This window comes from Vicugna pacos, chromosome 12 (assembly GCF_048564905.1).
Source record: "Vicugna pacos chromosome 12, VicPac4, whole genome shotgun sequence".
Classification (NCBI taxonomy): domain Eukaryota; kingdom Metazoa; phylum Chordata; class Mammalia; order Artiodactyla; family Camelidae; genus Vicugna; species Vicugna pacos.
Window position 1 is genome coordinate 17,026,237 of NC_132998.1, and position 288,358 is coordinate 17,314,594.

General features: G+C 37.5%; 1 protein-coding gene and 1 long non-coding RNA gene across 3 annotated transcripts in view; one reads left to right on the forward strand and one right to left on the reverse strand.

Moving 5' to 3' along the window:
- Positions 1-45,695: 45,695 nt before the first annotated feature.
- On the forward strand, positions 45,696-179,642 carry ADAMTS20 (ADAM metallopeptidase with thrombospondin type 1 motif 20). The gene is made up of 39 exons (XM_072972965.1): positions 45,696-46,089; positions 46,651-47,012; positions 64,595-64,757; positions 78,555-78,814; positions 87,159-87,242; positions 87,851-87,975; positions 89,295-89,335; positions 93,452-93,557; positions 95,405-95,551; positions 97,485-97,626; positions 99,253-99,357; positions 105,156-105,301; positions 106,505-106,686; positions 106,785-106,921; positions 108,997-109,114; positions 111,432-111,527; positions 113,470-113,636; positions 113,790-113,919; positions 119,460-119,586; positions 121,294-121,504; positions 121,640-121,804; positions 122,296-122,460; positions 123,232-123,351; positions 123,917-124,024; positions 124,820-124,984; positions 125,097-125,387; positions 126,161-126,322; positions 127,542-127,718; positions 148,732-148,899; positions 157,864-158,037; positions 158,116-158,286; positions 162,234-162,434; positions 163,145-163,274; positions 163,494-163,588; positions 163,676-163,770; positions 164,295-164,428; positions 166,864-166,955; positions 176,330-176,434; positions 179,125-179,642. The coding sequence occupies exons 1-39, from the start codon at positions 45,999-46,001 to the stop codon at positions 179,212-179,214; spliced, it is 5,748 nt and encodes a 1,915-aa protein (XP_072829066.1). The 5' UTR covers positions 45,696-45,998; the 3' UTR covers positions 179,215-179,642.
- Positions 179,643-191,635: 11,993 nt separating this feature from the next.
- Positions 191,636-288,358, reverse strand: part of LOC140700429 (uncharacterized) — a 98,290-nt gene continuing 1,567 nt past the window's right edge. Inside the window, exons 2-3 of one of the 2 annotated variants that reach the window (XR_012078819.1) lie at positions 280,974-281,058; positions 191,636-191,703 (exon numbers count right to left, since the gene is read on the reverse strand). This is a non-coding gene — a long non-coding RNA (uncharacterized lncRNA). Of the gene's footprint in view, positions 191,704-214,997; positions 215,408-280,973; positions 281,059-288,358 lie in introns of those variants that run through there. The other variant, XR_012078818.1, reaches the window with a different exon arrangement.

Below are 288,358 nucleotides of genomic sequence, written 5' to 3' on the forward strand. Positions count from 1 at the left end.
CATCGGACCTCTGTGTGTGCAGGGGCTCCAGTGGGGAAAGGGGAAAACATGCACTTAAAGGGAACAAAGCTAGTTTGAGCCTGATGCTCAGGGCTTCTGCTCCAGCAACGTGAGATCAGAACCCTCCCTGACAGGGCAGTGATGGCCACTAAACAGAGAGGAAGTCCTGCCTCACACCCAGCATCGGCACTGGCCCCTCCAACTCAAGACTGCAGTAAGTAACTGTTTCAACTAAATTCATACAGACAGAGAAAGAGGCAGAGCAGCTTCGCAGGGGAATTCCACCAAATTTATAAAGAAGAACTAATACCTATCTTTCTCAAACTATTCAAAAAAATTGAAGAGGATGAAACACTCCCAAATTCATTCTATGAAGCTTTCATTACCCTGATACCAAAACTAGACAAAGACACTACAAACAAAGAAAATTACAGGCCAATATCTTTGATGAATATAGATGCAAAATCTTTAGCAAAATATTAACAAACTGAATCCAACAGTATATTAATAAGATCATACGCCATGATCAAGTTGGATTTATTCCAGGGACACAAGGATGGTTCAACATTTGCAAATCAATCAATGTGATACACCAAAATAACAAAAGGAAGGATAAAAATTACAAAATCATCTCACTAGATGCAGAAGAAGCATTTGACAAATACAACATGATTATAAAGTCTCATCAACGTGGATTAGAGGGAACATATCTCAACATAATAAAGGCCATTTATGGCAAACCCACCACTAGCATCATACTTAATGGTGAGAAGCTGAAAGACTTTTATATAAGTTCAGAAATAAGACAAGGATGCTTACTCTTGCCAATTTTATTTAACATAGTGTTGGAAGTCCTAGCCACAGCAGTCAGACAAGACAAAGAAATGAAAGGCATCCAGATGGGATGGGAAGTAAACCTGTCACCATCGGAGATGACAAGATACTTCATATAGAAAATCCTGAAGTCTCCACCTGAAAATTATTAGAACTAATAAATAAACTCAGAAAAGTTGCAGGACACAACATTAATATACAGGGAAAATGTTGTTTATCTATTCACTAATAATGAACTATCAGAAAGAGAAATTTTTTAAAAAATTCCTTTAAAAATCACATCAAAAAGAATAAAATGCCTAGGAATAAGCTTAACCAAAGAGGTGAAAGATCTATGCTCTGAAAACTATAAAACACTGATAAAGGAAGTTGAAGATGATAGAAAGAAATGGAAAGATATCCCTTGCTTTTGAATTCGAAGAACTACTATTGTTAAAATGGCCATACTACCCAAAGCAATCTAAAGGTTTAATGCAATCTCTATCAAAATACCCATGACAATTTTCACAGAACTAGAATAATCCTAAAATTTGTATGGAACTACAAAAGACCCAGAATTTCCAAAGCAATCTTGAGAAAAAAGAACAAAGCTGGAAGTTTTATGCTCCCTGACTCTAGACTTACTACAAAACTATGTAATCAAAACAGCCTGATATTAGCACAAAAACAGACATATAGATCAGTGAAAGAGAACAGAGAGTACACAATTAAACTCATGCATCTAAGATCAGTTAATCTATGACAAAGAAGGCAAAAACATACAATGGAGAAAAGACAGCTTCTTCAACAAGTGGTGCTGGGAAAACTGGACCGCTACAAGTAAAAGAATGAGATTAGAACATTTCCCCATATCATATTCAAAAATAAACTAAAAATGAATTAAAGTCCTAAATTTAAGACCTGAAACCATAAAACTCCTAGAAGAGAACGTAGGCAGAACACTCTGACATAAATTGTAGTAATACATATTTTTGATCTGCAAAAGAAATTAAAGCAAAAAATAAACAAATGGGACCATATTAAATTTAAAATCCTTTGCACAACAAAGGAAACCATTGACAAAATGAAAGGACAACCTACAGAATGGGAGAAAATATTTGCAAATGACATTACAGAAAAGAGGTTAATATCCAAAACATACAAATAGCTCATACAACTCAATATCAAAAACAAACAAACCACCCAATCAAAAATTGGGCAGAAGACTTAAATAGACATTTTTCTAAAGAAGACATACAGATGGCTAACAAGCATATGAAAAGATGCTCAACATCACTAGTTATCAGAGAAATACAAATCAAAACAAAGAGATACCACCTCACACCTGTCAGAATGGCTATCGTCAAAAAGTCTACAAATAACAACCCTTGGAGAGTGTGGAGAAAAGGGATCCCTTGTACACTGTTGGTTGGTGTGAATGTAAATTGGTGCAGCCACTATGGTCAACAGTATGGAGGTTCTTCATAAAACTAAAAATAGAACTATTATATGATCCAGCAGTTCTACACCTGGGTATATATATGAAAAAAGTGAAAATACTAATTTAAAAAGATCATGCACCCCAGTGTTCATAGCAGCACTGTTCCCAATACCCAAGATGTGAAAGCAATCCAAGTGCTCACCAACAGATGAATAGATAAAGAGAATATGTTATATACACACAATGAATATTACTCAGCCATAAAAAATAAAACTCTACCATTTGCAGCAGTGTGGATGGAACTAGAGAATATTATTTTTAGCGAAATAGGTTAGAGAAAGGCAATACTGAATGATATCACTTATATGTGGAATCTAAAAAATAATACAAACAAATGTATGTGCAAGACAAAAACAGACTCGTGGTTACCAGTGGGGAAAGGGTAGGGGGAAGGGGCAAATTAGGGGTATGGGATTAAGAAATACAAACTACTATGTATAAAATAGATAAACAACAAGGATATATTGTGTAGCAGAGGGAATAATAGCCATTATCTTGTAGTAACTTTCAATGGAGTATAATCTGAAGAAATACTGAATCACTCTGCTGTGCATCTGAAATTAATATAATGTTGTAATTAACTATACTTCAAAAAAACAAGAAAATATACAAAGAGCTCTTAAAACCCAACAGTGAGAAAACAAGCAACCCTATTAAAAAATGACCAAAAGACCTAAATAGACATTTATCAATGAAAAGATACAGATGGCAAATAAGCATATGAAAGGATCTTCAAAATCATATATAATTTGGGAATTACAGATCAAAACAAGAATGAGATACTACTATATACCTATTAGAATGGCCAAAATCCAAAACAGTGACACCATCAAATGCTGACAAGGATATGGAGCAGCAGAAACTGTGATTAATTGCTGGTGAGAATGCAAAATGGTACAGCTACTTTGCAAGACAGTTTGGCAGCTTCTCACAAAAGTAAACATATCTTACCATAATAATCCAGCAATCATGTTCTTTGGTATTTACCCAAAGGAGTTGAAACTCATATCCACATAAAATCTGCACACAGATGTTTGTAGCAGCTTTAGTCATAATTGCTTAAACTTGGAAGCTGCTGAGATTTCCCTCAGTAGGTGAATGGATAAATTGTGGTGCATTCAGACTGTGGAATATTGTTTAATACTAAAAATAAGTGATCTATCAAGCCATGAAAGACATAGAGGCAACTTAAATTCATATTACTAAGTGAAAGAAACCCATTTGAAAATGTTGCATATTACATGATTCCAACTATATGACACTCTGGAAAAGGGAAAAATATGAAGACAATAAGTTTTACTGTGAATAAACACACAAAAGTCCTTAACAAGATGTTAGTTAAGTCCGATGAAATATAAAACAGACATTATGATCAAATAGACCTTGTCCCATGAATAAAAGGCTAGTTAACATTAAAACAATCAATAAAACTCACCATATTAATAAAATAAAGGAGAAAAACCATATGAGCCTTCCCATTAGTGCAGAAGGAGACTTTGACAGTATTCAACATACATTCATGATAGTCTCAGAAAACTAGGAACGGTAAGGAACTTTATCAGATGAATAAAGAGTAACAACAAAAAACCTACAGTTTAACATGGTCAATAACTGAGCTGTTTCCCCCTGGAACTGGGAGCGAACCAGTATTGATTGCTTTTACCACTTCTATTCAACATTGCACTAAGGTGCAAAAAGGCAGAATAAAGAAATAAAAGACTTAAAAAGCCAAAAGAAACAAGTAAGTTTGTCCCTATTTGCAGGTGCTATGATTATTTGTATAGAAAATTCAAGGAGATGTACAAAATGTTTACTAGAATTTACAAACGAATTTAGCAATGTCATAGGGTACAAAGTTCCTATGCAAAACACAGAGCACTATATTTGCTAGCTTGTAATAACCTATCATGAAAAAGAATATGAAAAAACATCAGTTGAATTCTTGTATATTGCAACAAGCAATTGGAAAAAAAATTTTAAGAATGCTTTCTGAGTAGCACCCTCCAAAAACCCAAATCAAGACATAAAAATATCTAGAAATAAATCTAACATAAAACGTTCAAGACATTTACACTGAAAACTACAGACATTTCTGAGAAAAATTAAAGAAATGCTACATAAATGGAGATATAATACAGACTCATTATTCTTCAAATGGCCAGTATTTTTAAGATCCCCAAATTAGTTCATAAAATCAATGCCATCTCAATCAAAATTCTAGTATTCTTTTAGTAGAAGTTGACAATATTTTCCTAAAACTTTCATGGAAATGCTGAAGATTTAGAATTTAAAAAGCAATAAAAAAGAAGCAAGTTGGAGGATTTACCGGAGTAAATTTCATGACTTACTGTCAAATTATAGTTTGCTATTGATGGGAAAATAGATATCTAGATTAGCAGAACAAAATAGAGAGTTTGGGGAAAAATAATCAACCTTACTATGTATCATACATAAATGTTAGTTTAAAAACATCAAAATGTAAAATCTAAAGTGATAAAATTTCTATAAGAAAATATAGGAGAAACTATCTTGAGTTAGGCAAAGATTTCTTAATTAGAACATAAAAACTTGAGCCATAAAATTTTAAAAAATGATAAATGGTATTTCATCAAAATTTAAAACTTTGCTCTCCAAAACATACAATTAAGAAAATTAAAAGGCAAATCGCAAACTGGTAGAAATTATTTGCAACACATGAGATGAAGGACTTGTATCCAGGATATATAAAGAATTCTTACAAATAAATAGTAAGACCAACAGCCTAACGGAAGATGATATGCTCAAAGTTATTAGTCATTGGAGAAATGCAAATTAAAGCCACAGTGAGATAGTGGAAAACGGTATGGAGATTCCTCAAAAGACTAGGAACAGACTTACCATATGGTCCAGGAATCCCACTCCTGGCCATATATCCAGAAGGAACCCTACTTCAAAAAGACACCTGCACCCCAGTGTTCATAGCAGCACTATTTACAATAGCCAAGACATGGAAACAGCCTAAATGTCCATCAACAGATGACTGGATAAAGAAGATGTGGTATATTTATACAATGGAATACTACTCAGCCACAAAAACCGACAACATAACGCCATTTGCAGTGACATGAATGTTCCTGGAGAATGTCATTCTAAGTGAAGTAAGCCAGAAAGAGAAAGAAAAATACCATATGAGATCGCTCATATGTGGAATTAAAAAAAAAAGAACATAAATACTAAACAGAAATAGACTCATAGACATAGAATACAAACTTGTGGTTGCCAAGGGGGCGGGGGGTGGGAAGAGACAGATTGGAATTTCAAAATTTGTAGATACTGACAGGCATATATAGAATAGACAAGCAAGATTACACTGTATAGCACAGGGAAATATATACAAGATCTTGTGGTAGCTCACAGTGAAAAAAAATGTGATAATGAATATATGTATGTTCATGTATAACTGAAAAATTGTGCTCTACACTGGAATTTGACACAACATTGTAAAATGACTGTAACTCAATAAAAAAAAAACACAGTGAAATACCATAACGCACACATCAGAATGTCTAAGATTTTTAAAAGCGGCCATACTAAGTGTTGGTGAGGATGTGAATCAACTGATACTCTCATATACTGCTGCAGGCAATGTAAAATGGTACAACCACTCAGAAACAATTTGGCACATTTCTTAACTGATCATACACATACAATATGGCCTGATCTTTTAATTCCTAAGAATATACACAATAAAAATGAAGTGTATGTCTATAAAAAGACTTTTACATGACTATTCATAGCAACTTAATTTGTAGAAGCCTCAAACTGGAACTAACCCAAATATCCATCAAAAGAATGAACCTACAAGTTGTTGTATAGTCAGACCGTGGAAAGTATCATTAATGCACACAGCCATACTGGTGAGTCACAGAATCGTTAAGCGGAGTGAAAAGACCTGGACCAAATGGCGTACATGGTCTATGACTCCATTTACATAGAATCCTAGAAAACGCAAACTAATTTATAGGGATAGATCAATGATTGCCTGGCGATGGGGTGGAGGGAGGGCTGGATTACAAAGGGGAACATGGAAACTTTGGTGGGGTGATGGCAGTGTTGTTGTTCTTGACTGTGGTGAGGGCTCACAGGTGTGTACTTTGGTTGAAACTGATCAAGTTATAAACTGTAAATGTACGAAGTTTTATCTCACTTGTACCTTAATACAGTTATAAAATAAAACACTATGGATGATCATTCCAAATAGTTCTATGGCAAGCAAAAGCAAACCTTGTTTCTCCCTTAAAAAAGACAAAAAAACCCCAAAATAGAACTTGATGTTAAAATGTTTTTTTGTGTTGCTAATGGAGGTACCTGGGATTGAACCTAGGATCTCATGTGTGCTAAGCATGTGCTCCACCACTGAGCTATACCCTCCCCCGTGCTAAAATTTTAATTTGACTTTACTCCTCTAAAACATACGTGTTTACTGCTTCCTAATATCAATATACATATTTAATGTTTATTTTGTACATTAAATGGTAAGCCTTATGGGAGGTAAGAACCATAACATTTGCATCTCAATCTTCCATTGGCCTCGTCCAGTGACAGTAATGGGTTCCTAATGCCTTTTTATGAAAACATCTTTTATTAGACTAAAAAAATTTCAGGGCAGACTCTCCCACCTTTTCTGTTTAAGCTCTACTGATGACTGTTTAAAAGACTCAAAGTACATAAAAGACACAGTAAGATGAAGAAAGAATGGAGAATTACTCAAAAGCATATTAATAAAACAAAAATATCTCTGCTAGGAAGACCATCAGTATACTTTCAGGACATGAATTTATAAAAGCCTTTCCGCTGAAACACACATACGCAAACACACACACACACACACACACTCACACCACTTTTATCTTTGCAATAAACGAAAAGGAGAATCATAAATTGGAGACCCCTCACACTGTATTTAAAAGCAACCTACAATTAGCTTTAAAATGCGTTACTTTATCCAGACTAACTGAAGGGTAAAGGCTTTGAAAAAACTCAGCTGTTCCAGTCAGTGCTTTCATGCATTTAAGTAATGGGACGTGCTTAGAGATGCTCTACTTCCTGCCCTACACCAGCAAAACCGGGGTTACGCTGCTGTTTGAAACCCTACCTCCGGCACATTTGTTAACTTTGAATTCCATGTTGAAGATGTCTTAGTCACTTGAAATTTTCCCCTAAATTTTTGGTTGTTATCCTTTGATGGATGGTCACCAAATACAAATTCTTGAAGAAGCCCTATAGCAGAATAATTTCTTCCTAATGCTGACGCTGGAGAAATTTTCCCTGTTGTTTGATGATTTTTTAACTCCTCTGGGTGGCAGTGGAGAGGCTGAACCTACTAGATTTGTCTCCAAACAGAGGGTATTTGTATATAGTTTTATGTTACACAGCACATCACACACTTCAAATTCCAAAGTGTTGTTATAATTTATAAATAATACATTACTGAAATTTAGTCTTAGTGTAGAACATTCCAGTCCTCCACAAACATTTATGAGCTCAATTTTTTTCCCGCTTATTAAACAGCAATCTTCCTGGCACATACATAGTACTGTGCATCCTAGCCAAACAAACCACTGTCAGACGAAATTAGTTAAATTTAATGCATATTTCATGCAAGGTTGCAAACAAATTTTAAAATTAATATGCACCATCTATAAATAAGATCATTTGATGTTAGCCTGGGCGACTCTGTTCATCTTGAATTTTTCAGTCTCAGTACTACAATTAAACGCAGATTTGTTAAGGTATGGTGCATTTTGAGTGCCATTAGATCTAGTGATATGATCCACAGAGGCTATTCTGCAGCTGTGGAGAGGATTACCAGTAGTTTTGCCCTGCCAACAGTTACCACTCTGAAAGAGCGTGAAACACTGCAGTTCATTGCTCTATGTGAACACAATCGTTATACTGAGCTGCCTTGGAAAGAACTGTGATCTTTGAACTCTGGGAGTTGCTTGGGCTTTGCAGAAATGAAAGAGCCGTTAAGTGGGAAAGTTTGAAAATCAGCATGGCAAAATAATTCTCCTAAAATGATTACACAGAAAGAAAGAAGAAAGGGAGGAGGAATGCTCATCTCATTCACTTCTCATTCTTCTGAGACTCAAAGAATGGGATTATAAAATTGAAAACTCAATTTTTCTGTCAAACTGTAAGCATCCAGTTTGGAGTTAGTAACAGAGCTCTCGCTGGTACTTTGTATTTTCTTGGCTCCCCCCATTCATGTAGAAAGTACGCGAAAAAGTGAGTTACATGCTCAGTGCTTGTGGATCTGCTGCCAAGCAGCTTCTGTGAAACAGCACAGAGAACATTTGCCTCTCTGGTGAGTCCTTCTAGGAGTCCACATCATTTCCCAAAACATACCCTTTGTTTTTGGTGGCGTCCCAAGCTCACTGCTGAAATTCAGACTAGTTACCAGAAGAGGTTCTGATCTGCCAGTGGGAAAATACCGCCTTCCTTAGAACACTCATAGACCACAAGCATGGCAAGAATTTGTCAGTTAAATTGAAGTCATTTGTTCATTAAAAAAAAAAAGGTGATATTTATTCAATCAAGTAGTTTGAAACAACTTCATTTCACTCTTCACCCCACCCGCCTTCATAGTCCTCATTTTTCTTTTCATTTATTTCATTTAAACCCCACTATTATTTTTTGCTTTGAAGTCACTTTCTTGATGTGCTATGAAACAAAGGATGTTAGAGGGAAAGAGCCTTCAAAGATCATTTAATCCAATATTCCCATTTCCCAGTTGAAGAAGTGTGGGTTCAAGGCACGAAGCTACTCATCTAGTATTGCTAGATGGGTGCGGAACCCAGGACTAGCTCTCCAATTCCCCAAATTGTAGTTAATCATCTTTCTGTCATATCGGAGTTGCTCTCAAGACACATGATCTCTCCTTTTTTGGGGGTGGGTAATTTGAGCTATTTTTTAAAATTAGCAGTCTTGCGTGGTACAGTTGAAAGGCATCAGTAATTCTGCGTGAAGCCACATTTCTTCACTGCTGGCCAGCACTCAGGGAATTTCCACCATTAGATCACAAAAAAAGGGGTCTTCTGTTACTTATGAATGGACACTGGGTCCAACACAAAGTTTTGCCCTATCCAAAACTCCTACAGTGATTTTGGCAAATAGATATTCTATCCCTTGGTCCTCACCCTTTGACATTCATTAATCCCAACTCCTCTCATCAGATACAAGGAAAATTGCAGTCATCCTTGCTTAGAACAATACTGGTCGCCACCCCTGAAAAATGTAAAAGGGAATTTCTGTTACTATACTTCCTAAGTGTGTAGATTGCACAAGTGTTCCAAACAAAGAGATACTGTATGAATGGTTTAGAGAGGTAATTGGGAGGAAGGAAGAGACTGAAGGAAAGAAGGAAGGAAGGAAGGAACGAGGAAAAGAAGGAAGGAAGGAAAGAAAGAAAGATAAGAAAGACAAAAAAAAAGGATGGGAAAAAAGGAAGAGAGAGTGAGAAGCCAAGCCCCTGAAAGTCTAAATACCATTCATTGTTATAGGCTAACCTGGATATGGCCAAGATGACAAGGCCTGTGGGTTGCTAGAACTATGTAAGATTTGTCCAAACTCATAAAGAAGCTCAGAACAGAAACAAATTTTCACTAGGTTATTAAATGACACTCTTTTGAGTCCATAAAGATAAAGGAATTGGAATAAGGTCTTTCTAAATGAATAATAACCACGGAGAGTGAATAGAAAACACAAGAGCTCTAACCACTGAGAGGAGTTGCCCTTACCTGGTCCATGAGCGTGTTCGGGTTGTAAATGGGTTTAGGTTTCCTCATTCCTTCACTGCTTTAGCATAGGTGGGATGGCAGGCAAAGATTCCTGTTACTTATTTATTTATAACTTTAACAAATCAAGTTCTTCCAATTTAGTGTCTTTGAAACTTCACACTTGCATGTGTATAGGTAAAATGTTGTCACTCATGGTGAAGAGAGTAATAGATTCTGGAATCACAGTATAATAATAGAACAATAAATTATGCTGATTTTGTTTTTTCTTTAAGTTTTTTATATACCTATATATTTTATTGAGATTTAACTGACGTAACAGCACCATGTAAGTTTAAGGTGTACAACATCGTGATATGACTTACATGTATCATGAAAGGATTACCACAGTAGGTTTAGTGAACATCCACCATTTCATAGATACAACATTAAAGAAATAGACATTGTAAACTGACTATACTTTAATTAAAAAAGGTTTAAAAAAAAGAAGTAGAAAAAAAATACCAGGATAGATGGTGCTGGGTGGTAATAAAGGTAGAGGAGGAAGTTAGGGTCTCCAGTTTTGCCCTTGATACCTGGGTGGATGGCGATGACATGACCTGGACACAGTCCACTGCAGGAAAAAAGCACACAGGGGAAAGACTCATTCAGATTTGGCGATGAAAATTAGGACAGATGTGGGAGACTTGGCAGGTAGGTACATATATGGGTCTGGAGCGCAACAGAGAGGACCGGGTGGAAGAGAAGATTTGGAGATCATGAGTAAGTAATGAAACTGATGTCGTGAGAACAGAAGCCCCTCCCTATGGAGAGTGTGAGGTTGAGAACCAGTGAGGACTGAAGGCTGAAATCTGGAGAATACCTCCCTTAATGGGGTTCTTAGAGAAATGCACACTTGATTTTTATCGTGAAAATTTTTTACCTGTTGAATAGTAACTATATGGTGTATTCACAGTTTGCTCTCCCATACTTTGAGTCTTTAGAAATTAATATATAATTAAATTAGCACCACGTGAGTTTGTTCCTGTAAGTGTATGCAGCAACGTCATCACAAACAACAAAATCAAGGTCCTAAGGGCTAGACAGGGTGGGTCTGAGTTGTCTGCCACCCCAGACTGGTGACATACGTGCGTGGGCTGTGACCTCGTTAGCCTTCACAACGTCCCTGCAGGAGGTGTCAAGGCAGCAGTGAGGCAAGCTGACTGTGGACCTCCACTCCCCTGACATTCTTTGTCCAAGCACATGGGTTTACTCTTATTTCTTTTATTTTTTGTTGCTGTATCTGTGTCTTCAGAAACTTAACAAAAGATTTCAAGATTGTGTGCCGTTTATAAGATGCTGATTGACCAATGCAGCAAACAAAGCAGAAAGTAATGAGAATTCCAATGCATTAAAAGCAATCATGCTGTTTTAAGGAAGTGTTATTGACTGATATAAATTGAGCTGCTCTTAGATCCAAGGGGGTAGTTTGTTTAGAATAATTTAAAAGAAGATAACGGAGAAGGGGGAAAAGACAGTGGAAATAAATTAAAAGAGATAGGAGTGAATAAATGTGCCCTATGTCAACCATCAAGTGTTACTTGGTTATACCCTGAGAGTTAAAACACATTTGATCTTTCTCATATTTTAGGAATATTTTAAGCATTCTGTTTGTTGTATAGATTCAATGCAGTGTCAGAGGGCAGGTCTCTGCTATTGTCATGCAAGCATGCTAGTGAAACAGGATATTATTTTAAGATTAGAAAGCCATTTTATTTATTTATTTTACTTCCATAACTGGAGAAGAACACACCTTAGCCTCTTACTTCTACACATTGAATGTCATTGCCGTGCACAGAAGTATAGCCATTCACAGCAATTTGGAGCATCTTAGGACAACTAAAGCAGAGGAGATTGGAAGCAAAAGTGAGAGTGTCCACTGAATAAATCCAGGATCCGTATTTAATCTAAAAAACAAAGCACGAGTTGATTCTGCCTCCAAGGGGGAAAGGATCGTAGTCAGGTCACAAAACGTCTGTGACGAGATAGCTCTTCTCAATCTCTGGTCGTAACATAGCCAGTTTGAAGTTAATCCAGGCCATTTCCGCTGTCCACAACTCTCGTCTGTGCTGTGACATCTGTGCTTGTGTACCTGGAGCCAAAGCACAGGACTGAAAGAAAAGAACGCGAAACAGTTGCTCACACGTATCCTGTTTGAAAGCTCGGGGGGTCATGACACAATTGCACCTAACCTGTCGTGGGGCCACGTGGACAGTGGCACACGGAACAATGCTCTGTGTTTTTAATGACGTAGCCAGTGTGACACTTCTGACTATCACATATATGTATATTGTAAGTTGGAATGAGTTTCTCTTTTCTATCTCAGTATACCTGGTATAACTAGAAGCTTTTCTCTTAAAAGAAATTTTCTTGTGTTTTCAGAGCATTTATAGCTACCAAATAATTGTTTTGAAGATTGTTTAGTAGTTTCTTCAGTGTGAAGTGGGTCCTTATTTGCTATTTCAAACAGATTGAAAAATGTATATAATTGTGAAATGAAAATTTTCTGCATAAATCAATCCTATCTAAAATGGTTTAAATGTGTATACGTTATTTCCATACTGTGATAGAGAAGTTTTAGATCTAAATGAGTGGCGGTAGCATCTCTGACCCTGAGGTGCTTTCCCAGAGTATGCTGTCACTTTGGGAAATAGGGTGGGTTTTTTTCTGGCAGTTGCACTGGTACAGGCTCTTTGGCTTATCCCACCCCTCTTACTACGCTGCCCAGAGCATCTCGATGAGGCAGCAGCTGTTTTGCTTAGATGCTGGTGTAATTCGTAATCTGGGGCCATCCCATCCTTGTTTTAGGGGACTTACAATTTGGCCTTTTTTAAAAAAAGTTGGTACATTTGATGTGATGTCTGTGTAAAGGGAAGATCTCATCCACTCCTCTCTGGAATTCTGAGAGGATGGGGAATATTCAGCATTCTTTCCAAATCTCCTATGTGAACAAATGTATCGATGAAATAGACATCTTTCATCACCCACAGTGTGAGCTACTTGTCCGTTATTTTGCAGTTCTGTTCCATTTTGCATAATATTGTTTGAAGTCGTTTGTGGATGAGACGTTTGGAAGATAAAGAACTTGTTCACCAAATCAGCTAAGAGGAAAACAACTTTATGGGTTTCTCTATGATCTAAAACTTAGACGAGGTTTTTATTTTAAAACATGATGATCGCCCTATTGTGACATTATGCCTGCTTTCAAAACTCATCCTAACAAAGCTCTACTTGACTGTTACACACAGATTGTTTTAGGGATGAATGGAGCTTCTGTAAATTAAAAATGCACATGGCAGCAAATAGCACCTCAAACTTAGGAAAAGTATAAATTTGTCTTTATGTCTTCTATATGAAATAGGAAGGAGCAGATAGGTTTTCCATTTAATAAAAGAAAAAATTGAAACATAGATGCGTGGGATCCATGTGAAATCATATAAGGAAACCTGGTATTCGTAGTCTTCTTGATTCTACCTTTCTGCTTTTCACTTTAATGTCTTTTTACTTCCGTGTTCATATTCTGTCTATATGCTCCAGATTATAACTATATTTTAAAAGAGATTTTGCCTAAATTAGGCAGAACAATATGTATGATGTCTGTAAGTATCTTATTTTTGCTATTTGCATCAGTGGGTGCAAACGTTTAACAGAAAGAAACACTACTCAAATATGAAGCACAATGGGGCAGAGTATATTCTGCACTAAACATCAATTTGTTCACATGTACCAAAACCAAGTCCTTGCTCCTCATAAGAAATTCTTAATCAGATAACCAGCATTTATAACTATCTGAAATTATTGCATTTACTTGTTGATTTATTATTTGCCTACCATCGTGAACATGTAAATTCCAGGAGGGTAGGGGTTTCTGATGGTTTTTTGCATCGCTGTGTCCCCAGGGGCTGTATTTCCAGCACCTGACACAGACAAGACACCCTGTAAATATCAGTTGAATGGATAAATAAGTAAGTAGTAATGAAAGAATGAATGCTACACAGCAGGATTTGCATCTGGGGCCTGAAAGATACCTAGATCTTCCTTCTAGCCATTTTGTTTTATAGTTGGGAACATGGAGTTTGAAAAATTAAAATAGTTTACAGCAAGCTACTTGGGATATTTATAGTACAGCTAGGACTAAAATATAGTCTTTTAATTCCTGGTCTAGTGTACTTTCAAATGCAATTCAACTTGATTATGAACGACAGTGATTTTTTTATTTTGGAGATGGTAGAAATTCCTTCTCCAGCTGTTGACACAAGTAGAGATCCTAATTAGAATACATTACAGCAATAAGAAATGACTGTGTATGAGTATATTATATATGAAGAAATGGTGACTAAAAATACAACTTTGAGTGTACTGCCTAATAACAACTATGTACAACATACTTATGTCAATTAATAGGAGCCACTGGAAGTAAATGATTAAGTTGAAATAGGTTTGATTTTTTTCTATAAAATTGAAATTAATAAAAGATAATTCTTATTTTAACTGTTAGAAATTCTGACAATTATAATCTAGAAAAACATTGAATCACTATATTGTACACCTGAAATTAATATAATACTATAAATCAACTATACTTCAATCAAAAATAAAATTACAGGCAAAAAATGGGAAAAAAGAAATTCTGACATTGAAATTCTAAAAATTAATGATTTCATCTACCTTCTCATCCTTCTTAATCTGATAACATTCTGAAAATCAGTCTATTTCAGATCTGTGTTCCTTCTATCAATGTTCTTGCTTCTTTTTAGAGAGTGTTAAGCTTCTGGGGTTATTTTAAATATTTCTTGGAATTATTTATTATTTATTTAAAGACTCTGTATCACAATATAAATGTCCACATACAAATCTGCTTCTGTTGCTCTCTGATGAATCAGTCCTTGACTTCTTTGAGATCCTGAGTCTCATTTCTTCTTTCTTTCCTATGCAGACACCCACCTCCCAGGAAATATATTGCTCTTCTGCATTTTAAAATATTAATTTACATTTTTTACAGGAATGGATCATTACAAACATAGTTTTATAGATAGCTTACAATCACTGGTGAAAAGTAAGCTGGAAGGAAAAGACTTCCTGAATCTTCCAGGTCGAAATCTTTCCACAGTGTAATAACAGAAAGAGGAAGTGGTACCCTAGTCTGAGCTTGCTCCCAGACTCACATCAATGAAAATTTCTTGACCTTGAACCTTTGTCATATAGTTCATTAGCAGATGTTTTTAATATGTTCCAAACCAGTTGGAAATCTAGTATAATATTGTGGTGTCCAGGTTAAAATTCAACAAGAAACATCAAGGAAAAATATATCATTTTATTTGATTTTTCACTTTTTTTCCTGCAAACAAAGGTCCAAGGCCAGATGGCTTCACTGTGAAATTCTATCAAACATACAAAGAAGAGCTCATACTGATCCTTCTCAAACTCTTCCAAAAGATTGGAAAGAAGGGAATATCCCCGAACTCATTCTATGCAGCCACCATCACCCTGACACCAAAGCCAGACAAAGACACTACCAAAAAAGAGGACTATAGGCCAGTATTGTTGATGAACATAGATGCAAAAATCCTCAACAAAATATTAGCAAACTGAATCCAACAACACATAAAACAATTATACACCATGAGTTTTCACTTTTTTACTATTGGCGCTAAGTCAATATTTTGAAAATGAATCCTTGAAAGGTCCTGTGCTGATAGGACAAATTGCAAATTCTTCCAAATTTACCTGCTGGGTTGGATTCCCCCTGCTCCTCATTCTCTCCCCTAAGGCCTCATTGGCCTCAACCTAGCAGGTCTGATCTTTCCACTCTCCCGACACAGCTCGCGTGGTTTTCTCTGCTTCAAATTTTCTTCTACTATTTCTGTCTGAGCCACTCTTTTAATACCCAGTTAAAATACCACCCCTGTCATACCGTTATTTTCTAACTTCCCTCAGTTCCCACAGACTGTTTGTTACTCCCTCTCCTACCACACAGTATTTTGTGTTTACCTCTGATCACACTGTGCAGTAATTGAAATAGTTTGTCTACCCCAGGAACTGATTCAGTAGGTCTGCTAATATCAGAAGCTGAGATTTGTTTCTGTTTCTCTAGGATCTAGAACAATACTTGGCACCCAGTAGAATCTCAGTAATTATTCAGTGAGTCATGGGCACTGGAAGGAATTCATTAGCAACATAAATCAAATGATTTATTATTTGTATGAATTTGCTAAATGTGAAAAACGTGGTAAATACAGAGGTGCCCCCCACCCCAAATGACTGACATAGCCTTATTTAGGAAAACAATAAAAATATTGGAAGCATATGAAATGCTAGGAAAAAGTTCACATCATTTCAGCTTTGTACATTTAAGCATAATAAACACATGCAATGATTTAGCAGCTTAAAATAAGGTGAAAAAATCAGACAGCACACGACCATCTGTTCTTATGGGAAACTTTGGGAAATTGTTAGAACTCACTGTCCTTAAGTTTTAGTAATTTTTTACAGTAAGAATAAAAGTCAAGGGTGGTTGATTTCAGCTTGCTTGAAATAATATAGACTACTCAAGATATCTGTTGGTAGATCTGAAATTGGAATATAAATGAGATTTTGCTACTTTTAATTTATAGAGCATCTGTTTTATTTCATTGAAATTTTCCTCACTCAGTACCTCTCTGTCTTTCCCACTCCATTTCCCACTCCTTGTATAGAAGAATTTCTTTGCTTTTCACATATGTGCTCAATATGGAAACAGTAATTATTTTTCCTGATATACATGACAGATGATATATAAACATATGTATTTGTATACACACATATATGTTTGTACACATACAAGTCTGTGAATTGAATGTTATGAGTAACATGTAACAGTAATAGCGTTTACTTATTGAGTACTTACTATATGCAAAGCTTGGTCAAGAGAACACTATACTAAATCTCATTTATTTCACATAACTCCCTGTCAAGAAATGTATTATCCCCATTTCACAAACCGAGGTCCAGAGATGCTAATCCCCTGTGGGGAGGTGCATTGCTCAGACAATGGAACGTCTGGTTGACCTTTTACTTTTTTTTTTTTTTTTTGACTAGAGAAGAATCCTTTAGTTGCTCACATGTTTCCCTATCTAGGGGTGGAGCTGTCAATTCAGCAGTGGAGGAGACTTTGATATGGTGGTGGCGGTTATGGGCATCACCAGAAGCGGAGGTTAAGTTACAGATATCACCTAATCTTCCTGGAAGAAACCATGAAGCAACCATGAACTTGAAAGCAAATGTTTCAGGATGAGATGTTAGAGCTTCAATTTAGTACTTAACATTTGATAATCTTATTACCACGTGGAAGAGAGAATCTTTCTTCCCTCCCACCAAGTCTGGTTTTAAGTTGCCAAATGCCTAAAAACACTGATTATTCTTGAGTGGGGTGGGTGGGTGGGTGTGTGTGTGTGTGTGTGTGTGAGAGAGAGAGAGAAAGAGAGAGGCTGGAACAGAAAACCGCAGACCAGATTTCTTCATCTTACTATAGGAAAAGCTAACAAAATAACCAGGCTACACGTCACACAACACTAACTCGACTTCACTTTGGTATCCCCCACAGCGTGTTATTTAAGACTACTTTACTCGGCTTTGGAACTGTGCTGGGTTGACCACTGTTATTTCCTTCTCTGGGCCATGGGAGCCAAACACACTTAGCAAGTGCAGGAGAGGTTTTTCCTCCCTGAAGAAGTGTGTGTTCCCACTGTCCTGTTCCCGTGGGGGTTTTGAGGAAGAGGGAGGCAGATTCTGAAGCAGAAACTGGGCGTGGAGCTCTGTGGACCTACGAATTTGAACTCTTCCTCCTTGGTCTGGTACTGTGGGAGGTTACTCTAGGAACTGAAGGTGACGTTGACTTCTAGAGTTTCCCATTGGTGGATGAAAGTAAAAGGAGGTGTGTTGGCCTCGGCTGCTTCTAGTGCTGGGTCATACTTCCACTACTCCAGGTTATCAACAATTTCAGCAGCGACTTGGCTGTGCCCACCTTTGAGGGGGAACAGGATGATGTGAGTACTTTGCCAACGACATGGTAAAGTGCTGGGGGAGGCAAAGCGAGGTGACCTGCAAAGCTCTGAAGCAGGGGAGGTCCTGCGTGAGGGGCAAACACAAATTTGCAGAGCGTGGAGCATTACCTAGTGTGGTGATTTTATGTTGTGATAACTCAGCTGGTGTAAAATAACATTTCCCAGAATGCCCTTTTCTGCCTGTTTTGAGGTTAGAATCGACCAAGGGGGAAATTCCTGTGAGATGTGGAAGGCACAGATGAAGGGCCAGCCACTATGCTCTGGAGGTCAGTGGGGGCCGCCAGGCACTGGTGAAGCTTGTGTCGCTGTTGCTGATCTGCTGGCCCAGCCACAGCTGGCCTGCGTCTCCTCCAGCTCTCCCATGTCTTCTTTCCACTTCTTAGAGTCCTGGGCCGGGCAGGTGTGCAGCCCCGTGGAGAAGGGGATGACCCCCTTCTTCAAGGAGATCATCTGCATCGCAAGTTGGGGGACAGTGGGAGACAGATGTGGGGTCTCGTTTGTACTGATGGCTCCCAGTTTGGTGTTTCAGGTACCACATTGCCCTCACATGTTTCTGTTACTGAGTCCAGACTCATTCTGCTAACCACATGATAGGCCAATAAATCAGGAGATGAGGTGTTGGGGCAAGGAATAACAACTTTATTCTGAAAGTCGGCAAACCGAGAAGATGGGGGACTAATGTCCTGGAGAATCATCTTACTCGAGTCAGAATTCAGGCTCCTTTTATACTAAAAAGGGGAAGGGGTGTGGTTGGTTGTTGCAAGCTTCTTGGTGCCAGAAGCCTTTGTTCTTGCAGCTGTCCACCTAGGTCGGGTCATGATGTTCCTGTAAACCTCCAACATGACAAATGTTATCCTCTGTTCTGCAACTTCTTTTCTTTACATGAATGGGAAAGTGTTCTACCCTTAAAGGTCAGAGCCTTGAGAATGGGCTCTCCTGTATTTTTCAGGCTAAAGGCAACATTCTTTTACAAAAGGTTGAGAACTAGCACGACTAAGCCCAGGAAACAGGGCCCAGAGTTAGGGCTAAAGGAACAGATCTCATATGGAGTCAGATTTGTTCTTCCCTACTACATTTCCACTTCACATCCAGACTGTTGACTTATAGTGAATCCAGACCCACCACCAGAGGCACAATGGCCTTCTCAAAACTTCTTCATCAGCTCCCACAATTTCCTAAGGCAAATCCCGCCCCCGATCCCTTATTCTATATCAGCTATAGCATTTGTACTTCCATGATCAAATGCTAACTGATGCTCTTGGGGAAACCCGAAGACTAGCGGCATCTGGGTTGCATGTGTACTCAGTAAAAATGTTTGGGAATACTGTGAATGTCTCCAATTAGAAGGAATGATTAATACAGCTATAAATCATGATTCTGCTATTGCTCCCTTTGAAGGATAATCATTTACCATCTTAAATAGGACTATATATTATATGTGTCAATAATGTCCAAGGATTAGCCAGGGACATACTGCAAATTTTCGCATACTTTTCAAGTTCAAATTAAAATATGCTCTAATTTAAATAGCCACTAATTACTCCAACTAAAGATTTTCATTCAAACTTACAGATGATTAGTGTTTCCTTCCACTCAGTGTTTTTTAAAAACACGTGCTCCATGCCAGGCACTGTGTCAGATGTTAGGGACATAATTATGGGTAAAACAGACACAGCCCCTGCCCCCATGATGTCCACTACCTGGAGATATTGACCTCTCGCAACCCTTTACACTAGCCAGTCTGGCCATTCATCACCGTGACTGACAGCTAAAGACTCAGAAAGCGACATCTGTTGAGATCATTTTTCCAGTCCTCTGCTCTGGCTCTTGACTCCCAGGATTTCAAATCCCTGGCTCCACACACTTGGATTCCAAGCCTGCTTCTGCTCCTTCCATCTGTTTGGAGACCGCTGATTTTCAGCTTACTGGATTTCACTTTCTCATTGTACCTTGCTTCTTCCTCACCTCTGACATCTTCCAAAGACTTTCCCAGTTCTGTCCCAAGGAACCCAAGGGGTACGTCGGCTCCAACCTCTCTCCTCGTGGAGGGAGAAGGATTCAGTTAAGTGAGGAGACAGAGGTGAAACACAGCTCTGTAGTATAATGAAACAAGTACTATACTGTTCACGGATGAAGCGCTACACATTCATCCATGGTGATGTAATCAGCATTGTAAAGGGTGACCCCCGTCAACTTCCTGCCCCGATAGCTATGTATCTTTATTTGCACCCTGTTAATCTTCCGTTCATCCTACAAAAATTTATTATGCAACCACCATGGCCACCCACACACGTTGCTTTCCTCCGTCTTACAGATGTCTCTTCTGCTGTTTCAGGCTGCCACCCAGGCTTTGGAGATGCAGTATCGAAAAGTGGTTAAGTGAGTGGAGTGAATCTGCCTGGGTTCAAGTCTTGACCCACTACTATCTGCCTTAGTTTCTTCATCCATAAGATGAGGATGATCACAATTCTTACTCCCTAAGAGTATTATAAAGGTTAAAGCAAACAGCTAATGGAAGCCTTACCCAGTGCCTGGAATGGTCCCATCTTTCCTTCTGCTGTAAGACTAGTCTTTCATTTTGCCATAGTGTCAATCTTTTTCACTTGTTCCATCCACCCCACATAGTCCACAAATATATACTCCGGTCTCATATATCATCACATGTCCTCAATTCTATAGCTCTCGCTAGCTTCAACTCTGATCATTCTCCTTTCCTTTATAATCAGAATGTTTGAAATACTGACAATCTATTTTTTTTTTTACTTCCTTACATTCAATACCAGCCCTTCCAATCAGGCTGCTGTCCTTGACTTAAAAAAAAAAACCCTGTTAATTTCCAAGTCCATGGATCATGTTGGTCCTCTTTTATTTGACTTACTACACCTTTCCTGATACTTTTTCTTTCCTTGGCTTTGGCATTCTGCTCTTTCTGGTTCTTCTTGTGCATTTTGAACCATTTCTTCTCAGGCACTTTGGCAGTCTCCTCCCATCTGTGTACAACTGGTTAGAGAATTCTGCTATTTCTACATTCTGAACGTATCTTGTATCTTTCCCTTCCACTGTTTTTACACCATGGTTGCCATGGCCCAGATCTTTATTATATCTTACCTGAATCGTTGTGATAATCTTCAAGTTGGTCATAGTGCTTGGTTTCTTGAGCCTGCTCCTTATTTCTTCTAAAGCAGTGCTCTTTCTAAAATACAAATGTAGTACATTTGCCAGGACAAAGCAGAGTGAAAATAAAAAAAAAATGCACACACAACATCAACATCAACATCAAAATAGTATTTCTCCTCTGCCAAAACTCATAACCCAGTCTAATCATGAGAAAAAACATCAGAAAAATCCCAGTAGAGGAGAGTCCGACAAAATACGTGGCTAGTCCTCCTCAAAACTAAGGCCATTGAAAATAAGAAAAGTTTGAGAAGATGTCACAGCTAAGAGGAACCTAAGGAGACATGACAACTAAATATAATCCTGGATGGTATCCTAGATGGAATCAGAGAGCAAAGAAAGGGCATTAGATAAATACTGGGGAGATCTGAATAAACTATGGGCTTCAGTTAATAATCATATGTCAATATTGGTTAATTAATTGTAACAAATATACCAGACTGACATAAGATGTTCATGAATTGGGGAAACTGCAGGGGACGGGCCTGTGGGAACTCTGTTCTATCTCCTCAGTTTTTCTGTAAATCTAAACTTTTCTGAAGAATAGTTTATTAATACAAAAACTAGTATTCCTTTTTTTTTGTTTTTGACTGACACCCGCCCCCTCCTCCCCCCCACCCCGTCCGAGGAACCTCTAGATCCTTCAGATTCTTCTCCAAATATGGGAGCCTGGGGGGCCGGTGACGTTTCACATGTCCTCTGAAGTAGCCTTTTTGTCATCTGTTATTTTTCTTCTCTCTTGTTCTGGCTCCTAAATTAAAAAGAGAGTAATGTTTTCTGCTGAAAGATCTGGAGTCCTCGCCAGGGCACTGATGCCAGTGCTGGTGTCCAGTGTGGAAGGCGCCAATGTCCTTGCAAAGCAGCCAGTACCTTTCTTCCTGCCAAATCTACCGACTCCACTGTTGTTGCTTTGGAGATATTGTCTTGGGACCTGAGGTTCTCATGGGCATCTTGTGAAAGAGTCCTTTTAGATCCCTTGCTTGTTACTGCAGTTCTTTCTTCGTGGGGCTCAGGCATCAATCCATAGGGACTGGAACTGAGGATAATCAGAGAGCAGACACCACATTGCTAAGCTTAGAGCCAGTGCTCTCCTGTCACCGACTGCAAGAGTCTCAGGAACTCCTGCTTCTTACAGATTGACTTATTCTGCAGGATGTTTCTTGACCACTCATACAAACAGACTACTGAGGGCCTGTAGTCCTCAAAACCTGTGTGGACACGTCTGAATCTGAGGGAGAAAAGAGCACAGGCCCAAGTTACATAAACACGACCGTGTTGTTGTGCTGTTTAGAATTCTTCAATGACCGCTTTCTGCCAGTTCACGTGGCCTTACAAGGCACCCTCGTATCCTGGTCTAGTACACCTCTCCAGGCTCAGCTGGAGACAAACCCTCCTCGGACACCCTAGTGCAGCTACACTGAATTAGTCTGAGCTCCTGCATTTCATCAATTTGCCAAGCTTCTCACGTCTCCATGTTTCACGCATGATGTTCAGAGTGGGTGAGCCACCCACCCCCTTCACCACCCCCTAAAGGATCATGCTATCTTTACGAACTTTCACCCCTGCAGTACCTGTTCGTATCAGTTACCCATTGATGTTTAACAAGTTACCCCAAAACCTAGCAGCTTAAGACAGTAAATATTTGTTATATCATGCTTTCTGTGGGTCAGGGATTCGGGCATGGCTTAACTGGGCTCCTTATGGGTCCTTTAACAAGATTTCTTACAGGGTTTCAGTCACGGTGTTGGTCAGAGCAGTGGTCTCATATGAAGGCTCAGCTGGGGAAAGTCCACTTTGAGACTCACTGCCTTTGCTGTTGGCTAGTTCAGTTCCACACAGGCTGACGGACTAGTGGCTGTGGACCACTGGCCTCCCTCAGGCCCCTGTTATGTGGACCTCGTAGGTACCTCGCAACAGGGTAGCTGGTTTCCATCAGAGCAAGGAAAACAGCAACAGAGAATGAGAAGGGGGAAACCAGAATCTTACTGCAATCTAATCACAGAGCATTACTTTACTTAGAAGTGATAAGATAGGTCACTTTTGCTGCCTTCTGTTTGTTAGGAGCAAGTCACTAGGCTCGGCCCACATTCAAATGGAAGGGATTATTTATACAAGGCCTGGGACCTCAGAGGCTGGGATCATTGAGAATGGTCTGTGATCGCCCGTGGGGGACAATAAACCTCAGTCCTAACTGGCTCACATGCCCAGACCGATGACATCACACATGCACCAAGATGGTACAAAAATATTTACTATTCACATAATAGGTCTTTCTGAAGAAAGCAGGGCAGGCAGGAACGCCAGTCTGGAATCTCTGGAGAAGCCAGTGGCTTTAGTCTTTATTGTGGTGAGAAGGTGGGGCCTCGGTGAAGGTTCCCACAGGAATGGGGTTTGGCTGGTCTGGACTCTCCCACCAGCACCCGTGGATGGTGCCCCAAAGCTTTCTCATGCTCTTGTCCTGATATGGGTAGCAGGGAAAGGGGGAGGTTAGGGCATGAGAGCTGTCAGGGGTCAAACATCAAAATGAAGTCGGAGTCAGGCTATTTTAGAGGCTGTCTCCTACAGCCGTTAGCATCTAATCACTTATTTACTTGTTTGCCTTTTACAAGATAAAGAACATATGTTGTTTATCTTTGTATTCTCAGTCCCCAGTGCAGTGCCCGGCATATCGTGGTCACTCAGTAAATGTTGGCTGAGTGAATAACTGAATGACCAAATAAACAGACTTGATCATTGTTCATCCCCTGGTGTACACCTATTGAGCTTTCAAGATTCAGCTCAAGAACTGTCTCCTCTGTGATGACTCTTCTGACCCATTTCCCCTCCTCTTGTAGAAGTGATCTCCTTCTTCTTGGTGTTCAGCTGCACTGAGTTCAGATTTCTGTCCCAGAACTGACATAACTAAGTGGCATTTCTTTCTTTACAGGACTGTATCCTTTACTAGTCTGAAAGCTCACTGATGGCAAGAATTTGTCTAGTTACGGACATTTGTACCCTCAGTGTCTAGAATGATGTCACTTACAGATGTTCAGCTAATGCTGCATGGAAGGTTCAGTCAATTCTACTGTGGAGAAAGGAGTAAGAGAAAGCTAAAAAGTGGGTGGATATTTAATCTGGATCTTGAAGAATAAATCAAAGCTTCACAGTAGGGGACCCAGGGTTGGGGATGCTTTAGACAGAGAATAATCTAGACACAATAAGTAACAGAAGCTAAGACAATGAGTTACCAAAAAAAATCATGGTGCATTCATGTAAGAGTAAGATTTAGCTGATTGGAGATGTGGCTGAAAAGGAGGTTGGCATCCAGCTTGTGAAACTTTGTAGGCTATGTTAAGTAGGGTGGACTATCTCTCTAAGATAACGGAGAGTAATTTAAGATTTTTAAAAACTGGAGTGCAGTTGTTAGTGTAAGCAAGTCTATTTTAGAAAAGCAATTTTGATGGCAGAGTAGAGTGGATTTGATCAGGGAGTGACCTGGAATCAATCAGGGGTAGGAATGGGTGGTTTCACCGGGACAGAATGAACTTTATCCAGAAGAAATCACACTGCAGATAGGAAGTAAGCATCAGCATTCCACATGATGCTGTGAGGAATCCAGAGCTCTGGGACTTGGGAGGTGTGGGAGGCTGAGAAAATTCCATTGAGAGGATGGCGGGGATAGGCAGACAACGGAGAAAAAAAGCAATGGACGCATCAACCAAAGAAAGAAAGAATAACTCTAATTATCTTGACAATTGATCAATTGGTGTCACCAGTAAGGACCTGAGCCCTCTGTCAGCTTTGGTCATACGTATTACAAGACTAATAAAAGAAAACAAAAAGAGAGAACATATCATGCCCAAGACATTACAATGGGTACAGAAAATAGTTTTACCTGTCTCTCTGGGACTAACTTCATAGAAGTATGTTATCTCTCTAATACTTTTTTGTTTTTAATTCTATAAGAATGATTTCAAATTTCTCATGTTAAGTGTGAAAACTATTTTCTAACACGGAATTTCATAGCCTAAGCTTTGTGTTTGAAGAGGAATGTTGCAGTTGTCACCGCCTAGATCATCTTCCTGGGTACTCCTGAAAAGGAGAAATGGGCATATCTCAAGGTCTTTGGTGCTCCTAGCTTAAGCTGGAGTCTGAAGGCATTGTGGTTAGAATCCGCAGTCCCGCACACAGGAACGGTCACCTTTGACGAGTGAGGTAGAAAACAGGCCACAGGACAAATAAGTGCCCATTAGCTCTATTTTTACACTTCGAAAGCCCTTCGAAGGAGTGGCCTAAGAATTTCCTGTGGAATTTGTTTTCTAGGGATTTTTAGAATTTTATTTATTTTTTTTTATTTTTTTGGATTTTTAGAATTTTAAAGCTGGCATAATATCAGATTTCACCAAACATTTTAATAAGACCTCTCATATAATTTCAGTTGTAATTTTACTATTTTGTGATTAATAAAAATACAAAGTAACAAAATGCTTTTCTAAATTCAATAAGCCATTTAAATAAATTTATATTTTACTAAGAGCAATAGTATTTGCATACATGTGAAGACATTCGTATTACATGTGTTAATTTGTTAGCGTTTATTCAGTTGTGTATTTGATTTAGCTGAACCTTTCAGTAACTCCACTGCCCTGAATAGGTTTTTGACCCACAGGTTAGAAACTGATTTGGTCCACCTTCCTTACCTCACGGACGAGGGAACAAATGCTTTGAAACAGGTCATTTCCATGAAGTGCTCAAAGTTACACAGGGTTCTCAGGGAAGGGTAGGACCTAGGACTCCTGACCTTTAAACCAGTTAATACATTTCCAAAAGAGCCAAAAGCATTTGACTATTAACAGAACGGCAAAATTCAATTCTAAGGTGTATTTTAAATGGTGTGATGTATCAATTCTATTCTTCAGAAGGCGCTCTCAGACTTTGAGTTTCTTGGTATATTTGATGCACAGTATTGGGTCCTACATTGCTGTTAAAAGTTAGAAATTATCTTCCTGATTTTCATTATTTGAAACAAACAGCACACAGAGTTTAGAATCTAGATGTGAGAGATTTTTCTCTATCTGCTCATCCATCATACGCCCAAGCACTCGGGACCATGGTTCGATTTCTCTGGCATTCATTTTTCCTCTTGGAGAGTAGGAAAGATGGAATGAAGAAAATCAAAGCCAGAATGGCCTGGCATCTGGGAAGAGGCGCTGAAAAGGGTCAGAAGGGTGGACGTTTGAGATATTCAACCTGTGTGCGGATGGCTCCATTCCACGGATCCCGCTGAAGGAGTGTGTTTGAAGTGGCATAGTAATTAGGCTCAAAAATTTACCCTCGGTGTGCCCTTCAAAGAAAAAGCTTGGGTTGAACCTTGGGGTAATTCATTTCAATGATTTTTAGACCCCTGTAGAATACAGCTGCAGATGAGAAATCTCAAAAGAGAACTGGCTTTCCTCCCTCTGAGAGCTAATACTGCATGTTTTCTGATTGATCAGTGTGTCAGTGAAAGCAACTTCCCTTTAAATTTCACATCATTTATTTATTCTTTGTGATTAAACCATTACTCTCAAAACCACAGAAGAAAATTATAATGAGGCCTCATTTTTCTGAACTTACACATTTCTTAAAAACATTATTATTATAAGAGCTAGTGTCTGCAGACAGAAATTTAAAGTTATCATACACAGATTCTAAACTCTGTATATTATTTGTTTCTAATAATGAAAACCAGGATGGTGATAATCACATTGCAGAATTAAAATGCAGATAGATAATCATTTCTTTGGTTAAATATATCAAAAGTTTTTCTTTCCTTGATTTGTGGATCGGTTTTGCAGTAAATATAAATTGGATTCAGATGAAATAAAGGTTTGGATGTTACCCCTTTCGAGCAAAGTTAACATACAACCTTATGTATAACAGACACTCAGTACTGTCAATCAAAAAGATCTCAAATATTTTTAAGGGAGATGGATTTAAACAAACAGCCACCTGCTGACACTTAAGCGCTTTAGAAGTGTGTGCGAGAGTGTAATGTTATGTTCTGGCCCGGAGCCAGAATGTTTTATTTTCTTACCACCATTTTATTTCCCTGAACTCTAAAAGAAGTGACAGGTTATTTTGTCTGTAATGGTGGTTATTTTCAACTTCAAAACCTTTTCTGTGATCTTAAAACCTTATAATTTGTTCACAGTTACAAGTTAATACAGGCACCGGGCAGCATCTGTATGTAATTTTCGCTGAGAGATATAGTGGGAACTTTCAGTCCTTCCAAACTGATTTCATTAGACAGGCGTTGTCTAGGACAAGTCTGCTGCAGGCGTGGTACTGAGTGAGCTTAAGTCCGATCTGCTGTTGGAAGTGTGGACATTTATGTGTCTTTGGGGGCCTCAGTGGTGTCCCCCATCAGTCTTGTTCTCTGTTGTGTGGAAAACCAGAAAGGAGGGCAGAAAGGAAGGACACGTTTGTCCAAGACCTCCTTCTGCCAGGCTCGGAGTAGAGGACTTTGTCCTACGCTACATCACTGAAGTCTGCAGAAAAACTCACCTCTCCTTCGCTACATCTTTACAGATGTTCCTTTGCCGGGTGTTGCTAGGACACTCCCTTTTTGTGTCTGCCCTTCCTAGATGGTGACTGGCCCACTTCAGCTTTCTCTCTTTTCAGACATTTCCTTGTGGCTTTGTAGAGATTCAGGACTTGATAGAAAGGAGTCTGGGAAGAGAAGAAAAAAAAGTATTGTGAGCAAGTCTCTTTGTGATCTGCCTTCATCTAAGAAATAAATCCCATGGATAGTCCTGGGGAAAGGAGGGATAAAATATTTCAGAAATTTAACAAAAAAAGGGCTTATCTGAAAAGGAGGAAAGGAAGAAAAAGAATTACTGCAGTTGTTTTGTGAAAGTCTCAATTATAAAAAAAATGTATGGAATTAGGAGGCAGCAAATCTCATAATAAAATTCAAGTTCAAGACAGTCTGTAGGTTACGTGATTTAGGAGAAACGTGGGTAATGTTAATTTAAACATTACAAGTTGGAGATAAATGATGGCAGTTGTATCCATTTTTCAAAGCGATCTGCCTTATTATATCCAGTCTTTGTATTTGCCATTGTGCTCAAATCTTCTTTTTTTAAAGATTAAAGCAAGAATTACCTGACACATTACTCCACGAATTGATTAGGTAGAACTTGAGATGGCGTAGCCTTCTCTGTAGAAGGCTAAAGATGGGTCTTTACCACTTAAATACAAAACCAGGGACTCTGCTTGTTATTTGCCGACTGGCAGCGAGGACAGGGACTGGGGTGCTTGGTGGTGGCAGCGGAAAGGCTGGCAGTGAGAAGTAGATAACAATGCGTCTGTTATCTGTTTCCAATTCTTGCCGCATAGAGCTGGAATCCAGAAAATGTGCCGCCTTGAATAATTCAGCTTTCCAATCTGTTGGTGGTTCATGACAATTTTGACTTACTTTTCCGTAACATTTTATCCTTTGCTTAATTTTCATCCCTAGTTTTTTTTTTTTCTTTAATGCCTCTGCCTGAAGTTCTTTGATTTGAAGAATCAGTGTGGTGATCTCCTTTAGAAATATTAAGCAAGACTAACTAGTCAGAAACAGGATGTACAAAGGAAGATATGAGAAAAATCAAGAACAACTTCTAAAATAAGAAGTCAGCCTGACTTTTAGAAAGCTTTATGATTTTATAATGACTCCCTTACCCCCACTCTAATGTTCTAGGGGAACTTTAGAGCTCACTTCTTACCCGGAATCTCCTTTGTAGATAACAAAGTTTGACGTGCCTTAAATATTTATGGTGGGACTCCAGAGTGTTACAGAAAACAGTGCAGCTTCAAGCATATGGACTCTGAAGCCGGAATCTTCATTAGTGTCACACATGGTGATCGAGTGGAGATAAACAGTCTAAAATGAGTCTGGCGAGGCTGGATCAGCTGAAGGACGATAAACAGTCACATTGTGCCCTTGCAACATGTATATGTTTGTGTTTTCTTCTGATTTAAAAAAAATAACTTTTGTTTCAACAGCATGACAGTGTTAATCAAGAAAATGTCGACTGAAAAATATAATGGCCACCTTCCTAATAAAACTTGTATTTTCTTTCTCTACTTCTCTCTCCCTCTTTCTCCCTCTGTCTCTCTCTCTCTCTCTCTCTCTCACACACACACACACGCACACGCACACACACACACACACACACACATCCCTAAGCCTGTCTTGGCTGGCCTTCATTCTCTCCCCCTCCACACTGGCATGCCCACACACCAGGGAACATGGCTGGGAACAGCAGCTCCGATGTTGTAAACATGGTACCTTTTTCACTATGAGGACAGGCTGGGTGAGCCTCTCCCTGCTTCTGTATAAAACACTTCTTCGGAATGATGCTGATTAACCAAGTCTGAGTCTTGTGCCAATTCTTCCCACCAATCCCTGTTGCTGAAACAATAGGGCCATTTGAACGGCAAGCCTGGTTCATGTGTCCGTGACTGGAAGCCTCACTAGGGTCAAAAAATTAGAGCAGGGGAGGACCAGGTCCCCCAAAGAAGAAGTTGTGTTTACTAGCAGAAGGAGAAAGAGACATGCTCAGCAGACAAAGACATAGGTGTCTACTATATGAAAAATTAAGGATACGGTGAGAATTGCCAGGCACTCTGTTTTGTGAGAACTGATAATGAGATCTTCTCCAGAAGATGAGAATGTCTGTATGATTTATTCAGTAGACATTTATTAAGTGTCTGTAACTGTAACCCTTGACATGCAGTTTCTGCTGTCCTGGGATATAGGAGTGAGAAGTAGGTAAAAATCAAATCCAAACCCCTTTCGCTGGTGGAGTGGTTTACACACGCTTCTTGTGACTTTAGAGCGTCCCCCTGCAGCCACAAGAGGTTGCTTCTGTGACTGCAAGTTAATGCTGTAATTCATCAGAGGCCACTGCCGCTGACACCACGACATCACAGTCGCGGCTGCCCTGTTGATTCCGCGTCCTCTGAGCTTGCGCATACACTGACCCCACACGTGTTGCCGCTCGTCTGCTCACCGCACCCACGTGGATGGACCAAATGACGACTTGAGGTTTGTCACCTTCCCTATGATATCATGCCCATAATCTCATGGTTCTCTTCATTTTCTTTCTTATCACTTTCATCTTTATCTGAGATAAGAAATAGCTTTCTTCCCTCCAATGAAATAATTCTGAACTGGCTTCCAAATAGCACCCTTTACAGTGTCCTAGAGAGAAAAACCCTTTATTAGGCTCAGGTTCTTAAAATTATTCACCTGAGGCTTCTAACCCCAGTTGCTGGGAACTGGTGCTGCTAACTGTTTTTGTTATTTGTGGGGAGGGAGGCAATTAGGTTTGTTTGTTCATCTATCTGTATATCTACCTAGCTATCTAAATGGAGGTACTGGGGATAGAACCCAGGACCTCGTGCATGCTAAGCATGCGCTCTACCACTGAGCTCTACCCTCCCCGCCACCCCGGTACTGCTTAGTATTGATCCTTCAAGTTCTGTCCCTGGCCCACTTCTGCTAGTGCCTCAGGACTGAGCCCTACGACCTCCACACTGCTCAGGTCTGTCTGAAGATCACACTCCTCATAGGTCAGGAGGTTTGCCTGACCCAGGTCTTTATGAGGATCTCAGTCACTGCTCTTTAAGCAGGCTCTTTGAGCTTGCACGTGACTAGAATCTTCCAAGTCCTTTCTTCTATTTCTCGAGATGTTGAAATTGTACAGTGGAGGTACATTTTGGGCTTTTGTCTTGCACCCTTGCTGACGTGGCTAACCATAATATGAAACAGAATGAAACAAGATCAAAACCAAAAGAATACAGAAAAGGTCAGGAGAATACAGACAAAGGACTAACTGATTCCAACTGGGGGAATCAGGTAACAATTTGAGAAGAGGTGATACTTGAGCTGAGCTTTGAAGGGTGGGTTGGATTTTGATTAGGGTTATGGAAGCATTTCAGATTGAGAGAGAGTTGTGACATCCACAGTACATTTGGGCGAAATAAAAGTACACATCCACTGAACTTCTGGGGACCAAAATGTATTCTCAGAGATCTATTAAACTTTTGTCCCTTGATAGTGGATCCAAACACTTATGTGTTGGAAAATGAAGACAGAAAAAGGGTCACTGAATCCCAACCACGAATACTGAAGAGCTCAGTCTTTACTGGGAGGGAGCGAGTCTTAGGAAAGGGCCCCAGCAAGGAAGTAATATTTTTTTTGGAAAAATATTATTGAAAGCAATGTAGATGTTGGATAAATTGCTGCTAGACTGAAGATAAGGTGACCGGCTAAGAAAGTACTGTAGACGGAGAGTGAGCAGTTTATTAACCAGCCCGAATTCAGAGGGAGTAAATCAGGAAGTAACTTAGGTCAGGTGGAGGGGAGGGGATGCTCTTCTGTGACTGACGCAGCCCTTGTTACCTTGGCAACTGGTGCTTCCCGTAGGGCAGATGCCCAAATGCGTCTCTTCCTTCCTCTACTGGAGGCTCCCTTGTGGCTCCTCTAGGGCCCACCCCCAAAGGTCTGAGAACGTTCATATTGTACCATTTTCTGCCGTGGGTGATACTTTCTCAAGCTTTCCTTTCAGGACAACCATCAGCTTTTCAAGCTTCTGTCCTGAAAGGAGACCCTACGTAGTCTTCATCTGCTGGGTCCCCTTCCCCGCTGGATGACTTTCTTGGGCTAGAATCTGCCTTACTTCAGTGAAACTTGTTTGATCCACCAGAATTGAGTTTTGCATCCAGGTTCTGCCAAACTCTGGAAGCACAGCTGGCCTTTCCCACGACTCTTCCCTCTTCTCTCTACTCACCTAGCAGCCAAAGGCAGCTGCAGCCGCTGCTCCAGGTGACTCTCGTACCTAGACTCTCTGCCCTTTGAACTGTAAGGATTCACTAGATTCCCTCAAGGACTCCTCTTCTTCACTCCTGTATTATCCCAGGATAAGCCAAGGAGTTATCCGCTTAGGAAGAAGCATTCGGTTGGAGAATGAGATGCTAGTTGACTTTCCCTCTGAGTATGCCACCCCCCATCAATCTATCCAAAGATTCCTCTTTGCCCTCTGTCACTGGGAATTCATCCTACTAGTTTCCTTAGACGGAACTTCTCTCTAATGAATCTCTATCCTTACCTTCCATAGGTTATCAGAAGTGATGGCTTCCGGACCAGTGCATAAGTCCTGCGATGATGTGTCCTTTAGATCATAGGTGCGGTTCTTTTTATACACTGACCTCAGATCTGGGACCTCAGCTGAAGACTCAAGAAAACTGTAGAAGTCTCATTTAACTTTCTTTTGTATTCACAAATGTGAATATAAATGAAAATTTCTCAGTTGGGGTGTGGGCTGTAGCGCCAGCGAGCCAAGATCCAAATTCAGAGTCTGTCATTTCCTAGATAAATGACAGGAATACCCTGCACCTTGCTTTGCTCAACTGGGAAAATGGGATGCTAATTGTACCCTCTTCTGTGATACAATCCTGTGAGAACCAAGTGAATAACAAATGTAAAGAGCTTAGGCTATTGCTTGACCATAGTAATATTTAGTTACTATTACTTTTTCTATTTTTAGTATTCTCCTAAATTCTTCTTCTAGTGGTCTTTGCTTCTTTGCTGCTCTTGTATTACAATAATGGACTAATACTGAAAATTATTATGACAGAATTTCTTTCAAAGATCTGAGTTAAAATATATATTCGCTACAGAGGTGATGAATTACGATAGGTCCACTTCAGTTTGGTTAAAAGCGTTCAGATAAAAAATGGATCCAGTCACTTAACTAAGGGTGAATTTTGTTCACTGAGTCAATGAATTGGAGTTGGTTAAAAATTCAAATACTAGGAATCAATGTATCAGGGCTCGTGGCTTTCAAGAATGAGGAAGAAATTCCTCGACTAGGGATGAAGAAACCTGAGCTCTATTCATGGATCGACAACGAGCAGAGTGTGTGAGCACAAATAAGTCACTTTATTCCCTGGGCCTTGGTTTCCCCATTTGACGAATGAAGGGGTGCCCTGGATGGGAAGACAGCACAGTGAAGAGAGTGGACTCGGCTGACAGAGGGAACTAAACCCACATGAGCTCTGCCACTTACCAGATCTGTAATCACGAGTGAATTGTCTCACCTGCGTATTGTTCCTTTCCGTACAAAAAGAGGATGTAAACAGTGCCCATCTCCCAGGGTTGTTTTGAAGATTAGAGAATTCATCTAAATGCTAAGCACAGTATATGGCACATAATAAGCGTCCCAGTATGTTACTTTATTTTTTGTTGTTATTTTAAAATTTTTTTCATGAATTTTTTTTTACATGGAATATATTTTTGGTCTCAGTTTGCATGGGTGGGTATATGAGGTAAAGGAGACCCTGCATGCCTATTGAATCTGTTTCCATTTTTATCATCCTAATGGTTAAGGAATTCTTCCTACCTTTGTGTGCAGCGTAAAAGGATGGAACTAAAGAAATCAGTGTGCATAAATTTTATTTCCTGAGAACATCTCAAAAAAGGCCGTGCAATGCATGATTTTCCCATTAACCTCTCTGTGAAGCTTGGTTAACTACATGTAATTCATTTGAACTGCACAGATCTCCTTTGGATGCCAAAGTACTGATTTCGGCTTTTGGTTCCCATCCTATTTTATTTCATAAAGGAACACAGAATGCCTTCAAGTTCCTGTATTATTTCCCAAAGTACAGCATCCATTTTTGCAACGCTCCTCTTAAAATGAAGTTCCAATATCCATACTGACCTTCTTCAGCCCACAAATCCTTCCATTCCCTGGTAAGCGTGTGTTTTTAGACTATTTCAAATCATAAAATTACAGAGAAAGAAAATGTTGGCCTTATAAATGGTCACAGAGATTATCCAGTCCAGTCATCATAATTCATTGGTAAGAAAACACATCGAGATCTCAAATGACCAAGAGATTTGACATATTTGCTCTTTTGTGTGACCATGTCCTTGCACATCTGTCGAACTAGTCCCCATTTTTATAAACTAAATGGTTATCATTTTTGAAAAACGTGGTGATGTAGACTGAAATGAAAAGGCCTGGAAGAGTTTTTGCTGGGTGTCATATTCTCCTGAGTGCAGGCATTTACTTGGCTCTTTGCAAACGCATCGGTGGAACTTTATATTTAAACCACTCAGTCATCATGTTAGCCTGATGCATTTCCAGTACCTCTCCAGCTAGAACGAAGCTGTATTATTAGCGCCTCCCCTTGCTTCCAGAGTTTTGTAACCCACGCTGGACTGGGAAAGAGCACTCCGTTCTTCTGCCTTTGGAATGACGCCATCCTTTCCTTCGCTGGTTTGCTGAGGCTCCTTTCCTTGTTTTCACCCCATCCTGGTGGCATTCTACCTTATTTGGCATTCGATCATGTCACTGGGGTAAATTTCAAGACTGGCTCCTGCGTTTTCTGATCTCCTGCCATTTTTTTTCTCCTGGCAAAATACAAATCTCTTCTGGTTTTATGCCACAGTGCCCATTTCCAATTTAACACCTCCTTAGGAGAAAGTTATTTTTGCTTTTTCTAACTGTAGGGTCTCTTTGCCTTAGTGTAGAAGCTTTAATAAGTCTTAGTGACAATAATTTCCTTGACCTTTTCTACCCCTACTATATTGCTAGAATTTTGTTTCATTAGCAAAATGAAATGAACAATAGATTACTTAATACTCTGTCTAGAAAGAAGCATTTTATTTATATAGATCTTAGACCATAAACTATCAAGAGCTTGTTTTCAAGAATGTTTGACTGAAAGACCAACTTTCAGGAGTAAGACACATCAGTTCATTATACTTTGCAGAATTCCACAATATAAAGACTATTTAAACAGAAGCAATTGTGTGAATGTTTAGAAAAACTTGCGTTCTTTCAAAGCAGTTGACACTTCCAATTATATTTCACTTTTTGTGGACTATTATCATTACTCTGTAAAAAAGTCAATTGATGTATTCAGTGTAAAGCCATTGTGTCAAAAATACTTCTATCAAATAATCCTATTTATTTGTACAACCAATGGGTTATGGACCTTAATATGCAGTATAGTATAAAAGACCAAGAAGTAACAAATAAGATGTAGAATGATGATTAAACCCATCAGAATTCTACATTCTCTTGGGTAAACTTAGTACATCATAGTTTAAAAGAAAGCCAATGAATTATTCACAAGTGTCTCAAAATCAGAGGAGACATTAGATTTCCTTCCCCCCTTCCTCCCTTCCCCCCTCCTCCCTCCTTCCCCCTCCTTCCCTCCCCTTCCCCCCTCCTTCCCCTCCTTCTCTCTCTCTATCTTTCTCTCCCTTCCTTCCTTTTCTAATTAATTCATTTTTTAGGGGGTGGGGGAGGTAATCAGATCTATTTATTTGTTTTTTAATGGCAGTACTGGGGCTTAAACCCAGGACCTTGTGTGTGCTAAGCATGTGCTCTACCCCTGAGCTATACAACCCCCACCTTCCCTTCCTTTTCTAACTCCTCAATTAAGTACCATGCAGTTAGCAACGTATTTTAATGAAATAGAAATATGTTCTTTGGAGGGATTATATACTCCACTTTCTTTCCTTTTTTTATTGCGGTATTGAACCTTTCTTTCCTTTTTTTATTCGTAAAAGAAAAATTGAATACGTAGTTAAGTGACTGATAATAGCCATAGAAGATATTTTTTGTCAGAATTGTCCTGACATTTTTGACTTGTAAGATTCTAGTTATTGGATTAAATTGTCCTGGAAATAAATATTTACTCCAAAAGATTATTTTAATATTTAATTACATGATGTTCTTTTTAAACTTTTTTTCCATATAGTAAACAAACAGTGGAGTTTTTATCATAGTAACATATTTTACTTTAAAATATAATATGATATAGCTTATATGTGGAATCTTAAAAAAAGGACACAGATGAACTTGTCTACAAAACAGAAATAGACTCACAGACATAGAGAACAAACTTATGGCTACCAGGAGTAAATGGGGTGGGAAGGGAATTGCGCCTCTTGGGGAGTGATGGAAATGTTAGCTATCTTAATTGCGCTGGTGGTTTTATTGCTGTATACATCTATCAAAAGTCATCAAATTTTACATCTGAAATATGTGTAGTTTACTGTACAGGAATCATACCACAATAAAGATTAAAAAAAAATATGTCTCCATCACTCCAAAAGTTGCCTCTTCCCATGTTTATCCAAACTTCTCTCCACCCCCATTCTCAAACATTAATCCTCTCTTTATCATTCCTTATAGATTAGTTTGAATTGTATAGAATTAAATATAAATGGAGTCATACAGTACCTTTTTTTGGCTACATTTTAAAATTCAGCACAATGATCTTGAGATTCATCCATACTGTTGTGTCAACAGAATACTTGCTTTTATTGCATTCCATTGTATGGACATACCATTTGTTTATCCATTCACCTGTTTTTTTTTAACATATTTTTTATCAAGTTATAGTCATTTTACAATGTTGTGTCAAATTCCAGTGTAGAGCACAATTTTTCAGTTATACATGAACATATATACATTCATTGTCACATTCTCTTTAGCTGTGAGCTACCATAAGATCTATATATTTCCCTGTGCTACACAGTACAATCTTTATGTATTCTACATTTTGAAATCCCAGTCTGTCCCTTCCCAACCTCCTGCCCCTTTGGCAACCTAAAGTTTGTACTCTATGTCTATGAATCTATTTCTGTTTAGTATTTATGTTTTGGGTTTTTTTAGATTCCACATATGAGCGATCTCATATGGTATTTTTCTTTCTCTTCCTGGCTTACTTCACTTAGTATGACATTCTCCAGTAACATCCATGTTGCTGCAAATGGTGTTATGTTGTCTTTTTATGGCTGAATAGTATTCCACTGTATAAATATACCACATCTTCTTTATCCATTCATCTGTTGATGGACATTTAGGCTGTTTCCATGTCTTGGCTATTGTAAATAGTGCTGCTATGAACATTGGGGTACAGGTGTCATTTTGAAGTAGGGTTCCTTCTGGATATATGCCCAGGAGCGGGATTCCTGGGTCATATGGTAAGTCTGTTCCTAGTCCTTTGAGGAATCCATTCACCTGTTGATAGATGTTTAAGTGGTTTCCCACTATAGCTATTACAAATAAAGCTGTTGTAAACACTTAAAAATGTTTATTGTCGTATTAACAATACAAAATCATACAAAAATGATACGTATCATTATCATGAAAATACACATGTGCAGATGTATGAACTTTCACAAACCACCTACACAACCAGAACCAGATCAAGAAACAGAATGGTACCAGCATCTTTGAAGCCCACTCATCTTTACTCCAATCTCTATTCTCCCCACCCCAAGAATAAGAGACTTCTAATAAAATTGAGTAGTTTTGTTTGCTTTTGGACATTGTATATAGATTAAGTCATTGAGTATGCACTATTTTTTTCTTGGGGATGTTCTGAGTCTTTTTCTAAATTGTATTTTTCGTGAGATTCATTTATGTTGTTGAATGTAGTTGTAGATTATACTTCCTCATTCTGTCTAGCATTTCACTGTGAACATATATCACAATCTGTTGATCTGTTTTACTGTTGATTGGTTTGGGGAATATTTTCTCAATTTTGGCTATTACAAAAATACTGCTGTTGTGAACATTCTTGTACACGTCGCTTCTTGAATTTATGAATGCCTTTCTTATGAGGATGTACTTGAAAGTTATACATTATGCATATGTTCAGCACTTTCCAAAGTGATTGTAGCTGTTTGCACCCCCAGCAGTGTCTGAGTGTGCCACGTCTTTGTCACCATTTGGTGTTTTCCATCTTTTACATTTGCCCATTGTGTGGGTACATGATAGAATGTGTAATTTTTTTTTTTGGCAGAATCAGATGTTTTTTATTCTACAAAGTCATGTACAGGCATATCTGAACAGGAATCAGAATGTGTAATTTTTAAATTGTGGGGTTTTCTTAATTTGCATTTCCTTGATGACTAATGATGTTGAGTACATTTTCTTACATTTATTAGCTATTTTGATGTTCTCTTTTACCAAATGTGTATTTAAGTCTTTTGACTATTTTTATATTTGGTGTCTGTTTTTTTTTTTAATTTGAAGTTTTTTTCTGATATATTCTGGATACAAATTTTTGTCAGATAAACGTATTACAAATAATTTCTCCCATGCTTTTCATTCCCTTAATGGTGTCTCCAGCAGCAGTTCTCAATTTTACTATAATTCCAAGTATAATTTCCACTTGTATATATTTAGAAACAAATCCTTTGTCACATATATGAATTGCAAATATTTTCTTCTACATTCTTTACTCTTCCAATGGTATCTTTCCATTGGCAAACGTTCTTAATTTTACTACAGTCCAGTTTTATCATTTTTAGTTAGCGCTCTTGTATCCTTTTAAAGGAAGCTTTGCCTACTCCAAGGTCACAAGTATGTTATCTATGTTTTCTTTAAAAGCTCTGTTGCTTTATCTTTCACATACATCTGGAATTGATTTTGGGGTATGTTGTGATATAGGGAACCAACTTTTATTATTACTTAAGAAATACATGCTCATTGTAGGTAAAAGTGAAGACTATGCATTACTTATGATCTACCGTCCAAGAACACCATCCTCGGCACCGTGGTGTGCATCTTTCCACACGCTGCTTTTGCTATTTATTATTTCTTAGTTTTATTACTTATTAGTAATAAAATTTGTAAAAGTTGTTATTACTTTTTATTCCTCTCAGTTATGAACCAAAAATAAGATGTCTAATTCTATTTCTTGGAACCTCACCCTCATCACCCATGACAAAAACCAAAACAAATTTAAAAAAGGTTGTCACTAGGATAATGTTACTTTTTATTTTAAGCTCTGAATATTTACAGACTAACTTCTCAAGTAGACTTTTGAGTTTTCCTTCTGTGACATTTTTTTCCCCACCAGTCAGTTAAACACATTATCTTTAGTATAATTTGAGGGTCTGTAAGTTTTTTTTCTAACTCTTTCATTCTGCTTGCATCTTTACTAATTCCTTTATTCTGTTTTCCTTTTTTTTTAACCAGTATTTGAATTATTTGCTAAATTAATTTTTCATTTTTTTTAAAGTGATCTAAAATTTTAAGGTTATACATTTTCTCCTGAGTCCTCTTGTATCTCTACCCCTATGTTCAGATGTATAGCTTCTTTATTATTGCTGATTTTCTAAAATAATTTTTCAGTATATAATTGTGTTTTCTACTTGACGTGAGAATTATTTGAAAAATTCCTCTGTAAGAATCTGCTTCTGTTTTTGTTATTTTCATATTTGTATTTTATTTTTCATTTTATTCTGTAAAATTTTCATTCTGCTCTGTTACTCAATATTTATTTCAGTCTTAGCTCTAGGTTAAAATTACTCAAAGCTCACCATCACTCATTTTGCCATCATTTACCCATTTCTTGGTTGTCTGCACCCTGGCCTCCAGGAAAATATTCTCTGAGTTCTCGCATATTCAAAATGGTTTATCTGTTGTCTGTACTTGAAGGCAGCTTGGCTGGGCACCATCCTTGGCTTACATTTTCTTTCCTTAAATATATATATATATATTAAGGATGTCATTTCATTGTCTCGTGATGTTGACTGTTACTGTGGTGAAATATGAATATAACCTACTTGTTTTATCCTCATAAATGATATTTATTTTGTCTGACTGGGAAAAAAATCTTTATTTTTAAATCTCAATAACTTTACTAGAAAATGCCTTGATGTTGACCATTCTTGGGCAATTCCTTTGTACCCAGTGTGTCTTTCCAATATGTAGATTCAGGTCTTTTATATCAACAAAAGCACTCTCGAATTATAACTTAAACAATTTTTTTCTGTTCATTTGTTCGATTCTTTTTTCTTCAGGGACTACTCCAAATGCATGTATGTGGGTCTCTAATACACATCTTTTCTATTTTTTTCCCCTAATCTGTCCTTCTTTTCTTTATTTTAATGTGGTCACTTTTCCCACTTTTCTATATTCTTTTTTTTCATATTTTCTTCTCTGTCTCATGCTCTTTTCAATTTTGTTTTTATTTGGTTGTGATGCTTCCCTGCTCTACTTCTTTCTTGAATTTTTCTAGATCATATTTCCCTTCTTTCTTTTGTTTTTCTCTTTCCTGAATTCCTATATTTCTTTTTTCTAATTTAAAACTTTTGTTCTTCAATATATACTGTTAAAATAAAAACACAAGTCACAGATTGTAAAAAAATGTTTGCAAAACAGATATCTGACAAAGGACTTTTCCCAAGAGTATACAAAGAATTCTCAAAATTTAATAATAATAATAATAATAATAATAATAATAATAATAATAATAATAGTAGTAGTAGTAGTAGTAGTAGTAGTAGTAGTAGTAGTAAAAGGGAAACCACCTGCAGAAAATATGATCCAAATATGAACAGGTGTTTAATATAAGAAGATATACAAATGGCCAATAAGCACGTGAAATAATCCTTTACAAAACTAGTCAGCAGGGAAACACAAATAAAATCATAGTGTGCTACTACTGTACACCACTAGAATGGCCAAAATTAAAGACTATGATGATTCCCCATATCGGTAAGGATGCAGAGAAAGTGAACTCATCTCTTACTGATGAGAACATTAAATGGTACAACCATTATAGGTAACAGGTTAGCAGCTTCTTATAAAGCTAAACATACGCTTTTCATACAACCCTGTAATTCCACTCCTAGATATTTATCTGATAAATATATATTTTTATGAGAAGACTTATACTTGAATATTCATATCAGCTTTATACATAGTGGCCTTAACCTAGGAATAACCCAATTTCCATAAACAGATGAATAGATAAACAAATTGTGGTATATCCAGACAATGGAACACTACAATCTGTTTTTGAGGTTCATCCATGTTGTTTCATGTTTATTATTTTTTATTATTGGGTAGTGTTCCTATATTTCTGATTTGAGGTCTGATTTCAAAAGTAATCTCTTCATTTTTTTATAATTCATGGCAAAATGGTCACAACTTTTATCTGCTCCATAGTAAGATTTTTCTGGTGTGTTTTTTTTTTTCAGCTGTAGGTAATTTTTGGTACTCTTCCCCAGTTTGTTTCTTATAGTACATTTGCATTTATTGTGTGCAATCTTTAAAAAAAAAGTTATCCTTGAATTAACTGGAATTTCTGTCACAGGAGAGAAAGCTTCCTATAGCTCTGGCTTCTCTCTGGCATTATTTGCATAGCCTACGTCCTCTGCTTCTATGGACAAAACGTGGTCCAGGAGAACGCCTGCTAACAGACCTGCTCACATACTCAGTCTCTGATGTTCCACACAAGGACTACAGCTTTCACAAAACAGAGGGAGCATTTACCTTCAGTTTTTTTTTTTTTTTCCTTCTGATGTTACTTGGGTCCCTACTGTGTCTTCTTGGTCCTTTCTGAATATTTTATTTATTTCATTCTCCTGATTTCTACTTCACTTGTTTATGTTAACTGTTATATGATGCTGGGGTTCTTCTTCTTCTTTTTTTAAAATAATTTCCAGGAAAATAAGGTTAACTATTTTGATGCATGGCAGCAATATTCATCTTTTAAGTTGATTTTCTCACCATACTTGGACAATATGAAGTATTCCAGGCTTTAAAAATAGTGCATATACATGTGAAGAAATTCCACAAGAAAAGGGAAAGAATCACCTGAAAGGATTAGAAGTAACAGTGCCCTTGGCTCTTACGGGTTTAGAAATAGTGTCTGTTCCCACTAACCAGACTGGAAGACCTCTCCATTCATGAGCGTTGGGTCATGAGAACAGACAGGACTTCCCTCTGTAGTGGAAAATAATTATTCCTGTATTGAGCGCTGCTTCACTCTTGCTGAATACACTTTACAAGCAGGATCAGAAAGGATCTATTTCCAAGAAACCTAACTGCATCCAAGCAGAAAGCTCAAGAAGATTTATAAGAATACAAATATATTTATTGCCCCAAAAGGTAATTTTTCACAATGTGTGACATCCAATAAAAAATTATCAAGCATTCAAAAAAGCATAAAAATATGACAAATACTGACGGTAGACAATTGGATCATAACTTAACAAATGCTTGAGCAAAGGAGTCTGAGTCTTCTCCGTGTTCCTGTAAATGCATACTGCATACTGCAAACAACAATGCTTAAAACATTTTCAATACAATGACCACAGCTTGTACCATTTTAATTACAATGACGAATAATTTTCCGCATCTGCAACAATATATAAAGTGTTTCTACTAAACAATTGGCCATTTGTAATTAAAAACGAAACATCAACTGTAAACATCCCATTTCTGTGCATTTACCATTTTCCAACTCTCTACCTGTAGGTCACTGGTTCTCAACTGGGGCCAACTGGCTCCCAGGGGACATTTGACAATGTCTGGAAATATTTTGGGTTGTCACGAAAGGGGTGGGCTACTACCAGCATGGAATGAGTAGAGGCCAAGGAAGCTGCTAAACAACCTACAACGCACAGGGCAGCCCCCTAGAACAAAGATTCACCAGCCACACAAGTCAATGATGCCTTAGCTGAGAACCCTGAACTTGAGCAACCACTCATCCCAGTTCACCCAGGACATCCCAAGCGTTAGCGCTGGAAATTTTGCATCTCAGGAAACTCCCCAGCCTCAGGTAAACAGTGAAGAATGATCAACCTCCTACCTTTCGGTGTAAATATTCGGTCCCCCACTGTAAAGAAATAAAAATCAGAATCAGCATGAATATGTATTGAACACATATTTTGTCCAATATTACACCAAGTGTGTTATCTGTATTATCTCATGTAATCATCTTAGCAATTGCCTGAGATTACTATTATTGCTTCTATTCTACAATTGATAAAGAGTAGGCTTACAGAGTTTGGGTAAATTGTTGAAATGTATACAACTGGTTACGGTAGAATTAAGATTATAAAACAAAGACTGTCTTGAGTATAGTGTGCATATTCCTGCTTTGCAAGGTTGGAATTATTTTCTCTACACTGTGCCAGCCTCATAGTATAGCTTGTGTTTATAATAATAATTGTTGAAATTAAAATTAAAAATTACATTTGATATAATTATGGCTTTCATTTTCTGAGTTGTTGCTGGTTACAACTGTGCTGCATGAGATTTGAGCTGATATGAAGAATACAATCTTCTTTTAAAAAGTATGGAATTTGAAACTAATGAGATTTGAGACTAGCTTGATAGGTGATCTGGAATGAATTACTTAATTTCTGAGTCTCATGGGGGAATGCATAAATTAAATGAGGTAACCTTTCTGAAGTCCCTTGTATGGTGCTCAGTATGTCAAAAAAATTCCATACGTGGTAGTTGTAATTGTCAATGTGAAGAAATTGCCAGATTTAAATGGCATAGATTGCCTTATTCATGACATTTTTATTAGTAGGGAAGGAGAAAGGAAGAGAGACAATGTGGCTATCATAACATTTCTAGTCTAATATAATGAAAAGACTTTGGTGTCAGAAAGGATTTGTGGAAATCCAGCTTAGCTACTTATATACTATATGAGAGTATAACATTTACCTTCTACAAAATGAAGGAAATAATGCTCTTTCCTGAACACTGTAAAGATTATAAAGACATAAAATACACATCATATACATCTTCCCATTTCTTTAAAACAAGAAAAAACTGCCCTATTCTTAGAGCAGTGTTTCCAAAAAGTTGGAGAAGGATGCAAATCAAATACGCCACTGCAAATGCTACTTTGAGTTACAGACATTCTGTGACGGAAATGAAACATCCATTTTGTCTGCAGTCAGTAGTCCAGATAGCCAGTTAAACAGGTGCAATCTGATTTTCTGTTATTTGTATGAAGGAAGGCATGGCTTCTAATGGAAGGATGCATTCAGAGATGCAGCGTAGTTGAACTGACTCTAAATGACAGTGCACTGAAGGTAATCACTAAATAGACAGGTGTGGGTAAAGTCCATTTTTGTTTTGCTTGGAGTAACAGTAGGCTTAACTTAGAGAAGCACCACAAGAAGTCTGTAATTCTGTGACGAATAAAGTGACACTTGTGAGCAAGGGGTGCCAAAGAGGGGATCGACCGTGGGAGGATTTCCATCACCAAGCTGGGTCATTACCTTGGCAAAAGTAAGATTAAACTCTCCTTCCACAGATAAGCTTGTTCCACGTTTGTGGTGAGCAGCAGGTGGACCAAGTGCACGGTACAAAAGCCTGTCGGGAGAGGTCAGCTCAAAGTGAACAGAATTTTCCTTGTTGAGAGCTCAGAGGAGAAAGGGCAGCCAAGGACTAAATTGAGAGTGTATTCCTTTGTGTTTGTGAAGAGTTACCCATATAATTTACTTTTTATACTTATATTCTTTCTCTCCCTTGGCTGGATCTCAGAAATCTCTGATCACTTTCTTTCTCTTTTTCGCCCCATACCTGTTATAGAGAGACGCAATTATGGAAACTGCAAATCAAACAGGTGCATTTGGACAATGAGAAAGGAGTTCTGAAATGATGGTTGCTTTTTGCTGACACTGAAGTTTATCCAATTTAACGGATACAGGATAACACAACTGGATTCAGAGCTACCATAATTGTTGAGGAAGATAACTGTGGACACATGGAGTCATTTGGATATTATAAACAAGGTGCATATGAATACTGTAAAACTACCAGCAGAAAGTCTCATAAAAACAATGGCCCACAGGCAGGGGCAGATGCAAGTTTTGTGGGACTTGATATTTACATAATTTTGGGGGTGGGGGGCTTGATACAAAAATAAGTACAAGATGAATATTAAAAAATCACAATAAGTTACCGAAACCTTGGCGATTGAGATCCTTTTTTTTCTCGAATTTCTTTAGTCAACTGACAGAAATTCTCACCCAGAAGTGTTTGCTGATTGCAACCTCGGTTTTGCTTTTTGCTCCTCCAACACCCCCAACAACATCTCGGGTACACAGGGTGCCTTGCAAATGAGTCGTGGCCAATAGGCGTCATTGGTAGCATCCTCTGCCTACAAGAATTTCCCGCTCAAGCTCACTGTGCCTTGTTTGAGAAGCCTAAAAGGACCATAAGACACATGTAACTGAAACTTTCCATCTAATGTTTGGCATTTCATTGTAAGAACTAAACCCTCACACACCCATCACCTACCTGGACCTCGGCCGCGCAACTTGTATCACTTCTGGGTTTTACGGCTACCGGGATGGTGTCCAGCTGGGCCTCGGGCTGCTCACCAAGCTGCACGCCCACAGCGGGAGCCCGCGGGGACCGCACTCGGCTTGCGGCTGGGGACGGGGGGCGGCCCGCGCCTCCCGCTGATTGGCGGGCCCGGCCCCTGAGGGCGGGCTCTCCCCCGCGCTGGCCCGGCCCGGGGTGGCTATATTGGCACGGTTCCTGCTGGGTCGAGTCCTCGCGCCGAGCCGGACTGAGGAGAGGGCTTCTGAGGGCGGTGCGGGCGCAGGAAGCGGAGCGAGGCTGGCGAGAGCGAGCCGGGGGCTGCGGGGCTGCGGGGCGATGAAGCAGCGGCTCAGGGAGCGGAGGCTGGCGGTGTGGCGCGACGGGCCGGCCCCGGGCCGGGGCTGCTGCTCCGCAGGCTGCTGAGGCGCCGAGCGAGAGGGAGGAGAGGCAGCGGAGCGCGGGGAAGCCGGCTGGGTGGCGGGCGGCTCGGGTTGGCCTCCCGGGTCGGGATCCCCCCGGCGGAACCATGCGGGTGGCCAAGTGGCTGACGGGGCTGCTCTACCAGCTCTCGCTCTTCATCACCAGGTCTTGGGAAGTTCACTTCCACCCCAGGCAGGGTAAGGTCACCGCGGGGCGCCTTCAGCAGCTGGGTGGGGCGCGGGCCCGAGGGGGACCTGCGGACGGAGGCGGGGGAGCGGCTCAGCCCGCTGGGGAACCCCGGCCTTGCCGGGGCTCTCGGGACTCCGGGACCAGTCAGCCCCAGACATCCCCGGAGGTTGCGGCTGCGCCGGGTGTCGAGGAATCGCGCGCAGGAGACACGTCTCCCTCGGGGACCACGCGGTGGGGGTGCGTGGGGCAGGGTGGCGAGGGCGCCCGCGGGGCACGAGTTGGCGGCGGACGGGAGGCGAAGAGGGGCGCGGGAAGGAGGTGGCTGCTGGGGGCCCCGAGTGGCGGGGTCCCTGCCTGGGGAGCGTGGAGCGAGTCGGGGGTGTGGGAAAGCAGAGCGCACGTGTGTGCGCGCGCGCACTCCCCAGCGTGTGTCTGTTTGTCGCGCCCCCCTCCCCGGGTCTGGGGACCCGGGGCCTCGGTCCTTCGGCGGGGACGTTTGGTTGCAGAAGTTTGGGGCTGGGAAGCTGGAAAGGGGTGGGGGCTCAACGGCCGTCTCGCTGTGGTTGCAGAAGCCCTGGTGAGGACACTGGCCTCCTACGAAGTGGTGACCCCCGCGCGGGTCAATGAGTTCGGCGAAGTGTTCCCGCAGAGCCACCACTTCAGCCGCAGGAAGCGCAGCTCGGAGGCGCCGGAGCCCACGCCGCTCAGGACCCACTACCGAATCCGCGCCTACGGGCAGCTCTTCCAGCTGAACCTGAGCGCCGACGCGGCCTTCCTGGCTGCCGGCTACACCGAGGTGCACTTGGGAGCCCCAGAGCGCAGGGCCGAGGAGCGCAGCGCGGCGCCCCCAGACCTCCGCCACTGCTTCTACCGCGGCCAGGTCAACGCTCGCGAGGATCACACAGCCGTCTTCAGCCTCTGTGGAGGCCTGGTAAGCGCCCTCGGGTCCCTTGGCATTTTCTTGGGATCCGGTCTTGCTCCTGCAGGAAGCTGCGTTTGGCCTTTCCCGAGTGGCCGGACGGTGACCCAAGAGATCAGAGTGGGCTACCCGAGAGATTAACACCTAGATGAACCCAGGCCAGAGGCTACGCCTTCCTGCAGTGGGGAGAGCGGAAGATCAGGACGTCATTCCCTGCTGGGCAAGGTTGGCCCTTCTCTGTGCAAAGCTGAGAGACTCTTGCTCGAAAGTGACAGATGCCGAGCAAGTCAGGGAGTCCGGGAGTGGCCCTGCGGAGGTGTGGTTGTGGTTTCCAGCCGGAGGGCAGGCTATTTCCCACAGACACACCCATTTTGGACCATCTATTGAGGCAGACTCCCTTGAATTTGCTTAACCTAGCTGTTTGAATTTAGAATGATAGGAGGAAAAGAGAAAGAATATACATACAATGAAAAGGTTTGAAAAGGAAGTTTTTTGTTTGTTTGTTTTTTGATAGTATGGGGATGGCCATTTATCTGTGAAGTACAAGTTAGGGAAGAGGTTGAATCTGCCTGTTTAAAAATGTAGAGCATCTCTGAGCCAGCAAGTGAGAAATGATCATTAAAGTGACAAGGGTAAACGATGAGGATTTTGTAAAATCCTCATTGCAGACAGAGGAAATGAAATAGAATATTGGGTTCTATGTGGTTTGTTTCTCTCCCTCTCTCCGAAACAGAGAGGTTCTATTTTTTTTTTTTTTTTTTTGCTGTGAACTTTTTCAGCATCCTGGGGGAGTCCCAGGACCTCTTCTCAGCATAACTGAAGTAAAGTAACATACATATTATTTAATTGGCTTCCTTTAAAATATTAACAGTAATCAAAGTGTTACAAGTATTGGAATTTGTGGTGTCATAATACATCCTTCTTTATTAATGCTTTACATAATCTCTTGGGGCGGGGCTTACTTACTTACATACTTTTGTAGTGGTAGTGAGTGTGAACAATCCAGATACTTTTGAATCACATTTGAGTTAAAGTAACCATTATTTTATTACTAACAAAGTCACAGTGCCTGTGGTTTTACCTAGTCGTAACTGAAGGAAATGTTCATTACCAGAAGTTAAGGAAAATAAAGATGTTAACACTTTCCCTTTGAGTCCGTGGAACCCCTGGCTGAGAATGCTTATGTCAAACAGATATGAACTCACTTCATCATTAACTCTTAATAAACACACATTCAAAAATAAACAACTAAGAATTTGGCTAAGGGATTCTAGCGTCCTTCCCAAGTAATCTAACTTTTGTTGGGCAAATTTTAAAAGAGTTTCAGAACATCAACACTGTTTATTTTTTGATTAAGTAGAACATTGGTAACAGTTCTCTCTAGGCCAAATGTACTACTTCCTCTCAGGTTAATTGATGTAAGATGTCTTCCTGGGTGTGAGTATTGGTCATTACTAAGTAAATTTGAAAAATCTCTTTGCTTTTTTCCGTGCTTATGTCTTGAGCTTGTCAAGACATATGCACATGGAATCCCTGGGACAATCTTCTTTTCTGGTGTGGATAACTGTAGAATGCTTACATCTTCAGAATGGCAGCAGCACACTCGTATTTACACAGCCATCTACACACCGAAGGAAAGAAAAATATTCTCTTTTCTAGAACCTTTCAAAATGTGTAGTTTGCCTGGAAACTTCTAGATTTACTACCACAGATTTGTCATGGTCAATTCATTTTCCTGATTTAATATTTAAGGCATGGAAAACATTCCAGATGGGAAGCATTATTAGGAGTGATATGTCTCATGTTGATTTATAACATTGGCGTAGTTCAGATTATTATTCAATATCCCCTTTTTGAAATCAGGAAACCGTTGAAGCTGTTTGAAGTCTTCACAGGAGCTCCTCCGTTCCTGTCACTGTGTCAGTTTGGATATCGTTGTCTAGTTACTATGCATCATTAGTTTGATTTCCATGTGCATTTTGCTTTTGATAGACTTATTGATATGATCAGCTTAACTTGATTCAACAATTAAAAACACATTTTCATGCCTATGTAACCCAGTTATATCTTAATTTATTTGTATTTGCAAGGCTGCGTTAAGGACATCACTCATGGCAGAGAGAGAAATTTTCCAGTAAAGCAAATAATAGAGGTACCAGGATCTAAACATTTTTTTAGAAGTGCGATCATGACCAATTATGAATCTAATTCCCTAATAAGATGAATGACGTTTCTTTGATTTTTCTCATTTTTGATATTAGCCCTATAGCAGATATTAGCTATATATTTATGATGGTGTGTTTATCTCTACCTCGACTCTGTCATTAACACTCTTTAGAATAACAGCTTCTTCAAATAGCAGAACTTCTGGTAGGTATTAGAGTCCAGTTGTTATTGCATCAGATTCCTCTTTCTAGCCTCAGATTAGTCTTTAGATCCGGGTAAAGTTGTATTACCCACAGCTTGGACCAGCTTAGTTCTTGCAGATCAGCCTCGATACAATGCTAACCTCCAGCCCTGGTCATGTTCGCTTCCCAGCTTACCTTTGTGACCGCCTTTGTGGCTGTAACGACCCAGCTTTGATCTCTGTCAGTCCATTGAACACTCAAGTTGAGATTTACCGAAGGGTTTTTAGAGACAGTCTTACTAACTTAGAGAAGTTCTCTTTTTCTAGTTGCTCTTTGCTTTAAGTTTTGCTTTGAATCATAAATGGATGTTGTACTTAATCAAATGCTTTTCCTGAATATATTGAATGAGCACATGATTTCCTCATTTTTTCCCACTAACATGTATTGTCTTACACGTGGCTGGAGTCAAGCAAATGCTGACCATTGATGAAAACTGACCCCAGACAGGGCCGTAAAGTGTTCTGAGGCCTTTGCATTGTTTGGGAGGAAGGAGGGAAATACACTGTCCTCCAGGTCCTGTAGTCTCCGATGTCCTTTGTGGCTTAGTCTCTGTGCATTTTCCTGGCCCCAACAGCTGAACTCTGGGCCTGAGAACTCATGGCTTTTCTTTGTTCAGTTGGGCCTCACAGACTCATTGCCCCCCGGGCTGGCTCTGGTGAGGCATACCCCTCTGAGCTCAGCTGCAGCATCTATTTGATTTCTTGTGTGGCCAATGCCTTGGGCAGCCCTCAACACAGGGTCACTTAGCTCCTGCTGCACACCATTTCCACGTAAGGTGGTTTGGTGACACCATTGGTAATCTCTCCTTTAAGGGTCTGAAACCCTCCACGGCATATGAAAGTCCTCCCTTTGCCAGACTCTGCAGCATGTCTCATTTTGGTGTGTATGTGTGTGGGGTCTGTCAGAGGTCCCTTCCCTGGATACCACATAGCATGCTGCAGCTGGCAGTCCCCCTCCATCACCTAATGTGCCTTCTGTCTCTGGGACCTTAACCGCCCCCCTGCCCTGGAGGAAAGGTCCTCGCACACGCATCTTTCCAACTGTTTCCTTTGCCTCCATCACTCTTTTCTTCCCAGAATCCACTCAGTTCCCCTTTCCCATCTCTTACAGTTGACCCATAACCTGTCCATCGTCCCACTTGAGGTAGCGTCTACCTCTCCTTTCTCTGGCGGCTGCTGAGGAGTGTGACTTTTAGAGGATGGGAATAAAAAACATTAATATTTTTCAAATATCTCCGTGCATACAACCATTTAAAAAAAATCGACACCACAACACACGTGTTGGTTCCATCAAATTGCTAGTATTGCATTAACCTCAAACATATGAACTAATGTTTTCTTTTAATTCCTATACAGTGAATTTTTTTCTACTTCTAGAAGTCTTAGTATTCATGTGTTTTTCTCTTTCATGAACTCACTGAACCATGCCTTGTGTTGTTTAGTTTTCTTAAGTGCTTTGGGTCCAAGAACCAAAAGGAGTGGAGAGTCTGCCAGAAATTTTCTGTTTCATGTGTGTATAACTTTTGCTCCTCTGATCTTTCCTTCTCTGTAATTTTTCTTTCTTGTAAGTCTCAGTATTTATTGCATGATTCAAACATATTTATTTTTACATTTCTAAAATCTACAGTAGATGAGAAAATAGAGCCAAATCATAAAATTACCTGTAAGTAATGTAATGGCCAGACTGTTTTTAGTCCATTGAGAAACTGTCACAGAATATACACTTACCAGGTCTTTATATCCCTACCTCAGCTCTAAACTTTGTTTTCGTGGGTCATGGTGTCTATCTTCTCACAATGCTGATACGCTGTTATCTGAGTAGAGGTCGGTATTTCATAAGCTGTAGTATTTCTGGCATACATGTGTCAGGGTGGGATGTATCAAGTGTACCGGGGCTGTTCCCAGCGACCCCTGTGTCTCCTCACTCTCCCCCATTACCTGGTGGGTTCCCTTCTTCCGAAGGCCCTCAGGGACTGACCTGGCCGCCTAGACAATTAACTTCACTGTTTCTTGGTGGGATTTGAAGTGATGCTGTCTTTTTGGTGGAAAGAAAGAGTTTCCAGATGTCCTAAAACCAGACACCGCATCTGGCTTATGCAGCGTTCTCACAGAGCAGCCCGCAGGGGTTGTGTGCGCTGTTTTGAAGCTTCTCCTGTGAACCATCCTGCAGCCTGTCAGCGCGAATGCCCTCGGATGGCTGATGATCAAGATGCTCTAGAAACTTCTTGTTCGGACAGGAGTTAACTGTACGGAAACTATCGATAATGTCCTTTCTGGTTTTCATCTTCTTGGAACGATTTAGTTTTACTTTCTAAACTTCCTATATGCCCAGAAGTAATAGAGCGTCAGATCATTACACCTGCCGTTCCGTATTCATCCAAATTCCGAAGGACCCTTTTTGGCAATTCCCATGCTCAGTTAAGTACTCAGACAGCACTAGGGAGAATTTCTTACGCCTCTACTTTTAACATTCGAGTGTTAGCCTAGGTCCTCCGAGAAGCAGATGGCAAGATGGGAGTAAACGTGCCTATGTTGGAGACACAGAGACAGCAGTGAAGGCTGAAACAGCTGAAGAAAGGATAAAGATGGTGGGTCCTTGGCTACTGGGCCTTCTAAGTAAGGTTCAGCGAAGCCCACCTCAAGCCAGATTTGCCTGGGGGAAGAGTCCCTTGCCTCGTAAGAATGAGTTTCCTCTCAGTAACCTTGCCACACTTAGTTCCTGCCTGGAGCGGTGCGTGGGAGACTCAGCTGGGGCACGAACGCTGACGGAGTTCAAAGCTCAGTGGTTGGGGCCCTTGGCCAGTTATGCTCAGCATTCTCAGGGCCACCAGGTAGTAACAACAGGCACACATACACGCTCAATGAAAATAGTCTGTTAAAAAGCTGTTAACGGAGGAGTCCAAGGGGTGCTGGGTGAACTTCAAGGAAGGGGTGATTAAGGGAGTTGACCTGGGCTGGAGGCAGCTTCTCAACTGAACTCCGGGGGATGAATAAATGTATGGAGACATGAAGATTCAAGGGCTTCTTGTGGGTCTCTGCAGCTGAAAAGTAGGTGGCTTGGGGGGCGCGGGGGAAGGAGGTTGAAGTCAGGTTAAGGCCGGAAACGCACTGTGAAGGAGTGAGGGCTTGAACTGTAAACGTGGGTTAGTTGGCTGTGTTAGGAGGGGCCTCCCCTTGTGCACCATTGCGCGGGGTGCAGGGGAGGCAGCGAGCGGCTGGGAAGACCACTCTTGTAGTCTACCGTGGGCAAGAAGGATGGGCCGCTTGGAATATGGGGCTTCAGTGGCAAAGAAGAGCTGGGTGCCTATGGAAGGTGCACTCTGTAGACCAGAGAGTCCCAACTGGGGGCAGTTTTTTTCCCTCAGGGGACACTTGGCAGTGTTTGAGGATGGACACTTTTGGCTGTCACAGTGGTGCAGGGGGCAGGGGAATCTACTGGCATCTGGAGGACAGAAGCCAGGGATGCTGCTAAACATCCCACAAGGCACAGAACGACCTCCTACAATGGAAGGATTATCACCATGTCAACAATGCTGATGTTAAGCAACCTTGTAGGAGACCCACTAGAATTTTGGACCAGAAGAGAAGATGAACAAAATGGTCCTAATGACTCTGACTTAAATGACTGAGTGATCCTCTAGCCATTAACCAAGAAAGGTAATCACAGAAGGAGGTGAGGAGAAAGAGATACTTATTCTAGAAACATTTGTTTTATTCTATCATAGGTTGGCTTTAATCTTCCATAATTGTTTGAATTTATAGTTACTCTTTGCCTAAAATGTCCTTTCCCTTAAACTCCTACTCATCTTTTCGAATCCATCCTGAGCTTTCCTGTCTGTGCCCTGATCTTCTCTGGAAAGAGCTGAGCAGTCCTACCTTCATTCTACCACTAGACTTTTTATACATCGTGTATCGAATGTGGTTATTTGTCTGTATGTCTATCATTTAGAGATTGTAAGTAAGGGAATGATAGCTGTATTTATTTCAGCACTCAGTACAGCACGTAGAAATGCTCAATGCATGTATGAATGAGCTAAAGCAAGTTTTATGAATATGTCCGTGTAATTAGGTTAGCTCTTCTCTAGAATTCAGTGCAGCCAAATTATTTTTATCCATTTTAGTTGAAGTAGCTGGACATATTTAAAAACTTTTGTACAGATTTAATCTTTTTCAGATATCTGAGTTAACTGTGTTCCATTTATTGCTTCATTTAAAAGCGGTTTACACTGCACCCTGGTTACTTATGGCTTTATTTCTGTTTAGCTTATAACTGCTACTTTCCACAAAATTAATCTTAATTAAGCTGTCTGAGTCATACTAATATTCAGAGGAAGAAACAGATCATTCTTTCTCAACAAATGCTTATCAGTCATTTGTTTTTTTACCAGCCCCTGTTAGATATCGGTGGTGCAGTAATGTCCATATTACAACAGCGTTAAATCTATTAATCAACGAAGTTCATGAGCTCCATCAATGCTTTATTACTGCAGTAATTAGCATGGAGAAGGCACACCAGCTCTTGACTGCCTCCATCCCAAGGTGACACACACCACTTCTATGTATATTTTATTGGTGAAAACCAATTGCCTGGTTCTACTTAGGTTCAGAGGGCTCGAAAATGAGGGGCAGTGCTCTGCCCCTGGGAAGAGAGGAGAATAGATACTGGTGGTCACCAACAGTGTTTCCTGTAGGCTGTCCTCTGCTCACCACCTGTCCCTTTGCTCCTCTCTTCCTGCACATCAGACATACTCATCTTGTCTCCAAGGAGACAGACAGCCCTGCAGGGGCACTGTTTCTGCTCAAAGGCCAGGATCTCTGGCTAATGCATCGTCTCATCCATAAAGTCCAGTTGTGTCGCTTCGTGGTTCAGCAACTAATGAATTAAAAGGCAAATTATCAGGGTGGGAAGGGATAAATTGTGAATTCGAAAATTGCAACTCTTGGGGAGTGATGGAGATGATAACTACCTTGATTGTAGTGGTGGTTTCATGGGTGTAGACATCTATCAAAATTCAGCAAAGTATACATCTGAAATGTGTGCAGTTCACTGTACAGAACCATAGTCACAATAAAGGTGTTTTTTTTAAAAAAAGGCAAATTATCTGCACCTCCCCCAAACCAATATAAGCATGATTGTAATCTCGATCTTAATTTCCTACCGAGCATGGGGGACACCTTCTAGTCAGTGATTCATAGCAGTTTTGGAACTTCATCTGGGGAGGGACTGTGGAGAACCACTACCCCTCCAGGAGGAGACTTCCTTGATTATCTTCCTGTATTCATCTTTCTGGGAAAAGTCCGTTCACCAAGGCCCCTGATTCTGCTCTCTGGGAGGGTCTTGCCCAGCCTCCTCCATGGCCACATCTAAAACAGATTCTGGGAAGTACACTCTTTGCAGGGCGGGAAGGGCACTTCAGGAATGCTGGGGTAACTGAGGATCTGTGGGTTACTCTACAACAAAAGCAGTCAAGGCTTCTTTGTCCAGGCTCATGTTTCTCTGACAGTATCATTTCTCAGGAACTTGGTTACTTCTGATGGCAGATCGAGTTTTGATAATTGCTTCAAATTAGTTTCCTGTGACAGTTGCCAAACCTAAATGGCAGTTATGTTAAATCTGGGAATGCCAAGAATCTTCTATGAGTAAACGCGGAATGTTGGATCCTCGTTTTACTGGTAAACCGAATTCAAACCAATTCCAGCTGTATTAAAGGAGAGCAAAATTACAATAGATTATAACCTTTAGGGAAAAGTACAAAGGGAGACACGACAAGTGAAAAAGTTGATATTTGCCTAAATACTCACTGGGGAGTGCCATATGTCAAAATAACTGTAAACAAATTAAAAGAGAAACTAGGAAAATACGTGCTATAAAGATAACAGATGGTCTGGCAGGTGTATGGTGCATGTTCCTGTAGATATTATATGTATCTTTGTTAAGTGATGTTGTTTTATAACATTTTGACAATGTATCACGAACATATTTCCGTTATATACCTACAGAACAGTTCTTACTGATTTCTTATTGTTTTAAATTTCTGACTGTTCTAATGGCTTCAGGCTTTATGTCTTTGCAGATATTTTAGTAAGAGGATGGCAGAGGCTGTCCTGGGAACCACTACCCAGACCCCATGAGAACGTGGTCATTGCTCTGACAGTTCTCTCCCCTCTTAGTGCGTACATATGACTTCAGAAATACCTCAGTATCTACACGAAAGCGAGATGTTACAGAATTTACTCCTTGCTATTGGTGTGGCCAGGACAACTCTCCAAGAAGCTGAGTCATTTGGCCACATAGATCTTGGGTAGATAAGTGCAGAAGTCTGCCTTATTTTCTTGTTCCTCATGGGCAAAGACGTGGTAAGAGAGCAGTGTCTTTTTAGTTGAGCATCAGTAGTGTTTCCTCTCACATTCACACTGGAGATCTGGAGTTCTCCTGTGGGATGGGGAGTACAGAATGCTGCCAGAGGAGAGAAAACTCATCTTTTCAGAAATCTTACAATGAATCTTCTGCTTGAGGCTTCTGGGGCCAATTACATTGTCTTCATATCACTGATTCATTCATTCATTCAGTGTATGCTTCTGTGTAACACTATTTCCAAGGCATGATCAGCGGTGTTAGAATGAGGAGCTGTCAGGGGGAAAAAAACCCTTTTTTTAAAAAATTTTATTTTATTGAGTTATAGTCAGTTTACGATGTTGTGTGTTTCCAGTGTAGAGCACAATTTTTCAGTTATACATGAATATACATATATTCATTTTCATATTTTTTCACCGTGAGCTACCACAAGATCTTGTATATATTTCCCTGTGCTATACAGTATAATCTTGACTATCTATTCTAAATATATCTGTCAGTATCTACAAATTTCGAAATCCCAGTCTGTCCCTTAAAAAACCTTTTGTATTGAACTGAGTACCCCCCAATAAAAAGGAACCTCACAGTTAATATTCATAATCTTTTATTATATAACACTTAGAGTCCGCTTCAGGTATAAAGTGGGGCTGGCTATAACATCCATGTTTTCAGTGGAGAATTCTTCACCCTGTGTCAACATAGACTCAATTTCAAAATAGTGATTAACATCATTTTAACATACATTGCCTTTCTCGGGAAACTAGGTGGATAGAGTTACTTCTGTTTTGTTATACGAGTCACAGAACTGAGGTTTGAGATATGAAGTGGCTGGCCTGAGATTCCATGAGTCCAACCCAGGCTTTCTTATTACAAATAGCATCAAACTGATTCTCATATGACGTACGACTAAAGATTGAACAATGGAACATTTTTGTCTTCGTGGAGTCATTACCAGTGATCCAGTCCTTAAATGAAAATCCAATTTTATTAATAATTGGGAGCAATTTGTTACTAAAATAAATTCTCAATCTTGGCTCTAATTGCCTTGTTCAGTGGTACCTTATTTTGAACTAGTTTTCTGGTTGCCAATGCCAAGGCGATAACTGCAAATGGTTTGGAAAAAGAGTCCGAATGTTTTAAATTTTGTGCTTGTTGTTTTTACCCTTTAATAAAAATCTGAGAGTACATTATTGTTTGTGGCTCCAGTACATGTGTTTGCCATGTACTTAGAAAAAAAATTTGAATGAATGTCACAATAATGAAATAAGAACACTTTGGTAATACAATTGTATAAAAATCCTCTGGACATAAAAGTTTTGGCCTAGAAGAGGAAATTGAAACCAGTCACATAATCACTTACTACCTTTCAAAATGGCTTGGGAAATAGAAGATTGTTGCTCCCAGGGATTGGGGACCCCTTTGCCCAAGTGGAAACTAGCTACATTACTTTTCTTAGTCACCCAAAGAAAGAGCTTGGAATTTGATCGGTATTTCTCATGAATCAAATTGCACTGCCCCTCTGCAGATAGGCAAGTTGCTAAAAATACAGCATGATCTAAATATAATTCTATGAACCACCTGTTTTGTTAAGTGCTCCAATTCCTTACCAGATTTCTTTCCAAGTTGAAAAAAAAATTGTTTCCTTAGGAGCCTTTGGGCAAAACTCTATTTTTATTATTTGAACAGAAAGTCTTCTACAGTGGGGTGGCTTATAGAAAAATTGATGGAAGCAAAATACTTTTAAGTCCTTCTTTGGTAAATATGGGTAAATCCCTTTGAGGACAAATTATTTTTTCTTGAACTTAGTATTTTAAAACATAAGGTTTTGTTCAAGAAAAGACCTTTGAGTTATAAAGGCAATATTATTAGCAGGCTACAGTGTCCTAGCACTGCTCAAAAGTAGATGATGTCAGAGTCTGGCTATAACTGTATTTACCTCTCACATGAGAGGGCAGGCTGGGCCTACGTGTGGTTTTATTGGAACATGATAACAGAAGTATCCTACAGTCAGATTTTGATCCAAAAGGAATATAAAAAATTTCCCAAGATTTAGAAATTTCCAGTATTGCTTGGGAAAACGTGTCATTATTTAAAATAGTTTTGTGATGAGTAACAAGCCACTTGGTGTCTGTTTGTATCTTTTACCAGGATGCTATCACATTTCCCCTCCTCAGCATGCTTTTTAGAAAAGCCAGAAAGTAATTTTGTCCATGGGTCCTTTACTTAGGCTTCAAAACCCGTCTTTGTTACTTCTATGTGTAGTTAATTTCTGGGATAGGCAAGAAAGCTGGAATTTTGATATGTATTGAAAATAAGTGACTTAGAGTTGCTTTTGGAAAATGAGCCCTGGTAGAATTAATGAAATATGTTAGAGAATAGTAGGCTAGAAAAGTACCCAAGAAATGGATCAATTCTTCACACACACACACACGTATATGTATATGTATATGTATATGTATATGTATATGTATGTGTATGTGTATGTGTATGTGTATGTGTATATATCTTTTCTATTTTATATACGAGAATTTCAGTATATCTGTTGGAATTTCCTGAGCTTTGAAGCTTTTTAAAAATGTGTAATCCTAATACATTAGTACATCATGTCACCAAGAGTGCCTAAATATTTTACTTTTCAGCATTGAAAGAAAACGCAATCACGTAACTGTATCTCAGAAAAGTCCCTAAACTAACATAACTTCAGACTATTAAGGAAAAAGTAAAAGATTACCAAAGGGTATGTGGAGGAAAAATCAGATATTTTACCATGCTACAAAATGTTTACTTCTACAGATTGGGTGCCTGCTATGTCTCAAGCCGCATTTTAGGGTTTGGAACTGTAAACAGTGAAGGAGATGTTGATGTGGTCATAACTATGAATGTAAAGAGAAATTTATGGCTATAGTTGCCATAGTCATTTAAATGGCTTTAGTGATCATTCAGTTAAAATCATGATTTACATACGGCATTTGCAATGACATATTTAAAGCAGCAACTTCAAAGTTATTGTCTCTAATAACTTTAGAGTTAGATAACTTTCATAACTCTAATAACTGTATTTAAAGATAATTATAATTAAGAAATGGAAATGAAGCCTCATTCACTAAAACTGTGCCGATCATAGCAGACATAATTCAGCAATTCATTTCTGAATTGGTTCTGCACAGAAATAGGCTTTTCTCTGCGGAAAACTGCCCCGTTTTACTTGTAGAGAAACATATACCTGTGTGTTTGGAGGCGAGATGAGTGCTTTTCAGTGTCAGGGCTACTGAGTGCAGCCAGCCCTTGCCTGTGTCCTCTGTGGGCCCAGCTTCAGCCCCACTGTTCACGTGAACCTGCCAAGCTTTCTCCCATCACTGGGCCTTTCAGTCGCTGCTCCTTCTGTTTGCAAGGTTCTCCCAGAGTGTTCCATGGCTACCACCTGATGATTCTAGTCTCAGCCCAGAGTGCCTCCTCACCCCATCCTCTGGGATTCTCCATCTCCCTGCCTTGTTCTATTTTCTTTATTGCACTTGATTACCACCAGGCATATTGTATCTTTCTCATCTGTCTTTTCGCACATAAGTATGAATCCTTTGAAGGCAGGGATTTTGTCACATTCCCCTCTGTATCGCCAGCCCCTAGAGCTGTGCCTGGCACACAGTATATGTGCTCATTAAACATTTGTCCACTGTTTCGTCAGATTTTTCAAAATTGGTATGTGATCGCTGGCACAATGCACCAGGTTACGGCACGAATCGTGGAGTCAGGATAGCTGGGTTCCCATCTTGGTCCTGTCACTTGCTGGACGTAAGACTTGGACAAGGTGCTTTACCTCTCTGTGCCTCATTTGTCTCACCTGTAAAGTGCGGATAATAATTACTTACCTCAGAGTTATTAGGTCAAAGTGAATTATAAATGTGTATGAACGATGTCTGCTGTATCTCTTGGCGTTAGCTATTACTATTATGACAAATGCCTACCCTGGTTGACGTAGCCTCATCAGACTAGAGAAAGAGATCTATCTATGAAAACTGACCATTTGAAGGATTCTTCTCACTCTCTTGACAGCCAGCGGGTGCAAGTTCTTTTTGTTTCGTCCCTTGCTGGCTAAAGCATCGCTGGCTGTCTCAGCACCTGTACAAAGGTATTATTTAATCTTCTGAAGTTAGTGCTTTGACTCCTCTTCCTCCTTCCACTTCTCTTCATACCTGTTAATAATTCACCAACAAACCCTGCTCAGAATGTTTTCAAGTGCCTAAGATAAAATACCAAATAAACTAATTATCTTGAAATAGTTATCAAGATATTAAAAATAGCTGTGTAACTTCTTACCTATTAACACATTAAATAAGATTTCATGGCAGATCTAAGAACGGTCTTAATACTGTTGGGCACAGACAATATTTTGAGATCTCAAACATCCTCATGTGATGAAAGTATCTGCTCTCTACTGGTAACGTCACGGGGATTTGCTGCCTACATTTGCAGTTGAAGAGAACTCTATACATTTCAGTTACAAGTTAATGGTAATAAAGGTGCAGTTTTTTCCTTGCCGGCAGATTACAACATCCCTGCATCCCAGAGTCCCTGTGTTCTAGCTCCAGTCTGTGTGTCCAGATGTGTCCTGTCTCTGCTCAACATAAGCTGAGTTTACAAAGGGTGGGAAACAATTGCTTTCTCTGTTTAACAGATATTTCCTGTGTACCATGCCTGCTGTGTGACAGGTACTGTGCTAGGCAATGCAGATTCAGGGCTAGGTCTCTGCCTATTTATATAGGTCTCTGTCTGTATAAACACAACATATAACAAATGCTCTGGAGACATCAAACAGTAAAATACTCTCAAGAAGTAATATATTTTCAGATTAGGGGTAGGGATGTGGTTAACTAGCTAGCTGGTCAAGGAAAGCTTTCTGGGTGGTTGCTATTTTAAGCTGAGATTTGGATGAGATGGAACCAGAGGAGCAGAGAGGGATGAGGCAGGAGAACGAGGTGAAGGTGGGAACTGGGGATGTTTCAGGCAAGGGAAACAGCGTGTATGAAGGACCTGGGGTGAGCAGGGTGTGGTGCCTGGTCCATCCTGAAGCCACTTACTTTCTCCACCTCCGCTTATATTTTCCATTGAACGGTTTCTGATGAATCTTTCTAGAGTTTCTTTAGTAGCAACTAGGCCAATAGAAATATTTGGTTTTTTCCTTCCTTTCCACAAATGGTAGAACCCGAGGCATCCTGCTTTACAGTTTTATATCTTGGTCTCATAATTGTATTGGAGGTCTTTCCATATCATTACGTAGACTGTTTATTCTTTTTTGTCTGTAACCACAAGGTATTCCATTGGATGGCTGTACCATAGTTTACATAAATATTCTCTATCAATGGACTGTTGAATTGGTTCCAATACTTTGCTATTCAAAATAGTGCTATAGTTAATAACTGTAATACTAATAATTATTATGTTATCTCACCTGTGTGGAAATGTATGGTGTCTATAGGGGAGATTTTCAGAATGGGAATTGCTGTCTCAAAGGGCAGACACATTTGTAACTGCAGTAAATATCCCGAACTTCCTTTGTGTTGTGGGTGCAGCAGTTCGTATTTTCAACAGCGGTGGAGGAGAATGCCTGTTCTCCCACAGACACACATTTGAAGTATGTTATAGAACTTTTCGATCTTTGCCAATCTCATGAGTGAAAACGGTTTCTCAATTTAGTATTAACTGCTCTTCTTCCTGAGTGACGTTTAGCATTGTTTAAAATGGGCTTCTGAGTCGTGGTTAGAATGACCTTCCCTATTCCAAAGTTGTGAAAGAATCCTCTCATATCATCTTCTAGTGCTGTTGTGGTTTTACTTCAAAAGTCTGCATCATTGATCCTTGGGAATTTATCCTGGGTGAGGTGCAGCAAAATTATCTTGTCCAGGTGTCTGCCCCCATGTGCAATACTATTAAATAAATATTTTCTTTCCTCACGGGTTCGAGATGCAATCTATGTACTAATGATACTAAGTCCTCTGATTTAGGGTTTCTTGCTCACCTTTCTGCTTGGGTCACTGGTCCATTGACCGCTTCATTGTGCTGGAGCTGGAGTACCTCACTAATGTGGCTGTGTAACATTTTAATATCTTGTAGCCCTAATCCCACCTCATTGTTTCCTTATTATTGTCTGGGCTATTTTTATTTTTCCACATGTAGTTTAGAAACAACTTAACATGTTAAAAAAATCTGTTGGTGTTTTTAAAAATTGGAATCTTGTTATATTCAGGAGCATGGCCAGTGGTTTCACTTGTTTAATTCTCTTTCAAGGTTCCCTAGGAGGGCTTTGCCATTTTACAGGAGTCTTACAGATCGGTTTTCATCCTTAGCATTTAACCTTTTTATTTGTAAAGCAGATCATTTCTTCCATAGCTTCGAATTTTTTTTCATACATGTGCAAACAGTTAAAGCCTGTGTCTTTGCTCACGGAGCTCGCTTAGTTTTTAGTGTTTTCTCAGTTCTTATTTGTTAAGGTATATGCTGATAGCACCTGTGAAGATGACAGTTTTAACTCCTCCTTTCCAATTTTTTGTCTCTAACCTTTTACCTGACTCTTTTGTCTAGGACAGGTGATACCGGGCATCCTTGCGCCTCGCATGTATCTTTGTTATGCGTGGTGGTTTCTCTGGGCTGTGATGGAGTGTATCTTGTTGAGGGAGCATCCATCTATTTATATTTTATTGATTTTTAAGAGCAAGAATGTTTGTTGAAAAAACCATGTGATTTTTCCCCCCATTTGTTTAAGTGAGTGTGGTGAATTAGGGTTCCCGATATTGAGCCATACTTAACAATCTTCTGATAAACTCCACCTCATCGTGTGTTTTCACACTTTGCTGAATTTTGTTTGCTAATACAATTTAGGGCTTTCAGCTTGATATTCATACGTGAGCTTGTCCTATATTTGATTTTTTTTATTGTTGTTTTGCTTTAGTGCGCTCTTTCCCAGGTTTTGCTGTATGTATATACCAGCTTCATAAAAATAACTTGGATTTAAAAAAATATTTTAGAACAGTTCAGATAACAGTGGAATTATCTGCTCTTTCACGGTTTGCTGGAATTCCTCTGTGAAATCATCAAGGCCGGGAGTTTTCGTGATGGAACGCTGACATCTTTTTCTGTTTGGTAGAAAACGGCTCTGTTTGGATTTTTAACATTTCTGGAGTCAATTTAGTAAATCGTATTTCCCTAGGAGATGATCTCTATTGTAAATTCTCCCTCTCACTGTCTACTTCTTCTGCCCTTCTCAGGCATTGACATCTCGTAATCTTTCTCTTCCAACTACTGTACCATCACTCTCACCGTAATTCATGTTTTGTTACCTCTCTTCTGGGCTATAGCCTCTGTTTTCTACAAGCAGATCTGCTCGTGTTTTAACACACAGTGTCACTAGATTAAATTCCATATCTTACAATCTTATTCACTCATTTAATATATGCTATCCAATGTCTGGTATGTGGCAGAGGAGAGTGCAGGGAAAGCTCTGCTCTCATGGACTTATATTTTAGTGGATAGTATCAGACAAGTAACGAATATAAATAAAAATCTATCAGGTAGTGATAAGTGTTATGGAGAAAAATGAAACTGCATAGTGGTGATAGAGATGGGAGGCTGGGTAACATTTATTATACAGGGTCGTGAATGAGCAGAGACCTGAAACAAGTGACAGAGGGAGGTAGCAAGGACAAGTGCTTGAGGCAGTTTCAGTAAGTGCAAAGGTCCTGAGGCGGGAGAATACTTGTCATGTTTGAAGAATAGCGACAATGTCAGGAAGGGAGCTCTCTAGAACGAGCCAAGGTGGAATGGGGGAAGATGAAGTCAGAACTGTCAGGCGTCTGCGTGCTGGGAGGGACAGGGTGGTGGGAAGTGGAGGCAGATCACGCAGGGCATTGCATACCATTGCCAGGAGTTTAGAACTTATTGAGTGGTGTGAAAAGTCACAGTACCATATTGTTTTTGTTTTTGTTTGTTTTTTGTTTTGAGAGCAACAAGTGCTAGACTTAAGAAAAATTACCGTGACTCCTCTGTAGAGACTAGACTATAGAGGACTATTGATTTAGTTTAGGAAGGAGAGAGAGTTAGGTTCCATCATGGGCGCAGTGGTACAACTCAGGAGAAGGGGTTGGATTTCAGTTATACCTTGAAGGTTGAGCCTTCAGGATTTGCAGATCAATTGAATGTGGCATTTGAGAGAGCCACCTTTGATTTCTCTCCAAGGATTTTTGACCTAAGCAATCTGAATAATAGTGTTGCCATTTACTGAAAGGGGGAGCACTGAAGACATAGCAGGTCTGCACTGAAAGTCAAGTTTGTCATTGGACATGTTGAGGTTGAGGATGCTACTATTGCTCTAAGTGGAGATGCCAAAAAGCAAGTTGGACATTGGATTCTGGAATACAGGAGAGAGGCCTTTGTGAAAATTCTTCGATGGCTCACCATTGCTTACAAATTTTAAATTGCTAACAACACATTCAAGATCTTTTATCTGACCCCAGCCTTCCTTTGAAGTCTTGTCTCACACTATTACCTTAAACAGACTAAGGCAACAGGCTTTCTTAGTTCCAGAATGTGCTAGGCTTTTGGCCATTTTGATGCCGTTGCCAATGCCATTCTTTATACCCAGAACACCTGTCATTTCAGCTCTGTTGACTGGAATCCTAGCCAGTCTCCGTGACTTTCTACACAAGGGGGTGTAGTGAGCCAAGAAGGGAAAGGTTATGTTCTTTTGATGACCTTTAGTGAACGAACCCCTGGCTGAGTGCTCAGCCTGCTTACTCCACTTAGTGATGGAAGAAATTGAATTTTTATTTTCTTTATTTCCAGATGGGAACATTTAAAGCACATGATGGTGAATATTTCTTAGAACCTATAATGAAGGCAGATGGGAGTGAACTCGAAGATGATCATAACAAGCCACATCTTATATACAGACAGGAATTCAAGAGGAACTTTTTTCTGCAGTCTCACAAACCTTGTGAAGTTTCAGGTAAACTCTTTATGGTAAAATTAGGATACCTCTAAAATCTTTTTTTAGGTTAAAATTTTTGTTTTCCTTAAATGTTGACGTGTATGATATTTTAAACAAATTTTCTTGACCTGGAAGGATCCATTAGAAATTATCTGTAGGAAATTTTGTTGTAGACTAAATCTAAATCCAAAAAAGTGTTCAGTAGGATTGACTCTTGAACAGCGTGGGAGCTGGAGGTACTGACCACCTCGCAACACAGTGGAAAATCCACATTTAACTTTACCACTGATCCCCCTTATATACAGTTCCACATCCATGGATTCAACCAACCACAGATCCTGTAGTAGTGTAGTACGAATTTAGTGAAAAAATTCACGTATAAGTAGATCCGTGCAATTCTAACCTGTGTTATTCCAGTGTCCACTGTATATGAGATTTGTAGCAAAGAATCAGAAAAGTTTTACTCCAACCTGTTAGGTCAAGGTAGTATGATTTTTCTAAGCAGAATTTTATTTTTTAAACTTTTTTATTTCTTTTTTTTCCTGATGGAATCTTAAATAGTGGGTTTGAAAAGAATCAGGATATTTGCATAGTCTTAAAGCATCTCCCCGAAAACATTTATTTATTTGCTTTTAAAATTTTAATTTAATTTTTATTTATTATTTATAATTTTTAATTGAAGTATAGTTGATTTATAATGCTGTGTCAGTTTTCAAGTGTACAACAAAGTGTTCACTTATACAACAAAGTGTTCAATTATATGTATATATATTTATTCTTTTTCAAATTCTTTTCCATTATAGGTTGTTATAAGATATTGAATATAATTCCCTGTGCTATACAGTAGGACCTTGTTGTTTATCTATTTTGTGTATAGAGTAATTTGCATTTGCTAATCCCAAACTCCTAATTCATCCCTCCCCTCCCCTTCCTCTTTGGTAATCATGGTTTGTTTTCTATGTCTGTGAGTCTATTTCTGGTTTGTAAATAAGTTCATTTGTATTATTATTTTTTTAGATTCTACATATAAGTAGTATCATATGATACTTGTCTTTCTCTGTCTGACATTTCGTTTAATATGATAATCTCTAGGTGCATCCATGTTGCTGCAAATGGCATTATTTCATTCCTTTTTATGACTGAGTAATATTGCACTGTGTATCTATCTCTATCTCTGTCTGTCTGTCTGTCTATCTATCTATCTACACACACATGTCTTCTCTATCCATTCACTTGTCAATAAGCATTTAGGTTCTGAGCAGAATTTTAGACAATTAAAAAATTGAACCCGAGTAACAATATCATGATGCTTAATTTTGCATAATTTTAAATTTATATAAAGGAAACATACTGCAGATAGTTCTCTGGGACTTTTTTGCCCAGCATTACTTCTGAGGTTTGTCTATGCTGGTACATATGGAAGCAGTTCATTTTCATTGCTGAGAATGTCACCACTCACATAGCCACGTTCCTGTTCATGAGCTTTTGGATTATTTGCAGTTTTTCACTATTATAAGCAGCAAGGCTGTGAAAATTCTTGTCCGCATCTCCTGTGTTTGAGATTCTCCAGAGTATACACACAGATACTAGAGAATTCCACATTGTTTTGCAAAGTGGTTTTTATTAATGTGTACTTCCAGCAATATGTGAGAGAGGTATGTTTCCTCATTTTTGCCTATGAAATGCAGACTCCTGGAGATTTATCATAGATTAGAATCCAGGAATTACCAATTTCTATGAAGTGTAAGTCTGTTGCTGGTAAAATAGTTTTATGTGGGGCATGGAAGTCATATTAAGAGTTGTGTCCACATCTGTGCATGAATCTTCACCATATCACTTCATGTCACTCGATGCAGAATGAAGAAAAGCACCTGCAGTTATCATCAAAGTACAAAACCTAGACAAAAGAGCGGGACTAGAAAGGATTGATTTGCGATCGTAGGTGTCCATGAACTCTCGTTCCGACCGTGGCCATGCCGTCTGTTTTGGGAGATAATGATGTGAGGCCTTTGAAGGCTTTCCCTGGGAACGCACTTCTTAACCTTTGCTATTATAAGAGTGCCATTTTGGAATGGTTCTCGCTGTGTCTAAGGCCGTGTTTTAAATCTATTGACATAATAGATGCCTTTCTTATGCTTTTAATATGAGCATAAGGGTTTCATTTTTATGGCTTCAAAGAAAACACAAATGGGTGCAGCTCCACAATGGACCTCTACAGAAGGCAGCCGAGGCCTGTTCTGATCTCCCACTCAGGAGCAGCTCGTTTAATGAGTTGTTTAGCTTCTTAAGAAGAAAGCCACCAAGTAGACACTCTGAATGCATAAATGTTTCAGATAATGATATGCAGGGTTTGGCATTCACAGTCAGTGTTCATTATCAGAAAGAGAATGGTTCGAGAAACACCAGGCCCTTCTGTTTAAAAAAGGAGAAAAACAAAACCCAAAATACTTATACTAAATTATTTGTATTATTAAAACTACAAATAAAAAGCAAATGGAAAACTAGAGGACTTAGTTTTCTTTGAATTGCGATCTATTTTTTCACAAAGTTTATCTACGAAAATGTTAAAAGTAATATCACTCTTTTCAATTCTTAAATTACCTACATTTCCAGGTACAATTAACATACATATTTTTAATCACTAAAAAAGGCAATCAATTAATGGCCTAAATAATTAGCTGCTAATCCTCATCTTGTTAGTAAAAATGGAGAGTTGTAAATGTAATTAGTAAAATGTTATCAAAGGTTTTTTTTTTTCCTCCTTCTCCAGTTCACACATTGCTGTTTAGAAATACTTGCAGGATCTTATCTGTTCTGAAGGTGAACCTTCAATCAGGAGAATTCTTCAAATAGGTAGGCCTAAAGATTTAGCACATGAACCAAAAGGATCCACTGGGAAAGGAAAAGTCATTTTCCCCCATATTTCTATTGATTTTAATTCATTGTGACCCTAAACCATTGCAATTCATAGTGACTTCAGCCTTGATGAATTAGATTAAGTTGTTTGTAAGGCCAGATTTCACCATGTGCCTTGAGGTCCTACAAACCCAGCCACTGTGGATGCCAGGTTCCTAGGTAAACGTTGGACATATTCTAAGTAAAGTCCAGTGGAAATAGCAAAACATGCTCATAAAACCCATGAAGTGAACAAAAGGCCACACATATTGCCACCTCATGCTCCCAAAATTAAAACCCAAGAGGACAATAAACCTTGAAAAGATGGGCAGGAATGAAGATACCTCTGGATTCCGTTACGTGTGGCTCTGCCATTGCTTATCATCCAAGGCGGATCAGACCAGGTCTACATCCTGTGGGGGCCTGGTGAGCCTCCCTCCCATTCTCCCATTGCCCCTCTGTCCCTCCCTTCTCACTGTCATGGGGTGGGAGCTTGGAGCATCTGTGGAGCAGTGAAACAGAGAGTTTGATGTGAGCAAAAGTGAAATGTTCTTCAGCAGATTTTAGATGATACTGGCCAGCTTTTAAATTTCTGTGCTTTTCCTATTATTTCCTAAACTTGTTCATTCCTATAGTCTTTCAGCTCCTAATATGTATAAAGGTAGAACTGGGCAAGACTTGAGTCTCTCATTAGTTAAGTTCTCAAAGCCCAGTGGGTGGAAAAGAACAACAACAAAAGATCAGAAAAATTTTAAAACTGAACCAAGGCTGCCCACCCTGTGTTAGGAGCAATATGGCATGCAGTTTGTGGGGCTCAGCAACAAAAACTGGCCTGGTTCCACTGAGAAGGTGACATTCAAACCATTTAATCTACATTGTGTGAAGAAGGATTTGTAGATATTTTCTAAGGAAAAAAAAGGAGGATGGGCTTATATTAAAACACCCATGGATTGATCTGTTTATATAAGTATGGTCAAGTGAGAGACTTGGAGACCACCTCACTTTTGAAAGAAGAATTTGTTACTTACAGTCCCCAAGAGAAGGGAGAATGGAGAAGTGCCCAGGTTGGGCAAAGGCTTTATTTCTACAGCAGTGAGAAGTTGTTACATGGGGGTGTCCCCAGTTGGGCAGGAAGTGAAACAGATCTTGGGGTGTGTGGTTGGAAGGTTTGCAGTGTGATTTCAGTGTGCTCCTTGAAGGCTGGACTGTAGAAGGGATGGGTAAACAGCTTTGGCAGTTAGTTGGGTCCTGTGATTAATACCAAATCATCGATTACAGAATCTGTAACAGTGGGTTGGAACCCGCCTATAGATAAGAGAGAGATGACTATTTGTACCTTCAGTGTCCCGATGGGTGTGGAGAAGACTGTGGGAGGTGGGGGCAGATGAAGCTGTGAAGACACACAGGCAGACAGGAAAGGGCTCTGAGGATTTTGTCGGCTATCCTCTAGGCACTGGGCAAATGCAGAAAGGTTAAAGCAGAGACATCCTATGTTGTGTTACTCAGCTATCAGTGTTATTTTTAAAGATGATTTTGAATTTGATTGAGAAAAGAGCCTGAAGGCAGAAAGACTGAGTCCAAGAAAGCAGCTGTCTTGTCAACAAAGGACTTCCAAGTGTCAAACAAGTAAAGTGTACATAGGGCATCAATTAAGGATGATTTCCTTAAAGTTCCCTCAATTTTGATGATATGATAAAGCTTTTTTTGGTGTGTGAATCATCAATTTGGATATTTCTGTGAAAAACATGAGAACCGTTTTCTTAATAAAATTATTATTTTTATACACAGATTATTCCCTTTAAGATAATTAATCAGCCTGTGTTTGGGGAACCCAGATGTCTTCAGTGTCAACAGAGGCCATAGTTCACCTAGTAAGCTGGGCGTCAGGGAGCAGAGTTCTACTTCTGGCTCTCTTACTGACTTTGAGAACTTAACCTCCTTGGATCTAGAGTAGATGGTGAATGGCTAATGAATTTGATCTGTTTCCCATATAAGTCAAGTTTAGGGGTTTCTATCTTAGCTACTTCACAGATACAGAGGCTCAATCTACCAATTTCAAACTTTGATTTGTTACTTTTTCAAAATCCAGAAGTAGTGGGCTCAATAAAACTTTCAAAAGCAGTGTCAATAAGTTTATTTTGTGTAAAAGTTAATTGAGATATTTCATAGGAATTTAAAAATATTTAGCATAACATTTATTCTGAAAAGGATATATGTGGATCTGTTTTGGATATTATTTGTTCTTCCATTGGTCTGTTTATCCATCATTATGCCAACACCAAAAAATATAGTTAAAAATTGTCTTTAAAATGTTACAGCTCTATTACAAGTCTTGAGATGTGGTAAAATAAGCCCTTGATTTTATTCAAAATTGTTTTGGCTATGCTTGACCCTTTGCATTTATGTACATATATTTTAGATAATTTCCACAAAAAGAAAAGGGATTTTGATTGGATTTAATTGGAGCAATAGATGTTTGGAGCTGTGACATCTTTCTAATATTGTCTTCCAGTCCATCAGTATGGCACATCCATATATTCTTGCTTAATTTCACATTTAATATTTTAGAAATTTCTTTGTAGAGATCTTGTGCATTTGTTAACCAGTTTTGACACTATTATAAATGGTATAATTTTAAAAATTTCATCTAATTATTGTACATAAAAATGCAGGCAATTTTTTTTATATTAACCTTATACTTAGCAAGTGTATTCATATATTCTAATAGTTTATCTGTTCACTTTTTGATATTGTCTATGGACAGTCATATAAAATGATTTTATTTCTTCCTTTCTAATCTTTCAATTTTTTTTTCTTTTCTTGCCTTATTACATTGGCTAGGATTTCTAGAACAATGTTGAATGGAAATGGCAGTAATAAAAATCCTTGCCTCATCACCAATTTTAGAAGAAAAGTTTTCAACCTTTTCTGATACGTACAATGTCTGTTGTGGGTTTTTCTTAGGAAGAAAAATTGATTTTTATATGATTAAGAAAGTTCCCCTAAATTCCTACTTTATTAAGGCCTTTTTATTATGAATGTATATTGAATTTTATCAAAACATTTTTTATGCATGTACCAAGGTGATTATATTTTCCTCCTTTGTTCATTTATTTGATTCTTAAATGGCAAGTCTACTTGGCTTCTTACCAGACAAGGTTTGGTAATATATATATAGTTTAGTTTCTACATCTAAGTTCATGAATGAATTTGGTTTGTAATTTTTCCCTTATTTCACAGAAAAGAGCAAGGAGGATAAGGGCCTATTGAAAAGAATGATTAAAATGATGGTCCATGGAATACGAGCTATATAATCATTTTGCTTTATATACTTGATATTCTTTTGGATTTACTCAGCAAGTTAAGGGGAGAAGTAAATAACTCAATAGATTTGTGGAGAGCAATAAATGTAAAGTTTTCCGTCTACATCCCTATGGTATTACATCACTAATTATCCAGATAGCTCATTTTACAGTTTTCTTCTGGTCTGCCAAACCTATAACTTAACTGCAGATCCTTAGTGAAGTAAATTTGAATATTTGGCTCTCTATTGTTTAGTCACTTGGTGCTTTCCTCATGAAGAGGATGCAGGATTCTACTGATTTGCAATTAAAATCTGATTCAAAATTGCAACATTCAAAAGCAGTCCTGCTTAAAGACATTGAGACATGAGACTGGGCTGCTCTCACAGTGAGTACAAGTGTAGGGGAAACATACACAAGGACGGGTCATGTTCTTGGCTGGTCCCAGCCTGCGTCCCACTCTTTGTGAAGATTGTTACAGCCAGAGTGAGAGCTGGGCCCATCTCCAGGTCAGCAACAGACGTACTGTTTCATGTGGAGAACATGCAGACCTCTGGACCTACCCAAAAAAGGCTTCTTCCTCGGGCATTTCTTCCTGGAAGAGAACCAGGAAAGTGAAGAGAAGAAACTCCCCTCCCCACTCTGATCTGTCAGTCTGTAGTCCGTGACTTCTTTTGCACGTGCACAGATATACCTGGGCGTTAGAGTTACCTCCTGGCGTAAGACTGACAAAAACATTCTTTTAGAAAGTGGTGATTTGTTAAATTCTGAGATGTAGCATAAAATAAACTAACAAAATACCTTCTTGATAATAAGAGTTCAATCTATCGATGATTTCAAAATTTGATTTTTTTTCTCACTTTTGTCAAAAACTAAAAACAGTGGACTTGATAAAAGCTGACAAATCAGTGTGAATGAAAACTGATTCCATAATAAAAATATTAAATATTCCGTACTATTAAGATATCACACAGAATGTTTAATTATTAACATTTTAAATTCATTTAATGACTTTCTTCTAATTAGACCTCTAAGTTTTTGAGTGTTATATTTACTTTGGAAAACACCTTTATTAAAAAAATCTTTTAACCTGATATTAAAGGTTAGAAAACTATTTCATATAAGAATTCTATTTTTTCAGTCAAAAGCTGTTTCAGGAATTTTAGAGTCAGGAAGAATAGATATATAATTTAAGAAATAAATTATAATGACCAGAATAGTATTGGAATAAGGAAATGAGTTACAGTTTAACCTTAGATTACATTTTAGATTTTTATGTTATAACTTTATTTTCCAAATAATCAAGATAAAAATGATAGTTAATCATATCATAGGAACTGCTCAGCTAAGATTTTAACAAATCACTTAGTAATAGTGTGGAAAAATAGAATTATACCAATACTTGAGTTGGTAGAGCAAATAGGACATAGTGATTTTAAATGCCTGCCTTGAACTAACTTTGCACTTTGGGATGCATTTTAGAATGCTGAGTACTTAAAATTCCCTCAAGACGGTTCTGGAAGGATTCCACAAGAAGCAGATTGTCAGATGATATGGAGAATCTAGCTCTAGGAGCAACACATGCAAAGTTTGAAAAACAAAGGGAGTTATCTACTATTAAATAATAGTAAGTGGATATGGTTTAGAGAGTGGATCGCCTTGAAGGCTCATCTGAAAATAGGAAGAGATTGTGGTGGAATTCTGTACTGTCATCCGTTTTAATAGTCTTATGCTGTGTTCTAATTTCAGTAGCCACACAGCCTTGCAAAATACACTCACTAATTACCAATGTGATACACAGAGTGTCCAGCATGAACTGTGAATAACTGATTTTTTTTTTGAAGAATGGAATGTTACATTTCATTTACATGTTCAGTTGCTAGGGTATAAATTTAACTCATTGATAAGATTTTCAAACATCTTTTCAAGCAGTAATGGAGCAGGAGTTTGGAATATCACACTGTTACATGTATAATTGTCCATCTACATTCTTCTGACATTTGTGTCGGTGGGTTAGTTTGTTTTAGTCTCATTTTGCTGAGAATTTCTGATACGGGATAGGATTTGAAGATGTGGAAAGGCATTTCCTAAAATGCCAAGGCAACACCTGTTGCTCTTTTATACCCATCAAATGTAGAGGTTGGGATGCCAAAATTACAAAGGCACAACTGGTGCATATTCCTTTCCACTAAAAAAAAAATCTTAAAGGTTTTGAGTTGATGGATGAATGTGTGCTTGTTTTCAACTCCATCTATGCAAGATTTCTAGATTCCACTTGCTAGGGAAATTGTCTTCTACATCTTTAAGAGCAAGCCCCATGGCTTGACTTCTTGAGAATGTAGAAGAAGAAAGAGTATTTGCTTTGTAATACTTGACCAGTTGCCCTTTTCCTTGTCAGCACACAAAGCAGAAGGAACTTGAATTTCTTGCCGGCTACAGGATTAATGAGCATAATTTGGGGATTTCCAGTACCCTCTTAGTTTTTTTCTCTCAGGGCCACTAGAGTAAAAGGACGGTACCGGATGGGTCTCAAGTCTGCAAGGTAGGGCTTGGCTCAACTCTGTGATTCTGTCATGCAAGGAAGACTAGATGCAATATTTTCATGAATATGACTTGCTGGTTCCTCTTTTAATTTTGTAGGAGGCAGCATTTTCCATTATGACCTTGGTTACTAAATTCTTAACATTCTGCATGTATTACCCACATCTGACATTTAGAAGAGTCATGTGATGTGGAATTCAGATGTAATAATTGATTTTGAGGAAATATGAATTCATCTCTTTGTTATGCTCCTTATTTAGCTGGTGGCTGTTGAAATTTTATGTAACCTGTGTCACATGTCTCTGTTTTAAAAAGTGCACTGTTAGTAATAGTAGCTGATTCAGGGATGCAGTGAGGACTAATGATGTAATGACTCTCTTATGTTTCAACTTTTAGCTGGCTACAGGCAAGTCCATAATCTTCTGCACATTTATTACTAGTAGGTAGAGTTCTAATTATTAACTTGTGACCCTCTTTGAAATAAAGTGCTGTAAAATATTTTATAAGCTATATGCTATAATTCTATAATAGTGGCTGAGATTTCAAATATTGTCAAATAAGAGAACTATATAGATTTTATAAGTTTTTATGCTATGGAATACTACTGTTAAAAAAATATGTTCCAAAGTTATATTTATAAGCCTTGTTACCATGGGCAGTTTACTTGACGTTCTTGTTCCTCACTTTTTTTCATATATAAAGTGAAGATAATCATAACACTTAACCTTATAAAGTTGTTAGTAATGAGGTAACTTATGTGAAATGTATAAGAACCTGGTACATAGTAAGCACCATCAAGTATTATGTTTGCCATTAGCGTTGTTAGTAGTATTAAGAAAACACAGTAGGGTGACAACGTAGGACATATAATTGATCCAGAAAATAGTTTAAATCATGAGAAAAATATAATTTAGGTTCCACAATATACCTGATGTGATCACCCTTTATCTCAAGGCACACTCAGTTCTTGGAGCTGGAAGTCCTATTGGGTATTTAACAAATAGTTTGAAATGTTGATGGTCTAGAATAAGCTTCATTTGATTTCATGCCATCATTTTTTAAATTGGAGAAGTATAACATTTGTTTGCTCATCTGGTCAGATACAGAACATGAGTATCAATTTCAACCTCAGCACAGGCTGGAGTGAACATGGTACTGGATACTAGGAAAGTCAAAGGCAATCTCTGTCTGTGAATGGCTGCTACTGTACATCACAATTAGTATCACTCCTACTCTGAAGTTCTGGTCTGATCAATCTTTTGTCTTGTTCCTCAATATGTTCCTTTCATCCATCTCCCTCCCCCTGTCTTCCTTTTTTCCCATCTCACTCCAAACTTTCTATCATCCTTACTTTCTTCCTCCTGATCCTCTCCTCTTCTTTCCACGAACATTTATTGAGCACATACAAAGGGCAGAACACATTGCCCAGTAGTGCTCCCAGTCTTCAGGGAGTGTATCACTTGATGGTGGTCGTGATGACTGTGCTTAGTGGTGGGCTGAAGGGGAGGGGCTTGGACTTCATCTTACGGGCAGTGAGGATCTATGGTAATTTCTTGACTAAGGGTGAGATAAAAGGGATGGTCCTAAAAATGAATCTTTTTGGATACAAATGAAGGATGAATTGCAGGGAGAAGAGGTTGAAGATGGTGGCGCCATTCAGGAGACTCTTTGTGTCTTATTTTGTATTCATGATTCCAGTAATGTTGCTCTAAGGTGAGAAAGACCCTAGTGAGTTTAGAGATATCAATATTGTTGATAATACGAGCAATACAAGGAACATTTTGAAGAAGATGAGGCAAAACTTGGTGACCAGATACAAATAGGGAAGGGAGGATAGGACAAGCCCAGTGGTGGTGTACAGTTTAGTGTCAGTATGGTATTCAGAAGTTATTGCTCACATTAGCAGAAATAGGGAAACTGGGAAGAGGAAAAGAAAATTAACTCATTTTTGTGTATTTTGATATGAGGTGCCAGTATGGCATTCAAACTTTTGAATGGCTAATTATGAATATCTAATTTTATTATTGTTTGACAAATGTATTAGGAGTTTATGTTCTTATAGATTATTAACTCAATTTCCTTGAGTTCTAGAATACACTATGCTGTTATAAGGGTTATATTTGCTGATATAATTTTAAGTATTTTATGTTCTAGTAAGCAGATTATCATTGTTGCATGATGTTTGTGATGTGGTGGTTTAGTCTAAATTAGTTTTGGGTTATAATACACTTGTTATTAATAAGAGACAAAACATTGTTTTAATATTTGAATCGATAGAACATAGACTAACATCGTATACAAATGATGTGATTGAATTGGCAAATGATATTTGAATAATGCCCATTTATTTAGGGTATTTAGAAAGGTCACTTTATCATCATTTGTTATACTGCTTAAGTATAAATATCAGAAAAAGGTAATGAGATAAAATGTTTAGCCTATGAAATAATTATAGATACTGGTTTTAAAAACAATACTGTAATTAAAAAAAACAACAATAAAGCCAATTCATTGTAATTCTTTAAAGGGCACTGAGATGTTAAAGAGAGAATTTAAGAGTTTTTCAGTCACACCTATCCATAGAGCCAGCTAAAGGTTGAGGCATGTGCTTCTACGTCTTTTTGGCTTATTACATAAATTTTTATGAATATATATCTGTATATTTTTTAAAGTTACTTTTTATAAAAATGAGATCATACTATATGTATTATTCTGCCACTTATACTTTTTATTTGAAAACATATCATAAACATCCTTCCTGATCAAAACAAATAGACTTAATTCTTTTTTTCACAGCTGCATAACATTCCATTGTTGAATTATTCCTGTTAAGGATTGTTGGTTTTAAAAGTTTTATATTGAATATCTTAGATTTTTTTAGTTGCCAAAGCCATTCATCTTGCAAAATCAAATCAAAACAATAGTGAAAAAACTTTCCCCCTAATATTCATACTGTATATTTCATTTTCTGGTCTTACAACTTTAGCATTACCAAAACAATACTGTATGATACGGTTGAGAGCTGTCATACTGTTTCAACAGCAGTTAGTTTTGTAAATTACTATTTGCTAATAACTTGTGAATAATATAATACAAGTTATGGATATATGAACCAATATGAAATATAGGACTTGGACCACAACCTATATATGGCCACACAATTCTACTCTCACCCACCCTTCTATTTCATCCACCTGCCTCCCCTCACCTAAGGCATCATTCTATATATCATGTTTGTCATCTTCTTGCTTTTTATGTAGTATTATTGTATCTGTATACATCTATATGTATTTCTTAAAGTATATATTTTTATATAGTTTTTAAGCTACATAAAAGTATGGTGTATTTAATTTTTTTCACGTTTGTCACTTATGACAAGATTCACTCATACTGTTGTGTGTTGAAGTATGAAGTTAGATTTCCTTTAAGTTATTCAATGATTTTGACAGAGTCCTGTAGAATATTCTTATCAGTATTTCCTTTGTTATAGACATTAAACTCTTGAGATCTGTACTGATTACATTGTATTTGTTGTTCAGTTTTCTCTTTCTTTCCTTTAACCTTCATTGTTGAGCAGTATGTTTTAATGGTTAAAACCACTAACCCTGCAGCCAGACCCCCGGGATTTGACCCTTAGATTATTAGTTATTAGTTATTAGTTAACATATGGCTGGATTTTATTAACCCAATCTATAAAGCTTTTGTGTTTTGGTAGGCAAATTTAAACTACCTTTATTATGATAGGAACTATTTCGTTGCTTTTATTCATTTTCATTTTCAGCTCCATCAGTTATTAATTGCATGAAACACAGACATGCCCTGGTAACCAACCATTTAACATAGTTTCTGTGATTTTTGACTATTTTCAGTACCTCATAAGTGGAATCATACAGGAGTTATATTTTTGTGGCTGGCTCATTTCAGTTAGCATAATATCCCCAAGGTTCATCCATGTCAGAGCATATACCAATTTCCTTTTTTTTTTTTAAGGCTGAATAATCCATTTTATACACAGACCATATTTCATTTATCCATTTGTCTATTATGGATACTTGGGTTGCTTCCACCTTTTGGCTGTTGTGACTAATGCTGCGGTGAACACCGATGAGCAAATGTTTCAAGATGCTGCTTTTAATTCTTTTGGATATACACTGAGAAGTAGAATTGTGGATCATATGGTAGTTCTATATGTAATTTTTTGAGATACCTTGCTACTGTTTTTCCATAGTGGTTATACCATTTTATAATCCTACCAATAGTTCACAAAAGATCTAGTTCCTCCACATCCTTGCCAACACTTACTATTTTCTGTTTTTTTTTAATGGTAGCCATCCTAATGTGTGTGAAATGATATCTCACTGTAGTTTTGATTTGCATTTTTCTAATGATAAGTGATGTTGAACATTTTTTATATGCTTGTAGTCCGTTTTTATATTTCTTTGGTAAAATGTCTATTCAAGTCCTTTGCCCCTTAAAAAAATCAGGTTATTTTTGTTGAGTTGTAAGAGTTTATATATAAATATATATATATTTTTTTTCTGGGTATTGCTTCCTTAACTCCTTACCAGACACAGTTTGCAAATATTTTCTCTCATTCAATAGATTGCATTTTCACTCTGTTGATTGTGTTCTTTAATACACATACATTTTGAAGTGTGTAGTCACATTTGTCTATTTCTTGCCTTCATTGCCTGTGCTTTGGTGTCACATCCAGATCATCATTGCTAAATCCACTGTCGTGAAGCTTTTCCTCTATTTTCCTTTAGGAGTCTCACAGTTTTAGGTCTCTCTTTTAGACTTGAATCCATTTTGACTTAATTTTTATGTATGATGTAAGATAATGGTCCAGTTTCATTCTTTTGCATGGAGATACCTAGATGAAAATGTGAACGTTCTATTACTATGAATAGATAATGCTGTATAATACTTTTAAATAATTTCGTTTTGTCCTTTTATTTCCCATTGGAAGCAGATGTGTAAGTATTACATATTTTCGGCTATTCTATTCTTGTGCAGTATTTTCAGTCGCATCCAATGTAATGACTCCGCATTATTATCTTCTCTCCCTCCCCCTCAGAAAGTCAAATAAAGAAAACCACTTTACCCTTTCATAACTACAGCAACATGAATGAAGATCTTTCCATAAAGGAAGAAGTAGTTTTAGGATACTCTTCAAAAAATACATCATTGGAAGATGAAAGAAGTCAGTTACATTCCAGGAGGAAACGTTTTTTATCATATCCAAGATACGTGGAAGTTATGGTCACAGCTGACACTAAAATGGTCCATCACCATGGGCAGAATTTGCAGCACTACGTACTAACTCTAATGTCGATCGTAAGTAAGCTTAACGGGTCCTTTATATTTCCTAAAGTGTTTAATGTAGTATTCTGTCACATGTAATTAAAATGTTTTCCCAAACTTTAGATGCAAGTGAATTGTTTATATTTCAGCCAAAAAAGATTTCATTGAAGTTTAGTTTAAATAGATGTATATAGCAAGTATCCCATTCTGTTACTTGGACAACTTTCTGAAAACTCTGAAATCTTTGAAACAAACCACCGAAAATATGTAATACTTACACATCTGCTTCCAATGGAGAACATGCTTGAATCTTTGCTTCATCACATGAAGGGCTTCTGCCCCCTAGTGATGGGGAAGATCCTAGTAGAACTGATCTTTTGCCCTTTGAATCTGAATTTGAAAAGTTTACCTTATTTCTGCACAGCAGTGGGCGGGATACTAACTTCACTTCTACTGCGTTCACCAGATCAAATTGGGACACATGATATTTTAAGTTATAAAGGTGTTTATGGAGATAAAAGGGTAGCCTGTTACTAATAGAGCTACTTCAGCGAGTTTGGGAGACTATGATCACAGTAGCTCTAAGAGATTTTGATGTGATGCTAGTATCTCTGCTGAGCAGTGGTGGTGCCTGTATCCTTAGGACAGAATTCTAGTGCGGGTGAAGATGCCCAACTCCGTGCTAGTGGGAGCACTCTATGTCCTGTACGTACATGTATATACGCACGCATAGCTACGTACACCTTCTGTCTGGAGCATTCCCGAATTTAGGCCTGCTTTTTTGAAGTAATTACTATAAGTGTCCCCTTTCAAGGTACTTTTAAGAGTCCCTTGGCTCAGAAGTATCTTGGTTTAGCTGGTGAATTATGTGATCCCCTGTTTATACACACTTAGGGTATTGGAACATGTATCTCATGGCTCAACGTATCTCTGTTCACAGGTAAGGAATTCAGGCCTTCTTGGTTGAAAAGGCTTGACCAGGACACATCTATAAGCTATTATAAATTTCCCTCAACAAGAACTCTCCAGTTCAGTTCACTATGACTTAACAGATTCTAAGACCTCGTTATTTTCCTTACATGTAACATTTTATCTTAGATTCTTATGATTATAAATGCTAAGAGTGCATGGTCCCAGTTGCCTAAACTTAGTATCTGGTACTAGTTAGTGAAAGAATGAGTAAATAAGTGACTAAAGTAAAGCTTTTTTTTCCCAGGACGAATGACATTGTAACAGACAAAAAAACCCCAGATGATCCAATATGATTTTCTGAAATTGGTATAATATAGGCATGTTTCGTTTACTTGAATTGGATTTTTAAAATGACAACAGAGCTATATGTGCAGATTTATCCTGATGGCTTTTTAACTTCTGAATCTGAAGTAATTATCTAGATGTATAATTATCTAGATGTGAGTGTGGCATGCTCTTTATAAAGGGACTCTAATGAGAACATTGACATGGAAGATGTCAATTTATGTAGGAAATTATGTCAATTATGTGGAGCAGTGTGGGATAAACTTGGCAATTTTAAATGGTTAAAAGAGATATTCATTAAGAAACTTGGGGAAGGGATAGAGATACTGAAGGAAACCATTAGATTTTGTAAATGCAACAGATTTTGAAGCATGTTAAGAGACAACTCTGCTATCAGTGCTTTGGGAAAGCTAGGAGAAATAAAGGAACACAAGAGTAGCTTTCCAAGAGTCATTTTGGAATACCAACACACTGTTTTGGTGATGAGACCACCGTCAGGAAAATTCTGTTATCTGCATTTTACGTAAAAGTCGATATAACCACTGTGAAGAAGATATTGTGATGTCCTGAATATATAGATAACTGCAGTTGTCCATGGGAGTTTCAAAGCCAGAGTTTCATCAAGGACAAAGCAGATCTTTTGACTTAAGGGAAAGTAAATCTGCTTCTGAGATTGCTTGAAACTGAAGACCAGTGCATGGAGATATCATCTGCTGGAGTTTTAGTCCCTCTAGGAGAGCCGACTTCAGTTAAGAGGAGAGGTTTGGAGATGCAGTCAGCTGGTTTGTGTTCAGCTTTCATTCACAGGGAGATACTGCAGCAGGTTGAGGAATGGGGTGCATTCCAAATATTGATGAGGGGAGAGGACAATTTTCGGAGGGTAAGTCCCTCTTTTGAGGTAGTTTGGGTTTTATGCATGCTTTCTTTCCTCTTCCGAGATGGAATTCCAAATGACTTCTAAACGACCTGGGATTTTTGCTCTCTCCTTTCTCTTTCACTGAATGTTTAAATGAGGATACAGGAAAGTCAGCAGACTTTACGGTTCTGTACATGTATAGTGATTTTATTAGTGAAAAACAGTGGTCATAGCTATATTTGTAGATATGAATAGTGTTAAAGGTGAAAGGAAACTTGGAGAAAGAGCCGATAGACCCTTGCCTGGGACTTTCTTAGTTTTAGTATTTAAAGTCTTATGTCCCTGGAAACTGTGCAGTCCTGAGCAAAATGGGGCAGTTGGTCACCCTGCATAGAGACTGTCAAATCTAGTCCAACTTGTTTTATATCCACTTGTGAAGTCCATTTCCAAAACTGCTCTAAACTAAGAGGAATGCTGTCTTCCCATAAATGTCCCCAGATGTTTCCAGTTGAAGAAGCCGCCATTCAAGTTGTGCATATTTTGTCTTAATTTTTAAAAAGGCATTAACTGCATTTATTCAAACACACACTTGGGATATTGGTAATGTATTTTTGTCATAGTAATTTGGGAAAAGGACAAGAAAATATGATTTGGACTTGCAATATGATGGAGAGCCATTTAAAGAAAAGTTCAAAGTGATGAAAGAGTTTTTGTGTTGAGCTTCAGATATAATGAGTGAAGTTGCTAAAAGCTTTCAGCAGTGAGCAGATGGATTATATACATAGTTTAGAGAGAGGATTATCTACCCTTACTCATCCTGTACAATGTAAACAATTATGCTATCTTCTCAAACTTTTTCTTGGCTTTCAACAATTTGACAATGTCTAAGTGCAGTGATATAGAAATAATGTGTGTGATTTAATTCTCTTTTTAGAGTGCTTTACTCATATTGTAAAAATAGCTTAGTGATCTCTATTCAAAGTGTTTCTAGAAATAACATTAAAATTAGCTGGGAAGAACACATTTGTGGTGTATAGTACGTTTAATGAAAAAAGTGTGTGTTAAATGAGCAGAGATGTTCAATTATTTGCCATTCAATTCAAAGCTTTTATCCTTAGAGAATTTGAGTGGCGTTATCAGGTTAAAATGTCATTTTACATGCATTATGAAACTACTAAAGTATATATAAATGGGGGAAATTACTTTCTTTGACAGATTTATTTTGATATTCAATGACTTACTTTTTAATAAACCTTGAAAATACTTTGTCAGAAACCTCCATACTCTATTGTGTTTACAGAGGTCTGACCTGATTGTATTCACCTTGTTATAGAATTAATAATGTAAATTTAATGAGTGTCACTTAATTCTCAGGAATTAGACCTCTTTATTAAAACAGGTTGTTATTAGAGGCATTTATCAACTGGAAACCCTCACATGCATTATATTGACTTAATATCATTGCTTTCAATTCTTTGGGTTGCTTTTACTGATTTTAGTTAGGATAGGGAAATTTTTCGACTAGAATAAAAACTAATGATTTACTTTCATTTTAACCATTTATGTTACCTTTTCCTTCAACTCAGTGCTCTGCTTGTTCTTAATTCTTTGCACATATTTACTTTGTATATATGTGGAATGTCATTTTCTAACTTGAAAACAGAAAAAAAAATCTTTTTGAGAAGAGTAGTGATCTTTGTAGACAAAAATCTGTTCACTTTATTAAAATCAGTTTTTTATAGATGACTTTGAAAGTGAAGGTTGTCAGAAGGTGCAAACATCCAGTTGTAAGATAAATTACTCCTGGGAATGTCATGTGCAGCATGGTAACTGGTTAAAATACTATATTATATATTTGAAAGTTGCTGAGAGTAGATATGAAAAGTTCTCATCATAAGAAAAAGACTTGCAACTATGTATGGTAATGGATGTTAACTAAACTTATTGGAGTGATCATTTTGCAATATATGCAAATATCAAGTTGTTGTACACCTAAAATGAATACAATATTATATGTCAATTATAATTTTTAAAAAATAGATAAAATAATAAAATAGAAGGTGGTCTCTAAACATGCCATGTGAGAACATTTGCTGAAGCTCTAGTTAGAAATTATTTCCAAATGGTTGATCAGTTTAATGGTGTTAGAAATTTGTTTCATGCTTTGCATGAACTATATTTAGCCTGGGATTTTTCTTAAAATATTTAAACAATTCATACAATTTCTTCACCTTTTGCCAAGTAATGTTTACTATTCTATGAGACCTGTAGAGAAATGTGAATTCTATATGGCAGGGAAGCAAACACTTAAATAATTAAAGATTGAACACACTTTAATGATATTAATAAAAGTTGTAATACATAGAGCTCTAAAATGGACTGGTTACAGTTAATATATACAATATTACATGGCTCGATAGAACAGAAAACTACCTTAGAAATACGGTTTAGCATTTCCTAAGTGTAGTCTGTGGGGTGGGAACCTAGTCATGCGGTATGTTCCATGGAGGGGAAAGAGGACTTGGACAAGTAGCTGTGTGAAATGGTGCCTACAATGACGTGGAGATCTCTTGGAGGTTTAATAAATGTGTGTATTTGCTAGCCTAGTCAAGACTCCATCAAGATACCTGTTTAATTTTTGTTTTTTACTCAACTTTTCTCAAGCTGTGGAATGATTTTGTTCTTTAAAACAAATGTTCTCACACCCCTTTCCCAACAGCTTCTGGTAAGGAGTCATCTGATGACCCCAGGGCACTGTGACCAACGGTGCTCAGTGCCTCAGTGTGGTTGTGGCTACTGAGACAAAAAGCAGATAAATCCATTTCCAGAGCTGCACAACTAACTTATAACTAGCAAGGGCTAGAACTAAAACCCAGGTCTCCCAACTGCATAGGACTTCTGAAGCCGTGATCGAGAGACCAGAGCAGGACAGCGTCAGGAGCTAGGGCATGAACCACATCCGGGTTCTGAAGTATCTTTTGTACCAAGAGCTAATTAGGAGGGACTTAAGAGTAGAATGCTGAACTTCCTTGAGATCAGATAAAGGAGTCAGAGCTGAAGCTTGACTGCCTCGGATGGAAGTCTTTCTGTTGTTTGACCAGCAGCCTAACATTCAGCGTGTTACTTCCCTTCTCTGTGCCTTAGTTTTCTTATCTGGAAAGGGGCACAGTAGTTTCTAGCGCATAGGATTTGTTGTGAGAATTATTAAATGAATTAACCCATTTAAACTTCGATCACACCTGGCACACAATAAACATTCAGTAACTGTTATTTCTATTTTTGTAGTTTTGGGGAAGTAGCAAGCGTGACACCCTACAGTTATGGTGCTCTAATACAGGGTGGTCGTTTTAGGGAAGAGAGAAGCATGCTGTATGTGGTAGTTAGAAAAACCTCTGAAGTAGCAAGTGAGCTTTCTGGTCATTCATCTGCCTGATTCATAATTCAGCCTAATTGAATAGCCATTCAATGAAAGCGCCTCTAAATATCCAAATACAGCAGAAGGAATATATGTCTGGAGTGTCAGCACATCAAGGTTAATACATAAAACAAGAGGAGGGGCATACAATTAAATGAACAAGACGACTTTCTTAAAGAAACATGCCATTTTAGTGTAAAAGCAGAATACCAATCTGAGGGGGTTTTGCGGGGGGGGGGCGTATGTGAATAATGATTTAAACTGAACCACCTGTTTTTGTGTCCTTTACCCTGGAAAACTGACTTTTTTAAGGGCAGAGATCATGCTCTATTCATCTGTGTACTTAGTAAGCAACACGGTGTTTGACAGGCAGTAGAGAGTCAATAAATACTGAAAGAAGTAATGAAACTGTGATGTTCTTGGATCTTTTGCTTTGAATGGGCCATCCTGTGACAACTAATTTGAAACATATGAACTAGAGCCAGCGTCATTGGTAACGTATGTCTTTTCTTCAGAAAACCTTTTATAAGTAGTAATAACAGCTATTTTTGATCGCTCTGAGCCAGGCTGTGATCTAAATTCTTGTTTGTGCACCATCTCATGTAATCATTAGAGCAGCCAGGTAAGTAGGTGTCATCAAGAGGCAGTTAGAATCTGAACCTGGACCTGTTTAATTTAAAAGACTATGCTTCTCAGACTTGCCATCTTACGTCATTATTTGAATTCTCTTTTCCCTAATGTTACTGTAGCAATATATTTAGAAACACACTGTCAGAACACTGGGGATATGCTTTAAATTCCAGCTGGTAGGTTGGTCACTTTTCAATAAAAAGGTGCCACATCTGTTTCCTTCTGAGACTGAAAATCTTCTTGTGGTTATATATTTTATCCCTAATATTGTCACATCTAGATTGTCATTTGTAGTCAACGTTATTTTGGGCAACGAGTAGAGAAATTAACCATTTAGATACTTCGCGGTGCCTGAGCTCTTTTCTCTGGAGTACTGGGAATGCATGATGGCCTGTGACAGAAGTCTTCACAGCTAGTTTTCATTTTTCAAGGAAAAGAGACTTTGGGCTGACCTCTGAGGTGCGCTGTAGGCTTGTAATTTGACTTAGGGATGCATCTACTCACTACTAACCTCACACGATCAGAGGATAACGCCGAAGTCACAAATATGGGTATACTTTGTTTTCTACAGTAGATATTTGTTTTCCATGCAACTTTTAAGATATGTTTTCATCAGTTCAGCTGCAGATTTCCACAACTCCCGTTTTCAAGTGAGCTGTACTGCAGTGCTAACAGACCAGCTTGAAATTGCCGGTCACCTGCCTGCCCCTGCCTTAACTGCACTTACTCTTAACTCCTCTGGGGCGACTGCCACTCTTGCCAAAAAATGCTAGAGCCACAGGCATCGCTGTGGGTAAAGATGGCAAACCTGTATTTGTGGCTGCGCAGCTAAAACAAGAGGAGAGATGCTGGAATGTGTATTTAAGTTCAGGCTGACCCTACAGGATCCGCGTTTCCAGAGATGTTTTCGGCTCTGGTTCTGGTAGTACTCCATGTGGCATTAGCCATGTTATTCGTTGTGTTGAAACAACCCTGGCTGATAGAGGGAGGGCACCAGTACTGGTACTTCTAGGAAACTGTAAGTCCCACAAGGTCAAGGACCACGTCCTCTTCCCTAGCTCCAGGTCTCTACAAAGCAAGGAGTTGTTGCTGAACATTTATTAAATAAATGAGAAAAGTAGCCCCTTCTGAAGGTATTGCTGCCTTGGTTTGGGCAGTGGTCCAAGAGATGGTGATCCCAGTTTCAGAAGCAATTTTCATTGCACAGGTGGCCCAGGTCCAGAGGGTTATGCCTCTAAAGGAGAGCAAGGCAGAGGCAGTGGCCACGGAAGACAGTTCTGCTGCGTGGCAGCCTCTGTGGTGCCACAAGACAAGGATATACCCCAGCGAATTCGATAGCACCTTAACTACGGGTCTCGAACCGAGCCCATGCAGGGTGCCTGGTAGAGCTGAGCTCTGCAGTTTTGGAGACTGAAAGACCAGATTATGACGTATGACTTCTATGGCTCTTTATGTGATTCGGAATGATTTTGTCTGCATGGATTTTAGTAGTGCTAAATATTAAAAGTCCTTATGCATATTCAGAATTGAAAATATGCATGGCAGAAACTGAGACTGAAAATCATAGCAGAAAAGGTTAGGTAACACTACCAGAAAAGAATAGGTAAAAACTCGTGTATTTATTTTTATGATATATTGTGAACACATAAAAGGTGGATTGTGATACAGAAATGTAATGAATTTCTTTTTTCTTCTTTTTTGTTTCTATTTTTTTATTTTTAATTTAAATTTTTTCCCTATTTTTCTTTTCTCTTATTTTATAGTGAATTTCTTGCTGAATCATCTGTAACGGTCATTTCCAAGCTCTAACATGGACACATGTGTCCACCTCACTTGAGGATCTTGTTAAAATGCAGACTCTGACTCACTGGTCCAGGGTGGGGCCTGGGGTTCTGCATTTCTAACTGGCTCTAGGTGATCAGTGGATGGGTCTTAGTGGCAAGATTTAGGATACTGTTTCTCAAACTTGGCTTCATATTGGAATCATTTAAAAAATGCCAGGAAAATTTAACAAGATACTGATGCCTGAGTCTCAACCCTAGAGATTCTGCTTTAATTGATGAAGGATGTGGCCTGAACTTTGGGACCTGTGAAAAGCTCCCAAGGAGATTCTAATGTGCAGCTACATTTGAGAATTGATGCTCTCAGACTGGTTTCGATTTACTTTTGAGGGAAAAATATTCATTTTAAGCATCTAATCTTACATTTTTTCCTTGCAGGTTGCAGCAATCTACAAGGACTCAAGTATTGGAAATCTTATAAACATAGTAATTGTAAAATTAGTGATAATTCATGATGAACAGGTAAGAGACAGTTCTAAAAGTAGTAAACCTAGCTGTTGTAGGCTCCTAGGAGGAATATATAGAGAGATTATGAAACTCTTATTAGAAATGAGATATTTTTAAAATGTGTGTCAAAAAACTTGATTTGAGAAGGAGGGAGGTTAACTTTTTCTGTCATGATGGAAATGACAACCGAGGAGCTAACAAATTAATAGACAACTAAAAATTTAAAGGTTTAAAACATTCAGGTGTTCACTTTTACCTTCTTACTGTTGAAGAATTTAAAATTAATAGACAATTTAAAGATTTAAGGTTTAAAACATTCAGGTATTCACTTTTACCTTCTTACTGCTGAAGGAGTTAAAGTATGGTAAGTTTTAAGAGTTAGTTTTTTGACCCTAAATATTGGATAGTTACACTGAGAAGGTCTAATTCGATTCTGTTTTGATTGCAATGTTTTAAGCCTTATTCCTAAAATATGATTGCAATATGAGGGAGAGAGGATGCCATTTCTTCACACGCCTGTGAAAATGCCGTTTGATCAATTGCATTAACACTGACAAGCTTGGAAGGGAAAGAGGCCATGGATATTTCGATGTGATGTTCAATCGCTCATTTCTTGTGTGTAGGAAGGACCAGTCATCAGTTTTAACGCAGCCACCACGTTACGCAACTTCTGTTTGTGGCAGCAAACTCAGAATGTTCTTGACGATGCTCACCCGTCCCACCATGACACTGCCGTTCTTATCACCAGGTATGGCTTTAGAAACGACCCTTCCTCTCCTGCGTGGTCACCAACACTTCTTGTTATCTTAATTCTTTATCAGTACTACACAGAAGCATTCTGTGAATATTGTATTACAAAAGATACTATCGAATGAAAGTATTCTGTTTTCTCAGACCAGAACACTGGGTTGATTCCTTAGGAAATTAGCAGCATTAGGTTGCTAAGTAACAGTTTGACCTGAACAAAAGTAATTACCTTATTATATTAGTGACAGAAAAATTACTTGGAAATTAACATAGTTATGGTACTTAGAATACGTTTTGTTCCATCCCTACTTTAAATTTGGTTTGGACTCCCTATACTTAAAAAAAAACCAAAAAACTACCTGCCCCTTGTTTTGGTGCTCAGTGCCTGTCTTAATTACTGGGCTGCATTTGCTAGGGCTATTCTCAAATCTATTTACTTATATGGAAAACAGCTCTGCTACTATAAAATGATTATCCATTTTACAAGTACCGCTACGCGTTGTTAATTCACACCTTTGTTTTAGCAACACAGATGCTACTCAAATATTTAGATCCTGGGTCTGTTGTTTGTTTTGGCTGGTTGGTTGGCCAAAGGGGAAAATCTTTTGCTTGAGGGTGAGACTCAGAAATCTTGGGTCTCTAGAACCCTGAAATGCAAACCTTTAGTCCATGTAAGACAGCTGGCATGTAGTCCACGTGCTTTATCTCTTTTCCAGATGAAAGTGGAATTGACTGAAATTTATATGCAGTAGTCTATTGTCAATCTGTGGATCTGCCCTGGGTTATAGGTAGAGGCCAAGCCGGAGATAACAAGTTAAAGATGGGAAGGAAGAAAAGGGCTGTAAGAGCAGACCATGGGGAAAGAGACTAGAGAACTGTCATATTGAATGGTTAGGGACTAAGTAATGCAGAAGCAAAAAATTTAAGCAACTTGGTAACATTTGAGAACATCATTATTTTGCAGCAGATAATTATAGCTGAAGTTCATAAAGACATTAAAACATTAAGAAAAGAGTATTTTATGTGTGCTACTGCGTAAGTAAAGGCAGAGAGGTGAAAAATGCACTTACGAAAGCTTTTCATTGAACTTGGTTAAGCTTCAACTGTTTATAGTGATCACTTTTGTTCAGCACCCGTTGCCTATTAATAGGCAAAACTGGTGCAATACTCTAGGTTTAAACTTAATTGAGAGCTTGAAAGAACTGGAGTTTAGAAGTCAGTCTGGGGCAATAGTCCTAACGTAATTAAAGCTTCTTTATCTTTGTTTTGACTTGTTGCAAAAATATTTTCTGAAAATGCTTCAAAATCTTTTGTTTTAAGGGAAGACATATGTGGAGCTAGAGAGAAATGTGACACATTAGGTAAGTTATTTGGTAAATTAAATACAGCGTATGGAGTCATTTATTGAGTTATTGAAAACGTTTAGATTATTTTCCTTCTAGTTTACACATTAATCGTTTTGATTAGTGTCTTGATTAATGATTACAGCATCACTATTATTTGATTCTGCTTCTATAAGTTTTAAAGAAAAAATAAGAGCTTAAACTTATATACCAATTAATTACTAAATATCCAGTGCTGTGCAGCGCTTGACATGTTTAAAGTGTTTTATTGTGTAATATTTGATCCATACAAAATAATACATATTAACTTACATGCAAATTTGAAGCAAAATAATGAAATAAATAGCCATGAATCCACCATCAGATTTCAGAATTAGAAATTTATCAGTACTGTCGTATGTATGGCTGTATGTATGTCTGTTGTGTTTTCCCAAGAGGTAGCCAATAGCATAAATTTTGTATGTGCCAGTTCCTTTCATCTTTTGAAAAATAGTTTTATTGCATATGTATGTATTCCTAAAAGAAATTGTTTGCTTTTGCCTCTTTTTGAGCTTTAGCACATGCATTTTCACTGTGGTACAATAATTCATACACACTTTACATATCTATAACTTGTCGCTGAATATTTGGGCTGATTCCAACTGCTTTCTGTTATGAACTTTATCATAAGAGCCAGGTATATCTCTGTGATTAGAACTGCACGTCATTAAGTGTGCTAATGTTCAACTTTACAAGATACACAAAATTATTTTCTAAAGTGGTACCATTTTGCATCTTTATCAGTAGTGTATGAGCATTCCTTTTGATTGTATCCTGATCCAGAAAAGAATCTTCAGACTTCTCATTGTAGTTATATGTTTCAAATATGTCTGGCAAGTCTCTAGCTAGCCCAGCTTTCTCTGGTTTAGTATTTGCTGGATTTATCTTTTCTTCTAATTTTCCGATGTTTTTATACTTTAGGTGTTTTTCTTGGAAACAACGTATAATTGGATTTTAAAATAATATCCATAATAACTCAGTTTAGCTGCCAAAGTTGGGCTGTTTACATTTATTGTAATTATTGTTATATGTTCGTTTATATATGCCATTTTGTTTTTTATTTCTGTTTATTCCATTTTGTACTCTGTCCATCCCCTCCCCCCTTTTGGCCTTTCTCTGGGTTAAGTTTTTAAATTAGTTTCTTATTTTAATTTTCCTATTTCAAGTTGAAAATTATATGTACTATTCTATTGTTTTTGAAGTTAATCTGGCTTTTTGCTAGCATACTTAAGTTAACTTTGTCTAAAACTCTCTCCTAAGCAAATTCTATCTTAGATTTCTTAAACTTTGTTATATATATGTATGAGGTGGGGCAGGGAGAGAATATGTATTAGATTTTGGAGGTTTGGGGACTTGATAGTTCTCATACATCATGAGCTCAGGATTCATTAAAAAGGTATTTTTTATTACTTGTCTCGTTTCTTTGTGGTGGGAGGACTGTCTAAAAACTCAAATCTTTCACAAATGTGGAAGTAGACTCCTGCTGCTCTAATCTTTACAATAGACCCCATCATCTTCTTACAGACCGTTCTCTGACTTTGTTGGATATATTTTTGAGTCAATCATCTAAGAAGAACCCATTGAATATGTTATGTTTCTTACATTATTTATGCCTTATTGTCACATCTTTATACTGAAAGTTAAGTATGAATATGTCTGCCATGTCTTACTGTTTTTTAATGATTTAATGCTAGACATTCTGGGCTATTTATGTAAAAGTGGATGGTTTCCTAGTCCCCATTCATTTTTTGCAGTTTTCAGCCACACCTGTGCACATAACTCTAGTCTACGGATCATAGTGACATCTAGAAACCTAGACTACAGAAATCAAAGTAATCTTATTATCTTTTCAGTCAAGATTAATGATGATGAGAATGATAGCTGATATATTTGAGTGTTTACTATACATCATATGTTATATTAAGATTTCACATGATTTAACTCATTTAATCTTCGCAACAAACGTATGAAGAAAGACCTATTATTCCAATTTTATAAATGAGGATAAATAATCTGCACAAGTCTACACAGCTTGTGTTAGCACAAGTTTCAGTATTTTATTTTTCCACCTAAAATGTGTGGGAAAAAATAACAAGCCAAGAATAGTTCTTAATGACAAATTCAAGATGCTGGTAAAAATTACTAGACTTCTTGCATGTCGCTCCTTTTGCAAATATCGTTGTCTTAGTCTCTGTGTTTTACAAAGTGTGCTGAAAAATGGGTTTTATTCTTCAAGGTGGTAGATTGGTGACTCTGTGCAGCTTCGTGCCCATCCAGACACAGGGAATCTGTGTCCAGTTTGGGCTCCTGCTACTTTGTTCTATCTCTGCCCCGTTTTAGGGAACCCCGAGCAGCATGAGTGAAGCCATCAGCCAGCTGCTTGTAACCATAGCGCTGTACATTCACTTCAATTTCTGTTGGTCTTGCTTATCTAATAGAGATATTTGAGCTTGGTCTCTCATCAATGCATATTTTTATAGACCTGTGATTAAAATGTTCAGTTTAGAATATATCCATCCTTAAGCATAAAACACAAAGTTTGCATGGTAATGGACTCAATATTGTGTTCCAAATATATACACAGCCCTGAAAATGAACACACTGGAATTGAGCCACTAGGCAAATTGAAAATACTAATGAAGGCAAGGGAACACTAGCACAGTCATGAAAAAAAATGTGTTCCATTTTAACTAATTCTGACAAAGGAGGAAAATAAAATTGACCAAAAATTTGCACATACAAGTATGAATTTATAATCTTAGGGAAAACAGTAATTCCCTCATACTTTCTACAGAGGACTGTTAAAGAAAGAGTATCTTTCAGTTTTTTTCTTCCTTGCTTTTGGTCTCTATTCTAACTAAGAAAAAGTCCTTTTTAGGGGGACGTTGCCCAAGCAAGGCCTTTGGCAGTGGGGTCAGAAAGAGGGCAGATCTTTTCTCTTTGTTAAAAATGTGCTGCTGAGTGAACTAACTAGTCTGACTTTTCCCAGCGATTTTCGATTCCTGAGTTTAACTTCCATTTCTTTGAGGGCACAGTGAAAACGTTCTAATTGTTAGGAAACCTACCTTAATCACTAGGAAAATGTCTGTGTTTTCAACTTTTATGACTAAAAGAATACATAGGAGGAGAGAGCTAAAACACAGTAGCTAATATAGGTATTTATTCTATATTAAGAAATTTCTAGTGTGAAAATGTTACAGTAAGAATCCGGTTACTTTATATATGGAAATCTTTTTTTATGAAAGGAATCATCGTAGGAGAGCAGATAAATTTGCGAGCGAATACTGAAGGATAGCAATAGCAAAAACCATGACATTGTATCAGAAAGTAAAATGAAATGCTGACTTGGTTGATGATGGATATGGATTATTGTAATGAACATTTGTTTTGAATTTCCTATACTAGATTAAAGGACTGTATCTGCTAACTTCATCTTTCAGCAGCAATTCGAGTTGCACGTTATTATTTAAATGAGTGACTAGACCTTGACATGTGATACATTTTCCATTGCTGAAATAGTTACAGAATTGAGTGCTTGCAGTAATTGTGTCTTTATCAAATTTTATTTAATGTATATTAAATCCAGGCATTATTCTAAGCATTTAACATATTTTTATCCATTTAATTATCATGTGGCAATTGAATAATTGTATGCTGCTTCAGTTCTTTAAAAAGTTAAAGAAAACTTACGGAATTGTATTGTTCTGTGCTATTTTCTTTATTAGTGCTATGACCAATTTAAACATTCATTACCTCTCCTACAACCCACGCTAATGTGGCTTACAGTTTATTCTTCTTGTAATGAATATTCTTGTCCTTTTCCTGTCTTAAAAAAATTGTTTCTCATCCCTTATTCTGGATTATTTTCTTCAATAAGAGATTCCAAGAATTTGCTAAAAAGTTTTCAACTACAGACAAATCATTCTGTTCTTATTTTTCTTCTCTTGATAAAATGTTCGTGCAATGTTAGCAGTCCGCACAGCATTCATTTCTAAGTAGTAACGCCAATGATAAATGCCAAATGATAAACACAGTGCTTTCTGTATGACTTTGGTATTTTCCGTTCTGATGAAATACAAACGTGAAATTTTTCAGGTTTAGCAGAATTAGGTACCCTGTGTGATCCTTTACGGAGCTGCTCTATCAGTGAAGAAAATGGACTTAGTGCCGCCTTTACCATTGCCCACGAGCTTGGGCACGTGTAAGTACCGCCTGCCACCTCAGTACTGTGCCTTCTGTATACCTCTGCACAAATGCCTAAGATTCCCGTCTTCAGCTGAGTAATTAGCACCTTTATTTCTTTATAAAATGTGAGTAGTGTAATTTTCACCCCTGAAATGCTAACTCTGGCTCTTTTGTGATCTATGTTAGGTCAGACAGGCTGCACAGATCAACAGACTAAGCAAAGAACTAGAACTTGGGAATTCTTTTATTTCATTTACTGTATTGGATTACATGACAAGCACTCTGGCCTCTGTCCCTTGTTGCCCTATACATGACCAGGTACTGTGCTCTACCATCTCATGGGAGGGCCTGCAGGGGCCCCTGGTTCTGGGGACGCCCCTAGATATTTGTAATACCAACTCACTTTCTGCTCTTCTAGCTCACAGCCTCAGCAGAGGATGTGGCCTGTGGGAATTTCTCAATCACTAAATTTATTTTTTTTTAAATTTTCTCCCAGCTCCATATTTTTTGTTTTTGTTCTTGTTTATTGGTGAAATTTGAGATTCTCCTCTCTGTTCTTGCGTTATTAGAAATTCTACTGGGGTTTTATGCTCTAAAAATGTAGAGGCCATGATTTCCCATGATACCCTTGGAGCCCCTGTAGAAAAAATCAGAAACCCCTAGAAATTCATCCTCTGAAAAATGGTTCGAAGTGTGCCCCCAGGACTCCTCTGATTCCTTGGTTATCTACTAATGAGGAATTGAGGGTAGAGCTGCCTCTCTGAATGGACTACATTTTCTTTTCCTGGTCATGACATCATTAGAGTATTTCTCTGGAATAATTTCAAGTCGAGATCCTTTTTATTAAACTAGTGCCTCTTCAGTTCCCTTTACCATGGTAATAGCTCATGATCATCAACAAGAGGCAAACTCAGATCTTTACGTCATTTGTTGAGGTCGAGGACAGGGTCAGGAGTTTACATGATGCACACTGCATTGCAGCAACATCTGAGAAGCAGTATTTGCTGGTTTCCAAGGGTGCAAATTAGTAGAAGAGAGTCCCATCTTAGACATTTATTTTCTTCCTGAGAAACTCTTTAGGTGTGTTTAGAATATTGGTAAGTAGCTTATTTAAAGCACCGAGTTAAGTACAAATTTTGGGAGGCAAGGACATGAATTAGGTGGTTTCAATGTTCCTTCTAAATGCAAGGTTTCACTTAGATCCTCAAAAGAATGTGTAGGATCTGTTGCTGACCAGCTAACTATTTAATATCAATGCTCTTGTTGTGAAGATTAGGTTGCCCTTTAGGAATATTTTTATTATTCCAATTCTGTCAATCACCATGTATTCATCATAGACCAGAAAGAGCACGTGGGCTGTTTCATAGGAAATAGATGGAAACTGTAGTATGATACAGAATTAGGGCTTAAAGAAGTTTTTTTGTTTGGGTTTTTTTTTTTTTTTTGATACTGTAGTAGTTGTCAACAGTCTAGAATTTAGTGCGGTAGAACCTTTACCTAATCTTTCTACACACGTCTCCTAGGCGATGTGTGTGCAAACTGCTGCTGTTTTTAAGGGAACGCTATGTCCATATTGTGGTGAGGTGAGCCAGAACCCAAATATTTTGATTGTTTCAATTCAGATACCAAATCAGCGGACTGTGCTACTGATCAAAGTTTTGATCTAGTGTTTCTTGGACAGCAAATGCTCTAAACATGAAGGTACCCCAGCATTATAATACTTCATGGCAAGATCAAGAGTACAAATCCTGATGTAATCAGATTTATCTGCATTTTAGATTATACTATAAATATAAGAGATTTGTTTCTAATGTTGTGTACATAGTTCAGTATTCTTTTTAAAGTGTTTATTTTTATTTTTAGATTTAACGTTCCACATGATGATAGTTTTAAATGTAAGGAAACTGGAATTAAACATCAGTACCATGTAATGGCTCCAACTTTAAATTACCACACCAGTCCTTGGACCTGGTCAAAATGCAGTCAGAAATACATCACCGAATTCCTAGAGTAAGTGATTTTGTGTTATGTTGTTAAATAATTGTGCATTTATTAGATTATAAAATTTGAAACTTGTGTATTCTTGTGCGATGCAATTTCTGTTGAGTTTTTTATTGTTTAAATTTAAGCTTCCTTTCACTATACAAATGGATGTTTAAAAACAAGGAAGGAATTATATTATTTCATTCATGAAAAATTATTTTTTGAGGGGGTCAGTTCAGGTCTAGTTATTATTATTATTATTATTATTATTATTATTTTAATTTGGGCTCATCATTGTGGTAGAAACTCCTTTTAAGGAGAGACTTTAGGGGAATCAAAGCTTCCCTATGTGGGAATCCTTTCAGAGGTGTAATATGTTGAGCGGAGTTGAGCGGCTCCAGTTTGAGATGCCCCTGCAGGCAGAGAATGGCTAAAGTCAAACTAGGAATATTCTAAATAGCTCTCCAAAGCCGCAGGGTTATGGAGACTCCAGGTCTACTTGTTCTTTTGGAGGCTTTTCCTAGCTCTGAGAGAGGAGGGAGACCCAGGGACTTCTTGCCTTGTCTCTTTAACTCCCACCAGGTTTCTTCACTTCCCAACTTCTTATCCAAATGTTATTTCTGTCCTAATTATTGAAACTTGTCCAAAAGTCAAGGCCAAGTCATCTTTTTGTATAAACACAATACTGTTTCATTTCTTTTACTACATATTCTAATCGCCAGTTTATACAGTTTTAGTTACTTCTCTTTCCAAGAACGATGGGAGTAAGTGAAACCATGTTTTGGAATGTATGTCTATAAATACGTTCCTTAATTATAATCAGCGGTGGTTACTTACTGTTGTATGGGAACTTGACTTAAAAGCGCAGCACACAGTTACTGCTCCATACATGATTGCATATAGTTCTGTTCATCGCTAATAGAGGCACTGACTAAAAATACCAGTGGGTGTGCTGATTTTTGGATTGGGGTAATATGATTCTCTCCAGTGGGAATTTTACAATTCACATGTTTATGTTTTGGGCAAAATTAAACATGCCGTTCGTTTAGCCAGTAAAAAATTCCCCACCAAATATCTCCTCTAATTACTGCAATTCAATAAATTGTTGTTTTTAACCCAGTTGAAATGGCTGCACATTTTCATAAAGTTTTCTGTAGACTATTATGTGACCAACTAGGAGTAACAAATATACATCTTCACTGCTATCTACCACTTTTCTAACTCCTTTAAAGGTATTATGTCATATACTTTAATAGCAACTTGCAAGGTAGACATTATCAGTCTCAATATACAGATGAGGAGACTTAGTTAGCTTCAGGGAGACTAAACAACTTGTCCACACCGTGTGTTCTGGGAAGTGGTGAGACCCAACTGCAAACTCCCAGCTGGCATTCTTTTTTTTTTTTTTTTAAGTTTTAAATTTTTTTTATTTCCAGCTGGCATTCTTGACTGAATTACATTCCTTTCCTAGAAAACCTCTTTGAGATGGAGACAGAATAACACTTTTTGAAATTCCTTTGTTTTGTTGTCATTTAGAACTATAAATGCATTTTTTCAGATGATTTTTAAACTTTAATTTGTACATTTTAACCCATCTGGATATTTAGATATAGGGCCTTGCAATTGGATAGCAAAACAGATCAAAAGTGTGATGTGATCAAAATAGGAATTCAGGTTTCAAACATTATTTTCTGATGAATTTATGTTTATTATCTGTCACTGTTCTTTTAAAAAATTTTCCCTTTAGGGCAGTTGTGGGTATCAAATGAGAACAAACACATAAATCCTTTGTAAACTGTGAGGTTTTCTTACTGGCTTTGATGCAAGTTGGTTTTTCAATTATGAAAAAAAATATTGATAGTCTCTGAAAGTGCAGAACTACAGAAAATATGATGAAGAATCTTCTACTGAGATGAGTCTGTGTGCATTCACAATATTTTGGCTTCTGTCACTGTTCCAGCACTGGTCATGGGGAATGCCTCCTTGACAAGCCAAATGGAAGAATATATGACCTGTCTTCACAGCTTCCTGGATTAATGTATGATGTGAACAAGCAATGTGAACTTATGTTTGGTCCTGGATCACAAGTGTGTCCCTATTTGGTAAGAAAAAGTCTGTCCTTCTGCTCGAAAGCTACCATAAAGTTGTAGTTAGAATGTATCTCAGAATGTACACTTATTTTCTTGGACAGAAAGTGTACTGAATATATCTTTAAAACATCTTAAGTATTAGAAAAATTTGGTCTTTGTCAGGAAGGGGTTAAAAATGGTGAAACTAAAATTTGAGTACTTATTATATGCCAGGTACTATGTTAGAGACTTAAAAATTACCTTTAACTCTCACAAAATCTCATGAAATATCCCCAGTCAGAAAACAGAGCCACAGAGAGGCTATTGAAAATTATAAGCATTCAAATAACTGTTTTCAAATGGTATTGTTTTGCGGGTGAGGGAAGCAAATGTAAGTATTTTGTTAATGAATCCTATTAAAGGTTCCAGGAATCTAATAGACTTTATTTTAATTTACACAGACTTGAATCCAAAGGAATGAAATTTGGGGCCTATTGTTTAGTTAGACAATTATTTTATAATTTATTTTGAGGATTTTTCATGGATTAGATACTTTAAATTTCCCCTGAAATAGCTGACTTAACACTTCAACTGAATCTCTCATCAAGATTTTGTTTTATTTAGGGGGATAAATTTTGGATTTAGGTTGAATAAAGGTCACTACTTTGGAAATCCATGCCTTACTCTTCCAAGCAGAATACTCATTCCGTTTTCTTCATTCCTGTAAAAAGCTTTGCCAAGTTGCTTACTAGACTACGAGATTATGAGGATCCCTGGACCAGGAATCCAGCCTTATTCACTCATTTAAATAAAGATATATCCCCAGTATTCAGTTCAGGATCTGCCACATAATAGGTGCCACAAAATAAATGCTTACCAAGTGTTGAATGAAAGAATGAATGAATGAAAGTAAGTTACTCAACAGTGAGCACAGAGACACACAAAGCATATTCTATACAGTGAATATTATTCCTGAAATCTTAAATTTATGGTCACAGATTTTATAAGCCTTTAAACATCCACTCTAGAGGGGGGAAGATTTGCCTAAATTTTTTGTTATAAAAGCTACATTTCTTTCCTACCTGACTTAGATACTGAAGGAACTTCGAATTTAAATTCAGAAAAAGAGAAGCGTTCTCTGGGGTCTAGCTCCTGTGAGCCTCTGTGGGTTTTCGTACTTGTGAAAACCTCAGAACCCTTTGTTCAAAAGTTGAAAGTATGCATTATATTCACCAAATAGGAAACCAGTGTACATTACACAGTATTTCTATGCACATTATTCATACATTCCACCGTTGGATCAAAGGGGCTTTTGGAGACTCGTTGTGAATAACATTTAACAACAAAAAGTCCTTTAGAAAAATGTCTCACATGATTTTGAATATTTCAGCTCCAGTTCGTCTCTTCCAGGGTTCAGTGTTTGATAAAAATCCAAAAGTTCTTAAAAGCTAAAGGTTGCCATTTCCTATGTTTAGAGGAAAATCGATGACTGGGACTGACTCGGTAAAGATTTCTTACTGACTGCTCCCAGCTCTGACTGCAGAACCAGGAAGTCTACAAGTGTACAGGATGCGCTTAGAAACCAGTGTATGATGCTGAGCTGATCCGGTGGTCATAGTGCTATTTTACTCTCGCTTTCTTGCCTCTTGTCCTGTGCAGAAACAATGCAGGCGTCTCTGGTGCACGAGCGCAGAGGGAGTTCACAAGGGCTGTCGCACTCAACACATGCCACTGGCAGATGGAACAAACTGTGGTCCTGGGATGGTAGGTTTTCTTGAAGGGTGAGTCTTGTATCAAGAGATCTTCCAAGGAGGTGATCGCTCTGCATTTCAATGCTCTTCATTATTTGCTGTCAACTCTTGTTCTGCTAGTGGAATTAATGTTTTTGCCCTATTTGTTTGATATAACATATTGTCAAGTGAATTAAAATTTTCATTTCACCCCTTTTTTCGAGATCCAGCAGATGAATATTCTAGTTATGCAATTAACATGGATATTTAGTGATCTCAGTGTATTATAGTCTTGTAATTAAAAATGAGTATAGACATAAATATTTCAGCAATTCCCTGAAATTCATGGATGTTGCCATTGTATACATTTTCTCCTACAAAATTCAGGTAAGTATAACTGAAGGTTTTAAGTGGCTTCTTCAGATCTTTATTGGTTTTGAATGTTTTAAAATAACATTATACCGCTTAAAAAAAAAATCCCCTGCCTACCATACTACTTCATTGCCGTTCTAGCAACAGGCATCAGTTTATCTAAATCTGCCAATAGGATGTCAGGTGGTAGGGTTACTGTGGTGATGAAACGTGTTGTATGGGAGGATGAAGTCAGATTGTGCCTGGTGCTCCGGGACAAACGAAGGCAAGCCCATCAGGTCTTGGTGGCCAATGTTGTTTCCACTGAGTAAGTTTTAGTCTGAGAGCCACCTCTGAGCTACCTGAGCACGAAAGATACACTGCCTTGGCAATGGGTTGGCTAGTGCTGCCTCTCTTGTTAACGTCACATTAGGCAAAAATAAGAACGCCTTAAAATAAGGTCACTGGCTGGAGCTGTGCCTTTATACCATCTGTTGCTTCACTGCAGTGTTCGTACCAGCGACCGCCCTTCTTTTGAATCACTTGTCCATCAAAAGGTATTATTTCCACGCGTATCACTCATATCGCAAATGAACTGATTTTTAAAGCAACTGAAGTGCTCGTTGAAACCCTTTAGCTTTCAAATTACTTTGTGATTTGAGGATAAAAAAAAAATCCAGTGGACTCCTTCAGTTCATCGATTTAAACTAGAACTGAATTTTACAGTTTGAACTTTATCTAAGATTTTTATTTGGAGCAGAAGAATTGTTAAAAAAAAGACTTTATGTTTCTCACTTCCTGTGATAATGGTACCAGTCATTGGTTTTTTAGGGGAGAGGAGGGGAGGAGAGGCGTTTGTGAGAGTTACAAATTATCTGAGGCTGAGCTGAGAAAAAAACCTTTTTGGAGTTTGAACATGAGGCTGCTGATATTAGCCCAATGAATGGAAGACTTGCTCCAAGATGCTCACCTGATTCAAATCTAGGATTTGGCTTCAGTGCCTTAGCGAATTTTTAAGTTATTATATGCCATGTGAGCTGGTCCACCCACCAGAAGGCCAGCACCACCCCAAGATACCCTTGACTTTGGCCCTATCCACCAACACACTGACATGGCTCTTGGACACCCTGGGCCCTTCAGCCAGCTGCCCCGGGGTCCAGTCCCACCCACCAGTGAGCCAGGACCAGGACTGAGACTCTCCTGACCATACAGTGAGCCATGCCAGGACCCAGCCACACCCACAAGTGGCCGGGCAGCCTCTGCACAAGGCAGGACCTGGAAGCCAACAAGACCAAGGGCCAGCCACACCTATAGTCAGCTCACAACAACAGAAGGACCCACACAACCCACACAGAGGGCACCCCTAGAGCATACGGCTCTCATGACTAGAGGGGAGAGCCCTACTGGACCCTATAGGACATCTCCTGCATGAGGTCACTTCACTGTCTTGATGAAGAGTGAGTGGGTCAAGCTTCTTTGTGTTCAACATAATGTTTTTGAGGTTCATCCGTATTATCGTGTACATCAATATGTCATTCCTTCACGTTGCAGTGTAATTCAACTGCACAGTAATTTGTTTACCTTTCTCTTGTTGATGGGTATTTGGACTATTTCCAGTTTTTGGTTTTTGTGAATAAAGCTGTTACGAGCATTCTTGTACAAGTCTTCTTGTGGACATATGTTTGTATTTCTCTTGAGTAAATACCTAAGGTGGAATTGCTGGGTCATAGGGTAGATGTGTGTTTAACTTCATAAGAAAGTGCCAGGCAATTTTCCAAAATATGTAAACCATTTTAGACTCACCAAGCAGCGCATGAAAGTTCGAGTTGCTCTGGATTCCTTATGAATTCTTGATATTGTTAGCCTTAACAAAAATGTAGCCACTCTAGTGGGTGTGAAATAGAATTTCGTCATGATTTTAACTTGCATTATCCTGATGATTCTCAATTTGGGGCATCTTGTCCTTTGCTTATTAGCCACTGAAGTATTTCCCCAATGAGATGGTATGGAGGGCATGGGTTTGTTGGAATTCAGGATAAATATGATGAGATACTGAGACCTACTTTAAAACCCATGTAGATTAAAAGCAGAAGTGGCATTTGGGGTAACATGTGGATCATGATAGGTATAAATTCCCTTTTTAAAAAAAATTAATTAAAAACAGTGAGCCCTTATGCATTAATCATATTCATTATTAAAAGGACCTTTTATTCATGGTCAACCCATCGGACAATGAGTTAATTTTACTACATGGCGAGCACTGTAACATTCTTTTTCATGCTCTGATCTCTCAGAAATAAATAAACAAAAAGAATATGCAAGGATTATTTAAATGTTTCTGGAAGAGGCCCACAAAATTTACATGCACATTGTTTATTCTATTCCGAGGTTTTGCTTTTGTTCACTTCTAACGTGGGTTTTCTCATGTTGAATGATGTGTTCTAACGGAGCGCACAAGGCATTTTTCCTGCTACTAATCTTGGTTGTAGGATTAATTTATTCAACACGAATGTGTCAAGGGCCCACTATGTGTCAGGTACTACTCCAGGTGCTCAGGATACATCAATGAACAGAAGAGGACAGATCCCTACCCCACCTGGAGCTTGGATTCTAGTGGGAGACTGCAGTGTTACAGACAAGAGAATAGGACTGTGAACAAGAGAAATAGAGCAGAAAAAGGATTGGAAGGTTTGTGGTAGGGAGGGCAGATGGCAATTTAAAATACGGTGGTCAAGGTAGATCTTATGGGAAGTTGCCTAATGAGCTGTTTTAAAGGAAGTGAGGGAGTTAGCAATGAGGTCATCATGGGGGAGTGAGTTCCAGGTAAAGGGGACAGCTGAGCTCCTAAACCTGGAGTATTTCTGGCGTGTTTATGGAAGAGTGAGGAAGACATTTTGGCTGGAGCAGAGTGATGAGAGAGAAAGATGTGTGGGAAGCCAATGGAAGAATATTCTGTAGGGCCTTGCAGGCCATTGCGAGAATTTTACGTTACTCAAAGTGAGATAATTGAAGGATTAGAGCAGAGGAGTCACCTAATTTGACTGAAATTTAAAACTGCATTTAGAAAGGATCATGATCATTCTGACAATCTGTAGGGGTCAGGAGTACAAACAGGGGAGATGTTCTCACAGAGCCGCTGCAGTCACAGAGATGCGAGGTGCTGGTGGCTCAAACCCGGGTGATGCTTCAAGGTCAACTTTGTATATGTTTTTGAAGGAAATAGAACATTTTTGCTAATGTATCAGATATGAAAGTTGCAGGAAGAAGAGATAGGGTGACTAAGTTATTTTGGCTAATCAACTGAGATCAACTGAACAGATTTTTGAGGGTGCAGGACGAGAGTTCAACTTTGGGTATACTATGTTTGAGATGGTTATGAGACATTCAAATGAAATTGAGGAAACAGCTGTCCATAGAGTCTGGAGTTCAGGAGCAAGATCTGGACTGGGAGTGACTGTTGATCAAGAAGAATAAAAGACCAAGGTCTGAGTCCAAGGACGTTAAGAGGTCAGAAAGAAGACGAAACAGCGAAAGAAACTGAAAAAGTGAAATCATTAAAGAAAAGGGAAAATGAAGATTATGTGGAGCCCTGGAAACTAAGAGAAGAAAAAGATGTATCAAAGAGGAAGAGTGATGAGCTGTGTCACATGCTGCTAAGTCAAGGAGGGCGGAGACTGAGAACTGGCTGTTGGTCATGCTGTCCTGGAGACCACTGGTGGTGTACACAGGAGTGGATCATGGAGGGTGGGGTAGACATGCCTCTGGTCGTGGTGCGTAATGAGAGAGAATCGGCCAAGAGAGTTAGACGCTGAGTACAGACAATTCTTTCAAGGGAAAACAGGACAATAACTGGTGAAGGAAATGAGATCTAAGAGAAGTTTGTTGTTGTTTTTAAAGTGGGAGGAACAAGAGTGTGTTCGTATGTTAAAGGCAATGAGTGGAGCACTACTCAAACTATCTCTTGCAAAGGACTAGTCTTCTTTTTAAAACACTTCTGATCATTTATAAACATACTGTTGTGCGAAATGATGAAAATGAAAATGCAGTGAAAAAAGACATTCAAAGTGTAAGCCAGTTTTTAAAATGGAAAACAAAATGGTGATTCCTCAAAAACATTAGAAATAGACTTGCAGGACCCAGCACAAACACCTGGTTATATATCCAAAAGAATTGAAAACAGGGTCTTGAAGAGATAATTTGCAAACCCATGTTCATAGTTGCATACGATGGCCAAGAGATGGAAGCAACCCAAGTGTCCATCAGTGGATGAATGGATAAAGAAGATGTGTTATATACATACAATGGAGTATTATTCAGTCTTAAAAGGAAGGAAATTCTGACACATACTACCACATTGATTAACCTTGAGGATATTATGCTAAGTGAAATAAGCCAGTCAAAAAAAGACAAATACTGTATGATTTCAGTTATATAAGATACATGGTGCAGTCAAGTTCGCACAGTAGAATGGTGATTGGCAGGGGTTGGGAGGAGGGGAAAAGGGGAGTCATTGTTTAATGGGTACAGAGTTTCAGTTTGGGAAGATAAAGAGTTCTGTGGATAATGATTACACTACAATGTGAATTGTTCTTATTGCCACTGAACTGTGCACTTCAAAATGGGTAGGATGGTAAATTTTACCACAATTAAAAATAAAACAAGTATAAGCTAATTTTTAAAATTATTAACCTCAATAAATAAAATTACTCTGTCAAAATCTTTTAAAACAAAGTTTCTAAATGCTTACTCTCAATTTCTGTACTCATCTTCTCACAGACTGACAGTGACAGTTCACAAAGACCGGTGTCTGTGCCTGGACCACACTGGGATTAGCTTTCATGCAGTGGAGACTGGAACAGGGATGATGTTGGCATGGAGTGAAGTTTTAAGTAGTGAGAAGAGATGAGACTAGGTGCACAGTGGACGGGTTGACTTTGGATTTTTCATGTACACTGATTGGCAGGAAGGCTAAGTATTGGGCACAATTCCTGTTCGTGGGTAGAAGGGGTGAGGGGGATTGTGGACAGAATCTTCTGTAAATTTCCATTTTGTTCATAAAAGCAGAGAACAAAGTGATCTTTGAGACTTTGAATGAGATGGAGTAGAAAGTTAGCTAAAAGGGTGGGAGAGTGTTAGATATCTTTGCATAAAAAAATAGAAGCATAGACATATACTTTATTAATCAAATGTTTCTTTGCTTCTTATCAAAAATATTTTTTCTTACACTAAGTTTTTCCCCATATATAATCTCATAGGCAAGGTAAATTTCCTATTCTTTTTTGCATGGTTGATCTTTTTACAATTATTCAGCAGATACACAGGAAATAGTCATAAAGTGGTGTCGAACACAGTCTCGTTTCTGAATTGATAGCATTTTGCTCTAAGTTGTGTGCATTTTTTATTGATCTCTGTGCTGTTGTCATTGCTGTGATGTTCTCATTAGATATGCACGCATCATTTCTTTCTGTGTTATTTCTGTAGCATTGCCGCCACGGGCTCTGTGTAAACAAAGACATGGAAACACGTCCTGTAGATGGCGAATGGGGACCCTGGGGACCTTACAGTTCTTGTTCAAGAACATGTGGAGGTGGAGTCAAAAGCACAACCAGGCTCTGTAATCGCCCCGAGTATGTCTTTTTTATGTCACTGTAAATTAAGATTATCTCAAGGCACCAGAAAGTAAACACCAGGTTCATTCACTTCTAAAACTGGAGGTCAGTCTGTAAGTTTCTGAGATTCAGAAAACTTCCGGGATACTTTAAGCCATTTATTACTTTATATATTGGTAGAGTCAGACTTTAACAAAAAAAGACTACATTAAAATAATCTTTAGAATTTGAATTAAGACAGAACCATTTTTTCTTTCTTTATTTTCTGGTTTAGTGTAAACTTGAAAAATAGTTGTAAATAATGACAGTGATATAGTGGCATTTTTACTTCTACTGTGTTTCTCTTGAAAGATCCTGGCCCCTTTCAACTGTTTTGGCTTTCTTGGATAAAATATGTAGTTCTGTTACCAGTTTTTTATTGTTTGGTATCATTTGTCATGTCATATTTTCTTTCTCTTCTTTTCACGTTATAGATGCTTCAGTGTCTTTAGCTCGACTAAGTACTGAAGCATAGGCTGTGTTCATCAAACTATGGAAAAGAATTTAGGGAATTCCATAAAAAATGTTAAATAATGTTTCTGTTGTTATACAATATATAAATTGGTAATAAGAATTTTTAATGCAGAAATTTGATATACTCTGAATAAAATCTGACTTCGCTTACTTGAATTTTAGAATAGCTACATTAGGCTAAAGGTCTTCATATTAAAAAAAAAAACACGCTGACAAAAGAATTTTTTTTCCAGCATAAATTGAAATAGAGATCGATACCATAAAACTCTTTGATCTGAGTGATAAGTAGGATTTACATGACCAAGAGGCATATGTATATTCCTTTTTTTAATTTAATATGGTATTACCTTGCTTTGTTATCATCTTTGGCTTACTATATGTGTTTCCCCCCCCATCCCCAGAAAGTGAACAAGCCCTTTTTTGAAGTTTTAAAGTTCATTCTCACCACTGGTTAGTTCCTTGTTAGTTAATCTAGTCACGAATAAGATACCTGCCCTTTAAGCCACAGTGTCCACTTCAAAATGGATTTTCTGTAGCTTATTAACCGTAGCATTGCTTGACAACCAGGTTACACGCTTCTGTTAAAAAACAAAAGTGTTAGTGGGACGGCAGTGGCTTTCCAGGTCCTGGAAGAGAATGGAACAGTGTTAGTAAACGGCAGGAGTAATGTTGTACTGATGTGCTTTAAAATGTAATGAATTTGACTAGGCCAAGAAACGGAGGAAAGTTCTGTGTGGGCCGCAGGATGAAATTTCGCTCATGTAACACTGATTCCTGTCCAAAAGGCAAGCAAGACTTTCGTGAGAAGCAGTGCTCTGATTTTGACGGTAAACATTTCAACATCAATGGTCTTTCCCCTAATGTGAGGTGGCTTCCAAAGTACAGTGGGAGTAAGTAATGAGAATATTTTCTTGATGCAGACAATTTTGGAGACAGAGGAACACACAGCCGTATTACTCTACACCCCAAACTCGACTTTTTCTTACAGTTGCCGTAAAAGATCGTTGTAAACTCTATTGTCGGGTTGCGGGAACCACTCACTTCTACCAGCTGAAGGACAGGGTTGCTGATGGCACGCCTTGTGGGACTGAAACGAATGACATCTGTGTTCAAGGCCTGTGTCGGGTAAGTAAACGTGTTATATTTTAAATGACTTTCAGAACACTCTTTTCCTCCCACTCCTCCAACCAGATATTACTTCTGTGACTTCAGAATTCCTTCTTGTGCATTTCGATGCAGCATCCTCTCTCTTTACCTTGCTGTCTATGGGAGCACGGCTAGGAGACTGTTGCCAGGCCATCCTCTGTCATCAGGAGTGACTCACGAAGCAGCAAGATGAGTTCGCTGCTTTTGTCTTTCCTGTGGTACTCAAAATCAAGATGAGGGATGAGGTCGGCTTCCTAAAAAAAATGGGACGTATCAGAACACAAGAGTTGTGAAGTCCTTTCGCTACTTCACGTGGGACCTTCTGGCGTGAAGGCCCCTCTGTGTTGGAAGCAGTGATCTCTGCCCTCCCTTTCTCCCTTCCCTTGCTTCGTATGTACATTCAGTGGATGCTGACTGAGCAGCTACTAGGTGCCCCGTCCTGTTCTAGTCACCAAGATGAGAGGATGGAACAGAGTACCTACCTCCAACGTGGGCACAGGTGTGTGGGGGACACATGCGTACATATAGTCAGAGTGCAGCGCCCTGGGGCCATCTGCAAGAGGGCATCACATTATAGGAGTGACTTATTCTCCGGGGAGATGGGTAACAGATTCAAAGATGCTCACAGAGGGTGTGAGTCTTGAGCTAATTCTTAAGGAAGAGTAGGTTTTAGAAAGGTGTGGAAAGTAAGGGGCCAGGGTTAGAAGTAGCTACCAGCCGATTGTGGTTATATGTACTTTTTTACCTGCAGTCCTTGGAGACCCCTGGAAGGATTTGGAGTTAAGTGAGAGTTGTGATTTTATTTGGATGCTAGAATCTTCAGAACATAGTGGGTTATTTGGAAATTGGAGATGGGTAGGCTGTGTAAGCAGGATTCTAGGTGAGAGCAGATGAGCCCCTGAATTAAAGCTCACAAATTGCAGGTGGTGAGCTTAAAACGAGATGATGAGTCTGAGAACTAGGGTAGTGAATGCCGTCTAAAGAATACAGATGTAACCTTGGGAGCCCATTCCTTTGGTTAAGTGGAACCTAATTTTTTCTCCCTATAACCAAATATCTGTTACCAGTTTTTCTCCCTACAACCAAATATCTATTACCAGTTACCTAGGTGATAAAGGCCTTGCACCTCAAAGGGCTAATGAGATGTTCAAAATAACTTAAATATTAGAAAAAGGGTACTTGGTGGCTAGAGAAAACTTGTTTTATCTAAATTAATGGCAGAAAGTCAGATACAGTGGAAGTATATCTGAACATAAAGATGCATATTACTTTCAGAAAATATCTGGACGAAAATTTTATTTTGGAAACATTTGCCTTATGAATAGAAGTTCATGAGGCCTATGAATTTTTCTGACTTTCCCGATCACGAAGCCTAGAGGAGCACTGCAGAGAGCTAAACACGGCTGCAGCGTCTGCAGGAGAACCTGTGCATGGAGAGGAGCTGTTCTCGTCCTGACCCAGAATAAACCGTGTATTTTCACCTTGACTTATGTACTCATTCTTTTCGTAAACACTGATCATTATGCCAAGTAGTCATTTTAAAGGAGTAAACGGTTTCTTCCATATGTGTTCAGTTTATTCTCAGATTTTTAAGGTTATGAGTTTAAAAAGTGAATCACAAAAGACATCTTTTTGAAGTTACTGTGATGTGTTACTTTTTAGTCCCTTTCGAATGATTTGTCTTTATAAAGCGTGATTTTCAGGTGATGGACCTAGGAATCACTGTCAGTGTTTGTTACAACGTGGATTCCTAGGTTTCACCTCCAAGGATTTTATTTCAGAAAATCTGGGACTCTTCCTCTTTAAATCCCACTCCACGTGATTTTGATACAGGAAGTATGTAGATGACCCTTTAGAAAATACTGCTTTTTCAACCACGTGAAGAGATGTGTGAAGATACTGACGTACAGCAAGATTGGTGGATGTTCTGAAAAAATCCTGTTGCATCTAATCTCCTATCAGTTGAAAGGATGCTTTTGAAAAGAACTTTGTAAAGCACCATGCTTTTCAGCGGTCATTTTTATACTACTGATTGTTACTATTGTGTTTTGAAGCAAGCGGGCTGTGATCACGTGTTAAACTCCAAGGCCAGGAGAGACAAATGTGGAGTGTGTGGTGGGGACAACTCCTCCTGCAGGACAATGGCAGGTGTCTTCAACAGTGCTCATTATGGTAAGCTGTATATTTGTCTCTAGTTTTCTCTTTTATTTGATATAATAATGGAGTATATGATAGAGGAATAATAATAATGGCTCATTATTGTTTCATCTAGTCTCTACTCTTAGTTCAAAATTATTGTTAATCAAATCTTATACCAGATGATCACTGAATTAATGAATTTACCTGCTCAAGACTAATCTGATTCTTAAAAATTTATTAGGGTCATTTGTTAGAGTATATCTAGTACATTTTGACAATGATGTGTGAATAGTCCGCCCAGTTAATGAAGTGTTTTTACTGCTATTCTTGTAATCCGTGTTGTATATATTTATAATTTTTCCAGGAAATTTGCTTTCAATTATTTTTAATCATTTGAACCACATTTTTTTGGTGTGACCTGGTCTATCTGGTTGTGTTTCTTATTGATAACATACTGAAACCGATTGAAGGTGAAGGATAAAACCATTATCAATGTTGATTTGGAATGAGCGTTACATTTGATCTTCCAAGAAGTATCTGAATTAAAGATATAATTGCTATTTGGCCATATTTTCATTTCCTTTCAAAATTATTATGAGAATATATTATGTCAGCTATTTTCTATTAAATTTTCTGGGAAAACATTTTTTCTTTTTATGGCAATAAAAGCAGCCCTTTAAAACTTTCTTTGCAAAATAAAACTGTATGTTTTACAATTTTATTGTTCAGCATTAAACCGTATTCATATGTTTCTGAACATAGTTGTTAGCAAGAGTTGTTTCAATTAAAGCAGTAGAATTGAAAACACAATTTATATTTTTATCTATATAAAAGTATAGTACCTCTCATGCTCTGGTCATGCTTATGAATCTTGATTACTAGATAATTTAACATTATTTTCCTGGTTGTTATGATTCATTGTTTCATGAGAGCCATCTAGATTTAACCCTCTTTTCTAACCAATGGCACACATTTGTCAAAGTCTGGTCTGTATTCACACAAAAAATTTTATCTGTGTATAAAACCGCATGCACCAAATTAGGATCATATATTTAACTTTTCCAAACTGTACTATAAATTAACCAGTTTGCAAATGGAAAAAAATGGCATTTGTCACACTATTGCCCCCTGGTGGTAGCTTTCATCCTGTCATCTTTGCAAAGTCTAGGAATGCTTTCTTAAAAAATAGCAAAGACATAATAAATAGGGGAGGTAGTAGGAATATTTTAGAGTAAAAAAAATCATGAATCAAAATTATTGTTGTAGACTTATAACCTACAGCCAATATGCATAGAGGGTATACAGAATCATCAGACCATTTATCCCCTTATATTGAATATGATGTCGTAAAGAGATATAAATAAATAAGGCTGCTCTGAAAACATGCAAGGTAATCTCATATCAGGGTTGCAAACTTAAGCTCTTTTAAAACTTCCTCTTCTCAAGTTCACTCCATATTTATTAAAATTAGTTTATGAGAAAATTTCAGCCCCTTTTGTTTATGTATTGAATAAAGAGGAAAACCCTAATAAGGAACAGGAAAAACTTAGAATAACATCACTAGAGCAAAATTAATTGTTGACTTAAAACCTGAGAGTATTTGGAGAATTATGTAACGTGAGTGGTTTTAGTGCCAAAAACAATGTTCTTTCTTATTTAATATGTATTTGATACAGTATTTCCTCATCTTTTCAGCATTGCCAGTGTTGTTGAATTTGGTCTCATAAAACAGAAATATTTTCATTTCTCTCATAAACTTTTTACTTTTCTCGTGGCATTTGTTAGTAGACCTTAAAAAATAATGTAAAAATTTTGGGGCGCCAATAGGAATTCCTGCTTACACTAGAACCTAAAAGCTTAAGAAGAATGTTTCTCTTTACCTTGCATTATTTTACTATTCACTGAGTCTGTGTACACATATAGCAGTGACTGACTATTTTTATATCTCCTGGATTTGTGAATAGCATTTGGAATCCTGTATTTTTTCCCATTTAAAAACTATAAAGTGTAAAAGTATTGGTCAAATTTAAAAATGAGTATGTGTATTAAGTATTTCATCAGCTAAAATACTAACTTTCTTATTCTATATTCAAAATTTTAGAAGTAAGAAAAATTAGGAAATGCACTTTAAGAATCCCAAACTCTATATATTTCTAGACAACAAGCCCTTTTCCTTAATCCCTGGTAATTTGTATAAGGTATGGATTCAAAAAGAATAAGCACTGTGTTGTCTTTCAAAGAGAAGATGCAATTAAGTCTGACTATGCTATTCACATTTTTCATTCAGCACCACTAGCCTCTGGGCCATCTGCTTTTTGTGACAGTTAACATGTATAAAATTATATTGCAGGTTATAATGTCGTTGTAAAGATTCCCCCAGGAGCAACAAACATTGATATTCTTCAGCACAGCTATTCTGGAAAACCAGAAGATGACAATTACCTTGGTAAACATTTTCAGTTAAACAGCAGCCAGCCTGTGGTTTGCGTACAAGCTCATGGCGGTCTGTGGTGGTTGTAAATTCTTGGAAAGCAGGCAAGGAGAGCCCTGAAACAAACATGCAATTTCAGTTCATAAGGAGCTTAAGTCATCTGACTCCCCTATATGTCTTTCCTTCTTGGATATCTATTATAACCTATTTGAAAAATGTTGAACTAAATTCTGAAAAGTAAATTTAACATTTTTCCCCCATGAGGGTGTTCTAGATAACCAAAGCTTATATTCAGTTAAAGTCGTATGTGTATTTAGAATAAAATGCTCTTTTATCTTTATCTAAAATGAATTCTAGATCTTTGGGGTTAAGTGTCTTAAAGAATTTTCTTAGATGTTTTTACCATGTAGTAAAAGTCTTTAAATGCAATTTTTTTAAGCTGTAGCGTTATATGGCAAGGCAGAAGGAGAACTATGGTTTCATATTTTTAGATGCGAATGAATATAGTCATAGTATATTGTCCTTTCGCTGTTTCTAGAGTATACATTTCAGTTGTTATTTACTTGGCAAAATTAGCTTTTAGGCTTAAAGAATTTCATTTAGACCCAAAAATGAAAAGATGGCTTTACAAACCTTTCCCTTCTGTCTGATCAATACCTTAATGTTGACGTCTCTGTAATTCACCAAACTGGAGTAGGTGGTGATGTAGAGCTGAAAATGAGAAAGTGCCTGCTTCGCATTAATGAAATGTGAAATATTGGCTCAAATAATCAATGCCTGTAACTGGGAATCTGAGTCCATAATGAACAAATCTATCAGTAGTTGATTTTGAAATTATAGAGTCAATTTGCAATGAGAACAGCTGTGTAATGGATACAGATTTTCCTTTTGGTGATAAAAACGTCTTAGAACGAGGTAGAGGTGGTGGTTGCGCAATGTTCGTGAATGCCCTAAATGCCATTGAGGTGTTCGCTCTGAAGTGGCTAATTTTATATTATGCCAATTTCATCTCTGTGAAAAAATGCAAAACGTTTCCTAGAGAAAGTCAGATGTAAATGTTTTGATTAACCTTTTACATTTAGTGGCAATTCTTTTTTCTTTTGCTAAAGTATTACCTCAATGCATATACACAGATATATGCCACTGTACTGGAGATAATTTAGTCTGTCTCCCTTAGGCTCCTCCTAGGGAGATGTTCGCATTCTCCTAGGGACAACAAGTTCTGCCCAAGTTTAAAAGTTGTGAATACACACTCTAGTACATACTCTATTATATACATATGTAAACATAGATAAATATCTACACTGTAAATATGTAGTATATAGATAAATATCCACACATATGCCTGTTTGACAGGATTCTATTAACACCTGTCAATGGGAAAGAGAAAGAACTAGAAGATGCAAGAACACAGAGGCAGAGGGAGCATGCTGGAAAGCAGTCACTCCGTAGGCATGAAGGGTGATAGACTGCCTCGTCTTGAGAAAGATCTAGGCATTTGCAGAGAGAAGACAGGAGATGCATGGCCTTTTAGAACACTGACCCTCAGCTGTTGGAGCTTCGTACATCTTTTAATGCTGCAGCAGTCTGACTGCCCTTTCCTTCCTCCCCACTGTTGACCAGGATTGATTTATCTGATCTGTCTGCTGGCCCATGACCTCTTTCTGTTTCCCCACTTCCCGTATGTCCCTCCTGGAGGCTGCATGCCTGGTGGAAGATGACCATCTCAGAAAGAACAAATTATAGCGTGAATTCATTTTCGTGGCTTTGGCCAGTGTGCTGAAGTTTCCCTGCTTCTGGATTAGATAGCCCTCGACAGTAAAATAAAGTTTATTTTCTCAGTATGAATTTATATTTCCATTCTCTAATTTCAGAAAAGGTGTTTGATGGTAAAAGTTAAAAATATTTCTGTCCTGTTGACTGGTTTTGCTATTTCATGAGCTCTGTCCTTTTACAGCCTTGTCAGACACTCAAGGGAATTTCCTTTTGAATGGCAATTTTGTTGTAAGTATGTCCAAAAAAGAAATCAACGTGCAAGGAGCTATTTTTGAATACAGTGGTTCAAACAACTCAATTGAAAGAATTAATAGTACTGATCGGCTGGAAGAAGAACTTGTTTTGCAGGTAAATTCTCAGTAGTTGTTAATGAGACAGTCTCAATCAGATAAGTTAACTGGGATGCTTAAGTGCTTTGCATTTATTACTAAACAGAAAAATGATCTTTCAAGAATATATCTTTTACGATTTAATCATTTGCTCCTTTGTGTTTTTATTGAGGTTTTGTGTGTGGGTAATCTGTACAACCCCGATGTGCGTTATTCCTTCAACATCCCCATGGAAGAGAAGAGCGATCTGTTCACATGGGACCCATATGGACCATGGCAAGACTGTACAAAAATGTGTCAAGGTACCCTGGTATTAAATAAAAGACAGAAGTTTAGCTGCGCATGCGGGTATAATCTGGGGCACTGCTGAGTCTGCCTGCCTGTGGAATCCACGCACATACACCTCACAGACATACAAAGGTTTCCTATCTTTTTTCTCTTCCTGCTTTTTCATTCTTTGCTTCTTAGACTTAGCGGCCTCCTTTATCTCTGTCCTTCTCAGCATTCTCCATCCCTTCTCCATCCCTTTTCATTCTCATCCTCTTTCTCAGAGTCACAGAAGTTAGACGTCCCCCTAACTGGGATTCTGTTACCCAGTGCAATACCCACCCACTTGTCCATTCCCCTCCAGCCACCCGTCTCCCTGTTTTTGAGTTGGGGCACCAGCATCCTTTCCTTCTTCTATTTCCCTTCCCTGACCACAAGGACATGTGTTTGTCCTGATGGATGAATAACAGAAAGCAGCACAGGGGGAAATGGAAAAGCAGTGAAGTTTACAGCAGAGAAAGCAAATGAAGGGCTGGTGCCTTTGGGCGGTCTGTAATTACGGATACCTAATTGTGTGATCCTCCTGCATTTGTTCAAATCAGTAAATGTTCATTGAAGGACTCTTTTGTTTTGGGTTATTAGGACCCTGATTTTGCGTTCAGTTTTTAAATCCCGGTGGAGGAAACAGAGTCACAAGTAGATTATCTTAATTTTAAATGGTAAATGCAGTGCTGCAGGTAGGCAAGGAGAAGACCCCGGGAAAGATGGAGGGAGCAGTTCGCAGAGGTTAAGTGTGAAGATGTAGAGAAGTTTGAGGAGAACAGAAAAGTAGTTCCCCTGGGGACTAGAGCCAAGGTTTGGGAATGAGGGGAGCAGTGCGTCAGAGGACGGCCTGGAAATGAGCCTGAGAGAAGATGGAAGACCAAGGGCAGTGACCACAGGTGATGGGGACATTGTAACCAACTGACCTCAAGGTGCCAAAGGAACCGTGGTACCCCATTCAGAAAAAGGCACAGGCTTGGTCCTGTGGTGTCGGGACAGTGGCGCCTGGATGATGGCGTGGAAACAGGCATTCCTGTTGAGCAATGTGTCAGGGGAGGGAGACTGAAGTAGATGATGCCAGGCTGACAGGGGACAAGACCCTGGATAGGCTTCCCGGAAGAAAGCTGAGGCTTTGGGAACTGGGACCAGGGTTCCAGCATAGCTTGGTGACCTGGTCTGTGGCAGAGGATGTGGGGAAGCGAGGAACAAATTCCAAGTCACAGGTGAATGAAGGAACTTTGTAGAATGTGGGGAACACACCAAGTAAAGAGTAAGATCCTAAATGAAAGGTTGGACACCTTTTAGGCGCGTGGAGATTGTCTGGGAGTCCGAACCAGGACAAGTCTCTTAAACAACTATGTACAGTGGGGAGAGGAGCTATTAATTCAGTTGCCACAAAGTATGCTGCGATTACAGTCCCTTTTTGGTGTAACTTTTTGGTTTCTCTAAAGTGAAGCTTCCTGGGTTTTATTTACTCGTTTTGCTGTGCCCTGGAAATGATCAGTCCCCAGACTCTTTGTGAGCACTCTGACTTTCGTCTTACTCTTTTGAAGCACATTATCCCGTCTGTCGGTTTCAGTTTCCCTTCACGTCTTCTCATCTCTTGCTACTGTGGCCCTCTTCTCTCTTGCTTGAATTTGGCTGTGTTGCTTTTCAGGCCTGTGGCACGGCTGTCATGACGCACTCACTCTCCTTTCCCCTCCTATGAATTCTCTCCAGCTTTCTTCTGAGTTGGATTCCCTGCGTACTGAATCCCATGAGTTCCTCTTTTTATTTCCTCCATGGGGCTAGGGGTGGAGGGGAACATATCTGTACTTTCTTGAGCAAGAGAGGCAGTTTTTTGAGACCTTTCCAATCTGAAAGTGGCATTAATTCTAGTCTCACATTTGACCGATAGCTTGGCTCGTGTAAGATTCTGAGCTAGATTGTTTTCCTTTAGAATGCTGAAAATCTGTTTTTCTGGCATGTTTTCCGATTTCCTGTGCTTGATTGTGACACTTTCTTGTGTGGACGTGTCGTAGGTCCTCTCTCAGTTCTGATGATGCGGAAAAAATGCAGGACAGCGAACATCGGCGTGGTTCTGTCTTTTGTCTATTTTCCTAGATAGTTAGGATGCCATCCCAATTTGGAAACATAGACTCCTTGACTTAAGGAGTCTTATGTGTGATTTCTTGGATAATTTCTTGACACTAAATTTTCTCTTCTATCTTGGTAAAATTTGTGTTGTCTGGATGCCCAACCTCCTGAACTCATCACTTACTTTCTGATTTCTTCTCCCAATGTATGTTGTTTTCTTAATGTTTCTTCTCATACCAGCTTGCTTTCGTTTCGTGGATGCAATACCTATGTCCTTGAGAGTACTGCCTGTCGCTTGTAAGTTTCTGCTTCTCCCTGACATGTCTGTTTCATCTTAGCGCCATTTTGCCTCTGCTTATTTCGGTCTCTTTTGTGTTGGTGGCTTTCCTAAGATGCCTGCTGATCCTTTGGTCTGTCTTCATACTTCAGGCTGCAATGATAATTGAAGGTCCTGTGTGGATGAGACAAGTCAAGCTTCATTATAGAGTAGTTGCATCACTAAGTCACCCTTTCCTGTGTCACTGGGGGAGAAGCCCATATGTCATTGTCGTGGGATCTTTTTTCTTGGGCTGAAGAGCTTTCCAAGAAGGGAATCCTCCCATCTTCTTCTGGTCAGCAAGACATGTGGGGATCCATAAAAGCTGGCTTGGGGCCAGAGGGAAATGGAGGGAGAGCCTAGCGGGCCTGGATCTCGGCTTTCAGTATGGAGTTTTTTACTTAATCCCCCTTTTTCAGTACTGCGCTCCCCAAGTTCCCTCAGCCATGTCTGTGCCCTCAAGTTCACCTTCTCTAGAACTGTGCCGTCCAGTATGGTAGCCACTAGCCACATGTGGCTAGCCCATTGAAATGTGGTGTTAAGCGTGAAATGCAGAATGAATTCTGAAGACGTGGTATGAAAAAGGAAGGTAAACTATATCACCAGTGATGTTTATACTGGTATCATGTGGAGGTGATCCTATTTGGATATTTTGGGCATGTGTATCTTTTTACTTCTTAATGTTACTACTAGACAATGTAAACCTACATGTGTGGCTCATGTTCTGTTTTTATTGGACGGTGCTCCTCTTGACCAGAAGGTAGCAGGCTAACCGTTCTTCGTAAATACTTCTCGATCGGCTCTCCATCCTGCCAGGCCTAGCCCTCACTCGTTCACCCCTTCAGAGGAGCCTGGTGATTTTGATCCCTGGGCTCTGCTTGGATTCTGAGGCATGAATGGTTAGCTTCTTACTCGCTTTCTTCCTCCGTGGGCTTAAGTTTCAGCTTCCTTGGCTTTGTTAAATAGTTATTTCCATCTTCTTTTCGTATTCAGAATTTCCTTTTCTTGCCTGCTGTGTTTCCTTCTTTATAGTCTTTTTTGTTCATTCTGGTTGTTGCCTCTTCAGAATTCCTTCTAGTTATTTCAGATGGTGTTTAGGAAGGGGCAGAGATAAACAGGCATGTTCATGCTTGGCTGACTGAAAGTGTTCAGTTCAGCGTTGATAAAACAGAAATGTGGTTGTGTCGCTGACTGCTTAAACTCCTTCCTGTCTCCTTGTTGCAGAAAATGTGAAGTTCAGTCTGGCCACTTACAACCGCTCCTCTTAGTTTGCTTGCACCGTGGTTATGCTGCAGACGGACAGCCAGCAAATCTCAATGACCCAGAACAACAAAGATTTATTTCTCTCTCAAGCTGTATGTTGGCTGCTTTTGGCTGTGACTCTTCCCCAGCTTGGGATCCATGTCCATGTCATTTTCAAAAACAAATTAATAAATTGCTTATATGTAGAATCCAAAGAAAAAGGACACAAACGAACTACTTATTATTTATAACTTAGATGATTGATTTCTTGAATACGTGTAAGCACATTTGACTGTCCTTTATGATTGATTTACTGCATTCTGTTGATTCTTATTTTGTGGTTGGCCTTATTCCTTTGATAACTATGTAAGTTTAAAAAGCTAAAGCTCTAAACTGTTCTTAGAAACAGTGAACAGTACATATATGTAAATTTTAAAATGGTTTTATCTCTCAATGAGTTGATCTTCCTAGAATATACTTTGTTTACCCCCTCCCCACCAAAAGAGCAGGAATATTTTTGACAGCTCAAAAAAAAATAGATATCTAAAATACATTTTCCCTCAAAGTTAGATTAGTTATGGTTTCATGAATCCAAATTTCTTGATTTAATCCACCCATTTGCAACTCATTCTGATACTTAAAAAAGTAAGCTATTGATATTTCCAACCCTTAACCCACAAACAGATCACAATTTTATTATAGTCTTAGCACAATATCTATGCAATAATCTGCCACAATAATTCTATGTTGATAAATAGCATATTTAATTTATATGTGTTTAAATATACATGTTTTAATAGCTGATGATCTCAGAATGTGATGATTTAGAGTATTTTGGAAAATTTTAAAACTTTGCATCTCCATTTCATTTATTTTATACTGTGTGTAGTAAGGCAACATTAAATAAATATATATTGTTTAAAAAATTAATACTTTTTTAAAGAGTGGTTTTAGAAAAGTTGAACAGCAAGTACAGAAAATTCCCATAATCTCCCGTCTTCCACTGCCCCCTCCTGTTTCCCCATTTATTAATGTCTTGCATTAGTGTGGCACATTTATTACAGTTGATGCATTATGATTAACTAAAGTCCATAGTTTACATTAGTGTTCACCTTCTGTGCTGTACATCCTGAGTTTTGACAAATGGACACTTGTAATGACACTTATGCACGATTACAGTATCATACAGAACACTTTCACTGCCCTAAAAATCCCTCTCTCTACCCCTGCTCTAACCTGTGACCACCACTGATCTTTTTATTGTCTGTCTGTGCCGCCTTTTTCGTTCATGATTGCAGGCTGAAAGATCAGCCCCATCTGGGAAAGGCTGTTTTAGCGACAGAGGGAAAAGGGAAAGAGATTTTCGCAGAAGCATATAGTGGCTTTTATTAGAGCATCTCCTTGGCGCTGGAATAGGTTACATCCCCTTACAGGTCGTTGGCATAAGCCTGATGTCAATGGGTAGGAAAGTCTCCTCCTCCTGCAGGAAGTTAGAGTAAGATTGTAGCAAGTGGAGATGTGTAATTTGGGGAACGGGAAGCAAATAATGGGGAACAGTAGTCTAGTGAATCATGCATGATCAGCTTCCAACCCTGACCACTCAGTTCTCCACTAACCACCCCCTTCCATCCAGCTGTAATGAATTTCTTTCTTCTCCATACCTGTCCCGCCTTCCTTATGTCTCCTTGCTAAGTTAACTCGATCTTTCAGGACTCAGACTGCTTATCATAGAAAATCATTCTTGACTAGATCAATATGCCAGCCTGTTTGTGTGCTATGTTGGAATTTTTTGCTTTTGTAGCTGAATCCTTTAGGCTACTAGCAGAATTAAATAATTATGTGACATCTACTTATGTGAATTCTCCTTTTATTTTTAATTTTCATTTGGCTTTGGCCAAGGTCTTCACAGAAGAAAAATTACCTGCATACGTGAGAGTGATCATACGGTAGTGTCTGATCAAAGATGTGACCACTTACCACTTCCATTGTTGGTGACTGAAAGGTGCAATACAGACTGTGAACTAAGGTAAGTCAGAGAGAACTAATGTATCATGTAACCAGTGTATAATGAAGCCAGATTAAAATCAATAAGTAAGATAAGCTGCAGGCATCTAGTTCAGTGCCTGGCACAGGGTAGATGTGGAATTAATGCCTGTCCTTTGTCCCTTCCCTTAAAAAACTTTAGACTCACTAACTTTTTTGTGAAACTCGGCAGTTGGTTTGAATTTTTATTCATAGTATTTGCTGAATACCAGTATATGGTCTTCAATATTTTGTGTAAAAAATGGAAGCAAATTTGTCTATAAAATAAATACAGGAAAACTCAAATATGAAAACCCATGGTTTGAAGATCTGAAATAATAAATTTTATAGCATGATTCTATACTTCCCTTGGAACTCATGACCCGATAAGCTTTCATTTTTTTAAATTTATTTTTTATTTTCTTTTTAGTGGAGGTACAAGGATTGAACCCAGGGCCTCGTGCATGCTAAGCATGTGCTCTATCACTGAGCTCTACCCTTTTTCCCCAATAAACTTTTAAGGATCGAGGATTAGAGAATCAATAGATTGATTTCTCTAGCTTATCAATATTTGGACCATTAAATGTTAAGGACCATAATCCTAGATCATGGCAGGCAAATGTGTTCTTCTAAAATCCTTGTCATTTGGTTTTTGTGTGATTGATCTTAGAAAGAAGCTAAGAGCAATAACTCTGTCTAACAAGTGACAGTTAACATCCAGGAGTGTCCAGAACCTCTTTCACTCAGCAAGGATGAGAATTTTTGTTTATTTGAGATGTTGTTTGAAGACATATAGTGAAAGCCTCATGATAGGACTGGCAGTACCAGTGGCACCCACTGCACTGCAGTAGAGTGAAGCACCGTGAAATCCCCAAGATGTTACCGTGATGGAAAGGAGCTCCATGAACTCTGTGCTCTGTTAGGCTGGTGCACTCATGTTGTCTGATAGATTGCTAGACTATAATTGGGATAATTTGGCTAAAACTAGCAGATTTCACTTGTCAAAAAAATGTTTTGCCTGAAAACATGTCTAAAAAAAGATTACGTGAATTAATGAGAAAATGCGATATGCTTTACAAAAACCAAATTTACCAACTTTTGAAGGCTTTGTCTTTATTGATGTAGTCATATTCCCAGACATTCCCTGATCCTCAGTCAAATTACTGTAGAGGTATTGCTCAGGGAGACACTACCTGATTATGAGTCAAACATATTTGGTCATAGTCTTAAATCTGCCACTAAGTAATTGAGGAGCCTTGATCTGAACCAGCTGTTTTCAGAGGTTTAGTGGGGAGGCTTGGGTTCCTTGGACATACCTCCAAAGCTGTCTCCAGTGCCCAGGTATGGTCCTGGCTCCTCATCTCCAGCTTTAACCAGACCAGCTCCATTTTTGTGTATTTGGAGAGCAAGCCAGATTTTACTGGGAAAAAAAAAATTAAAGATTTCTGACAAAAGTCAGGCATCAGTACCATTTGGATGCACAACATCTGCGGGCTTTATTGTCTCATCTGTAAAATGAAAGTTTTGGTTCTGTGATCTTTAAGAATTTTTCATCTCTGAATCAATGATATATCAAGTTTTTGGTGGCTTGTCCATCAATTCTAACAGAATTTTCAAGACTAAATGATATGCATGAGTTTCTCTGAATCCATTTTTTAAACTGTGTTCATTGCCACACCTCCTGAGTGTAATTAGCATCTTTTTTTTGTAGGTGGCACATCGTTGGCAAAAGCGAATGTTCATCCCATTGTGGTCAAGGATATAAGTCATTGGACGTCCAGTGCATGAAGTATTCCATTCACAAAGGACAGACTGTTCCAGTAGATGACCACTACTGCAGTGACCAGCTTAAACCTCCAACCCGAGAACCCTGCCATGGTGACTGTATCCTAACCAGGTGGCATTATTCAGAATGGTCCCAGGTACGGATAAAAAGTATCTCTTAAGAAAAGTTGCATTTTTTTTACTTCTAATTAAATATTTGTCACCCTACAGTATAATTTTGTTAAATTTTTTATTTTGTTTCCATTTGTCACCACTTTTTTTTTTTAAATCAGTGTTCCAGGAGTTGTGGAGGAGGGGAGAGGTCTCGAGAATCTTACTGTATAAATAACTTTGGCCATCGTCTTGTGGACAGAGAATGCCAGGAACTTCCCCGAGTGACAATGGAGAATTGCAATGAATTTTCCTGTCCCAGTTGGGCCACTAGTGAGTGGAGTGAGGTAACATTAAACACACGAGGCTTAGACTTGTTATAATATTGTGTAGGGAAGCTTCTAATCTAAGGCTGTATAGAATTCAAAAAATATTTCAATTTATTTTATCATTTGGTAGATAACTTTAGATCAAGGTAATAAAACATTTAAAAAATGGTTTGTTCTTAAACTAGTTACAGTATCTGGCTAACAACAACATAACTGGTGTTTAATCTGTAACCATATTCATAGTGTCCAGAGTAGCCTGAGATGCATACTTGTTCTAAGGTTAGTTTTGTACCTTTGTTCCTAGAACAAGTAGATGTTGCACTGGCATTTGGGCAACCGAAGTTGGAGGTGGCTGATTTCACCCAATGAATATCTGGAAGAATGAATGACAAATGTCCTTAGGAATAGTCTTTCAGCTGCATTTGAATATGTAAATTGATCATTATACCATTTTGTAAGACATTTGTGTTGACTAATACTGAAAATAACGATCAGTTGTATTCTTACAGTGTCTTGTTACATGTGGAAAAGGGACAAAGCAGCGACAGGTGTGGTGTCAGCTGAATGAAGATCACTTGAGTGATGGCTTCTGTGATCCAAGTACCAAACCTGAATCTCTGAGACCATGTGAGCTTCACACATGTGCTTCCTGGCAAGTAGGACCGTGGGGCTCTGTGAGTATATAATAAAGGGTTTCTGCTTTAAGCCATCTTGACAGCATAGCACAGAAGTTGTGGTATCATCACTCCTTCAGCGGAAACATCTAAATTTGGGTGCCTGTTTTGGAAAAAGACTCTTGAAATGTTAACCCTTGTCTGTACTGTATTTAGACTAGGCATTGCTGGGAGGGTTTGCCAGACAGGCGGCCAGGAAATCTGCTGGAGGAGGTCGGGCAGCTTGTCACAGTGGCTGGAAAACCTTCTCTCATCTTCTCGTTAACTCTGTTGTATCTTTTCCTTCTTTGAAATTTACTTAGCTTATTAAATGACATGCAGACACCAGGTAGATTTTGAAAAATATTTAGTCTCCCTAAAGTATATTGACTCTGTCTCCAAAATACCAGGCTTCTCTTGGTATTTTCACATGATAACTTTTTAAAAATTAGTTAATGTATTTATTTAAATGGAGGTCCTGAGGACTGAACCTAAGACCTCGTGCAGGGTAAACACACTGTCTACCACTGAGCTGTCCCTCCCCTCATGGGTAACTTTTTAAAGATACAATAATAATCGTCCATTTTAACATCAGTATTTTATTACTATCCACATAAATTTGAACCACTATGTATGTTGATTAAATTTGCTATTTTGTAAGTCTAGCCTCTGGTGTAAAGGAATAATAGAAAGATCTACTGAAAGTACATTCTTAAGTATGTGTGCATTACGAAAGTGAAGTTTATGTAACTTTTGAATAATGGCACTTGGTATCGGCTTGTGGTCTCTCAGTGCACAGCCACGTGTGGACAGGGCTATCAGATGCGTGCCGTCAAATGTGTCAACGAGCTACTCAGTGCGGTGTTAGATGACCGGCTGTGCCACGGAGCTGGTCGCCCCAGCGACAGGCAGGTAAAGGATGCCTCTCCATGGATTGGAAACAAAACTTTTTCATATGGGAGGGTTATTGATAGGTTAAAATTATTTCCATATGTAGTTTTTCCACTTGCATTTGGATGCCTTAACATGTATGTGCACACCAGAGAGTTTATTGTTCTTGGTTTTTGCCAGCTTCACTGATGAGTTTTTTTTTTTTACTCTTTATCAACCATCGGATCACTCATTTAATGTACATTTCCATCCTTTGAACTGCAGAAGGGTGCTATGTGTTATAGATATCGTGAGCTTCTAAAGTGTGTCGTGCTGCTTGAAGTAGTATGCTGTGTTAGTTCAGAATGGCTCAGCTTAGTGGTGTTTTTGAAAGACTATTCCTGTTTTCTTTTTCAACCGTCAGATAGAAGGGATCCACACTTTACCCTTCAGAGTCATGAGGTCTCCTTGGATCGCTTATTTGTGATTTAGTATGTCACTGTTCGTAAGTTCTCTATGTGGAAGAAGAAGTGAAGTGTAGGAATTAGTATGACTCAGAGTGGTTAATTCATTGATGCTTTATGAGATCCGTTTTTCTTTTGAACAGGTCTGTACAGTTACACCTTGCCCGATCATCCCTAAAATTGGGGCCACTTCATTACCAGCTGCTCCCATGGGGAAGACAGCACAGTGGCGATATGGTTCTTGGACCCCAGTAAGTGAATTCCTTTAAGAGGTACAGGTTTTCTATTATGGAGGCTTTCAGACATCAACCGAGTGGTTGCTACAGATTTGCCAAATGTATGTGTTCATTCTCAGGTATTTTGATGGTGTGGAAAGAGCATAAGGTTTAGAATTAGGTAGTTTAATGGCTAAATCCTGTTCTGCCTTTTAAGAGCTCTGTGTCTTTGGGCAAGAAATGTATTTTTCTAGGTCTATGTTCTAATCCACCAACTGGGGATAATAATATTTATGTCACAGGTGGTCATGAGAAGCAGCTGTGATATTAGGCTTTTAATCAGCCTTTATTTAAACTACCACATATTCATGTTGTTTTTCTAAACTGAAGGCTTTAATCTATTTGAAGTGTATACTTGAGTTAGTCTTATGAATGATATATTTTTAAGTTTCATGTATTCTCTGACTATTTTAAATATGAACTCAGATCTACTCAAGTACCTAGGTCTTTCAAAATTATCTTAAGTGATATCTTAGATTCTCATATAAAATGTTTTTTGTTTCTTTAATTTTGGCAAATAACTAATCACTGTTCCCAGGAGTTGAGTGTTTTGTTTTATGATCACAAATATCTGATTTGTGAAATTTATTTTCTAAACACATTGGGATAGTCAAACTGCCCTGACTTTGACTCAGAAGTGATGCCAGGTAATAGTATTTATAATTTAAGGGTTTTTTTTTTTTGAGAAACCTGATGGTTAGAAATTTGAACAGCAGCTAAGGGCTGTGGGAGTGTGCTATATAAGACTTCAGTATTATTCCGTTTTTTCAGTGTTCTGTGTCTTGTGGAAGAGGTAGTCAAGCCCGCTATGTAAGCTGTCGTGATGCACACGATGGAATAGCAGATGAATCCTACTGTGCCCATGTGCCCCGACCTGCTGAAACATCAACCTGTTTTAGCCCTTGTGGAGAATGGCAAATGGGCAACTGGTCACCTGTAAGTATTTTTATGAGAAAAAAAAGAAAAGAAATGAAAATTTAATATAATATTTGACATGTAACAGAATGTAGTGTATCCCATTATAAATATTGGCTAAATTTGTGATCAGTGTTCAGCTTCCTGTGGCCACGGAAAAACAACTCGGCAAGTTTTATGCGTCAGCTATCATCAGCCAGTTAATGAGAATTACTGTGACCCTGAAGTTCGCCCTTTGATAGAACAAGAATGTCACCTGGCAGCCTGCCCGCCCACGTTCAGCCACTTTCCGAGTTCCTCTGAGCAGCCAAGCCATTTTCCAGGCAGGAATTTTCCGTTAACTCACAAACCAGAAGATAATCAAAATCAGGGGGTCCACCCATCACTCAGAGGAAACCAGTGGAGAACAGGACCCTGGGGATCAGTAAGCCCTCTTTATTGAGTTATACTAATTCTGTAATTTTGTTACGTGTCTAGCCTTTTAACAGATATGTCTGTAATGGCATCAGGTGCTTTTAATGCTAAATTTTTCTGAAGATCAATAGTTTAAATTTTAAAAGGATTAAGCAAGATTTTTGATGCAGATTACAAATCCCCAGAGTTCTTACTGAATTGTACACTAATGTGGGATTATGATTACAGAGGAATGCACCTGAAAACAATCTTAGAGTCCATTATAGTAAAAATAAAATCGTTTAAGAGTTGAAAGACTGCAAGTGTTTATGAAGGAAAATTCAGACCCAGAGATTACACATAGCAGTGCAATAACCTGGTGTAAGATCATGATTACTACAAAAGATACAATTGTGGTTTATATCTTACATGAGATTAATGATGCAAAAGAAAAAAAAACAATGTAACAGTAATTTAACATTATCTTTTGTTTTTTTTATTCCTTCCTGGTGAGACCTTAAAAACCTGATTCCTTTTTACCAAACACTTAGGACAAGGGTGAGTTTCCTGCGGCAAGCTTTAAAACGTCACCTTTTCATCAACACATCCTAATGAAACCCCTAGTAAAACTAATGTTTTTTGACAGATTTTTCTCGATTGCACTTAGGGTTCCCACGAGGGGGACTGTAACGTGGAGAGTTTGAATTTGAGCCAGAGTCTTGGTCTGTTCTGTTTGTTTCCCGCGGTGCGATGCTGGGGCGGGGAACCTGCAGCGCCTGCGTGTCTGTGTTGTGTCCTTGGCAGTGCTCCAGCAGCTGCGCCGGGGGCGTGCAGCGCAGAGTCGTGGTCTGCCAGGACGAAAACGGACACAGCGCCAGCCACTGCGCCGCGGCCTCCAAACCCCCAGAGGCAAAGCACTGTGATTCCGGACCTTGTCCTCGGTGGAGCTATGGAAGCTGGGGAGAAGTAAGTCAGAATATTGCCTTCACTTAGGGAGGTTCTCACACCTCTGAAGACCGACAGTTAAGCACTTCCTACTGTTACTGTTAGTGAGGTAGTCTTACTTCACTGTGCTATAACAGAAAGATTTTTTGTGTTTGGGTCAGTAAAACTATATTCTTTTACTTGATACTGTGTCATGGTATAAATCACTCATTCATTATAGGAAATATGTACTCCAGATTGTTAACAGAATCAATATGCTAGCCAGTATGTCTGTGATCTACTAACATCTCTCTAAAATTAGTACATTACATTTTAATTTCTTAGAAAATCAAATTGATATAAAGCTAGCGAATTAGAGTCATATACAGGCCATGTTCATATCCTACTACTGAATCATTCATTTGGTGAATCTTCCAAATGGACAGCTGTCAATTATTAGGTCCTGGTATTATTTTAGGCACTGGGAATATAAAGATAATTTTTTAAACGGTTATAATAAATACTAATTCCACCGATGTATGGATGAGAAAGAAGAAAGACTTACATTAGTTTTGGATGAATAAAACAGACCACCTAATTTAATTAGTCAAATATTTTTGCTTAATGAATTTTCAGTGCACATTTTCCCTCCATAGAGAAATTAGAAGTCATTGTTGACAGATCTCCTTCTGCCCAGGTGCTAATAAAGATCAAGTATATTTTTTAAATGGACTTTTACTACTTTCCAAAATGAAAGTAACTTTTTCATTTCTGAGTTAAATCTCATGGCAAAAATTTAAATAATATAAAAAATTATGAAAAGAAAAGAACTTTTTTGACATTTTGATACATTTTCTACCAGACTGTTATTTTATGTGGGTGCCAGAAATAGCCTCGTATTATACACACTGCTTTGCCCCCCGCTGTTTTCCTGTAACGTCTACTGAGCATCTTCCTATGTGTATAAATTTAGATCTCCCTTATTAACTTTCGTGGCCACATGGTCATCTTTCGATCGGATACCATACATTATGTACTTGATACCTATTACAGTGCTCATTCTCAAAATTTTGTCTTTTTAAAAAATTATGAAACTAAAACTTTGATTTTTTTTTCTTTTACCCAGGAAGAAATGTTGAGAATTATGAAGAAAGGATAAACTTTAAGCTCTAGCAATACTGATGATGTATTCAACATTGAATAAAGCAATACGATATTTTCTTTGACACCACATAGTTTTGATTTTTCTTCTTATTTTTAGTGTACCCAGACATGTGGAGGAGGAATAAAATCAAGATTCGTGATATGTCAATTTCCCAATGGCCAGATGTCACGAGAGCAAAACTGTGAAATCTTGAACAAGCCCCCTAGTGTGGCACAGTGTCACGTGCATGCTTGCCCTGACGATGTGTCATGGCATCGGGGACCATGGAAATCGGTACGATAGCGTTCTTACTTTTACCCTTCTGTTCTGTTTTGTTTTACTGTGTCCCTTTTACTTTAATTTCACCTCATAAATTGTGATGCACACATTTTCTGATTTTTTTTTAAAGCAGACCATTAGCCATCCTGGCTTGTGTTATTAAATTTGATAGTTTGGAATAAGAATCCATTCCATTTTAAGTACTGTAACATATACATATATATAATAATTTTATATGTATTTATATTTTTATAAGTGAATTTTGAACCATAGCACTATTCTTATGGAAGTATTTTTCTCCAGTGCATCTTTGGCTTGCCCAGAAATTAATCAGAAATGTTTTACTATGTACATTTGTATATAATGTTAACATTGTGCTTGTAACAATGGCAAATTAAGGCTGTGTCTTGTTTGAGTGTATAACTGTATGTGGCTTTTGTCTGTCAATGTCTAGTAACCGATTCAAAAGCAAATAACATTCTTGTTTTTATCATTGTTAAACTTAGTATTTTGTTTGGAAATGTGAAAATATTATATTAAAAAAGAGAAATTTACTTATACAAAGTAAATTAATTGTTTACAGTTTGTTACATACATCATGGAAAAGTATGATTTATATAGTAATTTATATGAATATTCATTTCTTCCACTGTGTGGAATTACTGTGTTTGGGATGTTTTAATTTTTTATTTTTTTAGAGCCATAGACAAAATTAATAAATATTCATGAATAGTTTATTTCCTGTAGCATTTTTGAAATACCCAGGCTTTGGAGACTAACTAATATATAAACATGCTGAAACTGGCATTTTAGTCATTTTTGGTATTTTCAGTCACAAACAACCAAGGGTACTTCTTCCAGGTGAAAAGCTGATTTGAGGCTATTTATAATTGCATTTATGAAGTTAAACAGTTCTTTATTTGGAAAGTAATTGATTATAACTCTGGTTTCATGACCAACCCTGATGTGTGCACTTGCTTTGCTTTGCCCAAGTCAAAGCTTTACAATAAAATGTAGACCTGTTTCAACTCATGCTAATTGAAGCAGAGGTCACGTTCTAGTCCAGACTGAAATTCATCTTTATAGTCAGTGTGACTGATAGAAAACACCAGAACATTTTAACTTTATAGGAGAATCTTAAAGTTGAATAGATGCGTTAGAGAACCATCACTATTTGGGAATTAACAAAATACATATTTTGCCATGGAAAGCATTCACATATTTACTTAACAAAATGCTCACTGGCCATCTGCCGTATACTAGCCACTGTGCTACAGATAATAAAGACAGATTTCTTGCCCCTATGGAGTTTACAGTCTAGTTGGAGAGGTATAAAATACACTAGGAACTCACTTTAAGGGTATTTTTTGTTAGTCATCTTAGATTGGAAGTTCACTTTCTCTTTACCATATCTCTGTTACATCTTCTTTCATTTTACTAGTTTAATTTGCAACACTAGTTTTTAATAAGACTTAATCCATAGATTACCTTCTTAGAATTTTGCCTCATTTAGGAAAGCAACCTAACCACCAGTAAGAGACTGAATTGTAATGGCATTTGTTTCTGAACACAGAGGTTTTATTTTTCCCTACTTATTCCTGATTTCATTAATTCACAAAGCATTAAACATTGACTTAAGTCTCTTGCTTTGTGCTAGGTATTGAAGTACCTAAAATTCAGTGTTTTTGCGTCAGATTTTTCTATTTCAGGGTTCAGCAAACTATCAAATCTGGCCTATTGCCTCTTTTTGTAAGCATATTTTGTTGGAACCCAGTCATGAATCTTTTTATGTATTATCTATAGCTGCCTTTGCACTGCAAACAAAGCAGAGTTGATAAGTTGCAATAGAGACTGGCCCTCAAAGCCTGAAATATTAGTTGTTTGGGCCTTTCTGGGGAAAACTTGTTGACCCCTGTTCTAGTTAATAAATATTAAAACTTTTTAAAATTTAACATAAAATGTACTTAAAGTTATTGCTTATCAGAATTACAAAAATTCATTTGGAGTCAGCTTTAGACATTTTTGGTCCTTTGTTTAATATTTTAAAATAGTTTAAGGTTTATCAACCTTCCCTACATATCACTCTAGTACTCACACATTTTTTTCCCCAGCTTTGTTAAGATATATATTGTCATATAACATTGTGTAAGTTTAAGGTGTACAACGTCACATAATGTTTATCGTATTGGAATGTCTCTAATAGTATATTCCAATATATCTGTGTCATGGTATTTTTTGTATGTAAATGATGTCATGAGTGAAAAACCTGAATGTTCATTAAAGTCCTATGCATAGGTAACTTTTTTAACCTCACAAAAACAAATGGCCAAGAAAACAATAACCACAAATTACAAAATAGTGTAAGACAGAAGTACACAGTTCTTCATTGTTTACTACGTATCTACTCCAAAACGAGTTCATCGGCTAATTCAGTCTTTGCACTAGTAAAAAACTGTAGTATTTTTTGATAAATTGAAGATAAAATTTTAAAAAATCAGGACAGATGTATATATCAACATTTTTATAAACTTTATTTATTTACTTAGAGTGCCTAGATTTCTTATTATATGAAGAATTTTATTCCTTAAAATAGCCTTTTATATTAAAAGGGTTTAGGGGATCTGAAGTTTTGTTGTTAAAACCATATGTAACATTTTACCTCTTTCAGTGTTGCTATATATTAGCCAAACTTCAGAATACCTCTTATTAACATATCAGGGTTAATATTCTTTCATGGATGACTTTAATTTCAGCAGATCCTCTCTACTAGGTTAGAAAATTCAGAATATGTATATATACACATATATGAATGACATGAACTCTTAAACACTTTCCATTTTAAAGCAGAATTAAATTATGAAGTGCTAAATCATGAAAATGTAACTGGGAAAAAAAGTTGTAAATATACATTTAAATTTTCTCCATGTTGGAAATCTTGTGTTGTAATAGTTCAAAAGCATGATTAAAAAAGGAATAAATTAAATCTTAACCTACGTCTGTTAATTTAATGACTGCATTTTTGTGACTGGTCCATGTGAGATGATTGTATTTTAACCCTTGTTTGTTAATAATGTGTTGTGGCCTTCTGCTTTGCATAATTCACATGTATGTTGTATTTTCACTCCTCGGTCAATACCTAAAATGTTTTAAGTCACTGAACAGTCATGTATTGTAATGAATGCCTCTTTTCTTTTGGTGGTGTTTTTCTTAAATAACAAATTGTTAATTTTTCATATTAAACATTTAATTGTTGAATAGTATATGTTTTCGTAATTTTACTGAGTATGTATGTAAGCTACTGCTATTTTTCTGATAATTCTGTTAGAAACTAACATTGGTGTTTAAAAATAAGGTTTATTATTCAGCTATCAACTTTTAAATACTAGAAATTTTAATTTTTTTCATATATTATAAACAATGAAGTAAAAATGTACAGTGTAAGCACAGTTATTTAGTAAGTTAAAAATACATGTGCTCATCCAAGAAAGCCTTTAAAAGGTGAGTAGAAGTTTTATTTTTCTTTTATATAGTAAAGGATGTTACATGTAACATAAATAATTCTAGCAACTGCTCTTTAAATAAATTTAATTTCTCTGTATTTTCTCATAAGTCTCATTAAGTGATTAATTTTCCTAGAATGTTTTTATTCCCTACATAAAATGAATTCCTGTTTGGTAAGAAAATAATGTGTATGCCCTTGTGTTCTGGGGTTAATGATGATCCAACAAAAGTAAAGAGAATATTTTTTCCACTGAAGATTGCTTTTTCTCCAAACATGAGAAAATTTTTTTTTAAATGAAATCTTGATACTTGAACTCTCTTGATTCTAGTGCTTTCCCCCAAAGTGTCCCTTTTTAAAATAATACCCTCTTTAGGGTTGTGTTAAAAAAAATATATATATATATATATACATTTCTAAATCTCTAATACGATACAATGGAATGTGGCAAATAGAAGCACGTTCAGAAGTGAGCAAGGGTAGCCGCACACACCTAGTAAATCTGCAGCCTGCCAATTCCACGGTTTTATGTAACGAAAGGAAATTGAGACTCTGAGCCGAGGGGCTGGGCGGCTCCTTAAACTCCAGCTCCCTCTCATGGCGGAGTGCACTTGGGAAGAAACTTGTCACTGGCTCCCCTGCTCCTCCGGCCAGCAGCAGCCAGGGCAATGAGGTAATGTGTGGGGAAAGGGTTTCAAGAAACTGTCAATTCTTTGTAAAATGGAGTGTTTGGTAAAACCATTCGTAGTAATTGGTAATTTTCTTCAAGTTTGGAAAAGGAACACGTAAGTATAGTTATAGGCTGGAATCTCTTTTATTTTAAATTATCATAGAAATCTTTAACCATTAGTAAGTATTGAAATAATGTTTCCATTTATTACATCATCATATCGTTCTATGGTACACTGCTTGATCTCCCCCAAATTATGAGCATCCCATAGGCGCTAGGCATGGTAGTCACAGAGGTGAATCAGGCACAGTCCCTGTGTACAAGGAGCTTGCAGTTTAGTGATGAATGTACTGAGCAAACAGATGACCCCAAGCAGACTGGGATTCCTATCTCATTTCAGTAGCAACTATGAGATTTATAACATTGAAGACTCATAATATTGGGGGCTCAATAGACTATAATTATCTAAGAATTAGTAATAAGGATTGTACTTGACAACATAATAATTCTTCCAGCAGATCCTTCTAGAAAGCCTAAACTAGTAGGATGTATTCCACTGTAACCTGGCAAGAGGTGAGTGGCGTCCTAAGCTTGTATGCTAGACCAATAGTTATTGTGCAATCTCAGCATCTTTCTTTTTTGTGTGCATAGATTCCATATATCACCAGAAAAGGAGAATGTGGACTGATGTATAGCTTCCTCTAGATACAATGCCTTGAAAATAATTTTGGAGACACAGATGGACCTGGCAGGTTTGAAATGTATGACCTAAGAAAAAATTTAAGGAGATAGACTAGTGATGAGATTGTAAAAGAAGAGACTTGTGAGTGTGTTAGGCTGTGTGAAGTTAGAATGTAGAGTTTAAAATAACTCTTGAAAAAAAATCTCAACGTGAAATGGTGATATGCCGTATTTTTCTTTGTATGTCTATATTAAAAAAAATGGACGGTCATGTGTCCAGGGTAATTCAATTTTCCCAGGCATAGTGTTTCAGAATGTTTAAGAATCTCTGGAAATAGATTTTTAGATGTTTCAGAAGAACAGCCTCAACATTCTACAATATCTATGTGCTGTATATATGTATATATGAGACTGTATACATAAAATATATAGGCATTGTTAATATTAGTGCACTTTAATTTTTTGTTATAATTTTGTCAACTTTCAGTAGATTGAGAATCATATTTTAGTTCCTATATAATCACAACAGAATCAAAACATTAACAATCTATTTGACATTCTAGACAATTTCTAATTTTTTAATCATATGCACATTTCTCAGTAAAGTATTTTAATCGTGTACCCTTATATATTATTATATATGCATTGCAAACAAACTAATACGTAACTGTGATTTAAAGAACCTGTACAAACATGACTTTAAAAGGATAAGACAAATATTTAATATTAAGTATACTTTTTATTTTGTAGATAAGAAAACTTTTCGCTCACTGAACTATGATAGTCGTCTCATTTTTAAAAAGTGGTAAAATGTTTCATTAGTTTGAAAATCTTGGTTCAGTGCCATTAGAGTAGTTCAAAAGTCTGGTTTGTTCCAATATGTGATTTCAGTAGCTTCCATAGCTGAAAAAATTACTTAGCAAACACGCATACCTTTATATAGCAAAGTTTATCACTGGATGCTCCTGTTATAAATTAGTAATTGATTTTAAATCCAATATTCAAAAATTGTATTGAAATCTGACAAATTTCCATTTTCCAATTTGTTATTCAATTCTTGAAGAGTACTAGAAGGAGTTGTATCTTTATATTTTTAACAAGTAACGTTAAAACACAATGAAACTTTGAAAGATTTGGAAGGAATTAATACATATTAGAAACTTTTGCTTCAAAGTTTTAAAAATATACATTGGAGAGTTTTTATAGTTGGCATATTGTTTATGGTAGCAAAGTCCCATAATGCTAGAAACACTTCCAAACATTCCAGAATGTTCTCTACTTAGGGTTTTCCCAAAGCAGTTGTTTTCTCCTCCACTCTTAAACGTCTCCTTTGTCTTAAAGGAGAGATCAGGAGTCTATTTGTGTAAGTGTCTACTATCACATTTTTGTCATTAGCGTAGACGAAAATCAATAAATTTGGAATAAACCTCCTTTTGTAATAGGAAAATTAGTAATTCATCTTCATGGGTCCATTTGGTAGTTTGAACACAATCAGCAAAGCTCTGTGGGCTTAGAACTAAAAAACCAGCAGCAGCAGTGTGTCATGGCACCCATGTCATTAGAGTGTTATGAGTTTGTTATACGTGACCTGTAATCCGTTCATCTTCCGAAGTGGGCATGTGTGGACTGTGGTGGGTGCACTGAAATTGAGTGACAGGGATGACCTCCCTGTGGGGATACCTAATGTATTATATGAATTATACATCAAGCTGGCATACAACCCCATAGAGTAAAGCTCATTTTCTTATTTTAGATAAAAACGATATGAACAGAGACTATTAAAAAATGTTTTTGATGCTCCATTGAATCACCTTGCCTCTAAGGTATACTTTTAAAGGACTATGACTTAGATACTCATAGGTTCCTACGAGGCTTAAAGGTTCTGTAACATCTCTAAAACCTCATAAATTACACAGTCCAAGATTGGATTTATATAGTTTCTTTTCATAAACACCATCATCTGCTTCCTGGTTGTACTCCCCTCCCCCCCATATTGGATTTACACTCACCAATGTACCTAAATCTAGTAGGAAATATCAAAGAAGCTACTCTGTCATGTCCTATTGTACTATGACCTTGGTACCCAAACTCTGGTATCATATAGCATACAAATATATCGTATGATAGTCATATATTTGCGAGAGTTAAAATATTTCAAAGTTTTTGATAGATCACATGACAAATCCTACCAGTTGTAACTAAGCTCTAAAGTGATCCTCTAAGACAGCTCTGAGCTATTTTCAATCTCCCTGAAATTTTGATGTTTTGCATTGTGACCCAGGGAAACTCAGAGACTTTGGAAATAACCATGAAGGGACTGGTGGCCACTGAGGCACCTAAAAATCCCCATCAATTCATTCAAGATGATTAGGAGCCCATTTGTAACAGGCACTGAGCTAAGAATGCTAAAGATGAATAAGAATGACATACTGTCCTCAAAGGACTCACAGTCCAGGGAGAACTAAGCACACACACACACACACAAAAGTAACAAGGCAGAAATGGATGTCACGGAAAGTCAGATAATATGCATCCAGTTGGAGGAGCATGAGGCTTTAGATGGATAGATGGGATGTGAGTGGGAAAGGAGGTACCAGCTAGGAGGCCTTCCTGAGCAAAACCAGAGGCCAGAAAAAGTAGTTTAATTTCACTAGCATAGGTTGGTTTGTGAGAGACAAGGGGTGGGAATAAAGTTACAAATAGGAGTCAGGCTATATCAGGGAGGACCAATAAGCATTATACTTAAGAGAGTTTAAAAAATGGAAAAATTCTAAAAGTTTATAAAAAAAAAACACTGAATTTTTTGGAGTGGGATCAGAGTAGTGTTTTAGGAAGATTCATTGGAAAATTCTCACCATAAAATATAAACACATTGAAAATATGAGAGAGTGGAGATGGGAAGTCCAAGAGGGGGCTCTTCTAAAAGATTAGGGTGATGATTTAGGGACCGTTCAGTAATTTGTTAATATTCACAGATTACTCACTACACTCAGTGTGGAGCAGAAGCAGCCATGGAGGAGAGAGTCATGAGACTATTTTTGGTCAAAAGAGGAGGCAGCATTTGCAAATGGGAGGAAAAGATGTACAAGAGAACATCTTATCAAGTACCTTGTCAAGATAAAGTTAAGAAAAGTCATGATGGGTAATTTTGAGATGAATCAAGTTTGGGCTTGACAAGGGTAAAAAGTTCGGGCAGTGAGTCGAGAATTTGAGAGGCCGAGGATTACAAGCTGCAGATCGAGGGGCCCATTCCATGGTGCTTAACTTGCTTCTGTATTCGTTTCATGTAAGAGACTATAATCTTGACTTCACCAAGAGAAATGTAAGTTTTCATGTCCCAGAAGGGTTTGAAGCGATATTCCTACTCTTAAGCCTGCTGAAACTTTAAACATTAAGTCTACCCTAGATCTTGTGATTGAGATTTGTGGCATTAGAATGCCCAGGTGTGAGTTAAAACTGCTATTATTTAACTGAGTGACCTTCGGGAAGTTCCTTAACATTTCTAAGATTTTGCTTCTTAAAATAAAAAGAGGGCTTATCTAAAGAGGACATTTTTTAGTATTAAATCGAATAATTGCTAAAGTGGTTGGCCATAGGGCCCATTAACGACTCTCTATATTTTGCTTTTTATTGTCACTTATCCAATAATAAGTACTAATTCTTCTTCCTCAAAAGCTAAAAATCCAAATGCAGTAGATATGTATAATAACACATTGAACAATCTGACACAAGATCTACTGAAGCAAGAATACTCTCGTAGAAGAAAGAAATCAATTGGGACTAGAGTTTGTTTTTCACTTTAAATAAACTCGTATGGAAATGTGACATTCAGCAACATTTACAATCAAAAGGTACAGTTCAATGAATTTTAGTGAATACCTGGGTAGCCAGCACCTAGACCAAGAACAGCACTCCCAAAATTCCCTCACGTGTCCCCTTGCAATCACTATCCACCCACGAGGTACCCCTTTTCAACATCAAATATCACAGATAAGTTTGCCTGCCTTTGAACTTTATATAAATGGAACTTAGAGAATTTGGGAGGGTCACAATAGTACATTCTGAGATTAAATTCATGTTGCATGTAATTTTAATTCCTCACTGCATTCTGGTATTATATGAATAAATTCATTATATGAATAAATGAATTTATATGAATATTCTCCATTTGACAAGCAATTGGAATTGTTTTTAATTTAGGATTTACAAATAATGCTGTTATGAACATCTCTCAACTGTATTTTTTTTGTTTTGTTTTGGGGGGGAGGTAACTAGGTTTATTTATTTACTTACTTACTTTAATGGAGGTACTGGGGATTGGACCCAGGACTTCATGCATGCTAAGCATACACTCTACCACTGAGCTATGCCCTCCCACCTCTCACCTATGTTTTTTGATGAGCATGTGTATGCCCATCTGTTGCGAAGGTAGACAGGAGTTGAATCTTAGTTTATGCAAAGGTTCAAGCTTAATAAATAGTGTCAGACAGTTTTCCAAGGGTTGTATGAGAATACCAGTTGCTCCACATACTTGTCAACACTTGATAGTATCAGACTTTTAAGTTTATAATCTTCATGGATTTCTATTAAATTATTCAGTCAGTAGATATTTACATAGCAGTTACTATGTGTTAGTGATAGTTACATAGCACTAGGTGTGGAGGATGAAAATACAAATGTATCAAGAAACAGAAGATATGACATATTACAGCCGCTTAAAAAAAGACTAAAAACAACAACAAAGAATATACTCACAGAGTTTATTTCAAAGAAATAATTTTTTGACACAAATGTTTCTTTAAATGGGATATTTATTAATAGCAGGAATTATGGCTCTAACCTAGTTCCAAAATATAAATAAAAGCATAATTGAAAATACTGTGGCAAATGGTCAGATTTCTGGGGAGGAGAACTTCGGTACAATTATTAAAATAGTCAGAAAAAGGCTTTTGCCCACAGTAGAACCATTTCTATTTCTAGCCTGTACTTTTTTTCAGGGAATGAACATATTCACAAATTGTTTATCTTATAGTAGATATTACCCATCATAAACAAACCCAAATATAATAATATTCGATAGGTAGAACCATAAAGCATTTTGTGAGATTAATGATTAATTACTCTGTTTGGGATATCATTAAATACAGTGTGGGAATCAAAAGGTGCAAATTATACTGTGTAATGCGGGCTCTGTGAGAATATATTCTTTTTTAGGAGAATGAAAGAATAAAAAGAAATTTTTGCTGCCACACTAGTTAAAAATGGCTCCATGTTCTACAACCAGAGAGAGTTTACATCCTTCCACGTGAGGGATGTTTTACTGTGTATTCGCGGGCCTGAGGAGCATTTTCACATCTAGGAAAAGGGAAGATACCAGGCATGGCCCCTCCCACATCAATGGACATTTCTTCAGTGTCCAGGCTCAAAAGAACAGGCTGAACAATAGGAGCTCATACGGGCTTCTGTTTAGCATTTCTTTGCTAAAATCGGCAAGACCTTAACTTCAGGAGCCACAAGGTCCTGGGTTCAATCCCCAATACCTCCTCTAAAAATAAACAAATATGTAAACCTAATTACCAACCCCCTCCCCCAAATTAAATTAATTTTAAAAAAGGGGTGGAGGAGGATGTAGCTCAAGTGGTAGAGCACATGCTTAGCATACACAACGTCCTGGGTTCAAGCTGTAGTACCTCCTCTAAAAATAGACAAATAAGTAAACCTAATTACTTCCCCTACCAAAAAAAATTTTTTTTAATTTAATTTAATTTAAATTTAATAAATTAAAAAAAAATAGAGGAGGGAGGATATAGCTCAGTGGTTAGATTTTTGGCCCATGTGTCTATTTACTTTCTGGTCTGCTTCTTTTCCCCTTATTTCACTCTGAAATAGGTTGAAGTATGTCTGATGTGTTTTTCAGCATCTGAGTAAATAGAATTTTGTACAGGGGGAACAAGACAGGGTCTTACTGGAATTCCCTCCAGGTGATGACCTTCCTTATCCCACCGTGAATAAGTTCTAAACGTGTGAGCATCTGACAGTGCCCCTGTCCCATTCAAGCATTGACTAGAGAGGTCCAGGTCACAGACTGTATCTTCACGACCTGTTTTATATTTCCTCAGGATCTGGGAAAGGAGGAAAAAGAAAGGGGGACAGAGGTTTTAATACGCCTTTAGAGTACAGTGTCGAGCTCTATTTCAGGGTCATTCATACATTATCACCTTTAATCTTGCAGCTACCCTGAGATGTAGGTGTTATTATTGCCACTTTATGATGAGAAAAACTGAGGCTTAGCGAGTTTGAGCGTGTGGCCCAAGGCCGCTTAGCTGCTGACAGCTGAGAGTCAAGGGTAGGTCTCTGATGCCAAACTCCACGCCCTTTTTATTATTCTATCCTTCACTCCTCACTAGTTAAAACTATAAAACCCCACCTTAAATTTTAACATGAATAATTTTTTTTACCAGATTAAGATAATTTTAAAATTAGCTTCAATTCACAGAAATATGTCATTAATTTCTAAAACATTCTTGCCTCACAACGTTTATTGCATATGGTGAACAGACAGAAATAGATGCAATGGGTATTGTTCCTTTAATTTCAACTCTGACTTTTATCAAAGCGTTCGCACGACTGACTTTCATTTCTCATCTGAGAGTCCTCCGTGCATATTCCTTTTCAGACCTTTACAACCTGACTCGAAAGCAAACTTCTTGGCTTTACTTCTGTTAACTCCCACAGCTAGCACGAAAACATTTGTAGAAACTTGAAATGATAAGTCCTGTTCTTCTGCTGGCACTTGATTTTAAGAATTTTGTAAGTGTTACCATAGTAAGTAATGCCTTGAAAGTCAATATTTTTTCTTAAAAAAGTTATGCTTTGCTTATTTTTCTGATCTCTTTACCTTTTGATGGTCTACCCACATTGAATAGTTTTCTGCTTTGTTCCATCCAGGAAAGCAGATGCTTATGGGTTCTGAATGTAAGCTCGTAGGGGATAAAATAGGAGTGGGTTTCCATCATGGAGCGTGCTGTGCTTTCTAACAAAAGTAATGTCCCAGTTGCTGTGATTTGTAGAAAGCCATCAAGAAAAAGTAAATTCACAAGAATGGCCCCCAAAGAACTGTTAAAATTAGACAAAATTTATATTATTCACATATTGACAATAACTTTTTTTTTCCTGTTACCAGATAAATGTAAAAATTTGGGTGACTCAGTGAGTCAATAAAAACTCTGAACAGGAACTCTTTAGATAAATTCCACTTGCTAAGCAGATTTTATAGAGGGGTCTGAAATGTTCACTACTCCTTTGTAGTACACACACACTAGAAAGTTAAAAGAATAGATTACAAGCTTTAAACTAATGACAGTTTTTCCTGAGTAATTTTTTTGCTGCAGATAGCGCTTACATTTTGAATTACATTTACTGTTGCTTCTAGCAAAATAAAGCTGAGTTCAGTAACTCACATTTGTAGGTTTGTAATAGTTGTTTATCAAATCTTATTACTGAAGAAAACTAATCCAATAGCTGAGTATTTTAGTAATTTACTGGGGTGATTTTTCATTCTGATTTCCTGATAGTTACGTGTAGAAAACTATTTAAGTGAAAATTTCTGTATAAAGGACTAGCATGAGTTATTGCAATTTTGATTCAGGTTTTCCATTTGAAAATGAAAATAATTACAAAACTTCTCCATAGTCATAATTTAGAAAATATTAACAATTATAAAATAGCTTTAAGTATTATTTGCTATTGAATTATCCAAATGAATTATACTTAACATAACCATGTTGCATCTATTGGCTTAGACCTGTAAATCCATTATGTGTGTGTACATAAATATATACATATATACTCAAAAATAAAACTTTATAACACGAAATAGAAATTAAAATGTTATAATTTTTACAATGATATGAATGTAGTGAAAGTTTACTGGATATGTTTGTTTTTAAACATATATTTCTTCGTCCTTTAAGTTGGGACCCAAACATTTTTGCGTATGAGCCTGATTTTTAAAGAATGTTTAATATCTGAAGTTTCAAATTTTCAATATAATCAGTTGCAATGCAATAGAACAAAATATTCCAGTAGTAAATATCTTTAAAACAAAATGCTGCCTTGGATTATTAAAGCTACATAGTCAAGGAGTGTCTGTGACAGGTTAAAAAGGCAATTTTCAAACTCCATTAAATTTTAAAACTCTAAGTATAATCTTTCAGGAAATACTATGAATGGGGTCCCTGTTGGTAGATTTCGTATCTTGCTCCTTGCCGCACATGTGCATTGAATTAAAGGAACAGTAGCGGTTCTATTTTACAGAACTGACACTCTTCTCTTAATACGCATGTTTTGTCAGTTTTTTGGTTTCTGTTTAAGCAGAGGGATACCCTACTCTGCTAAACTTTGGCTCTTTTACTCTAACTACTTTAATGTTTTACTTCTATAATTATTTAGGAACTCAATTTAAGATAGTGTTCCACCACTGTAGGGAACGCCCTCAGTTACAAAGTAGTTGTGTAGAACTCATAGCTAAGATTTTTCTATAGTGAGGCTTTTTTCTTAGATGTGTAATTATCATTGGCTTCCTGAAATTTCGAAAACCATGCTGTTCCTGAGGTTGAGATTCGGCCTGTTTTTGTTTGTTTGTTTAACTTCTTCATTTTATTTAGAGAATGTTACACTTTTAAAAAAAAATCAGAAAGAAAAAATTAAACATACATATCCATGGATACACAGTAGTGTTTTATTCTACAGAATATCTAGGTTCTGGTCTGTTTTGAGCTGAAACTGTATCATTTCCCTTTGTAAAATGTCATTTCAAGGATAAAGCCTTTGTTTCATAAGAGTATTACAAAGACATTTAACATAATCATCAAAACACCACTTTAAAAAATTCTCTAGCGAAATAGCTATAATCAAAAATTTTCCATGAAAAATTTGTCATTTATATTTGCTACAGAAGCATAGAACAGTTTAGTTTTGAAAAGATCAAAACAAAAATAGATAATACGTGTTCTTATAGTGAGAAATGTATTGCTACTTTAGGAATTGCCACTTAAGACTAAGAAAATCACACAATTAACCCTCTCAGATCATTTTCAAGAGAGAGACTTCAAATCACTGATTATGTTTTAGCTATTAAGATACATTTGCGTTTAATTCAAAACCAGTCCGTTGTATTCATTGTAAATTGATGCTTCTTATTCAGTTGCACTTGTCTTGATGGAAATGATTTCTGGTTTGTAATGAGAAGGTGTATTTGGATTTAGATTCATAATATGTAATGATTGCATTTCTGTGAGTTTAGCTATCCTAAAACAAAAGGACTGGGCGAACCCTTTTGTCACTTGGTAGCAGGTGTTCCTTGGTTGTCTGAGGAAATTAGCTAATGCCTGCCACACGGAGTGCAATCAGGTAGACATGACATCTAGTCACCTGGTTGTGTGAGCTTCTACATTTTCAACAGATGACTGTGGACCATGCTGTCAGGAAACAGAGATGATGTGACATGGAGAGCGAAAGTAAAAATTTGTTTCTTCATCAGGTTGCTTGATGACTTAAGGATTGTGTTTCGAAAAACAATCAGACAAGTCCCCAAATCTTGAAAAGCAAAGTGAAATTGATTAATGGTAACTCACTTATTTTAATTCAGTTTTGTTTTCTTGTTAGTCATTTTTTTGTATAACAACGACACTGAAGACTAAAATTAAGTCAAATGACCGAGGGAGAAAAATTATGACTATTGTGTCTACTTCTAATTCAATTATTTATTTCAGAAAGCTCAAAAAACTAAATGCCACAGTTTTGAACCATTCCTGAAATAATTTGTGAAAAAAGCATATTGAATAAAATGGAGTGAAATGTTTACAATAGTTTTCTCAAATTTTGAAATATGTTTACTTTTAGATATTTTCCTTATCAGAAAATAAAGAGAAATGTTAAGGGAACTGTAGATTTATTGTTAAAAGTTACTTATAGTTCTGATTAATTGACCTTGGATGACCAACTGACCTCTGCTCGCTTTAAACTGTAGGGTTATTGCCTAATTTACTGATGGAAGGTCCATTTTGAGAACTGGAAATTATTTAGGCTATGCATCAAATTAATTAGAAAATTTTAAATTAAAAACCAAGAATCTATATGAATGGTTAAGTTTTTCTTTAAAATTTGTGCTTTCACTAACTGTTTGCTTATCTTGATAGTCATAAAAATATGTCATAAAAATACTTACAGTTGATGTTAGGTCTCTTTTCTCATTTTAAGTGTTTCTAATACTAATTTTCTAATATAAACTGTCATGTTAATTTTAATACTTATTCTTGGAGTAATTTAGCTAAAGTTTACATGAGGACTTAGAAACAAAAATATATGCCTTCATCCATAGATGACGCTATGCAGTAGCAAGTGACATAGGCATTTCTAGTCAAACTTACAGCCTAGCTACTTTTCTAGTCAAACTTAATTAAAATCGATCCCATTAATTCTTACTCTTAACTTTGGCTTCACTTATTATTTAGTGGACCACCAAATGCTAGATTCTTTTCTTCTTCTTCTCCTCCCCTCCCCCCCACCCCTCCCTCCTCCCCTCCTCCTCCTCCTTCTTCTTCTTCTCCTTCTTCTTTCTTCTTCTTCTTCTCCTTCCCCTTCTCCTTCCCCTTCCTCTTCTTCTTCTTCTTCTTCTTCTTCTTCCTCTTCTTCTTCTTCTTCTTCTTCTTCTTCTTCTTCTTCTTCTTCTTCTTCTTCTTCTTCTTCTTCTTCTTCTTCTTCCTAATTAAAGGAGCTTTCTAGCTAAAATTAAGGGTGATCATTCTTCCTATGTAAAATAACCATTAAATTTAAAACATACCATCTAAAACCAGTTCGTGTGCTGCCAATGGAATAGCTATTATTTTAGAAGAACCATGGTTCATGGTGCACTGGAATTATTTCTTACTTTGAGAAGAAGAAAGGTTCATACTATGTTAAATTAAGAGCAAGTGATTCTGGGTTCGTTCAGTTTTTCACGATTTCCTACAATATATCTGTTCCCAGTAGAATGTATAATTTAGCAGAGAAAAGAGACATGGGACATGACTTCATATCGAGGTACAAAGACTCTGAAAGGGCCACACCTCGTCTGGTCTGGGTTGGACATCAGATACCTTACATCAGGGAAGGCGGTTTTGCAGAGGGAATGAGATTGAAAACTCAGTATGATGTAGGGGTGAAATGGAAGAAAGGTGTTGGGGTTGGAGGAAATCACATGTGCAAACGTCCTGAGCTGGGAATGATCAGAGTGTTTTCCAGGAAACAGTACTCTCTCTGGCATCTTCCCATTGTCTTTTATGTTATGGGAGACATTTTCAAACTTGTCCTTCATGTAGCCAGAGTTATGTTCTGCTGGATTCTTTTTGTTCTTTATCAATTTTAATTTTTTTATGTTTTGCTATAGCATTATAAATTCTTCAGAGTTTTCCAAATTTGGCCATTTCTCTTATTTAAAAAATCCCTTTCTCCAAACCTTGACCCAGACATTGCTATGAAATAGGTATTCTTTTACCAATATTACATATGAAAAGTAGAGGTTGAGTGAGATTATGTAAATCCCCTATAGTTACCCAGCCTGGAGTCTATAAAAGGCAATTTATGCATGACAAAAAGTATAGTGTATCAGTTACTTTTCAGGGCTATTGTGTTGCTAATTAGGGTACCTACTAATCTCCCAATATCAGCACATTCCCTATTGCCAGAGAGAAAAGAGACCAAGATCATGATAATAGTTTATGAGAGTCACACACACAAACACACACACACACACACACACACACACATGCAGACCCCAAGGTTTCCATTTCCTAGAACTGGAGCTAAATAAACTTTATTTCTTTATTTTATTTTGTTTTGCAACTTAAGCTTCTAGAATTAAATTAATAAACAAGTTTCTGACAAATTGTCGATTCATTCATTCTTCCACAGCATCCCTAATATGTAAACAAGCAAAGCGATAAACCTCACCTCAAATATCAGAGGTAATTTTATTCTGTAATTATGTACAACTTCACTTTAAAAACAAGAATAGATGTGTTCCAATGTTAATCCTGTTCGCATAGACTAGTTAACTCCAACTCTCCATCTTGGGACTGAATGTGTCAACTAACCTGCACAATTCTGGATATTCTATTGCATTTTTAGAGCTTGTAAATTCTATATTTATTTCAGATGCCTTGTTTTCCTTAAATAGGCATGTGTCTTCACCTAATTGATAGAAATAGTCAATAGAGGTTACTTGTATTTAATGTCGTCACTTCTGAAATTGTTTGCATTTCAGAGCTACTGATAGCTACCGCTCCCTTGTAGTCATGAAAAAAATCTCACAAAGAGTTAAGACAGTCAACAAAGGATGCCAGAGGTGACTTTTAAGGAAAAAAAATTTGGGTAAGGATGCTGGAAATGAATTATGCAGTGTTAATAGAACTTCAAGGGAATAGCATGGTATCAGGAATGTAAAATAGAGAAAAACAACCCCCCCCCAATTTGCTGGGGTTCCAGAGAAAAGAATTGCCATGTTTAGGTCTTTCTACCAATTGAGCTACTTTGTAGAAACTTTACAATTCAGAATGTACTGTGATTTGAGAGGAGCAGTGTAACATTTCACTAGTTATTTACCTTACACCCGCCTCCTTCCAACTAAAACATAATTCGTTGCATAGTATGTTCTTTTTCACTTAAATCCCCACATGGAATTCATCAGACATGATAAAATAATGTACTTATTCCTCTTTAGATCTTGGGGGAAGAGAATGTAAAAGTGTAACCAAAGCATAATTTATTTTGCAATTCTTTGATTTTTTTACTGTTTGTCTATCTTTCCTAAAGGACTTTGAGTTTAATAACCAATAAATATATTTCATGGAATTTAAGATGTTTTAATAAATTATCTTAGGGCTTAACAAAAACAAGTAAGAATTGCTTGCACCAAGGATCAACATCAATTAATAATCTGATATTTATTGTACCTGTCACTTTGTGGGTGATATGGTGATCTAAATGGTCCTGGACCGCCAAAAGGCTGGATAGATAAAGCATGTGACAAAATTGGAAATGATGGAGTGCTAAAACCAGAGGGAGACAGAAGTATTCAGAGAAGTTAAAGATTGATTTATATTCACCCTAGACATGGGGTTGAATTAGAGCTTTAAGAATAACTACTATTTAGAAAGTACCAGGGGAGGTAATTAGTTGAGCTAAAAGGATACAGTATGAATTAGGCACTGTTGTTGAGCGACTATGTCAGATTAAAGAGAAAGTAATTATATTATGCCTAAGTAGAGCAAAGGTTGCGTGTTGAAAAGTGACAGAATGTAAAGTTGGAAATGTTGGCTGACATTTGGTGGATCAAGAAAGCAGGTTAAGAGTCTTCAGTTTTGGTTTACTATTAGAGACACCAGAAATCCACTGTGAGTCCCTGAGCAAAAATAAAAAAGCAGTGTGTTTAAAATTAGGTTTAACAATGGTCTTGGTTACACGTTAGAATAACAAAGAAGAGAAAGAATCAAAGGTGTCTTTGAGTTAGAGTAGGAGACACTACCCAGTTTTGTGAAGAGCCGTCTTAACTTTGGTGGTGGACCACAATGTCCAAGTTGACGTTTCCCTCATGGATGTTAGTTATAGAGGAAATGTAGTGTTGAATTCTGAAATAGAATCTTTAATGTCTCTATTCTTTTCTTTTTCTGAGGGGGAGTGAAGGTAGTTAGGTTGGTTTGTTTGTTTGTTTATTTGTTTAATTTTTTTATTAGCGGCACCGGGGATTGAACCCAGGACCTCAGGCATGCTAGGCATGCGCTCCACCACTGAGTTACACCTTCCCCCTCTCATGTCTCCTCTTATGCTACATAGTCTTGTAAATGAATTGGTCATTTTTATCAGAAATATAAACAATTTACTGCATGTTTACTATGTGATTCTTAGATTCTTGGCGCTGGTAAAAGAACTATGAGATTTTTGCAAGACAGAGGCACATGGGCAATGTTTAGATAAGGCATATCAAACAAATTTATAGGATCATCCATCTTTGTCCATCAGCAAAGCTACATCTTCAAGACTGAGTTTAAATATCACATCTCCTTGAGTAGTTACCAAATACCCCATAAAGAAATGGCTACGTTCCATGAATTTCTTAATTCAATCATAATTGTATTGCATTATTTTTATTATTTTAATGGTTTTAAGTGTCTTGTGTTTTTATTCTGATCTTTATTGGATTTAACAGTATTAAAGATATACTCTGGCATTATTCATTTAATAGGTGGTATGTGTTACTTAGATTATTAGCACTTTAGGATAAACCAAGGACAAAGGCAAAAGACGCTTAATGAATTTATATTTATATGCTACCTTTGGTATATGGTAGGAACTCAGTAATAGTCATATAATAAATAAAATAGTAAGTATTTCCCCATCTTCCATAAGTACTAGTGTGCTATATCATGAATATTCACAGTATTGATTACTTTTTCAATGGGGCTATCAGAGAGAGTAATGAATGCTCTTCTGTTCAAAAGGTCACAATTTTTTAAAATTAAAATTAGAAAAAATAATATACACTTGAGAAAAGCATTCTTCTATGAGTGAACATATATGTATACTCCCTGATAATTTATGTCTAGTACTTGATAGTGTGTGATGTTTTAGTATAAAATATGTTGTAATTTTTGAAAAAAACAATGAAGTCAAGAAATAGGCAGGGAAGTGCCCAAGATAAGTGGCCTGGAGGAGTAGCCCATAAAGGTGGATCCAAAAGAGAAGGTTAATAGTTGGAAAGAATGTACACATAATACAAGTTTTGAAGATCCATTAGCAATTTGCACAGAATTAAATATGTCCCAAGTCATAACTAAGAATGTAAGTGTTAACGGGAAGAGAACATCTCAGATACAGTAATAAGTCTTAATAATCAAGGCACGAACTTAAACTGGTTACCTACACAAATGGGATATAGTATTGCAGATAATATAAAAAGGTAAATTATCCCCCAACTATTAATTTTTTAAATTTAAAATATTTTAGGTACCTAATAGTCTATATTAAATGGTCTAACAGTCTTTGATCTCATAATATACATAAAACGCATAATATATTATCTAATGGTCTCACAACTCAGTATATGTTTCTAAATGAAACCATATGTGAGCAGCTGTCTCAGAGGAATGAGAGGAGTTGTCTGGAATCCATGTCCTCTTAGCTTGACTTTTCCCTGGTACATAGATCATGCTGAAAATTGTCAGCATCCTGAGACTCTACGAAGGAAAATGGTAGCAGAGGAAGTTGCTATTTACTGAGGATGCTCCATGGGTAGCAAGACTGGATTAAACATTTCATATTCTTTATCTCCTGTTACTCTTCATAATGAGCCTGTAATATTGGTGTAATTATCTTATAAATGAAGAAACCGAGGCTTGGACGGGGATGAAATACGCCTAAAGTCACCCTGCTAGGAAGTGGCAGACCTGGTATTCATTCAGTGCCGGGGTCCAAGCCCTTTCCTCTACTCAGCACTGGCCTCACTCATAAAATGGTAACTTGTTGAAAAATGAAGTCAAATCATTGTTTTACTTATATCTTTACAGAGATTTTAGTTAGTTCGTTTTTTACTAAATATTTTGGAGGGTTGGTGATGGAGGGATACAGTTTTCAGATTGATGCCAAAGCCAAACCAGAACTGAATTGCACATTTAAAAAATCAGTTTTCTGCTTTTTCAATCATAGTTTCCCACATGGAGAGATCTTTGTATTTTTTTAAACATCCAAAACACACTCTGCAGTTTGCCAAGGCATGCGGGGTTAAAAATAGCATAGGTGGTGACCATACACAATTGAAAGCAAGTTTTATTGGACTACAGGTGACAAAGAAAGTTAACTTCAAATAGTCTTTACCCTTAAAAGAACTAAAGCATTTATGCACCAGAAGAGTCCTTGGTATCTGGTAAACAATCAATACTTTTTAAATAGAATAAATGGGCACCTCATGATATCAACATCAATTGAGGGTCCAGGATGGATTGGTAAATTTAAAATTATCTCATGAGAAGTATATCTTGATGAAAATATCAAAGCAATGATGTTTTAATTGCCTCATTTTACACATCTTGTGGATAAATTAATCCAGATAAAATGAATCAAGTGCATTCATATTTATTTTCCAGTGCTCAGCCTCTTGTGGTAAAGGTTTAAAGTACCGTGAAGTGCTTTGCATTGACCAATTCCATGGGAAATTAGAAGAAAAATATTGCAGTCATCTACAGAAACCTCGAACTCATAAAGCTTGTAGATCTGTCAGATGTCCTTCATGGAAAGCCAATAGATGGAAGGAGGTATGTAACGTGTTTTATGATTATATATGCATTTTTTGCATTAAAAAGAAAATCTGAATTCATTTTCTATGCTTTAAATAACCTTGAAAGTTTTACTCCACTAAGTGTGTTTTATTCCATTACACATTTTTTGCGCCATGCTCTGAATTAATACTGCACAGTGTTAACATGTTTGCTAAGTTCATAGTTTAATAATAAATTAGTCCTTTGATTTGTGTGTGTGTGTGTGCCTGTAAACTTTACAAGAGATTCTGTTACTGAATGCTAAGGAGGCTACTGATGATTATAATATTATTCTAGGTGGTCTAACAGTAAAATATATGTGATGAGGTATTTAGTAACTGCCTTGTTTCCACACCAAAGTCTTGGATTTGAGCTAAGGTTGCAAGTTGGAAAAGGGACTGGTAAGTTTCAGACAGATGGTAATTGGAGATGGTTAGAGTTAGGGACATGACAGGGCACGGGAGCCCGGCCTGGTCCAAGGTCGGAGTGGACACACTTGGAAAGACTCAGCAGCAGTGAAGCTGACACATGGATTAGAGCAAGGCTAAGAGATCAGTTTACAAAAAAAAAAAGGGCGATTGATACTTGCCCTGACATACTCAGGGAAGTGAGCTCAAAATCTAAACTAGGGGATCCATCTTTTGCTGACGGAACTTCCTTGTCTCTGTCTGATGTCGGAGCTCTGTCTGTTAGGAAGATAGGGGTTCAGACGGGAGCTCAAAATGGGGTTCTCCTGGACCGCTAAGTTTTTATCATTCACTCCATGAGATGTGAGTCTTGGTGCAGGGCACCAACTTTAAAGGCGACGGTGTCAGTGTGCCATTGGTTTTGAATAAAAAGCTACCATATTCAGCGGGCATCTCAGGTTTCTGTGTAGAAAAGGCAGCCTTGTCAAGTGTTAGGGTACTGAGAATTGTGGTTAATGTTTAACTGAAACCTGGGGGCAAATATATCCCTGCTTTTCATCTCAAAATAAAAATCAACTTCTTTTTTAGTGGATTTTTTATCTTGTTGATGTTTCTTGTGCTTAGTTTCAGATAATTTTTTGGTTTTGATTTTGCAAAAAGTAATTTAAATATTTTCATCATTGCTTCATATGATATGGAGGTGGGACAGGGAAAAATCACTCAGCTAATCTTATTATGCAGAAATTGTTCAAATAAGTGCAGGATGTTAAGGCTATCTGTTGGTAGGATTAGGTTTGCCATTTTATTTTTATAAATATATATTTTTCTGAGTGTGTCTGAGTCCAAGAGTGGGCAAAAAAATTTTTCTTTGGACTAATCTATAAAGATTTGTGAAAGTCTGCATTACCAACTTGTTGAATTCATGATATCCTGCCTTAAGGCACCAATTGTAAACCTTCATTTTTCTAAAATAAATTAATTGAAAACAAAATATGTTTGTGTGCATATGTGTGTGTGTGTGTGTGTGTGGTGTGTGTGTGTGTGTGTGTATTTGCTTCTATGTTGAATTTTGGTAAAGTAAGTAGAATTATTCTTCGTGGTTTAGCAGAGGCCATGATTTAAAAGTTTTCCCATTAACCTGCTTTATTTAATGAATGCCATTACTACCTAGTTAAGTTGTTCAAGAAAGAAACACTGGGTCCATTCTGTGTCCTTGTTCCTTGACGCTTGGTTAGTCACTCCCTGACTTCTCTTAATTCTCCCATCCAAGTAACTCTTGATTGTCCATGGCAACCATCCCAGTCTAGTTCTTCATCATCTGTTTCCAGGTGTACAAGGGCCTCCCTGCATATATTATTACTTGCATATGGGGTGAGCTCGAGAAGAAATCATGTTATTGTGTCTCTTAATTCTTCTATGACTTATCGTTGTATTTAGGAGGTAAATCTAAAGCCTAACCCAGGCCTATTTCTTCAGCATTAATTCTGGCCACAGGACCTTCAAGACAGTGGATGTCTTGTTCACTAAGCACCCAACTTAGTATCTAGCTAAACACATCTTACTTCGCATACTGTGATTTAGTTGCAAAAATAAAGACCTACCATTTCTTAATTTATATCTTTATCATACTGTGGTTTTGCTTGAAGTGGGGGTTTGCCTTACTTTATTTGGACCAAGATGTGGCAGAATAATGGCAAAGTAGCTTTCCCTGAGAGGCAGAGACAGGCTACAGGCACTGAACGCAGCACACGGCGAAGTCTTTCAATTCTGACCTCGGCAGGAGCTGCTGGGGGGCTGGTCGTGGATGTGGGAGAGACTCGGCTTTTTGGACACACGGTTCCCTGTTGATCCCGGGGTTTCTTTTGCTGCCTTGCAGCTGCTGTGATTGCTGGTCACAAGGGACACTTTCTGACCCTTGACCTCCAGCCCCGCCACAGTGAATCGACCATCAGTGCTAACAGCTTAGCCTTGGCATACTACCAAGTATGGAATTATGTAAGATTCACTAAGGGAACGTATCGCAGGGGTTTCTAAGATACAGATACGAATTTGTAAAAAGTATAAAAGACAGAGATGCTTTTGTACAGAGTCTGCTTTCTTCTCTTTGAGTCGGTTTTGCTCATCATAGACATTAGCTTCATACACCCACACAGTCCCCTAGTCTCTTCCAGACACAAATGACCACTTGTGAAGTCGCTGGCTTTTGATTTATTCTATAGAAACTACCCACATGCAGTTAACAATTGCAGGCTGTCACTGCACTGCATATAATCATATATTCAGCGGAAGTGTAATTTCAGGCGTAGTTACGAGATAATCACTGGTTGCTACTTTGCTCTGACTGCAAAAGCTGTAATGTTGCTTTAATATACTCACGCGCTATAAAATACTTTCATTTTATTACTGTTTTACATTGTACCGCAAATGGAGAGTCTCATCTGGCAAACTGTGACCACAGAGATGCTGCGGCGAGTTTTGAAGCAGCACTCTTAATTTTGATATCATTTGTTCAATGAAAAGATTTCATGATGCGTTTTAATGACTGCTGCTAAAAAGGAACAGATATGCATCCATAGGGACCTTTGTCCTCTGGGTGTAGATGGACACGTTTGGAGGCAAAATAAATACTAAAATCATTTAAAAAGAAAAAAAGAGTCCCGGGGAGGGCATAGCTCAGTGGTAGAGCGCATGCTGAGCACACATGAGGTCCTAGGTTCAATCCCCAGCACCACCACTAAATAAATAAGTAAATAACTAAACCTAATTACCACCCCCCAAAAAGAAATTTTAAAAAGGAAAAGAAAAAAAGCCTCATCCTTTCCTTTTTTGTTTGTTTTTACTTAATTTTGCGTTTACGTACTTGGGAATACCAGCTTCACCTATAAATTCACATTTTTAAGGCTAGCATGGTGTTAGATTCCTCATTGTCTCGTGTCCCCTATACTCAGTTTAGTGTGGTCTTTATGCTCAAAAGAAAAAACACATCTAGAATTCTCACCTCCCCTCGATCATAGCAAACCTGCAGGACCACTTAGAAAGATACCTAAAGAATCTCACGCGACACTATTGACTGGAGCCAAGTGGCAGCTGCCAGTTTCTCGGTTCCCTTCTCAGGGACCCATCATTTTCTTTCTAATATTTTAAGATCAGAGCTGGAAACAAAGGTGGTGAGAATTCCAAAAATCTCACAAATCTATGGGCTCGTGCCCATCTTTCTCAAAGTCCCTAATCTGAAAAAAATTTGGGGTCGGGGGAACTATATGCTAAAGGTGGGCATGCTTAAGTGATTTTGTATTCCTGTAATTCCGTATTTTCTGTATTTCCAAAATACATAAATATATAAATCTGTATTTCCATATTTTAAAAATTCTGCTGTGTACACATGTGTCTTCTATAATCTAAAAAAGATAGTAAATCTTAAGATCCCACAAGTCCTGACCAAGAACCCAGCACCTCTTCATCTTAACACCCAAGTTAAGTGAGGTTTCCTCCAGGAAGACAGGCTGGAGCCCAGGGTCAGGCAGGAAGGACGTCTTTTCGCTTGGGGCTGGGTAAACTTTGCTTCTGCATCTTTTCTAGCTAGTGCCAGCAATGCTGTTTTTTGCATTTCTATGCTACCTGTTAACTCTTTTCCTTTATCCCCTTTTTTTGAGACTTAAGATGCTCTGTTTTTGAGTGGACTGAGACGACTAACATGCTTTGGTTTGAGACCCATGTTGAGAAACTTTTCAAGGCAGAAATAATTGCATCTCTTTAAGTAAAGTGAAACAGTGGGGATAGGAAGGAAGCAGCCAGGGACACTCACTTCCTGACACTGGGGGAGAGACCTCTGCGTTCTTCACAACCGTGGGCATTATTCATCATGCAGATGAGGAAACTGCAGCTTAAAGGCGTTAAGTAGCTTGTGCTGGTCACAGGCCAGGAAGTGGGGTAGAGGTGGGGTGAGCACCTGAACTCTGGTTTATCAGCGCTTTGCCTTCTGCAGTTACTGTCAGAATTATTTTATTGTTATCATCATACATGAACTCATCTTTTAAAAAAAATTATCCGTGTTCCCTAATTTATACACTGCTCTTTTTTAAAGGGGTGGGGTCATCAGGTTTTTATTTATTTATTTTGATGGAGGGACTGGGGATTGAACCCAGGGCCTCATGCATGCTAAGCACACACTCTACCACTGAGCTAAATCCTCCCACTACATGAACTCATCTTTATACTTCCTTAGCCACGTATCGCCCCTCTTACAAGGCACCTAAAATCAGTCATTGCAGACTGTCACTGCACTGCAAACAGCAATGCATTCAACAGAAATGTAATTTCTATGTTGTGTTGAGTTCGTTTCAGGCTTCTTTATGTATAAAAAAGTCTGTTGCATAAATTTAAGATAGATAAAGATTTTACACATCGTAGGAAAATAATGGAGGCTTTAATTGATCATGTACTAAATATGGTGTAGTCACTTAAATCACTAGTAACATATTAGGCTACATTAATAGATAAAGAGTGTTCAAATCTTTGTACTAATAGATTCTGGTCAGATTTTTGGAGTAGTACCCATTCTGGGACCCATACTTGACAAGTCTTGACCAATTACCAAATCCTCGAGAATAGTCTTGACAAATGACCAAATCCCCAGAGAAGCACAATCAAACTGTGGTAACTATTCTATATCAGTTCCATTATCTTCTGCTGTTGCAAGTAGGAAAAGCCCTGATTATTAGTGGCTTAAACTCAAAGACATTTATTCTTTACATAACAAAACCAGAAGGTCACTGGTTTTACATTTGATTCAGTAGCTCCACAATGTCTGCCTACTGGATTGGCATTTTTGCAACTCTGTTGATCAGCTCCTAATGGTCACAAAATAGCTGCCACTGTTCCAGACCTCACACCTTTGTACTTTCTCACATGAAAGTAAGTATATATTTGTTCTCTGTTAGTAAGGAGGACAGATTCTGGGCAGTGAGTAAAAATTTATGGAATAATATTTCAACTCAATATAGGAGAGTATCTGCCAACTTCAGAGTCATCCAAAAATGAAATGATTGCTTTCAGGATATGGCTAGGGAAGTACGGGTAGGTTTGATGTTCATTCATTCACCACTGCTAAAAAATGGACTTTAGAACTGAAGAGGAATTGGGATTAGATGTTCCGAAAGTCTTCTCTAATTCAAAATCCTCTGCTACTGCTACATTATTGATTCACTTAAAATAAACTATACTTACAAATATCTAACTATAATAACATCAAAACCTTAATCCATTAATAAGAAATCATAAAAAATGCATCAAAAGAGGGCTTTACTATTTGCATTTTAAGTAATTGTTTATTAAGTAGCAGAGTAAATCAGCCTTAATGAACCCATTTTTCCAATGTACATTCTAACATTTCTCTGTCTCTGCTTTATAATAGCTCAAATGGCTACAGTATCTGTGGATTGACTAAAATTTATGATCTCCATTTCCACTGTCAAGTCTTTAAAGTGCTAGTCTATGCAGTGTTATAGTATATTTATGTATAAATAGGAATTTGATTTTTCCTGTCTGAAATAATTAAGCAGTGGTGGTTAGCTGGTGCACACCAATCAATTATTTGTGTAATACTTGTAATGATAGCCTCTCATTGTCTTCATATTAATTACCTGGATTTTTTAAGAAAGATAAAATTTAACATGCCTTTACATAAACACATGTTTCTGTAAAGCTGTTAAATAAGGGTGCAGATTTTGGAGTTAGAGGTGTACCCTGGGAGGCCATTCTAATAAGTCCCTGGAAGTGAGAGTGGGTGCATAGCTTCACAGCATCCAGGACAGCGAAAGGAGCTGACTGGGCAAAGGCAATGAGTTCTGCTTTGGGAATGTTGGATTTGAGGTGCCTTGGATATATCTTTGCAGAAAAACACAGGGACATTCTTGTGAATACATGAAAAATCCCAGTAAATACATGAAAATATAAAGGTAGAGCTCAGAATGATGATCAAGGCTGGAGGGAACAGATGTAGAAACCGTGGGTACCTGGGAGAAATTGCTCAGAGAGGACGCAGGGGTGTAAAGAGAAGTGAGTAATAAACAGAAGCCTGGGAGACGCTAACATTATAAAGGCTGAACAGAGGAAATAGTTAAGGACTCCAAGAAGGAGCAAGGTAAGAAGAGGAGAGTCCCTGCAACCAGAGGGGGATTCATCAGAGAAGCTAAAACGACTCAACAGGAGGCTGCCAGCGATGCTGAACATGTCAGCGAGATTAACTAAGAAAAGACGTGAAGTTTTTGTTGCATTTGGCAGCAAGAGGGTATTGATGACATCAGGCCAAGAATTATTTCTTTTAAGTGATGAATTCTCTTCTCTGCTCAAATCTTAAATCACATCAATTGACTCTTTTGTACTGTTATCTCTAAAAAAGCCTGAAAAACAAAAGCTACTTGTGTTCTTCCAAGCAGTGGTCCAAGGTTTCTGTTTGTTTGTTTTGTTTGTTTGCCTTTAGGGTGAGGTTCACAATAGTAGCTACCCATAGTCTCAATGGATTCTTCTAAATGGCTACTATGGTCAAAGGGCCAATAAGCTACTGTGGATTATTGAACAATAGAAAATCGTATTTGTCTGACAGAATTTCCTGCTAAGGGGGAGGGTATCACTCAGTGGTAGAGCGCATGCTTAGCATGCATTAAGTCCTGGGTTCAATCCCCAGTCCCTCCATTCAAAAAAAAAAAAAAAAAAAAAGAATTTCCTGCTAAGCTGTGTTTTCTGAATCTTTTTTTCCAGGAATTTGTTTTTTTAGGTTTAGAGGTAGGGAATTTTCCAAATCTAGTTTATATTTCTGAAATTATTCCTGGAAAATGAAAAAGGAGCCTTATTTTATAGGCTAAACATTCCCATGAGAGGTTCAGATAAGCTGACCTCCATCCTGACATCTCAGTCTGCGTAATATGGTGCCCTGCACACAGTACCCAGTAAATGACTATTGTGTCCGTACAAAAGAGCCATGCCTTTTTTGTGAAAACATTCAAGGGGTGGCCAAATTCAACTGCTTAAGCAGAAAATAAGGGTCAATATAAGTAAGCTGGGTAGAGGTGTATAAGTTCTTCATAGGCTAAAAAAATATATAAAAATTCTCTTTTAAATCCCCTGGTTGCCGCTTATACACACAAGAAAAAAAAACTAAATTTGAAAGTAGCTTTTGAGTAAAAGTGCTGTAAGAGGAACTCGAGTCTACCAGGTGAACTAAGTCCTTAACTTTTGTGGGCTTTAATTTTTTTTTTTCCAATTCATGGTAAAACTATATTCTGCAGATAAATATTTATTGTTAGGGAAAAAAGAAATTAGTTATTCTGGGATTCCTGCAGAAATAGACACCTCAGTGAAAAACCCGAATTTTTACCCTTATAATATCACAGTTGGGAACAGAGATGAGGTTCCACATAACACTTAGTATGACCTCCAATCCCTTCTGGAATAACAAAGAGTCTCAAAGCCAAGCTCACGAATGAAATAAATACCCCGAGACATTCTCCATACTTTATTAATGTTGGCATCACAGCTCTTGGTTGTGGTCAAGCTCTGTTGTTTTATGACCCGGACTCGTAGAGCTGAAAAAGCCCTGAGACTTTGCCCGGTCCTTCTCCATGCCCAGGAGGCAGCGCAGTGAGAGTTCATTATGCTGTACATCAGAAACTGACACATTGTAACTGACTATACTTCAATTAAATAATTAATTAATCAATTTAAAAATTAATCAATTTTAATTAATGAATCTATTTGAAAATCAATTCATTAACTAAAAAAAAGAAGTGAGCTTAAACCTGCTTCTCCACTGACTCGAGGTAGCAGCTCAGATCAGGCAAGTAACTTAACATCTCTGAGTCTCAGCCCCAGGACCTCCTTTATAGAACTGCCATCAGGAATAAACGCATGGGACGTTGTTCTATGAAATTTTACAAGTAACACAGGATCTTCTTTGTACAGAGAAGAAAAACAAGACCTGGAAAGGTTAAGACAGGTTGTCTAAGTAAACTGTAGGTTTATGCCATCAGTTTCCCCAAACACTTGTCCTTTGAAATATAATCATGAGTCAACAAATGAGCAATTATTTGGATCCTCAAGCTGTAGTAAGTACTAAAGGCATAAAGATGACTATAGCCCAACCGTGGAAATTACTGTTTCTTTGAGGGAGATTACGCATACAGCATAAGCATTTAAATAATTTTTAAAAGCAGTGTAGTAGTAGAATGGTTTGATTGTGTGGTCAGTTTTATAGGTATGAGGTATGTTTAAATTAGAAGAGAGATTTATCAATTCAGATGGAGTATCTGGTCGTAGTATTTTAGAGGCTTGAATAGGTACTGCAAAATAAAGAAAATCAATTTGTACATTTATGTGCAGATGCTTCAGACCAGACAATATTGAAAATACGTCTTGAGTGTATTTTCTACTAATGCATGATATAATAGTGGGCTATGCTGAGAAGAAACAAGAAAATATGCCATGGCTCTGTTTTGCAATTTTTACCTAATTTGATATTTGTTAGTTCATTATTCAGATCCTCTGGGCTTCTTTGTAGTGCTCCGTGACCTGTGGCTCTGGAGTTCAGCAAAGGGATGTGTACTGCCGACTGAGAGGTGTTGGTCGCGTGGCAGAAGAAAAGTGTGATGGGTCCACGCGGCCTGATTTTCAGAGACAGTGTTGGCGTCAGGACTGCCTGCAGTACCAGTGGGTGGCAGGAGAGTGGCCAGATGTGAGTACTGACCAGTAAACTCTCAAAGACAACTTGTCCATAAAAGAATGTGTTCTCATTTTGCCCTTGCATTGCTAGTGTTCAACATCGTGTAAGAAAAGGGAGATGCATCGGCAAGTGATGTGCATGGATGCCCAAAACACTCGTGTGAATGACAGTTTCTGTGATCCTTCAACCAGACCTCCTTCAACTAAAAAGTGCAGAAATTCTCCCTGCAAGTATATTGTGGTAACAGGAGACTCCTCACAGGTAAGGCAAAGAAGGACGCTGAGAATTTTCCCTCCTGGAAAATGTAACTGAGTCTCACATTTGACCCAGTGGAAACTTGGTCTGCATTTGAATATGGGAGCATAGGGTGGCGTGCTTATCAATCTAAGGAATAAAACTGCTTACCGTAGTTGGTGCAAATAAAATAACAGTACCCTGGATGTTAAACTCCGGTGCAGTTCTGAGGTGTCAGGTGGTGACAACTGTGAAACCAACCACCAGGATCAGTTTGGCATCTCACCCTGCATAGTTCGCTGCTTTAAAAAATGTTTTTCTTCCAGTTTTATTGAGCTGTAACTGACATACAGCACTGTATAAGTTTGAGGTGTACAGCATGACTTGACTTACATACGTCATGATCTGATTATCACAGTAAGTTTAGTGAACACCCATCATCTCTATAGGATACAAAATGAAAGAAATAGATACTTTTTTTCCTAGCGATGAAAACTCTTAGGATTTACTCTTAACAACTTTCCTATACAACGTACAGCAGTGTAAATTACATTTGTCATGTTTTACTTTACATCCCTAGTACTTATTTAGCTTATAACTTGAACTTTTGACTGCCTTTTTCAAAACAGCTTTATTAAGGTATAATTGACATACAGTAAACTGTGCATATTTAACGTCTACAGCTTAAGCAGTTTTGATGTACTTATACACCCATATAACCATGACCACATTCAAAAAAGAGAGCAACTCCATCACCTCCCAAAATTTCCTTACCAGACTTTATAATTTCTCCCCCTGCTCCCTCCTCCACCTCATACGCAAACTAATTTGTTTTTCATACTAATAATCTGTCCCTATATTAGTTTGCATTTTTAGAGTGTTAAATATATGGAATCATACAGTATATACTGTCTTTGAGATTCAGTCAGGTTGTAGTATGTATCAATAGTTTATCATTTTTCACTGTTGAATAATATTCTGCTATACGAGTATCTTTAAGTCTGCTAGTCTTTTCTTCTGTGATGTCTGATTTTCCATTAATCCCCATCAATTCTACTTTTTTTAATCTCAGACAGTGTAATCTTCATCTTTAAAAGTTTGATTACAGCTTTTTTATATCTTTCATGTCATGTCTCTACTTAACTCTGAGCATATTACAACTATTAATAACTTTTTAATGTCCTTCTTTATTCATCCTAACATCTATGGGTGTGTTTACAATTTAGAAAATTTTAGTGTATTAATAAGTGTGTGTAACTGACACTGTGATGTAATTCTAGAATGTTTATTACCCCAAAAAGAACTCCATACCCATAGTAGTCACTCCTCATTCCATCCTGCCCCCTAACTCCAGACAAATACCTATCTATTTTCTACCTCTGTGGATTCACCTCTTCTGGATATTTCATATAAAGGGAATTATACAAGATATGGTCTTTTGTGTTTGGGTTCTTTCACTGAGCATGGTATTTTTAAGGTTCATCTATGTTGTAGCATAAATAAGTGCTTTATTCTTTTTCATGAATGAATAATGCTCCATTGTAGGGATAAACTACATTTTGTTTATTCAGTCATTAGTTTATGTCATTTGGATTGATTCGCTTTTTGACTATTACGAATAACGCTGCTAGAAACATTTGTGTGCAACTTTTGGTGTGGACATATGTTTTTAATTCTCTTGGGAAAGTTGAATCTAGGTATAGAATTGCTGAGAGTCTTATGACAACTCTACATGTAATTTTTTGAGGAAATTCGAAACTGTTTTCCACAGTTGTGCGCCATTTTACATTCCCACAATCACTGTATAAGGATTCCAGTTTCTTCACAAGCTCACCAACATTTGATAGTTTTCCATTTTGAGTGTAGCCATCCTAGTGGGTCTAAGTGGTTGTCTCACTGTGTGTTTGACTTGCATTTCTCTAATGACTAATAATGTTGAACATCTTTATATGCTGTTTAGCTGTGTGTGTATCTTCTTTGGAGAAATGTCTATTCAAATCTTTTGCCCAGTTTTGACCAGGTGATGTATCTTTTTACTGTTTAGTTGTAAAGTTCTTTACAGATTCTGGGTATAACCATCTATCCATTATATGACTTGCAAATATTTTCTTTCATTCTGTGGGTTGCATTTCCACTTTCATTGTTTGTTTGCCTCTTTTTTTAAATTGAAGCATTTTAATTGAAATATAATATTATATTGGTTTCAGGTATATAATATAGTGAGCTCACCCCGTTTTTCCTTTTAAGCGTTTCCAGATAGTCTGTTGTTCACCTGACTGTTACCCACCTCCTCTGGAAGCTGCAAAGTTAAACAATAGCCTTTATTTGTACTCAAAAGTGCCCCCGAGGAAAAACGCTTTTAGCACCGGGCAAGCACTGAGTGAAGTCAAATAAAGAGAGACTTCCAAGTGGGCTCTTCCAGAAAACCACCAAATAGCTCAAATAATGACAGTTCTCTGGAAAGGAGGTTTAGAAAGATGTCCATCCCCTCTCGTGGCTTCTGGGCTGCTGTTTTGCACCATGTATTCAGGGCTGTTGATTTTCAAAGCTACTGTAGAGCTGGGGAGGGGGGAATGGGAAAATAGGGCACACCAAAACACCACAAAGCTCACCCTACCTGCCGAGATTTAGCTTTTTTTTGAATAAGCACTTCCTGGATTGCTGCAAGCCTTTGGTTAATTTACAGAGTTCTGAAAAAGTTGTTTTCACAATTTTTGCCATTTTTTGACCCATTGCCTTCATGGAAGAGGACATTTTCAGAGATCCTGACTCTGCTGTTTTCACTGACGTCACTCACCTCTCTGGGTCGGCTTTGATAGATGGATTTTTCTCCCCATCGTAGATTATATTTTCCTGCCTCTTTGCATGCCGGTTAATTTTGTATTGCATGCGAGACATTATGAGTTTTACTTTATTGGCGGCTGGATGACTTTTATTCCTGTGCATATGTTTTGAGCTTTGTTCTGGAATGCAGCTATTTTATCGGCAAGCAGTTTCATCTTGTCTTATCTAGCTCTTAAGGCTTTTGATGTGAGACCAGAGCATTGCATTTGTTCCATCTAAGGTGAGCTATTCCCCTCTATCGTAACAAGATCCTTTTGAGTATTTTACCTATTGCCTCACGTCCAAATGAAGGGAACAGATGCCATATTTGGTCCTGTGTGAGTGCCAGATACAGTGATTCATACATCTTTTAATTGGTCCATTCCTTGGCCTCAGCTGGCATCCTCACCTGTATGGATGCTCTGGTCAGAACTCTGCTGTCCCCTGACTTCCTTTGCCTTGTTTTAAGACCTGCATACTCTCTCAAAAAAGTAAGCTGGGATAATTATAGGACCATCATGTTTGGTTTCATCTTCCAGGGGTCTCTATCCTTTACTGACTAATGTCTAGTGTCTTAAGAGCCATTGTCGTATATATTTTGTCCACATTTTTTCCATTGTTTTAGGTTAGAAGGTAGTTATTTCTTGTTACTCCTTTTTGCTGGAATCAGAAATATATTTGCTCATTTTTGACCTGGACCTTTAATTTACATCTAAATCACTTACCTATTCTGGTTAAATGGTAGTATGCAACACATCGTAAATATAAAGATAAATGTATGCTAAACTTACTCTACATTAAAACAAATAAATGTCCCTTATTTTGGGTAAGAACCCTTGATATGTTTCATTTCTCCAAAGCTGTGCTTATCAGGAGTCAAAGTTCCATTCAATTAAGCTATTCTTTGCAGTGTAACAAGAAAAAGGAAATGGGCATTACAAATAGACAGTCTATCCTGAATCTGGACCCTTTCTATTTATTGGTGCGACTCTGGGAAATTTGCCTAAATGTCTCTGAGCCTCTGTTTACCCACCTGTAAAGAGGCTAATAAATAGGAATGTTGTGGGGATAGCATATTAAGCACCTGGCAAGTAGTGGGCCCTGGTTGAGTTCAAGGGCATCTTCTCCCTTTGTAACAGTGTATTTTTCAGTGTGCAGGTAACTGTGGATTTAGTTACCGACAAAGGATTACATACTGCACTGGGATCCGATCTACTGAGAAATCGAAGCTTCGTCAGCTGTGGCCTGTAACCTATCGAGAATGCCCCGTGCTGCCCTCCCCTCAAGTGTACAACTGCAATTTTAAGACCTGTTTGCACATGGCCACTTGGAAAGTGGGAACATGGAGCAAGGTCAGTAGATAATTATGAATTTTAAATCTTCTAAATGAGACTTTCTAGTTGTGGAACGCCCAGTAACCTGCATGTCTAACTAGATATCAGACATGTCTTATACCCTTATAGTCTGACAATCACTTTATCAGTTACTTGTGTAAACATTTCAATCTCTTTTTCTATGTTAGCTGTAACCTGCGTTAAGCAGGGACCATACCTAATGCTTATTTCTGTTCCTCAGTCTTGGCCCAGTGGCTTGCATTTTGAGTAGATGCTTAAGAAATATTTAGTGGCTGGGTAAAAAAGTAAATAAATCTGATATTTGAGTAATAAAAGTTATTTGCACCATATTCCACTTCCAATTTAGTGGATAGAAAGCCAGTAAATACTGCTTTGCCAACTTTGCATGTAACAATGAGAAAAACACCCAGTTGCCTGAATAACCATCATTGATTGATATCTATCAAATATTTACAGTATACTGCTGATGTAACTATATAAAATCAATGGAAAGAAGCCAGTAACTGAGAAATAACAGGTTCAGTTTCCTAAGGATTACTCCCACCTGTGGTTGTCCAGCCTCCAGGATATTTTTGTATCTGCAATAATTCCAGCCACTGCTGATCATCACTTTGTTCCAAAAGAACCCAGTCTGACAGGAGGAGATATGTACTTACTGCCCCACTACCCATTACACACTTGACCTTCAAGTTTTATTCTGTTCACAGTGCTCCGTGACTTGTGGAGTTGGGATAATGGAGAGAAGAGTGGAATGCCTGGCTGAAAATGGGTGGTCCAGTGACTTATGTTTAAAGCGTTTAAAACCAGACGCTCAGAAGAAATGCTATGTCAATGACTGTAAGCAACAGACTTCGAAAATCTATCTAGTACCTAGGTGTTCCTAAGAAGTTTTAAGTAAAATTTGCAAATAAATATTTGGAGTAGTCATACACTCCACAAAATGCACTATCCTTTTTTTCCCCCTAGAGTATCACAATATTTGTATGATTGAGTTAAATTCATATTTGGTTTATAATTTGTTCATTGCTGATAAACTGTATTCACTTGTCCTTGAAGGTAAAATATTTACCAGCTGCAAAGAAGTCCAAGTGAAAAATAACATTACCAAGGATGGTGACTATTATCTTAACATTAAAGGAAGAATGATAAAGGTATTATGAAAACAGTTCCTATTTGAGTTTAACATTGACTGTTGACTTTGGAAAAAGCCATCCTAGATGTTTCTATTTTCCCTTTAGATCTATTGCACCGGCATGACCTTAGAGAACCCCAAGGAATATATATCTTTGGTCAAAGGGGAAGAAGACAACTTTTCTGAAGTGTACGGCTTTAGGTATGAGCTGCGTTTTGTCTTATCTGTGCACGTTTATGGTCCTTCAAGAGAATTAGAAGTTCCAGAGCTCTGAGCGGTACTTGAATAGCTTGCAAGTGGGACAAGTAATTTAGAAGCAAGTGGAACTATTTAGACCTCAGCCAAATGTTGTCCATGCCTGTTCAGTAATAAAGATTTGGGTCATTAATATGTGTTCACAGAGAGACTGACTCAGAAGGACACCATGGGTGAGCAGTGGAAAAATACAAAAGGGAAGCATTTAAGACCTGTGTGCATTTTCATAGGAATCCAGTTAATTCCAGTAACAAAAGCTAGGAGAGCTCCAGCTGAATTATTTTTCCACTGACTGGTCTTGGGTTTCCCATTGATCATTTTGAGTGATTTTTACTTTTCACATTTAGCTTGTTGACACTGTAACATTGAAGAGTATGTCTTTTACCTTCCCACTTCCCAGGTTTACCATTTGTCTACATTATGGTCTAATAACAGTATCTAATACTAAAAATATTCTAATGTTGTTCCAGACTACAAAATCCATATGAATGCCCTTTTAACGGAAGTAGGAGGCAAGACTGTGAGTGCAAAAATGACTACCTGGCTGCCGGGCATACTGTTTTCAGCAAAATAAGAATTGATCTCACTTCCATGCAAATTAAAAGTAAGTGCTGAATCTCTAGTTGCAAAATGAAAGGCCTGTGTTTGCTAATGCAAGTCTAACAATATGCTTTCTGGTAAATGTGGTAGCCTGGGATTAGAGAAGGGCTTAGCATCATGCAATAGTTACTTACAATTTTTTAAAAAAGTTATTAGCTACGTCCTTCCAGTGCAATGATGCAGACCAAGGGGACCCTTATTAAAAATGTAATGGCAATGACGCTGTCATTAGTGAAGATGTAAAGATACTGTCGTAGTAAAATTATTGCCCTTCCAAGCTATAACCCTCTACCTTTAAAATCCCTAATTAAAAATAAGGAAGTGAATATTGTCAATGTAGTTACATAAGCTTTCTGCAAGGGCTTACCGTAATAATTAACATTAGTTTCAGGTTACAGTTTATCAAGGAGTCTCCTATACTATGTGGCATTTGATCCTTTGAACAACCCTGTACTAGATAAGGCAGTGTTGTATGACAACGTTTGTGCAAGTGATGAAATTAAGATGCACTTAGAGAACTTAAGTGACTTGTCTCAATTCATACAGTTAGTAACAGGCATTGCAGGGAGATAAAGTCTTACTCATAGATCCCAGATTATGGACCTGCTGACTTTCTAGGGAGCAAGTTATAGAGTACAGTCAAGTCATAACGCTGAGCATCAGTCGGCCTGCCATCCTGAACATTACATTGTGACATAAAAAGGCACAGAGGTTCATTTCAGAAGCAGAAACTCTCATCACAATTGAATCAGCAGTGCCTTGCACAGTGCATAAGCCATAAAAAGAAACCAAAAAGTTTGTTGAGACAATGAACGCAGGAAGACCTAATCTCTAAATCACAATCATATGATGATGAGCTATTATTGTCCGTGATAATGGCTACCATTTACTGAACACCCACCGTTACTGCAGCAGAGAAGTGTGACGCTGTCTGGTTATGATCATAAACTCTGGAGTTAGACTGTCTGGGTATAAATTATCAGCATCTGTTTACCAGGCATGTGACCTTGGACATATCCCTTTAAGCCTAAATTCGCTCAGCTGTAAAGTGAGATGCTTCTCAGGTTTTTTTTTTTTCTTTCTTTCCCTCTGCTTTCTTTTCTTCTTTTTTCTTTTTTTGGTTAGGATTAAGAGATAATACTTGAACATACCTAGTAAATGCCTTTCATACAGTAAATGCCCTGAAAATAATGATTATTCTTTAATAATATATGTTGTGTCAGGCAGGTAGCATTGCTGAGCACAGAGTGGCCACTTGGAAACTTATTTGCTGTTTAGTAAGCTATTCCTTTTCATTAATTTATCAAACAAACCTGCCATTTTGCCAGGCATGGGCTGGGTCCTGAAGATCCAATGTTAAATGTATACATTTTCCACTTGCTCTCTCTTTTCCTGCCTCAAATTTCTGTGCCAAAAACCCAGTCTTGATTAAACTAAACCTTTGACCTGCTCTGCGCTTGCGCCATGAAACTTACAGGTGACCCTCCTCACTGATCATATGCGAAATGCATGACTACTGAGTTTGCATGGATCCCAGTCCATGCCCTCCCCCACCTTTCTAAGTGTCTAACTTACAGCTTCTCCTCCAGCTTCAAGCTTCTAACATTTCTAGTACCTCCACTCTAGTTACTCTCTCCGATGACCTTGTTTCCTATGTCACTGAGAAAATAAGTACACCCAGAGGGGAATTTCCATAAACTACCACTACCGCATCTACTAACCTATCAGACCTGTACCTACAGACTTTGCTTTCTCCCCCGGTTACTGTGGATGAACTATTTCTGCCCCCATCTGAGGCAGCAACGCTCTCTGCTTGGGCTCTGGGTTCATCACTTTGTACCTACTCGGGAACATTTTTTCAGCAAACTTTCCCCTCAGTCTTACATCACCAGTTCTTCCTCCATTTCTCTAAATCCAGTGAATATCTAAAATAAATAAAGTGGAATTAGGAGCAAAATTACAGAAGAAAAACATTTAAATAAAGTATGACACACTTTTTAGCTGGGTGTTTTCAAATTCCCTAAGTGAATTGATATGTATACTGTCTACAAGCACTCATGTGTTGTTTTGTCATACTTTATTTAAATAATGTTTTTCTTCTGTAATTTTGCTCCCAACTCCACTTTATTTATTTTAGATATTCACTATGATATAAAATATAATAAAGCATTCATTTAGTTTTTAAAACTTCTGGATTAGTTACAGATGTGCTGGCTACATTTTTAGGGCAATTTATGAGATGAACATTTTTATATTAAAGAAAAGTTTGAGAGCCTAATGTTTGTTATGTACTACAATTGTGCAGCATTTTTGGCTTAAGATACTAGATTAATTATATGAATATATTATGACTATAATGGGAAGACTGTATGTTTTGCAGTAAAGATTTGAAAGCATACAATGTCTCGATGCTCAAGAGTTTCATTTGTTATTTTCCAGCTACAGACCTCTTTTTTGCCCGGACAATATTTGGAAACGCAGTTCCATTCGCCACAGCTGGAGACTGCTACAGTGCTGCCAGATGCCCACAGGTTTTTCATATTTGTTTGATTATTTTTCCCTCATGCTGAAAAAAAAATGGATACCGTTTCTCTCATTCATTTTTTTTAATCAGAATATTGCAAGAGATGTAACAGTAAATGCAAACTTCTTACATAAAATCTATTTCAAAAGTTGCAGGTAAACTTAGGAAAACCATCTTTGGCAATGTTGGGTTTGTTTGAAAGGTGTAGTTATAAGACTTTTGAATTGTTCAGATACCATTTCTGAATGGGATGCTTTGCCATTTTTTACTCTTTCTGCTTAATCCATAGAAATGAATGGACATACGGTACAAGGTAGAGGATTGGATCACAAGCATGTGACTTTCATACACTGCTGCTAACAGCAGTTACACTAGCTGTCTGGGTCTGTACCATTCTCAGAACAACTTTATATTATCTCTGAAATAGTACATTCCCATGTCTTTGTTCTTGTTTTTATTCTTTCGTTTCCATAGTTCTCTGCACACATCCTTTTACGTCGTCTCTGAGATTTTCAGTACAGAACATGCTTCCTATAATAAACTGACTATCTCATTTTTTAACAAAGATCTTATAAGTCTCCGTGAGCAACATTTTTAGGATAAAGATGGAGAGATATAAGCTAGAGGACCATAGCATTGTTAGCTAGATTTATAGACAATTGAAAAATAATACACAAGATGTGGTAATTATAATATTGATATCATTTTAAAGGGATAAGCTAAGGGTTTTCCAGAGCCCTCCTTTCTAGGAACTTCTCATTTACAATGTGCATCATATAACATGGAAGGTACACTTGTGTTAAAAAGAGAGAGCAACTTTCTGTATTAGAGGACACAAATGAAATCAAAAGACTCTAGAACTATAGGCTCAAATGAATAAGAACAAAGTTAACTAGAATAAATATATAAATCTTAGGTCCAGAAATGCAAATAGAACTTGGCAATGTCATATAAAAAAGACCTAGGTGTTTTATTCAACCACCGTGAGCTCAGCATAGACCACACAGTGATTTCTAAACCACACAGTATAATCATAAGGTACCAAAACACAATATTGAGACCAAGAGAGTTATTTGTACTTGACACTGGAATATTTTACTTATTTTAAAATTTCTGCCTGGAAGAGATAAAATTTTAACCTATCTAGGAGTTGAAAGCAACAATCAGGATAAAAGGTAAGGAAGGTTTAAACTGTGTCATGGGAGGAAAACGAAGATGCTAGCTAGGAAGAGTGGGAGGTTATCAGAACTATCATTAGATATTTAAAGAGCTCCATGAAAGAGGAGTGGCCTCAGTTTGTGTCACTCCAGGAGGCATTAGTGGGGCAGAAGCTTCCAGCTCAGGATCAAGAAGATTTGTGACAGGGAGAGTTGTCCAGTAAAGAGACCCCCCAAATCTGAGACCTCAATAAATCATGAATTTTTGCTTACATTTGTGTAAATTGATCTTGTATTCTGCAGTCTTGCTGGATTCATTTGTTAGTTGCAGTAATTTTTATTTGATTCCATAGGGTTTTCTATATACAGAGTAACATATAAAAATAAAGATAGTTTTACTTCTTCCTTTGCAATCTGGATGTCTTTTATTTCTTTATCTTGCCTCGTTACACTGGCTGATGCTTCCAGTACAGTGTTGAGTAGAAGTGGCAAGGGTGGACACCCTTGTCTTAGTCCTGATTTTAGGAGAAAAGTATTTAGTCCTGTATCATTGAGTGTGTTAGCTGTGAGTGTTTTGTATATGCCTTTGATTAGGCTGAAGAAGTGCCCTTCTAGTCCTAATTTAAGTGGTTTTATCATGAATGTTGGATTTTGTCGAATGCTTCTTCCGCATTTACTGAGATGCCCCTGTAGTTCTTGCCCATTGCTGTGGTGATGTGGTGCATCACGCTGATGGATGTTTGCATGTTGAAACAATCTTGCGTTCCTGGGGAGAATCCCACTTGCTCCTGATGTATAACCCTTTTTATATATTGATAGATTGGGTCTGCTTTGTTGAGAATTTTTCATCTGTATTCAGGAGAGATACTGGCCTAGCATTTTCTTTTCTTGTGGTCTCTTTGTCTAGTTTTGGTATTGGGGAAATACTGGCTTCCTAGTATAAACTGGGACATGTTCCTTCCTCTTCTACTTTTTTGGAAGAGTTTGTGAAAAATTAATGTTTGGTAGAATTCACCAGCTAAAGCCATTTGGGACTGGGCGTTCCTTTTTGAAAGTTATTTTAATTATTAATTCAATCTCTTATTGTAGATCTTTTCAGATTTTTTGGTTCTTCTTGAGTCTTTTTTTTTTTTTTTTAGGAAGTGTGTCTGTTTCATCAAGTTATCTAATTGGTTGGCACACATTGTTCATGGTATTCCCTTATAATCCCTTATATTTCTGTAGGTTTTGCAGTCATGTCCCTTCTTTCATTCCTAATTTGAGTCATTTGAGTCTCCTCTCTCTTTTCTTGGTTTGCCAGTTTTGTTCTTTTCAAGAAACCAACTTTTGATTTTGTTGATTTTCTCTGTTATTTTTGTCTTCTTTATTTCACCAGTTTTCACTCTAGTCTGTCTCATTTCCTTCCTTCTGCTGGCTTTCAATTTAATTTGCTCTCCTATTTTTCAGTGCCTTAAAGTGAAAGTGTAGGTTATTGGTATGAGATCTTCTTCCTCTTTTAATAAAAGCATTGACTGCTATCCATTTCCCTTTAAAAAGCACTTGCTCTGCAGCATCCCTGAAGTTTTGGTATGTTGTGCATTCATTTTCATGCATCTTGAAGGATTTTCTATTGTCACTTGTGATGTCTTATTTGACTGATTGGTTATTTAAGAGGATGGTGTTTTAAGTCCATATATTTGTGAATTTCCCAGGTTTCCTTCTGTTCTTGATTTCTACTTTCATTCCATTTGTGGTTGGAAAACACACTTTGTAGTATTCGATCTTTTAAAATTTATGGAGGCTTGTTTTATAGCACAGCATATGGCGATCCTGGAAAACGTTCAGTATGTACTTGGAAGGAATGTGTGTTCTGTGGTCGCTGGGTGAAGTGCTCTGTAGACGTCTGTCAGGCCTTGTTGGTTTAAAGTATTGTTCAGCTCCTCCATTTCCTTGTCGAGCTTCTGCCTGGCTATTCTTTTATCTCCTTAGTAAACCTTCCTTAGGGAAAATACCTTAACAGCAAGCTAATTATTATAAACAGACTATTTCTTGATGAGCATGGAGTCTGAATAAGAGGTCTTGGCACCATCAGGTTTTTAAATGCGAAAACAGCTGTTTTTGTTAATTTCTAGCTCTAGTTCTTCAATTTTTATGTGACCTCATTTTCCCCCTACAATATTTTGAGAAACTTATGTAATTATAAGATGGGTCATCCCAGTCTATAATTGAAGAAACAGATCCCCTGTATTAACAACCTATCCAAGATCCTTGATACAGTCAAAAGCAGCACCAGTACAGTAGTAAAATGCTCCTCTGTGTCCATCAAGGTGAGATGCCTCCCTCACATAGTTCTATAGGCATTTCTGGAACGCAAAGCTCTATTTTCAAGTTGGATGTTACTAGGCATAGGTATGTCCTGTCAAAAAAAGTTATGCCCATTTTTTTTTTCATTCTGTATTCAATTGCCTGAAGTTACTGTTACCAAAAATACAAACTGCCCAGTATTCTTGGAGATAGTCTGTCAAATACATAAACCAGATTCTGTGTTAAGTTACACAACATTTGCATGAATACTCTCCAGATGTTTGATGTTACAGAAAGAACTTACTCTGTTGTTTGGGATTCGTCAAAACCACATCCTCTGTGTTTGCCTGTGACTGGGCACCCCAGGACATGAATGCTAAAAAGAGAATGGACACATATGGCAATCTTTAGGGAAAATAAACTCTGCCACATTGCAGTATAAGATGAAGTAAGAAGTGTGATGTGACTTTAGAATACATGTACCAAAAGGGAAGTAAAGTCTGGTACTTTTCACAGAGCCATAAAAAAAATGTATCTCTATAGCTATTTTGTAATTAATGTCAATTACTTGAGAGTAAGAGAAATAACCAAAGCCAGAGGTTCATGGCCGGCATGCATTTTGAGTATTCAGAGTCAGTTTTCAAATATTTTGAATGTGTATTCTTTGTTATCAGGATGCAGAGTTTGACATATATCCATAAGATCTACCTTTGACTATATTGTTTAGATAATCTCTCTCCTTATTTTTGCCCACTTGATCTGTCTTGTTAATAAAAGTGATATATGAAAATTTCCTATATTAGGGTGTTTCTCTCTCTCTCTATGTCTCCTTTCATTTCCTATAGTTTTCGCTTCACAAAAGTTGCCATGTTATTTGGTGCATAATATTCATTTGTTATGTCTTCATTGTGAATGGTTTTTAGCACTTCTTTGTCACGTTTTCCTAACTTGAGACTCGAATTCTACTTAGTACCTTGTCAGGATTTGCTACCTCTGTTCTCTTTTTATGTCCATGTGTCTGGTGTGCTCTTGCACATCCTTTTCATTTTGGCTTTTTTATGAATCACTTTGTTTTAAGTGTGTCTCTTACATATAGCAGGTACTCAGTTTTGTTTGCAAGTCAACTGGAAATTTTTTTCTTTAAATGGATTTTTATCCATTCACATTTTTAATTAAAAAAAATAGCATACAGTAAAATTGCCTTTATTGGTATATAGTCCTAACATATGTACAGATTCATGTTACTATCACCATCAGCTGAATATAGACCGGTTCCCTCACACTTCCTCCACGGTCAAGTCCTCCCTCTCGCCTAACTCCTGCTAAATACTGATCTGTTCTCTGTTAATTTAGCTTTGCCATTTCTGAAATGTCAAACAAATGTCATATTAATGGAATCATAAAATATGTAACTTTTTGCGACTGGATTCTTTTAGTCAATATAATGCTTTTGAGACCCATCTGTGTTGTTGCATATATCAATAATTTATTCTTTGTTATTGCTGAGAATTATTTCATTATATGGGTGTCATATAGTTGTCCTGCAGTTTATCAATTCATGTCTTACTGTTGGAAGAAAATAAGTTGTTTGTAGTTCTTGGAGATTTTGAATAGAGCTGATATGCACGTTTGTATACAGGTTTTTATGTGAACATATATTTTCACTTCTCTAAAGATAAGTTCTTATGAGTGAGATTGTATGATCATATGGTATGTGTATGTTTAACTTTATAAGAAACAGACAGACTGTCTGATAGAGCAGCATTTTATATTTCCACCAGCAAAGATTAAAGTTCTGATTGCTTTGGTTCCTTGTCAGTACTTTGTATTGTCAAGTTTTTTTGCTTGTTTGTTTCCCCATCTTAAGTGTTATCTCGTTGTAGTTTTAACTTGCATTTCACTAGTGGATGAAATGTTAAGCTTTTTTGTTGTTGTTAAGCATCTTTCATATGCTTATTTGCTGCCTGTATATCCTCTTTGGCGAATGGTATGTCCAAATCTTTTGCTTATTTTTAAAATTAGGTTGTTTGTTTGCTTACTGTTAAGTTTTGAGAGTTCTTTATATATTCTGGATATGAGCTGTTTGTTAGATATTACATTTGTAAATATCTTTATCCTGGTCTGGACCTTATCTTTTCTTTCTCTTAAGTGTCTTACATAGAGTGGAAGTTTTAAATTTTAATAAAATCAAATTTATCATTTTTTTCCCTTATGGATTGCATATTTAGTGTTATATTTAAGAACTCTTTGACTTACTCCAAGTTACAAAGATTTGCATCTATGCTTTCTAAAAAAAATTTATAGTTTTATGTTTTACATCTAGACCTATGATTAATTTTGAACTAATATTTATGAAGTCTGAGGGGTTTTGCCTGTAGACATCCAATTGTCCTAACATCATTTGTTGAAAAGACAATATTTTCTCCAGTTAATTGCCTTCCACCTTTGTCAAAAATCAATTGGACATATTTATGTGGGTCTGTTTCTGCCTTTCTCTTCTGTTCCATTGATCTGCCTGTCTCTCTTCACCAACACAGCATTGTCTTGATTATGATAGCCTTATATTGTGTTGAAGTAAGGTAGTATGGGTCCTTCAACTTTATTCTTTTTTTTCCAAACTTGTTTTAATTATTTTAGTTTCTTTGTCTTTCAATATAAGTTTTAGAATCAGATTTCTTCTACACTTGTAAAAATTCCTGGTAGAATTTTTATTGGAATTGCACTAGATCTGTAGATCCCATTCATAATAAAGCATGTGCAACAAATTTTAAAACTGTAAAACCTAATGATGCTGTGAGCACATATGAACCAACCAGTCGGTCAAAGAAGTGGAACGTTGAAACTTGCATCTACTTTATGCTTTTCCTCTGTCTTGTATCTGTAACTACTTTTTTCTTTGATGCAGCTAATTACTCAAGGGCAGACATTCCTACTTGTTGAATGCCTGGGTCTTTTGATTCACCTAAACCTCCACTTGGGATTTGGCTGTTAGAATTTTACTTCTTAGGGTGACCTCTTCTAAAAAAATGTCAAGAGAGTAGAAGAGGAGTTAAACTTCATACTACTTAAAAAAAATATTTTTAAATTGCTCCTATGTTGAACTAATTTTTCGAGTTAAGGATGAGGTTTAAGGAGGCTTGAATTTTAGGGTTAACTGATGTCTTGGAATTGATATAATTAATTAATATATTTATTCAATCATTTCTTACTTCTGAAGTTCCAGAGGAACGTACCAGTACTGTTTAATGGCAACTATAATTCTCTATATTGCATTACATTGAATTATGCTTATATGTGATTTCACTCATCAGATGTATTTCCCCCTATTTTATTAAGATATAATTGTCAAATAATACTGAATTAAAGGTGTGCAACATAATGATATGATCATGTATATACTGCAAAATGATCACCACGATAATTTTAGTTCACACCTATCACCTCACATAATTGCAATTATTTTTCTTTTGTGATGAGAACTTTTAGGATTTATTCTCTTAGCCACTTTCAAATATACAATACATTATTGCTAACTATAGTCACCATATTGCACGTTGCATCCCCAGAGTTTATTTCTCTTGTAACTGGGAGTTTGTATTTTTTGTCCACCCTAACCCATTTCCCTTACCCCCGACTCCTGCCTCTGACAACCACCAGTCTGTGCTTCACTTGTCAGATCTGGAGTAAGACGGGTCTCTGTATTCCCATAGTACTTGACACCAAATCTGCCACTCAATGACTTTTGAACAAATGAGAAAAATATATTTTTACCTCTCTCAATATCATCCCAAGTTTCAGATGAATTGTTTTACCATTTCTTTCAGATTGTCTTATGTAGCTTTTTAACAAGGACAAAGGACGTAAGCAAAGCCTATGAAAATTAGTCTGGAGAAATGGAGCAACAGGCCTTACCACACTCACCTGGCTGTGTTAATGACCACCTAAGTCTCTCAGTAGTCAGCTGCAGTTTTCCCTTTCACGTCCATTGTATACACATTTGAATGCTTCCAGATAACCCTGAGCAGGGAAGTAAAGAATGCAGAATATTAGGCTGTGAGAACACTGCCTGACCCAGCTGGGACACTCAGTAAGCGGCTGGTCACAGGAAACTACATCACAGAATATATTCCCACTTTTAAGGAATTTTACTTGGTGAGAGACGTGTTTATGAGTTACTGTGGGATGGAGGTATCCGGTGCAAAGCCTGTATCAATTAAGTATCAAATAGTAAGGTGTATCCTTAGAATTTGTTCTTCTCTTTCAAGTATTTACTAACGTAAAATTCTAATGTATCTAGCATTACTGTCATTATCAGAGTATGAAGGGTTTAGATGTATATTTATGTATTTACTTTAATAAGGCTAAGATTTAATATTTATAATGCCGCACTTAATTCATCTATTGAAAAACAGTTACTGCGTAGCTAAGACTCCCCTTTGGTCCCTGGGAATAGAGCAATGAAGCAAATGTATGGGTCATATTATAAATTTCATAACCAAATGATGTATATAATATGAAATTTTCTTTGGAATTTATCTAAAAAATTATTTCTGAGATAGGGAAAACTCTCCATGTATTATCATTGCATTGCAAATGTATTTGAATCTCCATTTGGTTTTAAATAAGAAATATATTAGATTGCTAAAAAAAATCTAACTTAATAAACTAAATTGATATATAATTGTTTTTAGCAATAGTAATAATTTATATTATAAATATAATTGAAATCTATTTAATCTTTGCTTTCACGATGAGATAGTATTTTAATTCAAATAATATAACCTTTGCGGGGAGGGTATAGCTCAGTGGTAGAGCACATACTTAGCATGCGCTAAGTCCTGGGTTCAATCCCCGGGACCTCCTCTAAAAATAAATTAAATCTAATTACCTCCCCCACCCCCATCAAAATAAAAAAATTAAAAAATAAATATTAAAAAAAATATTTTTTAAAGGTGCCAAATAATATAATCCTTAATATTTTATCACAGTCTTGCTCAAGATTCCTGAGGCTTAGGCCATGGGATAACTTTGTGATGTAAGATTATGTTAATATCCCTCTAGATCTGTATGTAAATTAAGCATTGGCAGGAGGCTTAATTAGCATTGATTAAGTATTTCAACTTTCCAGTGTATACGTCTATACTACAAGATTATATAAATGTGCCACAAATTTTACTCATTTCAGTCCCACACTTTCTGATTTAGCAGACACTTAAAGTTTAATTTTTAGTAGAGGTAGTCTGAAATACCTTGACATGAAACTTGTTCTCATGTCTTGAAAATGATTAGATCATGAAGCCACTAGGGGGCTCACACACCATGTGTGTACATCATGTGGCATCACACGTCCACGAAGCACTTCTGGGTGCTTAAAAAGGGCGTGATAGCCGGGGCAGTAACACCACGTTCCATAGTTTTGTGTGGTAAGTTAAAAAAGTACTATTCTTACCATAAAAAGTAAGGGCACAGTGACAGAAGATTCTAGAAAATACACTGAATGGATGCAACTTATCAGGGAAGTTAGCAACGAGGGGTCAAGAATTGAAGCTGGAGAGACGCTGAAGTCTGGGATGAGCCCCTGTGAACACCTTATCTGTCCGGACTTGCCTATTTGCTACAGAGACAAGCTCTAGCTCTGAAGCCTTCGAGTCCCACGGTTGGACAGAGTTGCTTTTGCATAAATGGCATTACCTGGTGTTATTTCATTTGTCTCTTGTAATTGAGAAGACTTGTTTGTAATCAACTTAAAAAAAACATGAGCTAGTTCATTTTCTTTAGTGAAAGGTTGTATCGCTATTCCGTCATTTTCTAAGGAAAGCAACTTGAAAACCAACTTGAGCCCTTTCTTATAGCATTTTAATTTAAGTGTTTCCAGTCAAGTGCATTCTTAAAATATTTTATGAATTCCACCTCTTTTTATTTTGTTTTGTTTCTAATCCAGGGACAATTCAGCATTAATTTGGCAGGGACTGGGATGAAGATATCCAGCACAGCGAAGTGGCTTGCTCAGGGCAGCTATGCCTCGGCCATCATACACAGATCACAGGTGGGTGCTGCTGGACCAAAAGGCCTGCTGGAGCTCCTTCTCTGCTGTAAACTGGCATTAAAGGTCCTCAATCTTAAGTTTAGAGTTATATAAAGTTAATGACTAATGAGTTATTGCATATAAGAGATGGATTCCATATAATGAGATATAACATTAATTTATGAAATTATGGAATTGGGTTCATTTTTATTCATGTGTACATGCAGGTTTTATGCACATATAAATTCACGTACAGGCTAGGCTACCGACATCTGAACACGAAATCAAGTGCCAGAGCATGGATTTAACTAGCTCGAGTTCAAGGCTAACGGCTTGAAACGCAGGTACTTCAGAAAGGAGTAGTGCTTTTAGCTATACTTCTATTATGAAAAGTTTGGAGGTTTTACTATTTCAAAGTGAGGGGTAAGTTTTTGGTTTATCTACTCACTGCTTTGATTTGCTGATGGGGATGACGTTAGAGCCATTTGTCACTTAACAGATATCCTTTATCATTTCTGTATGAATTAGGAATATATTTTATGGTTGTACACATATTTTTCTCCCTTTTAACTAGATGACATTGTTCTCTGGGGTTTACCTACCGCAGGTGTATCATCCAGAATGCATTTAAGCCTCCTGCTGCGCTGGTGCACTGGCACCTGAGCTCTGTGCGATGGCTCCCGGTCACCGTGCCTTAGACGGCATGACTCTTACCTAGAGTAAATCCGGATCTACAGTCTCAGTGTGCTCACCTGCATAGCACATAAATCCCCACCATCAACAGCTCCTGCCCACTCTAATGTTTTATGCTTTTTGGTTCTCTCAATAAAAGTGATTTCTTTTACTCTCCCATTTATAGGAATATTATTTCTGAATGGAATTCAATTTTCTGATATTCACAGACTTTAAAACCATCTCTTTATGAAGATGATGAAACTGGTTTTGATTAATAATTAAAGAATTAAAATTTTAATGATTTCTGTCTTATGGGTAAGCAGGAGGCTTTAAAAACAAATGGGTATTTATTTTCATTTAATTTTATTTTCTTTGGGGGGGAGTTAATTAGTCTATTAATTTATTTATTTATTAATGACAGTACTGAGGATTGAACCCAGGACCTTGTGCATGCTAAGCATGCGCTCTACCACTGAGCTATATACCCTTCCCCACCCCCTCTTCCTATTTATTTTTAAGTATTTATTTGGCATATTTAGGTTTAATCCTTTTTGGTGGAAGAATGGAAATAAATTAATTACTTAGGTAAAGTATACGCTGAGCAATGTAGACAGTGCACTGAGATATTCTGACCTTGCTGATCCAACTTTTAGATATCTGTAGCCTAAATGATATCTTGCTGAGTTCAGCAGTAAATAGAACCATTTAGTATAATCATTTCTTTTGCTTCTATTTTATTTTAAGTTCTATTCTAAAGATTACTGATTTATTTATCTGAGAATTTCTACCTCAATCAAAAATGCTGCACATGAAAATATTTCCTGTGATCTGATGCCCGATGTGAAACTGAGACTCGTGGAACCCAAATATACTTAAGGAAATGCAGACATATTTCCATCTGCCAGTAAATTTAACCAAGATTAGGAGATTACTTAAATGATCCGTTGGCAAACACGTATATACATATAAATTGGAATTTTTTCCTGCCATTCCCTTCTCTGTTTACTTAGATTCTCTAGAGTTTAGAAAGCTTCTGAAAGCAAGACAAGCTCAAAAAACCCTAATTTCAAGCCATTCTTCATTTCCCAAAGTTCCAGGCACCCAAACTTTCCTTCTCTACCCTCCCTCCTTCGATTAAAAAAACAAAAACAAACACAGAATAGAACAAAACTTACCTTCTCCAGAAAGGACAGGAGTTCAAGCTATTTTTGCTTTATTCTAACAGATGACTTTTGGACCTAAAAATGGGAAGTGGTCTGGAAAGAAAATCGAGCATGTCCTGACCACCTCCTGTCTGGTAGTGGGGGGAGGTCATTAGGTGTCTCTATTTCATTTTTTTTTAAATGGAGGTCCTGGGGATTGAACCAGGACCTGGTGCATTCTGAGCAGGCCCTCTATCACTTGAGCTGCACCCACCCCCAACCACTTCCTTCACCAGCCTTTGCCTACCCATTCCTCAGTGAACAGCTCTGCTTTCCTAAAACAAAGAAGACTCTCCTTTTTCGGTCCTTTTCTAACTATAATTACTGCTTTCAGTCCAGTTTTTTCCCTCCATTTTATCACCTTCTTTATTTTCTTCATGCTGTGTTTCTAATGTTTCTATGAGACGTTTGAAGTTAAAATGACTTGCCTACAGTTAAGGTCAAGTTTGCATAATATCTTCCTTTTATTTAGTCTGTGAGAATCTTATATAAAATCATGTAGTTGTGGACAATATATTGGGAGAAGTTTTAATAAATTCACTGAAGCAGACACTTTGATGAAAAATACGTGGATTGAGATGAATTGCTTACATTTTAGTGTGGCTTATAATCATCAAGAAGCTAATATGAATCTCAGGTTACCTAATTCCCGTGACCACCAATTGCAGCTAATCCTGAAATGGCGTGATCTCTGACCTCAAGAGTAATTGTTACAGGAAACCTCGGCTAATCATTTCAACCACACGATTCCATGCACTTGCTTTTTCTGCCTTGTGCACAGAGATACCGGCTTGTAACAGACTCTCCTATGTCTCTGTCTCTTCCTACTTTCAGGATGGAACCAAAGTCTACGGCAGATGCGGAGGGTTCTGCGGCAAGTGTGTTCCTCACGCGACTACTGGTCTCCCAATTCAAGTCATATGAATCGTTCGGAAGTGGGGCCCGTGTGTCCGTCCAGAGAGGAGACATTCTCTGGAACGTGCAGATAGCTGGTGCCCATTTCTTCAGCCTTCCCTTCCTGAGACTTCCATGTCTACAAGACCTGCGCCTTTGCTTCAAGGTGCTCATCAGGGAGTCAAATCACTGCTCAATTTTTCAAGGCCTTCAAAATAATCTGAATGCTATGCGACTCTAATTGGGACCCTTTAAAGGACTTAATAACTTCTGGTAGGATCTACAGGGATGTTGGAGTGAATTAGACCGAGATAGCTTTGCTGTTAGCAGCTTGGACTGGACCACAGATATGTTATACCCATAAATACACATGTACATCTCGGCTCAGTATCCTGTTGTACAATGAAATGTTTATTTCTGCTTGTTAAAATGGAGCAAGGAAAGATTAGGTAAATGAACTTACTTAAAACTACTGTAAACATTGTTGAACCTGCCAGGTAAATAGCAAATGAATAGTCACATCAAAAAAGTACATAGACATTATACTTTCTACTGATACAGCTTAGATACCTAGTTTTATATTTTCTTTCATTTTCCATTGTGTATGATGGTGCTTCAAAAAAAATCACCCTAAAAATGTGGTATCATTTTGTATTTAAAACATATACTTGGGTTGAATACTAAATATGAAATTTTGTGGGTATAATACAGAAGAAGATATGATGGAGTACATTTTGACTTAAAACATCTACCTCCAATTTGATTGTACTTCTAAGAGCAATACATTGTTTTTTCAATGTTTATATTCTGTCCTTTTTAACTCTTACAAATGTATATGTCTACTCTTAAAAAATCTATTTTCTCAAAGTTATGTACTGTATTTTATTAGTCAAGTAGAGAAGTCAGAATTATTGAAATTTTAAAGGTCCTGTTTTGGTAAACATAAAATTTTGTTTACATATGCAAAATTTTTATTAGAAATGTTCAAGTTATTTTATATCTAAAGTTTCTCAAAGCCAGAACATAAAAGCATAAAAAATAACTATTCATGGGGAAATTCTCAGGTATTAAGAGATTTTTTTTCAGGTGAATAATTTAATTGTGTATCATATAATAATGTGATTTTTAAAGAATCATAGGCAAACAGTATTTTTCTATGGCAGTCTACTCTATAAACTAAGGAAACTGAATATACCAGTAGATTTTTACCAGTAAATAGTAGTTTATTAGTTTTACCCACAAAGTTTTTCTTTTCCAAACAGTTACTAGGGGTCTATTGTACCATATAAGGTACTAAAGCAATTTTGTGCCAATGTGGTTAGACAAGCATATAGGGATCTCTGTATCAGAACCGAAGTATTTTGCACTATGTGCCCGAAAGCAGTGACAAACATTAATACAAAATGTGTACCATTGTCTAGAAATGTTTTCATTCATAAGTAAAATCTTATAATTTATGAACTTTTAAATAATAAACATATATGTGTGATACATTAGGACTTCGTTTTCATTTTCCTTCCATGTTAAAAAAAAAAATCCTTCACCAAAAAAAAAGTCTATAATTCTAAAATCATTTCAGAAATTCTAAAAAAAAATTTTAATCAAATTGTTGCAGTTGGAATGAAAACTTCTCAAGGAAATATGAGTAGGAGGCTGGCAAAAATGTGCAATGCCTTTAAAAGCTTCTGTTCATAGAAGGGGTACCCATGTCTACTCATATTCAATTGGTCAAATTAAATCACATGACCAAATCCTAGTCAATGGGGAGGGAAATATACTCCCTATCTGTGGGGTAGGATGAGAGACAGATGGAAATGAGTGAGGACTCACAGTCCTCTCCTAAGGGAGGGAGCAGATCCTTGTGAATAAGATGCTATTATTTGTCCATCTTCAACTTTCCTAGATGTTGCCAAAATACTACTTCCCAAAGCGGTTAAATCAATTTAAATTATCACTGGCAGGGTGTAAACATTTTACAGTATCCGCATCCTGAGTGACACGTGAAATTTTTTTTCTGCTCTGATGGGGTGTAACACAGTACTTCATTGTTCGAATTATATTTTCTAATTACTGGATTGGGTGAAGATCCTCTCATTTTTATTTGCTATTAGGTTTCTTTTTCTGAGAATTTCTTGTTCATTTTTTTGGTTCACTTTACCTCATCTCTCCTCTCCACCTTTCCTGCCTTTCCCCACCCTCTAAACCACCCACCCTTGCCAATAAAAAGGAAAGAAGAAAGGAAAGAAACAAACATAAGGGAGCAAAGCAGTTTTATGTGAATGTGATTTAAACATTTGGGAAAGTCTTATCAAAAAGCATGCTGGGACATTATGATGCACACCAGAAATTGGCACATTGTAACTTCAATTAAAAAATAATAAATGAGAGACCATATACGAAGCACTCTTTTTTTCTACCCTGAAAAAAAAGCATGCTTTTGCATTGTACCTTAAATTAATTACAAATATTTTCATACTTGTTTATAACTTAAGATGATGCATTCTCTACACGTGTTTTATCTATTTTTCCTCCTTCTTAAGGGGAAAAGCTTTCCCTGCTCATGTCAAAGGCCAACCCCCCAGTCTCTGCTCTTGATTCCCTCCCACTCCAAATTCTCCGAGAAACAGCTACCCTCATGATCTCTTCTCTACACCTTTCATTCAAGCTTTGGTCCATTGTAACATGGTTTCTAACCCTCAGTACTTCTTCTATACTTCTTCCACTAAAATCACAGATGAATTCCTAGTTACCAAGCACAGTTATTTATTTTGAGTTCTCTTCTTTTTGCTGTCTGCATAGCATTTGGCAAGGGAGAGGGAACATTCCATTAAACGCTGTGGCTTTTTTAATGGTCTAACGTACGGTCTATTTTGGATCATATTCATGTGCACTTGATTTGTTTTGTTTATTTATTTTTTGCACTTGAAAATGAACTGTGTTCTGCAATAATTTTGTTTAGTTTTATGTAAGTAAATTAGGTCAAGTTAGTTTTTCATATTCAAATATTTTCTAAATCCTTTTTTTATCTAACCGCAGAATCAATTACTGAGAGAGAGTTACAATTTTTCTAATTTTGGTGTCAATTGTAGTGTTGATTGAGATATTTTTCTAATTGTAAAATCAACTGGTTTTCTAATTATAGTCCTGAAAAGTATTAACTATTGATTAAGTCATTCTATTCTATAATAGAATGTTAATATTAATTTTCTATTAATTCTACAAATGTTAAATTCTTCCACTGTCATTGTAGATTTGTGTATTTCTCCTTTTAGTTCTGCTAGATTTTTCACAAATTTAGAAGCACGTTATTAGGTACATCCATGTTTATGGGTGTATGTCTTTTTGATGAATTGACCTTCTTTATGAAATGTTCTGGTATATCTCTAGTGATACTTCTTGTGTTGAAGTTTACATTAGTATTGAAATAACTACTTCAACTTTCTTTTAATTAGTGTTTGTATAATACGTCTTTTGCCATCCTTAATTTTTAGCCAATATATACTTCTATATTTAAATTTTCTTTTATAAATAGCATGTAGTTGTTCTGGTTTTTTTTTTTAAATTTTCCCATCTAGTTCAACAATTTTTTTTTCTTGCTGAATTTAAGACCATTTACAATGAATGCAATTACTGATATAGTTGGGTTAAGTCTACTTTCTTGTTATTTGCATTCTATTTGTCTCATACATTCTTTCTTCCATTATCCCTCCTTTTCTGCCTTCTTTTGAACTAAGTGTTTATTTTTGTGTTCAATTTTTTATTCACATTTTATATATACTTCTTTGCTTTAATTTTTAGTGTTTGCTCCAGGACTTAACCTATCACAATCTATCTCCAATGTTATAAACACCAAATACATTTTTAAAAGAATTTTAACTGAAATATAGTCAGTTAAAATGTGTCAGTTTCTGGTATACAGCATGATGTTCCAGTCATGCATATATACACATATATTCATTTTTATATATTTTTATTTTAGTCAAGTGCCTTTTAAAATAAATAAGATAATACGAAAGTATCCTTTATATATATATCCACATATTTGTTATTTCCGACTCTCTTTATTCTTTCCTATAGATTATTGTTTCCCTCCGGCTTGAAGAACTTTTTCCCTAATTTCTGACAGCATGCACCTGCTGGCACAAATTTAGCTTGCATTTGTCTGACTATAGCTTCATATTTTTAAACTTCATTTATAAACGTTTACATAATTAAAACTTACAAAACCCTGCAAGAATAGTACAAATAGTTATCAAATACACTTCAGCTGGCTTCACTTTTTGTTTTTTAACATTTTACCGTATTTGCTACATCATTCTCCCTTTCTCTTTCTTTTTACGTTACATAGAGATATTCACACAGTCATAATGCACACATTTTATTAATTCTTAATAATTTGAGAGTGGATTGATTACCTCATGACCTTTTACTCCATAATACATTAGTATGTATTTCTCTAAAAAATGATATTCTCTTACGTAACCATGATACTCAATCAATTTCACCACAATTTCTAAGCAGACTTTGAAACACACAATTTATTTTGGATTCATTGGTGATTGGAATGACATGATAAGAGTGCCACACTTAACTGGTTCTCTCTTATCTCACTCTTTCTCTACCTTAAATAAGGTCATCTCACATTATTCTACACTTTAAATGTTTAAATTTATCCCAAGTATTAGCTCAATATGACCTCCTGTATAAATATTTTCTGGACTATTGTGCCTGGAAGATTTTATTTTTAATTTTTCATGTATCCTTTTCCTTTTTGACTCACTTTTTATTTTCTGCTTTGTATTTGATTGGGGTTTTGACCACTTATTTTACCTGCTCTCCAAGACTGTTGTTTGAGTGAAAATTCGCACTTAATTTAGCTCTTACTTTGTGCCAGATATTGAGAGACACTCTCATCCTTATCTAATTTAATCTTTACAACAATCTTATGAAACATCATCTTTTTACAGATCATTTTATGTAATGGTGGAAACTTTTTAGCATAGTACGTAGTTGTCCAGACACAAAACCTTTCTTTTTATTCTACGGTATTCTTTGCTTAAGAACAAAAACTATGTTATTCTATTCTGAATTCCTCACAGCAACTACCAGAGTGTTGACTACCCAGTGTAGATTTAATATTTTCTTGTGAGGAAACTAAAATACTCAGGAAGTTAATTCCACATAAAAATATATGAAAAATCTATATGAACTATAATTCACAGATATTCAAAAGGATTGACGTTTTTTAAAACATGAAGAGGCATCCTAAGAATATGTCTAGGAAGATACAGGTCTTCCAGGAGAGGTCAGTCATGCCCACTGTGGATTTTGTGAGGCTCGCCTAGAAGTAAACAATAGTTACCATGCACATTCTTTCTCAAGGAATAGGTAATGTAGATCTGCTTTAATTTATGGTTCAAATTATTTTTAAAATACTTAACACTTACAAATATTGATGGGAATATAAAATAATAGCATGACTAATAGTAAATTTTGCAGTAACAACTCTTTCATCATTGAGTGTAGGTTTGATGAATACAAAATTGTTTTATGATGCCTCAATAGCAACCAAAAGAGAACAGAATTGATTTTTTATTTTACTCTTCCTTGATCAGGATAAGGTATATCTTTGCTATTAAACACAGCTATCAGTCAACATGGGTGATTGTATCAACTTCCAATTTTAAAATGTGATTATTTTCAAATGTAGAAGACTTACTGTTTTCCTTGTTAATTTTTTCCTAATAATTTAGCTCATTTCTTTTAGCTACCAAGTAAGTGTCTAATTAAATGTTTTGTTTAAAGGTCAAAAAATAAGATCCAATTAACATGACTTTTGTCACTCAGTTTTTTAAAGATAACACAGTGGTTTTTATGACACTTCCCTTACCCCATTTTTTTTTTCCTGAAACGACTCATCTCCTTTATTTGAAACGTGAAAAATTATTTACAACTGACAACAGTGGCATCTGCTGGCCACTCTTAACTATTTCACAGTGTGATAAAGAAAAAATGTCAAACGGATTTTCCTCTGCAATTATCTGAAGAGTTTGAGGAGCAACTGCGTAAAGTGCCGCAGGTGAACGGTCTTCGAATTCCCTTTAGCTCAACTGAATATTGGTACTTATATCCATATCAGATCAATATCCGTATCTCTGTCACACAAACATACATGTGTTCTCACTAGTTTCATCTGAGAACATTCTTAATGCTATAGAATCTTCCTTGGCCTCCAAGAACACGTAAAGAAATTGTTTTTAAAGCAATAATTTTTTTTGGAGACTCTATGCTATAGAAAAAGGAAATTTCAAGTGCGATCTAGGGCTTGGGGACACCCCAGATTTCTACATCAAGCTCTAATATTACCAAATAGTTTAGCAGTAAACTTTCAGCTTGTTTCTTCAGCTATAGAGTTAAGGATTTGAAATAAAGAACTTCTAAGGTACTCTCAGCTCTGAAAGTTTACATGGATAAATTGTGTCTGGTGCGTTAGTTGGCGGTTACTACCGGTTACATAAGTAAAACTATTTGGTATTTAATGCAAGGGAAAGCCACAGTTCTGGGAGGAGGCGGAGCACCACTTCTACTTTTTCACTTGTACTACACAGAAACTGTTCCACTGACCAAACAGCTAAGGTAGGTTCCGCTCACAGTGTTTGGCAGTTAATAAAACCTGAGTTTTGGATGCATTCTGCCGCTTTCTGCCTGGGGGCGGGGGGGGGTGTCTCATAACAGAACACAGAATCTCAACCTCACTACTGTAAATTGTAAAATGGATAGAAGAAAAATTGCCCTGCTTCCCCTCCTAACATAAAAACTATGAGAGTGAATGAGCTATTCTTCATGAATATGTTTTGAATGGTAGAAAGTGCCAACTTAGCTACATTCCCTCATTTTAAAGCCAGAAAGTAGCCTGGAAAGCACTACAGTAAATAAGAGGGCAGGGTCCGGGAGTCTACCCTCCAGTCCTACTGCTTATGTAAGCTCTGCGACCTTGGGAAAATCACTGGATCTTTCCAAACATCATGGTTGCAACTATAAATTTGAGATATTAATAGTAACCTTCTCACTTTGTTGCTGAAAATATTCATCTATAAAATGTTGGCACTAGGTCAGGCGCATAAATTGGGTTTAAAAGTTTGTTTTTGCTTAACAGTTTTTCTTATTGTGGTGAAATACACGAATAGACATTTGGATTACTTCCACGTTTTAGCTATTGTGAATAAGGGCTGCTATCCACATGGGTGTACAAGGATTTCTTTGAGATCTTGCTTTCAATTCTTTTTGAGTGTGTACCCAGAAGTGAAATCGCTGATAATACGGTATTTCTGTGTTTATTTTTTATTTCTTCGCAGAACATCATACTGTTTCATACTCTTTTCCACAGTAGTTGCACCATTTTACAATCCCACAAACAGTGCAAAAGGGGTCCAATTTCTCCACATCTTTGTCAACAGTTGATTTTATCTTTTTTGATAGTAGCCGTACTAAAGGGTGTGACGTGCTCATTGTGGTTTTGATGTGCATTTTTCTAGGGATTAGTAATTTTGAGCATTTTTTCCCTATGCTTATTGTTTATTCATATATCTTCTTTGGCGAAATGTCTATTCAAGTCCCTTGTCCATTTTTCAATTAGATTTTTGCTGTTGCTGTTGAGCTTTATTATGGATGTAATGCCCTCCAACTCCAAATGGCAAATGGCAAAATTTTGGCCTTTTTATGGCTGCGGAGTATTCCACTGTATACATATATATGCCACCTCTTCTTTATCTGCTCATCTGTTGTCGGACACTTAGGTTACTTCCATATCTTGGCAATTACAAATAATGCTACTATGAACATAGGGGTGCATATATTTTTCTGAATTAGTGTTTTCATTTTCTTCAGATATATACCCAGGAGTGGAATTGTTGGGTCATATGGTAGTTCTCTTTTTAGCTTTTTGAGAAACTTTCATACTGTTTTCTACAGTGGCTGCACCAATTTATATTCCCACCAACAGTGTACGAGGGTTCAAGAAGACAGAGCCTGTGGTAACATCCTTATCAAAAAACAAGAATAGTCAGTGAAGAGAACAGAAGGAAACTTTTGGATTTGATGGGTGTGTTTATGGCGTAGATGGCTGCGGTGGTTTTATGGATGTGTACTGACCTCCAAAGTCGTCAAGTTGTATACATTAAATATGTACAGCTTTTTGTATGTTAGTCATACGCCTCAATAAAGTGGTTTAAAAATTAGTTTAAACACCAACATTTCCTTTTCATCTCAAACAACCTTAAAATAAGGAAATAAAAAGCACTAAGTGCACTGAAGAAGGAATGATCCAAACCACCCTCCAACACTAAAGCGAGTCGCTGCCCCTCTGACATTGTGAGCCACGGTCAGTAGAGGATGCTGTTGCATCTTTTATAAAGTGCTCCCTCAAAGACGGCTCTCCGGGGTTGTGACCCTCTCTGCTAAGGGCAGGGAGGGAAAATGAAAGCGTTACAGAGACAGGGACTGCCTGGTGAAAATGATTCACCGATTCGACTTCCTGCTGGGCAAAACAGCAAGGACCGAAAAAGCCATGAAAATGCAAGGGAAATCATAAGCAGATGGGGGCTTTGCTGCCAAAACTATCCTGAAAGGAGTACTCCAAGGTGATTTCAAAGACCAGGAAGCTATATAATTGAGGTACTTGTGCACCGCTCTGTCCTTCAATACACGATGTGGTTATCGTAAGAGCTGATCGTTCCTGAATTTCTGGAAGCTTGATCTTAATTAAACAAAGTTGCTCTAACATAGGCTATGGGTTAGGGCAATTTTGATTTACTTCATTGCTTTTTGACTTTTTGGCAGGGTCAGGTGTGTGCACCGCGGCTTGAAGCATTTTTCCTATTGATTGGCTCAGACTGTAGATTCTTTCATGTACACATGAAGATGTATTTTGGAATACGTTTGCCAAAAATAATAGACGTCACCAATACAGATGTTCAAACAGGGCTGAAAGACCCTCAGAGTGGCACAATTGTATGGTCATAAAAAGTGTGGGAGCAGATAACTACTGGCCAGGACTGAGTACCAGTCAGTGCCAGACTCACTGTTTGCAATGTGAATTCCAGCAAGTTGCTGTGCGTGTCTGAACCTCAGTCTCTTTGTTTGTAAATATTCACCATAATGGCTTGCATATGGCAAATGTGCGTTAGCATTCAATATGTGTTAGTGTTATTTATAAATTGTTTCCACTGTCTCATTTGATTTTCTCAACAGTGATGAGGTGGGTGAACAAAGTGTTTTTATCCTCACTTTAGAGACGACAAAAACGAGGTTTGGAGAGCTTGAGTTGCGTGCAGACACCCCCATGCCTCATAAGAGAGAGGGACTCCCGTTCAGGTTTGTCTGAAGTCAAAGACCACACTCTCTTCTGTAACCTACGCCAATGCTTCAGGTGTAACCACTCATGGGCATGAGGCTTCTCTGTGGAGCCTGGTGAAGTGCAGCTTCCAACGCAGTGGGACTGTGGTGGGGCCTGGGGTTCTGCATTCTGCATTTCAAACCTGCTCTGAGGTGGCCAGTGGGCCAGCCGCATCTCCTGGGAACTAATTCAAAATAAGAATCTTGACTCCAGATCCACTGAATCTAAATCCCTAGAAGATGACTTTGTTGAAGTTTAAAAAGCACTGATCTGGGTCATGAGACAGATCAAATAAATGACAAAATAGTAAATAGCTTAGATTTTGCGATCTCCGCTGATTCTCTTACACCTTCAAGTCTCAGAAGCTCAGGTTTCATCCACACTTTCCTCCTCCTGGAGGGCAGACTGGTGTCTGATGAATTAAGGTCTCACTAGGGACCCATGGTTAATTCTTTTTCTCTGTACAAGTTCTGTAAACTTGAAGATTCTCAGTTTTTGCCTGAGACGAGACCTTCTAGCTGAAAAACACTTATGTCTGTGGCAACTGAAATCCCAAGAGAGTGGAAATATCTGACTCCCTGTGAGTTTTAACTACCATTTTATGACACCTTTTTATAAACTCTTAAGTGCACCATACATATCCTAAAACAAGAATTTTAAACAACAGCGTTCATAAAACAACGTGAGACTCTTTGTAGAGCAGATGGGATCTACCACGAGAGATGGGTGGAAGTGAGACAGGAAGGGGGCAGGGCACAGCCATTCAAGGACTGCTACAGCAGTTAGCATCAAAATGGTGAACAATTCAACCCCCAGTAGGTCTTGAGGCTCAAGACGGTGGGAGATTTGACTTCTAGCAGATCTTGAGCTTCATCATACGCCCATTGTAATAGATTAACACTGTTTATAACATGCCCACAGGCGCCAAGACAGCCCCAAGGCTAGCCACAAAAGGTCAAAGAGTGGGAAATGCCCAACTTCCTGGGAATCCCAGCCCCTTCCCCAGGCTAGTTAGACTGGTCCTTCCACTCATTTGCATATGAAGCTACCAACTCACGTAAAAACGGGCAACACTGCCCCTCACGGCCTCTCTCTCTCTCTGTTCGGAGACGGCCCGCACTCTGTCTGGGGAGTGTGTACCTACTTTTACTCTAACCTGAGCACCCAACCCTCACAACTCGAGGCCTTTCTCTTGCCTCTCAATGTATCTCTCTGGATAAATCTACCTTCACTCAACTGTGGCTCTCTCTTGAATTCTTTCCTGAGTGAAGCCAAGGACCCACACTTGGCAGGGCACGTCCCAGGGGCTCAGGAGAAGCCTGGGACACAGCCCTCCTCACGCCCCACACCTGTTTTTCCTGTGTCAGAAGTTCTGGGTGAGACCCGAGGCTCTTGCTTTGAGATCTGTCCAGGAGATCTGAAGCACGGAGACCTTGGGAGACCCCGGCCTTAGCCAACCAAGCAGAAATTGGATTTGGCACCTCTGGTAAAAGCGCTTGAAAGATGTCTCAAGAAGAATTGATGGTGGAATTTCAAATGATGTCCTTTAAAACTGGTTAAATCTCAATAAGTTTTACATTGATGACATGTTGAAATGATATTTTTGGATATTTTGGGTTATTATTAAATTTTCAAAAAATGATGTCATTTTACTTTGGTGACTGAAGCAGATTTGCCCGTGTTTACAAAATGACTGGACTTACTCCTCAAGAGGTCACGGCTGAGTCCATATCACGGCCAAGTTACTGTTAGAGCAATGGTTCTCAAACCTTTTCGTTTCAGGATCTCTTTAAACTCTTAGAAGTTGGTGAAGACCCCAAAAAGCTCTTTATCAGGTGGGTTATATCTAGTGAGACTGATGTATATGTGTGTGTGTGTATACTAACTTGGAATCAAAGTTGATAGTTTATTGTAAAATGCTACTTAATTCTCAAGATCACATTCATCATATGGCAAAAGGTGATGAACTGAAAAGTAGAACTAAATTTATCTGTGATTTAGCAGAAATTGGAAACACTTTATACAGAAATATTTTATATAAGAATGATAAATAATTTTAGATGGATATTCCATAACCTACAAAGCGTCATTTGGAAATACATTCACGCAAACCATATATGGTGGTTCATGGTGGTTTTCTTTTTATTCAAACCATATAACCAACATGTTTGTGGCCAATTTCATACATTTATGTGTATTTCTCCACATGCATGAGGAAGACATATGCAAAGTCTCTCTATCTGTTTTGTAGTATCATCCAGTTGTCAGTCTGAAAAGCACAAGTTCGAAACATACTTAAAACAACAAAATATTCCCTTAGCAGGTAGCAGAGAGCAAGAATGAAGTTCCCATTTCCCATAATGTTACCAACCTTCCCTATTGTATCCCACTGTAAGATTTTCCATCGTAAACTTTCAAACTAAAGTTTTCTTTGAACAGAATGTTTTTCACCAAACCATCTGAATCTTTGAGCTCTTTTCCCACGGTTAAACTACAAGAAAAAACCAGAATCTACACTTAACTGTTCATTCAATCAAGCTACACTTCCTTTAAAAAGTCCACACTGTAATTTTCTCTAAGAGTGGAGAAAACGCTGACATTCAACAGACCAAGATTTAATGCTCTGCTTCAAATCTTTGGCAAATTAGTACACATTCTGAGACTGTTCCCTCATTAGTTTAAAGCAAAAAAAAAAGGCAATAATATTTACCTTGCAAAATTTTGATCACTTATTCAAATGACAATAGTTAGGATTTGTGGGGCATTTTATATGCATTATCTTATTTAATTCATATAACAAACATATGTGATGACTACTGTGATTTTTTTTCCCTTTCTTAAGGAATGCTAATTTTAAAATATTTGTTTCCTTTTTATCGAGATATAATTTATGTCAAACAAAATCCACAGATCTTAAATGATCAGTTAAATGGAGTTTGACAAATACATACACCCAATCACCAATGCTCCAATTAAGGCAAGCAATGTATAGGAACTTTATCTTAATTAACTTGCTTAAGGCTACCTAGTTCGTTGTTGAGCTGGGCTTTGAATCTAGGCAGTCTGGTTTCAGAGTCCACACTCTTGATCTTGCCGTTCATCCTCAGCTGCTTTTTCAATTTAATCTTGGAGTTTAGAGAGAGAGAGAGATTTAAAATTATGCATATCACAACATATATATTGTTTTATTTCCAAATTTATTAAAAATAAATTTACATTTATTAAATACAGGCTGCACAGCTTCAATAAGCTATTAATTTGCCCATTTTAGAAACCAGATTTACTGAATTAAGTGATTTTATTTTTTCTTATGTATATACACCCAAACTAGCTTATATCAGATTATCCCATGATAGGAGAGAGACATTCTGCTATAATCTCATTCAACTATGTTACCAATTGTTTCAAGCTTGAGACCTTCATGCTTGCTTTCCCCAACTCCAAGTCCACATAAGTCGATGACGGGTAATGATAAGTGCTTGTTGGAAACTTATGACTCACATAGTTTTATCGAACATGACAGCTGATACTTTGCAGGCAATAAAGGGGTTTAGCTGATAAATAAATGTTTCTCTGCATCATTTATAAAGTTTCTTATTGATACTCTTTTGTTCCAAGTGGGGTTTAACAGATCATTTTACCAAGTTTCATCATTTATTTATTTATGCTTTAAAACTAAGAGTCTTTACTTTGAACGGTTTCATTTAGGGTGGGACTGTTTCTGGGAAGGATTTGTAGAAGTGTAGAGATCCAACTACACGAGTAATAAGCATGAACTCGTAACCTGAGAAACTGAAGATAACAACATAATGGTACTTTGTATTTGGATTCTGTTATTCTTCTGAGGTGCTGAAAGCACTTTGTGGACAAATACTGAAATTTTAAACTTTAAGACCCACTGTAAATTAAGACAAACATATTATGCCACTTCGAGAAATATTTTGTACTTGCTCCAAGTCATCTCTCTCTACAATGGCTTTGAAGATGATCAGGCTAAAACAAAAAAGACAAGGAGGAGGCTGACTTTGGTCCAAGTATTCATTACAGGTAATCCGAATACCTCCCACCCCCAATATTGCCGAAATACAGTGAAGAACAAAGTGGAAAAGGGAGAGGTTCCCACATTAGAAAATCTTTTTACAGTTCAACACCAGCTTGTTTTTGATCACTTATGAGACTCACTCTTTTGTTTATTTATAAATGTTTGTTATTTTCTGTGCTTAATAAATGTCTATTTTACCAGATAGAACAAATAGGTCCCCAATGTTGAAATTTTACATTTTAGTACTGGAGATACACAAATCAATATAATGTCAGACAGAATTTAGTAAACACCAGAAGACAAATTAAAACTACATAACAGGAAGATTTAGAGGCAGGCAAACTCATGAGATTTTGTTGGAGCATAAATGAAGTTTTTACAGAAGAGGCAGCATATAAATGGTGACTTGAATCATGGCTAGGATTTCTAAAAGCAGATGTTTACGGGGGAAATAATTAAATGTAACGGTTACCAGGAGAAAGGGAGTGGGAAGGGATAAATTTGGGAGTTTGAGATTTGCAAATGTTAGCCACTATATATAAAAATAGATTAAAAAGTAAATTTCTTCTGTATAGCACAGGGAACTATATTCAATATCTTATAATAACCTTTAATGGAAAAGAATATGAAAATAAACATATGTATGCATATGCATGACTGGGACATTGTGCTGTACACCAGAAATGGGCACATTGTAACTGACTATACTTCCATAAAAAAATTAAATTTTAAAAATGTATCTTGTCAAGTAGAGGGAGCAGCATAGACAAAGGTCAATAGGGGCGATGTGTGCAGTACGTTCATGGAACACTAAATAATTTGGTTTGGGTGAAGCGTTAGCAATAGGAATCATAAAACAAGAGATATCTCGGGACAAGAATTTGACATTAAATTGTGGCAAAAAGCCATGGGAAGATTCTAGTTGGAAAGTAGTATCATTACAGCTGTGCTTTACAACAGTCAGTCTCCAGAGGAGTCTCCTGGGGTGTGGAGGAGAGAGACTGATGCTGTTGGAAACATCCTGGAATAACCAAACTAAAGTGCTGGCCATGGAAGGAAAAAGACAGAAGATCCAAGGAACCCGGTAGGAATGGAATCAGTGGGACGTGGCAGCTGAGTGCACGAAGAAGGAGAAGAACAAAGGAAGGGTCAGCGGATACCTGAGACCTCCACTTTGAGTAGGATGCTACAGCGAACGAATGCCCCTACTCTAACAACTAAAAACATGGGATAATTTTTTTAAGCCTATCTTTTATTGAAGCACAGTTGATTTACCATGTTGTGTCAGTTTCAGCTGTACAGCAAAGTGATTCAGTTATACACACACACATATGTGTGTATATATATATCTGTATATATTCCTTTTCAGGTTCCTCTCCATAATGGGTTATTACAAGATATATTCAATATCTCTGTAGGTCCTTGTTGCTTATCTATTTTATATATGGTCGTATATATATATATGTTGATCCCAAACTCCTAGTTTAAAACCCTATTTTTAAAGGCCTGAGAACAGCTATGTAAGTGAGGATCATTAGAACAACTGAAATCTCAAAGAGGAGGAAGTTTCCTGAGGTGAGCGGATGATCTCCAGCTGTTTTCTCTATTTCTGTTTGGAGATTTTGCTGATTTTGAGCATGGCCACAGGCAAACTGCGTTTCTCCAAGCAGAGAGAGGTTCCGCTGGGGGAAATAGAGATGGGCAAAGCTGTTGGCTCAGGGTCCTGGGGTGATACATTAGAAAACTGAGGGGACGCCCAGTCACTGGTTTTTCCCTGCAGCGCATTTGCTAAGGTCTGCTCTGTTTAGGAGGCCAGGAGCTGGGCCTAAAGGCCTGAAGGCAGAATGAATGTATTGCAGTGTCGCAGGGCTGAGGAAACGGAGAATGGCCTCCCCATGTTCCACAGGCCTCCCCTCAAAACCTTAGACTTTGAAGGGAGGCTGGAAACTCTGAAGAGCAGAGCTAGCCCTCAGTCAGTGTTGAGCTGACGGAGGTCCATCAGGCTTCCGTCCTCAGCTGTGCCTTAGGAACAGGGAAGACCGGGAGGTCGGCGAACTGGGCAGAGGGACAGGGTAAAACGAGATTCAGGCCAGATAAATTCTCTGTCAACCCCGCAGGGAGCTGTGGAGTGGGGCTTGCCATCAGACTTGCCTTATGCTGTGTGGACTTGGCCAGGCCTTTAGAACTTGCTCCGTCTCCAGATGAACACAGCCCTAGTCAGAGCAGGGGGACGTGGGGTGCAGTGCCCCGCTGCCATTGAGGCGGACCCTGAGGGAGGCCGTCTGCTGGTCACGCTCCCTGCAGCTGGGCGACAGACCTTTCTTCAAGACGTGGGAAGGCCACCCACGTGCCTATCAGTAAATGGTCTAAATAGTTCAAGTAAAAGAATAAGACCTCAGATTGGATAAAGAGCCAAAAGCTTATTACAGGCAGCTTATTTGCGGACCTGCTTGTATAAGATCTTCCGCCAGAGTTCCGTGGGTGTTCTGTGAGAACTGTTCTGCATGTAGGTGTACGTTTGATGGATGTGTGGGAGGGGGGAGCTCTGCATTCTTCTACTCTGCCATCTTGAAGCCCCTCTGGCAGCCTGCAGGAGACCTCTTAAATGCAAGCACACAGCAGGTTCAAAGAGAAAATGATGGGGAGAAAAAGCTATACCATACAAACACTGACCAAAAGAAAGCAGATGTGACTATTCTTTTAAGAGAAGATGTAGAATTTAAGGCACAAAGCATTATTGAAGACTAAGAATAACATTTCATAGTAATATCTCTCAGCAGAAACATATCTCAATCATAAATCATGCATCCAATACAGGTTTAAAGTAAATGAACAGACAGATTTGCATGCAGTCTTGGTGGGAGACTCTGACACACCTTTCTCAATTGGATGTGGAAGGCATAGAAGAGGTAAATAGCACACACAGAACACAGCATCCAACAACATCATCTCATTTTTTTTTCAACTACACATGCTACATTTAGCAAAATGAAATCCAATGGAAATGCTGGAAATAAAAAGCATGATAATAGAAAACAAGAAGCCTTTGATGGGCCCACTGGTGGACACAACACGCTGAGGAAAGCATTAGAGAACATGATGACAGGTGGAAAGCTATCACCCAGACCGAAACGCAAAGACAAAGAGTGGAAAATATAGGACAGAGCATTTAGAACCTGTAGGGCAATATAGATGTAGACTTGGTAGACCAGAAGGGGAAGAGAGAAAGAGTTGAACTAAAATCACATTCCTTGACAAACTGTTCTTGGTCATAAAATAGTGGTTTTTTGAGTTGCTAATCAGATTTTTTTTACACTAATATTGCTTTTATGAATTTCACTCTGTGTTAAAAAATAAGATTGGCCTATAGTTCTCTTCCTCTCCCCTTTCTTTCCCTCTCTGCCTATCTCTACTCCTCTCTCTCACTGTCTCTCTCTCTCAAACTGATCCAAAACGTGAAGATGTGAACAACAGTCGGTGTGTTACTCTCAGGTCTGCAGATCACCTGGGGCAGCTCTGATTGTCTCTGTTGATCTGGCTGATTCATCCACACATCTGCTGGGGATCACTGACTTCTGCTGGGCTGGGCTGGCTCTGTACCACGTGTGTCTCACATCCTCCTTGGAGAGGCGGCTGTTGAGTACCTATCCTTTTCATGGCTGTGTCAGAGGCAAAGACAGGGCAGAAACTCCTGAAGCCTCTGAAAGGCTAGGCTCAGACTGGCATACTCTCCCTTCACCCGTGTATTATTGGTTAAAGAAAGTCTTAGGGCCGAGCCCAATGTCAAGAGGTAAAAAATAGACAGTGACTTGGATGCAGATGTATGTAGCATAAGGAAACTGCCACATGTTTTAAATCCCTTCTCTTGTCATCGGTTTATGCAAGCATTCTACTCCTTCTTGGGTCAAATTTATATTTTACAAAGAAATTATCAATTTTCTCTGTGTCTTAAAAATGCCTGTTATAGATTGTAGATGGCGTTCTTTTATAATTCTCATAGTATCAGCTACATTATGGCTTCTCCTCGTTTCTAAATCTGTATGATTTTTTTTCTTTCTATGTATTTCCCTTAATCAAGCTCGCTAGGAATTGTTGTTTTCTAATTGGCCTTTTCAAATAATGCAACTTGGGTATATTTATACTTTCTCATATATCTTTTTTCCTATTTCTCTTTTCCCAACTTTTGATACTGATTTTTGTCTCCGTGTTTTCTTCTGATCAGTCTTGCCAGTCCTTTTCTAATTTTTAACACTGTATTCCTTTCTTAAATTTGAAGGCATTCCAGCTTCAGCTGTATCTAAGGATTTGGATATAATGTTTTCTTTTTGTTTTTCCTGTATATCTTTTCGTAATTTTTGTTTTTAGCTTGTGATTTAGAATTTCTTTAGAAAGATAATTCTTAATTTCCAGAGAGTTCCATATAATCAACTTTTACTATTACCTTTGTGTATTTTATTTAATTGATTTGTGATCAGAAAATGCAGCCTGTAAAATCTCTACTATTTGGATTTCATCGAGGCTTCCCTTGTGGCAAAATGATTAATTGATTTTGCACCTATGCCAGTAACATTAAAAAATTGGAAATTGTGTAATATTTGCAAGCAGCATCGTTCTCTTTGTCTCTCCTGCTCACTCTCATCACTCACAGGCACGTATGCACACACATAAGTACACATTAAATGGAGTGTGTTTTTTTTTTAATTATTTTATACATCATTTCTTTTTTCATGTTTTCTACTAAGTATGCGTGATCCTGAAAGAATTGTACCGACTTTAGTGCTGTAAACTCATTTTTAAAAATCAAGTTCTACATATATTTCGGATGTTCTGTTTTGCATGTTTATCTGCTTTTTAATTTGGTATATATAGGTTATGACTTTTTTTTGGTACATGATGCCACTATCCCATTTCATAATTTTAACCTTAAATTCTACCTTCTCTATTATTAATATTGCCATTTCTGCTTCTTTGTGTTTTTTGCCCAGTTATTTTCATCTACTTATTATTACTTAGCTTTTCATACATTTTACCTAAAAATATCTACTGTTCTTTAACTCAATCTCCCAGTGTCGGTCTTTTAAGAGGGGAATTAATCTTGATGCCTTTTAATTTTTCAAATAATATATTTGATTTTATTTCAACTCTATATTGTGGTATATTTGACTTTACTACTTAAAAAAATGTCCGCTTGGTCATTTAGAAGTTAATTCTGTTATCTAGTCTACTAGTAGTTGCAATTTATGATGTTTGTTACAGTGGAGTAATGGTGTTGTTGGCAGAGAGATGTCAACAGAAGAAGGTGCAAAAGGTCTTCGGTGAGAAACCTCTGGAATGCGAACGATGCCCCTCGGGAGGACTGGCGTCTACTGGACAGGAGGGGCTCCTGTGGTAATTCTCACCAGGGCTCTCCCCCTTGATCCGCCTCACATCTGGCTGTTCCGAAGACTGGCCCGCTCATCAGAAGCAAGTAGCTGATATAAACAACTCCGGCACATTCCAGAATGTTTACTGAGCTCTTGAGCAAAACAAAGATCAGTTTCCCAAAACCCCAGAGTACGCCTCAGCGGACTCAGGCTTCACTTTGTCTCAAGACTGTTCTTGTTACTCATTCCAGGACCGAAAATGGCATCTCTGTCAACTCAGCAGAACTCATCTTTTCTTCTTTCCTTTTTTGGTTGTTTCCTTAATATTTTTCACTTCTCAACCAGAGTTATAGGGAAGAGGATGTAATATATCCATTAGGCATATCGAAGTGCTTCATCATTTAAAAACATTTTATTGAAGTATAGTCAGTTACAATGTGTCAATTTCTGGTATACAACACAATGTCCCAGTCATGCATATACATACATATATTTGTTTTCATATTATTTTTTCATTAAAGTTTATTACAAGATACTGAATATCTTGTAATAGCCTGCGCTATACAGAAGAATCCCCACTGTTATTAACAGAATGATTTGTCCTCTGAAACCTCTCCATCTTTAGTAGACACGGCATTGATCCCTGACCCCTATAAGTATGTTTGACTTCTCTCTAGCATACTTTGGTATTTTTTTGTCTTTGTCAAGCATCCTCATGGACATGGAGCCTATCACAAGTTCAACTCATTCCACTTAGCTCCCTTTTTCCCAGAAGGTCGTAAGTCATGTCGCTACTTCCATTTCAAGTTAAGTGTCTTTTTTACTTTGCTCTGATGTAAGAATGTATTAATACATTTCCCCCCTTTTTGCTAAATTTGGTTCACTATCCTAAAATAGACATGTCAAACAATATGTTCAAATTAGTGTTTTCCCCAGTTTTGAATTCCCCATTTCCTTTTTCAATAACCCTGGAGTTGCATCTAAGTGTGTTGTTTCCATTAAGTGTGCTAATTTTGTATGAAAAATAAAAATAAAATTCCAACCCACTCCAAGGGCAGGTGAAACACTACACAAGCACAGAATGCATGATAGCTCGGGAGCATCCTGTTAAACACGCGAGGGAAATGAAATGGATATTGAAGACAAATAAAACTCTTCGAATTTTATCTAAAATTCCCTACTTCTAGCTATTAACGTCACGGTTATTAAAGTCATTTTAAACTGTTATCTCATGCAGTTTTAGTAGTGTGCTCTCGTTTCTTAAAGACTTTCGGACAATTGTAGATATAATTATTAAGATTACTGTAGTCATCTGTATGTCTCAGCCCAGTCAAAACCAATTAAGAAAGAATGCTAGGAAGTACAGTCCAATTGACATCAAGAAATGTCAGCAATGTTTACAGCTTTGCCCAGAGTTCAAAGTAGGGTACAATATTTTTATGTTCTTGTGTTCCACCGGAGGCAGCTCATAAAAGATGCTTGCATATTTAGATCATGTACAGCTGTGGATGATACCGCCCACAGAGAGTGAGGCTCTGACCAGGTGAGAGAAATTCCTTTTGGCTGTTCCCCAAGGGTTTGTCAAGGGTTGGGTCCTGAACACCCACCACCTTTCCTGACCAGCCTGTTCTGCCTGACTCTGGCTGCATGCCTGCTGTGAAGGTCCGCTTCCCAGAAACACCCTTCCTTTTTCTTGACGCTTGTAATCAAATACATATTTCTCCACTCTTCAACAAAAATAAGATACTGACCCACATGCCCACCACACAAAGGCATTTTTGTTCCCAGCTGGGTGTCTCCTCACGGAGATAAGACCTTCAGTACATATTACTTCCTCAGAGGAGAATTTAAAGAATATTTTACTTCTGTCAGCCTCATCTCCCTAGTGCTTAGATCTTACTGAAACAGCTAATGCTTTAAGATCCAGCCTACCGTTAAGTTTTCCCTTTATCTATTTCAAGTATTAATAAAGTGCTTGAACAGTGTCTGACCCAGAGTAAGTCCTGCAGAACTCTTATATTCATAGAAATGCAGATTGTCTTTCTCTTAATCTATAGGTAAAAAATATTTAAAAAAAATTATCGACAGCTTAATTGCGTCTTGTCTGACCCCTCGATTAGACGTCTAGACCTGTGGGATTTAGGATACTCTTGGATAATGGCCCTGGCAGTGACCTGCTTCATTCTGAAGCTGTTGGGGAATCTGAAGCATGTCTAAGAGATAGACTCCATTTGTTACTCATACTCAAGGGGAATGGCTTTGCCGATGAGGTCTAGCCAAGAATTCAAGACATCATTAATGTAAAGGAAATGGAAAATGCAAATAAGGGCCTTGAGGAATTCAGTGTTGTTTACGAGCGGAAATTAAGACAGATACAAAATTTTAATTAAATAAAGACTCCCTTTAGTTGTTAAGTTGTAGAATGTAGAAAGTTTTCTGTGACACGTCCCTGCTGTTTTATCCATATGGATGTGCTGCTGAGTGGGACGTTAGGATAAAATCCTAAGCAAATATTTACATTGTTTCAAGAACAACTCTCAGTCAGTTGTTGTTGGGGGAAAATGAATGATGTTGAGGGAAGAAAGGAAAGTAGGCTTTTGTAACCTGTCTCTGCCGGGATGGGTAGAGATTTGAACATGAAAGAAGGATACAAAACAGCTCAATTAAGGTTACAGCAAAGACAGGCTACAGGGTTCATGGGTGGCCCATTTAAAGAGAAGAAAACAGGGGATGAAGAAAAGAGCATAATATCATGGCAACATGAATAATTATTGGAATCTAGATATTCAAGAATGACCATCAGTGAATAATTGAGAGCATGCAGTCGTGTTGGGCTCACCAGAGATTAAGGGAGTTGCCTTTAGTGGGGTAGAGATGGTATTTCAAGTTGAACTCATGGATTCAGTGGTGTCTTTGTAGTTTGGAAGAGCAGATTTTCAGGTAGGGTGTTCTATTTCTTGGAATGATGGGCTAAGACCCTACTAGAAAAAAAAAATCTGCAGAAAATACTTTAAAACCTGCAAGCAACACATGAAACAATTACCCAAAGGTACTGGGCAGTGAACAGAAGATGCGCTCCCTCGAAGGAGGGAGCACAGGATGTTTTCTTTAGCTCCTCCCTCCACAGCTCTTATCCTGGGCTACGTGCAGTCTTGGGGATACACTCAGGAGTCGGCACTCGCATGGAAAGACCCAGAACTTGTGGCCAGTGAAAGTAAAAACAGCCACAAAACCTGATCCACTGAAGATAGTGGGTAAACCTCACAAGGGAAAGAACCAAAAAGTGGATACTTAATTTGTCTGCCTACATTTTTGATGGAAACCTGCACCACGCACACATGAAGCAGACACAAAGCAACCCAGCTAAAGGCGCCTGAACTGAGACGAGAGAGGCCACCCAAGAAACCCAGCTGAGTCTGAAGTACAAGCCCCGTGGAGAAAATTAGTTTCTAAAAGCAAATGCTCAGCAGAGTAAAATAACAGAATCCAGAATCTCCACAACTTAAAATTCACAATATCCAGGATAACCTTGAAGACTGTCCAAAATATGAAAGACCAAGAAAAATTCATCCAGTCTGAACCTAAGACAACAAACAACGTGTTGAAACTATTGATAAGGATTTTAAAGTGATATAACTACTCTCAATAAAGTAAAAAAACAAAAAAAGCAGAAGTAAACCAAAAGACATATTTTCAGTGAATGAAAGTCTCAGTGGAGAATTAGAAACTCAGCAAAAAAAAAAAAAAAAAAATTGAAAACCCAAAAAAGGAAACTGTGAAAAAAACCAAATGGAAACTTTGGAACTGAAAGATAAACTTTATTAAATAAACAAGTGAAGGGATATTTTCATGAATTGCAAGGCCATTTTCATGAATTGGAAGATGCAATTTTGTTAACCTGCCAATCTTCCCTGAACCAGTTTGTAGATTCAATGAAATCCTATTCAAAATCTGAACAAGCATTTTTGAAGAAATTGATAAGCCAATTAAAAAACTGACGTGGACAATGAATATACGTATGTTCATGTATAACTGAAAAATTGTGCTCTACGCTGGAAATTGATACAACATTGTAAACTGACTATGACTCAATTTAAAAAATAATAAAATAAAGCAGGATAATAAAAACAAAAACTGATGTGGAAAAGCAAAGGACCCAGAATTCTTTAGGTAGGTCGGATTACACAGACTATCTACTGGTGGGAATGCACAGTTCCTAGCAAGGACAGAATAGCACCATCGCATTTACCCAGGAATTCAGCTATCCAGAAAAAGTGGACGACATATGACAAAACGTCTTTGTGGAGGAATAAAATGGCTACACAATGCTCTTGCTCTAAGTCCAGAAACTGTTAACATAAAGCAAGCATACAGGTCTAAGTGCGTACGTATGTGCTTGTGTATTTGATGGAACATCAGATCCATGACAAGATTCTCAGAAAAAAAGAGTTTCGGAGTCTAATATGGCTGGGAAATAATGATCCGTACCTAATAATCTCTCTGTATTCACCATGCCTGTTTAATTGAGCCATGGCTCTGAGATTTACTGCAGGTCCAAACCTATTTAACATTATTTTCCACCATATACAACTTGAGAAAAGTAGTTGGATAATGCATAAAAAGAAGATTATTCACTTAAATGTCTTGGTCAACTGTTATCTTCTGGTGGCATTCAGTTCTTCCTCAGAGGGATATAAACAGCAAATCAGGGGCAGCAGGACTGTTGCTGGAAGTGCACATCTGAAAAGCCATCATCTAATTAAAGCAAAAAGAAAATGAATTCTTCACAGTCCAGTAGGTACCAAGGACACGCATGGCATACTACTTAGCAAGGTAGAGTTACTAATAAAATGATCATAATGACCATAATAGGGAAAAATGATATTATTCTCATTCTATGTATTTAATAAGTTACCAATTTCTATTAATTCTACCATTAAAATGTCTTTACTATTGGCTCTTTATATGCTTAACATCTCTTTCCCAGTTCTGGCCCTCATTGCTATTAAATTACTGAAATAATAAGTTTTTTTAAAATTTTAATTCAATTTTGGAGGGGAGAGGCAATTAGGTTTATTATTTTTTAACGGAGGTCCTGAGGATTGAATCCAGGACCCTGTGCACACTAAGCACACACTCTACCCCTGAGCTATCCCCTCCCCTGTGGAATAACAAGACATTTTGAATATTGTGTACATTTAAAGTGAGGAAGTATATTGTCAGGGTTAAAAATATAGACACTAAAACACCTGTAGGCAATATTTGAAAGAATGTGGAGGGGGGAAATCTTGAAATCATTTAATGCTATCTTTCTAAGATTTTTTTGGGATTTGAGCTCCTTCGTAGCATTTAGCAGAAAAACATTCAGTTGCACCCATTTACTTAAGTTGATTCTTGTTTTAATTTCTCCCACTGTATGAAGGTTCTCAGATCAGTAATTCAAAATCTGGGAAAAAAGTCTGAATGTCTGAATCATTTCTTCCCTGAATGGCCAACCTGCAGAGTTACAATAGGCTTTGCATGGAGAGGAGTAACTTAGCAGTGGAGACAGTGAACATTAAATTTGGATGCATAGAGCATGTTCAAGGGTATCAGCCTCCATCCCAGTGGCCAACGTCCAGAAGAGCAGCAGAAGACTATCAAATGAACATCGGGTTTAACTGATTAGCTTGTTAAAAAATATTAGTGACCTCTGTGTGTCATGACAGCCTGAAGTTCAATAGGGTCTTTCCTCAGCTCATAGTTTTTTTCTGACTACATTTCTAATCATTTCAGTCAGACTTCATAGGGTGGCCCACCTCGCCCCTAAGATAATTTTTACTTTTTCTACCACATTTTCTAATGCCGTTGTGCTCTTCTTGAGCAGGCCTGCTGGTTCACTATTTCTCAGGGAACAGGCCAATGGCTGCCTTTGTCAGAAACATCTGGTGTACTTGTTAAAAACTGTCCACTTCTAGGCCCGGCCAAAGGCTGTTGGAGAATGTGTACTTACAATAAGATGACATTTATACCCACTAACATTTGAGAACCCCTAAGCTATTGGGTTGTGCTGAAGAGACAACGAGACAATTAGCATCGACCTTCATCTGTTTAGACAAGCACAATAGTGGCTGTTCTTGTCTTCATCAAGGGAAGACTTTCTAGTTCTTGAGAGTCAAATAACAGAGAATTAAGACTCTAGATCAGCTTTAGAATAGGGTTGCCAGTTAAAACACGGAATGCCCAGATACATATAAATTTCAGATAAACAACAATTAGTATATGTATGTCCCAAATTCTGCAAGGGATGTACTGATATTAAAATTATTTATTGTATATCTGAAATTCGAAATAACTGGTTGCCTTCTACCTGTATTTGCTGAACTTGGCCACCTGACTTTAGAATGACATAGGTCTGGGTTTGACTCTGCCATTTATTATTAGTTGGGTCATCTGGGAAAAATTTCTTCACCTCTCTAAACTTGAATTTCCTGAACCATAAGATGAAGCAGCAACTACAACAAAATAAAAAATAAGCCAAACCAAAGAATCCCACAAAAACCTACCTTACTGGGTTATCAAGAAAATTATACAACATTTATTATATAATGTAATCTTTCTATGTAGGGTCCACTATGTGTACACTGTCAACACTACGTATAGTGTCTGGCATATATTAAAAACTCAATAAAATGTAGCTTTTGTTGTTATTGCCATTGCTAATAATAAATTAAAATAATACATTAATATTATAATATACACGTTAAATGGAGCATCTAAGCCTGCATAACAAATATTATTTGTCAGAAAGTGACAATGTATGTTTGCAGACCGCACGTCAATGGGGCATACGAAGCAGCAGTTTCAATATTCTATCTTGTGTTCACTACCTCCTTCTTATGCTTGGTTCTTTACCATTATTCTATCACTAATTTAGGAAAAAAGTATGGAAATTTATGCATTTTCACTCAAGGCTCCCTCTTGTGGTTGTATGTTTTACAATTGATTCAGGAAATCTAAGCACTTGCCCCTTATATAAAAAAAATATACATTTGATACAATCTTTCACACAAATTGAGGTAAGTTCATTAGATTTTTCTATATCAGATAGCGTTTCAATAATAAAAATTAATATTGTCAATGTGTTTCAACCCAACTATTAATGGCAGAAATGTGTTTGCCTATTTTTAGCTTTTCTTTTTCCTGTTTGCTTAAAAAAAAATCACCTCTGTTGAGAAAAAAAAAACTCTTTTTTTATAAAGTATTCTGATGACTATTGCCAATTATCCAGAATCTTGATGTCGTACAAGTAAGGAATGTATATGCCATGCAGTGCCATATGTCAACTTATTTGTTCATTTCTGAGGAAATTTTGTACAAAGTAATTGCTTATCTCCTGGCAAAATGGATAAACATTGAATTTGATTTGGCATTTTTGCAATAAGACATACTTTTGAGGTGCTTTTGTAGTTCTATGCAATATTTGGGGGAAAGATTTTAGTTATTTACAATAAACGTATTTTTTTCTAGAATGCATAAACATTATAAAGACCATAGTTCAGGCTCTAAATTATTTATACATTTCTGAGTACAAACATAGCAATAATTCAAAACCAACATCTATAAATCGCAACCATGTAATGTTAAAAGAAAGAAGAGTTGCAGAATTAAATGTAAAATATGATACCAACATATGTGTATAAAACAAGCAAGTCGATACTACACATGTTTATGGATGTATTTCTATGCAATAAGGGTCTGAAGCCATGTAAGGAAACAGTATTCACCAAATGCGGAGCAGTGTTGACCTTCACATGTATTATGGGCAAGGGTAGAATGGGCTCAAGGTCGGTGGCGTGAGGAGCTTAACCACATCTGTTCTACTTTATGTTTCAAAAAAGAGCTCTGAAGCAGATATGGCAAAATACTGAGATTTAATAAGGCCAGTGGTGATTGTACACAGATATTCTTTACATCATTAGCTACAGTTTTCTGGATGTTTGGAATATTTCATTTAACATGAGATGGGCACCGCTCTCGGTCACTCTCTCCCATCACATCCACAGCTCCTTGGGCAGGAGCTGGATAACCAAGCCACTGAGGGGTCAGGGTGGGGAAGCAGCTGCTCGACAGAAATCTAGAGGCAGATGCACCGATGCGTGGGCTTCAGCGAGGCTGCTCAAGCTCAGTGGGGAGAAGTCTGTGCCTAATTTAGTTATTCTGCTTGGTGACTCAGAAATCTTAAGAGTGAATGGGATGTGTGTGTGTGTGTGTTGGGTGGGTACACAGAGGATGGACCAAAGAAAGGAATGTGGGATAGGTGTTTATAGAAGCAAGATAAAGTGATGGCGCTCTTGTGATACCAAGAAGAAGCTGAGACTGGCTGGGCCAAAGCGTGTCACATGGAATCCCCCTTGGGAGTGGTGACACCAACAGATAAACCATGATGTATTGTTCCTATTTTTCATGTGGGAGAACTGGCTCTTTCATCCGCAAAACAAACATTGTCCAAGTGTGTGGTATAAAAGAATGACTTAAGATATGGTCCTGTTTTCCCTGGTGGAGCTCACAGTCCAAGGGGGCGGGTTAGGGAGAGATAAGAAAGCACGCCATAGTCACCCAGTGCTGAAAGCGTGATGCTGGTGGGCACGGTGCCAAGCAGGTGTTGGAAAAACCTTTGCATCACCATATGATGCATGGTTTTCCCTGTGATTCCTAACAGTGTTCATCTTTGTAGATTTGCAAATTTTCTTTTTCCATGAGTAGCTAGCCCTCTGTCTTTATTCTTAAAAATAGACTGAGAATAAAATGATCAAATCAGAAAATTTGAACAGACACTGTAGTCAAGTTTACACAAAATATAATTGAACTTAAAAAGCTTCCACCTGGGAATATGTAATCCTTCAGGGCACTCTTTACCCCTCCAGATTATGATGCAATCATATATGCATGACGATTAAAAACACATTTTATTTTACAGTATGAAGGTCTTTCTAATGCTGTTTTATGTACTAATTTCATTTGTGAGATGAATAAAAAGGACTTTTCATTGCTTCATAATTGTATTCTTTTTCCATTGTTTCCCTGTTGTGTTTCTCTGTGCATATAATGACACAAAATATATAATTCTAAAAATTATATTAAACAAGTTCTACATATGCATATCAGAGAGATCTGACAATTTTTGAAGATCCGTAAAATCTTAGCAAATGTACCCACTTTTAGACACAGTGTGAAATACTTTATTTCGTAGCAGCACATTCTGGTTTTCAGCCCTCTGTTTTCATCATATGGCTTAAACTAATAATGGCCAAGTTATCAGAGGCGAGGTTAAAAGGATAAACTAAGTCGTCTTCATTGGGTCTTGAACGTTGTAAGTCACCCATGATTCTCAATATGATTTATTGGGTTGACAGGAAAACAAAACAAAACACTTCTTCAAAGTCTAAACTTACGTAAATAAAGTATCGCATTTCAGTTATGGATATCTGTGAGTCTTGGATTCTTTTAAACAAACCCTTTAAAGGAGTTGTTTTAGGATTGTCATCAAAACAAGAGCACCTTGTAAACACAGTCTGTCGCTACTTTGAAGGGCTGCTCTAAGCTTTTAAAGGGATTTTCTTGAAGGGAAGACCTGGAGAGAGGGGAGGGAGCATTTGCGATGTGAAAATCTTGGCAGAGAAGTATTATTTATACCACTCATTAGAAAAATCTGTTGGGACGAATTTTGCTTTAGAGGCAAATTATTTTGTCCGTATAGCGCATAAAGTGAATGATCTTTCCTAACTCGATTAAGCTAAAGAGTTAGAATCAAAATAAATAAATAGAGGACTTTGGAAAGTTCCCTGTTAGACTTTTCCCGAGGCACAAAATTCAGGGTCATTGTCGCAGTAAAATTGTCTAAGATTCTCTAGAAATCTCTGTGACCTTGAGTCTCCAATTTGTCGTTTTATTCTTCTGTGCTTTTTGTTGTATGCAGAGAAAAGTATTTTTTCTGGGAATCATTTGGCCATTGATATACACGACAGAAGTATCAGGTTTGCCTCAATATGAACTTTTTCATCGAAAAGAAGAAGGATGCTACTGCGCCTTACCCAAGGAAGGAAACCAAATGGCAGAAAAAGCAATGGAGTTTTTTCATGGAACTTCCTTTTCTAGTGTTATTAACATCATAGCAATTCTGATAGTGACAGACAAGGCAGAAAAATCTACCTCTAGTTTTTAATTTCATAAAAGACGATGTTATCTGACAACATTTTTATGAATAAATAAGGTGGTTTTCTTTTGCACAATGAAGTTTATTTTATAGGACCATAGCTTCATAGGCCCATATTCGTTTTGTTTATCCTGGCTCTGGGGAAGGACTCTGTGCTCTGTTTCTGATAAATTTCCCCTTGTGCTCAGTTATGACAGATATTCCTTTGAATATGGTGTATGAAAATATTCTAGCATCAAACCAAGGGTATCTAACCTTATTTATGTCTGTATTCTGTCCTTAAACACAAACAGCTGTGCACACATACATCTGTCTCACGTCTGACCAAGTGCTGCTGTCCAGGACTTCATATACACAAATAAATGTTCCCTGTTTTATGGGAAATCGTGGCTGGCGCAGCAGGAGTTTCAAAACCCACATGCATTTTTCAAATCTTACTTGCACAAACAAAAAGAGGAAAAATACAGACAAACCAGGTTTGGAATTGCTGACTTTTAGAGTCAGTACAGAATGGCTGCAGAATCCCTTATTTTGACCGAAAAAAAAAAAAAAAGTAAAGGGAGCACGTATGTAAAAAATTACAGTTTGTCAAAACTTTTAGAGCCTAAGTTATACTTTGGTAAAGAAAAAATAACTCTAAAGTCTTCATTAGGGCTGCTTCCTGCGTGAACTTGGAAAAGCAACTTACTGACTGATCTGTAGTAAGCCCAGAGGAACAAAATCTTGCTGTCTTTCTCATTTGTACTATTAAACCCTCTGAGAAGTCACAGTCCAAGCAGAGATTCAAGAAGTTCCTCATTCTGATAAGATTAGGACCTATGTTTGCTTGATTTCATTCATTGTTTTGATGTGTTCCCCAGTTTTCTCTGATGAACATGAGCCACTATAATCAATTAAAATAATTTTAACAATAATATCCCATAGCTTGCCTCGAGTCAAAACTATGAATAGAGTTTTAAAAATCTGTATTATTGTATTAGTGTATTTTTTAAAAAAATGTTTTGTTCATTGTTTCACCTTACCTGAAAAAAAGTCATACGACCCTGGAGAATTAATTTTAAAATAAAATGAAGCTGAAAGCCAGTGGCAGAATGTATCACCACCGATGGAGAAACCAAGGAAAGCTCTTGAAAAGTGCTACCCGGTTTGTGATCTTTGGCCAACTTCCGGTCATATTACAGATCGTGGCTCTGTTTTGTTTGGGATACTCACTTATCATTTAATTTTTCTATACCTGTACAAGTCCAGCAACATATCTAAGGAAATTTGAGATCTTTCTCAAGAATTCATAAATTATTTCTCCTCCAATTGCCAATTCAAGATGCCCGGTGACATGTGTTTAATTCACCCTCCTCTTTAACCTCATTAAATTACACTAAAAACGTACTAAAGAAAAGAAGTCTTCACTTGGAATGTTCCTAAAGATAGCAATGCTGGTCGCCACCCATGGTGAAAGTGTGTCTTCAAGACATTATACATTCTAGCATACAGTGCACTTGTTTATGGAAGTGTTAATATTCAGATGGATTCTGGACCTCCAGAGTGTTTTATCCCAGAGAAAAGCAGAGCCTCAACAAAGCTATTCTAAGAGATAAGCTATGTAAAAAAGTGTGAAGCAAAATCATTTTTTTTAATGTGATGGGCAGATTGAAAAGCTGAATAGAACAAATGTCACAGTCCAAAGTATGAAAAAGAGCCATGGCCAAGAACAACCTAAAAGTATCAAGTCCTCAGAGAATAAGAATTTGGGAAGGAAGTACAGATGGTCCAACATACTTCCAACAGGCTGCAACCTATCAAGATTGAGTTCCTCTTAAAGGGTGGAAGATGTACCTTGAACACCTACACAGCATCCTTCGTTTCCAACCCAAGAATTACTTACTTTGCAAGCTAGAAGGATTCAGTGATTGCTAGAAATGGCTGTTATTCACTGAGAAGAAAGACAATTAGATGGTTGATGTTGGGGTCTCAGGAGACAGACAATGTGGGTTTAAATCCCGGCTCAGCAGGTTACTAGCTGTGTGAGGACAGCTACTTAAACTTCCTGTGTCTTTTTTCACTCATGGGTAGAATGATAAATGCTGGAGAGGATGTGCAGAAAAGGGAACCCTCTTACACTGTTGGGGGGAATGTAGTTTGGTGCAGCCATTATGGAAAACAGTATGGCGATTCCTCAAAAAACTAAAACTAGACTTACCATATGATCCAGCAATCCTACTCCTGGGCATATAACCAGAGGGAACCTTAATTCAGAAAGACACATGCACCCCAATATTCACAGCAGCGCTGTTTACAATAGCCAAGACATGGAAACAACTTAAATGTCCGCTGACAGATGACTGGATAAAGAAGTTGTGCTGTATTTATACGATGGTATGCTACTCAACCATAAAAATGAATCAAATAATGCCATTGGCAACAACATGGATGGACCTATAGCTGGGGAAAATGGGAATATACCTACATTATAGAGCTGTCGTTAGGATTAAATGTGTTTCTGCAACATCTCAGAGTATCTCGTTTGGCACACAACACAGTAACTCAATATTATTCTTATTATCATCATCCAAGAAAATCAGGAAAGTTCCACAATGCTCTAGTTATGTAGTATCGCAATTTAAAAAAAATCAACAGTTCCCTGGTAGGTCTTAAAAACAGTATTGGAGGCTGGTGTTCTGAGTTACTTGTATTTCTCACTGAGATTCCATACGTACCTGGCTTTGTCCCAATTCATTTGACATTTAGAAATGTATGTTTTCTTCTAAAATTTAACTCAAATATCCAAACATGCAAGGTGTCTTCAAACCACTCATAGATAATCCTGGTGGAATAGATTCATTGTGTCAGGTTATCTAGACTGTCTTTTTTGGGGGGGAGTTTTAATATTTTTCAGATTCATAATTGCTGGAAACTTAACATTATTCTGGGTCTTAATGCGGAGTAGGAAGGAGTGTCCAGCACGGAAAAATCTTTTTAGAATTTCAGTCCTTTCACAAGTCTTCAGTGTGAACTCTGTTGATAAAAAATGACATTTATGGGGGAATTAGTGTTGTTTTAACAGCAGGTTTCAGTTCTTGCCTTATTTCCTCCCGCCCTTCCCCCACCCCCTGGATGCTGAATCTGCCAATGGGCTCTTTAGCAGGCTTCGGCCTGTTCGAGTCGTTGAGCCAAGTCTGACCACGGCAGGAAGTACCGTGAGCCAAGTCTTCTGAGGGGGCTTCAAACTGAGTCATGCTGGAGGCCAGCCTGGTGCACTGGGCCAGAAAGTGGGGCCCTGGGTGTCCGTGCATCACCTCTGGGCCCTTCCACCCTCCCTCCCATCCTCTCCTGTGTTACTTGAGGCTTCTACCTCCTAGTTCATCCCCTAGAACAGTTTGCAAAAAGGTAGAATTAGAGGTCTTATAAATCCTGCCAGTATGTTTATGTTACTGAACATATTACTGCAATAGGCTACACTGGATGAGAAACCTGCCTCAGGCTGTGCCTGTGTGTGTGTGTGTGTGTGTGTGTCTAGGGGTGAGGGCATTGAAAGAAACCAGACAACATGAACGGCTAAAGAAAGTCTGAGTCTTTGGTTTGATGTGGAATAGGCTTCTCAGGATAGACACTTAGCTTTTCACAGCCAAAAAAAAAAATGATCACCAAATTTGATTTCATGCGGACTGATTTTTCTCTCTAAGACAGATGCCGATCTGACACAATGTGAGCTTTCCTGAAGTCTTTTCTGCGCACTTGGTGTGAGTCTCGTCCTCAGGACAGCCATCATCCCCTCAACTTCAGTTACTCACTTATTGGGCGTTGCCAGGCATTGGAGAGAGAAGAGGGAGTGAGGTTAACAGAACCTACGTTGTGGAGCCCAGAGTGATGGAGAAGGTGCTACTGAAATAGAGAAGAGGAAAGCCTCACTTTCCCCGGTGCATGGAACACCAGGGGACATTTCCTGCACTAAGGCTTGGAGGATGAATAAAAGAATCATCTCGTCATTCAGTGAGTGCTTATTCAGCATCCATTTGTGTGTGACATTATTCTGGTGCTGAGGATAGGGTCATAAAGAAAGACATCCAACACCCCTGACCTCAGGGTGCTTAGAGTCTAGTGATGGGAACAAACAAACAAACAAACAGAACAACAACAACAACAACAATAATATAGGTATTTTAGATGGTGATAAAGGCTACGGAGGAAAATCAAGCAGGAAGGAGGGAAGAGCAGGACGTGGGCGGATACAACAGAGATGGGCTGGCCAGGGAAGGATGTCCTGAAGGGACTGTGAAGAACTACGGCAGGAGGAGAAGGAGTGAGCCTTGTGTGAATCTGAGGGAAAAATGCGCGAGGCAGAGGGACGCGCGAAGCAGGTCTGGCATTTTGGGGGAGCAGTGAGGAGTGAGGAGGCTGGTGTGGCTGGAGCAGGGCACAAGATAAGGCAATAGTAGGAGATGAAGCCAGAGGGGTAATGGCGGACCGGACCGTTAAGGGCCCTTTGGGTCATTTGCAGTTAAGTTTGGCTTTGAGCTCGGAAGACACTGAGATTGACATGGTCTGACTTACACCCTTACAAGATCACTGTGACTGCTGTGGAGAAGAACTCAAAGGAAACCAAGCCTGGAAAGGCAAAGTTTGAATGTCTGTCATCCGTATGATGGGACCCCTACCTTCAGGAACTAACCATCTAGTCACAGGAGAGAAATGTGAACTGGTTTTGTAAACGGTCTGAGTGTCCAATGACTGACACTGATTTGGGGCCGTGCTGGGGTCCTTGCTCCCCACCTGGCAGTCAACCCTGATTCTAGTTTAGGGATCTGACTCTTTCCCACTCTCTGATCAAGTGGTTTGATGAACCCCATTGCCCAGTTAATAGATGGAATTGTAACATAAACCTAAACCAATGGGCAGAGTCCAACCCTCCAGCACAACTTGAACGTGAGCAGGTGACTCAAACTCACCAATGACGCCCCGATCCAAGTTGGCCCAAGGACTTTGTACATTGAGACCCTCTTCTGGGATGGACATAAAGGATCGGGATCTTCTGTGTCCTCTTTATCTACGTGGGAACTGACAATGAAACCACACCAGCTGGCAATTTACATGTAGGTTTTGCTTGCTTAAGTTTTGGGAGGGCATAGCCTTTTTATCTTTATGTCAAATTAAAAAAATTATTTTTCCCATAGTCTTCAACACAATAGCAAGTTTTTAAAAAGCGTTCATTCATGCTCAGATGGTGCCTATGGTCAAACAGCATTGTGTTGGGCAGAAGCAAGACTAATAAAAGACAGGAAAGACTTCAAGAAATTCTCCTTCACTGGGACAAAAACGTCAATCATTATAATATTGACCATACCTCAGAGGGACAAAAAGCAAGAAAAAAGAATTTAAAAGGGTCAAAGAGAATATCCAGAATACAGAAATATGAAAATTGCTTTCAGATCATAAAGTGTCATGCTTGAGTAACTCAGAACACAAAAGGAGGAGTTGATACCTCTAATATAAGGTGGAATTTTTGGAAGATACTTAAAAAAATCATTGGGATGACTATTCCAAAATAGTCCCTAGTCTGGGACTACAGTTTGATAGCTTCCAAAAAAATTTAAGCTAAAATAAAGGGATTTATTTAACTATTTCCCTCATTTCAATAGACATCAACATCGTAGAGGTCCAAGCTCATTCATACCTGCTATGTTTTAATGTTGCCAACAGCTCTTTTTAAAATTGTTGAGTGAAATTTAAATATAACATACTATACACACATCCAATGTACATTGCTGAATTGAGATGTACTTAATACCAATTATTAAGTACCTTCTAAATGTCAGAAAACTTGGCACATTTCCTAAGTCCTGTAACAAACCTTCAAAATTTGTATCCTATTTCCTATTTTTATGTAAGAATTAAAATTGAGGCACAGCAAAGTAAGTAAATTGCCCAGGTGATAGAGCTGGCAAATGGGAGATCTGGGGGAGGTGTTTTGACCAGGCACTGCCTTAAGTGCTCTGCATGTGTTACTTCGTTTTATCTTTAAAGCAGCCCTTTAAAGATGAGGACATTTAAGAGGAGATTGAATAAAAATAGTGGGAAGACTTAACCCAGGACTGTCTGACTCTAGAACTTACCATCTTAAGTTGCAGTTTATTGTCTTTCTAAATGACTGAATTCCCCACTTGAGAGCATTTCTTAAGCTCAAAATAAGTTGTACCTGGTTTCTTGCTTGTTAATTCTCAAACAAGTGCAAAATGATCATTCTTCACCCAGGAGTTCAAAGTGAGACAGGCAGAGACAGTACTTCCTGCATCTCTCCTAAAGAACTCTTGCTTTAAAAACTGATGTAGGCCACCTTTCAGGTTATTAGTATGTCAGGGACTTGACAGTCTTCAGATCTTTCCATTTTCCACAAAACACTTCTTATATAGTCTGATACTTGGCTGTACATGAAGAGGTTAATACCACAGGCATTGGATTGATGACTCTTGAAAAGACTCTCAGCTTCAGAAATTACTAATTATGTGACTTTGGTCAATTAGGCAACCTCTCGGGTCTAAAGGGAATTCTTACCACCGTGAAGGATAATATAGTTAAACTACGTCCCATTTGTCAGGTTCACGATTTCACCGTGCAGTAAATGTGAAAAAAATAACAGGAGCAAATTCATTGCATGGAGTTATTCCACTGATATTATCAGTAAAGGAGAGAAAATAATTCTAACCAAGGAAGCTTTATTTCTTTAAAAATCATTGAAGATGTTTAGAGGTTTGGTTTGGACTTACACATTTTGTGTAAATTCTCAAAAGAAATAATAGAGATTAAATAATCCTATGAAACAATGGGCTTTTATTTTTAGGAAGAACTAAGTGTTAGTGTTGGAGGTTAACAGTTTCCAGATGGTCTACTTGTACATAAAGCACAAACAAATTCTACGCTCTTGATACATTGAAGGGCAAACTAGCAACGCTAAAAAATGTTTTTTTACCAGAGATTTCCTTTTCCTAAGAGATGTATACAAGATTTTAAAAATTATTGATTGTAGTTGATGCATTCTGGAGATAATCTAGGCCAAAAGATGTGTTGCAATTGAATTATCTTCTGATTCGTGCTTTATTTTATCCATTTGCTGAAAATGTGGAACTCAAATTTGGAGTCTTGACTTTATAACTTCTTAACTGGATCTCTTCCTTAGTCATATTTGTTGGCGTCTGCAATTTTCTGTCTCCTATCCAACTCTGTTATCCTTATAGGACCTGTAAACAAATACATAAGAGCAAAGACAAAAAATTGACAATGGTCTACCACTGGATTTCACCTCACTTAGGGATCAGAAGGCTCAACGCTAACAAAAGAAATAATAATTGTGGAATTTCAGGAATTATACATTTCTCCTATAACTGTTTATTGAAACCCTAGTAAGTCCTAAGAATGGACAGAGCGGCCAGGAGCATAAACTCTGAAGCCAGGCTGCGTGGGTGAAAATCCAGGCTCCGCGGCTTGCTCTCTGTGGCTGACCTGGGGCAAGTTACCTGAATCTTTTGCTCCTGTTCCCACACCTGTAACATGGGGCCAAAAATAATACAATCTCATGTATGTTTAAGGTAGCTGAGATTGAATGAACTCATCTAAGTAAAGATTGAGAAGGGTGCATGCCGCATTGTGAGGAGGGTTACACACGCCATAGTCGGTGAATATGATTGTCTTCGTTGTAACAATGAACCAGCCATTGTCATTGCCTTCGCTGTGCTAAGGAGAAGTGCTTTAGAGTGAAGAACTGATATTCATTAAAGACTTACGATGTTCCAGGTCTAACGGAGATCATTTTATTCTTATTATATTGTGGAGTTCTCATAATAACTGCTTCAAGGAAGATTTTACTCCTTCCGGTTTAAAGGTGAGAAAATTGACTGTAAACGTCAATTTTGTTTACAGTGACAAAATAGTTTTGCTAAGTGTTCAACCAGCAAGTGATGAGACCAGGATTCAATCAAAGTTCTGTTCATTTCACTATACCGGCGGGTCATTTAGAGAAAAATACATCAATCATTTATTTAATAGGAAGACAGTATCAAGGGTGGTTAAAAGTACAGACTCTGAAGACATACCATGAAGATTTGAATTCTGCCGTTTCACTTCCAGGGTACTAGTTTTGGGGCAATTTGGTTAACTCTTCCGAGCTTCAGTTTACCCACCTGTAAAATGATTACCGTCAACTCCTCAAAACACAGTTGCGATAAGGATTGAATGAGATAAAATATAGCCAGTCCTTGATAAATGCTCATCTTTATTTGATTCATGAAAATTGAACAGTGTAAGTATTTGTCTATTTCGCTTTCTCACTTCACGTTCCTGAGTGTCAACGCCCAGTTCCTAGAAATTATGATGCAGGCTCTAGATGATGACTTGGCTAATTTAAAGGAGTTAGACGTTCACCATTTAGTTATCTATGAAGACGAGAGCCTCCCGGGCAGATCTGATATTCAGCTGGTGAGCACCACTACAAACACGCTAGCCATTACAATATTGAAATACAGGGCCCCCGTGCCAGATGGTGAATGATTTAAGGTCTTGGGCCCATGTGTCACCTAATAAGATGCATAATGAGGCCTGGGAGTGGTGCCTGCAGGTGCAGAGTGGACTGAGATGGACGCTGACAGCAGCATCTGCAGCGCTCATCTCCTGCTCAGGAGTGGTCCAGCACTGATGAGCGTGCTAAGGCACGTGACGGGGCAGACAGTAGTGATCACAGTGATGCTGGTGGGGGTCAAGATGCAGGCTGTTTGGCTCTTGACACAGCATGCCCTGCTTCTTGCTGGCAGCAGCAAATGACCAGATTGAACCTAATAGCTTCAACTGAATGAGGGAAAATCAGATTTTCTATGTTCAACTGTAGTTCAGATAGGGATATCTTTTAACAGATGACAATAGCATTGAACAAAGAGCACACCTGTCCTTCCTAAAATTCAAGAAATGGTATAAGATCTATTAGAACGATTTGATGAATTATTGGCACTACAAATTCTATCACTCGGTAAACAATACCACATTATCTTAGTTCATTTGGAAAATGAGGGGTTTAATTCTTTTGGATTTTCAGTTGATCTCTATATTGAATTTTTATTTCCAGTTGTTAACTGTTGAATTGCATGTAATTATAGGCATTAGAGCATGCACAGGGACAGCAGTGTCTCACACAGGTTTTGAAAATATATTTCTGAAAGAAAGATGGAATGATCTCTCACAAATAACTCAAAACTTCACCAGTTTGCAGACAATTTGTAGACGCAGTGTACAAAAAGGAATAAAGGAGGGTGGGGAAATCTCTTAGCCTCACAAAATATTCTAAAAATGACAATGAAGAGTTGATAGTGAATTTAACAAAAAAAATCAAATATTAACTACTATACATAAAATAAACAAGTGTATACTGTATAGCACAGGAAACTATATCCAATATCTTGTAGTAACCTATAATTTAAAAGGATATGAAAACGAATATATGTCTGTATATGTATGACTGAAACTTTATGTTGTACACCAGAAACTGACACACTGTAACTGACTATACATCAATTCAAAAATTCACATTACTCTCTTTTGTCTGGTAATATTATTCCTTTCTTTCCTAGTTCACTTTTTTTTAGTTATTAGTTTCCGCTTCTGTTTCTGAGAAACAGCTGCAGTTCTGAAGTGGTTCAGTTCTCCATTCTGGCAGACAAATTTGTACTCTCTTGACAGTAGTAAGTGTCGGAAAACGTATCATCATCAGAAGACATTAGAACCAGCTGTAGAGTGATCCAGTTTTCTGAGCCCAAATTCGAATACGTGGTCAGATGATGCTTTCTCAACTCATCAAACACCTTTTCAGATCTACCACCTGCTGTGCACAGGGGATGCAAGCCTGGCAAGAAGGCGTCCACTTTCATGGAATTTAGTCTAATCTAACCTGGAGGTCAGGTTGCTAATCTGTGACACTATCCTGTAATATTTGCTATACTGTAGTGAGAAGGAAGATGATCCTTTACTTTTGGAAGAAAGGAAACAAATTGGAGCACAGCCTTAGTCCAGTCTTGGAAGAGGAGGCATTTCCTTAGCAAGCAAGGGTTAGGGCTCGGGGAAGGGCATTCCGGACCAGGGCAGGCACACAAGCAGGAGCTACCAACAGAGCATGTCTGCCACATGACTGGATCATTTAACCTGCTCCAGGTATATGCACCTTGAAAGACAAAAATCATCTGGAAGCCTTGGGATCTGATGCGTCTTGATGTGTTGCCGTGCTTTGTCAAAGTGCGCTGGCTCACCCAGGTGTAGGAAGACACGGGCAATACAGCGCACCGCCACAACGGAAGGTGCCTCAGATGAAGGGAAAAGTGACTCTGTCCTTCTGCTCGTTAATATAAATGCAAACTTTGCTTCGTGTGTGGGACCAGCCTCTTTAATGTACCTTGAGTTAGACACCGAGGATTTTCCCAGTAGGCTACCTTTGGAAATCAGCTTGGGGCTGAAGCACAGCAATTGCGAGCCTGGGATCAAAGGAACCACATGTACACAGAGGCTTCTGAGAGCCCCAGCCAGCCTTCACTTCCTCTCACAATGGGAGGCTTGGGCCCCTGCGGACTAGGGTGAACCGCAACAAAACAAGATCTCTGTGTGTGGGTTTTAAAAATAAACTGAAGTGATTTGTATGTACAAATGGCATCTTCGAAAAAGGAATGCAGAAAAGCCAAGTTACAAAAGAAAACAAACAAAACTTGAAGTTCTCCCTTCTTTTTCTCTTCCAGCAGGTTTTCTCCCTTAGAACCAACCGTTGTCTGGAAAGCTCATCTATTGTTGTAGTGCTTTGCGGAGCGGTTCAATTACCCGACGTGTTGCTCCAGGATTCTAATAAAATTATTACAAACAGTATTATAGATAGGCTATAATTTGGGGTCTTTGCAAAGATAACTAAAAGCCTCCAGGCTTTTAAAACTAAATGCAGAGAATATGCCTTTGTGATCTTGGTTACATTACTGGCAACATAAATGATTCTTTGGAGACTTGAAAGGTGGGGTCGGCCATGTCAGCGTGCGCCTTAGGAGAGTTTAATCAACTGATTAATAGCACAAAAGAATAGATCCACTTGCTTGAGGTTTCATTTGCATAGTCTATCAGTAGGAGATTTTCTTTTTAGTAATTTTCATCCTCTCCTTTCACAATTAGGATAACCAGAAAAATCACCAAACTCTATAAACAATGGCTACCAGCTAAATCTAGGTCTAGAAGGGGAAATAGAATTTATCTAGACCACTGTCATTAACAAATATATACTTTTAATTATTATAATTACTAGTCAGCAGAACCAGACCAAGTTATACAAGCTTCCAATTTTAAATTATTTTGATTTTATAATTATCTTTAAATGAAATCAGTACTCCAAGTGTCTTATCGGAATGAAATCATTAGGTCAAGAAATTAGTTAAGATACACTTTAATTCAGTTGTATCTGAATGTGCTTTTTTACTTACTCCCAGTACATGAAAAGTTTCAATAACAAGGCATTTATGTTAAAATGATTTATTTGTAGAGCATCATGCTGCATAATAATACTAAAATATCTAATTAAAGAATAAAAATCTCAGCCAAATGCCAATACTCTGACAAACAAATGAATCTCTCTCCAAATAGGCAGATGATCAAGTTTAAAAGTATTAACTAGATTCTTTGAAATAGTTTAAAGTTCACACATAAGAACGTTAAAAGTCAATCCACCTTTAAGATTCTGGTATCATGTCTGATGTTCTGAAGTACTCCTGAAACTTGGAGAGCAAAGGGACTTTGATAAAACTGAACAAAAAAACACAAGATGGGTCGGATCTCATGGCCATTAAATGATCTTTTTTTCTTTTAAGGGGCATATACCTGAGAATGTTAAATCGTCCAGTCACGTGGCAAATTATGTTCTCAAAAAGAGTCAAGCTTTCATGTCTCTGTTGGCCCACAGTGTCCTTCCCGCAACCCTGACGTTTGCCTGCTAGGAAGATGCTTTTTCTCCCAAGGCTGAGTTAAGAGATTTGACACCTTTCCCCACACAGAAGAGAGGATTCTCTTTCTTCTCACCACCTTTGTAGCATGTCACTGGGATATTGTTTCTTACAGAACTGACTTTTTAAGTAAAATCACTGCATATATAAATGATTTTATTAATCTTCTTCAAGAACAAGTCCAAGAATGGCTGGAGCATGAAAAAATAAGATTTTTTTTATGACCTTTCATGCGCTCTTGAGTAGATCAAACAGAAAAATTGAATTTTGACTTAACACAAGCTTTCTTTTAAAAATATGTTCACGAGTACAATTGAGTAGTTTAAAATACTTTAGAGAGTCCGAAAAAGGAGAAAAGACACTTCCTTTATTAAAATCTGTAAAATAGAGCTAGTTTTATTGTTATTTATTTATTATTTTTTTAAAACTGAGGCAACATTGGTATATTAGTTTCAGATATACAGTGTGACAATTTGATATTTGTATGCATACAAGGTGATCATCACAAGAAGTCTTGTTGACATTTGTACAACTGACTCTCTTGTCTTTTGACCCACTTCTCTACCTCCCCTACCCTTTGATAACCTCCAATTGGTTCTCTGTATCTTTGAGTTTAGTTTAGTTTTGTTCACTTGCTTTGTTTTTCAAAGTCCATATATAAGTGAAATCATATGGTGTTCATCTTTTTCCAACTAACTTATTTCACTTGCATAAGATCCTCAAGGTCCATCCATGTTGTGGCAAAATTTCCTCCTTTTATGGCTGAATAGCATTCCACTGTGTATATATACCACATCTTCTTTATCCATTCATCCATCAGTGGATGTTTCCATATCTTGACTATTGTAAATAATGCTGCCACAAACGTTGGGATGCATATATCATTTTGAATTAAACTTTTTTTTTCAGATAAATGCTCAGAGTGGAACAGCTGGATTGTATGGTGGTTCTATTTTTAATTTTTTGAAGAACCTCCATATTTTTTTTTCCATAGTGGCTGTACCACTTTACATTTCCACCAACATCATAAGAAGGTTTCCTTTTCTCCTCAACTTCTCCAACACTTGTTATTTTTGAAAACTATCCACAAAACCCACTGAACAGGAGAAGATATTTGCAAATCATATATCCAATAAAGGGTTAATACTGAAAATATATAAAGAACTCATATAGCTTAATAACAAAAAACAAATAAGCTGATTAGAATGGGCAGAGGATCTGAATAGACATTTCTCCAAAGAGAACACAGAGATGGCCAACAGATATAAAAAGATGCTCAGCATCACTAATAATCAGGGAAATGCAAATCAAAACCACAATGAGATATCACCTCACACCTGTCAGAATGGCTTCTATCAAATTAAGCTAATTTTAAAAGAATAATTATAAACATTTCTTGACATGTGTGTTTCAAAATGGAGGTATTTGATGAGTTCACTAAATATATAAAATCTTCAGATAAAATCACCAGGATTAAGACATTTTATTTCAGGTCTACCTGATTCAGAAAAAAAAAAAAAGCTCACAAGGAAGCATTATAGAAATGCCTTTGGGAAATTGAATAAAACTCTTGATTTGCCCCCACATCAGTGTCAGTAAATTATTGATGTCCTATCCAGGTGCTGAAACCAAACTTCAGGAAGCATCCTCGATTCCTCCCCTTCCTTATGGTCCGTGCAATAGAATGTTCCCTTTGCTTGGTACCCTCTTCTCGAGACCTTGATGGTTCCTTGTTGACATTCAGCTCTTTGTCCAAAGTGAGCACTTCCTGACACCTCAGCCTAAACCAGTGCTTCTGCTCCTCACAGTCACCCTGGAGCCTCAGGTCACATAACCTTGCTCTGCTCACTCACATTCCCTCTGCGCCACCTGGAATTTATGTTGTTCACTGCGTGCTCATTTCTCCTGTCTTCTCCGCCAGACTGTAAGCCTTCAAAGGCAGGACCTTTTCTTTCTTGTTCTCCCCGGTGTCCCAGTGCTTAATACAATGTTTGCATGTAATGCACATTGAAAAATAAATTCCAAATGAGTGTTTTGAGAACAGATTTTTTAAAACCTTAACTTCATTCAGTAAATACTGCATTTGTGTCTAGTATTCTATGAGGCAAAGGTAAGGGACATTTATTGAAAGACAAACACTTTATCACTTTCTGCTAACCCGATAAAGTAAGACAACTTGGCATTCTTCCTCTTCTCTCCCTCCCACCCCCTCAATTCCCATCTCTCTTTCTTTTTCTTTCTCTCTCTCCCTCTCTCTCTTCCTGGACCTTAATCACAGGAAAGAGAACGGCCAAGTGGGAACAGAGCAGACCACGGGAGTTAGATGGGTTTGTGACTTCCAAACTGTGTGAACTAAGACTAGTTTAGACTCATAGATGTTGTGTATCTTCACTTGAAAACCAGGACTAACTTTTTCTATCTCACTGGTTGCTGTGAAAACGGAATATAACAGTAAATGTATGTAATAAATGCCTTAGCACATGATTGGCTTTCAATAAATGGAAGCTTTTATTACTTCATGAAACGCTCTGAGGTCAGTCATGCCCCAAGCCAATTTTCTTTTGAATAGCACTTGCATAAGACCAAATCTGAGGGGATAATTGGCAGCTAGCAAGCATATTAAAATACAATGTGTATCATATTTTTAATGGTCTGATTCCTTTCCTTCCCTTAAGAGTAAAGTGAGACGTAATTGCGACGCTAATTCCTGTTGCTTCCTGCTGTGGCTGCCAGGTCCCACGGCAGGCCTGGAGGCAGCAGTCTGTCAGCATTGGCCCGGGTGAGTAATGAGGTGCAGTGACGTCAGAAGCACGGGACATCATCTCATAGTGAGGGGGTACGAGGACAAGTGGATGGTTAAGGAGGTAGCGTCCAGCAGATCCAAAGCAGAGACAAAGAAAATCAGTCAAGCCATACCCTCCAAGAGGAAACATGAAGTCTATCAGACTGTATGTTACTTAAAAAAATAGCCTGGAGCTGAAAGAGTACGTCTCCGAGGCCAAGAGACCCACCAAATATGGGAGCTTATGCAATGTAATACATTTCATCATGAATAATTAAATATCTGAAAAGACTAATTTTATTTATTGCTTGATGGATTGCATTTCTTTATTTAAAACGTGCTCAGTGATAAATTAGGTGCTTTGGCAAAAGGATCTAGAGCAATTTCAGTTCCATTTCTACTTAGGTTTAAATCATCCTTTGTCTTACTTCATTCCCTGATGAGAACTCTTAACAAAATAGCAGTGTCAGGCACATATGGTCACCAAGCCTGCTAGAGACACCAAGACCCAAAGGCATGTGTGTGTGTGTGTGTGTGTGTGTGTGTGTGTGTGTCTACAAGTGTGATGTTTCCTACAGTCACTGCTTAGACCCTGCTGGAGAGGGGATTTGAATCCTCTTCTCCTGAACATAACTGGGATAATTAGAGGTTAATTTTCTCCTTCATCTCTTGCTCTAACTGGGGCTGTAGCAGGGCCTGGGACCCATCATATTTGAGGGGTTGCAGACAAATGTGGGAGTCTGCTCTTAGCTGAAATGGCTCAGTGCTGGGTTATCTCTAGATTGACTAGCCCCAGAGAACTTTTCTGGTTTGTGAACTAATACAGGTCTATTTGGGATTAGCTCTCATTGGAGTCTAGATTGGATTTGGTTTCTTACAGCTACCTTGTATCTTCCTTACAGCCACTCCAGAAATACAAAGCTCTTAAATATTATAGGAGCCCGAATATAACTCCAGCAGAAACAAATTCCTTTAAGCTTGCTAGACTGATTCATACCCCAATTTCCCCAAGATGATGATAGAGGGGGCAATTTAAGATACTTTCAGCCACATGGGCATTATCTATAATTACTACTGTCAGATATGGCAGCTACTAATCCTTTATATCACTATTCAAATTCAATTTTAAAATTCAGTCATTCAGTTACAACAGAGTTCAACGAGCCATCTTTCCAAGTATGAACACAAATGTGAACACTCCCAGAAAAGTATTCCTTGGTTTCTCAAGCTGTAGACTTCGAAGTTAGTGTATCTCGTGGGCTCTCAATAATCATGTGCTGAATGGTTGAATAAACAATCTCCCTATTTTCTCTACACGATAAGCACCTGTTGACTCTTCTCTAATGCTCATCAGCCCTGTCAATACTTCTGCAACATCTGTCTTCCCCACTGAACGAGGAGCTCTGAAAAGGCGAGCACGGTGTCTGTCTAGTTTATCTCTGCAGCCCCAGCAGCTAGCAGCATGCCTGGAACATCACTATTGTGCAACAAATATTGGTCAAATGAATGAGTGAATGAATGGACCCTAACTTTCTACATATCACTCATGGACAAAAATGCCGTGGATAAAAATGGGGTTTGTGTGTGGACTAAGTGAAATAGTGTGAATAAAGTTCCCGACATGTGCCTGACATATCATAGGTGCTCAAATACGACTTCCTCTCTTGCTCTCTGATTAATAGAAGCCTGAGTCACTTGCATCCACAGATCACAGAGACTTTTGGTCAAGCCAATAATTTCCCTGGGTCTTAGCTATGGTACTTCCTTCCCTTTGATCAAAAACTGGCCTTACGTTATTAACGATGAGGGAAAAAGTTCAGTGTTCAGTTCTGTTACTTGGCACTAAGGCAGCCGTTCTCCAAGGGAACAAAGTATCAACTCAGAGCAGTTAATTTCATAATTCATCCTAGAAATCTCTTCAAGACTAAAATTCTCGCCTTTTACCAACCGTCCAGTTCATTCGGCCTTCTCTTTCTTCTCCGATCAGAATTCCGAATGCAAAGCTGTGCCCACAGTTAAGTGCTGAAACCGCTCCTAGAGATTCTGGGACGTGAATCAGTGCTGCGGGGGCAAGTGGAGGGAGAACTTTGTATTTTAGGATGAGTATCTAAAGTTTTTTCCTTTGCTCTTGCTTTGCATCGTCAACTCTCCCCACAAGTGCTCCTTTTGCTTAGTCTAGAGGTGACGATGGATGGCACGTTTTTGTTTAGTTTAGAGGCAGTTATTGGAAAAGTCAATTTCCAAATGTACAAAGTGAAAAAAAAGGAAAGGAAAAGACCCCAAGTGTTCTCCAGGGTGATTCTGAGTATTCTGGGGGCATGTTGTGGGAAAACTTTTAACCATCTGCTAACGGATATTAGTATAAGTGGAGACTGTGCTAAAAAATAGTGTCGGGTTGTCCTTTGCAGAAAGTTAATAAAAAGAAGGAAGTGAAAGTCTGCTCATTATTTTTAATGACCCTGCTTTCCAGCAGAGCGCCTGTATCTCTCTGCCTTTCCTTTCTGCCTTCTTTCAGTTCATTAGAACACACTGAACTACCCCTTAGAATGATGGCTTTGTTCTAAAGCACAGAGTTCATCAAGAGGCTCAGCCCCTGGCTGACTGGCTGGTTGTTAGTCACTGTTCCAGGGCCAAGGTGCGGATGCGAAGATGCGCCCAGCCCACTGTCCGCGGAACAGGCACCAGCCATGACCGCCTGGGATTCCTTCTGCGCATGTCCGTGTTGTAACGGGGCGTCAGCTCTCAAATGCTTCATTGGATTTGGTGGGTGACGCGAGTGTCAGCCATCCATAAAAGTGGTCGTTAGCAAAGGAGCCCCTTTCACTTTGGTAAACCAGGAGGCATTATGGTGTGGTTAGAAGTAACCTTTGTTTTTGAAAAATTCCATATGTATATATACCTCATTTGCTCATCTAGTTTTATTAGTTCTATATACACAGTTTTTTAACTGTTATTTGTATTTTTTAAATTTTTTAAAATTAAAAAAATTGTTTTAATTGAAGTATAGTCAGTTACAATGCGTCACTTTCTGGTGTGCAGCACAATGTCCTAGTCATCCATATACATACATATATTCGTTTTCATGTTCTTTTTCACTATAGGTTGTTATAAGACATTGAATATAGTTCCCTGTATATACAGTCTTTGAATGTATGAACTTGGTGCTGTACATTTAGAGTAGGTAGCTTTTTCTGTGCTAATATTCTTAGCTATCAATGGCCTGATAAATTATGGAAATGTGGATAATAAATTCATCAGTAATGAAACAAAAAAAGCAATAAATAACCGTGCATTTCACTATGATGCTAAAAGAAGGTAAATCCTTCAATCTGGGCATGTGTACATACATACAGCAGTAAAACAATGTAAATACATTATATTTACATTGTACATCAAATACAAAATAAGGATAAACACACACACACACACATACATACACACACACACACACACAGAAGGAATAAAAATCCAGCTCCAAATTCTATTTTGGGTATACCTGCTGTCATTGTTAGAATTTTTTTTTTCACCTTATTTCTCTTTCCACATAAGGGCTAATCTGGCTGTGCTTTGGAAAGCTCTTTGAACTTCGTATTCACAAGTCCTTTTTGAAAAAGAGATAAGTGCTGTGGAGAGGGCCTGAAATGGGTAAGTGACACCAGGCTCTTGAGGGTCGGGTAGGAGCTGGAAATACAGCAGCCACTTTTTCTCTGCACCTAACAGGGCTGTGTCCCTTTGACGTCCTTCAGGCAAAATTGCCAGAGAGTCACCTGTTTATAAACTCAGGAGTTGGAGTGACACCCTGCCTGGGTTACTTGCTTTTCCGTATGAGCGGATGTGTTTTTTAAACAAAATAAATGGGTCTTTTTGCCAAAAGTATTCAGGCACCATACCCCTAAAAAAGCTGTGCTAGAAATAAAGTATATGTTTATTCATTAGCTGTCAGGCACTTCTGGGCTCAGTACCCACATACACAGGCTGTTTAATGTGGAGTTTAATAACATTGATGTAGAACCAAGCTGGGGACCATCTTGGCGGAGAAAAAGCCGTGCTGACAAAACCTAGTGTTTTGCTTGACTTCATCCAGGAACAGAAAAGCCTGACTGTGATTGCCCTGCTTTATCTAAACACCAGCATGCTGTTGATTAAAAAAAAAAAATACACTTTACTGTCATGCTAGAAGGGAAGGACGAATCCAGCCAGCCAATTCGAAAGAAAAATTAACATATTTTAGTTTCCCCCAAAGCCCAGGAGAGAGTCCTTGTGAGCTGTTTTCAACTGCTTCCAAAACGATCTAACTTTGTTGTCTCCCGACTAAGACCTAGAGGTGTTTGATCTGTTTAGTCTGAAAGAGACGAAGTTGATGAACTGCCGAGCAGAAAACTAATGAGGAAAGAAAGAGTTCATTGGATTGCCGGCAAACAGCGATATGAACAAAGGGAAAAAGCACGTGTCCTGCTCTGTCATCAGCCGGGCTCACACTGTGTGCAGGGAGTTACCGAAGTCACTGCTCCAAGTGATTTATTATCAGAATCCAGAGGTAAAATCATCAAACATGGCTGTGACAACTCGTCCTAGAATGGGTGCTGTGGGAGGGGTAGGGACAGCTAAGGGGACAGCGCCTAACCCTAGAGGGTGAAGAAACGCCATTTAGGGCGGTTCACTAGTTAGTCGTACCGATGGCTAAAGTGTCTATTAAGGGTTACTAACTGAGATGCCTAACTGCACTTCCATTTTAGAATGAAAGCCTTTCCTGAGCCTTGTGGTGTAGGTATACAGTTTTCTAAGTGTGTGCCTTTTTGTGTAGGTGTGCAGTGGAGTGATTTGAGGGGACGGCAGAGTGAAGAAGAGACAGTTTCAATTGCATAAGTCTCTGCTTGGAATCGTAGCATTTAAACAGGTAAAAGCTATTAACAATTGATTGAGATATATTATCCTCATGAGGACTCAGTTGTCCAATTATAAACGGCAGTATTAAGCAACTCATGGCTTAGTTATGAGCATTCAGTAAGAGTATATGTGTCGGGGGTGGGGGGTAGAGCACGCACTTGGCATGCACGAGGTCCTGGGTTCAATCCTCAGTGCCTCCATTAAGGGGAAGAAAAGAGTATATGTGGAAAGCACATGTTATTTATCTATATAGGACCAAATAAATATTAATTCCTTTTTTCTCGCTACCCTGAGACCTACCTGAATAGCCATCCTTTTCTGCAAACTATCCAGCGTGAAGCAAGCAAGAAAACGATACACAGTAAGCTACTGAACAGGAGAAATAAATGCTTACAAAGAGAGTTGGGGGTTGGGCAAAATGATGGCGAAACGTATTTAGCAGATTGTTGGTTTTCAATTAAGTTTCCTCTCTTACTCTACTCCGATTATTCTGAATGCTCTAGGGTGGCACAGTAGGGACACATCACTAGTCATAAACCCAGCTTTAGACTAAAAATAACTTAAACAGCTCTGCCTCTTTCTTCCTTTTTCTTGTCAAGCTTATTGAGCTAATTAGCTTAGAGCACCAACACGGAGAGGGAATTCCTAAAAATAGATAATGTTATTAAGAGCCTTGGGGAAATACTCTACCGTAATTTGCTTTCCAGAGAAATTTTTTATGGAGGTATCCAAGAACTATTGCTCAATTATAATAAAATTCCTGTGGAATTACACACTCTATGATAATCAGTGTGAGCTCATTCTGGCCCACACGTTATTACAATGAACGCCACAGTGTTATGGTGAAGGGTCAGACAAGACAGAGAAACAGATGATGTAGGTAACCAGGAAGCCAAAACCGAGAGCAGAGAAGTTAAAGACAACAGTAGGTTTCATCTGAGAAAAAGGAGAGAGGCTGGAGTTTTGTGCAGTGAAATGTCTTTGTACCTAAAAGCTCACTTCCTGCAAATGTTGCAATGCCATTTCCATCTCCAAAAGAGTAAAGCCCTGCTCTGGGTAAGGAAGGAGTAAATGGAAATTGCAGAAAGATCGTTTTCTTCCTGGAACAATATAAAAATTTTGGCTGCCTTTTCTGGCAGAGAAATGTTGAATTATATTTCTTTTTCGTATAATATATGGCCTTGCTATGAGATAAGTCTTTAGGGAATGAGCCAACATCCTTTCCCACCCTCGCAAGCTGTCAGATTATTTGATTTGTTTTGCAAATTTGAATTTGCTAGAAGTTATCTGTTGAGATGGGCCAAGTAGGGGAAATCAAAGTGGTGCACCAAACACAATCCCAGTCAACTCAATGTAGCTGCACGTTCTCATGGACTCCAGACTGCCCTTTTCCAAATCATCTGGGGTCAAAACACCTTGAGGCTGTTTGGTTTAATTTTATGTGATAAACAGGGTCAAGTCTGAACAGCACCTTAAGAGAATTTTTCAGAAAAAAGAATTATCCCAGAAAGTAATGATATTAGATAAATTTCACATTTCCCAGTCAAGCTGAACTCATGGGGAGGATATTTGATGAATGAAACAGAACTGGATCTTTGTGTGTGTGTGTGTTTTCTTTTTTTTTTTTTTACAACTTTATTGGGGTATAATTTCTATATGGTAAACTACACATATTTCAGATGTACAATTTGATGAATTTTGATAGAAGTGTGCACCTATGAAACTACCACCAAAATCAAGATTGCTAACATTTCCATCACTCCCCAAGAGGTGCAAATTTCAGACTCCCAATTTATCCCTTACCACTCTCTTTTACCCGCCTGGTAACTGTAAGTTTGTTCTCTACATCTGAGTCCACTCCTGGGCATATATCTGGAGAAAAATGTAATTTGAAGAGACATGCATCCCAATGTTCACAGAAGCACTATTTACAATAGCCAAGACATGGAAACAAACCAAATGTTCATCGACAGATGACTAGATGAAGAAGTTGTGGTACACACACACACACACACACACACACACACAAAGGAATATTACTCAGCCATAAAAAAGAATAAAATAATGCCATTTGCAGCAACGTGGATGGACCTGGAGATCCTCATTCTAAGTGAAGTAAGTCAGAAAGAGAAAGAAAAATACCATATGATATCGCTTATATGTGGAATCTAAAAAAAAAGGCACAAATGAACTTATTTACAAAATAGAACTGGCTCACATTTTCTTGTTAGGAACTCCACTTCCCTGTGTGTTTCTGTCTTTTTTTTTTTTTTTTTTTTGGCAGTATTGTCTGAAGCTCATTCCAAGTGGCTACCTACATTCAAACATCAGAAAATTTTATACTCTGCACCACTGGCCCATTGCTGTTGTAGAAATGACTTGTTGCCTTTTTCTGCCTATAATGCCTGCCTCTAAGTTTTATACTGAAGTGCTCCCCAGAAAGCTCCTCACATGCAGTGGGTAGTCTCTGAGTTATTCTGTCAATAACAGTGTAAAGTAGATCAGTAAGTTATTACTCTTCTGTTAATAACTGACCATTAATAACAAGGCTTTGCATTAATTGAAAACTTGTGACTAGAAAACTTATCACATTTAATTCATTAGTTATTTCATAAAACTTTGTCTTCAGTTTGACTTATCACTGTACCCCTAGAGATAGGTAAGGTGTTTATTGAGATCCACCATAGCATTTGGATCTCATTCAGTATTAGGAGAATAAATGAATACATTGTTGAGAGCTTTTAAGTCTGCCAGCTTTACATAAAATACTGTTTGATGAATTACCAACAAATTTGTAAATGCTCTTTTCTATAAAAATTAATTCTATATGGATGCCACCCTGATGACCTTACAGTTTATTTGGAGATAAAAACCATAAGCAGACAAATAAAAGCACCACCAGCAAGTTGACATTAGAGAAAGAGTAAAGACCATGTTGTGGCAGTTCAGAAGAGGGATTATGATCATCTAAGAGAAGCAAGAAGCTTCGGAGGGAATGCAGTTTGCAAACAGAGCCTTGAAAACTAGGTACGATTTCGTGTGTGAGAAGGGCTCTCGTAAGGTACAGCATAGACTCTGGAAATGGGCCCCCCGGGTTCAAAATCTAGCTCCATCTAGTAAATTTAGCCACTGCCATGGGTGAAATCACTGGGTAAAAATGGTGATGGTAATAGAGTCCACTTTATAGGTGTGAAGCTACCCCTGGCTACTGTATGGATGTTTCCAATAAGGCACAACATGAGGTCACCTCTAGTGACCGATGCTCTAGATCTTACAGTACTAGGAGACTTTAGTGAATTGGGGTATGGAAATTATTCCAACAGAGGGAAAAGGAAATGAACATCAGCTCTGCCTTGAACATGTGAACCTAGACACTGCAAAGGGCTTCAGCCACCCACTGGGAGACCCCCTTCCTGCCTTCAGTGTGGACGCACCCGATTCCCGGCAGTCTCCCTACCAGCTGGCGGAAGTCGCCGCAACGTTTGCAGCGAGAGTAGCCCTCATACACCTCACGCGGCAATCAGCACACTGGACTAGGGTGTAAAACCCTGGGAGGGTGAGTGATGAGAACTGAGGGTCTAGATTCTGAGATCTGGGAACCTGTGTTGCTCTGGCAGAAACCCCTCTCATAAACATAACTTCCCTTCATGCCTCCGGGAAATGTTTTACACAGGATGTGATGGATTTATGGGGAAGAGTACCTCGTCTGAGCTTCCAGGAGGCACCCACGCAGAGCCCAGTGCTTTCTTACTCACGCACAACCTTCGAGGGTCTGCAGCTGAAATGGCATGCGGTTCCTGACACCCAGCAAAGCATCCCTCATTATCCTCACTGAGCGTAGCGCTGTATTTCTTCCGATCTAAGCTCTTTCTATGCTGAAATTTCTACCCCAATTTGGCCTCTTATAACAAGTGCAAAGACTTACATACATTTTGTCTGGTTCAATAACCTCTTGAGGAAAATAGTAGGGCTATAGAAATGGCAAGTAGATGTGCTTTACAATTAATAGCACCATAGTATGTCCTTTTGTGCAGCTCCGTCACTGAGCAGCACTACGAGAAATTATTGGCTCCAAACAATAGGTATCTTTGTGTTGCTTTCCCTTCAGTTGTTTTAAAAAAGTGAAAACCAGAATAGTATTATTTATAGATTTAACTCTCTGAGAAATTAGAACTTGCTTACAGGGCAATCGTTTCAGTCAAAATGAACATGAAACTCATTTTAAAAGCTAGGTTTACTTGAAGTCATTGTACCCTCTGAGAGTAAAAAATTTCGTATTAAAACTGGTATCAATGTTGTGTTATAAAGGTTATCATTTTAGCTTGTAAAAAAAAGCTGTGTTCATTTTAAAATTCATTATCCTCCAATAAATTCTTCTCAATGAAATATTTATTTATACGCCAAATTTTCAAAGAAGGAAGACAAATAACTTAGTCTGTATCGTTGGAGTTGGCTGATTTGGTTTCTTGCCACTAAAGAAAAAAACTCCTTTGATTACTAAAACTGCTTTACTTTGAAGTGAACAAGAGAGGGCACTCATGTATTTCTATATAATCGTCCATAATTTTTTTAGCTGTTAAAGGATTGACTTTCACAAAGCTTAATCCATTTTTCAAAGGATTAGGAAAAAACTAAACTGTATAACATTAACATATTAACATTAATGTATAGCATTAATACAAACATACCACTCTTTTATAAATAAAAGCAAGCAGAAAAAGATAATTTGGGGAAGATTGCTGTGTACATCACTTGAAAAGAATTTTGACAAGCAAATGCCAATACGCTAGAAACATAAAAATCCCTTTCTTCTAAGCTTGATTTTAATTCAGTCTGAAAGAAGCAAACATTGTAAAATAATACAATTTGAAAAGAATGAGAAAGTTTTCTTTGAAATCAAAATTTGGCAGATGCTAGCTTTTGACTTGAAAAGATTCCCTTTTACTGATAACATGGAGTTCAAAGTGCCAACATTTATAACTGAAAACAATAGGATGGTCTCAGTCCAGTTCCTAAGAGAGGTCTGCTCTCTTTCCAAGGGCAGCCTGATGCCTCCATTGAAGCAGCCCACTGCAGGGAGGCCGGAGCCTGGAAGGACACTAATGCTGCAGCTCGAGAGAGAGGTGAGAGGTAGCTGTCACTACCAGCTGTGGTTCCAGCTGTCACTTCTTGCCTCCAGCACCCCTCTATTCCGTGTCCAGGCCCCCTCCCTGCAGAGGCTCAGAGAGCTTTGCATCTGAGTGGATGATTACACGTTTCCTGAAATCGCTTCACTGCTAAGTGTTAAATATAAAATCCTGGTGAAAGTCTTCAGAAAGATTTTCCTGGTGGACCTCAGAAGCGAAGGAGCCTGGGGACAGCATCCTTATCCAAAGATCAAAATGTGAGGCAAACAGCCAGCAATAATCAGAAACTTCAAAGCAAAGAAAGAAATCAGAATTTTTTTTTTCTTCTAACGATAAGGGATTAGTCATTATTATCTTTCCCACAAGTATTTGGTTCAGAGTTGGAGAACAAGTCATAACTTTTGCTGCCTTTAAATAGTCTTCATGTTTTTCAGGTCTTAAAGTGTTACCTCTTATAATGCAAAACACTCGAAACCACAGGGGAAACAACACACTCCCCAGTCAATTTCAAGTTTTTTTTATCAAGACAGAGCGCTTCGCAGAGAGGTCGACACATTTGTGAATTTGATCCTTTGCTTATTGATCCTTACACGGTTCTTTTAAATTGTCTTAATAGCGGCCATTACTTCTGACACCTCATCGATGGGAAACGAGGATTCAGGACACAAAGAAGCAGTAGTGATGTGAAAGCAAGCTCCATTTACTCATTCAGGCTTACAACAATGGGCAGCTGGAAACACTGAGTGAATGGGAGTGAAGTGACTCCACGCATATACAGAGGGTTTACTGAATGTTCACCAAGCACACAGGATCAAGAAAAGAAGAGAACTCAAAGAGATGAGAAACAGAATCCCCATGACACAGTCTGTGGCCACCATTCTCAAATTTTTGGTTGCAGAACGCCTTGGCACTCTTAAAAATTATTAAGAACCCTTAAGAGCTTATGTGGGTTATATCTTTCTCTATATATTATACTAGAAATTAAAATAGAAAAAAATTTATTAATTTTATTTTAATATTTAAACAATAACAGTAATAAATATTTTATTATGCAGAATGACTATATTCCCCCCAAAGTTACAGTTGACCCTTGAACAATGCAGGTTTGTATTGCACAGGTCCACTTGCACATGGATATTTTTCAGTAGTAATACTATAGTACTACACGGTCCACAGTTGGCTGACTATGTGGATGCAGAAGAACTACAGATACAGAGGGCTGATTATAAATTAGACCAGGGATTGACCCTCACGTTGTTTAAGGATCAACTGTAATCATGAGAGTAAAGCTGTTTTACACATTTGAACATCTTTTAAAGATCTAGCTTAATAGAGTGGAGCTCTCTTATCTGTATCTTTATTAAATCTATTGTGATCTGTGATTTTGGTTGCAGGATATGAAGAAAATTTGGTCTCGCTCAGGTGGAGAAAGGAGGAGTCTTTAAATGGCCATTTCACATCATTGTGAATAGCTTTCTTTTATACCACATCAAACTTCAAAAAGTGGTCGTTTCTTAAGATTAGTTGCCATATGGACCTGAAACCATAATTGTGAACTTTTCTGTAGTCTGTTACATTGGCCTGTCTACACCTTGAACGTATTTTTCATGGATGATTTTTGTATCATTGTGACTTGTTATTTGGAACATATTGGTCCATTCTTTTATGTAGATCTTCCAAATGCAGAGTGGAAAACTCCACTGTACACTCATGAGAAAATGAGCTTTTAAAGGCACATGGTCTATTAGCATTCTCAAAAGAATTGTTTGACTTCATGGACTCTCTGAAAAATGTCTCCGGGAGCCCCAGAAGCTCACGCTCTTAGAGGATAGCTGTTCGAAGGTCTTGGTGTGTTTTTTTTTTTTCCTATCTACAGTTTAAACTCATCTGCTGCCCTTTCTATTCTTATCAGTATCGTGCTATTACCATTTTGACCTTTTGAGTCACCAATATGCCTTTTCTCATTTCAGAATCTTTACTAACTTCTACTCAGCCTTTACTAAAGTTTTAGTTTAGATGCTACTTTTTCTAAGAATCTTACTCTAACTTTCCCTAATGTGAGGTAGGTGCTCTGTCCTATAGATATTAATCAAAACAATGACTTTATTTTTCTGAGATTTCTAAATACATTAAAATCCCTCATGAGCATGTATCATGACTGTCTGAATCAGTATGTGACTTATGTGTTTAATAAATCTGTTTTTTTCCATTTTAAAGAATAATAGTCAAGAAATAATAGTATGGGTGTAGAGGTAAAGACATGGTTTTCTTCTGCATTGAATTCTACCTCCTTTGGTCTGGTTTTGGACTCTTGATAGAGTCCAAGTACGTTATGTGGGATTTTCTCTTTGTAGGAAAATGTAATCTCTCTGTTAAATCTTCCCATTCTTCAAGGAACAGGTCAAGTTATACTTTCTCTAAAAAAATTTATAAGTGTTCCTGACCACCCATCCAACAGCTATTGCTCACTCCTTTGAACATACATCACCCTAAAATATTTTTATAGCACTCATTTGGCAACTCATCATGTGTTTGTTACCTTATAGTAATGGTTATTTTGGGTCCATATTTTCCCCACAAGCTGTGAGCTTCTTGAGAGTAGTAACATGTTCTCTTTATCTTTGGAGCCTCCGTGTACACTTCAGATTTCTGGACACACAGCAGATGGTTAGGAATTGATTTTGACTGATTGATTTGTCATTGGGATCTTAGCCTCCTGGAAAGGACCATCCCAAAGTAAAATATCATTGGTTTTGAATTTGTAGTACAGCATTATTTTACTCTTTAATCTGGAGAACCTGCACACAGCAAGGCAATATTTCTTCACATAAGAAGAAAAGCATGTCCTGGCTCAAATTCTTCTTGAGTGTATGTTCATTAACTGGAAGAGGTCTGCATCCCAAATAATGTTTTTGGGTTTTTTTTGAGATATCTGATTAAGTAAGTGGCAGTTGCAAGTGACAGAAACCCAATTCAAAATGTCTTAAGTAAGAGGGAAATTTATTGGCTCATCCAAATGTTAAGCCCATGGGTGGAGAGATTTGCATGCAAGCCGGATGAAATCCAGAAGCTCAAACAATAATAGAAGCTTATCCACCTCTTGGATCTACCCAAACATTTATTTGTTCTTTCATCTCTCTTCCTGTTGGCCTCATTCTCTCATGCCTTAGTCAGAATCTCAAGGACACTCAGAAGGTCCCTGCTAGCCTCATTCTCTCATGCCCTAGGATCTCAAGGAAGCTCATGAGGTCTCTGTGCCTTACAGCCTACAGTCCATAAGGAACAGACACACTCTCTCTCTGGCTTCCATATTTGGAATCTCAGTGGAACCACTCTGGCTGAGCTGAGTTCATGTGATCACGTTTTAGACCAATCATTATAGATAAAATATTGGAGCACCATGGTTGGATAGCCCCCAGCCCTACACCCCATCCACCACTGTCATTCCCAGACTAGCCATAACCAGACAGGACGGGAATGGCCATAGAAGTCTAACAGAAATTAAGATGCTAGACTGAAAAAGATTATAAATATTAACTCTGTCAGGGTTCACAGATTTCTCTGCAACAGTAATAAATTAGTATTTGGTCAAGGCAAGAAGGATTTAAAATTGGATGGAAAGAGAAAAATTTATATTTGGATTATCAGTTAGGAAAAATATTGGTTACTTGGGGAGAAAATATTATACATAGACAGTGTATTTGAAGTACCTAAAATGGTCCTGACATGAAGCAGGTGCTTATTACATGTTAGATCTATTATTCTCTATAATGTTATTATTTTTCTCTCCTCTTTTGCCTCCTCTCTGGCAAAAGATGAGGCATAAACTGGCCAGCTGTAAGATATTAAAGGTCCAAATATGCCTGTCCCCACCTGTTCTGTTCACTCTTGCTCTAAACTGGAGCTTTTTAACCTGGGTTACACATTAAAAATACTGATGGCAGCTGCACTCTTAACAAAATTAAAGTCACAATCTGGGATGTGGACTCAAGAGTGGTACTTTTCTAATTCCCCAGGTGATTCCAATACAGAGCCAAGGTTGAGAACCATTTCTCTCAATTCTTTATTTTTTTTGTATATTATATACATATTAGTTGTACATCATGTTGCTAATATTCACCAGCTTTTGGGTCATTTCTGTACTAACCATGTCTCTTATTTTCTGTGTTCTGATGGTTTGACATCTAGGGCCTTTTTGACCCTGGAGGCACTGCCTCTCTCAGAGTTAGCCAATTCCTACAGATGGTAAAGAATTCACCTACAAGAGTGCTTTTCCAATACTAACCGACCAGTCCAGGGCCCACACCCCACCCACTTCCTTTATCAGGTTCTCACACTCTGGCCACTGTCCACCTGCTCTAGTCACTCCTAAGCTGGGGACCAGACAACTAGTGACAGCTCCTGTGTCTTAAATATGCTAAAACTATTCAGACCAGCCAATCCTAAGCCTGCCTATCGGGCCTCACCTGTTCCTCCCTGCAGGAACCCCAGTAAAGCTTCAAGGCCACAGCTGCCCCCGCTTCCTGCCCCCTCACCGATTCCTCCCCACGTGGCCTCCCATGGCCTGCCATGCCGCCTCTACTCGGGAACAGAGTAAGATGTAAGATGATCTCTTCAGTGGCAATCATGTCCTGATCTGTCGGCCCTACTACACCTTAAATTTCTATCAAGGGACAGTTGACCCTTGAACAACACCAGGGTTAGGAGCACCGATCCTAAAATCCACATATAACTTTACAGTTTACTCTCAGTATCCGCAGTGGCACACGGGTGTGTTCAACCAACCGCAGATCATGTAATACTGTAGTATTTACTACTGAAAAAAAATCTGTCTGTAAGTGGATTCTCACCGTTGAGATCCGTGTCGCTCAAGGGTCAACTGTTCCTTCTTTGAAAACAATTTCCCTCAGACTGTAAGCAGTTCGAGGGAAGGAATTACCTTTCACGTTTTCTTAGCGTCCTCAGTACTTAATGTAGTGTGGTTAGTGCTGGTTTTCCAATAAGCACTTGTGACTTGATTCAATCCAGGATCTTTGGATTTAGGATATTACTGTGTTCGACTGAAAATAATTCACTGGAAAAGCCCAAATATTTACTTAAACAATGTGAATTGCAATCCACTACAGTTCTTCCAAAAGAATTGGTATAGGACAATGAAAGATTAAGATTAGAGGCTTCTAATTAACTCTGTAGAGTTCTTCCCTTTATATTTCTTATTCATGTTAAAAAAACAAAAAACTGGGCTCATGATTTGATGTTTTAATAGCCTTTTAAAAACAGGCTCTCACCTGCCTTGAAAAACCACATACATGAAGCCAAGAACAGGTTAAAACCTGGTAACCTCATTAATACCTTTAGTGGGGGCCAGAATCAGGTTAGGAGCCAGTCATCTCATTACTACCTTATTGAGTAGCCAGGCAAGGGATTAATGAGGTGGCTGAATTCTAATCCACTTCTGGTGCAAGCAAAGACATAGTGTTTAAGGCAGATTAGGACATGTTGTAAAAAATCCCCTGTAGACATCAGACGGCAGAAACAGTATGGTTACAAGATTGCTAAGAACATGAATGCCTTCTTACCATGTTTCAGACTTACAGCAGCATTTTGCTGTATTATGTCGTTTCACGCACAGAACAACTCTGTGCGAAGGATTCTATCATCATCATTATTTGATAGGTGATGAAACCAAAACTCAGAGAGGTTAAGTAACTTATCCAAGGTCACACAGCAAATAATTGGCAGAAATTGTCTGCCTTCCTTTAGTGGTGTCACTCTCCTTTCCCCCTTCCCCAGCCCTGGCTTATTGTTTTGAGAACACTCTCGAGGTGATTTTTACGCACAGCTGGGCAGCAGAAGTACTGAACTTCGGCAGTGCTTTATAAACTGGGGGTCATGATACATTTGTGTATAATGAAGTCAGTTTTGTGGTCTGCAGCAACTATTCAAAAATTAAACAGACTAAAATAGAAATGATCAGAGTCCATCACATGCAATAAGGGTAAATACTTTCCATGACGCATATGTGTATAGACAGGATCTGGAGGAAGATTTTCTTGCTGTGTGATTACAGGTTCAAAACCATCTGAAAAACACTAGTTTGGGGTTGTGCACTAGTAATAGAGGCCGAAGTAGAGCGGAGTGCCCTGCTTTGGGAGGAGAACGCTATATTGTTGGAAATATCTCTCTAGCCAGTGTCTCTTTGGGGAATCTTTGATGAGGGGTGAGGAGGCAATTAAGAGCTGCAGGAACGAGACAGTCTTCTGTAGCAGAAACTGCTGCGTTAAGAAAAGAATGCCTTACTCATTTGTCCTTTAAATGGAGAAACTTTCATGGTTTTTGTGGTTACATTTCTCAGCTTGTTAGGCTGGAAGTTTTTCAGCTCACATAGCTCATGTGGAGACATGAGACTTTGATTCTTACATGATGAACCTGAGGGAGTCTGCCTAGAGTGGGCGTCTGTGAGTTACACTCTAATGCCCTCCTGGCAATGGACAAGATGTTTCCTGATTCCTGCAGCTGCCTCTGACTCTGGTTTGAACCAAAACACTATCAGTTGCAGAACTGATACCACTAGAAGTTTTAATACGAATAAAACTAACATGGTTCAAACCGATGAATAAAATCAGTTCTACCAAATGTTGCAGGTTATTTTTTTTCTGAATAATATTTCTTGGTACTTGGGCAAGTTGGTTCCACTTGGAGCTTTATTTCAGGGAGTTTCTTTGAATTTTTCCCATTTAGAAGGAACAATGCTGAGTGCGTACAACCTGCCATACAAGCCCACGCTGTCAAAACTGAGGTTCAACAAGGTAGCTGTCACTTAAAAACAAAACAAAACAAATGCCAAATGCCTTTTATTTTCCCCCTTTTAGAAGAAAGGAGAAAGTTAAAAGAATTAAAAGCAGTTTGTATAAAATAGATAAGCAACAAAGATTTACTGTACAGCACAGGGAATTATATTCAATATCTTGTAATAACCTATAATGGAAAATAATCTGAAAAATATATATATAACTGAATCGCTTTGTTGTACATGTGAAATTAACACAATATTGTAAATCAATTATACTTCAATTAAAAAAAAACACCAGGAGGCTTTTAAAAATAATTAAAACACCAGGAGGCTTTAAAAATAATTAAAAAATAATTTCAAATGTTGGACAAATATTGCTAATGGTGTTCTCCTGGAAGCTTTATTAAAGTCCTATAAACATGTTGCCCAATAATTTCTCACTTTGCCAAATAGTATCTTCTCTTCTAGCTTGGTGTGTGCACAGGCCCCCAGGACTACCTATACATGTCCATTCTGACTTAAACGTTTTATTAGCGCTGGTGCCTGGAACACTTCCTGTTTCCCCAACAAGGCTCCTCCTTGCAGAATAGGTACCCATCAAATTGAGGCTTTTAAGTGGAACCATGATGGGCAAAATATGACATCATCTTATTCTCATATTTTGAAAATTGTTATTAAACCCAGGACACTGGGTTAAGGTTTGGAGAAGTCAAAATTAGCCCTCTCTCTTCCCCCCATCCTTCCTATCCCCATCCCAGGTGATATCATACCATCTGTGAAGATTATGTTATTTATTCCTTTCAAAATTGTTAACAAGCATTAAACTAAGTTGGAATATAATGTGTTCTGTTAGAAGTGAAACTTAACAATAACAAAAGAAAAAAATACTGAAACAAAAAATACCAAACAACTGCGGGTGTATCAAGAATCCAGGACAAAAGAAGGAAATTGAGCAGTGCATTCATGCCTTAATTATAGAGTAGAATCTGCTGTAGCTACATGATGCCACTGAATTGGCTCCTCCACTGTAAAGTTCACCCTTGAGTGTTGCCCCAAATATCTATATTCTGTGCATAACCCTGAAACAGTTCTTACTAGGCAGGATCATAATTGCTTTTTTATTTGTTGGATTTTCTAATTTCTTGAAGAGAGAGATTAGATTATACCTGATTAATCTTTGTATCCACTGGCTGGTACATAATAGGTGCTCAATGGGTATTTTTCAGTCAAATAATGAGCTCAAACACACATACACATTATATATGCCTTGTATGCAAATACATTATACATATATATGTACATATACACATATACATACATATATAATACTATATCATTTACTAATAATGAGATAGCCCATTAAAAGCATTGTCCCCCCAGAAATATGTGTGGGTTTCTCAAAGAGAAAAATTGCCAACACTATCAAGGTACAAAGGAGGACAGGAAATGGCTTTGAGACTGCAGAAGGCACTGTCCCTTTAAAGGGGAGTTCTAACAGTTCTGGGTTTGAGGAATAGCCCCCGTGGAATGCATGTGGTGCCAAAAAGAAAAAGAGTATGTGGATTCTACCCCCATGAGTGGTGGCTCCTGGAAATTTCAACTAAAAGACAGGAGGACTTAAAGCTGCATCTTGGGAGCTCATGTGTGGGGCAGCTTTACCAGTTTACCAGGGAAATGGAATCATCCTTCACAGCGGTGGACAAGTGAGATCTGTCACGATGTTTAGGAGAATAAAATGCCATCTGGTGGTGAGAAATGATGAGAAGGTGGCTTAGACAGATGGATGTTCTCCTGCTGTTGAGTAAAATGAAGTGAGCCTTTTACAGCAGCCCCTAGAGTTTTCAGGTAATTAAGAAATGGGTACAATACTGGACTTCCTGCTAACACGGCATGTAAAGACCAAAGATCTTAATGAAAAAATAGAAAGATGGCGATTGTGCTTGTAACTAAAGAGATGTATGTGTGTGTATGTGTGTGTGTCTGAATTTGCCAGTTACCAGTCAGAAATACACAAATAAACTTTACTTACGTGACTCAGAATTTCACTTGAAAACAGAAAGAATGATAGTTTCCAAAGTGTCTTTCTCTAGCATATTTGTGAGGAAGATGAAACCCTTTTGGAGCTAAGTATGGATTTTTTTAAAATATCGGAGCCTTATTTTCTATGAGAGTTGCTGAATCATCACTCAACTACTTGAGAAAAGTGAAATTTTTTGTCAAAGCAGAGGGCACACAGGGAAGTCTGCAGTTTGCTGGGAATCGTAATTGCTCGAGACGGAAGGAGGTTAAAGCGCTTATGCTCCTCAATACATTTGACGTTTCAAGAACCTTCATAATAAAAGAGGAAGCAATTCATCTGTGACAATTATTTCATAAAGAAGAAAGCAGTTATATTTTTCTTGGGGGAAAAGTTGTTGTCAGATTCAACAGTAAATGGTCTGTGGATGAAACAGAGCAGGGAGGGAGCGGGGGGAGGAGAATTGGGAGCCAGTGGTCAAAGGGGAGCACTGAGGCCATAGGGGCGGGAGACCCAGAGCCTGGAGGAGGGAGTCTGAGGCAGCACAGAGGCAGGTGGTGCCCAATTTTTCCAAGGAAGGGAACTGGGTGATGACGTCAGCTGAACAAAACATGATCATAGTGGCCAACTGCTGCCTACGAAAAGCCCAGGCAAACAGATGTTATATTTACAGTTGGGAGTAAAACCATCGTCATGTGTCTTATCCCCATTTCCCCTGTTAATTCCATCCTCCTAAATGAGAGGTAAGGCTGACATGTGCAATAACAGGAGTTCCAAATAATTTCAGAGAAAATGAAATATTTACAAAAACGAGTGCTTGATGGGGCCTATTTCTCTAAGTAACCCATGGATGGTTCTAGGCAATAGGGCATAGACTCTGTCAAGAGCGTTTGAACTGAATCAACAGATCACTAAATGTTTACTGTTTCCTAGTGAAATGCGGGCACTGAAGTCAAACTGCACCTCTGTTCACTACACTCACGCTGAACTTCCTAAATATTATCAGCTTTCACCCTCATGGGAAACAATTATTTGTTCACAGATCCGTCTTTCAACTAAAATTGGCGGCACAGGTAGATAAATGCTATCCCTGAGTAATTATTATAGCTCCGTTATCTTTCACAATGCTATATATACAAAGTAGCTGCTCCTACGTTGGGTGCAGGTATATTAACAAGTACAATATCTTCTTCGATATTGATCCCTGTGTTATTATATTACATCCTTTTCTGTCTGTTATTATAGCCTTTGTTTTAAAGCCTATTTTGTCTGATAGCCCTCCTTCCCTATATATTTTAGATACAACTTTTAAATGGTCTTCCAATACTTATATGTGATCTATCCATTTATTTAGGACTTTAAAATAATTTGTCTCACAGACATTTTGTCATGTACCATATACAAGTCTTGCCCATATTCTGTTAAATTGTTCCTACATATTTCTTATTATCGATGCCATTCTAAATGATATTTAAAATTTATAATTTCCAATTTTCGCTTGTACCTAGAAATTAAAAAGTGTTTTGTCTTACTTTTACATTCTACAAACCTGCTAAACTCTCTTACTATTTCCATTTTGTGGTTTCCTTAGGATTTTCTACATAGATGATTGTATTGCCTGTGAACAAAAATAGTTTTATTTCTACTTTTGCAACCCATCAAGAAAGTCCGGTACAATGTTGAATAAAAAGGATAAGAGCCTTGATTTATTCCTGATTATAGGAAGAAACTGTTAAGTGCGATGTCATGGGTTTATGGCAGATGGCTTTTATCAAGTTGAGGAAGAGCCTTGTATTCTTAGTTTTCTGAGATTTTGTATCATGACTGAGTGTTGAATTTTGCCAAACACTTTTTCTACATTCACTTAGAAGTAATATGTTTTTCTCTTCTTCTGTTTTTCTCTTAGTTTGTTAAAATGTTAAATTGTGTTGATTATTTACCAAATTCTACAGCTCTCCCTGGGATGAATGCTGCTTAGTAATATTAAAACTCATTTCTGGATTCCATTTGCTAACTTTTCTTAAGGATTTTACAGTCAAGGTCACAAAGTCTGTTGGTCTATAGCTTTCTTTCCTTGTGATGTCTTTGAATGGTGTTGGTATCAAGGTATTTCAGCCTCACAGATTGAGTAGGGAAGTGTCTCTCATAGGGTCATTTGAAGAAAACAAATTCTATTACTGCTATAGATTCAGAAATAAACAATATAAAGTGAGATTGGAATTCTGTGTTTAATAATATAATGCTTTACAATATACACATTATTATGTTTCACACAAAAGATATGTGTGCCATAATGTAAAATTACAAATGAACATCAAAATCAATAAAGCATGTTATCTGGATATTTTTGTTATTGTGAATTCCATGGAAATGAGTTATAAGTCAAAACAACCTGAAAGAGAAGCTCGCTTGTGTAAACAATTTAATAAGAATATTTTGAAAGCAAAGCTTATGTTACATCAAAAAATAGGAATGGGTAGGGTGTAGACAGGGAAGTAAAGATATGTTGGCTATCTCATCTTATACAGGGTAGAGTTAAACTAAACCTTTCATTCCTGGCTTTTACATTTATAAAAACAAGATTAAAAGATGTTTTTATAGTACTTAAATTTTATTACTAGTAGAACGAAAAGCAGCTTATAGAGCTACTAAATTTCTGCAGAGTTTGAAAGAAAATAGAAATGGTCCATATGTTGTGGGGTTGTGTGTGTTTGTGTGAGTGTGTATGTATCCACACATACATACCAAAATAAAATAAAATAGAATAAAATGAAACAAAATAAAACTCAAGATGAGAATTACAATTAGAATTTGAGAGAAAATCAATTTTACTCCTCAGTTAAATAAAAAGATAATCATATTTATTTTTAGGAAAACAGCTATATGCTTTTTAAGCAGATATTGTAAAGATAAATGTCAGGGATAGTTAATAATAATCAGAACAAGCGATACTCAAGAATTATCAAGCAATTCAAACAAAAACTTGTGGAAGTTAGAATGCAAGGCAAAAAACTTAGGCAGGACTACAGAGACGTGTCAACAAAATGTATATACATAAATGAAGAAAAAACAATGACATATTAATAGAATGAATAAGCTAGTTTCAGGATAAAGCAAAAAAAAGAAAAAAAAAGCATTAGAAAAAAATTAACCAAACACAGTGGTTTGGCTGTCATTACATACCCGTTTGCGCTTTTAACAAGTTGAAATGGCTTAAAAATAAATGTGTATAGACATTTTAAGTTATATAGTTACTGAATTTAAACCACGGTGTTTATGTATATGTAACATACTATATCACAAATCATAGCCTGTAACCTACTTAAATATTTTAAACTTTCCACTAAAGAATAGTGTAATAAACCTTCACGTACCCATCATTCATCTTCAGTAACTGTTCATTCCTAGCCTAAATCACTTTCTCTTACTCTGGATTATTTTAAAGTGAATCCAAGGCATCATACCATTCCAACTACTAATATTCAATTTTTATCTCTAATACCTAATTTGAATAACATTATTATGTTAAAAAATGAACAAGTAGTACTAAATGTGATCAAATACTTTTAGTGATTAATTTTCCCCCAGTTCTATCATAACATTTTCAAAAAATTTATTTGTTAAAATCAAGATGATTGCAAATCAAAAAGAAAGTTAACAGCTACAAGCAGGAGAATCAACTGTGTACTCAAACACACACACAAGCAAACAAGTTTATACTGTGCAGCACAGGGAACCATATTCAGTATCTTGTAGTAGCCCAAGGTGAAGAAGAATATGAGAACGAATGTGTGTATGTTCCTATGTGACTGAAGCATTGTGCTGTACAGCAGAAATTGACACAACATTGTAAACTGACTGTACTTCAATAAAAATATATTTTTAAAAAATTTGCAAAACAATGTTTGCAGGTAAAGTATCAGAAAAACACACACACACACAAAATTCTAGAAGGAACTACATCAAAATGCTAACAATATTTATTGCTGTACGATGAAAGTAAAGCTTTTAAAATTGCCTCTTTATATCATTTAACAATTTTCTAAATTTCCTAGTAAGTATGCAAAAGACCATCGCAGCCATTCATTATCATGACTAAATTAACGATGCATTTGTTAAACAAGATCAGTTTAATCTGGTTAAGAATGGTAACCAATTTGTTAGTTAACTATTGGCTATGTTTTTTTAGTACATTAATTTGTGTATGATTTGTCCATGCGTAAAATACAAGGAGAAATAGAAGGGATCATCAATAAAAACAGAGTTTTTCAATATCATTTTGTCCCTAAATGGAATTTTAATGCATAGTCCCCATTGGCCATCATGCTCATGAAGTTTCTTAAAGTAAATCTCCTTCACCAAGTACATTGCATTTTCAGATTTATTGCAAAGTGCAGTTCAGAAACAGTTAAAGTGATGTTAGTAAAATATATATATTTCTATTACTATGCTATTTATATCCAAGAAGCTTATTTTAGGAAATAGTCTAGATACTCTGAGGTACGTTTGAACCATAGGTCTGTTTCATGTCTCGTCCCTGCTACGCTGGTGTTCCTGCATGGAACTGACTGCGCTTAAACTCCTATATTTATTTTTCTGTCCCTGAGCCCTGTCTGAGGCTTCTTAAGATAGTGTTACAAGAATCTTCCAGACAGACTCTCTGGAAGCATCTCTTGTTTCTGTGGCATTAAGAGGCACAGCGATTCGGCAGAGAGCAAAATTCAAATATGTGTGGTTTCTCCCATTCCTCCTCTTCCTCCTTGTGTAGATCCACCACACACACACACGCACACACACACACAAAAACACCTTCTTTGTTCTCTAAGGATATGTGATGACTCAAAGGGTCTAAGGACATTTCATGTTATATCAGCCTCAAAGCTTAGGCTGAGGAGAAATACTTCAGGGAAGAAAATAGAGATACTCTACATATTCCAACCCCTTTTCTCGATGCCCAATTTTCTCACAATACTACTCAGTTGGTAATCTAATGTGTTGTCTTCCCAGGGGTTTACAAATTTAAAATTTGGGTTTGAATTTTTATTGCAAAGAAGAGATACTTGACAAAACTTCAGTTCTACAATTTGAGATTCAGTCACAAATAAGTTGGGGAAAGAGAGTGTGCTGGCATTGGTATGCTTAGGGCCAGCAGGAGGGAAAATTTCCACAGGTTCTCCTGAATGATGCAATGTCAGTAGCAGTAAATTCTCCAGGGCCTGGGTAGGACAACATCCTAGCTGGTGAATCTTCTGAAACCCTACTCTTTATTTCCAGTATGTTTACTCACCCAAAGGCACACACTGAGTATACGGCAGAGGTTTTGAACAAAGAGGTCTGGGTGAATTTCCATAGCTTGCCTAATCTATTGCTTATGTGTATGATTTAAGGGGCACCGATAAAGATGGACAACCCCAATCACTATTCTGGCCTGCCATGGTGTCTGCAAGAAACACCGTTAGGGTAACTTCTTTGAGTTATGGCAGTTCAGTCTTAATGGGAGGAATAACATTAACCATTTATTACAACCAATTAAAATATTTGTATTGTTTAGTTTAAAAGACTCACTGGCAGTCACCTAGAAGGAATGGAGCACAGAACACATACATTTCAGAGGAGAAGGAGGGAGTCAGGGAAATTGTGTGTTATTTAAGGGGCATTGCAAGGAACAGCCCTGCCCAACCCGGACAGCATGCAGGTGGAGGTTTTCCTGAGAGAGTGCTGTCTGATTAATTAGTTCATTCAATGTTTTGCTTACCTTCTCCTGGCAAATTCAATTCAGTGTTGTGCTCTTCTTCAAGAAATATTTAAAGTTTGGTCCATTCTCCCACTGTCTCAGTTTTGGTTTCTCAGTTACGTTTCTCTAATATAGTTTATCTTTATGATCTGGTGATTTCAAACCACAGAAAATAGTTTGAACATGAAACAAAGTAAGTGCCTTTGGTTGAATAGATTGTAAATATTTCCACATAAAAATGAGATGTTTTTATGTTTTGAGTTCAAGTTAGATGCAAGGTGTATAATAAGATATACTAACCTGAATGTGTAACACCCTTGTTTGTACAACTGAGCCATAAAGTCTGAGGGATACGTAAACACAGGTAGGTATTAGCTGAGCAAGACCTTTATGTGGGCTTGTTTCTGGAATATGACTTTCTCTAGTCTGGGAACCCTGAATTTGACTCTCAAATAAACCCCAAAGAGAGGAATGTGTCGAGAGAAGTTAACTCCCCTGGAACTAATGTCTCAATTTTTCTTTGAGTGCTACTTAATCCACGCTCACCAAAGACTTAAACCTACTACAGACCTTTGAAACAACAATGAGGGGAAAAAAGGACACAAATGAACTTATTTACTAAACAGAGAAAGATTCACAGACATAGAAAACAAACTTATGTTTATGGGGGGAGAGGGGGGTGATAAATTGGGAGTTCAGGGTTTTCAAATACTAACTACTATACATAAAATAGATAAGCAACAAGGTCCTACTGTACAGCACAGAGAACTATATTCAATACCTTGTAATAACCTATAATGAAAAGGAATATGTATATAAATATAAATGAATCACTATGCTGTACACCAGAAATTAACACAACATTGTAAATCAACTATACTTCAACAAAAAAAATTTTTTAAAGGCTTTCTAGTTTAATATGGTAAGTTAGAAATGCTGGTTCATGGCTCCAATTCCCAATTCTAACTCTTTCCCTTGACTTCTAGCTGAAATGTGCGTGAATGTATTTTTTAAAGACCAAAAGTGGTGTCGACCTTAAGGAACGAAGAGGAAATACTGTGTCAAAAATTCAGGGTAAATGGACAGTAATTATATTGTTTTCATAGCCCATGAATATATCCAATTTTCCCGATCCTGAACAGGAAAGACTCTGAGCTATCCACTGTCTGTGCTTGACTCTGAGAATACTGGCAGAGCCCAGCTCACACAGACTTCAATCTGGGTCTTTTTTTTTTTTTTTTTTTTTGGTCTTTATCTAAATCACAGTGAGAATCTGTAGAAGAGTTTTAAATAAGAGAGAGATTTACACTTTCAAATAATCACAAAGGCTGCTGTTGGTTTGTAAAACAGCAAGAAAGTGTTCAAGATTGGGAAGGATGATTGCATGGGAGACTGGAACAAATAGAGAGTTTTAGGAGATAAACCAGGAGGAAATAAAATGGAGATGCCATGAAGATTGATTGACTGTGAGTGGGTGGCAGAATAGGAGAAGTCAAAAAAGAAAATAATAAACACATGCTTAGCTAAAAGCTGTTAAGAAAATTATTTAACTTAACACAGTGACTCTATTTAAAAATAACAAAAATGGGGGGAAAAAGTCTATTAAGCAAGGAATAGAAGGAAGCTTCCTTCTAGAGACAGACAATATCAGTCCGAAAAAAAATAGACACGCTCAGATAATACAGTTTCACAAAATACAGTTTGATACACTATAGTTTCACTGCTAAGATGCTTATTCATTCAGTATTTAGTGTTTCTGAAATCAGGAGTGTCCTACAATGACAACTTTAACAATTTACTGGCCATCAATTAAGATTATGCCATGTGCTATCTTAACTGTATAGAACGAATCTATCTTTTAGGAGAATTGCTCAGTCTCTCATTTCTCTCTTATTTCCTTTTCTTGCTTAGATAGATAAGATTCCCCTTTTAAAGTCAAATGCTCCTCTGTTAGTCTCCCAAGACTATCTTCTTTCCATTGTGTTTTAATTCTGTTTAATAAAGTCAGACAGCTACAGAGTCAAGTTCCACATTTCCTTCTTAATAGTTATGTCACCTTGATCAGATAATTTAACCTATCAGAGGGAAGGGGTAGCCCAGTGGTACAGCACATGCTTAGCATGCACAAGGTCCTGGGTTCAATCCCCAGTACCTCTATAAATAAATAAATAAATAAATAAATAAATAAATAAATAAATAAATACATAAATACATAAATACATACATACATACATACTATCCACTCCCCCCAAAAAAGAAAATAAAAAAAAAACCTATCAGAATTTCAATTTCATCATCTTAAAATGGGGTTGAGTGAACACCCCATATTCCAGAGTTGTTTTGGTGTGTGGAAGGATGAATTTATGGAACATCTTACATTATAACTGATGAATTATAGCTGTCCCATAGATGGTAATTATTCTTATTTCACCAAGATGTCCTGCTATCATGATATGCTACAAATCAGGGAAGGGTGTTAAAACATATTAAAATCAACTTAATATGTACCAAACTACTCATGAGATCACCTCCACATTTTTCCATGGCAGCTTCATTTCCTGATTGCATTATTCTCGTGAATGTTATAGACATTCCATCATTCTTTGATTTCCCCCATCTCACTAGGATTCTAAAATCTTCTCTGTTGCTAAGTCTCACTGCTTCTATTTCCAAAACGTTGCTTATATTTGTCTCTGCATTTCCATTTTCATTCATTTTTATTCAAGTCGTCATCACCTCTTAACCAACAGCAACTTTAAATCATTGCAGTAGTCACCTAAACTGTGTTACCCACTTCTAGTCTCTCATTATCCCCTGGCAGCATCTGTCCCTCCACCTGTGGCCATGTCGCTGTATACCATCACACAAATTTTAGAAGGTTCCCGATAAATAGTCAAACTCACCATTTAAGCCCTTCCACCTCCTGGTTACAGTTGACCCTTACACTCTTACTTCCCATTAGTCTCCTACAAGGTTTTCCTATCTCAACAACACTAGACTCCCACACATCTTGCATTTTCTTCTGTCTGAGTCTTAGCTTTTATTTTTCCTTCTGCCTGGACATCTCTTCTCACTAAAAGCAACAAGTGAAATCCTCCTTCTTACTTAGGGTTTAGCTACAATGCTTGTTTTAAGGTGCTTTTTTCTTAATTCAGCCCATTTGACCAACTGTAAAGAAGTCTGTCTTCTCTGAAACCCCACAGTACTTCAGACCTCACATGTACCCCTTAACTTATAAGGATTTGCACTGTGACTTTACAATTAAATATGAAATATCTCCCTGATTCAGGGTTTTTATGAAACTTGAAAGTACCCTGAGAAGCTGATCATTTTGTGCTTGTTCAAAAAGACACTCGATAGAGTTTTGTTTTTGTTTTTGTTTTTACCATTTATTTGGAGGAGAAGAAGTTAAACCACCATCATTCAAAGTGTTCTCTAAAAATTCAGCCTTGGATCCCTAATCATATTTCACTTTGTAAACAAACGTCAATACACTTGTCTTAAAGATAACTTTGAAGGTAATCTATTATTTAAGTTCCTTAAGAATGTTCCTCGCCCTACATCCAAACTGCCTTATCAGAAGTTTTTTTCTACCACTTATAAAGATTTCTGGTATATACACTGTCTTTATTTTATTACATGTATTACGCCCCAATGATGTTTTAGTACCCTATATAGACCTATGTCCTAGGCAAATTACTTGACTATCTTATTTCTGCTTATATTTTGATCTCTGGAGAACTTTCAGGTGCTGAAAACAATTATTGCAGAAAAGATTCCAACTCTTTGAAGCAAAATAATGTCATTAAATAATTGCATGCTTTTAGTTTATACCAATTCAGCCAATACCTCTTTTGGGGGTGGGCGGAATGTAAGTTCAGTGAACATCTGAAGAAGATACCTGATGAAAATGAGTGATGGACGCGAAAGCCAATTTCATTCTGAGTACCAATTTATCGCCTTCCTTAACAGTTGTAGCCCAACCTGACACATCTTCCTCTCCTCACTGATGGTTGCCATTTTAGTTTTTTATTATTTTATTGTGACATTTAAATTTCTGGATATGAACTATATTCATAGTGCCAATGTTACATGTAAATGATAAACTCTTCCGAAGAAATTTTAACATGCACACGTACAATGTGTGTATTTTAACTGGGGTGCTGCAGTATTTGTAGTGTGATACAGGGATGAAAACAGTTCAGATTAATGACTCTCTCTCATCTCCCATTTTGACAGCCCCTTTTTCAAAGCACTAGTATTACCCACTTAGAAAGTGGATTGATGCCAATGCTCAGAGCATTACTTCTTCCTTCAGCACACCAGATGGTACTGAAAATTCAAAATATTTTCTACAACAGCTGTATCTTTGACAACAAAATTAATACCAGCCGAAATACCACTGCTCTGTGTAGAGAATAACGATTAGGCTCTTCAGTCTAACCTAACGAGCCACCTTCTAGGGTATAGCAAGAAACAACCACCCACCCAAACCAAAAACAGAATCTGATCTGCTCTTGCTAGATGCCAATCAGGTGTTCTGTCTGGTATCAAAAACCAGTAGTGCAACCCCGAGTGCATTTATCATGGAGCAGCTGCTCCTCTCAGAATGTGAATTACACCTTCCCCTGAAGCAACCATTAATCCATTAACACATTTTTACCACTAAGCTTTCCCAAAGAGCACAGTATTTTTTATTTTAAGCTCTGTCTTTATTTGTTTGAGGAAATAAATCTTTTAAGGAGGATTTGACTAGAAGTTAATCTTGAAATTCTTTAGGTTCAAATAATATTATCTTTTTTATTAAAAGATTTAAAAGATCATGTGAGGAATACGAGGACTTTAAGCCCAGTTTAAAATAAAGCTTAAAATATGTAACTGAAATCCAACCATCTGATTAACCTGTACATCTGATTTGTGCACATTCACAAAAATATTAAACAAGTTATGTGTTTGAAGGTCAGAGAATCAGAAGGTAGAGATGATGATGGATATTAGACTAAGTGCAAAGGTAATTAACTTAGAGTGTTAATAAACACCTGCAGGGAGGTGGAATGACAGTAACAAGAATTTAATTCCTTTCCTTCATTTAACTGAGTAAAATAACACACTATGTAAGCGTTTTATACAGTTGTAAGAAAATAAAGTATGCAAAATTGTAAGCTTCAAAAGTAACGTTAGGTGGATGCTATTAGCTTTCCAAGAGAAATTTTGATTCAACGAAAGACTACTTGTTAGGTTATTTAGTGATCTGCTCCTTTGAGTTTAAGATGTGTATGTCTCACCTGAAGTCAAACACATTGTTACAGTCGAATAGATAATTTTAAAACTAACTCGATTCCAACAAAATCTAAAGAGAGGAAGTTGCTGGGGGACTTACATAAAGTATAGAGTAGGGAAATATTTTTATTGGCATTTTTGTCATTAAGAATCAGAGAAATGGACTCTCTCAGATATATTTTGAGTGATAATTGAATAACAATCAGTCAACTATTCTTGATAAAGAGAGTGAAGACAGCCAATTGAAATTTTAAGATCAGGGCTCCTCAACCTCAAAAGTATTGATTTTGAGGCTGGATAATTCTTGCTGCTGGGGGGAGACGCCCTGCCCTGTGCATTTTAGGATGTTTGCCATCACTGGTTTTTCCCCACCAGATGCTAGGAGCACCCTCCCATTGTGACAACCAAAAATATCTCTAGGCTTCACCAAATGTCTCCTAGGACATAAAATCTTTCTCATTTAAAAACTACTGCTTTAGGCTGACAGTTTGCAACCCTTTGGTAGGGATTTTATTTAGGTGGATCAAAATAATGACAAGAAATATCATCAGACGTAAGCTCCTTGAGGGTGTGGACTATCTTTTCAACATGACTTCTTAGTACAGTTCTTGTCCCCAAAGAGGCAATTAATAAAGAAGGAAAATTACAAAATCAAGCTGAAGGAGAATTGCAAAGAGTGCTAATGTGCATCAGTAAATATCTGGGGCATATTTGTGATAATGGATTAGAAGGGTGCTAGACAAATGAGGAAAAAAGCATTTAGCTGAATTCAGGTGAATTTATAGATATGGGGGCACCTATCAGGGATTTCATGCACTATTTTAAACATGTAAAAGCAGTTCTAATTTGCTTAGTTTGCTGGCTAAAACCTTGGTTCAAAACTGGTACTAGCTGAAGATAACAGTAGGATGTATCAGGAGTCTGCCTCCCTACCTAGAAACAAATTGCACTGGCAATTACATCTTCAGATGTAACTGTTTTGGAACTCTGGAGTCTATTGAAGGTTTGCAACTTTCAAGGAAATACTTGAATGGTAAGTTGTAGTTAATTTTATTCAATTTTAGCCCTCAGCACAGTAGCAGCCACCTTTCACCACCACATCCCCCCTCCAAGCCACGTGGCAGGCAGCTGCGCACATGTTCCTGGAGTAGCTTGCCCACAGCTTGTGGGATCCAAGTAGGGAAAAAAGGACCCTGTCCTCTAAATACTGGGGATCTGTGCTCTCATTTCTCCTTCTGATCATAGAGGTGCAGACAAAAAGGCAGGCAGCCATTGTTGCACCTCCTCCATTGTTGACAGCACCCCCCACCCTGCTTCCGGGTGAAGTGATTTCCAAGGGACTTAAAGGGCCAGTGCTCTTCCCTTAACTTCATTTTTAACTTTTTCCCCTTTGAGGGTCAGGCATTATAGATTAGGATGTTCAAGAAAACTGCTTATACAGGAAAAATTAGAAACTGACCATGAATGGTCAGGGAAAGTCTCAGAGAAGACCTGAAAAGACCTCAAGTTTACACTTCAGGCTGATCTTTGGCATGAAGACACCAGTAAGAATCAAAAAATAAATAAATAGTAACAAACCCCAGCAAACCCTGGGGAAGGGAGAGAATCTGATTTCCAGAATTCTCACTTTATTAGATTCAAATGTTCAGTGTTCAACAACAACAAAAAAACTAAGGCATACAAAAAATAGGAAAGTATGACCCATTTAAAGAAAAAAAAATCTGCAGAAACTCTCTGAAAAGACCTAATGGCTTATATACTAGAGAAAAAACTTTAAAACAATTATTTTAAAGATATTCAAAGGTCTAAGGGAAAATGTAGAGAAAGTCAAGAAAATGATACGAGGACAAAATTGAAAAATCAATAAAGAGAAAATCTAAAAAGCTACCAAAAAGAAATGCTGAAAAGTGCAATAACTGAAAAGAAAAATTCACTAGAGTGATTCAAAGGCAGATCTGAGTAGACAGAAGACTCACCAGACTTGACAACGGAGATAATCAAGACTGAGGAACAAAAAGAAAAAAGATTGAAGAAAACCCAACAGAGCCCAAGGGACCTGTGGGATACCATCAAGTAGTCCAACATGTGCATCATGGGAGCCCCAAAAGGAGAACAGAGAGATAGAATAAAGGACAAAGAGAATATTTGAAGAAATAATGGCTAAAAACTTCCTAAATTTGATGATATACATGAATATAAACATCCAAGAAGCTTAATAAACTCCAAGTAAGACGAACTAAAAGACACCCATGCTGAGGCACATCCTAAAATTTTCAAAAGCCAAATACGAAGACAGGATCTTGAAAGCAGTAGGAGAGAAGTGAATCATCACATACAAGGGATCTGTAGTAAGAATATCAGCAGATGTCTTGTCAGAAGCTTTGCAGGCCAGATGACAGTGGGTCAATACATTCAAAGCACTAAAAGGGGGGGGAAACCTGTCAACCAAGAATCCTGTATCTAGCAAACCTGTCCTTCACAAGTGAGAGAGAAATTAAGACATTTTCAGATAAACAAAAGCTGAAGGAGTTTATGACCACTAGGCATGCCCTCCAAGAAATGGTGAAGGGAATTCTTCAGAGTGAAATAATGAAAGAACACTAGACAATGACTCGGAGCTGTATGGAGAAATGAAGGTAAATACATGAGAGATTATGCAAGTTGGTCTCACTGTAACTTTGACTAGTATCTCCAAATCTTGTTTTACACAATTTAAGAGACTAATATACTCAAAAGAATTAGTTAATGTAATGGGGCACACATTATATAAATATGCAATTTTGTGACAGCAACAACCAAAAGAGGTGTGGATAAAGCTGTAAAGAAGCAGAGTTTGTGTATGTTGTTAAAGTTAAGCTAGTATAAATTCAACTTAGAATGTTATAACTTTAAGATATTAAATGAAATCCCCCTGGTAACCAGCAAAAAAGAAAAAAAAAAAACTACAGAGTATACACAAAAGGAAATGAAAAAAGAATTTCCCCCAACAGTAATTGCATTAAATGTCAAAGAATTCAATCCTCCAATCAAAAGACAGATTGGTAGAACAGATAAACACACACAATCCAATATGTGCTCTCTACAACAGCAATCCAAAGCTTATGTAGGTACCCGTGGCTTACACTGCTAGCCTTTCAAGCAGTGCTCATAGGCTGTTAAAAATAATAGGTGGCGGGCTAGATTTGACCCCTAGGCTGTAGTTTGCCAACCTTTCATCTATATGACTAAAGCATGTAAAGATGTCCCCTTTAAAGTTAAGAAATTGCTACTATATTCTATGCTACTAAGAGACATAGCAGTCAATGAGTTTCTTTGCATTTTGGAGGCAAGATATATTGCATTGAGGTATAAATATAACATTTTTACCTTTGGCCTGAAAGGCTGGTTTTGACTGGGCTCATAGAAAGAAAAAGTGCTCCATTTGGTTCATTTTGCAGTGAACACAGTTCTGCCACTCACCTGACACAGTGATTTCAGAGGTACTTGGAGTATTTCTAACAGATTAAAAGACCATGTGAAAAGTATGACATAGTGGAGGGTCCTAGGATTTCAGAGCACAGTCTTAGATTCTTTGTCAACTATCTAATTTGAAAAGCTTTAACTTGATATATATTGAATATTAACTAAATGACCATGCAATCCAAAGTGCCCGTCATGAACTGGAGGCTCTATCTTCTACATGGACATGAAGTCAAACATGCTGAGCAGTACTTCGTCAACAAATGGAAGTGAAAAAAATGAGATTAGATCTGAACTGATTCCATAGAAACAAATACATACATAAACCAGTTGCTTAAACTTCTTGCCTTCCTATTTCTGCTGCTTCACCAGCTCATATTCAGCACAACTTATGGTTTCATGGTGGGTATTCTCCATGATAAGCTGACTGAGAAGGAACAATTATTTTGATTTATTTTACAAATATATTTTTGTGATATTCTGGCATTAGCTGGAAAGGGTCTGTGGATTCATTAGAGCCCCATTAAATTATGAGCATAGTAAATAATGAAGAAGGGATATCTTACCAGTGTAGAAAAAAATCAAGTGAAATATCTCATTTTTCTCTTGTAGTGGAAGAAGATATGATGATCTAAATCAAAGATACATACAAATTTTAAGTCTGTGATTCATGAATTTTTAGGAAGAGATATGGAGATAAAACTCCTAGAATTATCTTAGAATGTGTCCCATGTGAATGCCCACCAAAAACCTCACACTTGACAATTTCTGTAGGTATCATTGAGTCTCATTCTTCCGTCATTGCCAATGGTTTCATGGCACAGTAGCAGAAGTTCCGAGTAGCAGACGTTCATGCATTACAGTCTGGACAAAATAGAGCTCCTCTAGCTCTGGACCCAGTCAGAAATGACAGCATTTCAGGTCAAGGGTAAAGTATTACATTTTATGTAATATAAGGTGCCTTCGAATGAAAAGAAACTCATCTATTATTGTGTCTTTTAGTAGCAGAGGGTCGTGATGAAAAGGGCCATATTCTCAAGGATAAATGATTTGCATGGACTAAAGAAAAGGGACTTGCTTTCATCCTGGTTGATTCAGCTACTGTCATCACTGACTTCTCACTTTGCAAGGGGCAGCAACCTGCCATGAATTCCTATTATATCAAGTCAACTAGTTAGTTACCTGGTGGCTGGTTGATTGTAATGAAATGCTTTCTTCATGGGTGGAAATATCTATTCCAATTTGTTCTCATTAGAAGATATTTATTCTAAATGAAGTTTGCTTTCCTATCTACCATACTTCTTCCAGCATCATTATCAGTGGACTTACTAATGCTTATATGCCGGCATCATATCTCATACCAAATGTGTTCTCCTCACTTTACAATTAAAGATTCAAGACCTAGAGCTAATGCCCATAAAATCACTGTTCTTCTGAAGACTCCATTTCCCATAAGCAGCTGGCCTTACAGAACGGCTGAGTGCTTTATAAAAGACTCATTTGTCTCACCATCTGGGAACAATGACTTGTGAGGTTGGGATGCTGTCCTTCAGAAAAGGGTAAGTGTTCTGAATCAGTGACTGATATATTGGTACTGTTTCTTCTGTAGACGTAACACAGACGAATCTGAGAATTAAAAGGCAGACATGGAGAATTTCTCATATCGTATCTAATAATGCTTTTGCTTTCTATTCTGGAGATTCTGGGCTCTGTTGTTTTATTGTTTCCCCAGGTGACACAACCCAATGGCTCTAATGAATTAGAAAATAAAACTGCCAGCTTATCATTTGGGAAAATTTCACACCATTGGCTGAATAGGCAAAAGCAGATTTATGATGTTGGTTGGGGTAATTGATCTTTACAATCAGGGAGACGTGAGACTGTTGCCATTCAATGAGGGCTGGAAGGACTATGGATGGAACACAGGTGATCTCTGGGGATACTTCCTTCTACTGCCACGTCTAGTGGTAAAAGTTGAAGACTACTCCAAGAGGGTTAGATCCCTAACCAAGGATAGAAACCTGGAATGCAATACAAAATTGAAGTCAAACATTTCGCCAAGACCCATGACAAACTGTGGAAATGACAATTGCAGTCACTTGTGTGTGTGCGTGTACATTTATAGTTACCTGAATGCATGCAGATGTATGTATATATTCATGTGCACGTGCGTATGAACGTAAGTTTATATACAACATACATGTGTATTTCATTATTGTATATAGGGTACATATTGGGATAGTTATTAACTAGCTGGTATGAGTGAATCAGTATCTTGATGGAACGAGAGGAGGAATAGATGTTGCTCTCAAATTCTGAACATGGATATGAGTGCATCCCCTAATGAGAAATCGAGGTGCTCCTTTTATTGAGAGGATTAAAGTGCTTGGTTTGTATGAGCAATGGTTGCTTTTTTGTTACAAAGACAAAAATTTTAAGGTTTGAAGTATGAAAAAAGGGATGATCTAATTACTGTTCTAGAATAGACTGATGTGGCTATTTGCTGGCTTTTTATGGAGGAGTTAATTGTCTCCTCCTATAGAATCTAAAATATGCTATGTATTGATTTTCCCAGGCCTCTGCGCAGAGACAGTGGCAAATTCCTTTGGGTGTAGCGATGATAGAAGCAGTGTTCTGTTCCTAACGGTTAAGTGACAGGAGTGTTCAGAGTTACAAGCGTGATGTCCATGGCGTGGCATCAGCTGTACCAGTGAGGCAAGCTGGGATCCAACGCTAAGTGGTGCAGTGCTGTCACCCTACTGGCTAGTGGTGTGGCGTGGCGTGCCTGGGGTTCTAGTGACCCAGCTCTCTTTGATTTGGGGGCCCAGTTCTCTAGCCTTCCATATGATTATCCGTATCTCTCAAAATGGTTTAAATAAATTGTTTTTACCAGTTTAACAGACATGAATCAATTTCTGATGGCTGCCTTAGGACCGTGATGAGCAGACCAACATTTTATTCACAAGATTTTTCTCCCCAAATGTTATATCATAACAATGAAATCACCAAAGAATGTATTTGGGTTATTTTCTAGTTTTCTCATATAGTCTTCTGTTCTCTACCCAGCTGTACCAGAGTACTCAATATAGCATTTCTAATCCAGCTCCAATTTGCTTCATAGCAAAAATTCTTCAAAGAGAAAGGGATTTATGTATAATTCAACTTAGCTTCTCAGTGTCACAAACAAGAAATGTACATTTTGAAGTCAAATAATTTACTTCATGTATCTGATCAAACATAAGTCCACTTGAGGTTAAAGTATTTATTAAATTACATTTGGCAATTATTATAGCAGTCATTTTTCTGGTTTCTGGAAGTCTTGGCTTCTTCATGAAAAGGGCAATAAAAATGAGTAAGAATAAATTAGTTCAACAATTTGGCAATTAAAAAAACATCCATTGTTTCAGTAGGTGGTCTGAGACTAAGCAAAACAAGCTATTCGTTTCTGAAACTTCCTGGTGGAGTTTTTCTTTGACTGCAGCCTAGCAATACACAGTGGTTCTTCCTGTCATCTGCTTTCATGCGCTTGTCTCCAGGGTCACTGTTGTTGTCATTGAGGCCCTAACTAGTCCGTTGTCAGTGCAGGGGAGGAAGTTGTCAACTTAAACCTATCTTCGATATTAATGACGATCAACTTTCTGAGGCCCTCAAAGCTGATATCATATCAATTTTGAGATCCAGGCCATTGTCGTCATTCCAGATTTAATTGCTTGGCTTCAATTATTTGTCATGAATGTGTAGGACCCCCTCCTCTCAAGTTTTATGGGTTTGCACCAGTGACACAAGGACAGATTGAGCACTTTTCAGCTGGAGGATAAACTGCCTATGAGAAAGGCACTTGCACACATGCTCTCCATCCATCTGGACAACGGGCACTTCTTACAGGCTCTTTGGGGATTCAAGACTGAATCCCAAAGGCGAAGGCAGAGAGGAAGACATCATTATTTCGTGCAGTGAATGGTACTTGATAGCGGAGGTTCAGGAGAAAGATGAACACACACACCCCCCTCCTAAAAGAGCTTAATAATGAATGTATGCTCTCTATATACTAATCTTTTTTAACCTGACTCATTTAATAGGTTGTGCGTCTCAGAACAAAAACAAAAACCAAAGTTCTGTTGGCCTTCTAAGGATGTGACTAAGTGAGCAGATGGTGATGAGAACTCCATATGTGGCACCACTGGAAATAATCCGGAAATAATTGGCTTTACTTCAACAAGTAAAGAGGAAGAAATTTTACACCAGCAACTTGTTTCTCAAATATTTTATTTTACCCTATTCTTCCTGTTTTTAATTGGGCAGCAAATCAGTTGTCTTGACTACTTTAGCATCTTAGATAGGCAAGGGGTTGCACAGGATTTTGACCACTATGTCAGTAGGTCAGGGCCCCAGGGTAAAATGTTGGTGTCACTGCTTAGTTGAGTCAATCATCGACTCTTCTGTAACTGTGCATGGCTGTCTTCACTGTGAAATAAAACCTCTGTGGGATTATGGTTGTCTATTCCTAAGATACATGTACAATCAAATGAAGATTAAAAGTAGATAGTTTACAGACTTGCTACTTTCATAGACCAGACTAATGTGATATTTCTAGGTGTGAGTTGACACTAAACACAATGGAAGGCAATCTTCATCATTCATTGAAGTAGGTAGGTGAGGCTGCAGATACTGCGAATAAGCAGGCAACTACATATAACTTTCTTTGGGCCATTTTTAGGTTAAATTCTGACAACAACTCTAGGAAGGAGATTTTATCAGCTCCATCAGAAACAGCCATATAGGGAGTTAAATAATGTACCCAAGTCAGAGAGCTAAGAGGTGAAAGCATCAACATTTAAACCTACATGCATTTGACTTTAGTTATATGCTATTTAGTTATATGCTCTATCCATTCTATCTTCCGCCCAAAAAGTACTTTTACTCCATGTCTAAGGGACTTAATCAGTGTTAAATTAAAGGAAGAAAAGCAGAGTTAACAGTTATCATAAAAGGTAAGGTAAGAGAGGAAATTGATGTATATTAAATGGCAAGGGCATTCAGATCTGTTTTGACATATTGTTGCCTAATTGAATCTTCACAAAAATCCTATAACACAGATACCATTACTTGATTTTATCAATGGGGAAAAAAGGTTTAAAGAGTTAAAGTTACTTTCACAATATTATACGGCTAATAGTAGGAGACTCATAACTGAAAGACTGAGCTCTTTCCACTAATGATACTTCATTAATTTTTAAAAAGCATTATGGAAGAGGAATTTTGCACAGGAATTGACACAGAACCAGTGTGCAGAGAACTGAAGTAATTTCCTCATAAAGGAATCTGCAAGATGTTAGGGAACACGTGTAGATTTAAGGAAAGGAGCAATACAAGTTCATAGGATATGTGGTAGATTTTATCCTTATGTCTAAAACTGTTTTGTTCCAGTGTGACTGTAGTATAGTAGTGCTGAATCAGATAAGCATTACAAGGTCAAAGTAGAGAAATAAGAAAACCCTAGTGCACACACGCAATTTCTAGTAATGGCAATGAAAATGTATTATTTTTCATTTAGTATTTAGATACATTATTGGGGACCTCTGACATTCACATATTATCACAATTAATGTTTAAGATACAATGGAAAGAGAAAAGCTTGATTTTGCATATCCGATCTACTAAGTCACTAGCTTGATGACTAGGGCAATCGAGCCTACTGCTTTGAGGCTCACCTGAAAAACAAGGTTTATAAAAATTGGTTCAAATTGTCAGAATGGTAGTTTGGTAACGTGGATTAAAATGTAAAAGACAATATCCACTTTTACAGCAATTTCACTCTAAGAAGTTTCCCTAAGAAGTTAAACATACAGAAGCCAAAAAATGTGTATCATTGTGGAAATGTCTTAACCCAAAGGATATAATTATACCAATTTTGAAAGTAATCTATCCTTTAAGAAAGGGAACTGTCTCATAGAAAATACCAGAATAATTTGTTCAAGTTTGGGGTCGGGGGAGGTCCCAGTGGGGAAGTGATCTGCCACTTGGGAATCAACAGTAGTGTGGGGTTGAGGCATAAGGCACAGAAGAATTGAAGGAGTAGCATTATTAGCGGGAACCTGAACATGGAATGACCAAGACATTTTTAGCAACATAAATACGTAATAGAAGTGTGGACTTGTTTCCCCTGCTGATTCAGTTCCTTTCATCTCCCCTAATCTTCATTGCCTCACACAAATGATTTCTGTGTGTAGGAGACTTTTGGAGGATATTCAGGAAGACGTGAGTTCTGACTTTGAACAGAAGAGGAATAGCATAGCAGAGTGATGAGATGGTCATTAGACCAAGTGAGTGGAGGCAGAAACTCAACCCACCGGTAATGATAAAAATAAGCAGCCCCTATGAATACATTGAAATCTCTGCAGAAGCACTAAATTTCCCACAATTTGTGCAACAGAAATCAAATCAATTATGTCTAAATCTTAAGATGAAAGTTGACATCTATTGACCTTTGAATTATAAATGATGACAAAAGTGATGATAATATATATAAAACAACAAAAAACCCCATAAACATTTCAAATTTCCATTCAGCAGGAACTGGTAAAGATACCTATATTCAATTCCATGATATATGTTTGTTTACATATTCGACACATTTTTGAGTTAAAAAAAAAACCCAAGATGTTAGAGTATTGCATTTATAGTTTGTTCCCAAGTGAAAATAATTCTACAAATTTATCTGCATATGAATGTGTGCATGAAAACAGCCAGAAGATGGTTTCTCAAAATTTTAACAATGTTTATCCAAGGCAGAGAATATAAAGTAATCAAGACCATTCTAATTTCTATTCTTTGGCACTTACTGAAATTTCACAAAGAGCATGAAATTTTATTTCCAAATTCAGTGTAATCACTTTCAAAAATAAAAAGAAAGTAAAGCCAAAAAAAAGATTTCCTTCACACGGATGGTAAGAGAATTGCATGCTAAGGGAAATACAGGACCCCAGTACCGGCACTCAGTTCGTGACAGGTGCTCAGTAACTGCGAGTTTACTTCGCTTCTCTCCTCTGTATGGTTCCTTACTCTCAGCCTCAGTTTTCCTTTCTGTCAAATGGAACAGATCAGTAGCTATAACCTGGCAAGTTATCGGAAACTTCTGGGGAAATTAAAGCTCAAACAAACCAAATCAAACATCAAAAAAACAAAAACAAAAACAAAAACAGTCTCCTGGGGCGATCTGCCTGGAGATTCTGATTATGGTAATTATGTAGATGGGGAAGATGCTGATGCTGATGGTTCCTAAGAAGTCACTCACATCTAATATTCTAGAGCATATGTATTGCTATCCTATTTGGTACGTCCCATTATTACTCCCACCTGGTTAAGCACTGTTAATTATAAGGATTCTTTGAAAACAGCTTGGTATATATTAATGCTTTGGGTGTCCCTAATTATAGTAAACATAAGCACACACAACATATGCCACTTAAACACTGACAGAGGAGTGATGATCAGTTTAAAGGGGAAAGGGACCAAGCTGAACGAAGCTCTATTTTTAAATCTGCTTTCGTCATCACATATTAAACTTTGCATAAAATTGTACGTTTCAACTTGCGAGGTACTTCTTTAGCCGAGTTTCGTATTCTGAATTAAATATAATAAAGCTTTGCAAAACAATAGTATAATCTGGCAAAACTGTTTTGTTAACATTTTTATTGAATGGATACAAAAAGCACTGCTTATCTTTATACCCTTTGAAATGTTATCAATATTGCACACGCCAATGTTAATAGTTAGGTATGGGCTTCGCATGAGCACGGTAGAAAGTAGAGGCAAGTTTTAAGGTAATTTCATTTCCAGTAAGGCAGTTCTGTGAAATATCTAGAAATTTAAGCAAGCAAGACTTTTACTGACTTACATTTGTTGGCTTTTTTTTTGTTGTAGTTGCTCTTATCTGCAAAGTTCATATTGCCAGGAACATAGCAGGTGTTTCTCAGTGATTACTGAACTGAGCTGTGATATGCACTATCCACAGTTGATACAGACAAAGGAGGCTTAAATAATCTCCAACAAGCTGGTGCCTAAGGCAAAGCTACAGCGAGTATTTGCAAAAGTACCCAGATTGTAGACAATTCTATAAAGTAAACAAATGTTTATGTAAGAAATGCCACATTTTCCAGTTTGGACAAATAGTCTGCTTTAATCAATCAGTAAAGAAACAGAAACAGTCGTAGTAAGATTGCCTCTATTGATGACTGAACATTCTGTGTAGCAATGGTTTACGCATCTTTGTTCCAATGGCCCTCCTAGCCACGTTCATGGGTGGTAACGCAGATCGTGAGAAGACGTTCTCTGATCTTCCCCCATCTGGTCTGGATTAGATGCCTGGTCTGAACGAGGATTCCACATATAGCAAAGTTTCTATACAAAGGAAGGAGGAAAGGAAGGCAGGAGGGAGGGAGAAAGGGAGGAATACCCCTTACTTCTTGAGTCTATGCTTAGGATGAATGTTAACCCTGACCTTCTGGAATTACCTCTTTTCCCAAGAAAAGAAGGATTTAGGTTAACCAGGGGTTACCATTATCTAAATGAGACTTAATGGGTTGCTCTCTAGTCTTCTCTACTTACTGCCATTATTCAAGCAGCCTGTGATTCTATGACAGTGATTACACAGGTATATGTTACAGCCTGTGGCCTTTCTTTAGTTCTTCATGGTCTAAAGTACATAACAGATTAGATAGATGATAGACAGATAATAGATAGATGGATAGATATAAAATTATACATAATTGTGAGAAATTCTAAGAGGAGGAAAAAAAGAATATTTGAAATTATATTTGAAGTGTTTTAATGGATTATAATGGAGGCAACTAATTTAGATTGGAGAGAGAAAGGATCAGGAAACTCTTTGCTAAAAATCATGTTAAAATGATAACGTGAAGGAGTAGGGGAGAGGAAAACAAATTCAGACAGGGAAATGGGATAAATGAAGCCTTTGATGCATGAGAGAGGATGTATTCAAGGAACTGAAAAGTTTAGTATATTTGATAAGACACTTAACACCAATAGGAGAGGTAGGCAGAGGCCAAATCATACAGAGACTTAAAGTTAGAGCATGGCACAGGTGTTAAATTTTATCCGAAGGAGAATGGGAAAGTATTACAAAGTTCTGAGCAAGGGAATGAGTTGATCTTTGTGTGTTTTGTTTTAGTTTGCTTTATATTTTACTCTGAAATATTTCAAACATACTGACAAGAATATGAAATCATATAATGAACACTAAGCTTTTTTTTTTTTTTGGTATCTCAGAGCTCAAAAGAAAAAAGCTACTGATAAGGTTGGACTTCTCTGAGTACTCCTATTTTCCTTTTTCCCAGAAGAAACAATGACCATGAAGTTAGTGTTTATCATTTCTATGTGTGGTTTCATAATTTTACTCTATGATTGTGTACTAAAAATAATAAAAACATTACTATCCATGCTTTAAAACTTTACATAAGTAGCACCATATAACGTATTATAACCCTTTCCTTTTTTCAAAAATCTCTGTTTCACTGGAAGGCAAACTTGAATCTGCAGAGCAAAAAATTGGCTCAGTTCTCTGACCTGCATGATTTGGGGAGAAAGAGAAAAAAGGACGAAATACCCTGTGCTAGGACTTGAGATAAATTAGTTCTCCACTTAGGTGAGAAATGTTGACCCCTGTTGTCATCAGCAACTCAGGGAACTCGGCTCATTTCCATAAGGACGTATAAGGATGGGGTAAAAGGCTACTAATGGTTCTTATTAGTCTTTTAACAGCAGAAGTTCTTAATTCTTATTAAACCTAACTTTTCCTTTTTTTTTTTCAATTTTATGGTTTGTTTTATGTGTCTTAAGAAATCTTTATTTATTCCCAAGTAACAAAAATAATATCCTATATTTTCTTCTTAAAGGTTTATATTAATACATTTTATATCTAGAATACATTTTATATCTAGGCCTATAAACAATTTGGAATTAATTTTTGTATATAATGAAAGATGAGGCTAGACATTTATTGTTTTCCCATATGGATATGCAGATGTTCCAGATGTGGAAAACATTCCAGTCAGAAGACATTTAGGAGAGATATAGAAGCATGGATTGATCTTAAAAAATTATGACTAACTCAAATAACAATCAAAATAATATCTTGAGATCTTAGCATATGACAGAGTAAGCTCTCTGAGTAAACTTCCCAATGGGAAAAACATGCTAAATAAGGTATATTTTAAAATGTTTAAAATACATTGATGACTTAGGATGCAGAGGAAACTTCAGAAGCCAAAAATAAAGTAAAAGCTCTGTAAAATAATTAAATTTCAAAGAATGGTTTTGCCCTAAGGGTTTCAACTGAGCTCAAGAAATCTCAAATTTCTACACTGATAGCTGGAAAGGAAAGAAGACAAATATTAAGGATTAAGGTCCTTTTGAGGATAAGATTCTAACTTGAGGCCACCACATAAAACCAGAACCTAGAAGGACAGTGCAAGCAGTATCAGAAATAAACCAAGTGTGTGAAAGACATAGTGAAGAAAATGACATTTTAGGCCTAAATCCTGTAAAAAGGGAAATAAGTGTCCATCAACAGATAAATGGATAAAAAAAGAGGTCGTATATATACACAACGGAATACTATTCAGCCATAAACAAGAATGAAAATTTGCCATTTACAACAAAATGGGTGAAGTTGGAGGATATTATGCTAAGTGAAATAAGTCAGACAGAGTAAGACAAATACTGTGTGATATCATTTATGTGTGGAATCTAAAAAATACAACACACTAGTGAACTAGACTCACAGATATAGAGAACAAACTAGTAGTTACCAGTGGGGAGCGGGAAAGGGTAATAGAGGGGTAGGATATTAAACGATGCAAACTATTATGTATAAAATAAGCTCCAAGGGTATATTATACAAAGCAGATGATATAGCCAATATAATAAGTATAAATGGAGTATAGCCTTAAAAATTGTGAATAACTATATTATATACCTGTAACTTATATAATATTGTACATCAACTATGCATCAATAAAAAATAAAATCAACAAAGAAAGAAAATAACACGGTCTAACACACATCTAAATAAAGACCCAGAAGAGAAAAGAAAGAATAAAGAAAATTGTCCATATCTGAACAATGGTTGAAGATCTTCCAGAATTGTTAAAAGTCATCAACTCTAGACACAAAGAGCCCAATTATACTTCAATGATAAAAAAAAAAATTTACACCTAGACATTATAGTAAAACTGAAACAAAGAAAAAGGGAAGATTATAAAAGAATCACAATTATATTGATGACTGACTTCTTAACAGTACCAGTGGAAGCCAAAAGATTCTCAGTAAGCCATTCTAAACGAGGCCTTCAAGCATAAGAAAAATGGTCCCAGGTTGTATATTAAAATGCAAAGAAAAAGAATTCTAAAGCTATTGGTAAATACGTAAGTAAATCATAACAAATAATAATAATGCTTAATTTATAGTTAATAAAACAGAATAGGAAAAACATACTTTGGAAGATGGTGATACAAGCCACACATGGAACTTCTGCAAAATTATATTTTATATGTTTGTATTTAATTATATTTTATTTAACTGTATGGTGACCCATCAGGATATCATCACCAAATTTTTGCAAAAATTCTCAACAAAATATTGGCAAACAGAATCCAAAGCACTTAAAAAAGGTCATACACCACAAAGGGACACAAGGATGGTTCAACACATGCAAATCAATCAATGTGATACACCACATCAGCAAAAGAAAGGACAAAAATCACATGATCATCTCAAGAGATGCAGAAAAAGCATTTGATAAAATTCAACACCCATTTATGATAAAAATTCTCACCAAAGTGGGTATAGAGGGAACATATCTCAGGATAATAAAAACAGTTTATGACAAACCCATAGCCAACATAATACACAACAGTGAAAAACTGAAAATCTTTCCACTAAAATCTGGAACAAGACAAGGATGCACACTCTCACCATTTCTATTCAACATAGGATTGGAAGTCCTAGACACATAATAAGACAAGAAAAAGAAATAAAAGGGATCCAAGTTGGAAGAGAAGAGCTACAATTGTCACTATATGTGAATGATAGGATACTATATATAGAAAACCCTAAAGGCTCCACACAAAAACTACTAGAGCTCATAAAAAATTCCGGCAAGGTACCAGGATGCAATATTAACACACAGAAATCAGCTGCATTTCTTTACATGAACAATGAAATATCAGAAAAGGAAAGTAAAGAAACAATCCCTTTTAAAATCGCATTAAAAAAATAAAATAACTCAGAATAAACCTGACAAAAGAGGTGAAATACTTATACACTGGGAACTATAAAACACTGATTAAGCAAATTAAAAAGATGAATTAAAGAAATGGAAAGATATCCCATGCTCTTGGAGTGGAAGAATTAATCTTGTTAAAGTGAACATACTACCCAGAGGAAGGTAAGGAGGAGGAGATGGAGGTCTGACTGAACGCAGTGTCTGGATGTGGTGTGAAGGACAAGAGGAATTCATTCATTCATTCATCATTCATTTAACAAGTTGAATTGAATGAATGTTAAATGAGAATTCTTAGGTTTCTGATTTGCACAAAAGGGGAGCTAACACTGCCACCCCCCCAAGACTGGGAATGCAGGGAGTGGTTAAAATTTGGAAGGGTAAAGTTGATTCCAGATTTGGATACTCTGAGTTTGAAGTGCTTGTGATATCCCTGGTGTAAATGTCTAATAAGCTTTATGTGTATAATTATGGTGTTTGAAATAAAGATTTGTTATCTAAAAACATTCTAATTCCTAAACAAATGTGTTTATGTTTAAAATGTATATACTAAACACTGCATTTTAATCCTTTTTCTGTTATTCTGCATTTTTTTAATTTAGAAAGTAGAAGTTGCTAGTCAATAAATCATTGTCAGACTTATTTGCCTAAGTTCTATATATAAATAGTTTCTAGATGGTTCCGTGATAAGTTAAGGCCTTAGAGGAGATTTAAAGTCACAGAACATCAAAGACCATTGTTGACATTAATGTGATGAAATAAAAAGCAGCAATGTTTGAACTGTTCTCATTGTGCTATTTGCAGAATGTAAAATACTCATTAATTATAACCTAGAGTTTATACATTGATTTATGTCAACACCTGAACTTAACACTACCATTTACTGCTACAGCTTTTTATTAAACACATTGTGAGATCAAGCTGGCAGTTAGAAATTTATTCTTTCATATTAAGTGGAAATATGAAGCTGTTTCCTATGGTTAAGAAGGTAACAATAGGCATTTTGCATTTATTTTCTAAGTACAGTACATCAGCCTGAGCTCAACTATTATTTCCTACTAAAAATAGGCCTCAATATGAAATGGGAAGAGGCAAGGAAGAAACAGTAGTTATTTCCTCTTGTAAAAATTACACCTCTTGGTCTCCCTTGTCCTACATAAAATGCGAGAATCATGTATATTGTGTATTTTTCCCCTTCTATCTTGGAACTTCTAAAGTAGATTTTAACTCTTTCTTCCAAATATATTTCTCAGTATAGAAGAATTTATTTATGTAGTTTTAAACATGTGGTAAAGGTTATAAACAAATAGTTTATATAGTCCTCAAAGGAAAACAGACAGAGAATAAACTAGGCATGTATTCACCAGCCAAAGATGGGAATGCCAAACAAAAGCACCTTGGTGATATTTGCCCTTTTTCTTCTTTTCTCTCTCTCTCTCTTTTTTCTATTCTTCATTGTTTCCCCATGAGTGGAACTAAAGACAAAGGCCAAGCCACTGTATATGTGCAATATATAGCATTTAGCACCCACTGTACACTGTCCGTAATGAGATATTTTGGTTTCTTCTTCACACGACGACCCTTAGGTAAACTACCATGATAAGGACAGGGCCCCATGCATGATGTTCATGTATGAACATTTTCCTTGTTGGGAGGAATAAAACTGAAAACCCCTGCAAGATGGAGTAACGCAAGGAAGGTGTAAGAAAACTTTTGAGTCAAAGATCCCAACTGGGAACATGTTGATCAGGACAACAGAGTGTTTGGCTGGAGCCAAGCAGTGTTTTGTGATTTTTAAAACAGAAACATTCACAACCGTAATTTCATTGAATCTAAGATGCCAATAATCATTTATAAGACGTATCCTGACTACAGAGTTGTTAAAAAGTGGGAAAAAAACGTTTTAGAAACAATAAAATATACTCCACATCCAAATGCCTGGCTTCTTTCAGAAAACTGAAATATTTGACACCCTAGGGCTGTGAACCCACGTGGTAACCATAGCTTCTGTCAAGCAGAGGCCGATCCATCTGATTTCCTTACTTTCCTTGTGTCCTCCTTCCCTCTCATTTTCTTCCTTATTCTGTCATGAATTTCACACGTCTTCATTTAGCGTCTACTGAGAGCAAGACACCGTCCTGGGCTCTGTGAAACAGGCAGCATTTCTGCCTTCAAAGAGCTTGAAAAACAGTCTGTAAATGAGTAAATCAATAACATGACAATTTCAAAAGCAGAAAGTGCTATGAAGAAAATAAAACCAGGACACGGAATAGAAAGTGATTAAGGAGACGTGTGTATGATCTTTGACGATGTGTTAAGGTAAGGCCTCCTTGAGGAGGGGACTCCTGACTTAAGCCTGACTTAAGTGATGAGAAGGAGTGAGCTCTGTAGAGATCTCCCCTTTCTGATCCACCTTTTTCAGTGTGTCTGCGGTTATTTCCGTTGGAAGCCCCTTTCTTTGCACTGCCTCATCAATATCCCCCAAGATTTTCCCTTGATCCTCTTCTCACTCATTTTTTGCTGATTTTATCAGATATTTAATTATGACCCCAATTTTCTATGCTAAGCTTTAGAACCATTTTTATAACTGCCTAGAAACAACCATTCCACTTGGAAAGTTGAGAAACACCACATTTCATTCAAGAAGGCTCAAATTGGCTTAATCATTTATCTCATCCTTATTAAGTTTCTCCTTCTTCTGAATTATAGTAATGAGTATATCGCATGCACTATATTATTTTAATTTCACAAACACTTTTATTGTTTTCACTCTGTGCTCTGAAACTATTCTAAATGCTTTGCAAATATTGTATGAGATTATGTATTCATTGAAACAAGGGATTATGTTTTTTCCATCCCTTTATTTCCTCCTCTTCGCATACAAAGGACAATTCAATAAAAGCGTGGTGAGGGGAAAAAAGAAATAATAAATCAGTAAATGAATAAATGAATGCAATGAATGTAACTATAGGGAGTTCGTTGTCATTCTTTCAGAGGAATGAGAAAGATTGTTGATCAGACACAAGTTACGTGATTGCCCGGAAGCAGTGGGGGTCAGCGTTTGTGCTCTGAATTCATTGAAGTCCCAATTTGCATAGTTATTGCTATTCTTTATGTCTGCACATAAGAAAAAATAACAAGAAATGGAGTATGATTTAAGGTTAGATTTTGTGGTGTGTGTGTGGTGAAAGATGACAGCACACAGGAGTAGAGGGAACTGGAGAAAAAGGACGTTAGATCATCCCCGGGTTTAAGCTAAGTGGAAAGGAAGCATCAAGATGAATGATAAAGGGAAATAGAGAAATAAAGGGAATTAAGAGAAATAAAAGCGCTACGACTATGAGCTCAGAGTAGGATTAGGAGATACATGTGAAATGTGTATAACAATTCACGCATACATTCTTAATCAGATAGTAGTTCTCTGAAATAGCGCTACCCACAAAAAATATAATGTGAGTCACATATCTAATTTTAAATTTTCTAGTTGCTCCATTAAAAAAAGTAAGAAGAAATGGGTGAAATTGGATAATATATTTTACTTAACTCAATATATTAAAACATTATCATTTCAACATATAATAAATATATACTATATGTAATATGTAACAATAATGAGGCATTTTACATTTATTTTTTATACTAAGTGCTTGCAATCAGGAGTGTATTTCCACTTGTACTGTATTTACACTTTGCAATTCTCTATTAGAGCTAGCCACATTTCTAATGCCCAATGGCCATATGTGATTAGTGGCTATCAGATTGGACAGAGTAGATCTCTAACTAAGAATGCCAGGGAACTGGAAGTTAGGGGATGAGATGTATTTCCTACAGGATTGCTAAAATCTCCTTGGATCTTGATGGAACTCAGGTATCACACAAGAAGACGATGAACTGGACACCAAAGATTTTGACCTGAAGGCAGGGAGGAGATTAGAGCAATCCGGCATGGCTCCTGGTCATTTAGAGGGTTATGGGAAAAGGATATTGTTTCTACTTATATAATTTATCTTCAAGGTGTTTCTATCAGTTGAAGAGTATGAATACATATAGTGGATTTTCTACAAATTTTTTCAGGTATTTTTTTGGAAACTAAAGATAACAATTATTTTATCTAGCTCCAACCACTCCAAAGTTATAAATTTACCTTTGGCTATAAGGAAAACATGGTAGAAGAACTTCTACTTTTAAGTTTTAAAAATGTTCTCCAAGCATATCCATGTATCCGGAGGGTCGTGCCCAGCTGTCCACACCGAAGCCTGCTGGAAAGGGGTGACTGTGAGAACACACACGCCTAGTGACTAAGACACACCAACAGCTTCCTCTTCTGTACCCGTCTACCATCAATCAATATGTTGCCATTTTTTTTTAATGAGAAAAAGAAATGTTATATGGCTATGTGCATTTACTGGTTTTTGATGTATGATTACATCCACTCATTATCTTCCATTAAAAAAAAGACAATAACGTACATTCTTTCAGTACAGAATTTCAGTTGACTCTGGAAGATAAAAATGAGTTTCTGCTTCCTCAAAACTACTATGATGCTATATTTTTTTAAATGTCTTGATCATGCTGTCAACTGCTGGTCAGTTCCAAAAGAGACTTCAGGATATTTGATTGGATGCCACATATGGAGGTTTTCATGTCTCTGTTGCTCATCATTGTATCTCTGATGCCAATAATCACTTCTTGGCTATGTGATCATAAAGGGAGCCAAAACCTCCCCCAAATATTTTTTAGATGACGACATCCATAAATTAATCCTATTCAAGAAAATGTGCTGATTCCAAAAACAAGATAAGCCCACTAAAATTCTACCACCTTTTTCTCTTCAAAAATCCAGCCATTGCTGAACCACTCCACTGACACCAAAAAAAAAGACAAAGCCAAAGCAAAATGACAAAAACAATAAACATTCAGACAGATTTGGGGGACATTAAGCAGTTACTGGCTTCTGGTTCTGTGCTAGTACATGGTGATAAATATAAACGATTATTTCTTACTTGCTGGTATTTTGCCTTATGGTGTTGCATCTGTGTTTAGGCAAAAAACACCAGATGGCATTGAGAAATCAATTGCTCACTGTGCAAGAACAATGACATATACATTACACATAAACTGACAAAGCTCTAGCAGTTATCAGGGGAGCCCAGAATTCCCATATCCACTTTTGCCAGGCTTCTGCAATGAATGGAGTACAGACTCCTTGGAATATTCTTTGGAGAGTCCTCTCTAAGGGTAATCATATACCTTGAATTACATAACCATAATTAATTGAACTTTTCTGCCACTCATTTCAAGTTTAAAAGAACATAAGTTTTAAAGCTTCTTTAGGTCACCAGCTATTGCTTTCTGAATTATGGTGTCCTGCTCCCATCATATGGCAGAAGACAACCTGTTCATACCACTTCGTAATGATGAAATGTCCAGCAGAACAACTACCCAAGGAATTCATGCATGTTGTAACTTTTCCATCCATAACTGACTGTTTCTTGGGAAATCTTTTTTATGTTGTTCTTAGAGGTGATTTCTGTGTGAGCTTGGATATATTCAAACAACACATTTAGAAACTCTTTGCTTTAAAGAATTGATTAAGAATTAGATCTGCCGACATAGAATAGATTGTGATGTTAAAAGCAATGTAAACGTTTGTTATTTTATGCCACACAAAGACTCTGAATAAAGGAATACTGGTCAACCACTTCGACTTTTCCTAAACTGTTCCAATGAAAAAGCATTTATTATTTTTATAGATGTCTTCTCTCATCCACTGTAAACCTGACACCAACAACCATAGGTTCCTGACAGTTATTTACAGTGCAAAGATTATCAAACAACCTTATTTTGGGCAATAACTTTTAATTTACTTAACTTGAGTTTAAAGAATTTTTTTAAATACTTCCAATCATCGTGGTACTAGGAATTTGGGCTTTAAAAATTACTAGAACGAAAATAAAAAGATGTAAGTGTGTCTTTCAGCTAAAATCTCTTTGAACCAGAAACAGAACATAAACAAGATGTATGGAGGAAGAAGCCACGTGATTGCTGGACCCTCCGTCAAAAAGGGCCTGGGAGCTGGATTCCTAAAGGGTAACAAGGACAGAAAGCATCACACACACGTTGGGGAATTGGATCCAGATTCATGATAGGAAACCTGGGGCTGGGGTAGGACTTTTCTACCCTTGAAAAGAGATCAGAAAATGCTGTGACTGCTGCCTGGGGCCATGGCTTTGGGAAGCTGCTGGAAAGAGCAGAACAGGCTGAAAAGCAACACCTGGACCAAGCCACCTGCTGACTCAGTGACTAAATTTGCAACTTCCGCAGTGTCACGGTGGAACAAAGTGACTGGGGAGGAAGGGAATGGTATGTACTTTCTACCTATTATGAGCACCGAAGTGAATCTTTCAATCACGTATAGAAAATGTAACATTGAGAAAGAGAAAGAACAAAATCAATGAAAAGGAGTTATATTTACTTTCGACAAAATGCAAGTAATATAGAATCTTAAAATGACTTAAATATATGTTAATCCTCAAACATAAAGAAAGGAAAATAACTATTAAAATGAATTATAAAACACTAGTAGATAGCTATAAATTAAGGTACAAATAGTCAGTTAGAAATCCTTGAAATAAAAAACATAGGCGTTGGATTGAAGACCTCAACAGACAAGAATTTTAGACTGGACCTAATCACAGAAAAAAAAATGTGATAGTACTTAAAATTCAGCCAAAATGAAGCACATAAGAGTGATTAGAAGGAAAACAAGAAAATTGAAGAAATGATGGTAAGATGGAAAGACTCCAGTATAATTCTAATAAAAGCTCCAAAAGTAGAGAATGAAGGAAATTGTGAAGAAACTGTCAAAGAGATAATCGTTGAGAATTTCCAGAACTGGAAGGAAAAAAAAAACAAAACTTCTCAGGCAGAAATAATACATTGAGAACAAGGTAGAATGAATGAAATCTAAACCAAGGTACATCCAAATGAAACTGCAGGACATCGAGCATGAAGAGACCACCTTCAAGCCACAGAGAGAAAAGGCAGGCGACCTATAAAGTGCCAAACACTAGACTAACAGCAGATTTCTCATGAGCCAAAATATGTTTCAAGAATAGCTTGAGGCAGCAATAGAAATAAAAGCAAGAATAAACAAATGGAACCTAATGAAACTTACAAGCTTCGGCACAGCAAAGGAAACCAGAAGTAAAACAAGAAGAAAACCTACGGAATGGGAGAAAATTTTTGCAAGTGAAACCGACAAAGGCTTGATCTCCAGAATATATAAGCAGCTCATACGACTCAATAACAAACAACCAAACAACCCAATCCAAAAATGGGCAAAAGATCTAAAGAAGCAATTCCCTAAGGAAGACATACAAATGATCAATAGGCACATGAAAAAATGCTCAGTATCGCTAATTATCAGAGAAATGCAAATCAAAACTACAATGAGGTATCACCTCACACCAGTCAGAATGGCCATCATGCAAAAATCCACAAATGACAAATGCTGGAGAGGCTGTGGAGAAAGGGGAACCCTTCTACACTGCTGGTGGGAATGCAGTTTGGTGCAGCCACTGTGGAAAACAGTATGGAGATTCCTCAAAAGACTAGGAATAGACTCACCATATGACCCAGGAATCCCACTCCTGGGCTTATATCCAGAAGGAACCCTACTTCAGGATGACACCTGCACCCCAATGTTCATAGCAGCACTATTTACAATAGCCAAGACATGGAGACAGCCTAAATGTCCATCAACGGATGACTAGATAAAGAAGAGGTGGTATATTTATATGATGGAATACTACTCAGCCATAAAACCTGACAACATAACGCCATTTGCAGCAACATGGATGCTCCTGGAGAATGTCATTCTAAGTGAAGTAAGCCAAAAAGAGAAATAAAAATAACATATGAGATCACTCATATGTGGAATCCAAAAAAAAAAAACACAAACAAAACATAAATACAAGACAGAAATAGACTCATAGACATGGAATACAAACTTGTGGTTGCTAAGGGGGCAGAGGGTGAAGGGATAGATGGGATTTCAAAATTGTAGAATAGATAAACAAGCTTATACTGTATAGCACAGGGAAATATACACAAGACCTTATGGTAGCTCACAGAGAAAAAAATGTGACAATGAATATATATATATATTCATGTATGACTGAAAAATTGTGCTCTACACTGGAATTTGACGCAACATTGTAAAATGATTATAAATCAACAAAAAATTTTAAAAAAAGAAATAAAAAGAAATTAAAACTGGAAAAATACAAAAATGTTTATGTATTAATCCATCTAAAATAACAATAAAATAAATTACATATTCACATACATAATATTTTTATTAAAAATTATATTTTCTCAAACAAACAAACAAACAAAGAATAGCTTGAGGATAAGTTTTTTATCATTGTTATTATTAGTGATTTTATTTTTTACAGCAGTTCAGGGTTCCCTGCCCCTACACATGCATAACCTCTACCGTTATCAACATCACTCACAGGAATTGTGCATTTTTTTTTTTAACCAAGGACGAATCTACACATTATAATCCCCTCCAATGCCCATAGTTTACCTTAGGGTTTGCTCTTGTTGGCCTCTTTTATTTAGTTATAATTCATTTAAGGTTCTTCCATATCTTTTCATGGCCTGATAGTTCATTTCTCTCTAGCTCTGAATAACATTTCTTTGTCTGGGTGTACCACAGTTTATTTATATGTTCACCTGCTGAAGGACATTTTGGTTGTTTCCAAGTTTTGATAATTACGAATGAAACTTCTATCACATCCATGTGCAGGTTTTCATGTGGACATAAGTTTCCAATTCCTCTGGGAAAATATCAAGGGATGTGCTTGCTGGATCATATGGTAAGACTACAGTTCATTCTGTAAGAAACTATGACTGGTCTTTCAAAATTGGCTGTACCATTTTGCATTCCCATCAATGTCTGAGAGTTCCTGTTGCTCCCTGCCAGCATTTGGTGTTGTCAGTATTCAGGACTTGGTTTATTCTAATGGGTGCACAATGGTATCTCAGGTTCTGATTTGCATTTCCTTGATTTCATACAATGTGGAGCATCTTTTCATATTTGGCAGTTGTATATCTTCTTTGGTGAGGTATCTGCTAAGGTCTTTGGCCCATTTATTAAACTGAATTGTTTGCTTTCTTACTGAGTTTTAAGAGTTCCTTGTATATTTTGGATAAGAATCCTTTATCAGATGTCTTTTGCAAATATTTTCTCCCAATCCTCAGTTTGTCTGTTCATCCTGCTAACATTATCTTTCACAGAGCAGAAGTTTTTAATTTTAAAATGTCCAACTCATCAATCATTTCTTTCTTAGATCACATCTTTGGTATTACATTTAAAAAGATATCACCATACCCAAAGTCATCTAGACATCCTGCATTGTCTTCTACAAGTTTTATAGTTTTGCGTTTTACACTGAGGTCTATGATCAATTTTGAGCTAATTTTTGTAGTGTCAGATGACCGGTATAAGTTACTCATGAGCAACAGGACCGGCCTCTCCTGCTACTTTGCAACCTGCTAAAGTAATATTCTATTCATCTTGTACGGGAAGAATAACTTCCAAAGGGGTCCATGCTGAACAAGAACTGAGTCAATGTGTGCATATCATTATACTTTCTGTGAGACTCAATTAAATGGCCACCATGTTTCTGATGTCTTTGGTTGACTGTTAATTTCATGACTACTGTCATGCAGGTCACTATGCCATTTTATTTGTGGATATATACACATACATCTATGGTGAACTGGAAAGAATTGCAAAGAGACATTTCCTGTCTTCCTTTCACATGTTAACATGACTTCCTAACTCCATTTTTTTCTAAAATGCCAAATGCCTGAATGCTCTCCCTCTTAGGAATGATGCCTCACACCAAAAATAAATGTTGATGGTCCGTAGCCTTCAGTGTGAAAAGTCAATGTATCAGGAATCTGCTGTTTAATATAGGATTCCTTATTGGTCCATGTACAATCACGTGACTATTACAACTGGTTATTAAATTATTAAAAGTGAACAGTTTCCATAGAAAGTACATAAAGTATACAAAGTCTAAAGGGAATATGAATTGATATAAAGGAGGAAGGAAGGAGAGAAGGAAAGGAGAGAGAAAGAAAGGGGAATGAAGGCAGAAAGACTAAGATTTAGAGGGAAATGGATGGATGTCCATCTGTGAACTGGGGTGGGAGGCAAAGGGAATATCTGGCTTCAACAGGGCACATAGAGTTAGAAAAGCAGAAATTAGGGATATTGTTTTGAGTCCATCTACATTTGTTATTGGTTTATGAAATTCAACATCTGTATCCAGAGAAAATTCACTACTTCGAATGAGAAGGAATGATGGGGCTGGATCATCTCTGCTGGTAACTTGATAGACACATTCCTAATTATCAGGAATGAGTTGCAAAAATAGCTAGATCTGGAACAGAAGGAGAGGGAGTGGGTGTCCTCCAAGGAAGGTTACTATTCATGCTCAGATAAACTGTTCCAGTAGCCTATTCTTGGATAGCAAAGAATCTTAATAGGATTGAACCAATAATATTTAATGCTATTTTTAATGGACATATTTGAACTTCTGAGTTTAGTGACTGAAAATTCAGAAGCTAATAAATTTCTCAATTTCTAGAGGAAATAAATTCTATTGTAGAAGGGATAGCTACACAAAGCTATGACATGTATTTCTGAATTAAAAAAGCTCTGAGTCTCAGGCCTTGGTCAAACGTCTAAAAAAACTGTACATAGAAAATTTTACTCTGCAGTCTGAAAATAATGAACCATGTCTCAGCCATTCAAGTAGCAATTTAAACCCATCTGACTTTTTTAACTAAGGTGTAAGACTCATAAGAAAAGATTATATGGAAAAAACAGAAGGATGGAGTATTAGAACAGCACAGAGCAGCTTAATATTTTAAGAAATGAGCATGTTGGCTCTCAGCTTTCATTGTGCTGTATGATGTGGCTAATATGAAGATAGAAAATAATTTAAACCAGAAATCATAGACGTAGTATAGTAACGGCTCCTCTGACTTTTGTCATTGTTATTCTCATTGTTACATATAATTTGTATCTGTGCCCCAAGCATTCTATGATGTTACATATAACTTGTAATTTTTGATGTATAGGCATTCAGAATTGAACTTTGACTTATTTGATCAGGCTTATTAAAAAACTTGAGAGCCATAAACAAATTCAGCAAGGTAGCAGGATACAAGATTAATACACAGAAATCAATTACATTTCTTTACACTAACAATAAAATATCAGAGAGAGTAATAAGAAAGCAATCTCTTTTAAAATCACATCAGAAAAGTAAACTACTTAGGAATAAAGTTGACCAAGGAGGTGAAAGACTTATATGGTCAGAACTATCAAACATTGATAAAGGAATTTAAAGATGATTTTAAAAATGGAAAGATATTCCATGCTCTTGGATTGGAAGAATTAATATTGTTAAAATGTCAATATTACACAAAGCAATCTACAGATTTAATGTGATCTCTATCAAATTACCTGGGACATTTTTCACAGAACTAGAACAAATAATCCTGAAATTTATATGGAATTTAATTGCCAAAGCAATCCTAAGGAAAAAGAACAAAGCTGGAGGCATAACCCTCCCAGACTTTAGACAATATTACAAAGCTACAGTCATCAAAACAGCATGACGTTTGCACAAATACAGACATGTGGATCAATGGAACAGAATAAAGAGCCCAGAAATAAACACACACCTATGATCAATTAATCTTCAACAAAGGAGACAAGCATACACAATGGAGAAAAGACATTCTCTTCAGCAAATGGTGTTGGGAAAACTGGACAGCTGCATGTAAATCAATGAAGTCAGAACACTCCCTCACACCACACACAAAAATAAACTCCAAATGGCTTAAAGACTTAAACAGACAGGACACCATAAATCTCCTAGAAGAGAACATAGGCAAAACATTCTCTGACATAAATCGCAGCAATGTTTCCCTAGGTCAGTGTAATAAAGCAATAGAAATAAAAGCAAAAATAAACAAAAGGGACCTAATCAAATATAAGCTTTTGCACAGCAAAGGAAACCATAAACAAAACAAAAAGACAACCTGCAGGGAACCGAAGGGAAAAAGGAGTGGGGAGGGATAAATTAGAAGTCTAAGATGAGCAGATACAAATTAGTATATATAAAATAGGTAAACAACAAGGTCCTACTGAACAGCACAGGGACCTACAGTCAGTATCTTGTAAAAGCCAAAGTCAAAAAGAATATACATGTGTACATATACAAATATATAACTGAATCATTGTGCTGTATACTAGAAACTAACACAACATTGTAAATTGAATCTACTTCATTAAAAAATATTCAAGAAGATACTTTCCTCTTTACTTACGTGAAATGATGAGGTTCTATTTGTGTGATGTTGTAGAAGTCATTTCAGATCTTCTTACTGACTGACTTCATTTCTTTGATTTACCCTGAAAATCAGAACAGAGAACTAACTGATCATTCAAAACCCTTAACTTGACACTGATGATACCCAATTAATATTAGGTCATCTGCATTTTCCAAGATTACGAGAGAAAATTCACCAGTAGGAAAAAAGTTTCTTTGATTCTCCCCAGCTCTGCATCCCACAAAAAGGAATGGTTTTTTGGTAGATTGTCCTCCCTCCTCTTCTTAATCCTATGACAAATGAGACAAGTACAGGAAGGGACACAAAGCTATTACTGTGCACTCTCTCCATATCATGGCTTCTATTTTAGAAACGGACATCATGGAGATGTGCCTGCTCTACTTATGCTGCAGCTCAAATAGCACCGTATGCTTGTGGATTCTTCATACATGTGATTCGATGATTGATTTACACATTCCATTTACAAGGTGTTAATGTAAAAAATGGCCAAATTCAGTCTCATATCTCCAGATTAAAATGGTTTTTACATTTTTTCCAATCATGTCTTTTGTAAACTACACTAACTATTACTTCAAATGCGTCAACGGCTCTTTATGATGAGCTGATGGTCTCTTTGACAACAGGATGAACATGAAACATATGAATAAATGCGCTCTACATTAGACAAACAATGCACAGATGGCTTTACATTTTTACAATGGATTTATGGCCTGTCTATTTTGTAAGTATTATTTATTGCAACTAGTCTGGAGAGCCATTCTGAGCTACAGAATATGGGAAGTAAAATTTAATAGATCTTTAGAAAGTAAAAGGAAGAAGTAGAAACACGATCGTTCATCAACCCAGCAAAACTTAACTTTCGTCTAGCACACATGCCCATGGTTCACTGCGTGCACTAGAAACTGCCATATTTGTGGGTAACAAAAAACAGAGAAACCCTATGACAATTATTTGCTATGCCAACAATTAGATGAGAGTGAAACATTTATAAAACAACTTCAAGTGACTTCCCAGGCTTGGAAACATGGGAGACTGAAAATAATGTGCGCCTGGGAATCCATCACATTTATAAAGCCGTTTCCATCACTGATAGTGATGGGGGAATATCACCTACCTCAGAGGGTTAAAAGACAGCAAAATGAGATAGACCAATAGACTCCAGTATGTTAAGTGAGATATCAGGAGGTCCTCAGTAAGGATGGTTCTTATCATCATTTTTATTATGTCAGTTTTTCTCCTGCTAGGAGTGTAGAAGCAATGAGACAAAGGCACGGGAAACAGAAAACGCTAGGAGTTAAATGCGAGGGTAAGAAATTTGGAATTTTATTCAACAGTCAATGACAGACCATTAAAAATATTTTGAAAATTAACCTGATTTGGACTTTGACTTACAATAGCAGCTCTCAAATATTAGGGTGTATGAGAATCCTGGAGATGACTGTTAAAAATGTATATTTGAAGACTTCACCCTAAGAAGCTATGAGTAATCAGGTCTGATATGAGATCCAGCTGATTCTATTAAAGTCCTGGAGTCACATTTCATAAATGGCCACTTTAGAGAAATTAATCGAAATGCAATATTGTGTTTAGCAAGGGGGGAAACTGGACACAAGGAGGTCACTTAGAGGCTTCCTACTCAAAGCAACTTTGGCCAGCTCACAGCAGTGAGAGGACCTGGGCCCTCGGTGGAAACGTGGAGCCTTGGGTGTGATGTAAAACCAATATATTGGAATCTGCAGTGTTATTTTGTTTTTTTGTTTTGTTTTGTTTTGGTTTTGGTTTTGGTTTTGGTGGTAGGGAGGTCATTAGATCTATTTATTTATTTATTATTAATTAGTTAGTGTTTTTTTAGTGGAGGTGCTGGGGATTGAACCCAGGACCTCCTGCATGTTAAGCTTGTGCTATACCATTTGAGCTATACCCTCCCCTCTAGAATCTGCATTGTTAAAGTTTTATTGAGGTACAATTGACAAATTATATGTCTTTAAGGTGTGCATACAACATGTTTTGATATATATATCACTATAGATATATAGTAAAAGAACCACCACAATCCAGGTAATGAACACAACCATCACCTCACAGAGTTACCATTTTCTTTCTTGCTTTTCCCTCTTCCTCTTTTCTTGTTGTGAGAACACTGAAGGTCTAACCTCGTAGCAAACTTCAAGTATACAATACGCTGCATTTGAATGAGTCACAGGTAACTCATCTGCATATTAAAATATGAGATGACTGGGCGATATACTGATAGTACAGATGGAGGCCAAGAAAAGCCTGGAAGAGGAAAGGAGACAGTATGTGAAAGGGGATTGACTAGTTGACCTGATAAACTGTCAACCTGATAATTCAGGCCAGGGAGGTGTTCGCTCTGCCTGACTCCAGTGGGTCAACCTCTGTTCCTAATCAAGAACTCACTGGATTTGTAAGAAGGAACAAATGCTCACCTCGGACCTCCCTCTGCTGCCTCTGCACAGAGCAGACGTGGAGCTGGGTTCTCTCTCTCTGCCTTCGGAACAAATTTGGGAACAGCTGCAAAGCCGGCTGAGATGCTTTCAAACAGCCATCTGGCCTCCCTTCCCACCCTGGTGTGGAACAAACATGGAGATGACAGTAGAGGGGTGATTATCGGATTCAGTTTGGGAAGGCAGGACCGGAGACTGGAGGGTAAATGAGAATTTTGGTAAACTGTAGACATGCGCTGTTAGAAACTTTAAAGAAAAATGCCTCCTGGTCATAACAGCTTCACAGGGGGTGACCAAGGTATTTGAGTCTCTTCCTTTGACCCTTGGGCAATTCTCATTTTCCTAATTGAAGGAAGTTGCCCATGCCCGGAGGTGCTAGGATATTGTTTCTATGACAATGAAGTGTATTACTGCCCGCTGAGTTGAGTCCAGAAGTTGGTAGCAGCACAGCTGTCTCACTAATTACTCTCCTAACGTGACAGAGGGAAATGCACGCTGTAATTTTGATGTACAGTAGTTTCATGAACACAGCATTCCTGCAGAACTTCAGGGGTGCCTGTATTAGCCAGAGAGGGAGGCGGAATTAAATCTGGAGCGACGACTGAGCTAGCAGGGGTGTGCTATTAGCTGAATGGCGGAGAGTGCAATTTGGGAGTTGTTGGTTCTGAGTTTTCTCTCAGCAGCACTGTCTAAACATAATTAATCAGTTGCTTCTCACAGTAAGTGACACTAATTAGGGGCATTCTAATTGCTACGTACAGACTAACGTTGCTCCGTTCAAGTGCTCAGCAGAGTAGTGACGTGAGATCTTTAGTACATTACCGTGGATTTCATGTAATTACCATTCTCTCCAATGGAGCAAAAGGAAAATATTGTAGGCTACTTCATCAGGAATCAATCAATAAATAACGTATTTACCCCTATTAAGAAATAATGATGAGCCCCTTCTTTGCTATTAGCGTGTATGTGATTGGAACTGTGTGCAGTTATAAGAGCCAGACTCTGGAACTGAAAAGTCTGCCCTTTGCTCGCTCTGTTCTTGCCAGACAATGTTCTCTTCCAAAGAAAATTATTCTAATTTATCTTAACTTTATTACTTTCCTGAAATCAGAGACATTGACTTGACCTGATAAATGAAGAAAAAAGGAAACATTAGCTTCTACTTTAATTTTATCTTTAGGTTCTGTATCTTTATCTGGTTTTAGTCTTTATGCTATGTTTTCCTCCCTTGTACAAGATTAACTTATTATTTTATAGATTTCAATGCCTCCATATTTAAATTAGCTAGGCAATGCCTGGGCTTCTTTCTAAAATCTTCCTACAAGCACTTATGGCTTCAGAAAATTGTCCTTTAAAAACAATTTCAAATTGTAGATGAACAGGAAAATGTTCTTGAAAGGACAACTCCAAGTTTCTTGACAAGGACAAGTTTCTTGAAAGGGAAGACTCCTTGAGTGTAAGTCTTATAAAGTAAGGAACACGGTGGGTGCTCTGAAGAAAGGAATACGATGGAGTAAAGGAAAGGAAACTACGTCTCTCTTTATAAACACGCTAAGTACTAGAAATGAGAACAGGACTTCAAAATGGTATAACTGATACAACTTACTTCTTCTCTTCTGACCCCCTTATGTGGATTTTAACTGTTCTGCTTTTGTATGGATTTTAGCTCCTCATTCTTTCAAGTCATTAGTTTTCACTGTATGATTTATGCTGAAGAATTCCTTAGTTATTTCTCTGGGGAGCTTATCTGTCTTCTGCGGTTCTTTATATTCTGGTGTTTAGCAGCTTTGTCTTTAGGGAAACTGGTTTTTCCCGTATCTGCTAAGTCATTCTGTAGGTTTCAGAACCTTTCTTCAATTCTGAGGTTTATACTATATACAAATTTTAGATTTCCTCAAAAAAATGACTAGTGAAGAATTTAGTATGTGGGCTAATGTAAGGATTTTTACACATAAGGATGTCCTATAAGGACGTCCTAAGGTAGTAAAATTTGTTAATTGGGTATATTTATCTCTCGATCTTCATTATAAGTATAAATGACTGAAGAAACTTGCAAATTAAATTTTATTTTATATTTTTTTAGCTTTTGAAAGAGGAAAAACTTGCTGAAATTATAGGCAGAAAATGTTTCCAGCTGCTCATATTCCAATTAATAATGAATGTATTTAAACCAAAATTAATCGTAATTATTTCCTTTTCTAACATGTAATGCTGTTTCCACATATGCTCCATGCTTTTTTAACTTCAGAAATCTGCTTCAAGCTCTTCGTATTTGTATTATTAATTAAATATATTTACATACATTCAAGTTACTTTTGCATCCTTTTCTAATCACTGTCAGTATTGCATGAGCTTCTGCGAACTGCTTCACCTAGAATGCCCTCTTTCCCCAGCACCCTTCTAAGCTGTCCCCATTCTCAGTCACGTGATTACTCTTCATGACACCATTACAATGGAAAATAGTATTTTTTTTTTAAGACAACAGCAACAATATAACGGATGCCTAGGAGGAAGAGAAATCTGGCCTGAAGCCCTCACTGCATGGCACTGAACTTCAATTTCTTCACTTGAAACATGGAAATAAAACCTGAGTGAAGTGGATAATTTTATAAGGTAACAATTTACCAAAACCGATTTAAGAGAGAACATTGAAACAGAATCATTTTAACAGAAAAAGTTTTATAGAGCAATCCACGTAAAGTGCCAGGTTCAGATGAATGCATAGGTTTTATAGGGTAATTTGATGAAACTTTTAAAAGGCAAATTTTTCAATGCTATTTTAACTATTCCAGAACATTAAAAAAAAAAAAGACAGAAAAAGTCTCCAAGTTGGATAAAGACAGAATAAAACAGAATATATAATTACCACATTAAGTTAACTAACAAATCCACTACTTCACATCGTCATCACTTTTGTGTATGTGCGCGTGTGTGTGTGTGTGTGTGTGTGGTGAGAACACTAAAAGTCTACTTTTCTCAGCAAATTTCAAATATATAATACATTATGATTAATTACAGTCATCACATTATACATTAGATCCCCAAAACTTATTCATCTGATAATTGAAAGTTTGTACCTTTTGATGAACATCTGGCCACCACAATTCTACTCTGTTTCTATGAATTTACTTTCTTTTTTCAGTAAGAAAAGATTCTGTGTATGAGTAAATTCATACAGTATTTGTCTTTCTCTGTCTGACTTATTTCACTTAGTATAATATTATCCTTATTCAACTATGTTGTTGCAAATGAAAGATTTCCTTCTTTTTATGGCTAAATAACATTTCCATATATATATATAGGCATATATATATATTTCATATCTAATCATAGCCATATAAAATGTGATATATACAGACATACCACACTTTCTTCATCCATTTATCTATCAGCAGATACTCCGGTTGTTTCCATATCTTAGCTCTAGTGAATAACGTTGCAAGAAACATGACAGTGCAGATATGTTTTCTAGATACTAATCGCATTGCCTTTGGATATATACCCAGAAGTGGAGCTGCTGGATCATACGGTAGTTCTATTTGAAAGTTTTTGAGGCCCCTCCGTACTGTTTTGCATAAAGGCTGCACCAGTTTACATTCCCACCAGCAGTGCAGAAGGGCTCTCTTTTCTTCATATCTTTGCCAACACTTGTTCCCTCTTGACTCTTCAATAATAGGCACCCTAACAGGTGTCGTGTGCTATTTTGTTGATTATGATTAGCATTTCCCCGATGAGTAGTGATGTTGAACACCTTCTCATGTGCCTGTTGGCCATTTGTGTGTCTCCTTTGAAAGTGTCTATTCAGGTCCTTTGCCCATTTTTGAATACGATTCCTGGGGGTTTTATTGCTGCTGAGTTGTATGAGCTTCTTATATATTTTAGATATTAACCCCTTATCAGATATGCGGTTTGGAAATATTTTCTCCCATTCCATAGGTTGTCTTTTCATTTTGCTGATTTTCTTTGCCATGCAGAAGGTTTTTCGCTTGATATAGTCACATTTATTCACTTTTGTTTTGGTTTTATGTGTGTTTAATGTCACATCCAAAGGAAACACTGCCAAGACCAAAAACAAGGAGCTTTCCCCCTATGTTTTCCTCTAGAAGTTACACAGGTTTTGGTCTTATATTTAAGTCCTTATTCCATTTCAAGTTAATTTGTCTGTGGTATAAAGTAGGGGTTCAGATTCACTCTTTTCAACGGCAAATTAAAAGATTATGCATCATGATCAAGTGGGATTTATCCTTGGGATTCAAAATGGTTCAACATATGAAATCAATCAATGTGATAACACCACGTTAACAGAATAAAGGATTCACAATCACTCAGTTATCTCAGTACATGCAGTGAAAGCATTTGACAAAACTCAGTATTCTTTCATGATTAAAAACTCTCAACAAATTAGGTATAGAAGAAATGTACCTCAACATAATAAAGGTCACATATGACAAGCCCACAGTTAACATTATACTCAATGGTAAAGAGCTTAACTCTTTCCTCTAAGATCAGGAACAAGGAAGGATGTCCATTCTAGACACTTCTATTCAACACGGTATTAGAAGCCAGAGCAATTAGGTAAGAAAAAGAAATAAAAGGCATCCAAATTGCAAAGGGAGAAGTAAAAATTATCTGTCTGCAGATGACATGATCTTATACATAGAAAACCACAAAGACTCCACCAAAAAAGTTCGAATTAATAAATAAATCTAGTTAACTTGCAGCATACAAAATCAACACACAAATATACTTTTTAATTGATGTAAAGTCAATTACAATGCCAATTTCTATTGGAAAGCACAATGTCCCAGTCATGCATATGCACATATATAATCATTTTCATATTTTTTTCTATTAAAAGTTATTACAAGATGTTGAACATAGTTTCCCATGCTTTAC

What these genes read in the sequence shown, in the direction of transcription:
- ADAMTS20 (XM_072972965.1), top strand. Translation starts at nt 45,999, where the DNA reads ATGCGGGTGGCCAAGTGGCTGACGGGGCTGCTCTACCAGCTCTCGCTC. An exon ending in ACTGCCGTTCTTATCACCAG is followed by an intron (nt 87,976 to 89,294) that starts GTATGGCTTTAG and finishes TTTTGTTTTAAG; the next exon opens with GGAAGACATATGTGGAGCTA. An exon ending in AAGAAGAACTTGTTTTGCAG is followed by an intron (nt 113,637 to 113,789) that starts GTAAATTCTCAG and finishes GTTTTTATTGAG; the next exon opens with GTTTTGTGTGTGGGTAATCT.